Genomic DNA, 288,358 nt, shown 5'->3' with positions numbered 1-288,358 from the left:
CAAATTTGCTGAGGGTGCACTCAATCCCATTATCTTAATGAAGGTGTTAAACAGCATGGGCCCTGGTGTCAACCCCTGGGGTGTGCCACTAGTGACTGACCTCCAGCTGGCCTTTGCGCTGCTGATCACAATCCACTGAGCCTAGCAGTTCAGCCAGTTTTCAGACTATCTCACCATCTGCTTTTCTAGCCTGTACTTCTTCAGTTTGTGTATGAGGATGTGATATGGGGCAGTGTCAAAAGCTTTGCTAAAGTGAAGATAAGCAATGCCCACTTCTTTCCCCTAGTCCACTGAGACAGTCGTTTCATCACAGCAGGCTATCAGGTTGGTCAGGCATGCTTTCCCTTTCATAAATCCATGCTGACTACTCCCATTCACCTTCTAATCCTTCATAGATTTGGAAATGGTTTCCAAGATGATTGGCTCCATTGCCTTTCCAGAGGTCAAGGTGAGCCTCGCCAGCCTGGATCCTCCTTCTTGCCGTTCTTGAAGATAAGAGTGACATTTGCTTCCTTACAGCCCTCAGAAAACTCCCCTGATGGCCATGACCTTTCAGTGACATCAGCCAGGATCCTCAGCATCCGTGGATGCATCCCATCAGGTCCATGGATTTGCATTAGGTCCAGTTCATTTAAGTGCCTCGTAACTTGATCTTCCCTCATTGAGGGTAGGTCTTTATTGCTTCAGACTTTCCGTGTGGTCTTGGGCCTGGGATTCCTGAAGGCAAATCTTACCAGAAAAGACAGAAATGAATAAGCACTGAGTACTTTTGTCTTTTCTGTGTCCTTTGTCACCAGTTCTCCTGCCCCATTCAGCACAGGCCCGCTTTTTTCCTGCTCTTCCTTTGGCTGCTGATGTTCTTGTGGAAGCCCTTCTTGTTGCCCTTCACATTCCTCACCAGAGTCAATTCCCGCTGGGCTTTGGCTTTCCTAACCCCATCCCTGCACACTCAGACAGTGTGTCTATATTTTTCCTAGCTCATCTGTCCCTGCTTCCACCTCCTGTAGGCTCCCTTTTATGTCTGAGTTTTTTCAGAAGCTCCTTGGTTATCCACGCAGGCCTCCTGCCACTCTTGCTTGACTTTCTGCTGATGGGGATGTGGACCACTTTCAAGCTTGGAGGAGGTGACCCTTGAAAATCAACCAGCTCTCCTGGACCTCTCTTCTTCCCAGGACCATCCCCCATGGGATTCTTCCAAGCAGGTCCCTGGGCAGGCCAAAGTCTGCTCTCCTAAAGGTCAGGACTGTGATCCTGCTGTAAGTTACAATACACGAAATGTTATCACAATGTTTATTATTTCTTTACTGAATTCTCTTGAAACAATTTTATGTTCTTAAAAAATGCAGTAGAATTATATGTGAGAAGAACTGGCTGGGAAAACTGCCAACAATATTTTTTCTTTCGTCAGAATTTAACTGTCAAAAGCACCATGTTTTTCAAACTCGGTGGCACTCAGGCAGCATTCCAGTGGAAACCACTGCTTTCACTCTGGGTTAGTAACCTGCATGTATTTTCAGATCCAATTCATACTGCTAAAAACTCTGTTGGATTGTTGTTTGAAAAACATCTGTGGAATGAAATATGTAGGTGATAAATAGTCAGTATAAGCTTCTGTCCAGGGCCTACCTTGTCCCACGATAGTAGGTAGCGTATCCAGTCCTCGCCGATGGTTTCTGAGGAAGAAGATGCAATGGTGAGCAGTCAGAAAGGATATGGAGTACCTCAAGGAAGTTTTTTGTTCACGTTACTAATCGAACCAATAGTGCTACTTCTGTTAAGAAGACAGTTATGTGCTGAGAACTGAACTGATATCATGAGGGTTGACGAGCTTGAGTACCTGCATGGCCAGAGATATCTGTAATGTGCAACAATACTGCGTTGATGAACTAAGTCATCACATACTTGGGGGTTGAAAACCTTTGATTGAGATCCATTACTAATAAATGGTGAATTCGCTTGCCCCTCTCATGGTCATTCAAAATCTTTTAAAATAATCTTGTCTATATATGGACAAAAGTTTGGCTTGCTTTTGGTTCCTGCAGACCTGTTCTTAAAGCATCAAAGAGCAATAGTAACATCTCAATTACAAAAGAAAATGCACTGTGGTGAATGTCACTGACACTCATGGGAAATGTTCTGTACATATTGCTATCTCTTAGGATTATAGAAATAAGAGAAATCTATGTTTTGTCAGTGCTTGGGTTTTTTTAGCCAGTAATGTTTACTCCTAGAAAAAGGAGTGAATGGCTCCTTCAATAGATTCTTTTTTGTGTTTGTCTGCTCTGGGTCACTTAGGCTTGCTAAAAGTGGTGGTCATCAGCACTGATGACAAGTATATGCCAAAATGGACTCATCGTCAGTCTGTCAGAACAAATTCATCGACAGAACAATGATAGTAAGAGCTCTGGAGAGCAGCATGTAGCCAATTAGATTATTGCTGATGGTATTTTAACAGTTAGGAGGAGCAAGAAATGACACTTTTGCAAAGCTATTAAGGCTACCTCTAAGACTGAAGCATCTGTTAGAACTCAGCACTGAAGTGCCCTAATGTTTCCTATATCTAAAAAGCAATTGATCCTGCAATGGCAAGCTGTACATTTCAGATTACTGTAGTAATTTCAGAATTTGCGCATTAATATCAGCAATGCAGATGGTGTATTTTACAAGCCACTGGAATTAGGGGCTTTTTTTTTTTTTCTAGTATACTCTATGGGGTCTTGACAAGAACTCCTTTGTTAGTTTATGTATCTAATTTTGGCATGAATCAGACCACACAGAGCTGGAACCTAACTCCCTGACTGTGTCTGAAAGTGTGTCAGCACTAAAAGAGAAGTGTCAAGATACTATGATTCCTGCCTGACATGCCACATCAGAGAGTGCGGCGCACACTTTCCTCGACTTGACAGAAGAGCTTGAATGATATGACGATAGCCTTGAGTTTGGTCACAGGCTAGACAAAATGGATGGGATGAGAATGGCTTGAAGGTCCTACTGCAGCCATTCACTGAGATCACATTTGGAGAGGACTCAGGGTCTGGACCTGTATCTATTTTCTAATGAAATAAAATTTTGCCTAGGAAGTAATTCTTTCAGTGCTGCTTACAAAACATGTTTAGATATTCTGCTTTTCTTCCTCTTGCAAACTGTTTTTTTTTCCTTTTTTAAAATGTTTTTAAACATTTGTGAGTGTTTGGTATTTTGCTGCCATCTTGTCATCCAGCAAAACTTAATGTGAACCAAATTTTTCTGTTCTTTTTCACACACCTTCAGAAAGTTAAGAGCAGTGGTGGGATGTGGGGAGACACAAGCCAGCTGAACCAATTGCCTTTTCCAAAAGCTCTTTCAGTTCCTGAGAAATTGAACTGCAGCACTTCAGACCAGGATATGTTCACCCTATTTTGGTACAGAAGTGAGTTATTGGGCTGATTTAGAAAGTGGGTTTTTTTGGTTCTTTTTTTTTTTTTTCACCTAGAAAGGATTCATAAATCAGACTGATAAGGCAGTTTGCAGCAGGCCATATTCTATATAAACCATATTTTTTATGATGCCATGTATCTAGTTTTTTAATAACTTAACTGTTAGAGAGGATTTTTTGAAATCTGTATGACTTTCATTCAGCCATATGAGTGAATCATATTTGCCTCTCCATCTGCCCTCACTTCGAGAGTAAGACAGAAGGAATTTCTGATATTATTTCATGGCCCATTCACAGATGAGAAGGCTTTGATGTAGGATTTTTGAGATTTTTCGGCAGGGAGTTTTTTTATTAAAATGTAACTCTGTGGGGAAGAGGAATAGAGTGAAGGATGAATGTCATTTGGATGACATTAGTTGGCAGATTACCACTTCAACAGACATCATTTGAAATGCCTAAACTGGCTCAGAAGCTCTGCAGAAGCTCTGTTGTTGCAGCATGGGAAAGACCAGCTTTTGGAAAAGTGCTGCGACAAAGGTCATCTAGGAGAAAGCAAGAGTGACCAATGCGAAGGTTTAAGATTATTGGACAAAATGGTACTGAAAGCTGAACTGATCTTTTAAGACAGACTTTAGGCCCAAGTCTCTTTTGAGCTCTGTCACTCCTTACAAAGCTTCACCCCTGGCATGGGGAGCGATTACTGATGTTATGAAAGACTGCACGCAGGTTCAGGAAAGGAGGAGACAGAATAATTGACTGGAACAGGTAGGAAACTCCATTTTCCTCCAGAGTGCGGAGAAAAGAGGGGTTTGCAGGTGGTGAGACTCTGCCAGGTTTGGAGGCGGCAGGTTTCCTGTGGCTATTGGGAGAGAAGGAGCAGGAACTAACCACTCAGGTAGGCTTCATTACTGGGACTACAAGCCACAGCTTAAAAGTTTTGAGAAGATGAAAGTAGGATTGACAGTACATATATATATCTGTGGAGTGAGGGAACAAGAATGGTAGCTGCTGACTGCCCACAGCTGGACCATGAGAGGTTGTTAGGGCTGGTAGGCTGGTGGTTTTCCTGAATAGGATAGAGTTAGCAAAAGCCTGTGAAGACATTGGCAAAGGACTGCTGTGCTTCAGCTTGTCTCACTTGCTGCAAGAGCCCAATAGGCAGGTGAACACATGCTGCAGCAGCCCCGTAATTGCTTTAATTTATGCCAAGACTGGTTGGTCACATGAGATTAACTGACGGACAGTTACTGCATATGCTGTTGATATCCCATGGATAGCTGTGGCGGCTAGTGGTTCCCAGACTGGCGAGAAGTGCAGGACATCTCCAGGAAGCACAGGGTGACAGAAATACCTGCTGTGGAGACATTGCAAACCTTTTGCTTTACCTGGAGAAGAAAAGGATTGCTTTGGCATTGCCAAGTGTCACACCAGGAGTGTGGTCTAGTTTCAGGCTTGGCTGTCAGAGGGCACAAGGGAAAAAAAAAGGAGAGTAGAAAAGATGCTGGAGGTGAATTTTGAGAGAAAATTCCCAGTGACTGGGGAAGCATAATGATGGCGTGCCCACAGTGCCTACCTCCATGGCATCTTGGGCCATGCCCAGAGCCCCTACATGTTACAGTTGTATAGACAAGAAAGAGAAGTCAGGGAGAAGTTTACTGCTTACCCTAGGTTATTAACTTGTTTACAGGAAAAGGTAGGGGTGCAAATGGCCCTGAAGCTAGGGAGCTGTTTGAGAAGGTCTAGTACACGTCTGTGGTGCTGGAGCTGAAAGGGCTCAGAGGACCATGCTGGCAGAAGCTGGTGAAAAGCTCCTACAGCCACAGGAGTTGTTCTTGAACAAAAGCCGAAGGAATCAAACGTGACTAGCTTTGTCAACTAGTATATTTTTGATCATAGGAACAATCAGTTCACAGCTCAAAGTTTAATCAAAGCAATGTAATTTGACAGCCTGCTAAACCCAATGAGATCAGGATGCCTTCCATGGAAATAGGATGCCATTAAACATCATCATCACCATCACCACTGTCCCCGTAGAAACCCTCCCAAGTTTCAGCGTTATCACTTTCGATTAACAGTAATGGTTTGCGGAGGGTACCTGTCTGGATGGAGTAACCTTCAACTGCTTAACACATGCTCCATTTTGCATAATACAGTTTCCTTAACTTTTATTAAGAGATTGTAACTCACAGAAAGTTAGGAACCTGGCAGCATGCCAACCAGCTGCCTTTTCTATTCCTTACAACGTATGCTGCTTTTCTGCTTTCAGAGGTCAGCCCAGTGCATCACTGCTCTATTCACCACCTCTCTTTCATCATCAACATACCAAGCCCAGCTCCAGGTACTGCCAAATTCTGTTCTTATATTTTTAAATCAAGCACCTTGTGCAGCTGTTTTGGGGTGGCTTTGGCTTGCCATTGCTGACTAACACAGCCTCATTTTGCTGCCTTCCTCTTTCATTTGAGGCATGGCTAGTTGGTGTCTAGGGCCTGTTCCACTTTTTGGTATGTCTGCACTGTGCACAATGCTGATGCTGAGTCCTGTTGTGGGCTTCTGCACACCGCAGCAACAAAAAAACCCTATATGATTTTGCCTTTTATTTTACTTACAGTTCTCTGTGTAATAAAAATAGATTACACATAAATAATATTATTTTCAAATAAAAATATATACTGATACAGGATCTAATTAGGCCAGTTTTGCAGAGACAATGCTGTATAACATGACAGCCATTAGACCTCTCCCACTTTAACCATGGAAACAGGGGAATGCATATTACAGTAATTTCAATCATTTTGTAGTAACTTCCAATTGCTTTCCATTAGGTATAAATACTTCAGTCACTAGAAATGCTAAATAACAAAATTGACTGAACAGCTACATAGACATTTGCAAAGCAATGCATGGATTCTAGCCATGCAATTCCTATTAAAGTCAATGAGTGCTGCAGCTAAATCCCCTTGCAACTCAAGGTTTAATTGAATGGTTCTGGGTTTAGAAGCTTATAGCTAGAGCATTCAAAGGCTGAATGTGTATGTCCCAGAAAACTGTTCTCTGTGTCTGCTTAACAGAGGCTTACCCCTGCTGCTGCGTAGATCTCCCACTTTAAATGCCCCTCTACCAGGCTCAGAGCACAAGGCAATTAATTTCCTCATATAAAAACTTTTCACACTTTTGTCTTTGATATCTCTTGCATGGAAAAGAGAGAAACAGTGCCAGTAAGAAGTAATTGGTTTTAGTGGACCAGTAAAAAAAAAAAAAATGTTGTCTTGTCAAGGTTGTCTGTAGATAAGGTCACACTGCCTTTGAACGTACTCATTCTGAAGCTGTCAGTTGGAAGTCATCCTCAGAGCAACATTTGTGTTTGCAGCTGTATCCAGTCACGGATTAGGATTTTGTTTTTGTCAGCTTGCAGCGAGCAAAGTCTCTCTCTCCTCATCCATTCATTTAAGCGTTATAAAGCTAAAGCCTATTCCTGCAGGCCGCCTGGTGCTGGCAAGCAGGCAGGGACATCTGATGCATACCTGGACACAGGCAGCAGAGAACCTGCCAGGGACCTGTGGGCGTGAAGCCCACAACCGGGTCCAGATGAAAGGTAATGAAATTGCCGCATGGATCTCTTCCCTGCCCTCCCACGAGTGCTGGACGTCGGCCTTTCTTCAACCTGCGTCAAAGCCTTATCTTCTATAATAACTGCACTAAAGCGGGAATCATGATATGAGTATCCAACCATTTGTGTGTGGTGGGGTATTTTAATCCTGCATTACCGCCGTGTACAGGTCCCGGAGCCCTCGCCTGCAACTCAACAGGATGAAAACGTGAAAAGGGGACACTGCATGAGTTTATCAAAGACTGTGGAACAAAATTACAGTAATTAAGAGGCATTGATGAAGGAACAAAGTGTAAAACTAGTGACAGGCTAATGCAGAAAGGCAGACTGAAAGCATTTCCATAATCTGAGATGAGCTGACAACTGTGACAAAGTGAGAGGGGGAAGGAGAACAGCTCCCTGCTCCGTCAAGAAGCCTATCTTTGTCTCAGCTCCCACGCGTTTTCCAGGCATTGTAAAGGGAAGAAATCATAGGGATAACACAGTGGAGTGTACCATGGCTATGCTGTAGACCCGGGCCACTGTAAGCAACCAGACACTCTTTGATGGGTTTTGCTTATGAAAATTGATGGTCTACTGTACTCGGAATCACTTTGATCGCCAGTTGGTTTTAAGAGAATGGAGGCATAAAATCCCACACCATTTCACCACTGGTGCTCATTGTTTGTTGAGCAATATCTAATTAAAAATGAGGGAGTTTTTTTCTTTGATACTCATGTCCCGTTCTTTGTCAAAAATTCCCCGTTGACTATCTCTTGCAAGAGGGACAAGATATATATGGTCCTGCTAAGAGAGACTCAAACATGGGAAGAGTATGTCTGAAAGTTAAAGATACACTTAGTGTTAAGACCTGAATGTGGTACCTAGCCCACGAGAAGCTGTGCTAATTTCTACTGAAGTGGTGTTTGATATTTATTTTAGGTTTGATTCTGACTTGGCTCACAGCATCTCCCAGGTCTGGGAGGATGCTCAAGCCCTGTCCCAGCTCAGAGCGAGAGCAAGATTTGTCCGTGCCCTTTTTTCCCCATCCGCCTGCACCTCCCAGGGACCAGATTTGCCTGAGTGGGTGGAGAGGAGCTACAGGGCTGTCCAAGAGGGTCAGGGCTGAGGAGGCAGGTGGTGACGTGCGTGATGGAAAGCAGTTGCTAAGTGCAGGGTTGGCCTTTCCACCGGCCACTTGGCTGTTTCTGCGAGCACAGCAGCTACATCTGACAGCAGCCCTGGTTCTCTCTGCTTTGCCCTGCCTGCCTCGATGCTTTATCGACCTTCGTTTCAGCATCCAATTAAAGCAGTAGCAAAGGCTATCCAAAAGTGCCTAGCAAGGAAAACCTGTTAAGCTTTTCTAGTAATATTATTTTTACTTCCCCTCTTAGAGAGTAGAATAACTCAGAGTTTAAATTTAAACCTAGGCAACTTGAAGTCTTGATATCAAGGTGGGAATCTCACTTTATGTTCTTCCAATTGATTTTTAGTTGTTATGTCCCCTGTCCCCAGATAAATCTTTCTTAAAATTAATGTTTAATTCTAGACCATCAAAGAATATTCTCTGCCTGTTAAATGCATCATTGTCATTCCTCTAGCTGTTTCAGTGGATGACATTTTACAAGCTTTTAGTTCTTAACATAGAGAATTGCTGTTTGCTATTTTGAAAACAAAGCATTTTAATAGCTAGTGAGAGAAGCATGAGTGGAAAATAATTACTCGGGCTGCTTTCCACACTGCATTGCTCAACTCTACCTGCAAAATATTTCTGTAGAATATTTTCACTTTACATTTGCGATCTTTCATGGATTTCAGATCTGAATCAGCTTGTGTTCAGGGTTCTTATCTGGATTTAAAGAAATTCTATGAAAAGAATGTAAATATGTTTAAATGTTTTCATTATAAGTAAGATATAGGAAATGTTTTTGGTTTTCTCTTCCTCCAGAGGAAAAGGGAAATGTAAACCAAAGTGTCTAATTTTAACACCAGCATTTTCAGAGTTGCCATAGTAATTAGTGCTAGCATTTTTAGTGTTCATATATTCCCCTTCAATTTGACAGCCTCTGTGTTTAGAAGTGACTCTCGAGAAGTAATGGGGTTACAGCTTCACCGTGTCAGTTGGATGAAAGTGGATTTGCTAGGATTTGGCATAGTTACAGAAGAGGCTCTCAGAGGGGGAATCACCTCAGCCCTGTTTAAAGAGCACTTTTTCTGTGTGACCCCTTTGTAACTAATTCTGAACTTCTTTATGTTTGTGGGTTTGCTAAATGAAAACGCTGGGTCCTGTTTTGCCCACAGAGTGAAAAGGAATGACCATGCTTGTCCAGCCATGGAGTGTTTCCAGTAGGGCGCTTGAGTGGCCTCCTTGAGAGGAGAGCTCAGAGCTCCTTGTGAGAACTAGGGAACCGGTGGCCCGAGGAGAAATAACTCAGAATATCACTGACAAATCCTTACAGTCTGACAAATTCAAAGTTAGCTGTTTCCATTTTAGGAATCAAACTGTATTATATTAGAAGCTTTGAATAGGTGAATTTCCTGCCAGTAAGAACATAAGGAAACTTGTCAAAAGCACGTCATTTGCAAGTTAGGTTGATGTATCCCTGTTCTCTTGCATTTTGACAGGAGTGCTGCGAAGAAGCCTATGCATGCATTTTGCCATGCAACAACATGTCTGGCTTTCAGCAGATGCCAGAGGGTCTGGGGAAAATGCAGGATCTCCAAGTGAAGGACACAAACACCTTGAAATGGGACAAAGGACGGCAGAAGCAAGTACTTCCAAAGTTGCCTTTATTGCTACAGAATCTTCAGTCTCTTTTTGTTTTAAGAACAACAGCTTGAAGACAAATAGCCCTCTGAGTATATACATATATATATATGTATATATGTGTGTGTGTGTGTGTGTGTGTATATATATATATGTATATATATATATATATATATATATAAGGAGGACTTTTGGGCTACCCTATGTGCAGTGCACTGTCTTACTGAGTTGGGTGATGGTCACATTTCCAAATGGCACCAGGTTCATTCTGGGGACTTGAGAAGAACCGAATCCTATGACTCAGTATTTTAACACTCGAAACCTCAGTTTCAGTAATTCTGGAGAAAGCAGTAAATAGATTCAAAAAGGAGATAAATCAGTGTAAGGCAAGCTATATTTATTTGTAATTCCACTGGCCCAAAAAAAAAAAAAAATCCTGAGAGGCACTGACTTGCTTTCAAGTAAGAAGATGCAGGCAAAAAGATATGTGGGTTGCTCAGCACTCTTTTGAGTCTTCAGCAGTCTTTATGTTTTTTTTTTTTTTTTCCTTCCTAGAAGGAATGGCTCTGTGAGAGAGGAAAAGGGAACTAAATCATCCTTCTCTCTGCTCATAAAAAGAGAACCGTGATGCAACTCTTGGAAGAAGTTGTAAGCAAACCAGCAAAAGCCTGCTGCAGAGTGGGCTTAAACTGTGAGTACTAACAGAGACTCCTGACAAATACTATGCAGATGGGGGCCATATACGTTATTTTCACTGTTACCACCTTAGGAAAGTGTCATAAAATGTAATGAATTATGAAACAGTCCAAAATAAATCTCCTATTGTTTAATTATCATAAATAATTGCATGCTGCTCAGTAGATCCTGGGGAGGGAGTAATGTTGCTTTCCTCTTTATATGTTGCCTTTGTAACACTCCATCCTGCCTCCGTATTTCCACCTTCCTTAACTGTGATCTTCAGTGCCATGTCATTCCTCAGAAAACTCCCGTAATTTAGCGAACCCTCATCCTTCCTTGGTAAGTATTTTCAGCTACCAAGATCTTTAAATGGTTCTCCAGCAGAGCAGAATTACATAAAGATTAGTGAAGGGCAGACCTCAAAAGGATTACTAGTTCAGATGAAGTGCCCTGATGTTCAGATTCTTATCAAAGCTCTTTGCTTGGGAAATTGGTCTGGAAATCTCACAGGAACAGATTTGCTCTTGAGAGACTTAAAATTTCTGGGCAAGAAATGTTATGACATCATGCTGCCTTGCTATATTTCAGTATCTTCACTTCTCTGAAATCAGGTATATGAAAATGAACATAATTCACAAAGGCTGAAATAACTATTTAGAAAGTAAAGTTAATTGTTGCAAAACGTGGGTGCAATCAGAACAACCTGCAGCTATATCCCATATCACCAGCTGAACAGATCCTAAACTAATTTCAGTGCAAATGCTCCGAAGTAGACAATGAAGTGATGAACAAAAGGGTACAACTTCAACAGCATATTTGTATTGCTTGAGACTAATTGCATTTCTGTTGTTGACTCACAGTACATTGAGTATGACTGGAGAAACAACAGAGGAACACACATTCCTTTATCCTCAGTGAAGGCAGTTTACTAATGCGGTATGTGCGTTCATGCTCTTGCACTGAGGGGGAAGTGTCTGACCCTTATTCTCGCACATCCCGTCAGGTGCATCAAATGGAAATGATTACAAACCCTAAGGCTCTAAGGAGCCGGTTTGTACTCATGCTATAAAATAACTTCCATATAATATTTCCATCCAATACCAAAACTATTATTTGTCGAAGAGCAGATCCTAATTTCCCTGAAGATGTGCAAGTTAGAAAAGGAGGATTCCTAACTGTAATTGCACTGGGTCAGATAGTTGAAGGTCTGTGCTTGTGATGCTGAAAGTGCCAAGTTAAAGAGTATATTTTTGTCGTAAGTGTGTTACACAAACTCTCGCCTACTAGAGATGAAATGGGGGATATTCCAAACACTCAGGTTTTTTTCTGCAGCACCAGCACTATCTGGGAACCCAAAGGAAAGGTGCCTCGAATATGTCCTTCCCCTCCTTATGAAACTCCAGAAGAGTCTTTTACGAAAATGGGGTTTACTGTTTTTTTGGTTGCACCCTTTTACTCCTTTAAATTGGTTAAGAGCAAATTGCTCCGTACGCAGTAAAGTGTGAAACAGGTTGGAAGCGCGTGACACACGTGCAGCTTTGGCACTGGTGGCGGGTGACGTCATGCTTGCGGCTATGAGCTCTGCTAAGCTCACCGCCAAATCTGACTGCTGCACTTCTATGCATAAGGTCATTTTCATTAGACTCTCCAGGTAGCACATGTCCGAGCCATTTGGCTTATCCTCCCCTGCCTTTCAGCCCCACCGCAGGCTTGTTACATTTGCCCAGAAATGTGTTGCCTTATTACTGAAGTATTCCTCTTGAAGATATGCCACACATTGGTCATCTGGCTGGTTTCTGTGAGCACACATTTTCTTGCATTATAAGAGAAAATTAAAATTAAGAGGAGTGGAAATGGGAACAAAGGAGAGAGTGTTTGCCAGTGAGTGCTCTCATTTTACAGAAGAGCTGGACCTGAAGTGATGCTTGCTGTGCTTTTTCTGTGTAGTCACTGTGTGCTGTTGATCAGCGAGCCACTCTTGTTTTACAGTAGCAGGATGTTCTATGTTATAAACAAGCTATTTCAAAGACACCTTTTTGAAAAATGAATAATTAAATACAGCAAATAAAAGCCCTCGCCAGTAAATGTGCCACTTAAAAATAATATGACAACCTTATGGTGACAATGACTTCAAAACTGTGTGTTCCCATTGCTAGAATTCTTTATACCAATATAAGGCCAGGTGAAAAGCTCCCTCCAGTCAAAATGATGTAAAGGGTGATGCCTCTCAGCTGCTGGTTGTATTTTTATAATTAAGAAACATCATCACAGTTTTAAAGGAAAATATTAGCACAAACCAAATCAGTCTTTACCATTAAATTAGTCATCTGTAGTTAATTTCGATTCTCAAAAATTGCATATCTTCCTTTGATCAAAATGGTGCCTTCCTTTATAAATATCATTTGTAAAATCTACAAAATGGCTTTGAATGCTTTATGGTTGTGAAAGGCCAACCTGAGACTTTAAAATCTCCTATAAAAATTGTTAAAAGCAAAACATTTCTATTTTAACTACACATGACAGTAATAAACATTATGCTGTTGCTAGGCAAATGCTCATCTGCTCCATTCATTTTGGTTCAGAGGAGGGAGATGTCACCTATTCATCCTAACCTTTTGTGCTAAAAGAAAAATCATCTGAATATTTCAACAACAACAAAGACTACTTTTTAGGGGCATTTTGGTGGGGAGGAGTCTGTTAGCATGCTGGCAAGTGCTAGGCTCTTTGAATGCAACCTATCAAAACCTTTCCTTAAAGAAACCATCTCCACATGTGACATTCGAAATAAACACAGCAGGAGAAAAATAATAATAGAGTTTGCTCAGAGACCTCATACTGCATGTCTGAAATAGTTTCTAGAGCTTTGCACAATTACAGCTGCCTGTTCTGCGATATATGAACTGAGTACCCTTTTCCCAAAATATCATATGCCCATTCGCTAGTCCTGCCAATTTGTTAAGAAAAGAAAGTCTGCAACATTCATGTTGTTCTGTTACAATACCCTGCTTATCATCTACAAAGCAGCTACAAATATTACATCTTTTGTGCATCATTTCTGGCTTTTACTATTCTTCCTTTTATTGAAGTGAGCAGATAAAATCAATCATTAAAGAAAACTATTTCATCGGTGTTTTGTCTGTCTCTGCACTGATGATGTCTCTGTCTCAAAAGCATCTCCTCTGCTTTGATCTATTATTATTTCTAATACTACCATATGCAATTAGTGCTCATTGCTGGCTACAAACTGCCAGTCATGGATATTCTCTGAATAGCTACAGGTCAAACCTACCACAGATGCATCTGCAAGCTCTCAATAACAAACGTGAGTTGCATCTATCTGCTCAAACCTCATCTCCAACAACTACGGCCAGAATTCACTTGGTTTTCTTGCCTACTAATACACTGGTCTCTCTTCTGCGACACTGGCTGGCGTAGATGAGGAGCTACCAGCAATGAGCTCCCACCACCACCGCAGTCAGAGGCAAAACTGCTGGATTTCAGCAGAGACATGTTTGATGCGGATGTGGCATCACTTCTGACATGGAGCATGGTGAAATCCGCATCCCTAGGTAAGAAAATATTGTTACTATCAGCGTGACCTGGACTTGAATTTATAAACAAGAGGCAAAAGTTGCTCTCTCCTGTGATGTCCCAAGCCATAGATGATGTTCAGTGGTGCAAAGGGAGGTAGTCTCCAGGTTCTACTTCCGCTAAGCTCTGCATCACAGCCAGCACTCGCTGCCTGAGCAAGTGGACCGGTGAGAATGCAGCATTTGTTAGGAGCTTGGGAGCTCTTGACATGACCTCTGTGAATTTTAGGGCAATAACATCAGATAATCCAGAATTCCAGGAGAATCTTTATATGAAATCATTAGGTTTAAAGGATCAGAAGTAGCTTAGTTCAGATGCTGCATTGCCTTTGGATCCTGCAAAAGATGGTGTGGTTTTGCATGTTTCTTTTTTTTTTATAGACTGCATTTTTTGTGTTTTAAAGCATGTTCCTCTCCCCAGTGTAAAAGATCCAGATAAATGGCAAAGGAATTGAATAATTTATTAGTTTTATGAAGACACTTCATAAAACACATCCAAGTAAAACACACACCCAAGTAAAACAACAAAGTCCTCCACTATCCCTTAGTTTTAAATCTTCAGTATAAGAAAAGTTGTGCCAGAAACATGACGGTTCAAATATCTGCCAGACCTTTGCAAAGTGGTGTTGCGAGGTTCTCTTCAGGTATTCAGGTATTTCTTGAAAGTGTAAGTAGGAGTTCAGCTCCCTGTATTCTCCCCATGTGCTGAAGGGTTGACATTTTTCACGTGGGCTAGTCCCATGAGGAAGAGTAACAAATACTGAATGAGCAGATTTCTGTATTTTTGGATGCAGTGTCTTAGCAGATTCAGTCCGCATAAAAAAAGTTTTTTTCTGGATACAGATCATAGGCTGTTTGTACATATTGCTGATAATATGTTTCTCTCAGCCTTGCCAACTCTGTTAAAATTGCTGCCAGTGAGGTCTGTAAATTTTAAGGCTTTTTGCAGCTGCTCTGGCCAGAGATCCCATACAGGATTTCTAGATAAATCAATTATTTTTACAGTCATGGTTTCATTTAATATGTAATCATAAGGAAGAGAGAGCAGTGAAATTACTGGAAGAGATTCTTATTGAAACAATATTGTTGGCCAGATACCTAGGAAGTATTAATTAATATTTTTTGCTTACATTGTTTACAGCTGTGGGGCTACAGTGAGCTAAAGCAGCCTAATGTTAACGCTGAAACCAACTGAAAGATATGAAGAGCATTCAAAACTTTCCTAAGTGTCATTAGTCCCTCTACTTAGGCAGAGAGACTGACAATTTGGGGTTCACCTGTGAAATGTTGGGCCTATGAAGGGATCTCGAGGAACTATCCTGGGCGTACAAAGCTTTCCTCTCTGTTTTACCTTCACATTCCCCAATCTGAACAGCAGTTGAACTCATAAGCCTTTCCTATCTCATCCAACGGGAATAACTTCCAGGGAAACAGCTTGTGCAGTTTTGAATACTTGACCTAATCACATTGCCATCTCTGGCAGAGAGAGGCAGAGACAAGAACCAGCTTCAAAGCAATTGCGCATTTAAAGAGAAAAAAAGCAACAGACTGCTTAGCATCCCACATCGGTCCTACAACATGTCGCCTTCCTAGCAATGAGCAAATGTCAGTCACACTGTCTGAGGCCCTGGGGGCAGATGTGCCTCCACGGGGAGCAGGCAGCTCTGCCGGTGGCATGCCTAGCTCCGCAAGAGGCAATCACCACCTCCCTGCAAAGAGGGATGCCTGGTACTGCAGGGCCGCATGCTGCAGGGCGAGCCAGGCATTGCCTTTACGTAGTGTTTCGTCTGCGTTCACGCTCTGGGCTAAGGTATCAGTTACACCTTTTCAGAAGCATCAAAACCAAAGTCCACTCCATACAGTGATCAGCAGCCTGTCGAAATCAGACAAATCAGCCCCAGCTATTGGAGGACTCGCACCAGGTCACACCCCAAGTCCAGGACGTTCCCATTCTTGCTGTAGCCTCTCAGTGTCTCCCAGGTTGCAATGGAGCTAAAATCCCATTGAAGTTAAGACCTGAACTGTGGTATTCACAGGTGTGACTATTAAGGCATGGGTCATTCTGAATTCTCCCAGAGGGAAAGGATGACTCAGGGAAGCAGTCTGGAAAAAAGAATGGAATATAAAATCGCTGCATTTATAAAGGCAAACCCACCCTTCAGAAAAGCAGGAGCGAGGCATGATGCTGCATATTCTCATTAAGTGTAGAAGGAAAAGGTGCTAATTACTTGCAGTATTCATTGACCTAATGCTTAAAAGAGCAGTACCAAGTGATGAACAACCTTGAGCAGAAATACAGGAGCTAACTCTCCCACATTTGTCCATCTTTGCATCAAAGCTCCAGGAAACTTTATAAAGTTCTACATGTCAGGAACATATCAGGCTAAAACCCCAGGAATGAGGATAATGTCATGTCATGGACAACTTCCATGTAGCCCTCGCAGAAGCAGCTCTGTTCCTCTATCAAAAGACAACCCAGGGTTACTGCCACAAGGGGACGGGATGTTGACCTCTACTGTTATTACTATAGTCAGCAATACACTAGATTTCATAACCTAAGTATGCTCGAGGCTATGTTTTTATGATTTCAGCTGAGGATCCAGTGGCCAGTGCTGAGCATAATGATACAGAGGCATTTTGTAGGGTATCTGTAACGTCAGTTTGGGACTGGAAGAGCTCTCTCTGGGATGTTGTACACAGAAAGGAAAGCCTGACCTTTAACAAGTTAAATGCGTGGGATGGAATTATTAATGAAAAATTGAACTTGTACCAATATTTTGATAGCACAAGTGTATTAGGTACCTTGCCAGTCAGTCTCTATTTGTTATAACAAATTGCTGTTTAAAGGAAACTGAACTCAGCTGCCAGACATTTTAGTGCAGCTGGATCACTCCCCCGAGCACTCCTTTAAGGAAAGTTATCCTCTTTAAAACATTTCCCTTTGAAAAGAGCCTAAAATGAAAACTTGCAAAGAATAGACGGTATTTGATCAGTTAGATGAATTTCTTCTGTAACAATAATTCCTTTACAAAAAAAATCTATTAAAATGTGATTCTCTCTTTCTCCCCTTTGAACATTTACAGTGAGGTCAGAAGGCAGGAATAATCTGGTTTCTTTTCTCTTTGCAACCCTGGCATTCACACAACCTAATCTGACATGTGCTTGGAGAAGAAGGGACATTGTCAGATGCTCCTGCTACCCAGAGCAATGCCTTTGGACATCACTCACGTTGATCAGGGCCAGTCCCACCTGTTTGTTGTTCTGGCTGTTTTCTTGAAGCAGAATTATTTAAGACTCCACAACCACCCCAGGGAAGGTTCTAATATTAATTCAAGATGTGGAACAGATGGTTAAGAACAAGTTCAGCTAACTGATATAAAGCCTGATCCTGTATTCCTTTCACAACCAAAATTCAATTGCTATAGAAATTTTTCCATGTTGTTTTTCACTGGATTTAATCTACATTCTTCGACAAATCTTCTAGTCTGAAAGGTCGATACTAATCTCTAATGGGAGATCAAAACTCAAAAATTCTGAAGATTCAAACTGATTCAAACTTCTCCAGACCTTTTCAGATGTACTTGTTTTGTTAACACACATATTTTCTAAGTTCTGCTTTTTTCCCAGTCAACTATTTTATTAAATATTTGCTGGTTCCTCATTTCCCACTGCTTTGATTTCCTTTCTTCTTTCCTTCCTCCTTTTGTCTTTTCTCCAGAAAACCATTTGGCCTCCAATCAATGGCCTTCCTCCTTATTGCAAGGGAGATATTAACAGCCTACACAAAACAGCGGCACCTCCCTCCTTCACTCTTCCTTTCTGCTATAAAGTGCACATTACCAGAGCACCTGAACAACTCCCCAGAATTAAATTCACTTTGATTGTCCTGCTTGCTGGAGCATAAAAAGGAAGGACTGGGAATATAGTGAAAGTACTTAGATTCTACTGCAGAGGGGCCTTCTGTTCATGATACAAACTCAAGAAACTGCATATTTCTGCCTTTTTCCCTTTATAGCAGTATTTTTCTCAGACGGTATGCAGTCGGGGGCCATCTTGTGTTAGGTTAAGATGTGACAAGACACGCCAAGAAGTGATGCTGAGCTGCAAATCAGTGTTTCATGAAAAAAATGCTGTGTATCAATTTGTACTACCTAAGGATATGTAATAGATTATTAAATGCACTGCGCACTGGCTGAAAAGAAGAAATTGCACTTGAGCTGCTAGAGAGGTGCAGCTTGTATGGCTGGAGGGGGTGGTTTAAAAGTGACCTGAATATGCAGCTGCTTTGTTATAGTATATTAATGGGATCTGAAACAGAGCCCTAGAACAGTACTAGGATTACCACAGCTATTCATCTAAAGGCCACCCAAGTGCCTCGTCTCTTTATCCTTCCTTCAAAAATGTATTCCTCTTCCTGTTTGGCTGATATAGCTGGCATGCCTTAGTTTCAGTTGTATGCTCATAATCTGTGTAAAACGCTCCTATAACTGTTTGACAGGATTTTGAGATGGGTTTGAAAAAGAGAGACAAAGCAGCTACCGTGATTTTGAGGAAACTAGGACACCCTTTTGCTCGGTGGAGACTGACCAAAAAAAAGCAATACGGAGAACTAATGCCCATGCCATCGCGCTCCGTCTCTGACTAATGACGTGCTCCTTCAGCTAGGTTATTGTCTGCCTGTGACGTGCTGCTGCCTTGTCCGGCTTGGCCTCGCTGGTCGTTATTGGCGTTTGCCTTATGCAGAGGAAGGACAGGGCACGAGGGGGGCTACGGAGCTCCTCTGTCATTACCCAGGTCCCAAGAGGAGGAAGCAGTTGCTAGGGCAGTTAAGCTTGCAAAATCTGGGGAGGCTGCACACACGACATATGTCTAGAAAAATTTCTGGAAATACTTTGGAAGTTCAAATGACTTCTTTGAGTTTCTTTTTCTTCACAAGTTACATAAAGGCTGCGTTTAATGAATAGAAGATGCAGAGGTCAATGAACCGATCAGCTGTACTAATAGGCAGTAAAGGGAGGAGAAATAAAGCAAGATGTAGTGCAGATGCCCGGAGCTCATTTAGTTATTTATTTGTTGGTAGTCTGAAAGCTTTGGTTACCACTCACCGCCCTCTGGATGCGGAGTGCATCAGGACAAAGGCAATTACGGAAATGGAACGGTGAGGTTTTATTCAGGTGAAGAACAGGTGACCTTCTAGGCTGGATAGAAATTTCTGTGGTCTCCACGATTCCTTTATGTGCTGATTTTTTTTTTCTTTTCCTCAGAGCTGCACTGTAAGCTCAAAAATGAAAATCATCCTGCTGTCTCTTTGTTTAGTGAAGGTATAAGTGAAATATGCCATCATGGGAAGTCTTCAGTACCTTTAATCTCATTTCTTTCATAATTTCTTTCCACACTCTCAGCTGGAATTTTTTTTAAGAGGAAAAAAGTGACACCGTTAATTGCTACAATTAGAGCTACTGCTGCTAAAAGCAATTATCCCTATAAATTAAAAAAAATCAAAACAAACCCCAAAAGCCATTAACATTTCAACTTCAGCAAGCCAAGAAATAAAATTCATACAAAGGCTGCAGCTCTAATCTTAAGCGGTGCCTTTGTACATTCCATAAAGATTCTGGGGGTCTGATATTATTCACTGTCACTGCACACATCTTGTCCTTGTCAAAATCAAAAGCCAAACTCATAGTCACCTCATGGGGAAAATGTGTTTTTTGCCTGAATTCCATATATATATTTAATCACAGTTTTTCAGTTTTTTACCATTTACATTAGAATAGCTAAATCTGGACTTGTACCATTAATGATCTGAGTTTTTACTGCGTTTTGTTGATATAAGTGATATTGATAGTTGATGTTGAATGTGGCTGAGTTGATGGATGGAGCTGATGTGAATCATTTAAACTATCCATCCTACAGTTACAGTTTTAGGCTTGGAACTTATGAAAGGCTAGTGGGAGCTCAACAAAAACTGTCCCCATATGAAAAATCAGATTAGTTGAGAAATGTTACAGAGAGATCATGAAACTAAACTGGGCTTGTTTAAAATTGTTCCTTATTATTGCAGTATACAGGCCAGTCCTTCTCTGCACTGAGTGGGGAGGAAAAAAATTACTTTTTATATAGAGATGTGGTGGGTTTTTGAGATTTTAAAAATTAATTTCTGTGACTTTTTCAGTATGATCATTTGGTAACTTTTCCTGAAATAGCTGTGGCAGATTTCTCTCCCTATTCAATGCAAAATCATTCTGTAGGTACATGCTGAAAGTATCTATCAAAAAGTAAGGTGGTCCTTAAAGTCAGAATGGGCAGGATATCCTTGTAAGCTCACAAGGTTGCTTGCTTCTGTTTCCTTCCTTGTCACAGCAGCAATAATGCTCTGAGCATTCCTGACCCCAAAATACCTTTCCTTGCTCCTTCCAGATACCCACTTCCTACTGTCTCTCTGTTAACCCCTTGTTTTCCTCTTTTCCTCCCACCAGATCTACACTTGCTAAAAACTGTCCCAAAGCTTTCAAAGATGTGTTGTCTTCTCTTGCCAGAAACTTTGTTCAGCCTGATTTTGAGGTGTATATGCATGTATTTCCCTGCAATTTTTGGTGACTCTAGAAGGTAAGATGTCTCTGATGAGATTACTGTTCTCATGAAAACTCAAGGCAAGAAGGACACGTGCTGTGGCATGTTCAGAACTTTCACTGAAGCTACCACCCCACTGCACGTGGCATGCAGTGAGCGTTCAGCCTGTGCTCAGTACCTCTGAAATTTTCCCTGAATTATCAGATTCACTGACTGTATAGTGCATAGTATATACAGACTGAAATAAGGTTTTTCTAATAAACCCTTTCCCCATAATATCCCCTTTATCCCCCAAATTCAGTATATTTTTCCCCAAACCTGTGTCCTCCACCATGTGCTCCACCTCTCCCTAACATTCCGGAAATGTTTGAAAGTAAATGTAATAAAGCACCCTGTGCTGAAAAACAGGATAATGGAATCCATACAGACAGGATTTATGGCAGGTTGCCCCAGAATGAGGCAGGCAAAACAGCAGGAAACGGAAAGAAAATTTTCATCAGGATTTTTCCAACCAGCTTTAACAATCTGTTCCAATCCTGGTCAGACCTTGGGAAAACCATGCATGACTAGAATGAAAATAAAGGGTGGAGCCAGAATTAGTACTGTTAAATTCAGGGCACACTTAGCTCCCAGTAAAGCAAATTCCCATTTTATTTCAATTTTGATTCAGTCCTCAGCTTTATAAAGCCGTGAGTGGGGTTGAGGCAAGCAGGAGCTCATAAGAAGAGCACTAATAAGCCATCACTAATGCTGCTAGACAACTCCATAATAAATTCTCCTGATCTTTATTTTCCTCACATTCAGAGTTATAAATTACGGTCATTGTATCGAGGGCATACTTGGGGAATAACACAGCTCAGAAAATGTACAACTCTTCTCACTGAGGTTATATACTCAGATAATTTCATTATTCTGTCATGTCGGCAAGGTCACCCTTTCCTGTCACTCTTCTTGGGTTGCCTTTGCCTTTTGGCTATGCTCAGCTGTCTGTAATGCTGCAGCACAACTGAAAAGCTCCCTCCCAACTCCCCCCACCCCCGTTTCTCCGCTTGAAAAGGCACTCTTAAACGTGGTAACTTGCACAGGTTGTAACATCTGGTTTACAAGAGGCAGGTGTATTCAGCAGCTTTGAATTAGCTTTAATCAGCTAATGGACTAGGACTGTCCCCTTCAGGTCTAGAAATGGCCTCGTCTGGGAAGGGAAGACTGGAGCGCTTTGGCCCAGTTTTGGATCAATGAATGGGTCGGAAACGAATGGGTGCAGCTCCAAACATGAAATCTTCAGCAAATCCTTCTGCCAGAGAGCGAAAGCGGAGGGGAAAGGGCTCTTCCTCCACATCCTGGTTGTGCTCCCCTGAGGAAATGCATTGACTTAGGGAAACTGGCTTAATGGCTTTTTTCTGCTTTCTTTTCTTTCTTTTTTTTTTTTTTTTTTTGAAGCAAATGTACCAACTTACTTGCACTGTAGTAAGCAGACGAATCAAGGCTGGCAGATTCATATGAAAATAAACCAGCTTCTTTCCCCCCCTGGGAACAAGAGAACTATCCTGCCAGTTCAGCTGAACAGCTCTTTAAAAAATGATGGGGCGGGGGGGAGAGAAAGGAAGAGTGAGAGGGAATTCATTGATAATTCAGCGTGTCAGTCTGGCAGCTCAGGAGATCCCCGGTGACCTGCGGTGGAGAAGCGCGGCGGGGCGCAGCTGTGCGGGGCTGCTGCGCTGGCTCCTGGCCGCCGCTGTCTGTCAGGGGATGCCAGGGAAGCCCTGGGCCTCCTGTGCAGCAGGAGCCTCCTGCGCAACGACCCCGCGGGCAGCGCTGGAAACGCAGAAAGGCTGCTAAATCAATCTCTCGGAAATTACAAACTATGACAATTAACATTGCCAATGTAATCGATTCAGCAGCTCTGCGCCTCGCTCTCTGCTGTCTTTCTTACTTGATTACGTGCTCCTTTTTTTCCCACTGGAGCCCTCTCTACACTTCTCCATCACACTTCCTCTCACTTTTCAAAGCTCTCCTCTCACCTTTTCTGCTTGGAAAGAATGAAGGTTGCTTGATAAGAGAATCCCAGGGCGGCAAGAGAAATTCGCTGCTGCAAAAAATGGAAGGAAGCAAACAGAAGTTGTAAATGACTGCAGTCGGCTAGTCCGAGTGAAGCGTTTGCAAAGCTGGAATAAAAGAGTTTGTGAGCTCTTCTGACTCTGGGAGTCTCTTCTGCCCCTGGACGAGATCTGCCCTGAAAAGCAGACTCACTACGTACCTCTAAGGCTACAAATCCAGTAGTTTAGCAGAGAGGCACGCTAAGTCTTAGAAGGCTCACCGATGTGTTGTCGTTATTTTCCCATGGGTAAATCTGTTTCAGGGATGAGATAACCAATATGAGGGTCTCAGCACTGAAACTAGCTGGTTTTGGCACTGAGAACAACATCAGCTGGGTTAAGCAGCCTATGTTAAACCTATGCTGTTGTGGCTAGGTTGCTATCAGAACATGAGCTGTCCGGATTAAAGCTGCCTGCTGGGATATAAGGATAAGAATAACATAGTGAAGCAGTTGGGATGTATAAAATGATATATAAAAATTCCATTTTAATTTCTTTTTGTTTTGGCTTTTCTGGTACAAGGTTCTGTTATGTTCTGCTGCCGGATGTCTTTTACAAAGTTTGAACACGTCTTCTGCAGTTCATTTTGTGCATGAAGCAAAATAAATCATTCTGTTTTCCACAGCTATTATAAAAGAAGACAGTTTTTTAATTACTTTAAATTGCATGTTAAAAAAAAAAAGAGAGAAAGAAAAAGAAAAATACTCTAGAAGTCCTCTAATAGCTAATTGCTTTCCAGAAAGTACTGGAGAAATTAATGTGAATCTGTCAGAAAGACTCTGCTTTTGGTAACATTTGATATTCCATTAAGTTAAAGATAATGAAGATCCATCATGTTTACAAAAGGGGCTTTAAATCTGTTAGATGTGCACTCTTTTACTTTCTGAAATCTGTGTTGATTGATGCACTTTGGTATCAGCTCCATCTATCAATTTTATAAATGGCAAGAGCTTCCTTTCTCGGTGAAGCGCAGTGAGGTTGTGTGGAGTAATTAGCCCAATGTTAACATGATGCAAAGCCTGCTTTTCTCCTTGAAAGGCCAATAAGTTTGCGTCAGCCTCGGAGGACTGGTCCCATGCTGGGCAGCATCTGCATGGAGGAGGAGGGCAGAAACGGTCCCGGGAAAGCTGTTTGCTCCTTAGAGCTGGCCACATAATGAATCTGACTTCCCGGTGGAAACAAAATGAAGGTAAGGCAGTGTAATGTGGAATAAGCAATGTGTTTTAGCATTCCTATTATAAATTAGTAACAGAGGGAAGGCGCTGTGCTGCTTGTTCACAAGCAAAGCTGGCCAAGGATGAGGTTAGAGCACTGCCTTCTCTCACCTTCCACGTGTCAAAAGCTGTATCTCCTGCCTTGGCGAAGATGTTTCACAGTCAAACAGTTAGTCTGGTTGGGAGATCTCAACTGCACATATAAACACTGCAATTTCAAAGACCCTAATGAAGAAAAGTGGCATTTTCTGGGCTCTTGCTACATCAACATTAAGTTCCCTTGTTAAGATTTACCTTGCCACTTAGGAAATAATTGGCCAGTGCAAGGGAGCACTGATCATACCAGTGACAGATGTGTCAGATGTTGAAGTAAATGGAACAGGAGCACTTTTAACTTAGTATTGTAATAATGGCACTGATGACAGATTTTGACAGGTTGTTAAAGAGATGTCTGGGGACTGGAAAGATAGCTTTCATTTGTACATATTTGTTTTCATTACCTACTTCAACCGAGGCAGTAAAAGAGAAGAGATTATTTCCTCAGACCCAAAAAATGGAATACGAGGGCTCAGTTCAGACCATAACAGTCAATCCTGTCTCCTCTGAGACCCCCTTGGAGAGAAGCAAACAAATAACAGAGGGACCGGAAGGCCTCTGAAGAACCATTTTGCATATATGCCTCAGTTTAATGCTAGTTGTAATCTATTTTGTGGTGTTCACTGAGGTCCTTTTTACAGGAAAGTACAAGAAAAAGAATAGGGGAATTCTGCCAAAAGAGATCTTAGGAAATCAGTCCAGAGCATATTCAGATGCACTCAAAAGGAAGAGAGCAATAAATACAGAGACAGAGCCAATTACATGTGCCTTTAATTTACTATGTTTAATTTCATTGAGTGGCCAGCTGCCTTAGTGGTTCAGCTGTAGCCCTGAGAAGTGCCTTGAGGTCTGCACATGAACATATTTGATTTCAGTGCGGCTCTGTTTTGCTTACCACCTTGCAGTATTCTGGTATCTATGTAAGATAAAACACAAATGAGCTTCACTTTTCCAGCCGCCTTTCAACATGCCCGCAGCAAAGCTCAGAAGACATGAAACTGAGCCGCGCCGTAGCAATGGAAACCCATGTTTGATCTGGACAATGCCTTAAAACATTCGTCTTGGTTAACCTTTATTGCAACTTTCCTCTCGTTGTTGTCAGCCTTTATTTCATGCAGCCGTGACAAGGAGTTAAACCAAATGGGTTAAATATATCTGTTGCAGAGGTGAGTTCTCCCTTACATTGGAAATCCACTGCAGCTCCCCTTGCCCTTGTTGCTTGCCCGATTTTGGGGGAATAGCAGTGGTGAGATTTTAATTCACAGGGTGATATAATTATTCCCTTTGAATTGCTCTCAGCCAGCTTTTGCAGCCCTTCATCAGATGAGAGAGGCTGGCTGGCGGACCATTAATGTGAACAGCTAAGGACTATGCAGTCTCCTTTTACTGAAAATCATGACTAAGATGTCAAAAAAATGTTCCATTTCTATTTGCTTACTAATGTAATCTTTTTCAGACATACCACTGAATCATTTAAGACTCAGTGTGATGGGATCATCCAATTTTGGGTTTTGCCTTGTTTTTCTTTTTGAACAATCACTTCCTTCCCTTGATGTCACATTGAGATTTTGCTGTAAACACAGCACATGAGAAAAAAAAAAATCTAACTTTTCACACTGTGTTCCCTAATTCTGCAGGGCAAATAATTAACAGAGGTTTCCCAGCTGAGTGTCAGAAAGTGTATCTCAGCATATCTCATGTAGCTTGGAGGTATGGACTAAGGCTCCTGATAATAAACTGGAAAGCAGGCCAAGCAAGAAAGTGGGAGCATTCATAAATTGCTTTTTGAGATTTCTTCAGAACATCCCTGTACATTCATCGGACGTTTATTATAGGGGAGAATCCCTCCTGATTGGAAAATCTTGGCTAAAGACTTCTAACATAGCAAATGAGGAATAAAAGCCCCCCTTTTCTCTTGCACTTAAAACAATTTCAAACATTTAGGATGAAGCCATCTCAGAGAATGAGTGTCTCCAGAGCTCTCTGCTCTGTGGCTTTTGCGTCTTACTCTGAGGCTGCAATAAGTCATCTGCAGTGATAAACTGCTGGGCTGATTCCTGATTTCCTAAATTCTATAGGAATCTCATTTTTTTTCTTTTTTCTTTTCCCTAGGGTACTACTCAAGTGAAATAACAGATCTGGCTGTAATTAATTTGGTTTTACCTGCATCATCATTATTTGTCCGTAATAAAATTTCCTGAAAACTCTAGTGCACGCCTACTCGGAGTGCTTGACTTTGCTGCAGTATAGCAATATATGAACTCTTCCTAGGCCTTTGCCTCAGATTTTTAAAACTAATAGGAGGAAAAAAAGGAATTTTGTTATGTTTTATTTTGAAATTCAGGAGTTTAAAATCCTTCTGTTTGCTAACGGCTCTTTAATCCCATATATCTCCTGACAGAATTTCTAAAAGCTGGAGACTCCGGGTCATTGGAAGACATAGACCTTTCCACCTCACTATAAAATTATGGTCTTTTAGCTGAATTTTTAGTAGATTCAGTTTGCTCCGTGAAGCTGATAACCTCCTGCTTCTCCAGTCAGTGAGTACCTAGCATGAAAATGCCTTTGAATCATGGAAGAACACTTTTGCTCATGGTGAAGCAGAAAATTTAAACAATTATTATGCTAAATATGTTGCAACCTTGATAATGGTGGTCTCTGCAAAATAAGCTACTTTCCAGTTTGGGAGTTTCTAGTTCCTGAGTTACTGAATTGTCCGAGCATGACGTTTCTGTTTGGAAAACAAGCAGAGAAACTTTTTCATCATCACATAACTGAAACTGAACTGTTGTTCACAGTATAGAAAAACATTCATGTTTTAAACAGTGACCAAGGATAGGAGATGGCAGCCCCGAAGATATATATTAGGGAAAATTAGAAACAACTGAAAATGGACATACTGCTGTGATCTACTTAAGAGCACTATAATGACAGGCACAAAAGAACAATAAATAGATATTTTTCATTTACTCATAGAACTACTCTCCATCAGGCTATTGTATTTCATGTCAATGCATTTCACTGTATAACAGACAACAATAATTATTACTGTCACAGAATCATAGATTTACAGGAGATGAACAAGAGCTGTGTGATTATAGTATTAATCGCTCTGTGAATATGGGGTTTTCTCCTGCAGTGTATAGAAATGGGAACAACACCATCCTCCTGGATCTGAGGACATGCTTAACTTAAAATGAGGAAAACTTCATGTGATGAGCTATTTCTTTTCTTTTTAGATTATGTTTAATATTGCAGAAAGTCTTGTTCTGTGTTTCAGAGTGTGTTATAAGACTGTAATGCATTTTGACAGGTGTACTTTCTTCTGTCAAAGTGCTGCTGTGTGCATTGTCTTTGTATTTGTTGAGGAATTGTAACAGATTCCATTCTTGATGCTCTTCTTATCCAAAATACTAAAATGAGGTAGAAATGATAATTTAAAAGTGTATGTTCTGCTTGAAAACAGCAGTCACACAATCACAGAGTCACTGAGGTGGGAAGGAGCATCTGGAGATCATCTGGTCTAACTCCCCTGCTCAAGCAGGGTCAGCGAGAGCAGGTTACCCACGACTGTGTCCAGGTGGGTTTTGAATAGCTCCAAGGACGGAGACTCCACAGCCTCTCTGGGAAACCTGTTCCAGTCTTTGACCACCCTTATGATAAAAAATTTTTTCTTAAGTTCAGATGGAATTTCCTGTGTTTCAATTTGTGCCCATTGTCTCTTGTCCTGTTCCTGGGCACCCCTGAGCAGTCTGGCTCCATATTCTTTTCACTTTCCCATCAGGTATGTATACACATTGAGAAGATTCCCCCAGAGCCTTTCCTTCTTGAGGCTGAAAAGTCCTCATCCTCTCCGCGTATGTCAGATACTCCAGTCCTTTAGTCATCTCCGTGGCCCTTTGCTGGACTCTCGGCAGTTCAGCCAGTTTTCAGTTCACCTCGCCAGCCCCTCTTATAGTAGGTATTTCATCAGTTTGTCTGTGAGGATGTGATGAGAGACAGTGTCAAAAGCCTTCCTAAATTCAAGATAAACAATGACCACTGTTCTCCCCTCATCTAAGGAGCTAGTCATTTTGTCATAGCAGGCTATCAGGTTGGTCAGGCATGCTTTCCCCTGCATAAATCCATGCTGACTACTCGCAATCACCTTCTTCTCCTTCATATGTTTGGAAATGGTCTCCAGGAGGATTAGTTCCATCACCTGCCCAGGGATCGAGGTGAGCCTGTCTGGCCTGCAGTTCCCTGGGTCCTCCTTCCTGCTCTTCTTGAAGGTAAGAGTGACATTTGCATCCTTCCAGCCCTCAAAAAAAACTCCCTCAATCAGCACGACCTTTCAAAGATGATCAAGGGTGACCTTGCAACCCATTGGCCTGTGTCTTCAGCACCCATTGATGAATCCACCGGGTCCCATGGGACTGTCCAGTTTGGTTAAGGGTCCTATAACTAGATGCTCCTCCAACAAGGGTAAGTCTTTTTTTGCACCAAACTTCCCCTGTGGTTTTGGGTCAGAGAATCCTGAAGGCACATCTTACCAGTAAAGGCAGTTACGGACCTCTAATGCCTCCTGTGTTTGTTCCCCACTCTGTGTGCATTAATGTACAGGCACTTCAGAGAGGCAGCCAATTGTGTTGATTTTCCAGGAAAAGTGTGAGAACCTCTGCCATACTGCTCCATAACTACCGTGAAAAAATGTGAAACAAATGAAAAACGGATCTTTTTGTTTATTATAGAGAGTCATGCTTGTAGATTTTGCTTTTGCATTTATTTTCCAAATGGTGCTTTGAAAGTCATGCAAGTTATTTCATGGCAATTAATTAAGCTTTCTCTTTGTCTAGGTAGAAGACATTCAATAATTCATAAGAGAAGTAACTGTGCATGCTCAACAGTGGAACAGATTTTGATAATTATATATTTTTTATATATATTTATATCCATAACCATGCACACGTATACACACACACATATATATGTCCCCACATGCATGTATGTATTTATCATTTTGATTTGGCTTCTAACGCAGCTATCTACATGGTTACTGCATTTAAATTGGAGAAATGAGGGATCAGAAATAAAAGAACTGGAGCAGATTATGACTAAAACTCCTATTTTACAGAAAACCTATGAGTAACGTTAGAGTAAAAATTCATTAGAGCAGAGATACAAATAGATGTAGCAGCTTGGTATAAAGTGATATACACAAAACATCACCCAGGCTCTTGCTGGATTTAAATTTTGTCTCCAATTTGTCCTGAGTAATGTCCTTTCTCACTGCAGAAATGGAAAGTATCATGACTCCCTGAGGAATAAAAAAGGACAATAAAGAGCATAGACAATGAATAAAAGAGACAAAGAATGATTTTCTAGTGACTTCATTAGAAGTTCCCTCAGACTCATTAAAATCCTTCATCTGCTGGGCTCCGAGATCTTTATGGGGATGATCCTGGGGCTATAGGAAATGTTAGACACATACAAAATACAGCTTTGGTAGCAAGTAGTTACAAAAGCTATTTATCTGGAGTGAATAGAAACATGGGGAAAACTTTCATCTCAAACTTAAGTAAGGCTTAAATAAGGCTTAAAATTAAATGAGGCTTTGAAGAAAAAGAAAAAAAAAATAAGAGGATAGATGGGATGGTACAAAACACAAGACGTATCTTCATAATACCATGTGAAACTCGGACTTCTGTGCCCACAGAAGTCAGAGACAAAATCACCAGCATTTCATAGCAATTAGGAACAGTGTGCACCTAGATTTACAAAGTGCTCAGAGCTGTCTTCTTCAGGGCTCGCACTCGCTTCTAACATAAGCAGCTTTCTCAGTCAAATTTGGAGTCTGCCAGCGTCTAGGTTAGTGCTTGGTGAAAGAAACCTGAGAAACTGAGCAAGCCGTATCCCTGCTGATGATAAGACAAGGAACAAAGGCTGCAAGGAAATAATCCCATTTCCCAGTGGGGAGAGGCCACGAGATTTCTGAAGTGCTGGCTGATGTCTTCATAACTGATCTGAAAAAGGAATGGCGAGTAAAGTGACCAAATTTGCAGGTGAAACTCAATTACCCAGAATAGTTATATTGAAAGTGAAATGCTGCAGAAAGATCTTTTAATGCTGCATGACTGCAAATGAGATGGCAAATGGCATTCAATAGCCATAAGTACAAAGTAACACAGGAATAACTCACCCCATCTTCACTTCATCAGGTGCTCTCCAACTTGTTACCCTTCAGAAAGAAACCATGGGTTCATTACAAACAGTTCTCTAAGGATCAGCTCAGGGGTGGTGGAAAGGGCAAAGAGGACATAGAGGGCTTTCTTAGGAAAGCAAAAGAGAAGAGGAAAGTGAAGACCACCATGACCCTGTATACATCTATGGATCCTCTGATCCTAGGACAAAATCTTCAACCAGTAGGTTGTGGAGGGCAAGAGTCTTGGCAAAGTGCTTAGTCAAAGCAATGGGAGACAGCTCTATTTAGTATTATTAACCCAGTGTAGATATGCCTTCACTCAGCTCGGGACATCTGTAATTTCCTGATTGTTTGAGATTGTTAAGATGAATTTAATGCGAGTGAAAAGGTCAGGAAGTATGTCTGTGAATAAGTCATCTTGTCTGCAGGGGAGGAAGAAGGGGAAAATGTTTAGAGAACAAAGCAAAACATAAAACAATACATCAACAGTATATAACTGATGTGCAGATGAAGAAAATGTCTATTATCACTTCTGTAGGTGCATGTGAGGACAGAAAGACAAGATTTCAAGCACTTTCTATACGGGAAGGCCATTTCCTCTCATGGAGTTCAGGTTGTCAGTTTATAAATTCCTTCTCTAAAATGTCACAATTGTTTCTGAAAAGGCTTTGATGTGGAATATTGGCTGGGTTTTTTTCGTGTATTATGGAAGAATATTCCATTTAAGGTAATTACATCTTTTGATGTACCCTGATTTTGCATAATGTTATTAGCCACGGTGAAAACCATGGAATTAAAAAAAAAGAGAGAGCCTTTGTGCATACATCTGACTACTATGCTATGCATGGAAGTTATTGGTATCTTGCATATAATACCGTGCCTGCAACTTTCTGCAATACAGATATGGGACCGTGTGGATTGAATATCATACAGCAAACCAGGATTTGATCCACTTTAATGCAGATTTTAAAATGACAATTAAAGCAATCATTTCTCTGGCCTGTTCATCTGGAACAAAAAAAAAAAAAAAAAAAAAAAAAAAAAAAAAAAACCACACTGTGTGTAGGCAATAGGGTACTTACTACAACACCATACCTAAGCGATAGTTTCGCACAGGGGCTGAGAAAACAGCTCTTCAAATGCAGTAGACCTTGCAGAGAGAATGATTTTTCAGTTCTTTAAAGTATAGCTCTGGGTGAATATTAACTGAAAGGATTAGTGGCTGCTTAATAAGTTAGAGCATGAATGTAGTGAAAATAAGTAAAGCAATTGGAGTTCTCTAAGTCTTTGGTGTGCTCACTGGCATTTTAATATTTCATTCCTACTTTGTGCGAAACAGTCCTAAGAAATGAAAAACAAGTTCTAGAGTACAGAGCCTCTGTAATACATAAGGGATAACTAAATCCCCAAACGCTGCTATTCAAAACCTTAACATTCTGAAATCCCGTTAAAATGTATTTTCCTGGCAAGATGCTCAGTTTGTGTTTCACTGTTGTTCTTTTCACCAGTCTGGAGCGAGCAGCCGTGACCTCCCTGGGCTTTGCAGCAGGCGGATGGACTCTGCCCTCCCTTTCCAGCATGGCAGCACCTAGAGTAAGCGGCATGGCTTCACCCCACGAGAAAAAAAGGTTGCTTTCTACATGGGAAATCGGGTCATTTCGTCTAGCTGCCGTTACACCTGGCTCTGTTGGAAGCAGTGGCTTGCTACCAGAGATACCGAAATATATCCTGCTGAAAATAAAGCAATACTCCCTGAAGCCGAGTGGTTAGCGTTACGAATGAATACATAAAGTTTAGCAGGGAAAAAAAACGGTTGAACGATGCCATCTATCCTGCTGAAAAAGTCTTTGGCCTAAGAAAAAGGAGAAACAATACAGGATGCAGTTTTAGTATTGATTCAGAAGACAAAAGTATACAGATTAGCTATTTGCAGTTTTACAAATACTTAAGTATTCAACTGTAGTAACAGTTCCTGTTTACAATTCTGCCAAATAAGTTCATAGAAGAGATATACAAATGTAGTGTGCAGCCCTTGGCTGGCTTCCTGGTAAAAATCTTGTACCTTTCAAGTATTACAAATGCTTACACCTGGGGAAAGCAGTTACTGTTTTGAGACCCTTACGTATTGCCAATTTTGGCCAATTTATTATGAGTTTCTCATCATTTCATTATGAGTTTCACAGCCTTTGATGGGTTTTCTTCTTTTAGCTGCCATTCACGGATTCATGAATATGAGAGGCCTGACATTTAATTATTAAGAAATTAGGTTTGCAGGCAATAAAAGGAACCACAAGTGTACATTAAAAGCTGTTTGACAATTTTGCCTCCTAATGCTGGATCAGATCTTTTGTTATTTTGAGCCTCTGTTCAGCTCTCAGTGAAATCTTTATGAATCTATTCCAACTCCCACTGAAACCAGAAGAGAGAAGGGATGTGAAAAGTTGGTTTTCTTTGTTCATCTTGATTCATGCAATATCTTGTGCCACACTTTTCCTTCTTCTTGGTCCTACATTGCATGTTCAGTGACTCATAAGAAACAGCTTCTACTGTAATATGCAGCTCGTGTTTGGTTAGGGGAGAGTTTACACAGTTGCCTGTTAATGAGAAATAATAAAGTTAATAATCACCATACATGTCATTGCTGTTCCATGGCGAAACAGCTACTCCGGGTTTTCGCTGAAAACAAAGCAGAGATTGGAGCATGAAGCTGTTACTGGCTTAGAGCAAGTGTATGAAAGGCCTGAAGCTTGTACTCTGCTCATGCACTCTTTCTTATCTAAATTTTCCCCTTTCTTTCTTGTTCTCACTTTTGCCTCATAAAGATTTGGGAATTGTAGCTTCAAGACCATAATATAAGACAGCCCATTCTTTCCTGGCTCAGTGGAGCTGCTCAAAAGCCTAAGACCAAGTAAGTATTTTACGCCATTTAAGGAAGGAACTTTGTCACAGTTTGTTTCTAGATGAAGGAAAAGAATAGCTGCTGTGTATTACAGTACTGATGTCTTCACCAGCGAAGTGTCTAATCTAAAGTAATACAATATTGATTTTCTTCTTACTACTACACTGAATTTCTCCTTATCTGTATACGCAGATAGTAAATCAGAGTCAGACAGGTAATTGCTAGAGACCTTTAGCATCCCATTCATACACCTCGAAGCAGCTAGGGTAAATTGCTATGTATGTGTTGAGGATGATTCATACTGTTTGAAAGCCTGTTACAAATAATTTCCAAATAATTTCCCTGAGCTCCATCTAGTATCCAAATAGCAAAGTGTCCAGGCTTGTTCTTGTTAACACATTATAGCTTGCCGACTTCAGGAGCTGCTGTGAGACAGCCCTGTGTTGTCAGAATCCAGGTCAGAATGGTTTTATAATCTCCAAAGGAATAGCACGTTGACCTAAATCTAACAGCTTAATAGCAACATAATATCCTGAATGTTTAAGACACCTTGGATTTCAGGGAGAATTAGGGTCTTTCTACCAATCCTGTGTATTTTCCAATTTCAACTGGCACAGCAAACAGTTCATTTTCCTATAGAAGAGTAAGACTGCATGCAGTAACTAGTGACGCTGGCCAAAAAACACCTTTTTTCTTAAGCATTTCATCAGTCCCAGAGAGGGAAATGAGCTAATCTCTTTTAATAAAATCAGAGTGCTACATTTATAGTGAAGAAATTATCAGATGGAAAAACCAGTGATAGCACCTCATGTACCCTTGTTTGTGCACCTGCATATTTATTACTGTTTGGAAGAGGAAGCGTTAGGTCTGAGAATGATGCTGGATCTTCATGTGGATGGCTTGGGAAAGCTATGAGACTTGATTTAGGGAAAGACAACACTATAATATACGAGTGATACACAGGATTTCTTTCTTGCACAGTTTGGGCAAGACCCAATGATTGTATTGCAGAGATTCTCGAGTCTCCCCAAGGGAGAGCAGAGAACAACTTTCTTTTTCAGTATGCAAGACGCCAAAAACCAAAGCAGGGTTTGCGCTTATTTTGCACTCGTGGCAGGGTGCAGGAAGCCAGGTGAGATATTCTGTACCATCAAGGATCTGTGCCAGCAGCCTCCCTTCGGACCCCTGCTCCTCCTTCCCCAGGCGCAGTGAGTGACCAAGAGAAAGGGGAGCAGCAGTGGGGCCAACTCGTCCACGAGCTGGGCTTCACCGTACTCTGGCTTCGTCAGCATGGCCCTCTGCCCTCCCGATTTTATTCGGTATGATAGCTTTATATGTTGCTGCGATATATGGCTAAGAATTCAGGCAGCAACAACAGACATAATAAGAGCATGAAAAAGAACCTATTCAGAGCTGAAACATCATAATTTATATTTGAAAGACTGTATAAGAATTCGAAATGCTTTGGATGTTAGCAAGGATTTCATTTTTGCATCCCTTGTAATTAAATGTTGTATGGGGGGGAAGCTATTTACTTGTTATCTCTGATAAAGCTAGAGCTCGCTGAAAGCAGCCGCTTAGGATTCAACTCCAAACATTTTAATTTAAAGTTGAAGCAAATACTTAAGCAGCTATTTGATGACGAATCTTGCTTCAGTGCTCGCCTGTGAGTGCGCAATGCAATAAGCTATGTTTCTGAGAGCTACTTCCCACTTACGTATGCTGAAGGGGACACTTTCGAGGAGAGCTCATTATTTCACATAAGACACATTCAGGCAAGCAATGCAGATATCCAAATTACAGAAAAAGCAAGCTGTTTCTATGTTACAGTCTATAGGAAGCGAAATAGATAACTGGCACACAGGGTTTCTGCCTTTCTTCCGCATTTTGGCCTTGGTTGTTTCCGTAGCTCCCAAGTAGCAAATAAAGCTCTCGCACAATAACAGAGCCTTCAATATGAATAAGAGTGGCACAATCTGCCCTCTACAGAGTTAAAGCATTTAGTAATCAGTGTTTTTATATATTGCTACAAACCTGTTTGGCTAATTATGCACCAAGCAGGGAACATACCCCTCAGGTTAAGACTGAAATAGAATTATGATGGTGCCTTGATAAATATGGAAAAATAAATCTACTGATGAGACTGTATCTTTAGGCTGTAGTTCTCAGGACAGAAGAATCCCCCAGTGATGATATTTTTTAGACAATCTTCACTCCAACCTTTCCTCTCTCTTTCATATAGACAATCTTCACTCCAACCTTTCCTCTCTCTTTCATATAACAGAACTCATCTCAGACAAAATCCCAGTTTGTGTATCATATAACAATAGGCTTGCAGCAACCTCTGAAGTTTAACCCAAACTCCACCCAAAATTTCCAAAGCAACCCAGCGTATTTACACAGCAGACTGGGAAAATGGTTTGACAAAAGAAGTACTTCACACCTCGTGAAAGTGCAAGTGGCAGCCTTCTCCAAAAGTCATAGAAGAAAAGAAATTCATCCAGACATTTTAAGTGAAAACAAGAGAAGAGAGATTAAGTATATGTCAGATGTAAAGATCAGCTTGGTGACTGTATGGAGATTACAGTTCTCAGATATTTTCAGTAAGGAAGCCAAATTCAGGATCAAAGACCTTGTATTTACATAGAGAAGGTTGCTCTACATCACTGCATAGGGAGTTGAATGGGACACGTTGATAGTAAAGCAAACTAACACCACACGATGCTGTTTAATTGGCAGAGATGATTGATATCCTTTTCATGAATTTTAATTTGGTGTCTGTTGTTTGGGTTTTGTCTTTTTGTTCATTTCCCTTCTGAAACCTGTGCTAGCTTTTCAAGAATAATCATATTTAAACCAAGAAGGATGTGGAGATTAAGAGATCTCTATTGTTCTACCAGATGGTACTAATGTGTATAAAAGCTATTAAATCCCAGCACCAGGTTTTGAAAACGCACACGTGTGCACACGCAGAGAAAGCAGTTGGTTTTAGCTCATTTACCACTCTAGATCAACTGAACAAAAATTTGATTTATCTCTTTGTATTTGTTAGACATGCAAAAGAAGAGTACAGATAATTTACTGGCTACAACCATAGACATGGAAAGCATTGTAATGGTGTCCCTGAACTATTACAGAGTACGAGGCATTTAGACTAAGGCTTGGTTTTCATTTCAAGATGATTAATTGCATGCAAAACATTAAGTTTTTACCATTTAATCCATTTTATGCAGGGTCCCTGGGTAACATTTAAAATTATCCTTTGGCCATTTACACAGAAAATGAATACAAGTTGAAGGAAAGTAAATTTCAGAGAGAAAAAGAATTCAGATTTAGGCCAACTGTCCCAAGTATTGTGAAAGTAAGATGTATGGATTTTGCATTTCCTTAGGAAAGTAGAAAGAAAAGAGGTGTTTTCTTTAGCACGACGTAAAACACTATCCATGATAGGTCAGAAGCCTCATCCATCTACTACCATTGACATCAAAATTTCTATCAGCTTTTCAGAAGCATAGGATAGAATAAGGGATTTGTCCCCTTCCTCTTCACTTTATTATGCCCATGTTTCTCAGCTCAACGTGTAACCAGCCACTGGAACACCAGTAATGTGCTGAAACTCTTCTGGGAACAAGTGCTTGATATCGAGCATCAGCTTTCTTCTGTAACACCAGGTAACCATGCAAAATTTGGTCAAAGTTTTGCGTTGACTGATTTTTTGTTGTTTGTGTAGTAACACCCATGAGAAATCTAGTCATAGGATGATTGGGCATGAATGAATCTGAAGAACCAGGAACCCATGTTTTTTGCCTCTGCTGTTTATTACAGATGCTCATAATTACAATGTTGAAATACAATGTATGCTATTGGAAAGGCCACAAATTATATTTTATCCATCTTTGAGGATTACAATTTTAAATAACAGATTAGCATAATAGCAAATCAGCATTAACTCACAGCTCTACCCCTTTATCTGCAACACCATAATTCAAGCCCAGCACATCTGCAGGAGTTTCCAGCTAACTGTTCAATGCTCTGCCAACTACTGAAGCAAGTATGTCCCAAACGCCATTTGGCACTTTCAAGGGCTGGACCCTAATTTTCTAATCTGGTCCAGACTTTGAAGTGAAAATAAGTGCCTTATTTCTGTTAACTGCAAGGGGAATTAGATGCCATTCTTCCTATAAGAAGCTGGCTCGTGTATATGTGTATTTATCCGTCAGTGTGCATATGTGAAAAATGTGCGAGGAAAATTGCTGAGTCTCTTCACATACTTTTCTTGGCACAATTTATAGTAAAAATATGTGTTAAAGGTTCCTGATTGTTTAATCTATGTTTCTGATTTTAAACAGTTTTTGGATTTTAGAAGCATTTTCCATCATTATTTTTAACTATATTCTTCAGTCATATTCTTCAGTTTTTTAAATATTAGGTATGCTGGTCAACCACACTGCATATATAAGGCCTGATCTGTATGTGGCAGCCGGAGACAAATGTTCTTAATCTCTACAATCTCATTTTATGTGCTACATCATAAAGTGCATTTTGCTTAATTCCTATTATTTTTAAATGCGTTATTACTCGGTTGTGTAACAGCAGTGCTACAGAAATTAGGATCTAACTGAGTCTTGGGGGCTCTGGCAAGGAAACTTCTCCAGCGCTGGTTTGCCTCCATTCCTATGCAGGAAAGAACATGAGGAGCTGGTTAACTTAAAACCCAGCAAACTGATCCAGCTGAAAAGCCTTTTTCTTTTTTTTTTTCTTTTTTTTTTTTTTTTTAATTTTAATAGTCTGTGAATTAATCTGGTTGACTGCAGGTTTTGCAAGAACTCCTGGCAGCCCACCAGAGGAATGGCCAAAGTGACCTGGGGCAGAAAGCAGTGGAGAGGACCCTACTCAGGGATCTCCACGGGCACAAGGCCAACACAAGCTTGCATTTTTGGTTAACTGGAGTTGATGGCAATGCTTGCATGAGCGGGACCCTGCCTTGGAGGGTGCTTACTACGGATGGGGGCGATTGGGGAGGTGGTGTTTGTGGAGGTGACCACTGTGTGTGCCAAGGCAGTGCACGCAAAGCCTGGGAGATGGAAACCAGAGGTTTCCAGAGTTTCTAGAAATCAGTGCGAGAGCAAGCCAAGCCTGCAGCAAAAGCCTAAAATTGGCCATGTGCACCTCCAGCCACAGGCTGAAGACATAACAGAGGAAAGCACAGATAGAAGCAAAGCATAACTTCCTAATCTGTCTTTCTCTGGTTTGAGGAGAGTGTTTTCCTTCTCCCTCTTTTTCACCTCTGGTCACAGGACCGCGCCGTGGGCAGGCGCTCGAGGACAAGCAGTGGCACACAGAGCGGTTCAGTGGCTGAACTGAAGCCGCTTGCTGAGCTGCTGATTTCTTTTTTCTGTGTGAGCAGAGAATGAGATTATAAATTCAGCGTTGTTTTCAGTAAGGGCTGGGGAGAGAAGGTTTTTCTTCTTTTTTCTCCTCTTTTCTTTTCTTTTCTTTTCTTTTCTTTTCTTTTCTTTTCTTTTCTTTTCTTTTCTTTTCTTTTCTTTTCTTTTCTTTTCTTTTCTTTTCTTTTGCCAAAGGATGATCTTAATAAAATGCCAGTGGGAATGCTATATCTCATTAAAGGAGTAGTTAAATCTTCTTGTAGTCACAAACTTCAAAAGAAAAACTGGTTTAATTGTCTCACTGCAAGCAGGTGTACTGTGCTAAGAGCGTGGCACACATTTAGAGGAGTGTATGGGTGAGAAAGGAGCCGGGCTGTTCCCATAGCAAAATCTAAACAGAAGATTAGCATTTCCTAAGATGGGGAATAGTAATACAGTAACATTATTAACAACATTATAATTTCTGCTGGTGTTGAATTGTTTAAGAAGGATTTTAAAACTGGTAATAGTTTTAACATGTAACCAGTTAATAAAAGCAACATTTATAAATATATATATATATATATATATATATTTAATTTTCAATCAATGGGCTTCATATATTGTGGCTCCTAAGTCAGACAAAGAATAACACCTGCTCTGAAAAGCATTATTCATCTAATTTTTCTGATGGTTGAGAGGCAAGCAAAAGAAAGATTTGTAATGATAGTAACATCACAAATTTGTAACACTTGAATAAGGCAAACCCTGACCTTTCCCTAAGGGGAAAAAGAGTGATCGGTGAAAATAATATGCTGAAACTTTATGTTAAGGAGACCTGACTGTTCTTTTCTTTTACAGTATGGCTGTGAACTGAGTTTCCCATATTTCTTCCTGCATGTCGTATCTCTTATCAGTTTTCCTAGGCTTGATATTCGCAGAACATCACCTACCGACATCAGGGGCTGAATGTATTAACCGTATTTACAGCAGGAAGTTCAATCACTATCAAAGGCTGTGGAGGAGTTAAGGAACATCCTTGTTTTGTCCCCCAATGATATACTGAACATTTACAAACCTGAAAGCACGGTTAGACAAGCCTCAGAAATACATCACAGGAAATATGTTGTGGGACATGACACATCCCACACATCCTGCTTGCTTAGGATACGCATTTCTTAGACAGCCCAAGAACTCCTTTTGTAAAAATATTGCCGAATATAAAATATTAAAATACTATTAAATCAACAGCTGGAATATATTCTTCTGTACCATTAGCAGTGTTTATAGGTGGCAGGGCTATGCATTTTATATAGATAGATGCAGATATATGGATACATAAAAAGAGTATCAAAATGAGTATTGACAGGATCAGACCTACAATTTGGAATATAACAATGAATGGGTTTAGACCTTTCCTTTAGGCAGTTTTAGCTCCTAACTTCACAAAAATGACAACTCCTGAATTAGCAGGATCACAAATTTGGGCCCAGATCTGGAATTTTTCCATGTAAAATATGAGTTTGAGTCAGTGCTCTTGTGTGTGGATGAATGGGCAAACTGGATCTTGAGTTCTTACTAATAATTCTTTCTCATTTGCATGGAAGTAGTAGATAAATATACTCTTCTGCAGGTTCATTTACGTTAATAGCATTGGAGTTTTTGGATTAAATGAATATGAATAGATGTAATGCATTAGCAATATTGTGACTTGAACTGAGGTTCTATTATTTCAAATTTCTTTAAATTATAAAAGTGATCTCACAATTTAACATGCCAAATCTGATATGTCTTTGGAAAAAATGGAAATACATTTTAGGTAGTAAGGGGGTTATGTTTCATGTCAGACAAATTATCATACGTCTTTGCATGCATGCATAGTTCCTGTTGTATATGGCTTTGCTTTTTGTTGTTTAGTGATCCTTTAGAGCAAATACAGCGTAGTTCTGAAGGCAAAACTTTCTATTTCAGGTAGAAGTCACACTCACAAGAAATTGTTACGGTGGCAGCATCTTTTGTATGGATGCATCTTACATTGGGAAATTAGTATGTTCAGGTGATGTCTGTGGCAGTGGTGTAGGATGTTTTTCTGTGACTGTACGCTGCGGCTCTGCTCAGGTAGGGGGGTTTCAGGCTAAGCTTGTGCACACGATGCATCATGAAGTGCAGTTGCTCTGCCTCGCTTGGCTGCAAGCTGGCTGCTAGGCAGCACCGAGAACTGGAGTTACGGCCTTCTGCTGGCTAAACGGCCAACACCTTCGACTAGGAAGTCTAGATATTTTGAAGAGTTTCGACTTGCGATAAGAGGCACCTGAGGGATGGAAAACTGAGGGGGCACAGATTATTTTTAGGATCTTTATGAAAGACAAGGAAGCTTGGCTATCTGTAGCCTTACCTTCACTCTCCATTTTACACCCTGTTGGAACTGCTAGGGAGCCCACAAATCGGGAAAGGTCAAAAACTACTGATGGGGGCTTAAAGCTCATGTGACAGCTGTGGTCCAATATAGCTTTATTTTCTTCTTTAAGATGAACATCCACTATTCCAGCTCTCTTTTAAAGAGGCTTACAAATTACCTAGGCACTGGCACTCTGGTATCTACACAAAATCATGTGCAACCCTGCCCGGGGACAGGAAGGTGTAGGTCTCGCTGGAAATGCTGGTTCACCTAGTAGTAGTCTTGATCTCGTCTCTACTAATTTACTTTTGTCTTCTGTTCTGTATTTGCCTTTATACTGTTTTTGGCCCTAGCCAGTTGAGCCCTAAAGGACATGGATGTACTTTTTTAGTTCTCTCTTTTTCTAGATACACATCTGAAGAATATAATATTCTGCCTTGTTAGTGTGCATTTGTCAATATTTCATGGGTTTTTTTTGAAAGCCTTTTTGCCCTTCCTTAAGGAGCTGTAGTTTTAGAAATCAACACACCAGAAGATTTGCTTTTCTGTCTCAATGATAAGCTTCTACTTTTCAAAGTTTTTCAGTTGAAATTTGGTAGGAGTCAGTACATGACTAACAATTCAGGATACTCGTTTGCTAAGTACATCTAGATTCAGAAACTTCGCTGTTACATCCATTACAGACTGCATTTCCACTAGTCCCTAATTTGATCTGCATTAGCGGAAAACAAATTTGAACTTCCAGATGCTCCAAACTTGCTTTTGCACGTAGACATCCAAAGGGATTATCTGCAGCACCGCAAACAATCCCAGCAAAATCCACTTACCGTATTTGGCCGCATTCACATTAAGCTCATTTTTTATTAAAAAATTTGCTGTGTGTCTAGACTAGCAGAAGAGAGGATCAAATTCTTGATTACCAAGTTGGAAACTGCTTCATATAGAACAGTAATGACGGGACAGTTTTTCACAGTGAGATTCCTTCTTTGCTGAAGTAGGGCACAGGGGGGCTGGCAGAAGGGGAGGGCAGAAGGGGCGATGAGGAACCACCTTTTTTCCCCCAGTTCCTTTCCCTTCCCATCACCAGGGTGGAAACTCCAATACGAAGGCAGCGGGAGGACAGAGGCAGCTTTGTGCCTGCTCCAAAACTTCACCTTCTTCCTCTTCTAAGCATCACTCAGCAGAGTCCTTCTAGCATCAAGAGCCTTTCTGCTGTTAACAGCATTTTCAAGACTGTTGCAACACTTTATAAATCATATATCATGAAAGAGTTTCACCATATTTGCATTTTATTAAATTCACAACCTCTAGCTTGCCATTTGTTCGTCATGCAGCTCATACGTGACATAGCGATCATAAAAATGCCATATCTGTCATTTGTATTAGTTTTCCTAAGATCTCTACTCCTCCATTCCTGTCTGTCCTTGTCAGGAAGTCCTGACATTATATTTTATAATCTTGGCCTTACATTACTAATTGGAATTAATGTGAACCATTAGCACACTTTAAAACAGAAATTTTGCTCTAAGAAGGAAAAGAAAAATATATAACATGCAGTGCCTCTATCCAAAAATGTCTTCCACAAAGATGTTTCAGGACCTTCCGCTGCCCATTTCCAGCTTTCTTGCATGAAGTGAAGTAAATTTAGCATATCACTCTCTTCAACATTTTTTTTTCACTGGATTGGTACTTGGATAATTTAACTTCACTGCATGTCCAACATTTCTGAAGTATAAATGTATCTAACAGCTAACCTCCACTTAAAAGCTAAACGGAGTGTGTGATTGTATGTTTCCTTATTTTTTAGCAGAAAGATGCTCTCCAATATGCCACTGGGTCACTTGCCACCTGTGATGTTTATTTGTCAGCTATAATAAGCATTGGCACTCTGCTTTGGTTTTTGTGTGTTTCATGCAAGTTTAATGTAAGCTCAGTGCATGAAAAAGTTCCTGTATTTTGAAGCCCCCCAAAAGTATTTGGAACAATTAAACTGCAGATCCTAGAAGGCTGACTGGATAAGAAATCTCAAAATAACTCTTCATTTTTAAATAGCGGCTAGGATATTTTTGTTCCTTTAACTAGTTTATTTTAAATCCTTGCTCTCAGGCATGACTGTCAGAGCTGATAAAGCATTCTGCTTATTGGTGCTACCAAAACCAGTGCAAGCATTGACAAGGTGAGGCCTTTAATCACAACAACACCAGGGACAATTAAATTTCAATGACAGTCATCCTTATCACTGAAGGGTTCATTTTTCAGCTGTTTTAAGCTCACCGCTGGAAGGTCAGCATGACTGAATTAAAAGTGGTTGTAATCTTGCAATGATGCAAGTAGGCTCTCTTGATCTGGTTGTACTATACTTGCTGGAGACTGAGATGCTTCAAGGATATGAGCAGATTAGCATTTAAAATTGATGTATCATACAGCAAATCTGCAATTACCACTACACTTGAATACATTTAGGGAAAGAAAGTTGCAGGTAGAGTGATCATTCTTTTAGTTTAAAGCCATCAAATTACTAGAAATCTTTTCTTTTTGTATAACTGTGGGTTAGAAAGGCACAGTCTATAAGAAAAGGCTCCTTAATTTATGAACTATTAGCAATAGTTAATGCTCTGGGATTTCTTGGCCTTTGTCCTGTGGGGACATTGGGACTCAGCTCTCACACCAGGACTGTTTTGCGTTTTCTTCTTGCAGAAAGTGATCAGCTCCATGGTGCAGCTCCACCTTATAAAAGATCGTTGCCTGGTGTATCAAAATAGGCAAAAGTGTTCACAGACAGCTTTCTAACAGCTCAATTCTCCAGGCAAATGAGATGCCAAATTTATCAGTGTGTTTCTGTGAGTCTCAAGCTGCAGCATGCTAGGAATAGCAATTCTGCCTGCTGTGGGGGTTGTAGGGTGGCATAGCGCTGCCCAGCAGTCATCAGTGTGTGATCCTAGTAGTGCATGCGTGTGATCAAAATTAGGGATAGGCTAATGCACTTTTCAGGGCACTTGGCTTTTCCAAACATCTCTAGTGGTGGCGTTTGCTCTCCTGGAGCCATCCTCTTCGAGCACCTCTGGCATTGCAGATAATTGCTCCCTCTGCCCTGGCAAATCCTTTCAGTGTGATTTTACCATGGAGCCTGTTCTAAATATTGAGGGAGGTGAGGGATAAGACAGACCCCAGTAGGATCATGGGCTGCTATGTGAGGCACGGCCACGCAGTTTCCAAGGGCGACCATCCTACAAAAAGCCTGTGCCTTGGTCCCCCAAAGGGACCAGAGAGAAGCTTTCTTCTGCAGTGCCTGTAGGAACAGGAGATCATGTAAAGGAGACAGTGATATAGGTGGGAAAAGACCTTCACTTGCCTGCTCCTCGAGACGTATTTTTGTTTGACACATGCACTGAATGAATTATTCAAGAATAATTAATCTTTTAGAAACATTACCCATGCAATGCCACTGTTGGTGCTGTATTTACTTCAACCCCATCATCCTGAATGCAGGATGACAGTCAAAAAGATCTTGGTGTGAGCAAAATTCACCGTCTGTATTTGGAGTTTGCATAACAGCAATAAAATCCCTTCAGTGATTTCAGAGAAATTATGCCAAGTAAGTACAATATTTTGGATCTGAAGCTCAAATCATTCTATAAAATTGTACTAATACAAATTAATTAACCCCCATTGGTTCTTTTCCTTAAGGATGTCCACAGTAGACACAAAGTGCATGTACTGTCAGTCAATGGCACTTTTTGTTTTCAGAGTATGCCTTGAAATAGTATTGCTGAGAATAAAATTAGAGTGTATACTGAGCCAAACCACCATGGATTTCATGGATAAGGGATGTTGAATGCTTTTCTTTTCTCCTTCTAGTCCCACATAAAAATTGGCTTGTATTAGCTCAAATGTGCTTTTGCCAAGATAGCTGTGAGTTATTCTGCACATCCCAGGTAGTGAACAATCAGTAGTGCTTCTGAATGAATTGCTCACTTTACAATATAGCCTCAGGGGATATAAGCACCAGCCTTTATTTTTGTGGGAACTGTGTGAGGAAAATAGTTAGTCTGCAGCACTGCCTATTTACAGAGTTTAAAACAAAATCTATTTTTGGGGAGGGGAAGGGGGTGAGGTGGGGTGACCTGAGGAAACCATAGTGAGAATGGGTCTGAGAAAATGAACTGCATGGTACGTGCGCTCTTCAACTTGTCGGGACAAACTGACACAAAGCAGAAAACACAGCTAAAATATGTATCTGAACAAATTTAATGACTTAAAAACTGAGACATGGCACACTCCATGCTTCCCACGGCAAGTGGAAGCAAAGTGCTTGCTTAATCTCAAATGGTCCATAGCACTCGAGTTCAGTGGGCTGCTCTGTATTGTCTACCACGTTGTCCCTCCTGCGGAGAGTCCAAGCGCAGGGATGTGTTGTGCCCATTTCAGAGGAAAGGTATCTAAGCTCACAGCGCGCAGGCACGCCCTAGCCTCTGCAACCTGCACCAGCCGCTGGCTAAGCTGTTACTGAACACAGGCTAATAATCCCGTTCAAACATAAGCCAAAGACATAAAGCAACTTTACTGGCTTTACAGACATCAGATTCTTTAACATGTGCCATGCAGTGTATCTAGCTGACCGTTCAAATAAACTTAGCAAAAAGAAGTTGTTTTGTTTGGACTCATAGTTAAAAGGAAATTACTCCCCACATGTTTCTGGGACAAACTCTGTTTTCGGTTACTCGGGTATAAACTGTGAAAAAAGAGGCAATTGTCAGTGTTAAAGACTTACAGGAAACCAACAGACAACTACAATGGCAATATTTTACAGGTAAGTCTTGTCAAGTCAGGCTATTTTAGTACAATCTGTTTGATTTAGTATCACTTGCCATTTCTGCTTCATCAAACTAACAGCAAGTAAGATTTGCCTGTTCTTGTTCTGGTATATTCTGTTAATCTCCTTTAGCGCCACTATCACTGTTGGAGTTAAAAGAACAGGTAAGGCTGATTGAAACTTGTGGTTAACATTTTTAATGATTTTTGAGTTTTGAATAATACCCTCTTGCCAGCTGAGTGGAGGTGAACCTGGTTATTTCCATTGCGTAATCTGAGTTAATATGAATATTTCATTATTAGTCTAGGTCTTGGTCCAAAAATCAGCTTAGAGTAAAGCAAAAAGTATCTCTTATTTCTGCCTTTTGTCATATTTTCATCTTAGGTGTTGTTAATTTGAAAAAGGAAGGAGAAAAAGCTTATTTTTAGCATGTCATCAGGTTTGTTGTTTTATGCAGTCATACGTCATGACCAAGAGATACCAGGGTTCTCTTCCTTGCTATACCTTTCAAAATGTAAACTGCCAAGGAGATTTCCTCTTGACAAAAGCCACAAAAATCCCTTTGCTGTCAACACAGGTTACTCTTTTGCCATTTTAGCTTTTAAAATTGTGAAGTGCACATGGGAGGATGAGCTATCTGCTTGTTGATGAATTGTACAGCTCTGCAGTTTTGTACTACGAAACAAACCAAACTCCAGCGTATCCTGAATTCAGTAGGCTCATGTGGGAGATGCGCTAAAACTGTTCCAAAGGTTGTTGGTTCAAATCATAACTTCCTCAGGGTTTCGATAGTTTGTTTCTAATGATGCGGATGACAAGCCAGCCCACACTGACATCCACTTGTGACAACTAAACGCTTAGACCTTTTGCAGATTGCTTTTGCAACCATCAGGGCTGTGGATTAGCTGACTGTGTCAGCCGCATGGCAAACATTAAAAACGGCAGCACAATGGAGCCCACCCCCTGCAAGATAGCTTGTCCTAGAAAGACGTGCCTGAGAAGTGCATCGCAAAGGAGAGCGTGCGCATGGAGGGATAAAGACTTTAAACTGGAAGTGACAGGAGGAAGAAAGGGCAGAATATAAAAATCCGAAGCCCATCTCGAAGGTGCGGTGGAGAAATTTGCTGCGAAGAACCTTTGAGGTGGTGTTTCAAATAATTTATTTACTGGTAGACTAAGCATCCTCCAACTGGATTTGTGGCAGAGGGATGAAGGTCATAAATCATATTAAGTGGGGTTTAAAAGAAAAATCATTAGACAAAACAGTACAAAATCAATATAAGCAATTCAGTCTGGAAACAAACAGCACAGCGGCATGTGAAGGAAAGCGCACCGCAGAAAGACTGCTGCCTGTTAAATCAAACCGTGCACGTAATGGAGTTTCAGATGGAAGACCAGCCTTGCTCGGCCTCTTTGTGAGAAATGTTGAATGGGTTCAAATCATGTCCTTTCCAGCCAGCTATTGTAGCGTAAAGGTGCTAGGCTTTTTATAAGGTGGTTGTAACACTGACAGGAATTGGGCTCTGCTGAGAGAAGATATACTTCTTCTAAATTTTAGATATAGACAGCTAAGAAACACTGCTAGAAAAGCCGTTCCATCATGGCTGTAATACAGCACCACTATAGGCATAATAAAGCCTCTGAGTACCAACTGTTTTCTATCTAGCTCAGCACACTACGATTTCATTTCAAAGAGGGATTGCAGAATCAGGTCATTGCAGCTCCCCTGAATTTTTCACTACGGAGAGGAAATGCTGCTGGCGTTTTGGCAGCCACCGGCTTCTTGAGAGGCTCCCGGGCTGCTTGGGGGGCTGTTGACTCAATGTCAGGCACAAAGCTGTCAGGGTCACACCGCGACATGGGGATATATTAGCTCAGGGAGGATGGCAAGAATCAAACCGGAGGTCAAGTAGGACTGTGACGATCTCCAGAGCTGGAGAGTGGGTGGGCAGCACTTTAAAATGATTAAGACTCTCAAACATTTACCTTACCTCAGAATGTCTTGCATGTTTTAATCCTCTGGAGCTTGGGACTTTTTTTCTTTTTCAATGTTTCTATGACTAAGATGTAATTGCTTAAGCAATTGCAATATCATAATGTTACAGAAACTCTCTCTTGCTGAATAAAATGAATTTTTTCATGTACATTTTCATCCAATAGCACCAGTTAAAAATGAAATGGAAACTAGAATTATACGGCGTGTGAACTATAAGGGGAGGGGAGACATGGAAAACCAGAGCGATTGCAGGAAAGATATTGTCTTCTTAAAAGCAACAGGAAGCTGATTATTATGGAATAGATGGAGATGTCATCTTGATAGCATTCAGTTCATTCACTGTTAGACAATTCTGCACATACCCTGCTAGTAATTGCTGTGGTGACCAAAGGAGTTTAGCTCCATATGGAAATCCGAAAGGTGCTTGCTGTAAATAGCCCCCCGAACCAGCAAATCCTAGGGAAACAGGGATCTCTCACCTCCTTAAATTGTTTTGAAAATTCCAATAATCAAATCTGTTTCTTGCACAGACACTAGGCTTTTTTAAAATGTGGTGAGATGTTACAGTAGCCCATTAGGACCTACCTATGGATCCAGGGTCTTGTCTCCGCGCGTCATGACAACTTCAGTGTAGTAAACCCAATATATCAGCTTGAAGTTCAACAGCTAGTTTTCATTTTGTAAGTAAGAACGTGGTCTTGAAAGAAGTAGTTTGAGCTTTGTGGGAGTAAAGGAAGTTCATCACTTGTTGGATAACCCTTAGTTTTGCAGAGTTTTCTAGAGAAGAAAATTACTGAAAAACAGAACAGGTAATAAATGTAAAAGCTGATGTATTTAGAATGGAAACCGATTAGAGTAGATTTAAAATCTCATAGAACAACTTGGGAAGGGAGTGGCTTTCCAGTGCTAAATAAGAAGCCAGGCCTAAACGTTTTTAAGTGTTACTGAGGAGTAAATATTCGGTTCAGTTGGAAGTAATCTAAAACCTCGTGTCTTCAACCAGCAGAACTGATAGTTACTCTTCATTTTATTAATTATAAAAAATATTAAACAAAAAATAAATAAACTCCATCTGATGGAGTATGCCAAAATGACTTCTTCAGGTTGGCCTTTCCTGAGCAGTGAGAGTAACTGAGACAGCTGAATGCACACGAGAGGCAACTGGGTCATTACTTGCAGCAGAAAGCTGAAAGCATCTTTCTGCATGAAAGCTTTTTATGAAAGCGCATTTGAACTTGAAGTCGGACACTGGCTCCAAAGTTTACTATCAATCAGCATAACGATTTAGGAAGAGAACACACATGAAAAAGGTTGTATACTGTTTTTGTAGGTGAAATTCCTCTTTCTTGCCTTGATGGACTGCCTGTTTCACATTCTCCTAACCTAGCTCCAAGCCTCTGTTTGTGTAATTTCAGAGATATCACAATTAAGGACCATCACAATAATCCAACTAAAAAAAAGTGGTGAAGTTAGTAAAGGTCTTGGGGGCTAATGGTTCTTTCTCTGATTAGGTATTTTTGCTGATTAGGTCTTTAATAAGGCACTGTATTTGAAAAGTGACAGGACTTGACTATAGCAGGCAAAAAGATTCTTTGCTGGGGTTTCTGGACATAATCTAGAGCCTGTGACTCCTTCTGACCTGTAGTTTCTTAGATTAATGCTTGGTCAACTCAATGACAAAGACTGTCCCTAAGTCCATAAGCAAACACGAAGCAGGTTGCTGACTCTGCTTCCACGTTTGTAGTATTACCTGCTTTTCAGAAATCATCAGCAGAGAGCAGAAAGTAGCTAGACACAGTCATGTTACAAAAATGAAGATACCTGAAAGTGTGGTTTATTGTAATTAAAAAATCCCTTAAGAGTTGACCTCCAAGGATAATCTAAATAAAATATAACTTCCTGTGAAAAGGACTAAGTCAGGTGCAATAGAGTGTTGTTATGCTTTAGTTCAATATGTTCAGGGCTTACACTGTAGAGCTGCAGAATTTCATGTACATTCGGCAAAAAACACAGTATAAATAATCAAAGCAATCAGTTTTCCTGGGGGAAAAAAAGGAAAAAAAAAAAAAAGAAACTTGGGGTATTCTTAGAAAAAAAAATCTCTTAAATTCGAATGTATCCAAGACCGAATTCCTGTCTTCGGAAATAAAATTACCTTAACTGCATGAAGATCTAATTTTAGAAACTATGTATACATATTCTTTGCAGACAAAACTGGATATGCATGTAAAAGTGAGTATAGCAGGGTACTCTATGCCTCTTGGGAGCTATAGCTGTATGTTCCCTACCTCCACAAACCAAGGGAACACAAATCTTCCTAGGTTTCAGCACGAGTCTCAGGGAGGAACGAAGGCTTTGTTCCCCATAGAAAATGTTTAGGATGGTCAGAACTGGCATCCAGGCTGTTCCTGTTCTGGTGAGAGAAAGCAGGCACCAATGCTTTGGTATTAGCTAGCAATTTTTTTCCCCCAAGGCAAAATGTCCAATATGGGATCTTCATCACTATAGTGCCTCTCCAGCAAACCTCACCCTAAGTGTCTCTTAGCACTGTCCATCCTAGGGAAAACTTCAGAGAAAAGTCTTCAGTGGCACAAATTACTTGAGAAGGCACTGCAGTTAGAAATCATTTAGGTGAGGGAAAGGCAAAGCTCCAAGTTAATTATTTCTTGTCCTTAGTGAGTTTGTCCCTTCTGCAGGACACTTGCCAAGGTGAACTCAGTCCTCGCAGCATACTGAGCAAATGCTGAGAAAATAAAAAGGTACGCCTCCTTTCATCAACAGCTTCCCTCCTTGGGATCTGGCAATCACCTCTGCAACAGGAGCACTCAGAGCAGAGCCCTATCATCTCTGTAAGTATTTTGATGAAGTTTCCAGGGAGCTTGGTTTGATTTGATGAAGCACAATTCTGTAACCCCGAAATTTAACTTACTTTTAAATATACAATTAGTTTGCCTTACTTTCTTTTCTCCCCCCTCTGCCCCGCAATACCCAGTGTAATTTTTACCACAACATTATATAAAACTGCTAGCAGGGAAATGTACTAGATAGTGGAAGAGCTGCTGATTTCAACAGCGCTGTCATCATCAAGATGAGTATTTCTCCTTTGAGATTAAATAATGACATTAGAGTTTTAAAAAATATAAATGAAGGTGGGGGTCTGCTTTTATTTTAGCAGGAAAGGCACTTTATTCTGAAGTCTTCTGACAGCCATGTTTCGTGCAACCTTCCAATGTGATAAACAGTTCAATTAACTGCTGTCCTGAAAGTCATCCAACACAAGAACAGAGCACTCGTCTCTATCCCATCTCATTTCCATAATCCTTTTTAACACCTAATGCATAATAGAAAAAAATAAATATTTCAAACAATTTATCTAGTCACATAGCATTCACCCCCTCCTCTCTCCTTCTGCTCTCATCTTGCCATTTTGCAGGAATGATTTATCCTCTAGATGAATGCCTTACTCTTTAATTACTTTAGGGGCAGCTTAACAGAGATATGAATAATCCAATAAAAAGATAATTCCATTCCTATAGCTACTTCTTCTCTTGTCAGCATCCTGTTTTCCTAACACTTGCCAGACGTTTGCTGATGAATATGTGAATAACTTGTTCATACTGGTGGCAGAAGAAATTTAAGGAAACGATAATCCCAAGGTAAAACATCTACCTCTATAAACACTTATTTACAACAGCTTTTAAAATGAAAACTTATCTGCTTCCTTATTAAATACATTACATAATACCAAAAAAGATATCTTATAGTTACTTTCATATGAAAAACTGCCAGGAAACAAGGCCGGTGGAATTCTGGACAAGTCTATCCTCTAGGATAAAGCTTCTCTTTGAACATCATGTTATTTTAATTGTACACATCTTAATTTTTTGTTTTCTAAAGCTGTTAAACATAAGTCCGCAAAATGTATAAAGTGTGCATTCAAGGGAGATATGTCTGTTGTATTTAATAAAATTAAAAGTTCACAGAGGGAGACAGAGACAGAGAAAGTGTTATAAAAGTATGTTTACCTTGTAAAACTTGATTACAGATACTCGAAATTTATGATAACAATCAGGAAGTTTCGAGACCAAACTCTGTATGCTAGAAGAGTCAATGCTTTTACAGCCTGAGCTTTCTGTTTGGTTTGGGTTAGGCTGCGCTCTTTTTTCCTGTCCTTTGGGATGAATGAAATGCAAAACCTTCTCTAGCAACTATCCTTTTGCCCTTCCTCTGACTTCAAACAACTCTGTGAAATACCTGAAATATGTTACTACATACAAAAGAGTATCCTGAATGAAGTCTGTGTAAGTAATGAAATATATATGTTTATAAATACGTATAAATAAAATATTGATCTATTTCCTTTTTGTGTTAGGTTGAGTTTTTTTACTTTTAAATTTGCTCACACCAAGATAATGCTGTATGATATATATTGGCAAGCACTTTGCTATGGAAAGATTTACTTTTTAAAGTATATTTTAAAAAATAGTACCAATGGCTCATTTCTGGAAATAGTGAGACATTTGTGAGTGGCTGTTTTAATTCATACCCGCTGATCTCCGAGTCAAAAAGGCTGACAAGCTGGAGGGAGTTCTCACTCATTCTATTTGTGTTACGTTCCATTCCCATTTAAGCTAATGTGTAAGATAATGGGTATTTACAAGCATTTTAAAATGCTAGCCAATGTTATTTTCCTGTATTGCTCAACTTCTTTGGTTTTTCTTATTGTCTGTGTTCTGTTCTCACTGCTAACAAAATTGACAACATAACTCACCACCAGGGCTTTTGAGTCATTTGTCAGCATTACTAAATTTTGTTCACATCTCTATATTCTGTATTAATTTAACAACAGATCTGCTCATCTGCTGAATCTTAGCATGTATCACAGCTTACACTGGTGGACTGAAGCTTCTGGATAAAAACAATCTGAATTCTATCTCTTATGCACTAGTTTTAAACAGATAATTAAACATTTCAACAAATTTTAAATCTTTAACTGGAAGTTGCTTTTATCATTTCTCTGTTATTGACTAATGCAACTGTTTATATATTTAAAAAAGAGCCAGACTTTTGGCATCACCCCCACATTAAGAAATAGAAAAATGCTGTAGCATGTGCTTAGGTAAAGGAAGTGGCAGTTTTATGTTGCAACAACTATCAAAGAGGTTGGTTATTCCAATAGAAAAGTTCCAATAGGGCAAACACTTCTTCCCATTTTCAGCTTATGTTTCCCAAGTTTTAACTTTCTTACTCACATTTGCAACTTTGGAAAGTCAGTACTCTCTAAATTACAGTGTCTCCAATATCTCTCTTGAATATTGAACCAGTTGTACAAGCTCATCCAGGCAAATTGGCACTCTTGATCTTCCCTCTTACTGCCGCCTTTTGCCATTTCACTGAAAATACCACCACTTTGTATCACCACTATATCCTGAATATCGTATTTGCTTACATCTATTTCTTCATCTTCTCACATGGGTGATATTTAAATCTTGTACTTTCTTCAAAACATTTTAAAGCATGACTTTTTGCTATCCATTGTACAACTAACACTTGAGACTTCTTGTCTCACATCTTTGTGCTTGCAGTGTCTTTTTCTCTGGCCGTAATAGAAGTAGTAACACTAGTTTTATGAAACCAGCACTGTGTAAACTTAATGTAACTTATCTATTTAATTTCTCAGTTCACCTTTAATTGTTTCTACAATTCAGCAAATAATTCAGAAAACTGTTGGGGGGGGGGGGCTTTTTTTTCCCTGTCCAATTAGAACTTAATCTTTTCTGCCCTGTGCTGGCATATGCAGATGTTTTTTCTCTTTATGTCTTCTCACCAAAACATCAGAACAGATTTCTTGGCTGTAGAGCATTCAGCATGAAATGCCTACAAAATGCACAGGCACAGATGGACACGAGTGCATAGCTGAGTGTACATGAGTAACATTCCTCAAGCTGAGCACTTAGGGTATCTGTTTCCACAGAGGCGGACATTCAGTCATTTGCTTGTCTGCTACAGGCATTTTAATTTGGAACAGTAAAAATGATGAAAGCTGGTGCAATTTACAGCTGTACTTTCTTTTCCACTTTGAGAATCATTATGGCATATAAATAATCGACAATAACCCATATGCTACAAGCAAACACAGGATGCCATAAACAGCTGAATAGTGTTTTGGCTAGGCTTGGTCCACACATCACTTCAGTGGGCTCTTGCCCTCTTGCCTTAATTAGACTCTAGTTTATGTCCTAAGAAAATACCTATCCCATAAGCAAAAGTTGCCTGGAGAGTACAAGTGCTTGTTGAGCTATATTTTTTCTGATTTTTTCTGATTGCTGAGTTCAGCACAACTCTTTAAGCCTTTTCTTTCATGCCCATTAGTTCTGCACATTCTTTCCCCTTCAGAAAACTGCTGAAAAACCTGAAGGCACTCCAAGGGATCCAACTTGCTGAACACAGATTTAATGTCATTTAGATTGAAGATTCATGTTCCGTTACTGTTCTGTTTGACTTACAAATCTTGGACTTATTATCTGGGGTACTTTTCCCAGAAGAGTCTAGTGTGTTACTTGCTATGTACTTCAAAATGTGCTTTGTTGCAGTGGCACAGTCTTCTCCTGTGCTCTGATGGCTCTACCAGCTTTTCCATTCAAATATTTAAATTCAGTGATTATATGCTGAACTATAAACTATAATTTGAGGACATAGCCTCTCAGCTTATTTATCGAATTATCTTTTATAAGTGTATATGTGGAAAAGGCATTTAGATTTTTTTATTATTATTTTAAAAAAGCATAGTCCAGGGATTAATTTTAAGCAACTTTTAGTTTCTTTAAGATAACTTTTGGATGAAGGTAGCAGTTATTCTTGTCTTACATCATTACTTGAAAGATGATACAAAACAGTGAAGAAGCTGGCTGTTGAATATTTTATAGATACCGATGGCTTTGGGATTATTAGTCAGTCCCAACATTAAAACAAGACAAAAAATCTTACTCCATTCTCTTATGGGATAAATTGATGCTATGATGGAATTGCTAATGCATGTATAATGATGGAATTATTATTCTGTAATAATTTATGAATAGTGCGTGTTGACATGGTTGTTAATTGTATTAGTATGTGTATTTTTCTTAATGGGAGCATTATCAGCAGGAAAACAAAAAGCAAGACGGAAAGCAATGGCTCAGAACAACTCTGAATCAATAGTCAATTGTTAAGAAAAACAATACTTAACTCCTGACCATCAAGGATTTTTGAGCCAGTGGTAGGTGAATATTCATGTTCGGTGCAGTTCCGAAGCAGCTAAACCCATCCAACAGCTCATTGCTTCCAAAATGGGAAACCCTGTACCTCACACAAAGCTTTATGGTCTTGTCCTCTTCCTTGTCCTGGCTCTTGTGTTCAACTGCAGTCAATGGGTTTTGGGTTTCTGTCACTTGGTGCATATACACAGCAGCCAGGTAGGACCCTGCTGTCTGCTGTCCTGGACCCCTCTGAGTTTCTCTGTCCCGCAGATCCCCTCAGCAGGCCCTGCCATGGAGGAGCAAGGCTCTCCTCTCCTTCAAATGCTGAGCTGGGATATCCAGCTTAGTACTTCAGTGAGGCATCACTCTCCAAATATGAGGTCAGAGAAACATCCTAGTTTCCCCTGCAAATACCGTAATGTCAACAATTAATATTACAGGAATATCTATATATAAATGGCTGCATAGGAAAATGCTCTTAGGTTCTCCTGAACCAAACAGGCTGGTCTTACACACTTTCTTCCACTTCACTCTTCACAGTTATCGTGCCCCTATTAGGGCAGGAAGATTTTGCCCTTTGTTTGTATAATCATGGTCTGTAGTTAAGAAGGTATAACCTATACTCCATGAAACAGCTGAAACACAGATGGCTAAGGAGGCAATTTGTCCCTTAATCAGGCTAGATATATATTTTACTGAGGTTCAGTAAGTCCCAAATGGTCCATCTGCTACCCTATCTGCAGGGAGGTACCTGATGGGTTTTTTTTCTACGCACATCTGAACTTAGAGGTGTTTTGCACCATTACACTGTTTGCTGAGCAGACTTGCTGTTAGCAAGTATCCATAATATGCTATGTATCAGTAGCACAACCTTATAAGAGAGTCAGATCTTTGATTAATTAACATTTATACAGCAATCAGGGATCCATTATTATCACTCATACTGCATAAGAAGACCCTTATTATTATTGCAAATAGTCAGGCAAACATATGTTTCAAGCTAGGAGGCATCACAATTTTGTATATGTGGTAGCAATTTGCATGAGAACCTCCTCTTGCTCATTAAATTACCAGAAGAGGTCATTGCTGTGGTCATTTTTGCAGTGAAAGTACTTAGGAAAAACAGACAGTACAAATTATATTAATCATAAAAACATCCAACCTCCAAATGATTGCAATTCACTTCGAGATAATGATAACAGCCATGGTTGGTTAGCTTTTGATTTATGTTATGTTTGTCTGACCATTTTATAAGTAGTAATTAAATTTTGTGTTTCTCTATTTACATATTGGATTTATCCCTAAAATAGATGGGCACCAAACACTGTATGAGCTTGCTTAACTATCAGATTTATATTTCAATATGAGTCTAATAATCTACCTATCTATCCGAATCCTGTTTTAAAAATTTAAAACAACTGCAACGTATATGATGAAGAATTGAATGACAGTGAGCCAGTGAGTAGGTCAGGAATTACTGTAATTGCTTAATCATTAATGTGTATATAAAATAAATGTTTACTTTGTGCTTGTCAACAGGTTAGACCTCTGTGGGATCAGAATAAAGATTTCTCCTGTATTTGGTTATGTAATTCATATATTAAAAATCTTTCTAGATATGCCTTTTTAAAACTGAGAATAATGCATCCAAAAGAATGCTTTCATCTCCCATGCACATCGATGAAATATTCTTTCTTATCTTGCATTTAAAACTTACAATAAGCAGCTGCTCAAACAGTATGCAGATTAATGTAAGCAAACTGTCAATAAATAAATAAATACCAACCCCAAAGAAATTAATTAGCATAAAACCCAGGTTGCACAGATTGCCATCATTTCTTCTCCTTGAACATGCATATACTATGGCAAACTAAGTGCTGGACAAAAAAAAAAAAAAAAAAAAAAAAAAAAAAAAAGGAGGGTTGTTCTGAATTGGGGCAGACTGTCCTTTCTCAGAATATACATATTTTAATGTGCTAAAGCAAAATATAGAGATTTACACAGAAATTTCTAGGGTGTCAAGGATAAAAGTGGATTTGCTCTAGATTGCAAAGAAAAAAATCTTAAAACTTTCCTTTTTTGGGTGGAATTCAAGTAATTGGAGAGAAAGACAGAGCAGGGGTGTGGGAGGGTTAAAGGAATGCACCTTTGTCGAGTTCCTTGTAGTAACCAAAGCCCATAGGAAGTGACAGCACTATATATTGCCTTGATTGCTCTGCCAAGGTCTGCAAATAGCACTTTCCACCAAACCCAGAAATTTAATTGTTCAAATTACTCTCCATTTCAAATAAGCATGCAGATCACTCATGACAGTTGTGTCTGTAGATCTGGGAAAACATTTAACTTTTATTTTGAAATGTCTTTAGCTGGTCCAAAAATCAGAAACCACAATAACCTCTGAAAGTGTTCTATTTGCTACACTTAAATTGTCATCTTGGACATTAACTTGTTATTGTTATTGCCTTGTCAAGGAAAGAAAAAATACCTGCTTTCTAGATCTTTGAATTCTTGTCTGGTCACATATGAGGAAAAATGAAACATATGACACTAATGGACTTTCTATTTTCATTTTACCTTACCATCAAGGTATCCACTTGAACAGCTATTACCCATTCTTAGCCTCAAACAAAATATTCCTAAGCAGATGCCAAAGTGGCAGTAGGCTCAGAAAAGTTGCCCAAATCACATTCTTTATATCTTCGCATCTATAAAGCACAAACCCAGTGTGACCCTGAAGCACTTCAAGGCAATTCAACTACATCCATTAGATCTTTTTTCACATGTTCAATTAAAGCAAACAAGAAAAAAAGAATTTCTGCCCTAACACTTTCTGTGTGAGCCACAGGCCACAGCAGATTTCTTCAAGATGATCAGCAGATGTTTAGCAAACTTAAAATCTTAGATCTTTTTGCTTAATAATGTACCTTGAATGTGAATGACTGACTTCCTGCTGCTCATTATCATGACCTACGTGCTCACCTACCAAAATGTCTAATTAATGAAAGATTTGAGAACGAAGTTTCTCAGTCAAAATCCATAATGAATCTGACATTAGTAGGTTGCTAAAAGTTTCACCTCAGCCTTTAGGTGGGATAACTGAAAGATGGTTTCACTACAGTTAGAAGTGCCATGAAAGTACTATAAGTATCTTTAAGACAAGGCTACTAGCTTATGTCAGCATCAGCATTTTTCTTTCCGTTCTTCCATATATCTAAGTTGAAACCTACTTGCTAAGCAAGGAAAAATATACTGTAAAACTTGAGGACATGTCACAATTATGACAAATTTTCTTGTCATGTGAGTTTCCTTTTCACATCCTCTGAAGGTTTAAAAATATGGAATGCTATGTTGGATGCTAAGCCATATTTAGAACATCAGGATATTTTCAGCAGCTAAAGATCAGTTTGTGCAAGCACTTATGGTGCACTGCCTCTGCCCTAGGCAAGGAAGAGCAGGAGAGCTGAAACATAAGCGTTTCATCTATCAAAAGTCAGTACCAATGGAGTCTATGCATTTCTCTGCTGGGCTTTGCCCAGAAAGTCACATCTTACTTTCCAGGATGACACTGTTAAAACATTTATCCCAAATGATAAGATCTAAATTGTCACAGGTTTTCAAAAATAGCATGAAATCCCAAATTATAAATGCCTGGGAGACTAAAAAGAATTCAGGCAGGGAATATGCATTCAATGCTACTCACTCAGAGCACAGAAATTAATTAGCCATGCCACCAAATTATGCATAATATTAGCACCTTTGGGGTGAGTGGCAAGTTGTGCATGTTCTTTCTTGGAAAGGACTTTGTTATAGCGAGGAATAAACCACTTTCTGCTGAGACTACTGTAGGCAGGCTAGCCAATCTCTCCTTTTTAGAAGGAAAGAAATAATACTAAAAAGGAACATCTAGGGGTGTTTCCTGTTTTTTGCTTCATTAGATGTTTGTTAAAACCATTTGCACAGCTATTCCAGGAAAACTGTAGCATATTCAAACATGAGTTACTGCTCTGCAGGCTAGAAACATTCACCAAGCCATCCCTTAAGCTCTTGAAAGGATTCAGGTGAGTTTCAGAGTGGGAAAGGGATGTTTAGTTTATCATCTACTTTCTGCTTATCACAGTTTGAGGTGTACAGGTGGAACAAAAGACTGAGAGTTGTGACCAAGAGATATATTTGGAGGGAATGAAGCAAGGCTGGAATATATGGGTGTCCTGAAACAGAGATCAATGAGATTTTCTTGGCCAAGGATATCTGGAAATAGTATCATTGAAGAATTCAAGGAGTTATTCACATGCACTTAAAAGTATCATCCAAACAAAAGCCTTAAGCCATCTGTAAGGCTTTCTTCTTTTCTTCTCCTGATAAACAGCAATTTTTATTAAAAAGGTGCCTGTGGATAATCGTTCCACTGTACCAGTGACACTATGACTCTTCTCTTTCATGTGAATTACAATAAGGATTTTTTTCATTAGCCCTATGTCAGTAAATGCTCAGAGCCATGCAAAAGTCAAGGTCTCTGGAAATGATACCTCTTCCTCTTTGACACAAGGAGGGGGATCAATATAGCTATTTAAAACTCTACTGCAAAACTCACCTTTGATATCTAACTAATTATAATCTATTTTTAATGTGCAAAGGTTCATGGGTGGCAAGTGGCTGCCAAGCACAATCTTCAAAAATCCTTGAAGCCCAAAGCTGTAATGAAATGGGACAATTTTCAAAAGAAATCAACCTCTTATTGACAGCTCCCAAATGCAGCACAATAATAATCACTATGTTGTTAAAGCATTCAATCATTTGCTTCTCTAACTTTTGAATTACATTTTTATGCCATATTTTTAACTTCAATTAAAAAAAAGAGAAATGACTCTGGAATGTGTGATTTACAGATCCAGTTCCTAGTTGCTATTAAAGCAGTTCAGAGCTTCGATTCTAAAAAAATACTGTTAAATAGTACTTTGTCATGTGGGGCACAGCCAGCATCCTGAAATAACTCTCTCTTTGGTGGAAAGTTCAATCATGAGTGCTCCTCGAAGATGAAGACTGTTGTGTGGCAAGAGAGGCAGAGAAATGCGTGTGTGGATTAGGAGGTTTATCTATTAGTGTAACTGCCTTTCCTTGCAATTTGAGTTTGTTCATATTCCACTGGTCGTGCTGATGCAGTGATACTATTTCTGAGCTCAAACAAGAGAATAGTGAATGGAAAGGAACTGAAAGAGACAAAAAGCTCCACAGTGACTGGATATTAGTGATGATCACAATAAATACTGTTGTTGCTCTGCTCTGAGCTTTTTCTAAGTGGTCCTTTTGCTAGCAAGACTAGTGTTTTATAGGGCCCCAAAGAGTACTAGGAGCTTCACAGATGATACTTAAGAGATCTTAGAGCTAGGGACTGTGGATTTCTATTTGATTTCAAGTAATAGTGCAAAAAACAAGCAATTCCCATGGACAAGATGAATTTGGGGAAACTCAAGAAGGATGGGCAGAGTGGAGGCAAGGGACCCTTAGTGAACCAGAGTCGAGAGAGTTTTCCGTAGGTAAGACAGGACAGACAGAACTACCTTATAGTTTATTTTCTTTTTTTCATTTTTTGGTGAATTTTTACTTGTTTTTCTTATTTGTTTCTTCTATCCAGTATCATTAAATTTTATTGTCATTTCCAAGGACACCTATTGTTTTCATAACAATAATTTCCCTAAAACTGTGCTTCTCCTTCTGATTTTCAAAAGATATCAGAATAAGAGAAAGCTCAAAAGTTCTTGCATCTTGCTCATTACTTAGCCTACCTGCCCTTATGGATGATGGATAGACATAATTTAAATAATGTCAGTTTGTTACCTGATCTTTCTGTGAGTCAGAGAGCTCAAATAGCTATAATTATCTAACTACTTTACAACCCCTTATTAATTTCCAGTATGAAGTCAGTTTGTTAATAAGAAGTTCAGACTCTCAGAGGGTTGAAGCAATGAGCGCAGAAACACTCTCTCTACCAATCTCATCTGACAGGTCATTTGTCATCGAAGAACTCTTCTACGTAGGGAAACAAAGCTCAGAAGAGACTTCATGTTTTCTTCTGTGTGGTACTGAGTCTGCACTCGGAGACAGCTATGATAAGAGGGGAAAGGTCTTCTATAAAAGAATCAAATTTTACGTGCTGGTTTTTACAAGTATGTGAAATAAAATCCATCAGTCTCCCGGTTAAATGGTTTTGTAGGCTAGCTCACCAGCCTAATACAATACGTTCTCAAATGAGTTAAGAACCTACAGCCATTTCTAGGGCTGCAATTTGCAACTCCTTTTTTGTAACTTTTCCCTGATTTTATATTTGAATGCTCTGTTTTTAAGTCTCTTTTCTTCCCCTCAGAAAATACCTGTCATCTTATAACTCTCTATCAAGACTTGTACTGTCATAGGTGACTTCAGGAAAACCAGTCTTCTGCCTCCTGTGCCTTGCTGGAACGCCTTCCCTTATGGACGCTGTGAGCAGCACTCGAGGGCCTGGTTGGGGCCTGTAACCAGTTTTGACTAGTTCTCAAGAAATCTGTTCCTTACGACACAAATTGAACTTTTAATTTCTGGACTTTTAGACAACATCCATAAACTGACAGTATTGCACCTCTAAGTTTTTTGGTAAATTGTTAATCAGGGATATAATTGGGTGTTTCTCTCTTTGGGACTTAGGAGTATTTCTGTGTTCAGCCCTTGTCTGTGCCATTGGCTCCCGAGTGGTCAAAGCCAACTCATTTCATTTCTTTTAGCTTGGTTTCACTATGCAAAAAATTGAAATAACACCATTTAGAACATTTGTTAAATGTTTTAGGAACTACTGACAAAAACTGCTATCGAACAGAAGATGATCCCTTATTTTTATTATAAATACAGCACATTAGCAGTCTGCGATTTGTCCCCTGTTATTCAGCATTAATTTCTTTAATGCCAGTGAGGAATGCTGAATTCACATTGCTCTTCAAATACAGCCATATTAGCTCGATCTTCCCTTCTCTGCTTCTTGCTGCTGCTTGGCCCAGCTTTTTCTCATTGCTTTCAATATAGGCATTCAAACCAAGTACGCCCAGTGCTTTAAATTTTGGTATTGTGCAAGCACAGGGTAATTAACCTTCTCAAAATACTTGAAAATTGTAAAATACTATCTGTAATTTATGAAGATTTCAACCACCCAAAACCTCACAGAATTTGAGCAGCAGAGGCATTAAAATGGCGTGCAGCATCACCTTCACCCTGTGTGAAATGGCGGGCCCTGAGGGTGCTCAGCAGCCATAACGGCCCTGAGCAGCCCCACCTGGGCCCCCCTCCCCCACCCTGGTCTGGGGCCCATTTCAGCCGGGACCAGGTCCCCTGGGCCTTCCTTGTGAGGCCTGGATCCATGTTGCTGCCTCCAGTCCTCCCCCTGGCCCTGTGCAGGCGCTGGCCCCAGCCCCTCCTGGTGCTCAGTGGCCGTTAAGCGCCCACTGTTGAAAAACAGTGGAATGGTATTTTTCTGTGTCAGTTGTGGGTGAGCTCTGTATTTCAGCCAGAGTAGAGGTAGGTCCCTTAAATTATCCGTCCCTCTTTCAGCAGTAGCTGCGGGATGTGTTGTGACAATTACGCGTGCGCCACCTTCCTCTCTCCCCTCCGTGCCTGCCCCCAGGAGCGTTTGTGCTGTTTCATTTAAAGCTTCCTGTCAGTGCCTTTTTTCTGATTGAAGGCATGAGTTTAACGAAAAACTTGATGACTTTTTTTTTCCCCAGAAAACATCAATATAAATAGAAAGACTGAAGTGCAGCGAAGAAAAACCCAACAACTTCAATGGCCAAAGTGCACTAATAAAGTGCACCCGTGGGAGTGCCTGGGCCTGGCATCCCTTGTTCGCGCTGGCCACGGAGGGAAAGCCATGGAGGGGGAAAAAGGCAACACGGTATTTCTGGAGCAAAACCCTAGTCTCCAGCAATCTGCTCAGATGCTCCCTGAGCTGGAAGTTGAATTGACATTCAGTGCGTTTAATCTGTTTTTCTACCATTCACTCAGCTAACTGATGTTAAGCGCACTCTGGCATCCTAAGCGTCTTGCAGTAATGAGTTTCTCAGTGTAATTACATATTTTCAAAAAAGGTACTTTAATCATTCTCTTTCTTCTCCCCTTCAGGAATTTATGGACTTCTGTCATAAGCCTCCCCAGCTGCTTCTTCTTCAGGCTGAGAAGTCTTTGTCTCTTTAATTTCACTTTATATGGAAATTGATCCACAGCTCTAATAATTCTTGTTGCCTTCCTTTGTACCTTTTTAGTTCTATTATATCCTTTTGATATGAAATAATCAGATTCACATGCAGAATTTAAGATGTAGAGGCAACTGGGATGTATTTGGTGGTGTAATTGTTTTGTTCTAGTGTCTTTTCCTCTTTATTCCTACCATTGTGTTTTCCTTTGATTACTACCAAGCAATAAGTAGATATTTTCAGAGAAATCTAGATCCAGATCTCTTTTTAGAGTGATAATAGTCAACTTCGAAGCCATTGAAACTTTTTTATATAGTTGGAATTTCTTTTTCTTAGAAAGGAAGCCAATCAAAATGATGATGAATGCACTTACAAATCACATGAGATCTTAAGAAAAATATCTTTTGATACTTTCATCGTATTTTCCGGTACATTCTATTCCACGTGCATAACTACTATGCATAACTAGTAATTGCATCACTAACTGCCTGAAAAACATAATTGTGCACTACTTAGTAACTTTTTTAGTAAGTATGGACTCACATGAATAGTTGCCTGATATTGCAACCCATATGGTACAAAATACAGTAGCTGAACAACAAAGATGACGTAAGTGTATGTGTTGGTTGCCTGTCAGATAAAATACATGAGTGGATTTCTCAAATATTCTGAAAATAAGTTCAGATATCCAAATCTTTTTTTTTTTTTTTTTTTTTTTTAAGAATGTCTAAAATTAAAAGATCTCCTTGTGTTAAAGAATCAAAAGGTCAGGTTCTCTTTTAAAGAGTGTAAAGAGTATAATGCCAAAGATTTCATGCAGCACAAAGTAGATTTCAAAAGGTTTATGCAATACCTTTTTGAAGTGCTGCTTTTCCTCTCAGTGGGCAGTTTTTGTAGTGTGCCATAATGCAGCTGAGTGGAAAAGACAGACATCCACATACGGATCTGTGTATATGTACACCCATATATATGTATGTAGTTCTCACTGTCACTCTAGTTCTCTTTCAAATGAGCTGTTTTTTGTTTTCAAGGTTAGGTCAATAGGTGTTGCTAAATCCATCTTACTGGCATTTTGGAGCTGTAAACTTCCACCTTCCACTTAGTGCTTTGTTTTCACAGACCTTGTAGCAACCTTCTCAGTTTACAGGACTGGGAAAAAACTCGGCTTTGGGAGATCAAATGGTGCTGCCGTGGAGAGAGAATATTGATTCAGTAAGGCTTGCAACTGCCTGGGAATGTCTCCCCCCCCCCCCCCCCCATTTCAGTGTTGATAATCTTGCTTTAACTTTGTTATAGTCAAATTTAAAGACTAGAAAGAAATGGGAAAATGAGAGTAAAAACTTCTTTAGTACATGCCTATGATGGCTCAGCAAAGCAGACAGCACTAAGAGGAAGGTAAGCACGATGAAAATTAAACAACACTATTGAATAAACTCTGGTGCCAACTCAGAATCAGCACTTGGATCAGTAGTCATTAATTAACTGTTTCCTTGAATAATGAATAATGTTTTAGAACATCTGAGTACATCTTCAAACTAACTTGCTACTTCTCATATGTGAGATTCTTCAGAAACATCTCAATAAAACAGGGTTTCAGTGAAAATCCTAAGCATTGCTACCTGTTTATATTATCAAATGAAACAATGTAGGCAACTTTTAAAATGAGTATTGGTTTACAAGGCAAGCTCATTTAGGAATCAAGGATGTATATTCTATATGCCTAAAGGTATGCTTTAGAGATATGTTGAACTAAAGATACCCTTACAGCTCAGGAGAAAGACTGGATTCTTGACTTGTGTAAGTTCTCTGCTCTTCTGTAAAGTTAATGATTGAAACTATGACAATTTATGTCATATGATAATTCAATCCCATTAAGATAAATGTATTTTTCATACTTCTCTGAAATCAGCAAAGTTTCTGGCAACTACTTTTTTTCAGGAGTGAGGGGCTTAAAAAGTAATTTTTAAGGGTCAAATACCAAGATTACAATGAACATTTATCTTCAGTGTAGCTATCTGCCTATGTGTATGTACTTATTATCTGCCTACATCTTGCAGCACACAAGAGCCTCACTACTAACTTCACTAGTTAGTGCTAATCTACATTCTCTACTATGTGTATGAATTATGAGACCACATCTCGCAAGAAATTCTGGCAGCAGAGTGTTTAATTAAACTGGTAAATGCTAACTCTTAACTAGTGCATGCAATAGAACATTTCTGGATTATATAAATTAATATTAAATATCTAACCTAAAAAGCAGAATGTGGCTCTTGTTTTAAAGCCGATGAAATGTTAAATCATCATACTGCAGGACTGCTTTGTTAGTGGCATTCATACATCAATCTTAGATTAAGAATAACCAAAACAATCCTTCTGTTGTATTTCCTTTCTAATATAGTGACTTGTACTAACTAATAAATAATTCTGGTGTGATGAGCCCTCACAAAGGACCACTTCTCAAAAGGAACAGATCTCTTTGCCGTTTTACTTCTCTTAGTCTTTCCTACACTTGAAGAGAGAATTCAGTAAAAATAAAAGCTGAACTTCTGATGACCTGTGAAAGAAAGGTAATATTTGGGCTCTCAAAACTCATTTTCTCTATCAAGACAGGTGTGATAAATTACAGAATTCTGATTCAGGGAAGATACTGAAATTAGCTTTTACATCTGCCTAGGTAATGGTTATGAATTGTATTATATAAGACACATGATATATACATATGATAATGTAATACATCCTTTTAGAAACTAGAATTATATATAGTAAGTACAGCTAGAGTTGAAAGAATTAATAACACCAATTTAGTTGTTGGCTGTAGAAAACAAGTAGTGTATGGAATGTTATTACTGATTGCTCTGCACTCAACAGCTTAATCAGCCCAAATTAGTGAACACTGCAAGCTAATCAAATGATTTTTTTTCTGTATAGTAACAAGATAATTCATCATTTAAGGGTTGTTGACACAGCAGATAATTCTGCATAATTTTACCATACAAAGTTATATATTCCATGTCTTGTGTGTGCTGTTCTTCTCTTCTGTGTGCTATATATTTCACCTGTCACCACCTCCCTCAATTTTGCAATTGTTAGAAGATATGCTTCCTATTTTTTCCAGTTCTTAAATTTTGCAGCTGATGACATAGCAATGGCTGAGAGAATGTACACAATAAGCAAAGAAAGCAAAGCAGCGCCTATTCATATGATTTCAGTATTCTTGGGTGGCAACTATGCGCAGCTCCAAAATTTAAAAAAGCACAACCTCAGGCTCCTCTCGACAGAGGAATGAGTTGTTATTCAGTCTTGCAACACTGTATTTCATGTAGTGTGGCGATCAAGAAGTCTGTGTCAGCATCAATAGCTGATATGAGCCCTTAAAACATCAGAAAAAACTAAGAAAACTGTACAGAAAAGATTTTTGTGGGAGTCAGGGGAAGTTGTGCAGCCCACAGACTGTTAAACTCACTAACTGAAAGTGGTTAAACTAAAATGTCTCTCCTTCTTGTGTGTCATTTATTTTATTCTCACTATTCTCAAATTGTCTGAAAAGATTGCAGGATTTGATTCAAGCAAGTTGTATTTGAACTACCTAAATATTGAAGGGCTTGCTACAAGAGCAAGAAGCCTCTTTCAAATAACTTTACATTTGAAATAGTTTTACATTAGTTTAGTGTCTCTAGGTGCTTCAGATGACAAACGAGTGTGGGAGTTTCTTTGAGAGAGTAACAATATGAGAGACCATATCTGAATTTTCCCTTGCCCTTCCATTTCCTTTCCCACAACTGGCTTTAGAGTGCATAGATAAGTTTTATCTATATTTGAAGCATTGCTCCTTTCTTAGGCTACCTGAAGTTATCATGGAAGTTGCAGCCTTATTAGTGCTCCTTGTGATACAAACATCTTCCCAAGAAAAAAAAAATTTTTCTCTAGCCTACTTTTATATGGAACAGATAGTGTAAAAAATTTTGCAGGTTCTTGATATATTTGAGCCCCTACCTTAGAAAAGGAAAAGCATCTTTTGTTTTATAAAGAGACTGCATTCAGCCCTTGCACTGGGACTATTTCTGGATGCTATGAATAAGCACAGAGTAGCTAAATAGAGAGGTCTACAGAATGGAGATAAGATGCTGCTTTTTCAGTCACACTTATTTAGAGTTTTGCCCACCATTAGACTTTCTCCTTTGTGAGCAGGAAACATTTGAATTATGTCTGGTCCATGGGTAAGAGGATGTAGAGTAAGACAAATTTTTCTTGCAGTTGCCAGTAATACCAAGCAACAATGACTGGTATGCTTTTTTTTTCTGGGTCTGGGTTTGCTCTGCTGCTTGGGAATGAACAAATGACTCATTCAGGGTCCAGGTCTCTCTTCTGCAGCTCCCATGTAATGCTCACTATCAGACTTTGCATTGGTGACTCACATGTTCTTGGTTTCTCACAAATACTTGCACTAAGAATGAACATTTGAAATATGCTCTGGTTTAGTCCAGTGTGCTTTCTTTTCCACTTGCTAAAAATTCTGATAAACATGCCAAATGTTTTTTAGCAAAGTATTAGCACAGATAGTCTTCGCAGTCCTCAAGTTTTTGCAGCTCTGATCATACCTTCCTATCAAATCATGTGCGGAGCTTTAGTACCCATAGGTGAGGAGAGAAAGTAAAGATGTATTATTATACAGTACTTTCTCCCTCATGGCCTAGATTTAAATTTTGGCCTCTCTGAAGTCAATGGAAATCTTACTTCACTGGGGCCAAATTTTTTTCCTCAAACGCAGGAAATCAAATTTTGCCATTATGCCTATACACAGCTTAAGCAAGGGGTTCTGTGGATGCTAAGACAAAAAAGAGGTTGGAACATACTTAATTATGCCAAAATTACATGCTGAATTTATGAACAGCTATGTGAAGCAAAGGCTCTTTCCTGTTTACCTTGAAATAAGGTATTATATCCCCTCAATTTCTAATTACATGAGGAACAAGCTGGGGTGCCACAAGGGCCAACCATTCCATGCAGGAGGGGAGCCCCGGGGTGATGCCATGCTGGCGGTCTCCATCCCACTGCCAAAGCTGGAGTGGGACAGCCTACGATGGGGGATGAGATGGATGGTGTGCCTGCAGGTCAGGGCCATGGCCCAGGCCCGCAGGCAGGACTGCAATGCCTGGGGGAAGCCTGTGCTGACAGCAGCCAGGAGGAGGGGAGCCTGGCGGACACCGCCTTTGGCGTCTTCCAGCTCCCTCTTCCCAACAGCTCTGCGGCCCTGGCAGCCGCCTGCTAAGCTTCTGGGAGGGGGCAGCATGCCGCAGGCCCTGGCACCTACTGCAGTCTTGTTGCCATGGGTAACATGTGCCCATAGATCTTCATGTATGTGTGTGTGTGTGTACATATATATATATATATATATGTAAAATTTTTCTCTTTCTAACTAGCACTTCGATGTGTTGCAGGTTTCTGAAGCAGTTGTGTGCCTGTGTAGTAGCAGCCCTCAATGGGGGGTTTGCTGACTATCCCAAAGCTCAGAGGCGGACATGTGGCAATATTGTCTGGTCACAAAAGGGATGTGGAGAAGGTTTCAATGTTCTTTATAAGGTAACAGAAATTTTTTGTTTTGCTACATATGACAACTAAATATTCACCTCTTGTTAGTATCATCTTGAAAAGGAATAGCTTTCTGTGCCTGTTCTGTGAAATATTGCTCTCTTAATCGTTGTACATCTACATGTACACACAGATGCAAGTCTACTACAAATTTTTGGCTGAGATCCCTGGCAACCAACAAAGATTAGAGCTGCCCCCCACACGCGAAGGTGTGTGTCGGCTTCCTCGTGTGAGGGTTTGCAGTGTTGGTGTGCAGCTGAATCTCCAGTTACGACAGTGATGGCCACTTTGTGCCTCAAGTTCTGGTCAAGTTGGAATTGTTATTAGGCTTCCTGCTGTTCAGAATATGAATACAGACATGCTTTATTGATAACAAATTATTGTACTGTCAACTCTAAGGAAGTGATTCAGTGGTTAATCAATCAAATTGTGATAACTCGCTTCCATGCATAATGATTGTATGTGATATACTCTCCAAGGCTATTGCTGCTCATAACTTTTTGCTCTCTTATTGCTGTAGAATTAGACAGCTTCCTTACTGCCTCCTTGTAAATGTGTCAGGATCTGGAAAATAGGAATGAGAGGAATTACTTTTTTTTTAAATGAGCTGTATCTTGGAGATCATAAATACTACCTTCTTTCAGCTATAGCCAAATGAGTTATTCCCCAGAGCTACTACAAAACAGAACTAAGGGCTTTTTTGGCTACCTTCACTATAAGTTTGTTACCCAATATTCAAATCCCTTTTGAGCATTACTGAGCCTATGGTTATTAGTTTAGGAATAATAATAATACCTATAATATTTTCCTTCATACTTTATCAATGCAGAAACCCACTTTTAATGCCATTATAAACCTTCTTGTTTTCTGACAAGGTATTTAACCATTATTGGGCACATCTAGTATCTCACTTCAAATAGACCTTAATTTTCAAAGATGACTAATTTTAAAGCCTCTATATCTTATATCTTAATTGTGATTGACATCCACATTTAAAGCGTTACGATCCCAAAATTTGAGGCACCCTGGCACACTACTCGCTTCTGAAAATTGGTTTGGACAGTCCAAATTTAAGATGTTTATTAGTGTTTCTTCTGTGGTTAGTACTTCTTTATTTACTTAATCATTTATGTGCATCTCATGAAGACACTAATTTTGATTACTCCCTTAAAGGACTGCATAAAATTTGTGCAGTTACTGACAACAGCTGAAAGTCCTTTATTACCCTGTCATGATCTTATCATAGAATATTAAAGTGATTGTCTAGTATTCTTTCTGCTGTGGTTCTTGTTGTTGTCAATGCACAGAAAGGTAAGAATTAGCTCATGACCTTCTTTCGACAAGTGCTCCTTTTTGAGGTTAATAGAATCCATTCTGAGTCACCTCTGAAAGCACTGCATATGCTTTGGCTTCTCATACACATTTTGTACTCTTTTGTTTTCCACTCCATGGCCAGGCATTGCACTCAGAAGGAATGACTGCTTCCTTTCCTTTTGCAATAAATAAATGTTAAGAAAACATAAACAGGAGGCACTAGAGAAGACAATCATCAGCAAATGGGAGCTATAAATCACCAAATAAATGAATGGGAATGAATGAAATGATAAATCAGATTGAAGCAGTTACAGCCAATGCTTTATAGGAATATGGAACTCACTCATTTCTGGCCAATTTCTACCTCTCTGTTGGTGAGTTGCAATGTTTTGCACCATTCAAGAGAAAAATATTAAGCAGCATAGTTTGGTCTTTGAACTTTATCTGTTAAATGATGCTACTAAATGTTGCTAGTCCAGCATTCTTTAAAAACTGGTAACTGGCTCAAACCCTTTCTCCGTTACAAGCAGAGGAAATGGAAATGTTAAATATCTCTGCACACCAGTCCTAGGACCAACCATTCTAAAGTCCATACAGCGCAGACCATCTCCAAACAGAAATGAACTGTGTAGGACCTCAATACTGTATGGAGTTTCTAGGTTTTAATCTAATGTAACTCTTAAATACTAGTAAAAATGCTAACATAATAGCAAGTGTAAAGATTTTCTGATTCAGAGTTACAAGAAGATGTGCACACATTGAGTTTCTGGTGTATTTCATGTTGACTGGTAATGAATTTTCAAAGTTTGAAATTAAATTCCTTGTACTTCAGAGTCCTCTTTCCTTTGCCAACTCTTTGCTCATGTTCTTTCAACAGGGAGGAAAGGTCATTCTAGGACATGATTCAGCATTTGCTATGGGTAAGTGGTACCTCTGTAGGAGGAAAGAGACTAAGTACTGTGACTCTTCTAGCACATCTCTTTTCATGCTCTTCGTTACTTTTATTACTTCTATTTGTTTCTTTCAATATCCTGATTTTAATCCTCCCTTTCATATCTTCTCACTGTTTCTCTCCTTATTTCTGAAGCTGCATAATTTTCTGTCCCATGTCCATATCAATATTTCCATCCCTTTTCCAAGCTCCTTTTCTCTGTCATTGTTTTGCCATCTTCCCAGTTGTTTTTCTACTTCTCATTCTTAGTAATCCTGTACTCTTTTCATAGCACTGAAGGCTTTATTCTGATTTTTCAGGCAGAGTATAGAGTCATGGACAGAGAGGAATCTGTGTTTGAAGAATCTGTGCTTGCTTGCTTAGGAGTAAGCAATAAATTATAACCTCAATTTCTTCATTATCTAGCTAATTTGTACCTCCTGTCCATGACATTATCAATGTTATGGCAAAATCCAGCAACTGTTTTTGTCCTTAGGTTCAGCTGAATCCCTTGCAGTTTTTGAGTCTGATAGAGGAAAAACAAATTTCAAGTCAAATACCATTGCTATTGCAATGCCCTTCAAAAAAGGAGGTCACATTGAAATTCATGAATTTCAAAATGTCAGTAAGGGGTAAAATAAAACCACATAATTATAAACTGGAAATTTTGGTTTTGCATACATAAATATTCCTCTTGATTCCCAGGTTACATTTGTTCACCTTGCCCATTCATTCATGTCACTTGACAATCGCCAGGTCAACTTTGTTTATTAAAAGTAGACTGTCACATCTCTGGGATCTTTATACCAGTTGCAGCTGAAAATTATAAAACAGATTTAGATAATGAAGTGACTTTTGCTTTTTTGATGGAATCATTATTAGCAGAATAACAAATACACCCACTGCTAGAGTTTGGAAGGAATTTGCAGAATTTAGTACAGAAACAAAGCAAGACATATCTGTAGTGGAAAACTAAGTAAATGAGATATAAAGTTAATACTGGAATTCTGGATTTCTTTTTAAAATTTCTTTTCAGAAATGAATTGCTCTAGATACCGTACAAATGTCCCAAACATTTATTAAATTTGTTCAATACGTTTGAATAATAAAAAGTAGTCTGCAGGAGAAGAGACAATCACTTTACTCCTGTATATAGTACTAAGCGCTATAAATGATTCTAATTTGAAACATCTGAAGTCTGGTATACTACCCCTTCTGATCTTGAGAAAATGTCTTTTTTTTTTAATTAAAGGCATATAGGTTTTATTGAGATAATTGCACACAGTGTAATGTGAGTAACAAAGGACTCAGTTTCATTTTCAGTGCCCTGCTTTCTCATAGAGCCAGAAACTATTCAGATGTTGCTGTATTTTACTGTTACATAGGACTGTTCGTTCTCATTTGGTTTCGTTGAAACTGGCATTCTAACTACTGCAAAAACTGAATCATGACAACTCAGCTTTATTTTAAAATATAACCGAAAGGAGGAAAGCAAACTCTGACTGGCAGGGAAGTGAAGGTTTAAAAAAATTGCCATAATAAAGAAATCTATGTAGTTATTGTCCTATCAGAGTGACAAATTGCATATGTCAGATAAACAAGAAATGAGTCTCCTCATGCCTGTTTAGTACAAGTGCTGGGATGTTAGGATGACTGGTACTGTGGGAGCTGGAGCAAGAGCACTGTTCTAGCCATCTCCCGGTTATGTTGTCCCACTCGTATTCTTCTCAAACTAGGGCAGTGTGTCACCCTGGCTCTTACTGTGTGCTGAAAAGTTTGTGCTGGAATTTGATGGGACAGAGAGTAACAACACCTGGTCCTAACAAGAATGCTTCTTAAAAAGAATATTCCAGCCTCAAGCTGGATAGTGCCACAGTATGCAGAGTTGGCTGTAAGAAAGCTCCCTTCCCATAGGGAAGCTTTGATGTCTGAAGAATTTCTGCTTTTTTGTGATAGAGTAATACAACGCTATCAATGATTTAGACCAGTGCTCTGTCATTGCCCTGCCTTGACTACATTCAGGATTTTTTGCAGGAGAGGAGGGCATACAGGCATAGGAACTACAAATTCATAACTGGTTTGGGCTAGAAATAGAGAACAGTGGTATGTGGTAAATATAAATAAAAACCCTTCACCTTTTTGGTGTGTATGTGTGAACATGAACTGGATGAATGCTGCGTTGAGACCTTAGAAGTAGATTTTCTCTTTAGCTGTGTCTATCCGAACCGTAACATAGGAGGAAGTGGTCTGACTATAAGGAAAAGAGCTATTTGCTTTTTTCATGGTCCCTCTCCTTTAGGAGCTGCATTTCTACTGGCAGGCCTGTGGCAACCGCTGAGCTGGCAACCACTAGCCCCAGCACATTGTATGTGTGTGAGGAGGGTATGTGAGCTCTGGGTCTCCAGCTTGTGCTCCCTTCCACATCTAGGTGGATAGCTTTTGATCTTTGCTCCCTGAGATGCCCTAAGAGAAGCATCTGTCCTGGGTGTTGTGCTAACTGTATCTTGAGGTCTAGAAAGGATTTTTTTTCCTTTCATATATGGCCACACTGTGCAGAGTTTTCCTCTGCTGGCAGGTGGCGGGCATGAGGTTGGTAAATAACATTCTGGTTGTGATATTGTCACACACAACGAAGATCCAGTCTCATGAGAAAACTAGACAGATTCAGGAGGAAGCATCTCCCAAGGTAAAGGTGAGCTAGGGCTTCTCATGGTTGATATTGCAAGGAAGTGATCCTGTGCATTGGGCCTTGTCTGTGCAAAGAGGGTGAGAGGATCCCAAGATTGAGCTCAGAGCCAGCTTTGAAAAATCTTTCTCATAAAAATCATTAAAGAATAATCATGGCCACATTGACTAAGATGCAGTCAGTAATTCCTGAACAAGTCAGATTAATAAACTTCTAGCCTAATTGATGCATAGTCCTTATCTTCTTTCACATGTCTGCAACAATAGTATTTTCTTGCTGATGACCTGAGAAGCTTTACTGCAACAACATTTAAGAAAAAGCCAGATAACAAAATTTGACAAGTCATTGCTCTAAATAAACACCCTTTCTTGCATTGGTTTTATATGAAAAAGGGAGAAACAGCATGACAGACAGGGTGAGTGCTGTGGCATTAACAAATGGACAACTGCAATTACTCACATGTTCATGCAAGTGACAGATAATAAAAGAGCCTAAGCAGTGCTGAATTTAGCACTTCATAATATCTACAATTTATAGCAGTTTAACATTTCAATCATTTCTGCATATTAAGCTTTATTTTTCAAACTGGCAGGACTCATTACACCTCTGACTTTTTGTGAGTAATAAACAACAACAAAGTTTCTGCTTCAGACCAGGACTCAAAAATCAAAGTCTTTGCACCTGATCCATTTAACGTAAATGGCAAGTTTTTTTCTCAGTTACACCAACATAAGTGGAAAATAATTCCATTGGCATAAAGATTTTGTCCTAATTGGCTCTGATAAAGCCTTTTATCATAGTCCTCCTTGTGCTGGTTACACCCGAGAGAAATCTGACTCAAAGCATCGAGCTTGTCCCTCTACATTTGAATTAAATTTTGCTACAGTTTTGTCCAAAAAATCTGTGCATATTAACATGTAATTTGTATTTAACATGACATGAAAGATAAGGCAAAAATGGTGCAGAAAACCTACAATGATAAATAAGGGAAAGTGATGGGACTGATTCAGCCAGGGCTTTGAGAGAGCATCTCAGTGAACAGCCTGCACCTTTTCATTAGCATCAGCACACCAGAACAGCTAAAGAGATCTCTATAGATTAGGTGTACTAGGAACCAAAACTACATCAACAAATTGTTGCAAGGGAGGAACTCTCCTTAGAAGGTTAAGACCGGGATTTGGAAACAATTCGCACTGTCTAGCATATATGGGTCCCAGGCCAAGTCCCAAGCTCTACAGTGCCCCGTGAAAAAAATCTATGTTAACTCATTACCTCTGCTTTCTACTCTTCTCGACAAACTGTCTAGTTATTGTCTCTCTCATTTGCTGCCTGTTTCACCCAGTCCAAAAGCTTTCTTTAGCTGAGCTTACCCAGGCTGCCCCCCTTTCCCAGCTGAGCCAGTACCAGGAACCAGGATAAGGCAATTGTCTTATTTGCTCTTTAACCAAACAGCACATACATTAGCTCTGCACAGGCAAACAGGACAGGACCATCCATCACAGCTCCTGTTAGTGTGCTCTCCACTCCGTTGTAACCCATATGAGAAAGTTAGCATTGAAATAAGACACTGTTACTGGGATACCAGTGTTTGCGTTAAGAGCTTACACAGTGCAGTGTGTTGAGGTGCACTGCCTTGCTTCTCTGAAGAATATGGAAATCTGCTGTACTTCATTTTGGAATTTAGTGGTGAACACAAACTAAAAAATGGCTTTTGTCTCTGTGGCAAGCCTGTTAAAGTCACAGTAAAGTGCCTGTGCAGTGCAGAGGTTAACTGTCTAACACACAATTTTTAAACATTGATTTTGTAACAGGAAAGGAGAAAAAAAACAAATTTGCATATTAGCTGTGAAAGAGGAGAACTGTAACAGAATACAGCTATTGTTTTTTGACCCAGTTTCAGCCCAATTAAAAGTTTCTGTGTAGTCATAATCTAACTGCTGTTCTCTGATAACTCAGAGAAACATTGCAGGCAGCCAGGAAGGAAAAGCTGTGCTTGACTTCCCCATCAGAGGATGAAAAAAAGGAGAAAGGGTTGTCTCCTGTGGGAAAAGAATAGTCCTTTGCCTAAAGAAGTAAGAGTTCCTTACTTTCATTTTAGTACCCGTTGGACAGATCTACATCTTGCATGGGAATTGGGGGCCCGTAAAGAACTTTATGCTGTCTTTCTATACATATACTCTCAGGGATGAATCTGAGGTAGAGGTTGCCAGAGAACACAAACTGCTGCCGTATGCCTTTCCTTGAATTCACATGTGTTTTTTCCTGAAGTAGGTCAAAGATTTAGATAGTAGTAAGACTTGGCCTCATGAGGCTCTCTTCATTGAGGTATGGCTCATTAAATGCTCAGTGTTTTCTTTATAAAACGTTCATGATTGACAAATCCCCTAGAAGAACCAGGTCCTTAGCAAAATATTCCTACAAAGTTAAAGACTCCTTAAAAGTACCTGTGATAGAAGCATTTCTTTTTTTTTTTTCTCACGGTTAGCTCTCAGCATTTCTCTTTGATATGATGTGTGCTGTAGGACTGTGGATATATAAATGGACCTTAATTTTTTTGGGATTGCTTAGCTGCATACCTCTTCCCCCCACTTCCTTCAGAAAATTCCATCAGTTTATGCTATTAGAATAGTGATACAGATCAGAAGTATGAATAACATGATATTAAAAAGGGAGAAAAATTAGCATAAGTAATCTTGTTTTCAAAATGTGCGTAGTTTAATTATTAAAGCCTCAAGCTGCTTGCAGAAAAATGGACATTCTGACAGATTATGTTGAACCTGCAGGAAAAATCACTGATTGATGATACTTTGTATGTGTTCCCATCTTTCTAGGCCTCACATTTAAGAGCTCAGCTTGTTTCACAAACATACCATTTCAGACTGATTGGATGCCCAAAGACAGCTACATGTCATTGTGCTTTCAGGACTGAGACTGATTGAAGTCAGGAAGAAACCATCAGGCACAGCAGGTACCACCAAAGTACCCACGGCTGCCAGGAATCAAACTGCTGAGAAATCAGATGATTTCAGAGTGTTTGGGGGGTGTTTGTGGGGAGGGGGAAATTACATGGCAGAGATCTTCTAGCTGTGCTTTCTTAGCGCAGAGATCCTGGTATGCTGCCTTTTGTCTTGATACAAGAAATAATGTGCTCTTTGTTCACACAGTAGCAACTCAGAAGGAAACATTCAACAAAAGGCTATAGTGTAGTAATATATGAAAGCTAATACAAATAAATTATCTTGTCATAGCTCAGGCGTGCCCATATTGCCACAGGTGAAAAAAATATTAGCTACAGGGTTCCCAGTTGTGCTCCAAAAACCTTACACAGTTGTCTTTTTTATGTCTCGGAAAAAAAGTCTACGCAGTTTTGCTGTTGAATTGTTTTATTTGTAATCACTCAAAACGTACTATTTTGTAATGTGAGGCTTTGAAAGCACTCAACATGCACAAAAGAAAATTTTCTCTTTTCTTGTATCTACTACTGAAATATGAAAGATTCCTTGGGGCACAGTATGGTGCATCCCTGCTTTGTGTATTCAGGTGATGTGGAAAAAACAGTCAGATATTTGGATATGGAGAAAGGACCACTACATTCTGAGACACAGTTTCTTAACACTGTTTAGAACCATTACTGTAGCATGAAGAAGATTATTTCTTGTTAACTTCTGCACCCCATTGCATGAGGAAATACCAACTAATACAGTGAGAAATAGAAGAAAAGATGACTGCCATCAGGATGTCAGAACATCCTAGTGTTCTCTGGCTGCATCTCAGTGAAGTAGAGCTATACCATTGTGTTTGCCAGGGGCTGGCCAGACATTTGAGCAGACTCACTGGATAACCAGTGTCTGGAATAAGTAGGTCAGAAGAGTTGCCTAGGTGTAACTTGTATAGATTTTTTCCAGTGCACACATGCAGATTTGAACAAGAACTGTTGTAAGGAATAACTGCTGCCAGTATGTCATGAGCCAAAGGAGTCTCCCTGTGGCTATGCCAGCAATAACACTTCTGCAACTGCTATTCTCTAGTGATATGAAGAACACTTCTAAACAGGTTGCAATACCTAGATCTGTTGAGGTGGTGCTGTCTTGTTTTCCCCTTCCACAGTGCCTCAGATATTCAGTACATGTAATAAACCCATTTTGTTGCTCAAGTACCTCTTACGAGTGTGGTATTGTGAGGACATTGTTTCTGTTATCCCTGCTCAGCATCTAAGTATTTTATTGTAGACTCTTAGAGGTCATATCAGCTGTAACTGCTTTAGTCTATCATTATACAGGGCACAATTACTCCTTAAGCTCTCAGTGAATTAAAAAAGAATAACCTCTTATACAGCCTGAAAGTGAAACAGTGCAACATCTAACAGGATCATAATCTGAATCCCTGTGTACAGCAGGTAGGCTTGCTGTCCTATACACAGAAAGGATTTGGGTCCTCAGAACCAAGGCTTGCACCCCAAGGACAGAGCCACACAGAGGTAAACAGAGGGAGCTGTACATGAAGCTCCTTTAGTCAGCTTTCTCAATTTGCCCTAAAAACATGCAGCTAACTGCCTTCCTGCTCCTTTCTTCCAGGTGCTGTACTCACTCACCTAATTAAATCCAGCTAGGACATAGCTTTATTCTTTATTTGTTTTAAGAACAGAGCCAGGCATCCTGGAGTTATTTTCTAGCATTTCTAACAAGAGGAATTAATTTCTAGCATTTTCTTTAAAGCTCCCTTTTATTCCTTATTGCTCACTGCAAACGAGTTGCATAGTCAACAAGCTGTATCTCAGCTCATCTATATCAGCATGGCTCCACTGATACCAAATTTAGAAAAGGAGGCACAGGTGTAGATGATTTGTCTGCATTCCAGTAAAGAGTCGGTGAGACACATTAAGCCTGGCTCTAAGTAAAGCTACTAGGGTTGTTTTACAGATGGTGCTAGCAACGCTGTCCTCTTGTTTATGGCTTTAGTTGGTATAGATCCCTAACCTAATGCTAGGGTGATGGGTTAGGTTTAGGATCTCCTGGCAGTTACTGGGTACCTGCATTCAGAAGAGGCTGCTGGTTTAAGACTAGTACCTACATAGGCCTTGTGGCTGTATTTAAGCCATCTGTTTGCAATGAGTGATAAACTTTAGGATGCATATAGGGTTCAGACCAGCAGAGGCTGTTGGTTTCAAATCAAATGGGGTGTGCAAGGTTCTCTGGACTAAGGATGGAGGTCATGATTGAAGGGTCATGTGGTGGGAGAGCAAGACAACAAAGGCAAGTATGCAAAGCAGTGGTTTGGAAAGGAGAGCAAAGTTAAGTCTGCAATGTGCCAGTGTTGCCATATCTAAGTGTGACTCTAACACAGCAAGGGCTGCTGGTTTGGTATGTGTTCTGATTGGTACAGGCAAATAAGCTAGAGTTCAAAATGGGCTTTGCTACTGCCAAGCTAAATTCTAGGATAATGCTGGCTACTTAGTTACAGCTGAAGCTAGGTTGGCAGACAGTGCTCATTTTGAACAGAATTAGGCTGCTAATCAGCTACAGTGCAGGCTGGTCCTCTAGAAGCATTATAAGGCAGTCTATATTGCTTATTTCTGAAAGGCTCATGGGCTCAGCCTAATGCTCTGGGAGAACTGGAAGCCTACAACTAGCTCTTTAGCAAGTCAGTCTAAGGAGGTTCCTCATTTATACTTGGGGATTTCACCTTGCATCTGGAAAACCAAAAGTGTCTTAACTGAACTTTCACCTCAGAGTTTTGTGTTCCTAATGTATTTCTCTGCAAGGTAGCAGAGTTGTCCTTCCAGTAAGTTTTATCAAATGTACCCAAGGATTTGGGTCACCCTCTGTTAAAGAAAGTTCCTTCCCCTCAACCCTAGCATGTGACCAGCACAACCCTAAACTTCAAATCTTCACTGCAAACCAAAGAGCAAGTAAAACAAAGGCACAGCTGTGCCTTGCTCTTTTTTCAAAGCTACAGAACCTGTGTGGAGGCACCAGCTTTGTTTTTTCCCTTTCCAAGATTAAAAAAGAAAAAGCAAACAGGAAAAAATAAGGATTGGTTTGAGCTCCTGTTTTACTCATGTATCTAGTTATTTGGGCCTGCCAATCTGCTGTTTCTATATAGTGCCTTGCATTGAGGTGAAAAGTGAATTAGGCAATAAAATTCCCCCCCCCCGTGGAATCTTTATGCCTCCTCTAAATAACACGGCAATGTGTTTTCTAAATTACCTTGAGGCACTTGGAATCAAAATAGTGGTATCTCTTTCTTTGCTTTCCTGAGTACGTAAATTTTCATCTTACAGTGCTGTCCTTTATAGTGCTCTCTGAAATAGCTAAACAAGTGAAAATTGTTTTTAATTCATCAATTCTGCTAGTTTGGTAGCTTAGTAAAATAAATTTAGATTCTTAAGTCAATTGGAACATCATGCCAGTTACAGAAATATAAACTGCTCAGCACACAGATAAGCATACCATAAATTGAGTCAGAGCCCCATAGGGTCTCATGTCAATGCAGGGGATTTTGTACTTCTCTTTCCTAGCTAGCTATGTGATTTCTACAGGTTGATGGCATGAACTCCCTGGGTGTGCACATGAGGAGGCTCAGGTGTGCTGTCTGTTCCAGCAAATATACAGGCAAACAAACCTAATGGTCTGTGTGTAAGAGAGTGACCACCTGTGTTTCTTGCTGGCAACTGGTAAAAACAAGAGTTTTCAGTCCCTAGTTTCTTTGAGGGAAAGGAGCATTAAAAATCTGTTGTTCTCTTGTTCACCACAAAATAAGAGTCTGGTTGACTTTCTCCTTTTCTTAACCATTAGAACAGGGGAAGAAGATGCCTAAATCCCTTGACTGCTGAGAGGAGACAGTTCTTGTACAGCAGTAGTGAGGTAAGCTACTTAATACTTTTTGCTAGATGATGATTCAGGGACCAAAACATCCCTTTATGTTAAGCAAGCAAGCTGGTCTTTCAGTTTTTAGTGTTCTCTTTTTCATTTAACTGCATTGCTAACAGGGAGCAGAACCACTAGCTTATGCAATGTAATAGTGAATTCTAAAGGGAGATGCTAAAAACCTAGTTAGGTTAGGTATTCCCTCAGGCTCCTTTCAGGATAAAAGGAGTGCTTAAACAGGAAGCAAAGCTGAGGAGACCTGACTCTGGCCTTTTTTTAAGCTGTGAAATGCTCAGTTACTGTTAAGAGTAGAATGGACTATCCCAGCCTCCTCCTTCTGTAGCTAGAAGAAACTTTCCATCAATTGAGGAGGCAGACTTTTTAATTCTATGTTAGTGGCTCACATAACATAAATAAGAAGAGCTATATACGGCTACCAAGAATTCAGAAGTAGCTTAGGATGAGACTCTTGAAATGGTGATGATCTTTACCGAGCTTTAGGTTTCCAAAGTAAACATTGGTTAGTCTATGCACCTATATAAGTGTATGTGCTGTTTTAATGATAATGTAATAACTAGTGCCTTTTTATCTTGGTTTTCTCTTTTTTAACTTAATTATATGGTTCAGATGGCTGAAAAAATAATGGCTTTTGGATTTACCACAATCATGGTAATAAAAAGCCCCTTTCTATCTTGCTGTCTTTTCATGTGGCTTGTTGCATGGTGTAGGTGAATTGGAAGATCCAGAAAGAAAGCAATTTTCCCAGTATATGAATCTGTATGCTACCTGCTAATATCTAACTGTAAAATGGAGGCTTGTGAATTGAAATCTGTTAGAGAGAACTCCATGGTCTATTTAAGAAACTGTGACTTTTCTCCTGGAACCAGAGAGAGAGAAGCAAGACAGAGATTACAATGTTACCGTCTTAAAAATTTCGATGAAATTTGAGTTTTTCATGTGGAAACTTGTGCCTCTTCGGGGCTCTTTTCTTTTTCCAAAGAGAGAGCATGTTCATTTGTCAGAGAATAAGAAGTTTAAATACAGAGTGATGACGGCTTCTAAAATTCTAAGGGACTGAAAGCTCTTTTAGCGCTTTAGAATCCAAGCATTGCCTTTTCTGTTCCTCAGAATGGCTGTCAAATTTCCTCTAGCTGTACTTTCTGGTAAGTCTGTGTTTGATGAATAAAAAGTGGAAGTTTTACTATATTTTGTATTGTAGCATTTTGCCACTTCAGTGTTTCTAAAATAGCTCACATCAGTTATTTTACCGTTGTGTTAACACTGACTGGGAATATAAAGCAATAACACTGTGGCTTGCTACCAGACAAAGAAGATATTAGGAAAAGCAAATGTGGAAATGTAGTAAATGTAAAAGGGTTGCTGTAATAAATTCAACTAATACATATTGTAGGCAACAAATGTTTGGAGTGCTTTTTTTTTTTAATGACTGTTGAGTCTCTGCAGTATTTATAAGATCTGAGCAACTTCTAGTTCACTGTTGAAAGTGGCAGCAGCTGAATATCAGGATAATACAGGCTACTCAGTAAGTTTGGCATCATTCAGCTATAGGATTTAAAGCACCTCAGACAGATCTATGAATGGGTTTGTCTCTCGAGAGTAAAATAGGTTGTCAAGGTCAGAAATCCACTTAAAGTAACAAAATTGTCTAAAATTTGGCATGGCTGCTTTCCCTGTGTTTCAGTTGGTTTAAAGTGTTCTTACCTCGATAATAAAGTAACCCTTATATAGTAAAAAGATTTAAAAGAATTTTTAACATGTATGTTTAATCTCTATTTTGTAGCAGTGACCACTTTATTTATATAAATTTAAATTGGATTTTACTGTATCTAATAAACTATAAGATTGATAGACTCTCCAGGTTAGCTAAGGTAGAGTGGGTCTATAAATTGTCAGATTAAATAATATTCCCCAAAATACATAAGGGTCTTGGTGTGAATGCTGGAAGTTAATGTCTTTGACTACAATAAAAGTGTAATAGGACTATTATCAAAAAGATGTGAGCAGATACAGATCTCTGATCAGTCACAAGACTATAGTTGAAGTGAAAGCAGGATGCCATGTCATCCTACCAGGTCTCTGAATGCATTGTATAGACTTTTAAAAGGGAGCTGTTCTTGCAAAGCTTTCATGTTGTGAATAACATACAATTTAAAAAACAAAACAAAAAACCTGTTGAGTTCAGACCATATTAAACTCAGGGAGTGTTCTGAATGTGATTTGACTTTTCCTGCTTCTTGAAATGTCATTCTGCTCAGAAGAACAACGAGCAATATAGTTGGGTTTTTCTGTAGCCTCTTGCCTGGAAGTTCTTGGTTAAAAATCAGGCCCTGACAGTTTAATCTTATTGACTGAAGTTTTGGGGCCTAAATTTATGGCTAACTTCAATCAAAATAGATCATTAGGTTCAATGGACTACACTGTTTCTGAATTTTTGGGGGACTAATTCTTATTAGGAAAGCACTAATTCCTTAGTAGTAGATGCTCCAATGTTATCCATTAATGAGACTTTTTTTTTTTTTTTGGTTAGTTCAAATGATTAATAATCTTGAAAGTAGTCTCTGAAAGTTTTTTATTCACCTTTTTCTAGTTCTTAAAAGCAAAAGATTTTTTTTTTTTTTAATTCCAGGAACAAAGTACAAGTGAGACTTTAATCAGACCCTGCAACTGTGGGAACTGAAAACATTCTTTTCGTAAATTCATATTTTACAATTTTATTAGATTTAAAAAGAATGAAGTTGCAGGTCTTCATGAACTACTTTGGTTAGGTTTTTTGTCTAGTTCTCAGATTGCTCTATTTTTGTCACAAGTTTTAATTTCCCTCACAAAAATGTTTGTGAGGAAATAACATTGTCAGCATAATACTTCGAAAAGTAAGTTGATCTTCTATTTAAGGTTATCCATATAAATTCTAGGGAATGTGAAGGGGAAAATCTTGTCTGTTAAAGTAGGATTGATCTGAGATGAGGTGAGGCATCATCAATTTTCTTTGCTGTTTTGCTATATTGGTTTTCTGTTGCTGACATGCCAATTCTGAAGTTGGTCATATGGGTAGCATCATTAAATTAAATGATCCTAACATTTCTAAACTTAAGTCACTGTCTTAATATTTATGAACATTTGCAAGAGCAGAGCTTAAGTAACAACAATTAATACATATTGATTTTGAGGTACTAGATCAGATCTGAGTATTTTTCTTATAAACTGGTCCAAATATTTGTTCCGACCGAAGGGTGCTTGGGCATGGAAAAGACAGGTGATAGCCTTTTCTGTCTTCTTTCATAAGAACATTCAAAAAGCTGGAAGTTAGTCAAATTCAGCAGGGAAGTTAGATGACCTTAATTAGAAAAAGAGATATTTGAACTGACCTTGCAATTCCTTGGAGTCATTCAGTTTATCTTTCTGAAAGAGTTTACTCTATCTTCCCAGAGAAACTGTGGTGGAGTTGCCTTATCACTGTGATCTCTGGTGGCCGTCTTGGTGGTGAATCTGCATCCGTTCCAGACCACTCCTCTCTGAAGCCCTGCACGGGCCTGCTGTATAGCTGTAAGCCTCTAAATATAAAAATATAACAGTAATCTTGCTTCAGAGCTGCAGAACCTGTGTGGATTTTCTTTTTCTTTTTTTTTTAATGCTCAGATACGTTCTGTGGGGCACTTTTTCAAACAGCAAATATCTGACATATCCACTACAGAACTTGAAGCGGGGCGAGGGACTGGAGAGGCTGGTGACAGTGCAGACACTTTACTTTCTTAACTGCCTGGCTGGCATGTCTTGTTCAGGTAAAGCTGACGGATGCATTTAAGTTCAGGAAAGACTTTCTGCCTCTGTAGATTGATAGGGATCGTGAGGATGTTAATTCCCTTTGCAACCTTGAGTGAAGATCAGCTCCTGGAGCTGTGTGGGTAGATGTTGCCAGCTGATTTCCTGCCAGTTGTGTGTTAGTGGTGCTTTGGAGACTTAAAAATATGAGCTGAAGGGAAATATCAAGAGATACAAAGTACTGCAATGCTTATGCAAAGCACTGCATAACTAAAGAACCCTATCTCGGTAAACTTACTGGCCTGACGTATGCCGAGGCCCAAGCCTGATGACCTTAGTAGGCTTTTTGGCTGTATACTCTATGACTCTAGCAATAGTATTCACTTTTCATATGCTAACTGTAAGAGGAGGAGGAGTTTCTTAGCTTTTATACATTCCCAGTGTTCAAATTTGACAACGTTACACATTTATTTTCATAACAAGAGAAATGGGAACAGAAGCAAGCTTTCAAGAAAGACGTACATAATGACCTTGTCCAAGACTTTTTTGAATACCAAGCTTGTTAGCATGTGCAAGGTCAATGTGCAGATTATAGTTAAAAAGCTTAAATGGCTGGACATTGTTATACAGCCATCTAACAGAAGATTGTATTCTCTAGCCACAAAAAGGATTATAAAGAGGATGGTATTATCAGTCAGCTTGCTATGTATATAACTTCGGTGCATTATGAGCCATGTATTAAGCATCCTAGTGATTTGATTTAATATTTATTCCTTGTCATGTGGGATTACCTGCTTGTTCATGTGTCAATGTCTCTAAGACTGTAATATAGTACAGTTCAGCTGTAATGCAACTCATGATATTTATGCTCAATATATATTTAAGTCAATTCTAGTTATGTGTCACTGCAATTCACAGTTTTAATTTGCATCTGTACTCTAATTGATGTACTCTTTGGCAACTCCAATATTACTAGACTATCGTCATTTTCTTTAAAATTTGTTAATAACTAGACCTTATAGTACAGCTAGAAAAAGTCTTAAAGAGAAATAAAGTGGTCCATTTACTATGCTGTTAATACTGTTAAATTAGAGGATTTTTTTAGACAAACTCAATCCAATGCATAAAATTTGGAAAAATAACAAATGTAAATGCTTTGAAATTCACATTAAACTGATGGGTTTGGCAGAGGAGAGCTGGACAGCAGTTAATCTATATGTACTATATGACTTATAAGAAGCAATGGAATTATTGAAAGGGGATGGAAAATTATTACTACAGTATATTGTAACTTTGCTCAGAGAAGTTTTCCTGCTGAATTTGTGTATGTGGGAAGAAATGTATCCATAGCAACCAAAAACCATTATGTGGTCAGTTTGTATATCTGATTTTGCAGGGCTACAGGTATTGCTGGCTGCCTATGGAACATGTGCAGATTTTGCCTGCACCTTGCCACCTCTGTTTGGCATCGTGTAGAGCTGAGTTGCTGAGCAGTAACAGGTTGGTTTGCCTCTTCTGCACTTTCTTTTATCATAGTGCTTACAGCATCCCAAGAGAGAGAGCGCAGAGGGAGAAGTATATGGAGAGCCACAAATGGAATGTGGAAAATATTCTGATTTATAAGGTAGCATTAAGGAGAAGGATCCAAGAGATCCTTTCAGATTGAAAAGGAACAAAAAGAATTAAAGAACTGAAGAAAAGAGAGAGAAGGAGGAGGAAAGAGCTAGACAGAGGAAGACAGGAAAAATAAGCCAGTTGTCAGCCCAGGGCTTGGAGTCCTTTTGGACTGAATTGAATTTCTTCTCTGTACAGTTCAAGCAGATACAATTTTTCCTTCTGGTATTTTTTTTTCATTTTTGTGCTTATAACTGTTGCTTTGTTGCAATTCCTTACTAGTATGACTGTGTGGGCATTCAGCTGCATTTATCTGTAGCTGATGGGTCATCCTGGGTCCCATGCAATGGATTTTCACATGCAAGTCTAGTGCAGTCACCTTCTCAAGGTCACTGGTAGAGCAGAGTATTGAACTCTGACAGCACACTTCTAAACGGTGGCTTTCTAGAGAGGTTGGGTTGTCTCAGGGTTTGTTCAGTGGGTTTTTGAAGTTTCTGCACTTCAGGGAGGTTGTGACTGGCTCAGATTTGTAGAGCTGCACTTGGTGTGATGGCAACCTGTTTCACAGCGAACTAACAGAGGCACAGATGGACTGAGCAAGCTCAGACAGAGCTGGTGGCAAAGGGATTGGACAGGGTAGCTGTATACAAGGACACAACATTGTGGGACCGAGCTGCCAGGGAGCAGGCATGCTGGAGTCAGACAGCCAGCGATGCTTTTCGGCAAGGTGAGGCTTTATATTGCAGCAAGGAGTGTGGCCCGCTGGTACTCGGGCAGATTTCTTATTTGGAAGTGCAGTGGAAGCAATGTTTAGTACTACCTGTCCAAAACTCTAGTTGCTTACTGAGTTTTCTTATTATGCTCTGTCAAAAAATGTAACACTTTCAGAGCTTTTTGGAACACTGGTTAAGATCTGTGAAATCTTGAAAGAGACAGTCAGAGAACTCTTGCTGTGGGAAGTGGTTCAAAAATGATTTTTTTAGTAACTGTGAACCAGTTTTATTCTTGTGGGTTTTCTTTTTGTGTGTGTGTGAGATAAAGCTAAACTTTGAAGGCACCACCAATTTGGAAGGGAAAATAAGGGATATATTGGAAGTTTTCAATAGCTATTGTGAAACTGATTAAAAAGCTTTTGTTTAAAAAGCAAATGGAGAAGGCTCATAATGAATCATTTTGAAGGTATTTAACACTTGCAATGGTTAGGGAATTAGGGATTGTGTTACAGTTCATTAGAAACACTTCCATGTGAGTGTAGTCTAATAGGTTATGATTGAGATATAACAAGCCACACTTTTGATATTTGATCTACACTTTTAATCTTATAGCCAGTAGATCTCACAGGAGGGAAACTGTGTATAATGGTTATTTTGTATCCTTATTAAATCACTACACCAACAAATGGCTATAGTTAGTTACAAAATCAGATTTACCAGAACCAGCTCTGCACATATTTTTCAACCACTTGAGAGTTTGGCTTTTAATAACCTGAAAAAAAAAGTGTGGTTTTTATATTGATGTTTCACAGAAATGTAAAAGGCAGAGTAATTCCTTGTCTGTTGTTCTGCACTGATAACATACAAATATTCTTATTCTTGCAAAACTTCTACTGTTCTTGTATCTCGTGATTTTTAACTAGTCATACCATGAGGGTGGCTCTTCCTGCTTCTCAGATGCTCACTTCTAAGGGGCAGACCTTACAAAAACTCATTGCATATGAGTACTCTAGTAGGTACTACACTTACTTCCAGGAATGGTTCAATTAAGTCAAAGTGCATATTGGATCAGTTCCAAGACCCATTAAATCAATTGAATTGCTTCCCTTGACTTCAATGGAAGCTGGATCCAAGCCATTATCTCTGTAGCTCTCCAAAAGTACCATCACTTACATCAGATACACCTACTTAAATTCAATTAAAAATAGAATAAAATCTCCCAATATTTTACAAGAAATTTTAATGTCTCTTCATACAGAGTAAGAAAGAAAATGTGAGGAGATTCTGTATCTTAAAAAATATTTGGATTCTCTGCTATGAGATCTAATACAAAAAACATAGTACAGCAAATGTGATGGAAGAGGGAGATAGATCAAAAGCTGATTGAAATTTGTCAGAATGGATTTCACTCAGGTCTTACTTATTTGCAGTGTTTGTTCATAAGACTTTCATTTACATATTGACTCTAATGTAGATTCATTATCTTAAAAGTTTCGAAGGGAATTCAAATGAATTGATCATAAAAACAGCTAATTGCATTTGCAGTTCTGAATTCAATATAATAGGTATTGCCTGAGTAGAAGTATTCCTAAATTCCAGCTGTCCATGCCTAGGAAATAGCTTCATTTTTATCTTTTTTAAGGATATTCCTCATGCTGAGCTATTGCACATGAATAGAAAATAGTGTGGATACAGTAGCTGTTATATGTAGGTACACAGTTCTTCAGTGCTTTCACGGTAAATTCAGTAAGAAGATACTTTTAAGGTTGGTTCTTAGTAATCCATGATCTACTAAATGAAATCTCTGCATATTATTGAAAAGTTGCATTCAAAAATGTTAATTGGTTGTTGTAGAGTGCTAGACCAGCTACTGAATATTCTGTCAGGTCTTGCTAAAATAGAAAGCTTTGTCATTCCTTTATAATAATTGCTCTGAAAAACCAAGCAATGTTACTTAAATTCTTTAGCAATAGCAGAGAATCAAGGTTACATCCTACACTGTGTGACTGCTTTTCTCCTACTACAGCCAGAAAAGACAACAACTTGAACTGTTTTTCTGTATCTAATTAATTCTGGAAATTAACTTTTGGTGAAGATTTAGTCAATTATCAGTGACAAGTGATATCTGAAAGAACCACCTCCATGAGATAAAATGCATAATGAGCGGCAATAAAATTAATGGGCGTTTTGAAGCAACTTTTTCAGTCTTTTTGCTAGAACAACTCAGGAATGTCAGGACAGCTGAATAACTTTTCTGACACGCACTTGGGTTTAACAACTTCATTTCATCTACGTATTATAGAGATGAGTGGGATCACTTTGACAAAGTGCAGGTACGGTGCTGTCAGCAGTGTTGCAAAGTCATCCTAATTATAAGGACCCACACTGTACGCTCCACAAATGGTTCAGCAAAACATTTACCAGTGAAGTGCTGTAGTTCAAAAGGAATGAGAGAAAAGAGATTTTGCCAGCTCTTTTGAACCAGCAGTTCTCAGCTGATAGTACCGAACACTTGCCTCCAAATGCAGTATTGGCTGAGAGCTGGTAATCAGGTGGTTAGTTTTCATACTAGTCCTATAGCTGCATTGCGCTTACTGAGTCGCAAGTATTTCCAGTGAGTAATTTACTCTACAAAGTTCAGCCTGTCATTCTGTTTGCAAAGTATTCAGGTGTGCTTATAATGCTGTTGACTCTGTTACTTAGAACTGTTTACTGAATAACATCTGCAGGTGGATCTTGATCTGCAAATTGCTCATTGCAAGTTTCTTTTAGGTATTTGTCATCCTATATTATTTTGCAGGAGGATCCAGATCCCTTGCATAATCTGGACTCACTTGAACAATGTCCTGTAGCGTAACTGAAGCTGTACGTCTGGAAACCGTAAATTGAAGTCAGATTTCCAGTTATTTTCAAAAAGAGATTTCAATTAAGAGCTTGCCATGTGACCTCATTTCAAAAGTTGTAGTGAAGTAGCTTAAAAGGAAATGTGACGGCTGTACATATAAATAGGAGAATAATAAATGTCAGCATGACAGTGTCATGAGCTTACTACAATGCATTAGTGAGGTCCATTCCTGGAACTGTGTCCAGTTCTGATGCCCTGACTTCGACTAAAAATGTACAGTAATCATTGGAAGTCTGGAAAACCTGCTTTGTAGTAGAGTAAGAAACTAAGGAAGGTACTTTTCTTTAGCTTATCCAAAGGGATGATGGACAACTTTAAGTCCTCTTCATGTTATTTCCATTTCATGATTTATAGGTGATCTGGTAGAAAACAATTTACCAAAAGAGCCAGTGACTAAGAGAGAAACTATGCACAGAAGGCAAATGGTGGTAGTGATCTGTTGCAGCAATTTACATAGGGATTCCTGAAGGACTGTGTGCAAGGAGTAAGGCTGATAAATTCCACTACTCAACTCCTTTTACTGCAGGAGTCGCAATTACAATTTTTTTCTCCAGTTGCTTAAATGAGTCAACTGCTGTACACACATACAAGCAGTTTACCGCATTTTATACATCAGCGTATTCTATATCATGTGTTACCATCCTGCCACCAGGATAATCTAGTGCTAGAAAAAAGGTTAGTCTATGCATAAAGAAAAGTTGGCTGATACTGAATACAAAACCCAGTCATTGTTCATGTTCTTCTTGCAATAATCACGGCAAGTTTCCTAGTGGCAAGAGATTTACTTGTTGCCCCACCCTGTTAATTCCTTGTGAACCAGTATAACAAAAGAAGCAGAATCCTATGGAAAAAATGTGTATAAATTCCTGATGCTCATATTCTTGCAACTTAGGAATTCTAAAATGTGAATTTGACATGGAAAAAAATCTATTTTGTGAAGTGTGGGCAACTTTTTGTTTTGTTTTGTCTTTTTTCCTTTGCTGGTAGAACCATTCTGGATCCTAACTTAGGAGGCCTAGCTGACAGCTGATTTCTCTGTCTCAGAATTCCTAGAGAACTGGGTGCAGGTGGTGCTCGGTAACTTACCTGCACATCAGGTGCATGTAAGATGCATTTTACTAGTGGGCATCACAAGGATCTGCAGACAGCAGAGGAGATTGCTTTCACAATTTGAGATCTAAATCCTAGAACCACAAATCTAACGTTAACAGTGGTTTCATACTGTTCTAGTCCCGTTGCCCACAAAGCCTGGGTCTTCTCTATAACTTGATATTAAAATTTTATGAAGGTTTTTTCTTTTTTTTTTTTTTTTTCTTTTTGGAACCAAGTTTCTAATTTAGTTATAGTTGGGCAATATCCAGTGGACTATCAAAATGCACACCATCAAAATGAGGAAAACTTTCTAGTACTTCTCTGCTCTCTAAGTTCTCGAGAAAAATTCTTGTGACTACAGCAAATGTGGATTTCCTCTTTATATAGTTAAATAATAAAATAACACACAGAAGATTAGCCTGATGGAAAACATCAGCTAGAACGCTTATGGTTTCAGCTGTTCATAGGCTGCCATACAGCCTTCAGCTACAGCTTGTTCAGCCATCTGTAATATGTGCTTATTCCTATTTGACGTAATAAAGGGGAAGTATGATGAGAGGAAGTTCAAAATAGTTTCCAATAGGAGTATCCACATCCTGAAGTATCCTTACAGAAACCCCAAGCTACAAGCCATAAATATTTTTATTTAGCTTTTTTTATTCAAGTGCCTTGGGTGTTCATTACTAGAGATGACCATGTACTTCTGCAGATGGGGAAGAGGGTGATGGTGTTGGGAAGACAAGCTCAGATTCTGAACTGTGGAAATGGTAGGAATACATGCATATCAAGAAATTTCAGGGCTTTAAAATAATTCCTAGATGGGAATGAAAGCCAACTTATTTGACACCAAATATTCCTTCATGACTAGCAAATGAAAAAAACTGATATGACGGGTCAAATTCAACAAGTCCAAACAAAACTGGATATTCAAATTCTGGGTCAAAATTTCAGCTTCTGTCAATTTTTCTGTACAAACTCCACAATGGGCTTGTTCTAAATACTGGCTTTGAATTTAAGTTTTGAGGAACTTTGAATCTCTGAAGTTTAAAAATTTGTTCCTAGGATTTTGATTTTTTTCTCCTTAACCCTGTTCTAAACAGGGGCCAATTTAAACTTTCTCTGTTGCAAACCGAGCAGTAGAATAGCAAAACACTTCCTACTCTAGCCAAAAGGACCTGCTCCAGCTCTGTGGGTCTCTTTTTATACTTTCTCTATACCTGCTCAGCTGGAGGTGCAAACATAGCATTAGCTCTTTTAGGTATTCCTATCCTTTTTTGTACAGGTTCAGAACTGAGAGTCCTCAAAAGCAGTGCATGCGACTTCTAAGAGAGGACCCCATTCCTATCTTTCACATGCTTATCTGAGAAGAGAGTAGGGGGTGTGGAAATCTTCCCTTCAAAAATTCTGTCCTTTAAAAGCAACACGAAGCCTTTATTTAATGAATGGGAGAGGGACAACCTCATGGGTGTTTGCATTCATGCATTTACATATCCTTGTCACTTCATATTAATGCACAGGCAAGGAGCAGAAGTGACAAAAAAAACACACACACATGACAATATTATGTATACACCTGAAAATTGCATTTATCAGAGGAGGGGCCTGGAACACTAAGCACTGTCCTTTTCCTGACAGATGCAATTATTTTCTTGATACCAGGTACTTTCTGCGTGCTGTTAGCGAATTTTTCTTCATTACGAAAAGTGCATCAATTCTACTTGCAATACCAAGTACATCAGTACTGACATGCCTGATTTTAATCTCTCATTTCAAGGACAAGAACAGTCATTTGGGCTGTACATTTCTTAAATAATACCCTGAATTAATTCTCCTTATAGTAAATTTAGATTTTTTTTTTTCCAAACCAGATATCCCCAAATTAAAGCAATATCATCAAAAACAGGATGAGGGCAAAGATGAAAGAGTTCAGGCTGTTGTCCTATTGCTGTACTTTGGTCAGTCATAAGCCAATTTTGTGAAACAGTGTAGCACTGATTGCTGTAGCATTTTTGCCCATGTTAAAATTTTGAAAACTACACTGCAATTTGAGAAAGCTAAACCAATCTGCACAACTAAATGTCATTATCACTTGAGGTCAAACTTTCCCATTTTTCCCCCACCTCCTCTAGGTGAATGTTCTGGTGCTGTATGTCAGTTTGATGGTACAAAAAGATGAGATCTCGTATTTGGTCAGAGCGCACATATGGACAGTGGCAGAGCTGGCTTCCACATCCTGTGTCAGACCCTTGGAGAAAACTAGGAAACATGAAGCACAGCTTGTGGGGTTTGTTTATGCAAATGGTATTGTAAGCAAAGCTGAAATGGTTGAAAGCAGAGCTCAGGAGTCTGAATTAGTGTAGCTACCAGCCTTTATGAGAACTCGGCGTTCTTCCTGCAATAGCACTTACAATATTTGTAAGAAGTGAGGTCATGTAATAGAATCTATTTTGGCTTAATGCTGGGGGGGGGGGGGGGAGGGATATTTTCTTTTCTCCTCCTTTTTTTCTGCCAGAGTGGCTTTGTTTCCAGGTTTAGGTAAACTAATTCTGGAGTCACCACTTTTCAGCAGCATGGCAAAAAGTAGTTGCAAGTCACCCCAAAACTGCCCTGATGTCTGCGTCATGATCAGTACTGTTTCTCACAGGTATGGTTAATTACCTGCATCAGCTAAGAGAGTCTAATAAAGCTTGTGTTGTTCTGTTTATAAATAGGTATGGTGACAAAGGCAGAAAAGACTTGTCTTAGCATTTACTCTGTTCAGCTGCCAGCCTTCAGTTGATACATTTCAGGTTTTCTTTCCAGTAACTTGAATCTTTAAAAGCTTTTGTTTTACCTTTTGTTTTGCTTGCATACCTTTTTGCTTCATATGTCTACGGGGACAAAAATTCTGAGAGATGATAAAACCCTCTCCAAAACCTTATCTTCTAGTAACAACGTGGTCATTTTCACACATGACTTATTTTGGAAGTCTTTATAGAAGATTTTTGGCATATTATTACAAACAAGAGTCTTCTAACCTAAAAGTGCATTCTAAGATATCATAAAAGTTTACCAGACCAGATATCATGAAGTTTAGTAGACCTTACTCTGGAGGAAGTATAATAGGTTCTGTCTATTAATCTTTTCTAGTGCGCTGATGAGATTAAGTGCAATGACTTTTGCTTTTAGAGATCCTTGCATTCAGAGATTGACAGCAGTTTCGATCAAAAATTACCTACCAAGAGCCATATAATCTCAGTGGTAATGTTTGTCCCTTGATTGTGATAGAGTAGTCGTTCATCTGAGTTGGAGTGAAAAATAACTTCTGTTGTAAAGAAGGCAAAATGTTACATTTTCTAGTGACACATGGCTGCAGGTCTAGAATACTGTAGCTTCTGAATTTGTCAATCATTCAACTTCTGATTGACTCTACTTTGGAATTAAATTGCCTAAAGGGACTTGCTCTATCCTTGTATATTAGGAATTTTGCTTCTGGGGTCATGTCTCATTTGTCAGAATCAATGTTGTATGGTTCATTACTCACTGTGATAATCAGTCTGATTTGAAGTATGAACAATATGTAGACAAATTCATTCTTATCTTTGTATTGCTGTAGTCCCAATCTTTGGAGTTATTTCACAAGGCAGAAAGTTTTCTGACCACGCATTTTGTGGATTCTGAAAAGCTGTGCAGGCGATGTAGGAGTCACTTACAGAAGATAACTTTCACATCACTTCAGTGTATTACCTAGATGTGCCTCACTTGATAATTTATCATTCCTTTTCTGAACTGATCCCAAATTTGAACTAAAGTTTATGTAAGTAGTTCAATAAGATTGTTTTAAGTACTGTGTTGGCAAGGCTCCAGGGTTGTTTAAAATTTCAGAAGCTGTAATTCTTTCTCATGTTCCAGATTTCTGGCGCTGCTTTGTGTCTTTACTTTTAGGTACCTGGAATTACAACCACTTGGATGTTTAAATGATGATCTGCTGGTTGTTGTGGGTACAGACCTGACTTCTCTCTAGTCCCCCTGTTGTCCCTTCAGTGGCAAGCAACGCTTAGGGCTTTAACTTCTTTCTAGGTTGAATTTCTTGAGTTTTCCCACTCTGAGTGGTCCTTTATCCACCCTATGAAAGAACTCCTATTCAAGCAGGCGGACTCGTATATCTTCCTGGAACTGCAATCATCCTTCTCAAACAAAATATTAAAACTCAATAATAAAAACAGTGTAAAAGGCTTTTGAAAAGTTCACAGGAAAAGTTCTGTATACCCATTTGAGGCATTTTTGGTTTTCTTAATCCTGTGGATGTATCTTAGACCAATTCAGTAAGATCTGAGACTGGAAGCAACAGCATCTACGTAGGTTTTTCTTTCCATGCACTTTTTCAGGGAATTTTCTTTTCAGGCTAACAGAAGGTCTTTATTACTCCTCTGCCGTTGTTAAGCTGGTTCCAGTGGCTCCACAGGATGCTGGAGGAGTTAGGAAGCACTTGCTTCTGCTCTTCATCTTATTTGAAGTATTTGTTCTGAGATCTGGAAATGACTAGCAAAACACTCTCTTCTTCTGGGCATTTCTCCTTAACTCAGCGCAGGTGTGTTTCAGTCATGTCCTTAGGGAGTGGGCCTAGGCAGATTATTATTATGATGATTATTTTTTATGCCAAATCCATGCAGAGAAGTATTTTAGGAGATGGAAGTGTTAAGCAGAAGGTATTGAGCAAGTGCATGCATGGACCCGCTGTGCTTTTGGGCTTTTCAGGCAAAGAAATTTGGCTGTATTCCTATCTTTACAGCTTCCTACTTGGTGACATATTGGGAACAGCTAGTAATAAGTACTGGGAAAAAGAATCTACACAATATTGAGAAAAAAAAAATACAAGAGTCTTGGTTTTGGCCTAAGATCTATGGTGCTAGGTAATGCACAAAATGGTAAATAAAAAGACAGCATCCCAAAGAGCTTAAGATCTAAACGTAACTTAAGGAACAAAAAACAACTGTTCTCTCCTTGCTCTTTCTTGTCTGGTCAAGTAAAGTCTCATATGCTGGCTCATCATCATTCATGTTGGAGCAACTGAGGTCTTTAGTTGCATTTACAGTTAGTATTTGTATGAACAAAACTGGTGTTCAACGGGACAAAAGAATAGCTCCTTTACTGAATACGGTAGTCTTTTAAAAACACTGATAGTTCATGACAATGTCTTTATGAAATTGCATGGAACCTAAACTTGTCTGTAGCTAGAGACTTATGCTATGGTGAATATTTCCTTGTTAGTGACTTAATATTAAAGGAGCTAGCTGGCAGTGCATATGTGAGCTCTGCTTCACAATACATAAATATAACTTAGCCAAACTCTCAGATACACTATGGAAGCCAAAAGACTGGTCAGCTTGTACAGAGGAATTATTCAATGTTTAGCCTGGTACAATCTGGAGTGAAATTTAGCCCCACAAGTCTGCTGTGAAGTAAGGGTTGTGGCCTACATGTAATGATTTACAGAGAAATATTAAGAGCTTTTCTCTTTTATATAAAAGGATGCTTTGAGCCAATTGTTCTTGCCTAATCTAATATGTAATACAGTTATTGATATGTGGAATTAGCATTGCAAATATCTCCACCTGACACTTTTCCAGTAGCCAGGTGACCTTGGCTGCAGAACGTTAGAGTAGCCGTGGAATGCCCATTTTATTAGTTATGAGACATTAATCATGGAAATGTGCCGGCAGCAGCAGTTGACTCCCACTCCATACCGTTGCATTTAGTGAAGCACAGTGCTTAAACATCAAGAATAATTTCAAAGTGATCCTTGAAGTTATTGGTTTTTAAAAACTACTGCTGTATTTTTTTTCCTTGTGAAGATAAACCCCTAAATTTCAAAGCGATGTTTGACCATTATCTGTATTTTCTCACTCCAGAAGGAATGACTGACAGTGTGGAGTGTGAAATGAGTGGTTCTATCATGGTAGGTGTCAGTCAGAACGTATGGAATAGGCAAAGATGATACGTGAACTACCTGCCTTCAGTTCACATTCTTCTCTGCAAAATCAGAAAGTATAGAAGACTTGGAAAGAAAGCAGAACTCTCTTCTACATCTGCAATGACTTTAAGGCAGGAAAGCTGCCTCAGAAATGTGAAGTGGCATAAGTGGAAGAAGACTCCAACCAAAACATGTCCTTGCTTGCAGTAGAGAGTACTGGAAGCACTGTATTTCTAGATCATGTTTGTTCCACTTCGGTCTTCTGAGGTAGCATGATGAACAGGGAGTATTTACAAGAACCCTAGTGAAGGTTGTTGCTTTTCCTCTCTCTGAAGAATCTATTAAACTCTGAAATACTAAATACTGGTCAATCATCAGTATTTCTGTCCCTTAAGATGTGCAAATTCCACACCAAACTTCTCTAAAAGGCTATAACTTTCGATGGAGAAAATGGTGCATGAGAAATTCTATCTGAAGGCATATTCACTTCCTAATTAGGGTTTTCCAAGAAATAGCTTGGGTAGGAAATTGTTAATCTCCTACCTTTTAAGATGGAGCACAATAGTCTTTGACTATGGCTGGCTGTTCTGGAATTCTAGCCCTAGCTGCACTGAGTTCCATTTTCTTCTGTGGTCCCATGATGCTAGGATTTGCCAGTCAGTATCCCTGTGGACAGAAAAATATAAAGTTCTTGATTGAAGGAACTGCTCATATGGCATTGCTCTGTGTGCTATGTCGAAGGAACTGCTCATATGGCATTGCTCTATGTGCTATGTACCGAAAACTTGGGGCTTGAAGTTTCAAGATCAAACTGTATATTTGGTTCGCCAGCATCCCCCCCCCCCCCCCAACACCCTCAGGAAAGACTGCTTTAAAATAGCAACTTCTTGAAGTTTTCTTAAGGACCACAAACTAAGTGATGTGGCTGTGGAAGTAAGGACATGTGAATTCTGCTCCTGGCTCTCCACTGCATGTGTTCCTATATGTTGGAACAAACTTCTCTGGCCAAGTCCTTAAGATGATTTAAAGACCTAAAAAGTTTTATATATATCCATCACTTACAGAAATTATTTCACAAGAATGGTGAGGTGCCTGCCTTAGTTGTTCTACAAATAAAATTATTCGTACAAGAAGTCCCATTCTGTAGTCACTGATGAATATCATAATCTTGCGTGTTTATCTTGATTGGCATTATTTAGCTCAAGCTTGGCACACTGACACAGGCAAAAGTTGGATTGGCATACTAAATGGAGATACAGAAATTGGTTTACTGGGGAGCGGACAGTATTTAATTGTGGACAGAAAATATAAAAAAAACAGACTTGAAATGCAATGGTGTTAATAGATGTTGATGAGACCTTCAGAATTTCTTCTAGGATCAAAGTGTCCGAACCTGCGTGAAATTTGTCAGGACGTTAGGTGTCAAGCTCTTTCTGACTCCTTAAGAACTTGGAATTAAATATGGCTAATAAAAGTCTGTATTTGGGAGCCTGATTGGAAAGTAAGCGCAAAATACATGTGAAGATGGATTTTTTTTTTTTTTTTTTTTTTTTTGACATAGTTGCATCTTATAGTATCCAGAGACTGTGTGCCTTTCATTGCTTAAGATGGCAGGTATGTGCAGCTTGCACAATGGAAACAAATCACGGACTTCTACGGAAAGAAGAATGGGTGGGTTGTTTCTTAATGAACAGGTTAACATTTTATAAGCTTATGGCAATTGCGGAACATTCTTACAGTGCACACTGAGCACTATAATTTCACACATGGTGCCTCAATGAGTCTTTCAGCAGGTGCAGGTAGGAAGAGCAGACCAAAGCCAGACTATTACTGTTTACCTTAGCTTGCTGAATGTTTGGTCTGGATTGCAGCCACCAAACCGTACGTCATCATCTTCTCCATCTTACTGACCTCATTGTAAGAATCGGTCCTTTTAGCTGCTGGATCTAAACTCACTATTACATAATTTTAGCCAAGACTTATAAAAGGACTTTATGAAAGTGGTGTTTGCTAGGCTAGAATAAGGTTTCCAAAACTAGATGAATTCATCCAGAAAGATTGTTGAATAAGCACTCTATTCATGGGGGAAAAAAATAACAGTTGTCCTGGTTGGCTCAGATGAATTGTGCAATCTGTGTGTGTAGCAGGTAAGAGGGATTTGGCAGTATATGCTGTTTACAAAAGGCTCTGTGTGCTGTCGGTGCGTGGAGGCACTCGGAAGAATTGCTCTGCCACTGGTTTCGGTCTCCATGCTGGTTCTGGTTCCTCCTACTCTTGACTCTCCATCTTCAGGATTTCACCTGTGCAGAGACAGTGAAAAGCCTAAGCTTGGTGATTTTTCCACGTACTATGACAGCTTCTTCTCTCTTCTATGTTCCAGTCCGCACTAAGCAATTCAAAACTTCGCATTCAATATGTATGGCACGTACGTGCGGTCAGAAACATTTGGTGAGAAAATCCAGAGTGACCTCATATTCTTTTGGGAAATTTTAAGCTGTTATTACTGGACTGATTGTGTTTCAGCCCTTAATAAATTATAGTATTTGCGAATAAAATGTATAACAATGTTGGATTTCTCAAAGGAAGGTAAACAGACACAACGGATGAATGTTCATATGTGGTGCAAAGATAAGCAGCAGGCATGATGGATGCAGGCAGCAAATCTACTGAAAATGTTAATGTCAGTCTGAAAATGGGACAGATTATATGAAAACAAAGGAAAAGCTGATTTAGACTGAGCAAAAATGCAGCAAGGATTTAAGATTAGACTCATTCATAAAAAATATTTGACTGTTATATTACATATATTCCATACATATTGATATATATGTAGTCTAACATATATGTTATATATCAATATAGTGAAATTTTTGAGGAGTCCATTGTGTCTAAGTTGTGTGGTGTAAGAAATCAGCTTTCAGAATGGCTGTCTGCTTTTTATGCCCCTGTATTTATACCTTCCTCACAACAAGAACAAAAAGGAACATATTGGAATTTGCCATGGTGAGTTTATATTAAGATTCTGGATTCCAATGCAGTGTGAATATATGGATTGAAACCTAAATGTAAATAAATGTTGGTTTCTGTCTTTCTAGTGACATCTCCTACATTTAAGCACAGAATAACTAGTGATTAAACAAAAAGTTCAACCATGTTTATTTGGTCTTCTGGTTTCTGTGCCTTTAGGAGGCTCTTCATTCATGTTTTCATGGTTTTTTGTTTTTTTTTTTTTTTTATTTACAGCTGGCAGGCTAAAACACAATCTTTGCAAATGTTAGAAGTTTCTAAATCTTGAAACTATGATTGCTTCTAAAAGGTTTCAGTTACTCTTTTGTGTCTCCTTTCCATATGTAAATATCCACACATCCATATGTAAAACAGATTTTTTTTTTTTTTTTTGATATGGCAAACTCTGACAGTTCTGAGAATCTTAAAAGGGTTATAATAAGCTGTGGATTTGGGTGTATAGAGATAAGGTGAATGGGAAGGAGAAGAGTATGTGATACATGGTTTTGAGGTGCCTTAATGAAAAAATTGGTCTGAATCTCATATTTATTATAGTCAGGTCTAATTTTGATAATGTGGTAGGCAGAATGGACCAACACATTGTTTGCCTCAAGGACTGTAAAATGCAGATGTTGGAGAGGTATCTTTCAAGATGGATCAGGCAGCAGTTTCCCTTCTGGTCTGGTTGTCACATCCCTAATGAAGTTTCTTGCACACTTTTCTGAAGTGTACACGAGTGCTAGATTTTGAAAGAGAGAAAGAGAGACGGAGCACTCTTCCAGCTGGCACATCAGTCTAACCTGCTATAACAAGTGGTATTTTCTTGTACTAGCTTTTAAGAATGGGTGAATATAAATAAGTAAAGTTCAATGGAAATTGCACAAACAACCTCAAAGATCACTGCAGTGCTTCTGGGCTCATCAGGAGCTTTTACCACTAGGTAAATGTTCTCCCTCAGGCCATTGCATCAAAACATAATGTCCTTAGAAGTACAGTCGATCCTATCCCAGGGGAAGGATGCTGCTGTCTGGCTGCTAGTGACAGCACTTACATTACGCAGATTAAGACAACGCTGTGGTTGCTGGAGGTACTTGGCTTTTCCTCTGTTGGCAGAATGTCTGTGAGCAAACAAAAATTTTTTCAGCTTGACCTATTACTCACAGTTACTCCCCAAACCCTATTGTAGCATTTTCCCATGTACGTTACAGATAGATTGTGTGGATTTCAATGTGAATTTAAGAATTAAGGGTAGCTTTTGCTGCATGAGTTATGTGTTTTTACTCCTGGCCTCTAATTAGGTGAGCTGAGCTCCTATAATTGGAATAAGCATCTGCAGAAGCCACTAAAACCTGGAAAGTTTCAGGGAGTGGAAGTGTTTTTAGAAAATTAGAGAGTTTTGGACACTGGCCTAGCATTCACTAGGGAAAAGACTGATACCTTATGAAAGATAAGTAGGCTACTACTAGCTCAGTGTAGAGCTGAAACTTTAACTTTTATATGCATGCTCTCCCCACCAACACACACATACTCACTCTGTTACTTTATATAAGCATGTGCTTATATATATGTGTGCCTTCCGCATTGTCACATGCAGTTGGTTCTCTGGTTCTTTACTGGCATGGATAAACGTATCATACTTCAAATTCAGTCCACCATCTGGCCTCTCTGCTTTCTGTCGGCTTCACAATTAGTACTGTGAAGGAACTGAATGATCTTAGTCCTCCCGATACTTTAACTAGTCTTCTGATACGCCCTGGTAAAATTTTGTCAAAACAAAATTTCAGTTTGGTGAATTCCCTTGGAAAGTAATAGTCTTTGCTTCAATTGCCGTCATTTTGAAGAAGCTTTTAAAGTCTCTCTTGTTCTAGTGCTCATGCAAAGTGGCTTTTCAGTTCAGATTGCAGGCAACGCAGTGGCACCTCTTATAAATGCACCTTTTTCTTGCATTTGCTTAGTGTGTCCTAGTTTAGCCCATTACTCCAAAGGCTTTGGGAACAGGAGGGTCACCACCTCTTTTTTTTTTTTCCCCCCCCCTTTCCTTCAGCTGTCAGCTAGGTTTGTGTGAGCTCGTGGTGAGATAGGGCTTTCTTCATCTCTCGGACTATCAAGCTTATAACAATAACAACTGTATATAAAACTTTCCCTATGGAATGTGAAAACCACAAATCTAAAATTTATTTTCCTTCATAACCAAAGGTAATATTTCTTTTCCATATTCAAAATCTGTTTCTTTGGCCACTTCTTAGCTAGTATAATACACTGATTTGAAAGAAGAACTGTAAGACTTTACAGTTCTGGAAGTGCTAATTTTCTTGTTAAACTGCTTAATTGAAAAAAAAAAATTGCCAAGTGGAAGGTGTTTAGCAAAAGAGAATTTCCCTAAAAACTTAATTTAGAAACACAGGGGAAATAAAAAGGGAAAACTTCTACTGGTTTTAGATTGAGTATTTCACAAGAACACGTTAGAGGACAGGTTTTTTTTGTGTTTGTGTAAAAACAAACTTTTGCTTTGCCACTTTTAACAGTGCTAAGAGTACATACAACTCACGGAACAATATGATTCTTTGGAAAAGCGTGGATGTATATATAGAGTGAGTAAATAGCTACCACACCATCATCTAATTAAATTAAAACTGCAGCCTGCAGGAAAAAGTATTAATTATGACTATGTCTGCATGAAGATTGCATGGGTGTATGTCTGCCAAAGATTAAATATGATGGCAATATCTGAAACACTTTGGTTTTGAGGCTGTCCTTTCCAAAAGCAGTTTCATGGCTTTAGATTTTGCGTTCTAGTATTCTAAAAATGATTATGTTGCTACTCCTAAAATAAAGGTGGTGAGCAGGGTGTGGGGTGTAAAAAAGGAATGTTGTTTTTTCTTGAAGATATGTGGAATACTGCTACAGTTGCAGCATACTAGCCAGTGAAGTGAAATGTGTTCTCCATCTTTCCTCCCATTCACTCTTCTTCCCTCTCATGAAGAGGCTGGAAAAAAAAATTTTGTAAAAGTTCACATTTGTTGAAATACATTATGCTGAGGAGATGCGCGGATTTGTCATACAAAATGTCATTCAACAAGCTCACAAGAAGCTTGAGATAATTGCTATGAGCAAATTGGTCAGGAGAAGGTGTTACATATTTATGGTTTAAAAAGCTGTATATACATAAACAATTATTTTTACAGAGTTTTAAAGGAAAGAGAACCTGGGCATTTGCCTTCAAGTAACTTACTAAAACCGTTAAGTGTAATATGTATGCTTACTTAGTATAAGCAAAGGAAAAAAATATGTAGTTGCTTTTTGCAAAGTTGACTTCAAATAAATGAAAATAACCCATTTAGATCTAATTAATTTGCTTTAGTTTTAAAATACTTTCTTCTGTCTTCAAAAACTCCACATTCACCAACAAATTGGGTTTCTGTGATAAAGATCTACAAATTTTCTTTACTGTTATTAATTTTTTCACCTCTAAACTTTAAGAACATTTTTAAGGTAATAAAAAATAGTTAAATCTGCAAGTCTTAAAAAAAAAAAAAAAAAAGAAAAAAGAAAAAAAAGAAAAGAAAACTTCCAAGCATTTTTACACATTGGGCATTTCCAGCAGTATTTGCTGTCAGCATAGTCATAACTCATGTAAGTGTAGGCAATATGCAGCTTTACTTTTGTTGCTTTTTAAGAAAAGACAGCACTGGTCATCTTAAAAATTGGAGTCTGGGGTTTTTCCATCACTGAAATGGAAAAGCCAATGTTTTCAGCAAGTTATTCCATCAGGGGAGTTAGACTGAGGACTGGACTCACACTGCTTAACTTGAGGTTAGACTATGTACTAATTTCCGGTTGGATAGTTATTTAATTTTCTCCTTCAGTCAGTGTAGAGGACAGGTCATTCTATTCTAAGACGAGTGTTTTAGATTCTATGAACTTTTCATTCAGCTTTAGCGATTACCTTAGTTTTGGTGCAAATCTGTAAATTCCCATTAAGGACCTAGTAGCTTCTTAAGGCAATTTGAGTGCACAAACTTTGATTGAATGTTCCTCTTAATACATTCTTTGGCGGTTGTTAACAAGAAGGACACCAACTTAAACTTAACTAAGTGCTTTTAATAGCGACTAAGTTAGCTAATAGCTATTTACCATTATAACTATTTATTTGCCAGCTAACAAGGACTAGATAACAGCATTTCATGAGAGGGATGTCGCATTTGCGTGCTTCAGTGCATGAGGCAACTGGGGACCAGAAGATCCAGGGGCCAGCTACTGCGAAGACTGGGATCATGGAGCTGTGCAGCTTCACATCTGTTGAGCTACTAGATTCAGCAACCTGGACACCCTCCACCTCCAATCAATTGGCAGTGCACAGATACTTCTATGCCTAGTATGCTAGCATACCCCCCAATAAATTTATATGGGTCGAGTCAGCCTACAGGTCCAACTTTAGATGTCAACAATCGGTTGAAATACCTATGATCAGGCTCCTTTGTTTATACAGACAGGAAATTTTTTTTTTCCCATTCACTCTTATTCCCCCCCCCCCCCCCCCCCCCGTCCCCCAACACCACCACTTTACTAACTCTGCAGTTTTATTCCATTAACAGAGAAGTGCAAATATAACAACTGATAATGAAAATAATTACCTTCGTTCTTGATGCATATACTTGAATAAGAAGAAATTCACCAGATAGAGCTACAGAATTCATCCCAGAAAGTCTTAAGAAAAACTCTCCTTCTCCTGGGAGTCACTTTGTTCCAGACGTTAGGGCTGTAAGCAGCTTTGGCTCCTCAAGGAGGGCCTCCTCTCCTTATCCTGCAGCTATCTCTTTCTCTCTGTCCAAATCCTGTCCTTTATACCTTTCAGCATATACTGGGTCTGTCTGCAGAAGAGCAAATGAAGGGAGGCAGTTTACTTAGTTTTAAAAACAAATCCTACAGTGTCACTCTTTTTAGGCAATATGGATGCAAGGATATAATAATAAACACTTATTCTGTACCCATTTGGAAAATTGCTGGGTATTGATGCATTTACATCAGGGCCATTCATTTGAGCAATGAACTTAATCATAAAACTGAAACATAGCCATGGAAATAGAAAGCTGTAGCCTTCTACTTAGAAGAAAGATTGACTAGGATTTGCATAGTTCATAACTAAATAAGATACTGCCTAAAGAATCTTTCTGTCTTCCTAGAAAGCAGAGGTGGATGTGCATTTTAAAGTCAAATGAGAATGTTTTATTAAAAAGATATGATTTGCATGTTTTAATATTGATGAAACTATTTTTGGTTCTGTTATGTAAAATCATTATGTGTCAGAATATGCGGTCTGAAAACATGCTAAATTGTGAGGAAAACCAGCTATGTTCGTACCTGTATCGTAGATATGTAAACCATCTTTAGTAAGTCAACATCTAAACAGATGTTCTCTTCCACATAAAGATATGTGAAAAAAAATACTTGTATATCATGTAAAATAAGTATAACCATATGAAGCAGGCATAAGGATAAACTGGCTGCAAATACCTAGCAGAAAATTTTCCTGACATCAGGGAACTCCTGCTGGTGATAAGATACTGGTTCTGGGCCTGAACTGCCATGCATCCATATATCAAAATTGGAAAGGGAATAAAAGCCTAGCCTTTACTATTCTAACAGATAGGCAGCTTCTGCTTTTCCTTTCCCTAGCCCATATTGAACAGAGCTCTTGAGCAAAATACTGTGGTCTTCACTATCCCCATGGTAATCCTCTTCTAGGAGGCTTTCGAAGTCCAGGGCGATTTCTTGGTCATGGCCCTTTTCAGTTCTGTTCTGTATTCTGTATATTTTTAAGATGAATTAGTTTGTGAAGGAAGTAAAGTAAAATGAATTAGGGTGCCTTCCTGGTGCACTTCTGTGTACTGACACTGTGAATGCAATCTCCCTATCTCCAAGGATAGTCCCATGGTTATAAGTAGCTATTGCATCCTTTAAGCCTCTCATTTTGCAATTTAGATCATGAATGTGCCATGAGTAGCTCACCTGAAGGGAAAATATGGTTGGGAATATGTGTTCTGCACAGGCTTTCTTTGCCTATCACAGGTCTTTTTTTTTTTATATATATATACTTCCAGAGAACATAACTGAGTGCTTATATGAGAAAGGTCTTAATGTAAAATGACTTTCTTGTACATCACTGGGAATCTTAGACTGGACTGAAATGAAAAGTCAAATAAGCTTTTGATCATGAAGTTGTTTGGTGTAAATACTTTTTTCTTGTGTTTAACTATTTCCTGATCTTAACTCATTATCCTGAATGCAGGGTTGGAATACCACACAGTTTTCTATATAAATTTATTGATCCACTTGTTGTTCGGTACTTGGGCTCCTGCCAGCGAAGCTTCAACATGGTCATCGAGCATAGCCGTATGCTTAACATCTGTGGCATTATGCATCTGTAGGCAGGAAATAACCATTTGTTACTGCCAATAACATCATTTTTTTTCTAACTGCATTGCCTATGTACATTGGTCACTGGATGTATTTGTATCTTATGTTGAACAACAAAATGCTAAAGGTTTTCCTCTCAAGCTTTGCAAGAACTGAGCAAAATTGTTGAAGGGAGCCCTTAATGTCTATTGAGATACAAAGAAATACTTTAGGATTAAGAAATTCTTATTTAATAAATTTATTTGGGGAAATATTAAATGGGGATAAAGATCACTTTGTAATCGACTAGGAAAAAAATTCTGAACCGGGAGCTATTGTACTCTTAGGGAAGAATCACCTCCAGGGACTTAAGTTATCATTTATTAAAATGCAAGTTAATCAATGCCCTTGGGCACATGGTCATATTAAATTGCTGGCAATGACTACAAATCCAAAATGTTTCTATGACTATATGTCATTACTTACCATCAGAATTGACACTCCCTGGTATTATTGCCAGCAATCCTCGCACAAAAAATAGGTGTCAGGGAGCATCGCAAGGGGCTGAGCCAGGGGCTGGGGCCACCCCATGCAGGCCAGCTCCGCTGTGTGTGTGGGGGCCCAACCTGAGCTGAAACGGCCCCGGGGCCAGTGTGGGAGTCCCATGGGAGGCTCCTCAGGGCCATTAAGGCCGATTAGTGCCATGAGGACCCTGACAATGGGTATGGAACAAAAAATGGCTTTTTAACTGCTAGAAGGGTCCCTGCAAGAGAGGATTTTGACATCGGTTGACAACATTTACAGCTGCATACCTGCTGTCCCTATTCCACAAATGAATATCTAGATGGCCTTACTACTTTGGGGCTTTTCCTGTTAGTGTGCTTTTAAACAATTTGGATCTGATTGACCACAAGATTTCCTATGAGAGATACAGAAAGCAGCTGAACTTGGTTCTGTAGAAAACTATGCAATTACAAATGTAGGACAGTGTGCTAAGGAGGCTCTAAGTGAATTAAAGGCATTACAGTGCAGATGAGCCTAAGGAAGGAAAAATCCAGAGAAAGGAGCTTACCATGTTTTGTGCTGTCATACTTCTGCTCGTGTTTTCCTTTCCCTTCAGAAAAGATGTGATCCTTACGCCAGCCCTCACAGTCCATTATATAGTCCCAAATGGAGCATGTTCTGAAGCAAAAAAGAAACTTAACCACTACATGCAGCTAAAATATATTCTCTATCACTCAAGAATGTGCATGTAAGGGGTGTTGGTTTCCTTCTGTTTCCCCAAAACTGGGTGTCTGAGTTAGTGACCCTAAGAGCAATGCCAGAGAACAATAGCCAATTCAATGCTCGAAGGTCCAGAAGAGAGAATCTATGCTGCTGGGATGTTTTTTGCAATATGCCAATCGATATTGTGCTTCTATATTAGATTTTTCCCTCTTCGCCACATCTTGCAAATAGTTTACAATTCTAAATCTGAAGTGCGTGATCCTGTAATTGATTACTCTGTGTGAATGGTCTGAAAGGGAATTTGTCTAGCGGAAAAGGGCAGCAGTAGATCTTACTAAATTAATGTGATTTTGTGTTCTGAATGGTCAATAGCTTACCAACGTGGAAATAGGCATATATTTACAGCAACATCTTCTTCCTAATAATCAATTTGAGATAATGTTTCTGAATATGACAGTGAATCAGAATACTATGTAGAAGAGAGCAGTATAAAAGCAGTAAGCATGTTTTATGACTGGTTTCCTGAGAGTCCTTCAGATGATATATGGAGGTAATCTGCTAATATTGAATGTAGATACACAGCATATGCTGGTGGGTGAAATACTACTGAAGAGAGAGGGAGAGCTCACAGGTCAGGATATTTTTCTTTCTTTTATAGCAACAGGAAACGTGTAAATGATAAAGTTCACCTGCAGAAAAGCCCAGATCCTGTAGTATCCTGCCCTTGTTCTTTTGTCCATGGTAGCACTTGTGAAGCACAGTGCAAATGGCCTTGGTAGAGAACTGTTATCACCATAAAGCTTGACTTTGGTTGTCTCCATTTCCTCAGGTGCAGACAAGTTTCTGTCAGGGTGATGAAGAGCTCTGACACGTGAACACAGGAAGGCAGGGAATAATCTTTCTTTAGGAATGCTAACATGGAGCAGTGTTAGGAGAACAGCGGGTCAGATACTTCACCAGTACAGGCAAGTCTCAGGTCACCATGTTAACGCAAGGCCAGGAAACCCACCGCTGTGCTATGCAGTAAATCATGTCTGTCCTCAGAGTGCTCTTGCTGGTGTTAGGAGTCAGAACTTAAATAGTACATTCATTGTGTGAAACCTTTTTTTGTTGTTGTTTTTTCTTGGCAGAGTGTGTCCTGGCTGTACCCAGGGGATGCTGTGTGTGTGCTCAGTGTGTGCATTTTGCGGGTGGGGAACGGCGCTGCAATTGTGCTGAAGACAGAGATGAGCCTTCTATCACTCCCTTCTCCTCTCCTTCCCCCACCCCTTCAGCGTTTTTTAAATTTTGAAAGTAGGGGAAGTTGAGGGGGAGAGGAGACCTGCTGATTTCCCTGTAATGGTGCTGGTGCTTTCCTGGGCACTTTTCTGGAGGGGAAAAGAAACAAAGTTTTGAAATGTAGTGTCTTTGCAATGTAGAGGTTGTCTCAGCCTGAGAAGCCTCTCTGAAACAAGGACTCTAAAATGCACTTGGTTCATTAACTGTCTTGCTGATCAGCATTTTTTGTTGTTTGTCATGAACAATCAAGCTGGGCTCAGACTATGTACTCCTTAAAAATTACAGTTTTTCATCTCTTCTCCTGCCAGCCAAACATAACAGCAGCTAATAATCATCAGCATTAATATAATGAATTTCAAACTTAGAGCCAGCTAGCAAGGTTGAAGTGCTATTTATGAAGTGCTCTGTAGATCTTAGCACATTGTCTGGCTCTAATCCATTACTTTTAGCTGTGCCATGTCCTGAGGCTTAGCCGCTACGGCCTGATGTAATCATTGCCTCGCTGGGAACTTCTTGAATAAACAGCCATCTCAGTAGCTTTATTTCTCTTCCTGACGGGATCTGTAGATGTCACTTAGCAGTTAGAGGTGTCCACCTGTGGTTGGCTAACGCTGTGGGGCTGCCACTTATCTCTGCTGTTTGTGGCTACTATTTCCCATCAGAGGTGGACACAGCACTGCTTTCGCAAAATGCTGGTAATTCCTGGAAACTCAGATTTGAAGTATATTGTTTTGCCTTTGCTGTTGTACCCCAACAAGTCCCTAGCTACTCTGACATTAATTTCTAATGCCAGCTTCATTATTCTTTCAAAGAAAAAAAATGTCAGTAGCGATCAGCTATATTTCATTGCTGTTCTGTTATTTAGCATAGCTAAATATGGATCAGAGCCTGACTATATCATCTTTTTAGTAGATATCTTATTATCTTCCCCACTGCTTTTCACTAAACCATTTTGCATGGGAATAATGGAAAATAGTATATTACCTGTATTTTGTTGAAATGTGAATGTCTCTGACAGGTACATAATCTAAAAATAAAACAGTTGATATGCATAATCTCCTATTTATTTGTAATGTATTTTATTAAGGCTATCTCAGGAAAGTGAGAATAACAGGTAGTTAATCTTTTCTGCCAACAAGAACCTCTGCCTCTTCTAAGGAGCTATTTTTTCCAGCGTCGGCAATGTCAGCTGTTGTGCTTGCCTTGGCTTATTTTTGGCATGTATTACAAGCCATATATGTTTCTCAGTGTCTCTATTCATTTGAAGCCAGTACAAAATATTTTCTAGCTCTTTGATTTTTTTTCAGATCCTAGATGACTTTCGTGTGCACTAAAAGAGAAATCTATTTCACGTAAAGCTGAGGAATTGCCATTCTAATGCCCATAAACAAAATCTCATCTTGACTGAGCTGTCCCTCCCTTAACTAATAGTAGAGGCTAGGCATGTTCCCCTCGTACTGTGTTAGAAGTCCCAGTTGCTTTTGGAAAGGCTCATTGTAGCAGTGTATCTGATATCCCTTGGCACTGCACAGGCTTTTTGCTTGTCTGTTTTGTAGGATAATTCTGGACCTTCCTCTGCTTGTCTTACACATTTGTCAAATGCAATACAAATTTGTCTGAATTCAACTTTTAATTCATCTTGTATATCTGATGTTTGTAATCTCCTTATTCTTGGATAAGCCCAAGGTGTGAGAATGTTGTTCTGGTCTTACTTAGTGATGACGATAAATAGTAATTTTAGCTAATCTTGGCTTCCTGTTTAAAAAAGAAAGCAAGCATGCCTCCTACGCCCATTCCTGTGGTTAAAGGCCAACCCCCTCCATTTTCCTCTATTCAGGGGTACTGATGCTAGGCTTTTGCTAGTACTGTCATGTACAAGAAGAGTACAATTTTAACCATGTTCTTATAACTATGGTAACATCTTTCTTGCACGCGTTCAGGGATGGTATGTCATATCATACTCTCATGTCTTAACACCTTGGGGCCTTTTTAGTGAAATCTTCAAGTTCTTTTAACATTTTATTTAGAATTAAATCTTGTGTCCGTTGGATATCTCTTCTCAATGTTTCTCATGTTGCTGTTTTAGGGAATAAGACTAGCAGCATGTTTTTTGCCTAGTTTGCCACTCTGTTTGCAACTCTTTCTGTGCCTTGCTTGTTGGGACAGGGATATGGCAACGTGCTTTGAGCTTGGAGATGCCATGATGTATTTTACTGTCTGTTTCTGCTTTGTAGCTCCTAGTATAGTGCTTAGTAGCTATGGCTCTTCTAGTGTTCTTATGAAACACAGTAGCTGAGAAATTCAACCTACATAGCAAATTGGCACCTAACAGTGCTTTTTGTTGACTGCATAACCTGCTTTATGAATAGCACCTACTATAAATTAGCTGAACATCAAGGAAGGTTTCACTCATCCTTCCCAGAATCCCTCTCTGGAAGCTAGTACAAAATACATCCTCCTTTTTTATATACCTATTTATTATGGGACTTCATATTTAAGTAACAACTTTGTCTTTTTGAAAAATGGCTATTAGCTTTCAGACTAATTTGCGTTCAGCCAAAGTATTCTGTACCACAATATTTCTCAAGAAATACATAGCACTTGCAAGAATTATTTTGGAAAAGGTATAGAGAGACAGTGATACTAAGAAAATGTTTTACTCTTGTGCAAGTGGAACTAGATTTTTTTTTAATAATCTTGGTAGCAGTTCATTAGTAGAATATGTAAATCATCAAGGTTTACATGGGATGTATAGCTCGTTGAACAGGAAATGTAAGGTCTGTCCACTTTGTTAAGTAAAGAAAATAGTCAGAAATTTATTCGCTTCCAATGAGAAATTTATTTGCTTCCTGCCTCACTCTTTAACAATATTTGGCCAGCAGAAGTGTGGGGTCATCTTAAGACAGAAAGTTGCAGTTTGGCCTGCAATTAACTTCAATCCCAGAGATGTGAGTGCAGGCATAAAAACAGGATCAGGGCACTTCCTGTGTTCACCTAGATTTTTGATTAGGACCTGTATTTGGTAGCAGATTTTACATACATCATTAGCAGCTTATATAGAGTGCCTGTGTAAGGTAGGTGTTTCCTCACAACGTAAGATTTATAAAAAGATGGGAAGATAACATGCCATAGAAACATCACTGATTTCTGTCCTCCTCAAATCAACCTAGAGAAAGAAACTGCTTTCCTACTACCACAGATTTTTGAACAACGAGTGACCATGTACGATACTTCACTTAGCCACGCTAAAGGCCCGAGCTGCCCTTGAGGATTATTTTAGAAAGGAAACAATTCACAGAAAAGCCTTTGAATTGGAAGCTTGCAACACATAAAAATTTAAGCTGAAGAGAAAAGAGAATGGCTGAGTGCATTTAAATATAGAGGAATTCAAATAAGTATCTGTGATTTCAAAGAAAGCAGAACAACAAAACTTGTCAAAAGATAGGCTAATCTGAAGCAAAATCATTTAAAAGTACTATCTTAAGCACTGGCATATACACAAAATTAATATGCAGTACTAAAGAAAATAAACAGTTTTCTATTTAAAGAATATCTTCAGATCAAAGTTAACAGCTAAAATAAAGTTAGTAATTTTTATCTTGCAGAGAAAACCACTCTTCCATTCTTAGGTGATTTTAGTGGAGCTTTGTAAGTTTGATTGTGAAGCTACTGACAAGTCAGCCTCAGCTGCTCACCTGCTCTCCCCTTCTCATGCATTTTCATGACAAAAATGACATTTCATTTATCTGAAAATTTACAAATACATCTTTAGGCTGGGGTTCCCGTGTAGATTACACAGGAACCACTTAGGATTTCAGCTTCTAGTGATTGTGCTAATCTATCAGTCTGAAATTACATTTAAAGATTTATGGAAGAATGTTAGAACAATTAAAACTGTTCGGACTGGGATTTCATAAGCACTCTCTGTTGAACTGATTGAAATTAGGTGAGTCCAATGCCACAGCTATGCTGTTTTGAGAATCCCATGGTAAAAAAAAAAAGAAGCTAGTTGAATTTTATCTGATGATGCAAAGCAGGATTGAAATTATTGTATAGGCAATAAATGAAAGAAAGGTAAGGACGTGACTAACTAGCATTTGTGGAAAGGGGCAAGGGAATTAAATCCTGACCATACCTTTCTACATGTCTTACATTAAAATAGTGGTCTCTATAACTAAAATCTAATAAAATATGTCACACTGCAATCTTAATCAAAATTCCAAACAATGGTACAATGCTACAATGTATCCTTGCACTGATCATCTGATCACTGGGTACCTTATTTCAGTATAATTTCTTTTTGAATGTACATTTATCAGGCCAACAACTGATTTGGTTATGTTATACTGAAATAATTAAACAATTTCATGAAATCCTGATTCTCCACTAGGCCCAAAAAAACTAAAAAAAGGGAAAATTCTTATCAAATTTAGTAGTAAGGTCACAGTAAAAAACTGAGGAAATTGACCTCTAATAGTTATAGTTTTCATCATAAATATTAGTCAATGTGGAAAAGTAGTACTTACAACAGTATTGATAAGACAAAAGAGGGTGGGATTAACTTCAGTAACTGAGGTTTTAAAACAAATTAATGAGTGTTTGAGCAATTGTTGCAAAGTTCTATATTTTAGAGCTCTTTTTAGGTATATATTTATTTATACACGTATTTTAATGACTTCAAAAGAATTTCTTCATCTTACTTTGATGATAGAGGACACACTATCCATGACAGAAATCTTTCAGAAGGCTGTCAAAGAAAGATGCAGGTGAAGATGAATCCACATTTATATGCATCCTTGGAGAACTGGCTCTCTTTATGCATAACAGCAATAGCAAAGGACTATGATCTGTAGCACTGACAGCAGAGTGGTGCTTCAGTGCTTTCTACATGCAGTGCTGAAGGAGTGACATCATTCATTTTAAATTCTTGAAATTCATTTTACCATGGTTCTACTTACTTGGCCTGTGCTCAGGAGAAATGACAGGGGAAAGGGGATGACAAGCAATGGCAAACAAATGTATATCTGGGGAATAATAAAATGGTTTTAACCTTGTGTTCTTTTATAGGAAGAAAGAAACACCGTAGAAATTCTATAAATCAGTTGTTAGACTTTCAGTTTAACAAACAAATGAGCAATGCTTTTCTAACCACCACTTCACTTTTAAGTCACATTCATAATGATCTATTGTTCCTGCCTACAGAGTATGAGGACCAACAATAAATGGATCATTTCCATACCTGTTGGTCTGGACAATGAGTAATAACCATATTTTGGGGGCTGTTTGTACTTGTCTATTTAGAAAGCACTTGATGTAGTGCCGTATCCTATATGCAGCACATTAAAAGGTGTACGTTTTACTTTTACTCAGGTGCTGGAGTATCTTAAAATTGCTTTTAGGTGAGCAAGCTCATGCAATGGAATAGTGAGTATATGTTTCCCTTGGCAGTCCCGCTGGAAAAGGGAATTACAACTCTGAGAATCACTGGAGTTCTGCAGTGAGAAGCATGGGCTGATAAATGTAGTTAAAACTATCATTTCAGAGAGGGTCTCACTTTTAACTGCAACACCCATTTCAAGCAGGGAGAATGCCTCTGAAACTGGAAATCATCAGCAAAGAGTTTTCTAGCTGCAGAGGGTAAAGAGAGTAAAGAGACGGACGTGTGAATTTGATTGGAGAGACTGATTTGATGCTCAGCTCAAGTTGAGAGAAGGTTATAGGATCAAGCCCATGCTGTGCATCAGCCAAGGACATTTTGTGGCAAGATGTAATGGTTCAGTGTGTGCGCAGAGGCATGCGTGCAATGCCATGCATGGTCCTCACACTCCAAAATCCATGACTTGAAAGTCCTGTAACTGTAATTCCAGTTTTACAGTTGAGGAAACTGAGGCTTAGAAAATCTAAGGGCCCTGTGGTTCAGTGAGTTCTTAATTTATCCTGGGAGCAGATGGAAGAGAGAAAATGGCTCACAATTAACTACCCACAGTAGTAGTAAGAGATTTGCACTAGAGCGGAGAACAAAATTCTTCTCTAGCTATTTGCTCTAACTATTAAATCACCCTTAAAACACCTTTTGTTATTCTATATGATTTGAAAGGTGATTATATTCCACCACTTTAAAAGTTTTGAGGTAGAAGTACATTTTTATAATTTAACTCCAGCGTGTACTGGGTGTCTTCCCCCTTCCCTCCATTAAAAACAAAATCAGAAAGTGCTCTGATCTGTCAGTATAGTCTGCTACTAAGACTTGAAAATTAAAGCTTGTATAATCAAAGCCTTGGCAGCACCCATGATTTTGCCTTTTAACCACGTTCTTCTTTTCATGCATTGACACAGACATGCCTTTCACCTGCTCTTCAGCTGCAGCTGTGTGCACTTGTATTGATATACTTACCAAACAAAGTCAAGCAAAATTGACTATCAAAGGGAAAGAGATAAGTAAAAAGACATTTTCCTATGGAAAGTAAAAAATGAAAGAAAAAGAATGGGAAATCAAATGTTTTTAAGACTGGGCCAAACCAATGCAAATATTTTCTCAAGCAGACAATGGCGCTTGGTAGGGAATGCAGTCATGATTAATAGCTTTCATCTGTCAGACACTTAAAAAGCACGCAGGGTATGTGGGAACGGAATATGTTTGAACATGCTTTTATTATTATATAATACTTTGCAATCTATGCAAGACTGGTTGTTTCGCAGAGTACCTGTATTCTGTCATTCTGCAAATGGGCCATCCCAAATGCCTGCCAGAGTGTTCTCAGACTGATCATCCGCCACACACTGGTTGTGTTTGTTTTCTTGCTGTGCGTCGTTGCCTGTCTTGCCTTACACCGCCTCTCTGTTGTTTGCACCTGTGGGGGAATGCTGCAATACAGCACACCTCGCTCCAAGAACTGTCCCTGGGAGTATGTTTGACCTCCTTAAAATGAGAATCCCCTTTTTTTTGCTGCATACCTGACACTGTTTATATGCTGCAGACATTTCCTGCCATATGGTCAGGGCACTAGAGGAAAAAAACAGTTGCAAAACACTGAGCAGCCCTCTGCGGAGATACCGTAGGTAGGGTAAAGACAAGTGCTGGTTCAATACTTTGTCCAAGCCTTGTGCCTGGAGAATGTTACAAGAGGTAATGGAGGTTAGCACCTTAATTCCTCTAAGTGTGACAGTCATCAAAAGAGATGGACCTAGAGAATGCTTGGATGGCTCTCAGTGAACCTCTTCAGCTTGTTTGGATGCTGAGCTATGGCTGGAAGAAGGAGATGTTACACAGCATATTAAAATAGGACTCTCCCATGATGACTTCTGAGCAGCAAACTAGCTGCCAGGCAGTATAAGGCGAAAGTGCTGAAGACAAAAAGCTAATCTGCTTTTGTCCCAGCAGCTGTGTAAAGAGTATGTATAAAGAGGTAAAAGAAAATGCACCTTGTTGGATATTTTTTAAATAGCATCTGTTTGCAGCTGCTGATAAAAATAGGTCACAGGATGGATTAGGAGGCAAGGTATAGCTGAAGTCGTCAAAGGTGCATGATAAAGATGTTACAGAGCTGCAGGTTTTTCAGCGAATTTAACAGCTTTGTATGTGGTAAAGCTTAGACCCTAGCAATTTTCTGACACTGCAGTATTAGACCAGGTGACTGCGATGACATTGTGTTGAGCTGGTCCACTTACTAGTTGCTGCAAGTTATTTACATCAAGCCAAGTCCCTTGACCTGGCCTTGTTAGGGCAGCTTGAGGTAGTTAATCCTTGGCAGCAGGCAGTTCTGCCACTGTTTATTCAAATGAGCTGGCAAAAGAGCCTGTGGTGCAGTGTCTGCTGGGGGAAAAAAACAACTGGGGGAAAAGGAGGAAATCAAGCTGTCACTGCTGCACAGCATTGATCTGAAAGATGCACTTTGAGGCATCGCTGTCAGCTAACCAGTTTGATGGTGGTAGATCACGGATCGGGGCTGTTGCCAGGAAGGCTGGTGATGTTATTCAGAGGCTGCTGATGTCCAGAGTCAAAAGGACGGCAGTGAGGGTGAGTTATGGGTGTCTTTGCACAGATGTGGATCTCAGATTATATTAATGAGACACAGTTGGCCTAAGCTAGACATAGTCACTATTTGCTAGGGTGAAAGGGATGGAGGTACAGCACTGAACAACTTCTCCCTCCCCATGTGATCTGTATGCAGTGTCAGACAGTGGTCATGAAAGAGGCCCTAGTTCCCTTAGGGAGTTGATAAATTTGCCTTGTCTTCTCCATTCTTCATCTCCTAGACCAGGGGAAGGACATTCTTTTGAGCTGGAGGAGGTATTTCACCATCATGCTGTGGTGTTTTGCTGCCAGACTTCCCTGTATTAACAACTGTGGTGGTCTAGAAACATCTGGGATTCCCAAGTTTCTAAAGATGCCTGTCTCCCCTGGGTGTTAGGAATAGGATGGCTGTTCCTCAGGCCTCAGGGAGCTCTTTAGCAAAATACAGTTTTTAGTATTATTCTGGAGCAACTTATTTTAGTGAATGCTTGGACAAGGAAAAAGGAGAAGTTTATGTGGAGGAGTTACAGTGGAGTGTGCTTTGGGAATGAGAAGATGAATGGGGATTGTCTCATGAAAAGATTGGACGTTTTTCTCATCATTCGTCTTCTAGTAGAAAATTAGGAGACTCATAGGAGTGAGTGTTCACTGTCCTTGCTGAACTTAGGTGATTAAAACAATCAAACCCATGGTAACAGTTTTCCTATACTTTGTGGGCCTGTGGAAGGTTAGAAAGAAATGCTTGGTTTAAAATAATAATTAAAAAGCACCTTCGTAGCTGACTGCCTCTGAAATGTCCATACTCTATCCCTTCTAGATGCTATGTCCTCCATCTTATTTTTCTAGAGCATTTTCAAGAAGCTATCCTGTTACATGCCTATCTTAACGGAGTTCTGATGGGATTAATTCAGTGTTTCAGAAAAGACCTGTTCTAGCTGTGGCTGCTGCTTTTAGTTTTCTTTTCTTTTTTAGTGCTTACCATGACTGTAGGCATCTGTTACTTAAAAAAAAAAGAAAAAAGAAAAATGTGATTAAGGTACCCCCTATACATTTGTAGTCCAGAATAGAAAAGGCCTTCCAACCTCATGACAATTTTTAATGTCCTCTTTTGTCTATATTGTGTAATATTCATATTCTGCAGGATCATCCCCTGTTCATAGCTGCTCTAGTAAATGTTGTTCAGATTGATCCATGGGCAATTAAAAGCCGTTTGGTGGTTGTTTCCTCACCTCACCCTCCTCTCCCAGTGCTGACCGTGACGTGTTGCCACGTCGTGCTTAGGTTGGGCTGTGGAATCACTTCTGAAAACAGTGCTCTGATTCCTCTGGCTGTGGGCAGGAACTGAAGTTATTAGCCCTGTCTCGGCCCTTCTTAGATAACTCTAACAAAGAGCTTCTTTTCAAATACTGGTTTTGTAGATGTTTTATTCCAGCCAGATATATCATGGGACCAAACATACAGTAAATCCCTAAAAAGGAGAAGAGACCCATGTGCTGGAAGGGGTCTACGTGGAAGCATGGCTGCTCCACTAGATAGGTAGCAGTAAGCTTGCATCTTCTCAAAAGGGAAACTTCTTGCTGTAGAACGCACCAATAAGTCTGGTTTAAAAAAATGGTTTTATGCTCACCCTGAAGTGCCAGGAGTTCACATACTAGAGCTGCTTTGTAACATCCTGCAGCCTTCTAGTCAGTTGCTCCAATTTGTCTCCTGCCCAGCAGGGTCATATGAGGAAGGGAAAAGCAGATGAAAAAATACAAGTGTCTTTATCGGTCAGCCAAGAGGCTGGAGAATTGCCTACTGAAATTCTCTAATAACGAGAAAAAAGTTAACAATATACCAGCTTCCTCCACTGCCCTTAGTTATCATGACCCTGCAGTACCATTAACAAAGGTCAGCGGAAAGTCAGCTTCCACTACGGACAGAAAGCAGAGGAAAATAATCTAACACCAAAAACAGACCCTTGAAAAAAAGATTTTAGAAGCACCGACAAAGATCTTTAAAAAAATAAAAGTAGAAATAATGAAAAGTATGTGCTTGAGTAAAGGACCAAAATTTCCTGTAATATTAAGGATGTTACATTGTCCCTACGTGTGTTTCTTGGCAATGACGCAGGATGTTCAGGTACAATTTCTGGAGAAGAAAATTGCTAAAACTTAATTCTGTTACTAAAACTTTGCGGTAGAGCTCTTATTAATACCCATATTACTACAGACTTCTGAGACTTGCTCATCAGTCTTTCTTGCTTATCTTATACCATCGTGCTTATCAAATACAAGTATTGCATGTGAAATGCTTTAGAACACTGAATTCAATATTAAAGGCAGAATGCTGGGGTCAGGAAGTTAGAGATAAGCTTCCAAATGAGGTTATGTGTACTTTTTTTTTTTTTTGCTAGGGAGTCCAACTTTTTCATGTATAAGCTGTTCAGTCAGGTAACCAATACCCTGGTGTGAGCACTAGAGCTTTTGGGAGACGTGTGGCTTCCAGGATCCCATTCCGTTCCCATCCTGACATGCTCTGCAAACTCCCTCTAGCCACTTCATTCTACATGTGTTGCGCCACGGCAGACTTGTGTCTGCAACCCCGGCAGCCTTGGTACATTAGGCATTTTTTCTTTGAGTGCCCACTTGCCCTGACCTTGGCAAGGACAGCTACTTCTGACAATTTTTTGGTCACATATGCAAAACTAAAATGTTTGGACACCTGAGGCCAGGCTCTTAGTTGCTTTTGGCTATTTTGCAGCACTCAGTTGGCAGCAAGAAATAAGAGAGTATCTGGATTTGGTTGTCCATCACCTAAGGGTGCTCTTGGTGAATGTAGAGTTGGCATAGATCATCCGAGGCCATGGTTTATATTCATGGGGATGGAGGTGAGGAACAGATGGACTATGCATCATAGCTCTTCTCCGGCTGTGACAGCAACCCCAAATCCCCTCTGATCTATTCTGGTGATCAGGAAAGAATAGCTATACCCTGAAAATAATGAGTTTTAATGTGCTTTTCTATTATGCCCCTTCTCTGCTACATTAAACTGCATCTCAACACAGCAGAGCATCTGATCTACAGTCAGTGAGTGCCAAATGTTCCCGTTTTCCCCTCTATGCTATTTTTCAAATACCACTGACATCCTTAAAACCCTCGCCAAGGTGCTGCTAAACTGCTAAATCCTATTTTGTGCCAGCAGGCCCCAGCCTAAGCACTAATGCCTTCCCACAGCTAATGAGCTGCTAAGAGCTGTATCTGATGTTTGAAGCCCCAGTGATGCTGGGTCCTGGAGTTTGGAGCCTGAGCTGGAAGCAGTCTGGGCAAAAAGAGATATCGCTCCAAAAGGATAGCAAGTGCCTTATTTCCCAAGGTGTTCACTTCATCAAAATCCTAGTTCTTCAAGTATATTCAAAGATTTGTATATATTATGGACCTAGTACACATTCAAAAGAGCCTCAGAATTGCAGCCATGAGGTTTATGTTATAATTATTTCAAAGTTATGTGTTGGTATGGTTAGGGAGATGTCTGGCTTGTCGAATATACTCTCTGCTTGTGTATTCTTACCAGTTAGATTATTTTCCAAAACCCTGTGTTACAAAGACAGAACAAGGCTTTCCTGCTCTTTACGTAACAGATATAATTGAACAAGGAAGGAAGAGCTGTGATCTGGCATATACTTAGTTAAAGCACTTACAGATTCTGCTGGTGTCTTGTACTTACCTGTGACATATCTTTCTATAATGTACATCACTAAAGTCAAGAAAAATCGGGGATCATGTGTAATGATACATTAATTAATACTGAGTTTAAAATTAATTCTAATGATATTTAGTGAGAACACCAAAGGAATTTGTTTTAAGCTTTGTTTTTACAAAGAATAAGATAAATTAATGATGAGACAGATTGAAGATGGTTAATAGTACTATGTTACCATACTTCTAAAAAATATTGCAGTAGGATAAAAATCACTACAGGCAAAAAAAAAAAAAAAAAAAAAAAAAAAAAAAAAAAAAAAAACCCTGTAATTGATTTTCTCTGAGAAGACCAAAGTAGTACATTTAAAGTCTACTGACACTTTTAAATTCTCCTCTCTTATCCCCCATAAAGTGCTTTTTTTGTGTGTGTGTTTGTTCTTATTTTGACGGATATTTTAGTTCTTTTGCTCAGGCTAAAGGGAAAATTTAACAAATATTAAAGGAATATTATCCCCCCTCTCGCCACCCCCCTCCCCAAAGAAACTGCATTTCTCTGAGATATAGATGTTGTGAAATAGTCCAACAGAGAAGATACCCGTTTCCAGGAGGAAAGGATCATGTGGAAGCCATAAAATATGTGATATAGTTGGCGGAAGTGACTGCGATTGGAGGGTGGTCGTAGGCTGCCCAGTAAACAGAGATCTCGGAAATGCTGCTTGCCAATCTGGTTATTTCAAAACCAGTTAGGAGTGCCTGCCCAAGGCTGTCGCTGTTCAGCGCTGAGACCTGCCATGAGTTTGGCACCTCAGCACCGGGTATGACACAGCTGCCCAAGGTGGATCCCACGCAGCGTGCAGCTGTCACAGGAAGGAAGTTGTCGCTGTTAGGAAGTGCTGAGGATGTAAGGATAGCTCAAATCCCACTCCTCTAAAATCTGAACATCTTTCATCGCCATATGCCTCTTTCTACCGGGGCTCTGCAGCCCAGAATGTTTCTTTAGGACAGATGCATGGAGTGTCTAAGTCACTGTAATGCCTTTATGTTGTCTAGGTTGAAAAAAATATATCAAACCACCTTCTGTGCAAGACGGCCTGATCTTGCAAGCATTTTAAAGTAAAATTGTACCCCCATTTTGGACAAAAAGTTTCTGGGGCGGTTCAGCACACAGTTGGTGTTGAAAGTTTCACTGTGAGCTGGGATACGCCTGAGATCTCTGTTTCTGTGATGGGCAGCCTGAGGTCCATCTCGGTCCCTGGTCTTTCAGGTAGCACAAGTCTTGCCTATCACATTTGAGTTGCGCTCAAAGCTGAGCCATTGCTTCTGTATCCCCCTCTGCCTTTTTTTTATATCACAGGTATGCCAGTGTGATTTGCTGCTGTATTTTTCACCCTCATCCTCATACTGTTCCTTAGACATCTCCTTTAAGCCACTCCTGAGGACCAAATACAGGCGAGGTGGACTATAATTGCCCCAGGCAAGCCATCTTGTGTTCTCATAGTAGCCTGCTCAAGGAGTGGGAAAGGCCGTAGGGTCCCTCCTCAGCCTGAGAGTACTTGAACAGACAGCTCATATTTCCTAGGAATATGTCTTAATCCTCCTGGGCCATTGTGAATACAAGAAGAAAGCCTAATTGGAGTCGAGGAGACAGTGAGCAAGAGAGAATTTGGCTGTGCTCTCGGTGCTGAGAAGTCTTCTTGGGGAAGAGGGGTTGGTTGGGGTGTCCTGAATTCTCATTCTTGCTTCAGAAACTGCTTATGCATTTTGCATTAGAGTTGTTAGATGAAACAAGAGCTTCGTTAGGAGCAGAGACCAGAATCCAGGGCTCTGCATTCACTGACAGTGGCTAGGACCCTCATGCCCATTCTTTTTTGGCAGAATGTGAATTTTGCATTTCTTTTGCCTTCCTTTTGCACAGTGGTTCAAGCTAACAACAGGATGAAGAATAGTTCCAGCCATGCCCAATGATTAAAGCATGCACTGTGAATTTAGAGGGCTGAGTTCAAGCTATAGTCTGAAGTCCCTAGATTGTTTGTGTCCCATGCCCTGTGAAAGTATTATAACTATTGTACCTTGTGCAGATGGTGGCAGTTGCTGCTTCCTTTCTGTGTCTATTAAACGTAGGTTTTGGGGTTTTTTTTTGTTTTGGGTTTTTTTTTTGTGCAGGATCAGAGCTCAGTACAGCCTTCTCTTCATAATGTTTATAAGTCCCCATTACTCTTCTTCAAAATCAAAATTAAAGTCATTAGTCAGTTAATAGAATTTCTAATGTCTTTTTTTTCTCCCTGGGTAGCTGAATTAATATCCCACGTCCTCAATACCTCCATTGCATAATGATGCTTCACATGCACAAAGCCAAAACTATTCAGCATACACACATCCTGATGATGAGCTGTAACGTGGTTTGTTATACAGATACAAGAGCAGATTTGCTTCTTTGTTTACCTTTTTTGGTAGGACAGCTTTTTAGGAAGATAGGAAAACTGATTTAATGACCCTGTCTCCCTCCCTCTCTCCCAGAATTTTCCCATCACACTTGAGCCTCCTGTATTTCCTGGCTACCATGTATGAAAAGAAATCTGTATTATTTCTGATTTGCTTCCCATATTTCGTAGGCTCCACAGGATCCTTTCCTCCTGAAAATAGGAATCTTTTTGGTTGGACAATTTTGCAACATGTTCCTTTTTCAATGTGCTTGTCTTTTAGGAAGTGAAAAGTTCCCCCAAAGGCTGTGAAAGTCAGCCGAAACCAAGGGAGCCACCAGGTATTGCAGGACTAGCCCCTTTATTTAGCAAGAATATTCATGTCTATATATGCCAAACAAACAGCCTGGTTAAAAGCAGTGGAACCATTTCAAAAGGGAAGTTATTGTTTATAGCGAATCTGCAATTTGATCAGCCATTAGTCTTTCCTACCCAAAAGGACTTTCCCCTTGTTTCTTGGAAATGTGCAACAGAACAAATTTAAAATGCATCGTGTGACTAAATTTCTCAGTAACTAAGGTCTACGTGTGGAACTCCTCAGAAAATCTTTCTGCGGGTAGCTATGGTGTGCTTTTGGCTTTTTTCCCCCATAACAGAAATCTGTAATCGTTTCTTAAGAGTGATTTACAGACATCATGTCAACCATCCAAATCCTTACAAACAAAACTTCATCGATTTTTTTCTAGCATTAACTTCACTTAATTTTCATTTTGTGAGCAATGCACACACATGTTTATATGATCTTGCCTATATAAATACAAAACCTAACTGGCATTCTGGGTATAAAGGATATTTAGAGGAACGTGGAGATTGCAGTTCACACTAAATTCAGAATTAGTTCTGTGTCCCTGAAGTTACAGTATGCTAAATCCATCTATAATGTGCAGAGAAAATAAAACAGCATCCTTTTGTAAGTAATCTGAATTGGAGGTGTGGTTTCTTCAGTTTTGCAAGCATTACAAGTGTCTTTTTAGGACATGCATTTTAAAAATTTTATCCTATCTTGTAAACATAGCATCACTGGTCTCACTCTACACTTTCAGACAATATTCCTATAAAGCAGAGTAAGGTAATTCTATAAGTTACTGGAAAGCATTTTTTCCTGTGGAGTAAATCAACAAAGATTGCTCAGCAGTTTAAAAAAGAAAAAAAAAAAGTACTTTGATCTACCATATGTCTGGGGAAAACCTAAACCAATTCAGTACAGTTATTACTCTTGTTAAGTGAGTGCTGATGTTGTGCTTTACACTATTGAAAAAGTGGAATACATGGACATTAGCTCAAAAACCTTGTAGTTTTGTGCGTCACAGCAGAATTAGTCTTCCAAATGGCAGAGCTTTGTAAAGAGGAATAGGAATTTTGAGATTCTGCGTAGGGACTTTCCTGTGAAGGGCCAAGGGATGGACTTTGCCCCTCACAGAAGAGAGGGAGACATTGCCATGGCTCCACTGAGTTCATACATACCCAAATGACCACTTATTTCTGGATTTCCTTGAGTTAGGAGTAAGGAAACTTTTTTTCTTGGTCTCCTCACTGCTGCCTGCATCCTTCTCTGGGAGGGAGCTTCACCTTATGGGAGGCCGTATGCTGCAGTGCAAGTGATGAGGTGGGATCACCTGTGACTTTCTGCATGACGTGTGTAGGTTCTCAAGATCAGAATATAAATATTGGCTATAGGAGTTAGAAGTGTAATCTATTCATTATTTCACTCATTTCTGCTGATTGTTAGTGAAACTAAAATACACATTTAGCATTTTTGCTTCAATGTGCTTCTTAAATTAGCCATTTTACAGAGATTCTTGGAATAGCGTTTTACAGCCTAACGTAAATCACAGAAAATATTATCTGATATTGTGCCAATGCATTTTCTTCCTGAAAGTTTTATTCTTATTCCTGGTAATGGCAGGAATAGGAAGCACAAATTATAGTAATCTGAAAGTTTACTACTTTAAAAATTTAGGACTGGAATGGTCATTTGTGCCTACAAAGACTTTACAATTAAGTGCTCTTCAGAGTCATAGATTTTTTTCAAGCCAGAAGTGACCGTTAGACCCTCCAGTGTGATTTCCTGTTAAATCTTATTACTGAGCTTTGTAGCATGTTTCCCTAAAGCCTGTCTCCAGAAAAAGCCTCCAGTCTGGAGCTGAGGCCACCACAATAGGAACCCATTGCTCCTCTTGGCAGGAAAGAGTGACTGGACTTTTGTTTCCCTGATGGAGTTTGAGAGGCCAATGACTTCAGAAATACATACAAAAGGTGGGTAGGGAGGACTGTAAATAGCTCGCATTTGCTTTGTAACTTACTGCGATAAAGTGAAAGTTATTGATATACCATTTTGCAATTGAAATCCTTCTTTTATATAAGGTGCTTGGGGAAGCAAGGGAAAAAAGGATTAGAGAGTGGGCCTTCTCTAGTTCTCGGACATTAAATAATAGATTAATGAGGGTTGGATTACAGCACATCAGGCAGCCACAAAACCAAGGCTGTCTTCTGGAAAGCACCAATACGCATCAGAAATACAGGTGGGCTGGTTATAAGCACAGGACACTGGCTCCCTGGTTGAGGTGCTGTGCAGTATCGCCTCATCGCCTCAGCGTTTGGGGATGGTTATTTGGATAACAGGGGAATTATTCCCAGCACGCTCAAAGACTGTGTAGAAACCCGGCTCTGCTGCTTGCATGGGTAAAAGGAGAGTGGCAATTTCTTAAACCCTTCTCATCCCTCCCCAGCGTATTTGTGCAGTAGGAAGCCTGTGCTAGTCTTGCAAGGGAACTGCATGTTTCTATGTTTTCCACATTAGTCTCCAAATAATCCAAGGGAATAGTGAGTGCTAGCTGCCTTAATACCCCTCTCAAACCTTCATAAAAGCAGTGAAGGTGTCTCTCTGTATGAGAAATACAAGCCAAATTCATACCTGTTCCTACAGGAAGTTATAAATGGGAAGAGACCTGGTATTCTGTGAAGCATCAGTTCATATTATCTCATCTGTTCCAGAACAAAAGTTGCTAAATTCAGTCAAAATTAAACTCTAAACTGAATACGTGCTTAGTTAACTTTATTTTTAACAAATGCATTCAGACTTTCTAAATAATTCCATAGCATTAGCTAGGAAGATATTTAGCACTTATTAAAATAAAAATCGTTGCAATGTTAAAATAGCTCTTCAGGTTTGAATCAGTCCATGTCATTTAGAGTGCTTACTGCTTCTGGGTTTGAAACTATTACAGATGGTCAATAAACTCCAACAAATGTTCATCAGAACTGTGGGCTGACGATTCAGTATAGTCTGGAAGCCATATAAATACTAATGCAGACAGCTGGTGAAATTGCTTTTCTGCAAAATGAAGTGATTGTCAAAAATATCTCCTAGGTTGACCAAGAAATGTGTGATACATTTTCTTTCTTCTTTCATTACTAAATAATGGCAATTCTAACAGATTTCTATTTGCAAGTAATTTTCTTAATGGCTCTGATGCTTTACAGTTCTTAAGAAGATTATATTTCATAAATGTATCAATAGTTGCAACTCTACTAATTAGCAAAACAAATAAATTTAAAAAAAGCTCTATTTAGAGCTGTACTGTCTTTTGCTATGCTGTCAGATGACTTAGTGACACCTGCCAAAGGTCATCCAGAAAAGCATATATCACGAGGCAAGTGGATGTCTCTTTACATCACTTTAAATAGAGACTGTTACTGTTTGAGCTGAGCTACAAATTCAATTCCCTGCAGTAATTTAGGATAAATGTCTTTAGGGATCCTCATATATCCTGCTAGGTCAATTTGTCTTTTAGCACCAATTGAAGAGAAACAGTTTGTGGAGACTAATGCCTGGGTGTATTTGAGGAGGCAATGCATTCACTTACCTCTCCAGAGGTTATGTAAAAATCAGTATTTTAGGATCAGTAGAAGGAAATGGAAAAAAAAAAAGGAAAATATTCTGCCACGTGTGGAAAGCCACAATCTACTTCCTGATCACTGACAGTCACAAGTCCAGTGGTGCCCTGTACTGTAATGAATTGGCCCTTGACCACCGAGGTGATGGGAATCCTAACTTGCAAATCTCATAGCGCGGGCATGAGAGCTGCTGGGCTGCCCCGGGACCTGCAAGCGGGACGTAGCTCCAAGCGATGCTGGGCTGCTGGGAACGCTGCCAGCCGCGGCCCTGGGGGAAAGCACCACCCCGGGGAAGGGGTTTAAAACCTAGCTGTGCTGTGTCTGGCAAATTGACTGTCCCTTTTGGTCCTGAACTTGTTTCCCCTAAAGGTTGCTAGCCAGCAGCTTGCTTTTCCTTTCCCTCTGGATACGGCCTCCTTCACCTCCCTGCAATATTTAAGCAAGTCAGATTTTCCTTCAGTGCTTGGGGCACTGTCACTTGGGGCACCGGCAGGGCTCGTCGGTGAGCAGCCGGCTTTCAGCAAGCAGCGAGGCAAGCAAAAGGCAGCCACCTTTTGCGCAGGCCTTGCGTCAGTCTAGCGCAAGGTGCCGGCCGTCAGGAGACAGGTCTGTTCTTGCGCTGAGTTTTAGTGGTCCTTCTCCCTCTCCATCTTCTCTCTCTTTGCTGTTACCGACTTAAATAGTTTCAGGGCTTGCTCTCAGGCTTTCAGAGATGGGTTAAATAATATTGGCAATGGGGGAATCAGAAAAAGCTTCCTAACGGTGGATATTGTTGTTGTTTTCATATTAAGAATTTGCGCTGAAGATCCCCTAGGGATCTAATATGTGAAGGCGTCTTTCTTTTGTGTCTCCTGCCCAAAAGCTATACAAAAAAACACTGATAAAAGTTTTTGAAGGCATCTTTGGTGTCTATCAGAGGTCCCATGGGCTTGTTGAGTTGCTTTGGTCAAATCGTTTGCTTTGTCTGTGTCTCAGTTCTTTGATTAATAAATTGGAAAAAATTGCACTCATTTTTTTTTAAGCACTGTTTTAGTGAACCTATCTTAGTGCCAAGTATTACTTTATTTCTGTTAATGGCACTACGTAGTACTACTAGTACTTTCTCGCAAAACAAACCACTTGAAGAGGCTCCATTTCCTTTCCTCTCTCCTTCCTCGCTGTTCTAGCACGAGAGTCCTGGCCGTTACTGCAGCCACACACTGTGCTAACTCTCTGCAAATTCATTCAAATAGCTTGGGTGAAACTTATATGATCCATTACACTAGTGCTAGTATTAAATGCCATCAGTGTCAGTCCAAAAATCTGCAGTTGCTGCAGGCATGATGCCATGTATAAGACCTGTTTCATCAGTGTCTTATCCTAACCGTACTATACTTATGTTTCTGCAGTCTTTTTAATCTCCTTGAGATCAAACCTTCATTGCTTTCCACAAAAAAAAGAATAGAAGCATTTGCTTATTATGCAGCTTATTGATTTGCTGAAATATAACATCAATAACGATGATGAAGCCATGACAAAAAATTGCTCATGAAAATAACAGTTGGGAGAGAAAAGAGGTTGAAACTGTAGTAGAAACCTAGAGCAAGCCGTCATTATTTCTTTCCTGCAACAGGGTGCTCAGCAACGTTCCCTCTATAAAGAATTTAGAAAAAGCTGCTCGGCTTCAACTATGCCCTTGTGCATAATAGGAAAAGCTGTCACTGCTCAGCTTTTGCTTTTTAAATGCCATCCATCGTAGAGAAATATGTTAGATACTTTCTGTAACAAAGGAATGTCTGGAAGACAAAAATTCCACCACAGCAACCAACTATCTAATAAAAGATAAGCAAAGCACATCAATTAAGTTAAGCCCATGAGATAAAAATAGGGCAGGAATTAAGTCCCTCAAACTGACACTTCCATTTAGCATGTTCCTGCACAGTCTATGACCTAGCCTGGCTTTATGTGGAGCTAGTAAAAACCCCATGTAGCATGACATAAATTGGGTTTCTTTTAACTTTCTTCTCTCTCTGAAAAAAAATGTTAACCTTTCCAGGATGCTGTAAATAGTACTTCCTTTGAGTTTTAGTAAGACAGATTTTTCAGTAGGAGGTGGAGCTTTAGTCTTTTGTTGTTTAAAAACCTAGTATTTTTACTGTACATTTTTTTACCACATGTCAGAAATTATTCTCACTGCAGACTATCTTGCCTAGCAATGATTTGAAAATAATAATGTGAATAAGATTTTTTTCTTTTTGGCTGTCTTTTTTTGGGGGGGGAGTCTGAGAGTTGGTTTATTGAGTAGCAAAGGGGTTACAGTGAGGAGGTTAAATAATGGGAAGGAGGTAGAAATCAGCAGAGAGAGCCTCTTCCTTTGCTATGTGCAAATCAAGAAAAATGAAGACGCAGATTTCATCATATGAATCTGGTTTGCCCTTGTGAATGTACGTGTGTGCATGGAGGGAGGCTAGGGGGTTCCTCTGAGATCTGGAAACTGATTTTACCCACCCTGGACATTTGCTAACTCTGAGCAGTATGTGTATGTGTGTATATATATATATATATATATATATATATATATATATATATTTAATCTCAGAATGGTAGCAATGAAACTGCTTTTGGTTTTTTTTTTTGTTTGTTTTGTAATTTTTCTAAAGTGGCTGATATCAAGTCAGCATGTAAACATATAATTCAGCATTTTAATAGCTCCGCACATGTGCCATTGATCCAACTAGCCATCATGCATTTTACAGGTGCTCATCACCTGAAAAATTACATCCCTTATTTGGAGTCTAAATACTGAGTGTAGCCAAATAACCCTGTGCTGAGGTTTGAAAACATTGTCCTTCCGATTGTTGCAAGGCACAGGAGAACTTCAGGTATCCTGGGACAGAGTGTCAGCTGGTGAAAGCAGCTGTAACAGTTTGCACTAGCTGAGGATTTGGTTGTTTCCTTCCTGTTATTCATGCACAGTTGGAATTGTGTTGTATTTGAACCGTATTGTTTAGGAGCCTCTGAGCATAAGTATGTGATGGCTGGGGTGTGTGTGGGGGGGGTCATAGTGCATAGGAAAAGTCAGCTGAAAAACCTGACCACTGATTAGAGCTGGAATTGTTTTCCAAAACATAGAGTTTATATTGCAAAGCTCTCATTGGAAAAATGCACATAGTGCTTACAGTAAACGAGGAGATGTGCAGGAAGATCATTTTGTAGCGGGGTTAGTCAATTAGTATGGCAAACTTGTGCTACAGGAGGCAGGGTGCAGAAGCTGACGTATGCGCATTTTTGGTCTGTCTTTTTTTTTTTTTTTTTTCAGTGTGACCTTCAGTGTGAAGAAGAAAAAAATTATCTGTTTTAGGCCTGCTCTAATAGCACTGAAAAGATCCCTTTGCTAGTCAGAGGACTATACAGTAGACTGCTTCTGTGGTCTTAGGTGAATTTGTGTTGATCAATAGATATTGGTTTGATCCAATCTACAAATTATAAGGCAGTAGATACAAAGAGACAAATTCTGTTGGCATGCAATTAGTTTGTTATCAAATGCATGTGCATTTTTAAAAGCCAATTTGCCTGGAAAATCTGTTAGAGCTGACAACATATTTATCTTTTGCTAATGACTAAATGGGAATTTCTACCTTTAGGAGAGGATTAAATGATACAGCTGCTTTTCTCTGACCTAAAGTTTGTATTGCAGTTCAATCAGTGTGTCTATTCTCTTGGTTTTAACCTGCTTGAAATTCTGGAAGTACAGTTTTGTTGTGGTGGTGGTGTTTTGTTTTTTTTTTTTTTTTTTTTTTTTTTCCCAGTTTCGTTCCTTTGGCCTCAGTTTGATTTATATGGGATTTTTGGTTCAGGCGTTCAAACCCAAGGAGAAGAAAACATACAAAGCAGCAGACTTTTACTATATCAGAAAGCATACTTGAAGTTGTTTCCAGAGTAGAAAATTTGTTCAAAGAGCCTAATGACCCTACAAACAGGAAAAAAAAATATGGAAGCCAAAGGAGGGGGGGACGTGAGGTGAGTCTCAATGTTTAATAAAGCACTCAACTTCATGATAAAGTCTCCCCATAACCCATAGATTTATCTTCCTTTTTCACTATCCTTCAGAAACCCTATTTTGGCTGTGTTGTAGCTTAAACAGAAAGTGTCTCAATTCTTTTAATGCATGCCTCTCCTCAGCAGACTCAGTTTAGAAGGGTTTTTGTGCCTCTGCTAGTCCATGGCTCCGGCGGGAAGGCGAGAAACACGCTGCCTGGCCTTCGTGTGTTTGGGAGCAGTGTCTCAGCTAGCTCTGAGGGGAGTTAGCGCTGATTTTTTGCTCACTGAGGAACTGTGCAGGGCCTATTAGACCACTTAGAAAAAGCAGATGCAGTGCTTTTATTTCTAGGTCTGTGACTGAGTTGAACAGGCATGGTGACATCTCAGAGAAATAAGGCCTCCATTGTGTTAAAGTTGCGTTTGGTTGTTTTTTTCACTGCAGGGAACAGAAAAGGGAATGGCTGCTGAAGGACTGCATGGCCTACATGAGGAGGAATGGAGAAGCATACCTGTAAGTTTGAGACCACTTATTCAAAATGTAATTGCGTTAGTCAGATACAAAGAAAAATACACAAAAAGAAAAAGGAAATTAGAAAGTACAGCTTGACTGCAAGTGAAAGGAGTCTCCATTAGGCTCCCACTTCATGTGAAGAGTGCGCCACAAGGCAAGTCCCAGTAGCAAAGCAGCACAGGGTAGCCTGAAAAAGGGAGAGGTTCAGGTAATATATTGTATTAAAGCTAACCCTCTGACAATTCACACACCATTTACAGTCACATTCATCCATCTAAAAATCTCCCTTTTTGGTCACCTTTGTGGAGGTAACAAAGTTCTGGTTTATTCAGACAACCATGCATTAATGTCTCAAGAGAAGACGCAGTAGTAGGGTCTTATTGACCTTTTTTGGACCATTCTGACTCTCTTCAGTGTGTCAGCTGCAATGAAACACCTCACGCTGAGCATCAGCTGTAGCATCTAGATTGTATTGATAAACTCCCCATGTAGCTGATTATTTGGCACACAAGTTAGTGCTCATATGTTTGTGGAAATAGCTTTATTTACAGGCTTCTGTATCAGATCGATAGTCACGTGCAATATTTAGCTGAGAACACTGTTTTCAGCCTTTTTTTTTTCTGGCAGAATAGAAATCCCATATGCTGATGGAGTATTTTGATTTGATCCAGAAGAAAGTTTCTGCTAAAATCAAAAAATAAAATGTTTACTAACTTTTCAAACTGTTAAAAACACAGATTAGGGCTTTTGGTCAAGTAGTCTTCAATTTATTTAAAATCATTAGCTTAATCACAGTGTAACAGAGCCACAGAAAACCAGAAAGCAAATATACAGTTTTATATTATTGATTAAGGCTTCAAAATAGTGAAAGGCACAACGGAAAATGAATAACTGGCCATGGTCTCCTGAGACAGAGCCCTTTCAGCTTTTTCATCACAAAGCTGCAGGGGATTGTAAACTGGCTATACACAGATTTTCTTCAAATAATCTATCAAAGAGACCATCTGACTCCATCAGAAAAAGATCATGAAGAATTACGTATGTTACCCCCTTGGAAGTAGAATGAGTGTCTTCTAGGAAGCTGCCTTTCTAAAAAGAATAAATAAATAACAAAATATTTCATCACTTCCATATAATGCTTTTCTGGAGGAAGATGACAGCTGCTGGTGCCTTTATACTAAATTCTGTAGCAGAGAGCTTCAGAGGTCAAGGGAAGAAGCATGTGGACCTCCCCCCTCCTCTCCTATTCCCCAGAAAGGCCAATGAACTTGAGAGAAAAGAGTCAGTGAAACAATCACTCAAAAATGCAAGAGAACTAGAACTAAAGAAAACCATCTCATTTAAACAAGAAAAAAAAAAGATGGTTTATTATGTGACTTTAACATAACACTTAAGTGTGAAAAACCGAAAAAAAGACACAAGTCAGGTAGCGTAAGGATTTGAAATTTGTCCACAAGCAGTGTTCTTCAGCGATGAAGCTCATGAAGTCTATAGAAGGAAAAAGAGAGCAACTGTACTAAAATGGGTATTGATTTCTTTTTTTTTGATGTTCAGACAACGTAAGCTTTCGAGACAAATACATTCTTTCACAAGTGAAATAGAATGCTTTCAGGGAGGTGAATGCATTTGCCACTACCTTTGATAGCATACCAAACATCATGGATAAAATCTTAAATACTAGCTGGTTCGTTAAGTGTAAAACCGCACTTAAATCAGGCGCTACCTGGTAAACTTTCACCTAGCAATTACACTTTCTGTCATGTTCTGGATAGTGTCAGTTTCCCACAGAAAAAAGTAGTGTTCGCATTACTCCTTTGAGGCATATTGCATTTGACTTATAACCTAATGAGGTATGATAGTATTAAAAATGCTGAGAAACACCCAGGCTTTTTGTAATTTTTATTTCTGTGCTATCAGGCAAAGAAAACTAAGCCTCATTTGAAAGTTTGTTTAATATATTCCAGTCAATAGGAGCTTTTGGAAGTAATGGCTCTGGTCATAGAAAAGTGCTTGTGGCATGCCAGTATTTAGGAGGTTACAAGATGGGATGATCTGGCACAAACATTTGCAGTTGTCTAAGAATGTTTCTTCTGACAGGAGAAGGCAGGGCACTGTGATTCGTTTAGTAAGCCAGACTAATTCAAACAAAAAGTGTTTTATTATGAATAAATGTAAAGCCCCATGTAAAATAAAAAGAAATTCAGAGTGGCTGGGGGAAGTCCCCGCAACATAAACGATTCCTTTGCAATGTTATAGCTCAAAAAAAAAAAAAAAAAAAAAAAAAAAAAAAAAAGCCAGTGCAGTCTTTTGCTGTATTAATAGGTAGAGGAAATGGAAGGAAGAGAATGATTTTTTACCTCTGTGTATGATATTAAGATGTCAAGATGTTAGGAATTTTTTTTGATGCCCACATTTTTAGAAAAGATATACTGAAAAAACAGAAATAATGCATAGAGTCATAAAAAAATGAATCAAAGGATGAAGAAAAAGCCTTATATCTATTTAAAGAGCTTGAACTGTTCAGCATTTCAAAAAAATTGACAGACAAGTTGGTTACAGGGTAAAAGGACTTTCACACAAACAATTGCACTCTCCAGATAGGCTATTTAGCTAAAATAATTATAATTGATACCTGCAGCAAGTGTGTCTAAACCCTGTGGAAGGGCAATTCTGGGGGCACTGGTGAAGCCGGGCTCCTGGCTGCGCAGCCCCTTTCTGCCGCTGGAAGGCCTCTTTCCTTGGGGAGGAAAGCTTTCGCTGACGTGCCGTATCCCTATAGCTGCCTGAATTTGAATCAAAAAAGTCTAGTTACCCACACGTTACAGCTACTCTGATGGTCTCTTTTGGAGTTAAAACACTATAAATTTATGCACAGGTGTTGCTGATGGTATAATTCAGAAGCAATTGAATTGCGAAGTAATAGGTGGGAAATTAATCCAAACAACAGACCCTGGTACAAGCAAGATAAAACAGGAAAAAAACAGCAGCTCTGACTCAGAATTAAGGCTAATTTTATCAGGCTAAAAATTAGTGAAAAATGTGTGTGTGAGCAGGGGACCCTCATAAAAAGAGCACAGTTTTTATATACATATATATGCAAAGTGAAGAACATTTTTAAATCTTCATAGCCAAAGGTGTGACAAGTTTAATTGTTTAAGGCATACTAGCAATACACTTTAGCATCGGCAGTTGCCGGCTGCATCAAGATTATGTATTGTGTTCAAGGGTTGTTTTTTTTTTTTTTTTGGTAACCTAGCAAGCACCTCGCTCAGATAATTTCTAATGAACATAGTTTCAGATATGCTTCAATGCTTCATACACTTTCATGTCTAACACCTTGACTGAAATGTGAATTTTTTTTTAGGTTAGATCTAGACAAAGTGGTATGTTTTATCTCTAAGCCCAGGTACCCTAAACTGACAGCATAGTGGACCAGGACTGTGTCAAAATAGTCCTTCAAGCACAAGTTATTCCTCATGTGATGCAAGCTAAGAAGAAGACTGCTATACATAACCTTGGCTCCCCATACATTATGACCCTGGATGGGCAGTGACAGAACAACCTAACATCTGACAATATAAGATGTATAGCTTAAGAGCTTGTAGAAATATACAGTATTGCAAGGAGCACATATATTTTAACAGATCAGCACAGAAGAGAATAAGGCATCGGAACGAGGGAGAGGGCTATTATATGTCCTTTGGTATGATCTGGTGTTTCTCTCTTTCATAGTAAGCTGTAGAGGTTGCTATAGATAAAAACATACTTTTCTGTGTTGCTTTAATTTATACTTTAAGACAGTGTTTTAACTCTAAGACACTGTAGAACCTATACATGGCTTTATATCCTCAGAAGTAGAGTCATTCTGACATGAAGTGAAAAAATTTTATTTCTATTGAGTATGCTGAGAAGCAAAAAGGTATATTCTTGCAACTGCGCTCTGAGTCTGATTTAAAGTCTTGTGACTAGCCTGTTTAAAAAGCCAGCCAAACATAAAAAGAGCCTTCTTGTAGCACCAATGATATGCCAAGAAACTGCTAGAGAACAGCCTGTTACATTATTATAATACGTTTTATATATATATATATATATATATATATATATATAAGCACTTTCTTTTTAAGCTTAGAATAGCACACAGCAAATGAGCTTTATAGTTCCTATGCACATATTCTTTTTTCTTAAATTATTTCAAATTCAAATTTCCACTTTTCCCCCTCTCTAGTTGTGTGAAGAATTACCATGGTGCCACAGATTCAGAAGGCTCAGTATAGCTCAGGTTTTGATGCATGTCGTCTCCTGCTGCACTACTATTTATTGAGGCACTTACCAGCAAGTATCTCACACACAGTGAAAGAAAACAGCCCATCCTGAAAGATTTGTAGCCTAAACACGCAGGTTCAGAAAAGATCTGCTCATTGTCATACCTTTAGGCACATATCTGGACTGACACAAACTGCTGAACTCGTAAAGTTTTGCCATCATTGGCTTGTAGTTTGTCTCAGGTTCGTTTGTGGGCTGAGTCCCAAGTCACCCTGGTTATATACACATAATGCACACTCGTTCATTTTTGCTTTTTAAACAGTCAGCAGGGCAGAGATTTTTTTCTGTCTCTCTGATGCACAAATATATGACCAGAGGCATGTTCTCCCAATCAGAGAACTGCAAAATATATTACTACCTTGCTCTTTCTTTCTTTCTTCCCAGCAGACATCATTTCTCTATATTTAGAAGCCATTTGAAAGAAAATAGAAAGGTGTACAAAGGAGCAAGTGTCACACCAGCAGCCCTAGCACTGTGGGCCGGGAACGGGAGCACCCAGAGCACCGCGGTGGAAGTCTCCACATGAGACACCGCGACCGTGTCTCGGGACTGAACCAGCAGTTGTTTATTCAGAAACAGTTGTCAACTTACACTACAGCTGCTATAGGGCACCAGCATTTAACCTTTCTTGCCTCCTGCCAAGTCTCAGAGCTCTGTATTTTATTCTATTTCCTGTCATCTTTGACCTATAAATTGGTTTTGTCACAGCTTCATATAGAGCACAAAATGCAGCAGTTTCTGGAAGAAGCGGTCTAGGGCTATGATTGTGAAAGGCACGTCTTTGCTCTGAGGAGACTAAGGTAAAGAAATGCAGTATTGTATAAATGCACAAGGAAAGGGCTCTTTCTTTACAGAAAAATTACAGAGGCAGCAAAATTAGGCAAAGCATTGCTAAGTCCCCTCTAAAACAGACATCCCTGTGCATCCCTGCCAACTACACAGAAAGAAGAGGAGAGCGGCCCTATTAAGCTTACGCTAGCTGCAGAGGTGGCTGGAGGCTTGCAAAACAGCTCGTGCGCCTGCTGTGGTTGTTAGGCACCTCTCCAAATTCCTGCAGGCTTGAAATGCCAAATGGTCCGTAGAGGAGCTACCTCCGCTACAAACAACACCCGAAAGGTCAACCATGCCATGTTACGAGACAAAAATTAATGGGCCGGGCGGAAGTCTGCCTCTCCAAAGGGTTTCTCAGTAGCTGGGTCAAGTCACACGCCGCCGCGGGGGGAAAACAACACAGCCCCTTCGCAAGAAAAAGAAGTCAATGGCTACCACTGATGGTGTAGTGTGTTCATAGCACTCTCCTCAGCGAGGCCGTTCTCGGGTCTCAAACAACTTAGGCCAGCAGTAGTGAATCAGCCTGATACTGCACTAGAGGAGGGGTTTTCATTTTTTTTGGAAGAAAACTTAACTCTATCAAACAAAGGGGAAGAATCTAGTGAAATTTGAGGGAGTATAGTTTCTGAATTATTTGAATTTATCTCCCTTTCACTGCTTTCATGGCATTGCCACAGCGTGCTTTCTTCTCTCCCCTCTTTTTACTGTCTCACCACGAAGTGCCAAGGAGAGTTCAGCATGAGAGTCCTGCTCCAGAAAGTTGTTCTTCTGGGGAGAAGAAATTGTCCTGAAATAGGAAATTCACAAGGAGAGAAATCAAAACAAGCTCCACAGGAACGAAAAATAACACTGCCAAAATACATGAAGTGGATGACAGCTGTGCAAGCTGCTAGAGAATCAGTTAAGTGAAGAAAAAAAAAATCAAAGAAATGAGCAAGGTAGGTTATTTGACTCTGCTATATTTAGGATGCACCAGAACAGGAATCCTGTCTTAATATTAAATAGTTTTCCTGTGAATACTTTACAGTGAAAACAACCAACACCAGCAGAGGCTTCAAGCAGAGAAATGACAGTAGAAAGTGAGCACAGTGGAATCATTTGGGCGAGAATTATGGTGTGGTATTTTTCTTTCATTTCTGCCATTAATGCTTTAAACATAAGATTTTCACCTCAAAAATGGACAATAGAACAGGCTAAAAAGACTTCCGTAATTGTCCGTGGCCTCCCTTTTCTACTGTCAGAATTGGGATACGATAAATGCCTGCTATCATTATATCTGAATTTCCCCAATGTGATTAAAACCAATTTTAAACAAATTTACAGACACAGAATTTTTATCTGTGGCTGACAGAAGACATCTGTCTCCCCTCAGAACTCAATACTGTATAAATTCTCTTACAAAAGCAATACATTTATATATGGTCACAATATCTCTGAATTGTATTTGAAAGATGATTGAAGATCCCAATAACTTGATCTAGTTTGGAATTTCCTGTAAACAGGCAACATATCATAAACATCTTCTGAGAACTGGATTCAATAATTATATCATATTTTGCTTATGAAAGAATCACATTAAGTAGCTGTGATCTGTGAATAATAATAAACATACTGCTGTACTACCTATTACTGCCTAGTAGATCTGGAAAAATAGATGCGGGATTCTTTACTTAAATCAAATACAGGTCTTTTTTTTGCATTTTAAGTATTCCAGCCATGATGGAAATGTTTATTTTTCCATGTACAACCTGCAAAAGAAATGCCTTATTCAAAAGTTTGTCAAGGACCACTGAAAATATTTGTCTGTTATATGCCTTCCTTTGATCAATTCCTCTGATAACTGAAGCTGATAAAGAATATCAGATACCCAGTTCTGTCCAGTGTCTCTTTACCTCCATTTTCTGTGTGTAACTGTTAAATTCATTGCTTCTGTTCAGATCAGATCACCATTATCATCACATGAAAACTAAGAACATACTGGAGGATTGTTTGGCAGGCATGCGATGTTCCCTGCAACTGTTCTGGCCAAAGTTATCTTTCAGTAAAATTCTTGTTAGCAATAAGTCTATGTAGCTGAGAAACCACAAGCATAATGACAGATAAACATGCTAGAGGCATAGGTCACTAAGATTTCATTCCCACCCAGGCATAGAAGAAGGTACCATCACTTATTTGCTTCAGCTCTTACCTTATTTTTCAGACAGAAATGCATTATTTTTGGTATTTATTTAAACAGCTGTCTCCTATTTTTTTACCTGAGTGGAAGTATCACACAATATTTTTTTTCCTCAGAGTCATTATATCTTTGGTTATGCCATTTGCCTTTCCCCTAGCAGAGTTTCAAACTCATTGAACTTTCAACTACTTGGAACAAAGAGAAAATAATTAAACAACAACATTGCAAAGTCCAAATTTTGTGGTCTCTGCCTAAACACTGTTGTTCTGAAGTCCTGGCAGCCTTTTTTTTTTTCTTCCATGCAAATAAGGTTTGATCAGGAGGTTAGATATGACATGGAGCAACAAGCAATCAAAGTCAACCTGTCAGACCAATATTTGTCTCAAGTGACCAACCCCGCAGGAATAAAATGCTCCTGTCAGTTTCAAGATAGAAATTAGATTTATTTCTTTTCTTACATGGAGATTTTCTCAAACTAGGAAGAATTTGTTTGACAACCTTACGTTTCAAGGCATATCACAATAGCATTAGTGTTACATTGCATGTTTTTGCAATGCATTTAACACAATACAAAAAAAAACTTATGATCTGGCAAAAATTAATAAAATATTCGTATTTATTTTGATCCAAATCTGGTGTTTCTTTACCAGATTTGGATCAAGTCTTTCACCTGGATTTAGAATCAAGTGCTTGCAGTCCTTAGTCGTTGTTTTTCACCCATGACTAACTCTTAATATTAACTGCATTTCATGATTTTAAACAGCTGGGTATCAAACAGCTTTCAGAACTAGACTTGCAAAGTAGATTATTGAGGCCTGCGAGGTCTGCAGCCTCATTCATTTAGAATGGGAAGGCGAACACTAGCTTTTATTAAAACAACACCAAGAGCATTTCTTGGTTCTTTTCCATGTGAGGATTAGCATTGAAGAGCAGCTGTGGTATGTAGATTGCACTGGTTCAATATCTGTTACTCATTGCTCAAAAGGCAAAACAAAAATCTATAGATAAGGTAGCATTTGAGACTGATGAAAGATAAGAAAGCCTGTGAAAGATAGCAGACTAATCTGTCAGTACCTCTGTCTTCTATGAGACCAGTTAACAAGCAGCAGAGGTAGAAAATTCTATTAGACTATCATCAAACTTTGTCTTACCTATATCTTTAAACTATCACGGCTACAACAACATAATATATTACTCCTAAAAAAAAAAAGATTATTCTGTGCTGTTGAGTAAGCCATCTTGATTTTTGTGGAGAACTCACCAGTTTGCAGTCACAGAGGTTAAGGACAAGGGAAGGATAAATTTGTTCAGAAAGTCCTGAAGGACCATGTTAAGGATAATAGCAATGAGGGCTGTAAATCACCTAAACTTACAGTAAAAACCCATGAGCTCCTGCACCAACACTGACTGACATCACAAAAACATCCCAGTGTAGTTTGTCTTCACAGAACTATACATAGTTTATTTCCAGAATTTACCTACCTTGGCTATTGATCTCGGTAGCTGACAACATCAGGAAGACTACATACCAAGCACATCTGGAACCTAAAGTGCAGCAAAGAAAAAGCAAACAGTGGGAAAAGATTTATTCCAGGTTGTGAACCTTCGTATTGCATGAGGAGTACTTCAGGAGAGGAGGAGAATTTCTCTCTCTTTGGATGCTTCCTATCCCTTTCCACTTTCATTCCATCTACAAAATTACATTGATTATCTCAAGTATGGATTCTTGGTTTCAAACAAAGAACTCCAGTTCACGAGGAGCCAAAAAGTTCTCAGAAGGGCTCCTACCGCTGAAAAATAGCTAGGCATTAGAGAGGGACTTTTCTGTCTGAGATGGCGAATGGGGATTGTGTTGGTATGCGGCTTATACCCTTTTCTCCTTCCCTGGGTCCCATAGAGTTTATGATACTCATTTTGTAAGCATTTTTTTTCTGTCTATAAGGATAGAATTAATCTTAATTTAATGGCAAATCACAGAGACACAGAGCAATAATTGAATGATTATTTGGTTCTCATTACAGAAAAAATAAATTTTGGAGGAAGAATACCTGAGAAAGAGGCAGGAGTCCGATATAAGCAGCTTGAATTGCAGGTAAAATGGTTAAGATCTACAATACTATCTGGACACCAGTATTAACTGATTCCAGAAAACACTATAACCACCCTATACCTACTGAGAACAGTCTACCATATTCATACTAATATTCTGCCACTGTAGACAAAGGAAAAAAATACACTTCTTATTTTTAAAACAGACTTTTGCTTAATTTTTTCAGTCAACTAGGCACACTTTTTTTTTTTTTTTTTTGAGTTCATTAGATATTTAAGCCACTTTACAAACACAAGACTTAGACTTGGTTCTATAATTCCTTTCTACTGTCATGTATAAGCTTGCCAGGCACTATTGGATCTACTTTGTCATTCACACCAGTTACAAAGTAGAGTTTCATAGCTGTAGCTGCACTAAATAGTATTATGCTGATACAACCAGAAAACTATTTCAAATAATCTTCCAGATCATGCATGAACAAGAATATAACCCATAAACCAAATCAACAATAACTATAGGTTAATAAAACTCACCTAGTTTTATCCAGCTGAGAGTTAGGTGCCTAGTCTAAACTGATCAACTAGATTGCCTCTTTCATTAATAGAGAAAGACAGGTAATTTCAGCAGGTGAGTTACCCGTCTTAAAACAGGATGTCTAAAGTAAATGGGATAAACTGCCATCTCATGTTTGATGAAGATTTTTTTTTTTTGTCTGATATTTCAAAGCAATTAAAACTGAGAAGATGAAATTTCTGGAAAAAAGAAATGTATGTATCACACATCACAGTTATCCCAAATGTACCAGTATGAAATACTATATTATGTTCCAAAATTTCATAAAGTGCCAATGCTTCACTTGAGGAAACTCTTTAATAGACCTGGGATTCTTGAATGGAATAAAACAAAACATAGCTGAGCTGAGCTAACCATAGCAAGTCAAGGGAACAATGAGCTCGCTTTTGCTCTGTAAAATTCACTTACTCAAAAAGAAATCTAATTGTTATGCCTAAGGCGATGCTAAAAGTAAAAGTGAATTGTAGCTATAATGCAAGACAAACATACTGCAGATGAAAGCGGTACTAATGAACTTCAAAGAGGCTCAAGAAACTTATTTAGAATTTGCTATAGGTTCATTTTATAAAAGGACTAATAGACCCACAAGTAAAGTAGCATTGAAAATTCTCACAAACCTTTGTGGCAGAATTAATTTCACCTAAAGTAGCCGCTTCAATCTAAACTTAAGACATCTAGAGTAGTTGCCAAACTCCCACTGTAGTCAAAGGAAAAGAAACATTTAGTGAATTTCCAGAACAAAATTCATCACAATCAACTCCAACACTCTGGAGCTGGCTTTTTATCAGCAAAACATCACGTCTGTCTTTGTTTCTTTGTTTCCTTTTTTCATCCATTATATAGGGTTTTGATGCAAACCTGCAGTTATTCCTTTCTCAATCCTTGACCTCAGTAAAGTCATTTCAGCTTTTCCAAGCCTAATTTCTGCCTTTGGTGAAGTTAGGCTGCATAGCCATACTGATGGAGCACTTTATATTTCAGAGAGGAAAACACACCATGTAATTGTCATATCAATTTGCTACTTTCTGTATGGATTATTTCTCCTTTATTTCTCTTTTTATATTTCATTTGCACTTCTCTGTGTCACTGCATTTCTCTTATGATATTTTTTGCCACATGCCTTCCCTTTCCCTACCTCTCTCAAGCTTTTTCGCCCTCTCTGCTGACTTCTTATTCCTTTGCTGCCAGCTTAGCTCTCATTCAAAATATGTTGGGAGCATTTTATTGAGACCATGGTATTAAATATAAGTGCTTACACAAAAGGCAGATTCCTCATAACACCGAACCAAAGCAGAGACCACAGAGACTCATATTCTAATCAGAACTGTTCACGCTGCTTTCTTGACCTTTGTTTCAACTAAGCGTAGAGATAACATTTAACCATGCAAAGTTTTATAAAGAAAAGAAGAGATAATGCCAGCACAGTAAGCAAAGCTTCACTGTATTAGCACACTGCAGAATTGTGCTTGATTTCCATTCCTATCGTAGAACATTTTTAGCCCCAGAAAAGAAACAATAAGCATAAGAAAAGACTAGAATGTAATACATTCATTTATGAGATTCTATTAACTCCCTGGTGCTCTCTTTCAAAATCCAAACAATAATGATGGGTTACAGAAAAGTAACCCCTAGTGTTAAAGGCACCGAATTTATTAAAGGAGAAAAAGCTAGTTTTGAAACAAACCCCTAGTTGTGCCATCTGCTAAGCTTCTGTAGATCTACTGCTCTGTGGTCTGGCTGAGATTGTCTCAGAGGAATTGCTGAAGTAAAATGGTAATCCACCTCGTCATAATCTGGATTGGTTTTAAATTTTTCTGACATAAGCAACCCTCTAAGGAACTTCTCAGTTAAATAAAGTTGTCTGGAGAGCTCTGTGCTCCAGCTCTTTCCATTCTGTCCTCATCTCAAAGCATCCCTTTCAACTGCTGAGGGGCACCCAGGGCAGAGTTATCACAGCTGTATTCTTATACAACCCCACAGCTTGCATTCAAGGCCGAAGAAAAAGAGCCGCTGCAACTGCTTGAAAATACCTACATACTCGCTACGCGTGTTTACCGGCTTGCCTGCTGGCATTTCATCAGTGTTGGGAGGGTAGCGCTCATGCATATGTGCGCTAAATTTTTCACGTGTCAAAAGACAGCCAGAATAGGCTAGCCTGAAGGACTATCTATCTGTATCGCTGTACTGAAAGGCAACCATTATGAGAATGGACCAATCCACAAATGTGGACTTTCCTAATGAGTCAATAAATATGGCATGAACTCTGCAGTATTCTTAGAAATTCTTGCCCTCAACTTTTGGAAGATGAGATTGGTTTGACATCCCTGTGCAGCCAAGTCAAGAATAGCCAATCTCCAGCATAGTATCTACACCAACGAGTCACGCAGCCTGTAGCTTATTCATTGGTCCTTCTCTTCCCAGAGGACTTTTTGCACATATTTTGTGTGTAGCCAGATGAGATGAAGGTTTACATTACATTCTTGACCATATGACTTGGGATGGACTTGCAGAACCATATCAAGTGACAAAGGCACTGATCTAGGTAAGACAGTTATGTATGCACATTGGTCAAGTAAGAGTCATGACAAAAAATAAATAAATAAATAAAATAAAATAAAAAAGGACTTTTAAGTAATATGTACTGGATCCATACTATCAGGAAAGCCAAGCTCCACAGGACCACTTGATTAATCTGTATTGCAGTAAGGTGTTGTCTAATAGTTCCCTTTAGCTATATGTCATCGTGATAAATGCTCTTTAAAAGAAAGGTAAGAGTAACGTATCTAAATGCACCTAGGTGGTCTGAGGAAAGAGAAAAGAACAAGTGTATGAGTTCTTACGGAGGGGTGGGAGGGGCAGTGAATCGATTCTTAGATCCCAAGGAAAGAAATATCGACACCGATTCAAAATGATGAATAACATGTAAAATACTGAAATAAAACTTGTTGGATTTATAGCTCCTGTCAGTGCACGGCATCAAAGCAAAACTGAAATGAGACAAAAATATCCCACATATTGACTGGCTTTTGATTCGGGGGAGAATGGAGGAGAGAAAAAAAAATCATCAGAGATGTGGAATGAACCTTTTGTTACTGCAATCAGCCAAACTATGCTCTTTTTCTTCGCTCTTCTAGCAGCATGGAGTCATATTACTAAAAAGCCATTTCAGCACTTTTAGCTTCATCCAGATCTAAAAACACAAGAAATAAAGGGACTGATTCTGGTGCAAATGAAACTAGTGGTGACATTTCACTAAAGGAGATAGGAGAAAAAAGGAGAGAAAGAGGCAGAGGGCAGGAGAGAGAAAGAGAGAGAGAGGGAGAGAGACTGGGAGAGGAGAAATTTCGCTTTGAGCACCAAAAGGAACTTCCTTATCACTACAAAGACAAATTACTTTGTATGTAATGAAGTGAATGTACAGCTAGGTCCATGCAGCTAGGTCCTGTGTTGAACCTACTGCCTATACATTCAGCCCCATATACCTGTCCTGTAGCCAACGATCCTTTCAGGTCAATGAAAATTTGGATTGGCCCTGTGATATTTAATAGCAGACGATTTTGGTCCGACTCTCTTCACTGCACTTCCTTTGTGCAGAGCAGGACCACCCGCGTCCGCAGAAGCACTCATCTGTGCACGTGGGCAGGGCTGAAGCCAAAGTCACCTTTTGCAGGACAACCTTTCCACGTCAGTTTACAAAGCAAGACAACAGAGTTTGGTGAACAAATTCCACTCTTGGGAAAGCCTCAAATGGCACAAAGGACAGCATAAAAGGACTCACTATACCTCAGAGGCAAGGATTTTCTTTTTCTTTCCTGTGCTTTGCGTTCATCAGAAGGAAGGAAAAAAAGACTAAGAAGTCGCGCAGTCTTTACAGAGCCATAGCCTGAAGCGACCAGTACGTTATGAGACGGTGGCACAGATTAATGTCCTGGCCCTTTTTTCCTGACAACCAGGAACCCGTGTGGTTTCTGTGATGCTTTAATGTCAACTGACTGGGAAGTTCTTCAGCCAGTGCTGTTAGTCAAGGCCAGGCGACTTTCCCAGACACACGTCCTCCCAGTGACCTCATGGGCGCAGTTTGAGTCTTGTTCAATAATGTCATTTGTCACATTTGTCTTAGTAACTGTGGTGCCGACTGCATGTCTGCTGTCAGCAAAGCATTTTATCAACACGGTATGGCAGCGCTTTTTTTCCTGGCTGGTGCAAATTGCGACGAAGAATAACCTGGCTAACGATAAAACCGCTTTAGCACCAGCAATGGGGAATTTCAAATACCGTCAACAGCGCTCTGCCAATGTTTGAGAACCTCTTGTGAGCACGCTGAACGGCTGCTTGCGGCTTCATTAGAAATACAGCTTTGAAAGGTTTGATCCAAAGTAACTGACAACTTAATTCCAGCAGCAGTTACTTATCTATTTTGACACACAGATAATACAGATTAGAGTAGGGAAAATTAAAGGAGCAAAAAGGCCTCTCAATTAGTAATGCCTTGTACTCATAGCTCTGCAAATCTTATTTAAGTGTGTTGTTACACGTTTTGAATGCAACTTCCTACAGAAAATATGTGCATCTATTTTTGCATAGTATTGGTGATGGCTTATTTAGCCTGAGAATCAGCCTTCCTGTGTTACAGCTGAAGTTATTAACCATAAAGGCTGTCCAATGGCTGCTTGAATCAGTTATTCTCAGTTTAGTAGACAGATGATGCTCATTTCCATTTCAAAAATTAACCACTATTGTCATTCTCAGTAGAGATGCACAAGATGAAATGATAGGGTCAATGTGTGTTTAAACTCCCTTGTAACCTGAGAAGTGCTTAACTCAAGATAGGGAAAAATATAGGATAGAAACACAGTAAAACAAAAAAAGAAGAGACACCTCCTAGCTTGGAAAAAAGACAGCACATCAATGTATTTCCATCTTGATAGAAGCTAGTTTTATGAAGGGGGGGAATGAAGGGTAATAATGATGGGGAAATAAATAAAATCTTTTTCCATTCATGTGTTTAAATCCTCACTTTTCATTTCTCTCTCCAGCCCATAGAATTGAGTGGTGGAAGAGTGGGAGCAGAGAACTACAGACTGTCTTGTCAGTGGCATTAACCAGAGCAAGCATATCACACTACTCATGGGTAAAACAAACAAGTTACAAATTTTAGAAACCTCAGCAGTTTATATTTTGCTAGGTGCTTTTCTTAAAGCTAAATAATAACAGGGCAAAGTCACTACAGGACATAATTTACATAGCAGAAGCGCTAGCAGGCTCACTGTTGGAGTCTGAAGTCCATTTTCTTCCTAAGAGACTAAGTTTAAAGGAGCAAGAACAGGAGGACCACAGCTTGAGGAGAATCAGCTGCTTGTGGTGGGAGAGGGAGTCCAAGGCTGGAAAACGTGGCAAAAATGGTAACAACCTGACCTAGCTCTCCTTCGCTACAAGCTTTTATCCATCTAAAGCAATCACTGTAAAACTTTCTCTTTAAAATCATCTTCCTAACAAAGCCAGAAGCACAGCACAGGCTATATTTCCAAAACCATGTTACAAAAAAAAAAAAAAAAAAAAAAAAAAAAAAAAAAAAGAGAGAGAGAGAAATCTTTCATAAACTAATTTGTCAAGGTACAAAACCTACCAAGATAGCCCACTAAACAAGCCAAAAGACAAACATGCTTTCAAGAGCTGTTTGTTTCTCAAAAAGGAGAAGACCTTAGGCTAAGCTATAATAACAAACAACGTGACCCAACAGGGATGGATTATAGAGGAAAAGGGCTGAGAACCACAGTTCAGAGAACAGCTGTGTGTTATGGAGAGATCGGAGAGGTATTTTCTGTCAAGTTACTCCACCCGGATCCCATGGACTATAGATCTAACTGCCACGGACCTGTGAGATCCGGTACCTATAGACCGACTAGCTTTGTGGTTGCTTTTTTACCTGCTATTTTTCTGTGCAGGTAGACTCTGGGAACGGAGAGAAGGCTCCTGCAGAGCCATCACCACCCCCTCTCAGGCACATCAGGCATGTTCCACCAGATTTATTAAATCCAGGAAAGAGAAGGGGACATTTTGTACAGTCTGATTTCCTCAGCATGCTTGTGTTTCTTTTTAATGGATTAAGTGGTAAAATTAGTAAACTCATTCATTTTTGAATAATCATGTAGACATACCCAAGGAAGAAACACAAATGCAGAAGAGAGGTTTGGGCCTGAATCATAGCTAGGTTTTGGCTGTTGGCTCTTTTGGACAATGCCCTGCTATTAAATAATGTAGTGGAATTAACTGTTATCACTTGACACAGCTGTAGATTGGGGACCTATTCCTATCTCCAGCTCATCTAGCTTTCACAAACGGCATTGCATCTTTTAGACTGCCAAAAATAGGTCTGATTAGGAGAATGAAATCACAAGTTTAGCAAGATATTTAAAAAGCATATATCTGACTCTATTTTAAAACCAGCTCTTTTCCTTATTCTCTACCAATGTCTCATAATCGTGAAAGCAAAGAAGGGTGGTAGAAAGAATAGGAAGAATTCTAATTTTCTGGTGTTCAACCTTCTTTTAATGCTACTGTCATGAGTCCTTTCCCTAGGGATTTCCACACCACTTGACATGCTTACATAATTCCACTAGGTCAAATTCGGGTTTCATTTAGCTGCAGTAGGTAGATAGAGTGAATCCTTGGCCCATTAAAAATCACTTGCAAAATTTTAATTGACTCTGGTGGGTTCAAGACTTCACCTCAAGTGCCTTTACTCACTTTTGTTGGAGTTGCTTTGAATTTATATTGAGGTAATTGAAATCAGTATAGTAGTCACAGGTACGAACAGAGAAGTACCTATAGTCATATGCACATGTAATTATTCATTCTGTAATAGCAATTTACAGCTTTTTGAATCTAGTTAAATGTTATCAATGTACAAAGCACCTGCAAAAACATAGAAAAGTGTTTTGTTTAATTCTAAGGGAGAAGTGTCATTTACAGAATTAAAAAATACTGCCTAATCTGCGCATAGTTCTCATTTTCACTACCAAAAAAAAAAAAAAAAAAAAATCAAATTAGCTCTCTTGAAAGATGCTAGCACCCCCACTCAAGTATAGTAATAATTTTTCCTACTAATTGCCCTTAAGTACATAAAATATATTTTAGGTCTTTTAACCACTGTCTTTGTTCAAAATAGGTCAAATTCTCCAAGTAGAGACTGAAATTATAGCATACCATCTATTGATTTTAATATTTGTACTAAGTGGAATCTAGATTAAACTACCAAATTGTTTATAAAATTAACTATAAATTAGGACCTTCACATTCCCTTTCAAATACCCCTGCAACTTCCATAACATATTTTTAAGCTCATAAACAAATTCATGTTACCTTTCATACACACACAAAACAGCACCAACCAGAAACTACAAGTTATATTGTGTTCTTGCTGGAACACTCAACATTATTAGTAAAAGTCAAAACATGCCTTCTATTACTTGGTTATTTATGCAATAGAGGTGGTAATTTCAGGTTGGTTCTAGGGATTCTGATGACATTTAATGAAAGTAGACTATAGCTTTATCTCTCATAGCTGCTGTGGTTCTGCAGAACAAATAGGGCTAAAATATAATAAGACTTTTCATTAATAGATTGTTGATACCCTGGTCCTCATTAAAATGTAAATAACTGCAGTACTCCCTGGTACTTTAATATTCACTGTAGCCAGAAAATCGGAGGAGTGTGAAATGCTTCTGTGTGATACCAGTTGCAAAGTAGTTAATATTAGTATTGGTGATCATACAACAGAAACAAGCCACAGATTGCCAAGTCTCATCATTTTTAACTCCATATAACCCCCCATATGTAACACACATCTTACACACTCCCATCCTAACCCAAGGAGCTTATGAGATCAAACTGCTTCAGCTCAGCAGCAAGAAAGTTTCTGAGAAAAACCACAAACAGCTGAAAAGCAGCATTACATTTGGCCTCCACTCAAGGTGAAGATCAACTTGTTGCATGTTTTGTGAAACTTGATTAAAATCAGTACAGGTTTCATATAAGTAAAACCACACAGAACAGCATGTGTGTGCAATGAAATGCCATTGCAAGAAGAGGAAAACATGGTGTATTCTGAAGGAGAAATTCAAGAACTGATCCAAGCTCTAGTAAGAATAAAGATACCATTTTTAAAGTCTCATTAATTTTGACACCAAATCTGACCGATGTACAAATGAGAGAAGTTACTTCTATAGACACTATTAAATCTACCTCCTGTATTATTTTTCCTTAAAAATAGTGTTCCTAATATAAAGTGCTTTGTTTTCTGTTCTTGTTTTAGTCTTTTAGCCTTTTCTCCTAGGCAGGAGATAAAATGTGTTTCAGTTGTGAAGGATGATGGGGTGCATTTTTTTTCTAGTTATCAAATATTGATAAACTCTTCTGAAAAAACTTAGGTATTTTTTAAAGTCATATTTCTCCCCTTCCCTATTGCTCATTTTGCTACAGCATGGTTCAAGCTGATATATCCCTCCCTGATACAAACACATCTGTTAATTCTTAAAGTACCCAAGCTCATAAAAGATTTGCAATGGCTCACAATATACCAGAAAGGATAGCATGAATTTTTCCCAGATATCCATCTCCAAGAGGCCTCTCAACTGTGTCCAGAGCTTGGACTGTTGTGTACTTCATACCCAACATCAGGCTCTTTCCAAAAAGGATCAGAAGCAAGAACCTGTCAAGGTCACACCCGTAGGAGTGTATCAACGCGAGTAAGAGATGTCAGTGATAATCATGTTCAGGAAGAACAAGGTGGGAGAAACTATAGGGCAATATTCTTATACTTTTCTCAAAATCAGCTCACTCAAATCCAACCTCTTTGGTCCCAGGGGAGAAAAGCACTTCAGTGCCTGTGAGAGATCTGCTCCTGTAGGCTAGCCATTAAAAGTGAGGATGCAGAAAAGAACTGGCAGCAGAGGGCAATAAAAAGAAGTTCAAGAGTCTCCTTCAAATATGAGGTAAAATTAGATGCTTAGTGGAAAGGCACACATATCCAAAGGAAAAGATGCATGCAATAAATAACTACCTCTCTGACATTTATGAAGAATGCCTTCCAAAATTAGCTACTACTTGTGAAATTCAACTACTATCAAATGCTGAACACCAAAATCCATAAACCCACAAAGCTCCTATCATGCCTGTATTAAAGACACCCTTGGAAAAAATACTGTTTAAACAACAGAAAAACAAAAGCCACATCTTATCTACCAGGTCAGAATCTGTTACTACAACCTACATATGTACTAGTCACAAACCCTTCTTTACTTAATCTTGATTAAGAACTAGTAGGGACTCCTTGGCAAAATAGCAGTATTATATGTACATAATATGTGCATTTATGAACACCACCTTAAACGGGAGGGGAAAAAAAAGATCAGTGGCCTTCAGCATTCGGGAGAATAAAGGAAACTTTGCTGTGCCCAGTTTTCCTATCAGTTGCTATAGTAATGCCCAGCAAAAATACAGCATCAGAAATCTCCTCCGGACTTTGGGAGACAGTCTCTCCTCTTAGTGTTAATTGCTCCTTCGGTGATGCTCCTCACATCGCGCTTTGGCTCAGTGTCAAAGGCAACCAGAACACGCGAGTGCAATTACAAGCCGCGGAATAACCCTGCATAGCAATTCAGGGCATCCAGCCTGTATAAGGTGGGAGACAGAGTCTGGTATTTCAGGGTATGGTTTCTTCATCAGCTTCCACTGAAGAATATGTTTATTTTTACCTTGCCCATTGCCGCAGCCTGCACATTCCTGTCCCCTCTCTCACTCTAACCTTGGGTTCATGAGTTGGATCCTATAGGAAGGACTAAAGTGGAAACAGAGGAGGAAACCTTTTGCTGGCAGCAGACACTTGCATCTTCTTAAAGTCACATAACTATTATCTGTAGACACTGCTCTGGATGCCAGACTCATGAGCTCTGCTTAGAGCTTTATTCCTCATATACACCATGTCCTGTAGCAACAACTGAGGCTCCTATATGCTATGTATGATAGGAGCAGGTCTTAATAATTCTGCATTCACACATATATCCTGAAAGATTAGTGTCTTAGGGATCTGAAAAGCCTGTAAGTTGAAACTATAAATAGAATTACAGCACAGTCATTGCCAGCCTACTCTAAGCATTAACCATGGGACTGGGACTGAGGGAAGGAGGAGTTCATGGGTATAAGGTTAGAACTGCTCAGAAACATTAACAGCTGTTCTCTACATTCTTGCATTACTTAGTATTAACTATACTACCTGGGATTTCTGCTGTCTCCACTGCAGGTACTTGCATGTGATAGGAACTGTGCCCAGATGAGAACAGAGCAAGTCAGTTCTGACATTTTCTGTATCAAGAAGAGTTGGCTTAGAAAAGAGTTTTCTATTTTAACATAGAACTTGGAGGTGTGGTTCAAGCTTCAAAAAATTTATATAAAACTGAAGAGAAAAAAGTTTAATGACACAGAAGGTTTAAACACGCTGATGTATAAACCAACTCAAAGTCCTTACATATTGCGTGTGAGAACTAGCACAGCATCCTAAAAATGGCATTACATAAACTGAAAATAGTCTTGCAATCTTTGGTCCTCTGCATACAAACAGAAAAATACCCGGCAAACCCACTGTGGATGTTTGTAAAGGTACTTGCTGGCACCCAACGCGTGCGGCTGGAGGGCGGCTGTGCTGGCTGCACGCAGACTGCTGGTGGAATTTGAAGGTTAACAGCTCTGCAGCCAGCTGTGCAGGAGGGGAGCCCAGCAGCCACTCAGCTCCATCAAAGCTACAAAAAGAGGATGGAAGGGGAAAAAAAGAGGGGGTTGTGCTACATTACGCCACATTTTTTTAATTACTTCTTTCAATGTTTTATTTACTGGGGTCTGCCTACCTCTAGCAGTAGAGAGCAAATTCTCACCTTTTGCAAAACTCTGGGTATACTAATATTCAGCAACCTGCCAACAGTTTGCAAGTGAAAAATTCTGCTAACACTTGCAGAGTTTTGACTGCTTGAGTAGTTATCTGACAACTTGAGAAGTGGGAGCTGAGTACTGGTACAGCTGAGAAATCCTGTTGTCCAAGGTGAAATGTGGGTGGCAGCAACAGGCTCGGGAAAGCTGCAGAAAGATGACTGTGATAACCCAAGAATGAAGTGCTTTAAATAGACTGGTCTGAGTTGGAGCCATTCGAGTAAATTTACATCACATTTGCATGCAAGATAAGATTAGAGAGATGTGCCTGGAGAAGGGCAGAAGGTGCCAAGGTCATATTTAAGTCTGTTGCAATTTAAACAGGAGATAGGTTGGGATGCAAGCAGAGCAGTCTGACTTAAGTTTACCATGCCATGTGAGTAAGTCCTCAGTATGCCAATTCTTCCTTTGAATAAAGTCAGGAAAACTTCTAGTTATTTATTTATACACAAAAGCAAAAGGAACTAAAAGAAAGCAAAAAAACCCAAATGACAACAGCAGCAAAAAACATCTGAAGAATGTAATCTCTTTAAATGAAATCCAGTATTTAAAGTTATAACACAAAAAAGTTTCTGTGCAGTGCCAAACATCAGGAAAAAATGCTAATGTCTGTTCATGAGTCAAACTGCATAGACACCTTTGTTTGAGAGAGACTCTGAGGCAAGAACTTCCCCCAGAGCTCCTTTGCAAATAAACACAAACGCAAATTTGTCTATCATTTCTGCTACGCCATCATCTTTGATTGTTTTCCTGAACCTTTTACATCTCCTGATTCTTCACTTTGTTTCATTCCTGTGTTCACCTCATCTATTCCAAAAGTCTTTCTGTCTCCTGACAAGCTTGTAAGCTGCAGTCAGAGAAATGTTCTGGAAAGTTTGAGACCAAAATTATAGTTAAGGAGCATCTAAAAATGCACTTACTTGAAAATAAGGGTTTTTGTCTCTTATTCCACTCAGGCAATACAAAAATAGATTTTAATTAAAAACCCCTAAAGAATCCTTCATTGTAAAAGTGTCTTTTTATTTCCTCCCTTGGAGTATGCTCATGCACTTGTTTTCACTTTCACAAATATTATGATTAGATGATAAATACTTTCAGAAAATTAATATCTAAGTCAATAGTATTTGCGCTGAAAACCTCATCCAAAGAGCTATTGTCCTCCACAAACAACAGCATGGACATCCAAGTATTTTCTGAAATTAATATATGAATTTTTTTAATAACTAATACAACTGAAAAAGTCTTTTCTTCTGCATTTACTTTGCAAAGGAGGGGTAACATTTTTCAACTAAATTATTATTGAGATGGTTTTTGTTTTGTATTCGCAGTTCTTTGCAACTGTGCAAGGTATACCAGTGGAGCATAGTATTTACCTCTGCTCTCTGAGTAAAACAGTGGGAAATTAATTTTCTGAACACCTCATATACTTCACAGAGCTTGTGAGGAACTCCCTGCCATCACGACTTTTTCAGAGAGAAATTGCCTTATTGACCAACTTTTATTTTTATTCACATCCATCTCAACCACCTGCCTTTCACTGGCAAGTTAAAACCATCCTGTACAGTTTCTTACAGGGAAAAACAGTGTTATGAAAGTTCTTACTATATTTAGCACCTTCAAATCAGCTGGAAATGCAGAGAAGCAATAAATAGCATTACTTCACTGGCCAATTTTTCATAAACCTTCAGCAGGCACTCAGGACCGCAGGTAGTTCAGAGGCTGAAAGCCTCCTCCCATCATCATTTACTACATTTCTGCCCCTCAGTTGGGATCAGGATCTCTGACATGGACAGGACACATTTCACCACAGACTATATTCGAGGTCCTGGACGCTGCTTCTTTAATAGCCTAAGTTCTGCATCCAGCATCTCTCTCCTTCTCAAACCCAACTGCCTTTGTGACTATCCTTTAAACCTCGTGAAATCAGCCCACTTTGCTGGATGGGTGAATCGCCAGACAACCTCCACCAGCATTACAAGCACGTGCCTGAGAAACGGGTTACCCACCACTTTCGGTGCCTACCAGCTGCAGTCATCACGTTTGGAGAGTGCATTTCTGGCGCAAGAAAACACACAGCCATCACCTTGTGGCAAGGCGATCCCATCCATAGAAACATTTCTCTGTTCAGGAGCTTACCAATTACAGAGAGCCACACTCTTCTAAAATTCATTACAGGCCCCAAAAGTTTCCGGAGCTCTAAGCCATTTACTCATACTAGAAATTATTACATAAATCTGTATTAACAGATGGCAGAAGTATGTGCCCTCTTGAAAACGTAGCTTTACAGCAGCAACAAAAATTATAATTGGTGCAAAGACCGCTTCTAATAATTGCAGTGTGGATGTTTCAATAAAGTAGGTTCTGTCTTGAAGGTGAAAACTTGCAAAGGACACATTTTTTCTCCTGTCATGCTGACCTGACTGATAACAAAGCCCGTTCAAACTGTTCTGACTGCTCCTGAAAGATTCATTTGTCTGAGCCACAAGTTTGTGTCATTTGGACAGACAGAAAATGTTAAATGATGTTTTACATTTAGTTCCTTTATTGGGCTTGTTTCTCAATCTTGAAATTACATATTCAAAGACGTGTATAAAGCTGTACACCTAACTGAAAGGTCTAGGATGCAAATGTAATGCAAGTCGAGTAATAGGGCGTGCAAAAACACCAATTACCAATCTGGCCTGCCGCTTTGCGTGCAGTTGTCTTAGCTTCTCTCGCCATCATTACTCCTCAATTATTTAGGTGCTGTAGGGCTTGCAAGCTTGAGCCAGGATTTGGCTGTGCCAAGCACTGCACGCACATGCACAAATGCACGTGAGCGCATGTGGCTTTCCCTGCTCTGGAAAGCCCACGGACTGGGTAATTGCACACATATTGCTCTAATCGTTCGTTCAGCCAGTTCACTAATCATACCCGAGTTAAAACGCCATACGCAAAATCTTAGGGCTTAATTAGACAAACAGTTAATTCTATGGGGAATCAGCGCAGACCTCACAGGAAGATCCCCTAAACCTTCACTCTTGGAACATGCATCAGTTTATCCATCTAGAAAACAGGGGAGCAGCCTTCTGCCTCCTTCTCTACTTGAACCATCACTGACCATAAATTAAACGTGTTCATTTTCATGGTCACTGAATATCAACACAGCAATGAAATAGTTCACCATATTGCAGAATATGCCGCCTCCAGTCTTTTCTGATAACCTGACTGGATGCCCCTTACAGTAGCTACATCCTCATCTAATCACGCACCAATTGCTGCAGCAGCACAACCAACAATAAGCACTGCTTGCTTTTGCATTTAGAAGTCTGCTAGTTTTGAGGGGAGCGTACCATGGAAAGCAGTGACTTGCTTCTGCTGCCCAGTGAATCAGACTCTGTGATGAGTTTTCCCAGCCTGAAGGAACTCAACCAGCTAATGGCTTCTCCCTCTTCTGACCAAGCTTCCAGGAGGAGCTGGTCCTCCTCCTTAACGCAGATGCCAGGGTCTGGCTTCAGGAGAGTGAAAATAGCAATCACGAGTAAATACCAGTCCTGCGGGACCATCTTTACATCTGACTTGCTCTCCCTGGCCACAGCGGGTTGTCATGGAGATCACAGCCACGTCGTAGGAATTGTCTCATTGCTGAACTACCATTTCCCTCTGCAATTTCCCCATCCCTAGGGAGTACTATTCACTCTCACCTCCACATCCTGGGCATTCAAACTGCAAATATCATGACCTGGGATCTTTTCTACTTTTTATTTGGTTCTTCTGCTATACCAAAGACATCTCTTAAGGAAGAAAGGATAACGTCTCAATCACACACAGAGTAAAAGTCGTGAACACTGGCTGAAGTTTAAGAGTCATAATGCATACTGATAATGAACAATATGTGTATATGTATTATTAGAAGAAAAGCACACTGAATCTCAACAGAGCCTTTGGAAATGACTGAGCTTATTTTTATCCATCTTTTCTCATAAATAGCCTAACAGAATGCATAATAAAGCTAGTAGACAGCTGCACAGAATATTCAAAATAAATTAATTGTACAAATACAACACAGTGTGATTCTTATGCACTGATTCTAACACAGCTGTTAGTGTAAGGTTCCCAACAAACTAATTCATGAACCAATCCATGCATACCATGGACTTCCAAATTTCTGATCCAAGCAACCACAAGCTTGCTAAGTTCAAAACAGTCAGTGAAAAATCTTGTGTGAAAATCAAAGCAAGACTTGCTACTGTTTAAAATTGCTGATGTCCTAGATCAATTTATGCAAATAATTTACAGTCAAATAAATTACAATCCCCTGTCATAGTCAAATATTCTACCCCACAACAATGGTCTCGTGCTGCAGTAGAAGACACATGATGGGTAGCCTCTACTGTAGAGCGTTCTGATTAGCAAGGAGAAAGCGTAGCAAGCTGTGGAGCTTCATGGCATGGATGCGAGATCCATTCAACTGCCATCCACCTCAGTCTTCTCTGCCTCAGCATCCACATCTCAACCATGTGTCATGTAAATACTCATTTGATAGGACGCTGAGAGGCTGACATGAGAGCAGCTAGCTCTGTAACACTGACTTCTTTCTTCTCTCACACAACCTTAACCCAACAGAAATGAGGGCATGCTGAGGCTGAGATCGGGCATGATTTGTATCTCAGCAATGCTCTGATGTGAGGCAGATTCTGTATGGTGGTCTAGCATCAGACCTGCTGGGGAGACTGCTATAATTCATGTTTTGAGCTCAAATATCGATAGTTGCTTATCTTTGGCCGAGGCATATCGACCTCTCAGAGAATCCAGAAATTCTCCCTAAGGTCCTTTATTTTCTCTTTCTTACTTCACCACTCTCTTTAACAGAATTGTACCATTTTCTTTCCATTAAAACTGAAGGTGGCATTTATTAAAATGTTAGTAGCAACTTTCAGATCCCAGGAATTTCCTCTTCCATAGTATTAAGGGGAATAATTTGGATCCTATAGTGCATTGTCTTGTTTCAGACTGTTTAGATTATGCTTAGCCTTCAAATTCAAGCCAGGTCAGCACTGAAATTCAGGTCTGGAGTTAATGATGTTGAAATACAGACGAATATTTTGGTGAACAGTTCTAAAAGGGGATTAAGAACATTTCAAGAGATCAGAAAATATCAAAATACTCCTATCCTAGTAAATGATCTGAGTTTTATGAGACAAGCTGTTCTCAGCAAGTTTTTGCCATTGCAGGAAAATAACAATTCCTGTGCAACTACATCAGAAGAGAGCTGGAGGGAAGTCTTCAACAGCACAAAAAAATTCCTACCTACTTATTCAATGACCCATCAAAATCCAAAGAAGCTTGTAACCAAAGTCATAATTTCCGTTTGTCATTTATTACATATCTCCTTTCCATATCTAGCTGAAATATTTTGATAAAATGCAACACTCTCCTCTAAATTAAATCATTTCATCCAGATTCTTCCAATGGTTAACCTGACTTTAAAAGGTTAGCCATCTCTTTCAAAGCCCACTCAAAGTGCTGACAGCTTAGGCTTGATGTTTCCATTACTTAGTTTAAAAAAAAAAAGAAAAAGAAATCTCAAAAAGACAGTAATAACTGTACCATCTAGAAGAAAGGATTTTCCTCCACTATGGAAAGGTGATAATTATGAAGCTCTTTAAACTTCAAATAAAAAAGCTGAAAAAATTATAGTTAGATCTCCTATGTAAAGAAAAAAAAATCTCAGCAATTATATGCTATCCAGCAAGATTTATCTTTGCCCACATAATTTGGAAAAGGAAGCATTATGAGCTCTCAAGTTCACAGATCACCACACACCATCTGATTTTAAAATGAGGCACCACACTTCCATAAAACTTGTCCATTCCGATTTCTTAGATAACTGACAGTGTCGCTCCACTTTTCACCTATCAACACACTAATGTCACCTTTGACCTGGCCTATGAATTCACCGAAAAAATTTCCAGCAAACAATTTCTGTCTGAGACTCCTTCGCGCTTCTTATTTGACAAGTATTCTCGTTCTCATCATTTGTGTTACTTACTAAATATACCCCGTCAGTCAAATTCTGCGTGTAGTCTCTGGCTCATTTCATGATGATCAGCTTTAAAGTAAAAGCTGTTGAGTGGTTCTTGTGCTGAGGAAGAGAGCTAGCTTTTATACATTGATTAGAAAAAACGGGTAAAATGAATAAACGGAAATGACACATTTTGGACTAGCGCTGCTCAGGAGAACACTAAAAATGAGGCTTAAACAGCTTCCATCATCTATGTGGATCACATGAACCCCGGTGAAAAAGTTGCCAAAGTATCACGATGCTCAAGCCATATGCCCCAAATATTGTTTTTATTCAGTTTATTTTCATGGTCATCTGAAAAATAATTCTTACCTGGAGAAATTAAGTAGGTCAGCATCCCTTTGGCGAGTTTAAAGTAGCTGGGCAATTACAAAGATGGCTCTCGACTAATGGATTCCTGGCTAAGGCTCTGAAGGACAGGGTGGCTTGTGAATCACCATCTGTTTTAAAAGTGCTAACAAGTGACTTATTATATAGCGTGAGCTATTAGCGCTGCATCACTTTAGATGTATGCTGGATGCGCTACTGTGCTTTTCATTTCATTCAGATCGTGGTCTGAAAATAATCTGGCATGTCTTTCCACAACTAAAATTGTTACATTTATCTAATGGAATATTTTATTATTCACTGAAAAGGGTTTCTGGTGGCCAATAATAAACACGGGTATTTGGCCAGACTATTTTTAAATAATGCAAATATCACTGAAGTAAGTATTTAAAACTTACAGGTTAAAATGTAATGCTCATTTCCCATAAAGCATGCATTTAATAAAGATAATGGTTTGAAATATATTTAAGATTCTGTTAGAAAAGCCTTTTATAGAGATTTTCTGAAATAAGGGTTGTTAACAGTTCAGTTTTTAAAAAAAACTTTAGTTGCAAATCCAGCAGATTATGAGAAATCATTAATTCAAAATTAGTCCCCAAAAGAGAAGAAAACAGAAGCAAACCACAGCTAGAGGCAGAGCAACAAAACAAACTTTTCTAAAGATCTTCTGAGTTAAAAATTATGGGTAATTTTGTCTTAATTAACAATGATGCAGCCAGCATCTATATATAACTCAAGATAAACAATGGTATTAATCAGTTTTCCAGATGAGAAACTACTCTGTAACTTGGGAAGCAGTACAGTTTAGAATATGTAACAACACAACTCTGGAGCAGATGCAGCAAAACCCAGAAATGGTTTCCTAGAAAAGGAAGGGAAGGGACTGAGGAGAGAGACCTGGGCAATGTCAAAAAGGAGGACAAAGCAAGGCAAGACTTTGCTGTCAATACTGCTAGTGGAGTTGGCAGGACAACACTCCTGGCAGTAAAAAGCAATGGAAACCCAACCAGAAGACAGAGAAATGGAGAAGGGAGATTCACAAGTAGTCAACAGCAGACAAGAAAGATCTGAGCAGGAAAGTGCAGAGAAGGGGCACCTCGTTCTGGCAAGAAGGATGTCATTAGTGTCCTTAAGGAGAACTGCCTCACTTGATGGAGAAAAGCAAAAATCAGGCTAAAGCAGTTCAGCAGGAAGGTCAGATGGGAGCCACCATGTTTAAAACAACTGATTTATTCAAATGGTTCAGAGGTTAACTACGAAAAGGCACTGAATAGGGACAGCAGGATGCAGATGCACTTGGCAAAACAGCCGAGTTACGGTTTTGCATCCTATCTGTGAAACGCCATTTGCTGTGCCATGGCCCGTGTTAGGGCAATGCTCCTCTTCAGAAGTTAGTCTAAACACAACATACGTTTGAGTCAGGGACTAGCCAGCATTGCTTTAAAATCAGATGGAGCACGACCAAACCATGGCAGAATCACAGGCAAAGTTACAACTTTCTTAAATCAAAAATATTTACATTTTATAGACTTTGCTGAAGTAACATACCAACTCAATGACCACAAAGTATCATTCAGAAACTTCCATCCCTGATGCAGGAACCAGCAGTAATCGTTACTCAGCCATGAACTAAATCAAGTGAACACCAGGACAGGTCATCAAAGTAAGCACGTGCAAATTAGTTTGGTTCCTCCGACCCGACCTGAACACGGTCAGTCTCCAACATACAGAGAATTTATTTATTAAGGTACCTCAGGATACAAACTGAAATTTCCCATATGTTAAACTTGCACATAGCAAAAAGCCATTAACATGAATTGGAGTCGAGTCCAAGATAATCGTAATGCATCAAAAATATGGAAATTGCAATTTTATTTACAGAATCCTAGAAAACAGCAATAGAAAAGAATACTGTTAGACCATTCAGTGCATTTTATTACTAATTTTTCTTTATAGCACAATTTTCAGACACTTGTCTAGGATATCAGTGTAGGAAAAATGCAAAACAGATAATGGAGTTTTCATCATTTCCTTTGAAATAATTTTCCTCAGGTTTTGCCTGAAAGATTAAATTTTTCCTTGGTTACAGTCCTTTTTGTTATACCTTCCTGTTCTTGTTATTCTTGCAAATATTCATAGGCTTACTTTACTGCCACTCTTGTTTCTCAGTTCATTTATAATTAGCACTTATCTTTCATCCAAAATCAGTCTCCTAAGTCCTGTTTCATATTTGCGTTTGGGAGTGGGGATAGACAGATGAGCGTGACCTCACTGTAATTGGTTATTTTTCACATATTACAGGACTTCCCAGAATTAAAGACGCAGTGGTTAGTCTCAAATTTCCGTTTCATTAGCCTTTCAGGTTAAAGACACAGCTATGGCTATGAGGACCACTTTGAATATCGGGATGCTCCCCAGAGTGTTCCCTTAAGTCAAATGGCTCTCAGGCCTCAGAAAGAAAAAAAATACTATTAACTAGGATAGTCCTCTTTACTGAAACTCTGCGATCGGCTGCATTTCCTACTGCTCCTGTTTCTGATTCTAAGGAGAAGACCCGTTTTCCCAGGGCACGTTGCTGCTAGGGTATCACCGGCGAGCATAGCAGGACTGCCCCGATGCGCTACGAACTTTCTCAGTCTTAAACCAAAATGAAGAAATGCAGGAAAGCTTGCTGATATTAAATGGATTTACTGCTCATGTTAACTGCTGCAGGTAATATGAAATTTTTTTCAAGATACTTTGGGCTGGGTTTCGTTCCACGCTACCGAAAATAGGTTGCTGCAGCAGCAGCATGTTTCCATGCCCCTGGTAATATAGCAGTGTACCAAGAAAGGATTAGAAAGAGTTGTTAAATGCCTAGCAATAACAGAAGAGGACAATTTTAAAAGATTTTTTTCTGCTCCATTAAGCTCCCTTTTCTGCACAGATTAATTTCAGTCAAAAGCTTTAATACACTGTCAGGTTGGATGCTACATGAGGCACCAAAGCTCAAATTGGCTTCTTTTCTCTCCTCCGTTGCCCCCAAATCCCTGATTTTGTTGTGAGGCAGAGCCACTTCTTTCACCCGCTCCATTGCACTTTCAAAAACTAGCGAGATGCAACTCTTCAGGTTTTAAACTATGCTAGAGAATGAACTGCTTTAAGGAAAGCTCCAATTTTTTCATCATAGCAAAGGCTCTTTATACAACTAAGGACACATTGAAATATATACACCTGTAATGAAAAATTTAAGAATACATACAATTTCTTTTTTTTTTTAAAAAAAGGTCTTTTACAAACTTAAAATTTTCTTTGGATGTCTTCCCTTATCCTAACACCAGACACATTCAAAGTTAGCAAACCTTTGCCACTCAGTCTCAAACTGGATTGAACCTTATTGCATGAATTTGCAGCACCAAAATTCTGGAATAAGAGATAGAACGCTTCTTTTCTTTGAAGAAAGTATCCCTGCTGTGTACTTCTCCCACCTCTCTTCTCCAGAATCTTTTTGTGCACAAAACCTCCCAGCTCTTTAGGTAAGAAAGCCATGTCTCTGAAAGCTATGTCTCTATCCTGGACAAGTCAACAATAATGCATAAAAACAGTTGCTACAGTTTTCATGTAAGGTCTTGGAATTATTTGATTCTGGTTTCTAGACTCTAAATTTAATAAAGTAGTAGCAAAATAATTACAGATGAAGTTTGTGTTTAGGCAATTTGTATGTCATAGCTGGTGGCATTCTGCTTTAAATATTTTGGACTCAAGTCCAAAACCAAGCAAAAGTTATGAATAAGTGTGAAGTCCACATGGTTCCCTTGCAATTTTACTTGGATCCACAGCTGTTGAAAGTCTGTCCTTAGCTTGATGCTAGCAAGGTTAAGGGAGTTCTTTTCTCTGGTGTATAACATTTTCCTCTGAGTGATGGAAAATCTTTTTTGTGCGGAAGTACAGAAGTGGCAAAAAATACCAAGTGGAAATCTGACCTTTTGGTTACCTTTATTAATAAAGAGCTGAGAGAGAGGCAAACTGCCAGTAAACAAAACCTTTGCATCCCTACTCTAGGGACCCTGTCCCAAGCAAAGACGAAATAAAATCTAACTATAAAATACTGTTTCTTGCAAACACTAGATCAGAACCTTTATTCAAATAGAAGCATTATCTCTAGAACAGTTCTGTCTCTCTCTACTTTATAGTATATTTACTGACTAGGACTTTCTCCCATCTGTCATCTTGCTATGGACTGGCAGAAACGCTACGTATGTTCAGCATTCCTGCTGTATACAACGTGCTGTGACCTGAAGGGAGTTTCATGCTTGAAGGATTTGCAAGATGAGATTCTTTATTTGTATATTAAATCCTTCCAACCGTATCAAATTTAATTTGTTACCCATCTGATTTATACAAACGTAACCTTAAAAGTGTTTGATGCACACAAATCAATTCAGTACAATCAATTAAGCATTCAAGATTTGTTGAGTCAAAGTTCTTATTCAAATGTTCTCTTGTACATTGACTTTCTCTGCCAAACTTTCCTGGCTTCTCTTAATAGTTATCCATCCTGCTGCAGCCTTCTTTTTCCTCCCAAGACAACTGCAGTGTTACTGCATTTGTACATCTTAACACATCAGCTTTTCATGAACGAGGTAACGTATTTCTGGACAAAACCTCTGTAGTTACCTCACAAAACTGTCCAATTAAACATTGTGAAGTATAAATACAAATAAACTATCTAAAACTAAAGCAAATCTCCATTCCTTCACTTTTTGTCAAGACTGGCTTATTTTCCAGCAAATAGCATTTGTTACTGTAATTTCTGTACTGAAACACAAAAATAAATAAGGTTTTCTTTTTCAGTTCCTCCTTTCCTTCCACTATAGACTTGAGCTGTGATTCTCTGCTGTGTATACTGGCCAGAAAAGCAAGCTATCAGAATATTATTTATGACCATGTCCGCTGCTGGAGCCTTTTTCCTAGGCTACCGCTCTATCATACTAAGCACTATAGAAATATAAAAACTCACAGAATGAAAGCTAACTTGCTTCTCATAATTTATCCCCATGAAAGTTAAGTAAATGACGGGATTTGTCAACTGCAGCCACATGAGCCAGTGCAGCCACACCAGAAATGAAGGCTGCCATTGCCTGCAAACTGGTTTTGCTCCATAAACCTCCCCACATCTCGACAGTTGTTTTGTCTCAGTCGTCTCGGACCCAGTAGGGGTGCAGATTATTTTGTGTTTTCCCAGAAGGGATCCCTCTGGCCTGTCACCTTGTTCCACTTCCTCTGGACATACCCTCGTGTGCTCTGCAGGCCAAGGATGAAACTAAGGGGCCTCTCTGCAGATCTTCATCTTGCAAGTAAGTGCCAAATAAAAGTAGTAGCTCTATTTGTCAACTGAACAGTTAGCAAGGAACTATGACTTTATCTTTAATGCATTGAACGGTGTACTTCTAAAGACAGCTGGGAGATGGGCTGCCCACAGTGTTGGTCACACACCATTAGGGGTAGTCCAGTATCACTGGAGTGGCTTGACGATTGGGTCTGTTTTAGCTAAAACATCCTGCACTGAGAGGAATGCTATTCTGATTTATTTCCATCGTAAGTACCTTTCACAGACCAAAAGCAAATGCAGGCCCTTGCACACACCCCTAAATTACCAAGTTTCATCACTTGAATTACCAGTTGATTTTCTCACAAAACTCTGTTTTGGATTACCCTGGACTGACTCACAAGCTCTGGAGAATTGTTCCCATATACCTTTTTGAATTCATTATCATCTCTAGTAGTCCTCAGTAGGCTTTCCAAGGAGAATCGGGTAATTAGCCTTTGCCCATCAGACTAATTACAAACTCAGCCCACCCGGCTGTTTTCCAAAGAACTAGACAGTATTTGAGCAACAGACAAGTTACAGTCATAGGCAGGTATATATGAAAAAGGAAAACAGATGATAGGGCAGGACAACCTTCCGTGCTCCTTGAATATCACACTGACTCACTCGTACACCCTGTGTTTACTATTCCTTCCACAGACTGCCTCATTAAGACCTGAAAGCTTAACCTTTGCAACTGGAACATTAAATCCCAGTCCTTTTAAAAGGTGTCCATCCCCTCTCTGCTCTGCAGTTTCCAGTTCATATTCATCCAATTAGAGATCAGAGAGATATTTTGCCATTTTTCTCATCAATGAGTTTATATTTTAAATATTGAGTGTAGAACAGTCAACAGCCCACTGTTGACTATCAAATCACAGACAGCAGACACAAAACTCAAACACTTTTGAATGAAGTGTAACACATGAATTCAAGAAATCGCAATCTGCTTCTGGATACTTGCTGAGCTGAAGAAGAAACTAAATTATTTACAGAAATTGTTCAGAAAGAATTATTTATGACATTTACTGGATAAATTGATTTCTGAGCACAAGAATTCTAAGAGTCAGGGCTATGCAAGTAAACATTCTCAGATTATTTACAAGCTTATCCTCCAGTAAAGCTGAATCAGAAGACAAAATCTAAATACACATAACCTATGCAAAAAGCAGAGTATGAGGATAAAAATATATGGGCATTGGGAAGGCACTTCCTAAGCATATTAATAAGAACAAATAATAGAAGGACCAAAGTAATTAGGACTTTTTGTTTTTTAAACTCCATTAAGGTAATCACAGAATCACAGAATACTGTAATTTGGAAGGGACAGCTGGAGATCATCTGGTCCAACCACCCCTCTCAGAGCAAGTCCGGTTAGGTGAGGCTGCTCAGGGCTGGGTCCAGTTAAGTTCTGGATATCTCCAAGGATGGAGACTCTCTGGGGCCCTCTTCCAGTATTAGATGACCCTCAGAGTGAAAACCTTCCTCATGTTTAATCGGAATTTCCCTTGCTGCAGTCTGTGTCTTATCACCGTGCACCTTTAAGAAGAACCTCACTCTGTCTTCTCTATACCCTCCCATTATGCAGTTAAAGACAGCAATAAGTTTTCCTAAAATAAGCTGCTACTTTATGTACCTTTCCATTTTCAAAATAAGGTTTATACAAATGTGCATTGTGAATAATGTCAGTACAAATCATCGCTAAGAACTGCCATCTTTTGTGACATTTTCAGATTGTTAGCTGGTATTTCTGTAAGAAGTTTGTATTTTTTGTTACCTGCTGTTTCGCTGAAAACAATGTTACAGCTATGAAAATTAAATTCAGTACAAGTCATACACACCCCATTACACTGATACTATTAAAGTATAACAGGAATTGTATACTTTTCTATCAGAGGGTATCTGGAATGAAACAGAAACGTTAAATAGGAAAGGATTTCCAGAAATACAAGGACTCCGTTTTTTTTCACACTCAGGTTTTCTTCACTCTTCTCCTTTGTGCTAAGTACAGAATTGGAGTAAAGAAGAAGCTGACTTTGAAGACCATCTTTGTACCTCCTTGATTCTGGCTCTCTCTGACCCACAAGAGCTTTCAAGGCCCTATACTTGCCATGAGGCTGGTGCAACACTACTACGATAAAATGCTTTCGCAAAGCATTAGATAAAGAAAGGGACTGCTGACAAGTAGATTGTTCCAGTAGGTTTAAAAAAAAAAAAATCCTAGCCTGTTCTTGGATTACTGCAAGCTCAGTCCTGGAACACCCGCCCTGAGTGGCCCCCAGCACAGCAGGCCTTTTAGTCCTCCTAAATCAAGGAAAAACATGCTGATGCAGTGACTAATCCTATGAATCCTCACATTGCATCTATATGAGTAGTGTCATGTGCAAAATCGGTTCTTTTTAGGTACAAAACTTCCACTCACCTACATGTAAAACCCTGTGCAGTGCATTAGGACATGCCGGTGGTGCTCAGGAAATGGCTTTTCTTTTTCTAGACCACATAAAACATTTCCATCACTTGTAGAATCATGCAGCACTCTTAATATTTCTTCATTTATTTGAATTTATAGATTTTAGAGAAATGGAAGGCAGCAGTTACATAGATTCATATCTGTATTATTTTAGGAAAATCTTTTTTTCCAGAATTACAGAATTGTAACAAAATCAACAACAAAAAAAGGCATTTGTAATATATGCAATTTAAAAGAAGTTTCTTATTTTTGAATTCTGTGGTCATGTCTCCAAAAAAACTGTGGGGCAGAAGTAGCACACATCAGTGAAGAGCACATCAGTAACTTTCTATACATGGTGCAAGTGAAGCCATAGGTATTGCACAATCAAATCAAATAAAAGAGTACTTAGGGATATTTAACCATCTACAAGTACAGTTAAGTCTCTGTTTTGCTTTTCAGTAGTGTCTGGATGACTAACTTCAGGAATAAATGTGAATTACTTGCCTTAATGCTTTAGAAACTTCTCTAGGCACTGACCTACATGATTGGGCAATGAGGAATTTCTGCAAAAAAAAAAAAAGTTTTTTAATCCATTAGTTAATGCCAGCTAGGATAGCATTCCTGATGACAAGGACACCAAACAGTGATACAGTTCAGCTAGATCAGGTCAATAATATTTCAGTGAACCCACAGCAGCATTTTCAAAAGCCCTACAGTTCTACTTTTGAAGTAATTTGCAGACTTAGAAGTTAAATCCCATTGAAATGTAACAACTAATTCATTTCGGGAGCCTTTGAAAGTTTGCGTATTAAGCTTTCAAAACCCAAATCTTCAGAGATGCAGAAGTGTCTAAGTCTCACAGGTTTCAGTGGGAGCTCACCAGGCACACAAATGCTTTTAAACAGCATGCCACAAATTTCTAAGTCTTCACGGAAACTGGGATCGAGACTGCTTTGAAAATGTACACAAGCCTCAACCAAAAAAGTTCCCCAAAGAAGTATGAAAAAAAACAGTAGGAGAAAGAAGCTAGCCTTCCAAAACAAGTAACTTAGCGCCGCTGCCATGTGAACAAAGATACATGTTGGATGTCTGTGCTGGAATAATGGCTCTTCTGTCCTAGCTGAGCTGTGCCATGATAGGAGCTTCACGGCTCCCCACTGAATATAGTCTCTCTTCTACAAACAATAAGGCAGGGGAAAATGTTTTATATCGCTTGCAATAACAACTGAAATGGCCAAAAAGCCCTTTAGCTGGGGAAAGAAGTCAAATTAAATTTGTTTTTCAATCAGCTTGCATTTTTAGTTTCAAACTTTGAATTTTAAAAGCAGTATTTCAGCATGGCTGCCACAGCTCATGTCACGACATGTCACAGCTTGCACTATAAAACGACATAAGGGAACCAGCTGATGGGCCAAGTCCAGATACCAGTCCATACTTGAAAAAAGGTTGAAGTCAGGGGGAGCTCTCAAATTTCAGTTCCTATCTTTCTTTTTAAAAATGTATCTGCATGGCTCCAGGGAGTGGGGGAGAGACTTTGCCATTACCGAATGACTCAGCTCAGCAGCTGTGGAGCCTGATTCTCTGCTAAAATGACAGGAAAGAAACTAAAGGTGCTAAATAGATGCTGTAGTAAAGTAAAGTGGGGTTTTTTTTGTTTTGTTTTTAAAGGAGATACCCTTTCTTTGTGGCCATACCCAAGTTTTCTCCTAGTATTTAACAACACACAAGGTCCTGTTAAGTTCTTGTTGCTGGAGTTTTGTACAGATGCAAGTGACGTTGTAACAGTCCACAAAGCTGCTAACCAGAATAACAAGATCACATTACTAAAAACAGCATATGAAGTGCCTTAGCATGTGCGCAAAGATGGGATTTGAGCAACTGTAGCAACATCTCTCAAGACACTACTTGCAGAGGCAAACATGGATTTAAAGGGTTTTTTTTTTTTTTTTTGATCTTTTGCTTTTTTTAAAAATCTGTCACTGTACTACAGAATTTTAAGGGCAAAACTCAGAATTTGCCTCTCAGATCTGCACAGTAGGCCTTCGTTCTCCTATTCAACATCCACATCTGTGTACACAGAGAGGTGCGAGGAGCAAAGCACAGGAGTGGAGCTCTGTCTACTGCTGAGATCTGAGAGCGCGCTAGTGCTCCAAAAGCAGGGGATGGGGGGCAAATCAATGCAGCTGCGTACCACTGCATAATGTTGTTGAACTCATCTAGTCGACCCACTAGAGAGCCTGATTTTTTCCAACTATGTAGCTACAGCTTTGAAGTGTTTTTTGATTCATGTATTTTTTTTTTCCTCTTCCAGTTCAAAACCAGGGCTTTTTTACAGTGCTTGTTCCTATTCATGAGTGGAATAGGAAGCATCAAAAGCACTGAAAGAACTTCTTGCAATGATTTGTGTGGCTGGAGGAGAGGGTTTCTCAAATTTATTCCACAGCAGGTACCGCTCACACGAGATTTTCAGCTCTGTTTTAGGGAGACATGCAGCACAGAGAGCAAAGAGCTAGTTGACACATCAGCATCATTGGTGAATTTTTGTTTCAGGATTAGTAAAGTGTTCATTCCTGCAAGCCTCCAGCTTCCTGGAGATAGGTGATTAGACAAAAGTAGATGAGGAAGATGGGCATGATTCATCACCTAAAACTTGAGCAATGGTGTCTCCCTCTGCTCCTCAGTTTGGTGGCTCTTAGGCAGGAGTATGAGTGAAAAATCCAATAAAACCCCATCCATCCAGTCCTCAGGAGGGAGAGCTTTAGTGGATACTTGCTAAGAGTGTGAAAGGAGTCCTAAAGCATTTTCTTCCACCAGACTGAGAGGCTGAACTAATAGCGTAGCCTCAGGAGCTACCTTAATCATTCCTCTATTATATAGCCTCTGCTCAACAAGCCTGTGCCATTTCCATGCCTGAAGCGATTTTCTCTGACAGAGCCACCAAGATTTGCTTTTTCCTTACTAGATCATCATTAAGTAAATATGTGTTAAAAGGTCTGCAAGCCTCCAGCCCACAGCAGCAATACAAAGAAACCACATGACCACTGTTCAAAGCAAATGAGTTCACTACTAACGAACTATACATAGGAATATAAGAGTATTATGTGGTTCCTGCAGAAGGGACCCCCTTGTACAACTACCGCTGAGCTCTACAGTTTTTACATTAGGACATTTTTGCAACCTGAACTGCAAAATTAAGGTGAATTTCTGGTTTTAACTTCAATATTTAAAAAAATGTCCTAGCAATGATTAAATTGTAAAGTGCTCTTAAAAAACAACATTCATGTTGCGTTACCTTTTCCACAGAAATACTGCTACTTATCCTAGTTTACGAGGACAGGGCTGAAGCCCTGACTGTATCCAAATTTTCTCAGATTCGGCAGCCACACCTGAAGGCCACCAGTGTAGCCAAGATACATGCCTACCTACCTTCTAAAAAGTGTGTTATGTATACATATTCAAAGTAAGGATTATCTTCAGGTGGGTCCAGTATGGACACAAGATGAATTCTGAAGGAAAAGGACCTAGCCTGCCTTTTGATCTCCTTTAAAGAGATTTTTTTAGGGGTAGTTTAAAATGTGTAGAGTTAAACGTACCGTTTGACTTGCGGAACTGAGTATATGGTATTGTACTCTGTGTGACTTTATCAAGAAGTCAGATGACTTCAACACTTAACTCACTTAACAATTCCAGTACCTATTTTAAAAAGCTGCTCAGAAAATTAAATAGACTAGGCCTTAAGTTTTAGAAGACATTTGTGGACTTTTTAGCAATCTGGGAATGAGCTTCATTTCATTAAATATTTCATCTGCTTTTGTCAGCTATACTGCACAAAGAAATCTGACACTACTGACCACTATAAAATTGAAAACAGGATTTAATTTCTAATAGAATGAGAAACGTGCACAACTTTAGGAGCAGCCAAACACCATTGACTGATCCTGACATACCCAAATAGCACATGCATTGCATTTAAGGAGATTTACTCAAAAAGAACAGAGGGAAGCGAGCTGAAATACATTTCTGAACCGAAGATTGTTACATAGGTGGCAAAAGTCATGAAAACTGTTGCACTAAAATCTTTTCAGTCTGCTCATCGAGTTTAGAGGGACATTTTCCGCTGCAGACCCTTGTCAATGCCCTGGACTCGAGAGGCCGTGGGAGTCCACAATTTCAGTCTCTCACAACGCAGGATCTCTCCAAGTAGTCCGTAATTACGCCGGGCCACCCCGTGTCCCACGGCCACAGCTACACCCGGCAGCTGAAGCTCGGAGACATCTCTGTGCTCCATCTCCGGCCAAATCAGCCTCCGGCATAAACAAAAACAGCCGACAGGTTGTTTTATGCCATGTCACCTGCAGCAGTGCCCCAGGGCCGGTGGGACTCAGCAGGCGCCTGGGTCCCAAGGGCTGCCGCTGCCGGGGGGTCACCCGCTCAAGGCTGCCCTCTCGTCGCGCAGGGTTGCTAAGGCAGCAGAAACGTGCAGAACTGGAGCAACAAATCTGCAAAATTTCTACCGTTTGGAATCACTAGGATAATTTTCACATCAAAATCACAGAACAGCCCATCTCTTGCATGTTTTTCTCCGTATCTCTCTCTGTCACACATGCACCCCCCCCATTCACTGGCCAAAGGAGGAAACGATAAACTGTCCGCACAAACAGATTTTTCTCATACCTATACAGCAGGTTTCAAACTCACAAGCAGCAAATTAGAACAACCTGCAAAAAATTACTAAGCCCTTGCTTTTTGTCATAACCCCATTTCATATTTCTGTTATCGGTAGCTCTATACATACTGTAGGCAGGTCAACCTGCCCCCTCATCCTCTTGCCCAAGTACTTCGTGGCTCCTCCTCACCCCAAAACCTGTAACTCCTTCTAAAGGAAAGCAGATCTCGCAAGGGTTATAACACCCAGGGTGCTGCTTGACTTGCCCGTGATTCAGGATGAGGCCACGCTGCAAAGCCGGGGGTGAAAATGATGGAATAAATCACAGAGCTCACCTGTCCCGTGGTTAGACAATCAATTAAAACATTTCTACTCTAATACCCTTTTGCACGTTTGCGGTCTTGGACTGTTTTCCAAATATGAACGTACAATCGACACGAGAGCTAGTCACAGAATGGTAATGCTGTTTCAAGATTTGATTTAGTTCCAGACCGAAACAAAATCCAAAAAAGCTTCATTTTCTGCAGCCTCCTTTCCAAGGCAGGTTACCATGGATCCCAGAAACCCTCTGGTTCCTAGTCTCACGCAACTCTGGGAATAAGTTGCTGAGGAGGCAAGCTGGCAAGAAAGATCAAAAATAGGTGGTCTATTTTATCTTGCTTTTACTGGTGTCCGTTAAACTTTCACTGATATCAAATTCCCTCCGCTGAATGCTTCAACTTTCAAATTCACCAGCTTATTCAAAAAAAAGAAAGAAAGAAAGAAAGAAAGAAAGAAACTTTTCAACAAACTCCCTTAAGTGAGGCATGGTACATAGTGAATGACACTATGAACACAGTCCTGTTCCATTCAACCTAGCTGGACTTTTCCCACCAGTTTCACTACAACCATAACAAATAAATGAGCTCTTCAGGAGCAGTGAGACCTTGGACTGGATCAGGAATACCATACCCTTAGCTCCCGGTCCCTTTCCCAACAGCCAAACTTCCCCTTTTCCTGATTGAAAGGTGTACAGTTATCAAAGCAGAAATAATCTCCTCTATTTGGCCATCAACCCAAAGACCATAAAAAAAGGAATTTTAAAAGTTAACCAGTTTTCCAAGACAGTTTGTTCTTTACTGTGCCCACCTTGTTATTTCTGTTAGCTATTTTTTGCCTAATATGAAACAGTAATTTTCCTTATGGTTCTTTCTGCCTTTTAAAAGGACCCACACACAGCAAGCCTGAGAGATATTCCCAGCGGGAACTAAGACAGCTTTTCTATTTTGTTTTTAATCTTAAATAAATGTTTTAAGGTGCTAGCTAAAGCCAAAATATATGAGCACTTCTCACATGAATCTTCTTATTCCAGCATTCATTCATCCCATTGTGTCAATATTTTAGAGTTTATAATTCTAACCACAATATGACCAGCAACACACAGTGGGAAGGAGCAAAAGCAAGGGTTTTAAGCCTTAATTCAAAAGAACCTGAAAGTTATTTTAGCACTGGCAGATGGCGTGTGTCTTTTTTCTAGCTACCAGGTACTATTTTTTAAAGGGGGAGGGGAAGGGAAAGGAGTGGAAGAGAAGGCAGTGAGAGATAATACTTTATCTTATTTAGCTCCCCAGTTCTATATATCATTTTGTGACACGTTTGTTATTGTGCTAAGCTTTGCAGGCTGCATCTCATCGCTGAACATCTGCACATCCAAAAGGTTGAGAGAAGCAGGTAGAAATCTGAAGAAACAAATCAACAGCTTTAAGATTCATTAGGTACCAAATATGAGATAAGAGGCCACATTACACAAATCACTGTAATAAATGTTGTCCTGTACTGAATGTGTCGCAGCTGCTATGATCTAGTGGTTTCTGAGTCATTTGTTCCCATGAACAGTGAGCTTAATAGCACATTTAGTACAATAGCAGGAGAGAGGTATGGTGGGAGAGCTCCAAAACTCCTCTTAGCTGAGCCTGTCCTAAACATGGTTGCAAAACCCCATTTGGCAACAAGCTCCTTAGAAACAAAATGGAATTTTTCTTTTCCAGTTGGTGTAAATGGGCCAAGTCCTCAAGCACTTAGTTTGCACTCAAAAATACTCACTGATATGACACTTGCCTGTGTAAGAGTTCTCTACACCAGCTCGCTGCATGAAATTTCTGTCTTTCCAGCCAGATAAATATTTTCTTCATGTTTTTTCCTAGAGGATATAGCATGTCTTTCTTGTACACATATTTACCTTAGAATAAGGCACGGCATTTGCCTTGCCTCTTTTGGATGGCAGAACTCCTGATCTTATAAAATTGGTGCTGACTAAGGAAAATGGAACAAAATGGTAGGTGAGCCTATTGCAACCTGGTTTCATCTTGCCTGATGTCCCAGTTGGATTCTGAACACATATTTGTACTGTGGGTAATGCCCAGAGAAACCCCTTGTAATATGGGATCCATGGGAAGACTGTGAATTTCATCTTCAACGTAGACAATGCAGCCTGTACAAACAACCAACTTTCCTCCGCTGTGAATTACAGTTACTTCTGCCTGGACTGAGTCCCCAGTACTTAGAACATGCACTGTCTCCTGCAAAAAATAAGCCTTTACATTTTCCTTATTCTTTCCAGCCCATTGGTCAATTTAAATGGGAATTTTCATGGTACTAAGAGACAGAGTCAACTCAGATACGCTACATGCATCTAAGATCAACATTTGGTCTTCAGTGAACATCTATAAAGGTCCCATGCAAGACTGTAGACCTGAAAGAGTCATTTGCTGACTCAGGCCCCTCTGATTTCACAAGACTGAGACAGGCTCTGCATTTCTACAGATACACACTGAAGAGAAAAAGATTTGGGGGGGTGCTGGAAGAAATTCTGTCTTAGGTGGAATTTACCCTGGCTGAGGGTGCACCCTAGCTCAGTTATCATAATCCATTCAGCAGATCCTCTTAGTATCATCTCTGATGCTGGGAATGATGAAGGATAAGTGGGCTTTTCACCTTTCCTACTGCAGATAACGGACACCACACAGTAAATAAGGATCTGCCATTTACATGATTGTGGCTGGCACCAGTACGTGTGTTCATCTCTTCAGCACTTTTGGTTCCTAACAAACAGGAATCTGAATTAGATTTAGGGAATATTTCTGGGAAATGTCCACCAGAGCAAAGATACAGCCCCCCTCTCTCAAGCGTCTTTGCACTCACCCTGGAGTTTCGGCTCACACCAGTCGAGCAGCAGAGCTGCAGCGCTCTACCCAGGGACACCAATTAAGGATCACAACCTGCAGCGTGCAATTTATTACCAGTAGGTCCCACATGAAATGAGCTGATAAAGTCTCAGGTTAACTTCAGATCCAAGACAGCTTTCCCGCAGATGAAAAAAAAAAAGACACTCAGGCTCTTTAAATTCTACTTTCGCAAAATAACACGCTGTGTATAGAAGAAAGTGTTTTGGAAAGAAGATGAAAAAATAAACAGTATACACATATGGATATTCACCTTACCTAATGTGCTGTTAGAAGATTAGCTAGCACCATGATAAATAGCAGATAACAATGTACATACAATAGAGTCAACCCTGGCAAGGCCGTACCAGATCATTCAATAATGCACCATTTAGCCCAGAATGAAGAGCTGGAAAGGAGTTACCACACTCTCAAACTTCTCTCTCTTCATCCTCAAACGTACTGCTTAAAGACGACCTCTATGCTGGGAAAAGACAGCTGGGCTGGCCAGTCTACTGCTGCCTGCACAGCCCATCCCTTCTTCTGCTACAGGGTGCTCCAGTGCGGAGGCAAGGGAAGAGAGAGGTTATACTACTGCGACTCTGTGCAATAACCTGGGGCTATTGAAATAGAGTATAAATTACAAACAGTGCTAGTCTAGCAAGGGTCAAGCTGGCCTGAAATAGACTACATCAGGACTTGCACGGGGATGAATTGTAAATGCTCCTGCCCGCTGTTTCTTCTCTTTAGCTGTTCCTAATTAAACTATATTGCTAAATGGCAAGTTCACGGTTTTCAGTCAAAGACTGGTGGTAGTAGCCATGCAAATACTTCCCTGTAGGCTTCATTTAAAAGAGAAAACATCAATGGAAAAGCAAGTAGTCACAGAATAATTGTTTCCTGCTGGTAGATGAAGGGCAAGGAAAAGATGCAGCACAAATAGAAAATACAAAGTGTCAGCACAGCACTGGCTGGGAGTCTGTCAGGCAAAAGGACTTGCCCAAAACCGTTGATTTACCAAAATCAAGGCTCTCACACAAAAGCATTCGTAGAGTTGGAATAGCACGTCTGGCCAACTCATGAACGGATACCGGTCCGATCTCCCCCACACATCCCTAAACAGCCTCCCAGGTACACCGTTCTCCTGGAGCATGGGAGAGCCTTGTTTGACTCTTCCTGTAAATGATTATTTGAACACAATGAAACATTTCTAATGGGAAACTATTTGTTCACAGAAAAAATACTTCTGTAAACAAGAAAGGCTGCTCTGCTTCAGCATATTAACCTGGTACTCGGTCTCTCCCATCGGGCGGTGTTGGATCATTCGTACAGATCAAAGGTTGGCTGGTTCCTTCAATTTATCTCTGGCCACCCCCTGGCAAACAAGTGCTGCTATGGACCCCTGGCCTCGAAGGCCTAACTTTTCTTTCTACTGCTAAACTAAGACTGTGAAAACCTTTCATGATGGTTCATGGTGGTTGGGGGAGGGGGGGGAAAATGAAACAAAACCCAAACTAACAACAAAACAATACCGAAGAACCAAAACCAAACCAAGCTTGCCAAGAATCATCACCTAAATTTTTTTTTAGCCATCAATTTTGTCCAAATTTGGATTAGAGGAGAAACTCTCAGATCCAACAATTGACTTTCAGATTATTTTTGCCTCTCAAAGTATGTTTAAAACAAAAATCAAACTCTTCTGCTCCTGATTGAGGGAAGTTTCATTTTTCTGAAATCAGTAAATAAATGTCAGACTCAACAGCTATGACTGATTTAGATTTTGTGCAATCTGAAGCTAAAATGCTTCGTATTAATACTTATAAGACCCTTTAATCCTACATATATTCTATTGAGAGAAATATACTTCTAAATTGCAAAATAAGTCAACTCAGAACATGTTAATAATCGTGTGAATTGGAAAGAACAGCAGTTGGACCAACTACCAATATTCGTAATTATGTATTTTGGAAACTTAATATTATTTTCTTTTTATAGTTTATAGGTCATACCAATTAAAATTTAATAAGCAACTGTAGCTGGATATATTTCAAGTCATTAAGGATCTTTACAACAGTACATTTCTATTGGTTCTAAAATCTTCTAAATTGCCGTATTACTTTAAAGTAATCTGCAGTAGAAAGCAATAAATAGGTAGCTAACTTAAACTAAATGATCACCATCTACTACCTGCAAAAATACAGCAATTTATGCATAACATTCAGTGTTTTCTTCCCTCCATCTCCGAGTAGCCTACGTGTTCTTCTCCTGAGATATGTAAATTATTGTTTCCATCTGGTTTATTGCCAAAAGGGACTGCTTGATAATTTAGTTTATTAAAACAGGTGTGAATAAAAATATAGCAGTTCACTGGAAAGGCTCTTTTTTAAAAGTTTGAGTCTGTAACTCACCTGTCGCATGGATGCAATGCGAACACAAGCAAACCAGTATGGGGTTGGGGACACCACTTTAATCTCTGGCTATAGGGATGAAATAGGCTGGAAAGGGTGACCTATCAGCAAATATTATCAGCCTTTCTAGAAATCTGTTTGAAGCACTGAACACAAAGTCCTCCTGATTTCAGGTCATATAACAGAAATATTAACTCAGTGGCTTCTCAGGTGCTGAATTTGCTATTTTAGTTTAGAAAAGCGCTAACACTTTCCACACTGCCTTTGGTTACCAACTGCCTGGGTGTGCCCATGTCCTCAGGTTAATCCAATTTAGTCAAGGACATTTTAAAGAAAAATCATAGAAACTGGGAGGAAGTTGTAGCATCCTGTGGTTCCAACTAGAAACTCCTTGGTGGGACGTTACGCACTTCACTTCCAGCCCCTGCACCCTGTGCCCAGGCTCTCACAGTGCGGCCCAGGCTCCATCCTTCCAAGTGTCCTGATTCTGAATCCGGATTACATTTCTCATCTAATTAGTTAATTTTAAATCCTGTTGGTTAGCTAATATAGATGAAAAGCTAATATATGAAAACAGAATTTGGCAACTAGAAACGCGGGTTTCTCGGATATTTTTATTCAATGTGTTTGGCTTCTTTTTTTCCCGAGTCCATAGGAAACTGGAAGAAAAATGGTTTTGGACATATTTACATTGGGAAGTAGCCTGGACTTTGGTAATATTCACTTTGACTATTATGAAGTATAGAATATTTAAATCTCAAGTGTCCAAATACCAATAGTTAAAAGAAAAAACAAAAAACAACCGATACAGCCTAGCTGGACAATGATAAACACAGACAAATAGCCTAACTTGATTTCCTGTTCCAGCATGAGCAGGGACAAGGACCTTGTAATGACTAAGTTAGCCTTGAAATCAGTGGAGCCCAGCTGAAAACTGGAGCTTTGCTTCCTGTATTAGTCATTTAACCTCGACTGCTGCTGCTAAATGACAGCTCTTCTCTGCTAAGGGAGATCAGGACTGGACTAGTTTTAGCAGACAAATAAATTTGTGCAAATGAAGTCTGGCACATCGGGGTGAGGGGGAAATGCTTATGACCTGGTTGTCTGGACTAGCTCCGAGTTACGCAAAGCTCATCTCTACCATGAAGAACATTTTTTTGCATAATACTGTAGCATCCTGCATTGCCATTCTTTTTCATATACCCTGCACTGCTGCAGATCTTCTATCCTTGCTATGTAAAGGACAGGCAGTGTAAAAATAGCCAGGGAAACAAAGCATCTTCCCAGCTGGGCCCACGCTAAAGGTGCACCAGCTGATGCACCACCATTTGGCAGAGGAGCCAAATATTGTTAGGAAGGCTGAGCAAACATAAATGTAAGCAAGAGTAAGAGGGAGTGTCTTGCTTGTGTGAACAAGAGGACAGAGAAAAGCCAACATACCAAAGCAGATCTATCTGTGCATTCATTCTGACCTCAGACACCTGTTCCGTTCGAAAAGCGCAGACTTCTGCAGCACCTACTTCTGATAATCTCCCTGACAAAGAGCTGTCCCTGTTCACAGAGGTCCCTGGAAGGCACTGGGAAATACAGTCATCCTCCCAAAATGCCCTGCAGCATGAAACCTTTGGGAGAATCAGTCTAATGCAGCCACAAAGTCCTACAGAGCCAACTATCAAAACACAGCTCTGTAAAGTTTCAAATAAAGATTTTCAAAATTTCAATTCATCTTAAATTATTTAAGTACATTCAATATCAAATTTGTTGCAAAGCACCCATCAGCCCTGCAGATATTCTATTAGGCATCTTAGTATATCAGAAAACAGATACTGAACACACAGTAGTGTTGGGGGTTTTGATTTTTTAAAAAAAGACTGAACTACATAATTTGATTTTTTTATGTTTGGTGGCCAGATAGACTAGGAATACACACAACATATTTTTGCAAAATAAGTTATTTTTCAAAAATAATATTCACAGAAATATAATATAGAAGTTTTTTCCCTTTTCTGAATCATCCAGTCCCATGTTAGTGGTTAAGGGCAGAACTCTCTTCTGGAGCAATCTTAAAAATAGATGGGCTCTTTGGCCCAGCTGTTCCTTTCAGAAGGCTTTTCTAGAGCTCCTCTCTTCCAGTGGATGTAAATCTCAGTTCAGCACACAAGAAGGCAAACCCTTTCAAAACGTTTTCACAGGCAATTTGCCGCACTGCAGAATAACCCTTTGCCTGGGAAGTCTCTTGAGACGTGAAGTATTTCTGTTCAAACAGTCGTCTACCCAGTTCGGAGCAGGGATATATACTCCTGCCTCTAGCTCAGTGGTTTCAGGGTGGGAAAGTCAGACAATCTACCTCTGCTCCAATTTCATATAAAATGAGGGAAAGCAAAAACAAACAAACAAGCAAGCAAACAAAAAGCCAAAGGGAAGGGTAGTGATGTGGAATATTCAGGTTCCTGCCTGGAGAGGGATGGAGCAGGAATTCAGCTGGGGTCTACGCTATCCCAGAGATATCGACCCCCCTCAGCCCAGCCATCTGAGGGGCAGAGGTCTGTGAGCCAATTCCACCTCCAGTCGAAGGAAAAAAGACAACACTTGGAAGACTTTGTACTGAAAAATTTTCCTCTAACCACCTTTAAGGAAGACAGGAGATTCCAAAGGCCTTTTATTTCTTCTCTGACTCATTTTTGGCTTTGAATAACATATCTCAACCCTTCTGCCTCTTTTTCTCCAGCTGTAAAATGATGCCTGCAGTGAGAATCAGGTCCACCTGTTTTAGCATATAGAGATACCCAAAATAACCAAGCCAAGCTTCAGGCTTTCATTACACAGCAGCAAGGTTAAGCACAGCCATAGCAGAAGAGGATGAGCTGCACTTATTTTACACGGAGGAAGGTGAGAGGAGAGAGGGAATTAAGAATGCACTTCACGTATCCCACCGAGCCCTGGCTGGAAGAAGCTTCTGCTAGTACACATTAAATGTGGACGATTTTTCCCTGACTAGCACAGCCTGCTAGGAGAACCAATCTGGAAGACCAGCAAGCCTGCCGTTACTGCCAAATGGACTTTTCCACTGAGGCCCTAGGAAATCTAAGAAAATATCTAGGAAATATCTAGGGCCATTTAGCAGAGCTGATTGACTTAACCACATTGACTGCACTGTTATATCTGATTATTCTTTGATGTTTCTCCTTAATGGTAGACTTGAGGTGCCATCCAAAAGGAAAAAAGAAAAAAGGAAAAAAAAAAAACAAAAAACCTTTTGGAATGAAGTACCAGTAATAAATACACCTCCAGAACTTCCCAGAAACCCCGCAGAAGGATCTTTCAGATAATCAGACAACAGTTGACAAGTTCCTAGTGCAAACCATGAGGGCTTTCTTCCTCTCCCTCCCCCACATATATGGTAGATACACTGAGCTTGCTGGAAAGCAGAAATACTTAATATTTCATAGAATATATAACATCTTTTGAAGCAGGCTGTCACCTCAAAGGATAAGGGAATTAACTATGTTCTCGCTTTATACCAGTCTTGTATGGTCTTCCCCACAGCTCTGCTACCAGTACCAATAGTGCTACCAGTTACAGCTTTTCATCATGCCTCCTTACCCCTTTCCTACTGTCTCTTAAGCAATGAATATTTCATTATTTTTTTACCGGGGCAGAGTAGGGTTGATTTCAAAAGGAGAAAGCAAACTAAGACACAAAAAGTTTACGTGAGCAGCTCAGCTTCACATAGGATGTGACTAATGACAGCTGGTTCTTTTTAATTGTTTATGTTTTATCTTTCTCTGCACTTGCTGCACATTGCTTTTTTAATCAGTCACCACCCCCCACGTCCATACATACATACACACACATATACATCCACACACACACGTCCTGCTTTTCAAGGGAGAGACTGTTTTCTCAACTTGGTTGAATCATGTCTAGCATATTTGTGTTTCACCATAGTCTATGGGACAAAAATAGCAGCAGAGAATAGATGCCTTTGGATCTTCAGTAGTACTTTAAACCGCCAGCCACTTTTCTCCTGAAATATAGTAAGATCGTTTATACATCACCATTTCTGATGACAAACATACAGGTTCCGTCCCACAAAACAGTAGGATATTTCTAGCTATTCTTTAGCGGTTTCTTTTGTATTTGGAAAGCAAGAAAACTGTAGACACCTCCTGAAAGTTTTTCACTTTTCAGATTATTGAAGCACAAAACCTAAGCTGATCCCCTGGTTTCAGAAGCCTGAAGGAATCCAAAGGCTCTTGACTTCTGTTTCAGTATCTTCCACAACGGAACCAATAGCTACCTTATATATCATCAGTCACGGCTAGGAGATACCGTTCATGCAAAGTTCCAGCTCCCCCAACTGAATCCACTGTTTTGTGGCCCAAAAAGCAGAGTTTCTACATAAAGCTAGCAAAGCAACAGAGTTTAACAAAAAGTGTTTAGTAAGACAACTTTAGCCTCCTAGTCTAACTAGATGGTGCCACTGGGCATTCACAACCAACTTGCAATTGGCAGCCCAAGTACAGCAATGAACATCCTAACTGTACTGCTGCAGCAAGGACGGTGCGGGGTAACTCCACTGCACTCTAAACCTAAGTCTAAATCCTCAATATTGAGGCAGACGTGCTCTATTACTCTGCACGTCCTGACATCCACGATGGGTGTCAGTTTTGAAGTCTGTAAAGAAGTCTACACTGACAAACAGCATCTGAAGCACTCTACTGATGTTTTCTGAAGGATGCACGACCCATTAGATAGCTTTTTGCTTAGGATCAGCGCATTTTAAAAGGCTGAGAGAGACGGATCTCTGTTGATAGGCACATTGCATGTTATGTCTGTTAGCGTCTCCTTAAACTGTTCAATCTTCCTAGTTAAGTCATCATTTTGATATTTGATGCACTTTTACATAAAAATTCCTATGCCAAGTCACAAGATATTGTAAAGGACCTACAAAATAAAAACTCATGGCTAGCTTAGAAACCATGTAACAGATGTCAACACACATTCCAAAAAACTACAGCTTCCATTAAAGCCAGTTCTCCCCATACTTCCCTAAATAGTCTTTGAGCACTTAGTAAGTACTTGGACATTTGTCTTTTCATGTCCCTGTTAACTAAACGACAGCATAACAGAGTTATCGAGTAAGTTAGACCAAAAAACTAAGGTTATGAAAAGTAATACTCACGGCTTTAAAAATTATTATTTGCACTTTTCATGGCACCTAAGACTCTTAACTACACACCACTGCCAAGCACTGTAGAAATGTAAGAATGAATTACATTCTCATGTGCAAATAAATAGCACTTTTTCTATGCACATACAATGACCTTTAACACTTGCACTCCAGCCAGATGGAGATCAATATTCAACTTCATGTCTTTTTAAAGTTTTTAGAGTCTTTGGGAAGTTCTTTAACCATTTCTCGTATCAGTACACTCAGGTAAAAAAGGAACTGAAATAGCTCTGAGGTGGGCCAGCTTCCACTGGTGTACCCCAACAGCCTTTGGGACCTCAGCCCCAATTTGCAGAAGCGTCCATGCTCATACTGACAGCACAACCACTGCTCCACTGGGACCTGGCTGCTGTCCAGGACACAAATGGCTTTCTTATGAGGAGGATTTGCTAGGTCCTCTGACAGATGTGCAGATTCAGACTTTCCCCAGCTGGACATCCTGAGAGAAAACTAAAGCTCCGTCCTCCACAAGGATCTTTTGTTGTTTATAGTTGAAGCCAACACAATTCCCCAGAATGCACATGTACTGGGTCAATCTACCACCCGTGTTTTTGAGAAGATGCGCCTAAGGAAAGGGGCAAGTTGCAGGGAACAACGCAGCTAGATTAGCCTCTGCTGGACCCAACTCCCTGCAGATCTCTCTGACACATTAAAAATGTTAAAGCTTGAAAGTTTTTAAATTTCACAAACTGTCTCTCAGTCCCTTAATCATCAAAAACTTTAGAAAAACGTTTTACATAAAATATGCTTGCCAGCAGCTGAGAGCCTGAAAGCCTGAAGCCCACTTTCCTCCCCCCAACAGCCTATTGTTGGGTAATTAACTAAAAATCCATTTCAGAGTCCTTCCGCGTAAAAGAACTTGCCTTTTATCAGAGTTTGGAGCTACCTGAGAGCAATGCACTGCAACACCAAGTACTGTCATCCAGTTACCACTTCCTGGAAGCCAAAGTTTCCCGTTCAGTTTATCAGTAGGGAACAGTTCTACAGCTCCCCAGTTTGCACCTAACGATGCCACTTAAGCAGCTTAGCGCTCTTCTGGTGTTCTCCACTACTTTGCTTTTCATGCATCTCTAAAATTCGTGTGCAGAGTATATGTGAACACAATATACAAAACTATGATTCTCATTTCACAGAATTTGATGTGCACATCTGCTGATTGCAGCTCCAAGAGCTGAGCAGTGACCTATCAGCCAAACCTAGAGAAATTCAAATGAATACAGGAGAAAAATTAGAAGTCTCAAATCTCTTTTTTTAACCATCCTTTTTTACAACATGCCATCCTTTTTTTTTTTTTTTTTTTTTTTTTTTTTTTACAACAGTGTTGTTCCAGACATTATGTATACTATTCCTTCAGAAACTTTTCTGTCACTGGAGACTCTTCCAGTGCCCATGGGGTTATAACAGCAGGCAGACACACTCACTGCCTCCACACTTTTTTAAGCAGACTTAGACTGCCCAGAGAAGGTCCCATGGAAGACATGCTAAACCAGAAAGGATTACATCACCTTGCATTTTAGTATCGGGTGCAGTAGAGATAACTCTGAGTTGGGCACTCTTCCCTCTTTTCTGGACTGTTAAAATTTTGAAGAAATCTGAGTTAAAACATTCAGAAATGCTTTTCCTTTTGAAGCAACAAATGTCGTAATTGGGCTGTTAATACTGAGATGCTATATGACAGCAGGGACATTCTGCATGTCCCTGATAACCGTGGATAGCAATCAGGAGAGGTGGTGGAGTCTGCTTCATCTCCTCCATCAGCCTCACTGAGCTCTGGATTTCTGTGACCATTTACTGCAAGTGGAAATATGTTGCACTTGTCCCCAGTGGGCAATATAATGTTCCAAAAGCTTCAGAATTCATTTTTTTTATTGAGACAAATTTCTCTCTTCTAATAAAAGTTACCATCAGATTTGTGAAGCAAATAAAACAGAAAAATAGATGTGTGCTGAAGACAGACATTTCTTTCCCATAGTAACTCCAGCTGAAACATCTAAGGAAGTAGCAATAGCCCTAAAAGAGTTGAAAATGCACTTAAACTGCAAAATAAGCTCATGCTTAAAACAGCTCTTACTAGCAGAGACAAGTAGCAGCATTTATATATGTGCAGAAAAACAGATTTCCTATGCATAGCAGAAGCCCCCATAAGGACTGACCTTATGCCCTTAACCCCCCCCCCATAAGGGGTCTTAAGGCTTTTTGAGTGTGGCTGCTACCTTATCACCCTATTAGGCACCTTATTTAGCATCCGGAGGGTCTGCACATGCCTAGCACCCACTGCTGCCGGTGGTGGTTGTGGATGACTTGATAAGAAAGGATTTAGGGTCTGCAAAAACAGCCAAGGGAGGCACTGCTTTAACTGCGACTGAAACAACTCCATCCCTGCTGGGGGGTTAACTTCAACAAAGCTAATGCCCGATAACAGGAAAAACTCGATGTGTGCCCTGTGAACTCCTGAATGGTGAAACCGGGCAAAGGTTCAGGCGCCTGAACCACAGGTCAACCCTGATCAACAGGGCGAGGTGGAATTGGGAACCCGACCACAAATTCATCGTAGCAATGGTAGTAAGCGAAAAGGAGCATAAATCTTGAGATTTATGCCTGTTTGCGCAAAGAGCTGTATCCATTGCTTAATGTTTTGGGCATACCAGGCTTCAGTTCAGGCTAACCTGGAAGGGGTTATCCAAAAATCTGTCCCCTCAGCCTTCATGTCATGGCTCACTCACTGATTTGCAAAGATCAAAACATCAGCAGTTAGAGGAAGAAACGCGATTGCCTAGTATCCTGCTCCAACTGAAAGCCTTCGGGCAGACTTCTTGTCCTCTTATTTGCGCTGAATCATGCCTTTTCCCAAACAGTATCACTGACTTGACAGGAACTATAAATAGGAAAAATTTTAATAAATTAAATGTAATCTATTATGTATTAAGACAGGTATTTTAATAAAACACATTAAGATGTAGAAAAGATAACTGTTTCTAAATGACAAACACCGAAACTCAGAAATTTGAGCTACTTAGTGAACAAAATTTAGTATTTACACATACAGCGTTGTAGCAGTAGATTCAAATGTTAATTCTGTGATCAGATTGCACCATAAGTTAACTCTGATATGGGCATAAAATAGGCAGCTTATGTGGGTCCGTGCCATGCAAATTCAGCTTCCTCTTTAGCCCTTCAGAAGAGGTTGGTTATTTACACTTATCTAAACCGGTAACCCGTATGTTCATCACTACCTGCACAGCACTGGATCTGGCCAGCAACCAGGAAAAAGGGACAAAGCTCTGCGGGTTTCTCTAGCTTTTTATCCCTGCTTTCTATCTAGTCCCTGCTACTTGCTTCTTCAAAGAGAAAGCAAGCAGGTGAATAAACTAGTCGAACAGCAGGACCCAAAGTACACATAACCGAAGCTGAAGGGTAAAACTGATGGCCTTAAAGCTAAGACCTAAAACTAAGTCTCTAAGTCTTGATGCTTAGTGACAGACACTCTAGAGAACGAGTCTTCACGGAAGCTGGTGTGCTACAACAGCAATATATCCATATCAGATTAGCACAACTTTGCAAAGACATCTTCTTTCCACCCTAGACAAATTGCATGCATTACTGCCAGGGACTCAGGTGTCCTATAAATATAGGCCTTGTTCTGCTAGTAAAATACTAGCACACTGATCACTCGGATAAATATTTGCATGTTCCTACAGAGCATGCCTCTGCCAGTATACTCCTGTGGTTAGATATCCGTACGGATCCTGGGTACGGCACGTGGTTCAGGTATCCAGCTGCATGAACACCACTCAAGCACAGGGACAGAAGCAAAGAGGATCCAAGACAGCACTTCTGCAGGCAGAATAAGTGCTGCAGGGGATCACTTCTGACAACTTATCTTCACTCTTAAATCCTGGCTGTGGTCCTAGTTAAATTTTTTCAGTTAAAGTTTCTTTATACTGAAGAGCCTCCCTCATCCATAAAAGTGTCTACAGGAAGGCTGGGGCATTCATAATGGTTTGCTGCACCCAGCTTCTCCACTGACAGATAGCTTTTGACTTCCAGGTTCAGACAGATACACAGTTTAAGCTCAGAGGGAAGAATGCCTGAAGAGAAAAATGGTCCATGCTAAAATATCCTTGAGGAAAAAGGTAAGCCTGTGAGTATATTCCTATAGGACCTTCCTTTCTTCATAAAAAGTACATTTATTTCTTTTTAGGATAAATTACGAGGCATGCCAAGACTCCTTATAGAATACCACAGTCTAGTGATCTCAGATCTACTCCACAGATCAGATCTGTTAGCCATTTAAAATGATTAAGTGCTAAGAAACCATAAAATTGCTTCAGTGGATAAATAGTTCAAGAACTGTGGTTATTGCTTCATCAACAGCTTTCCAACTGATCTGCTGTTCTTGCGCTCAGGATTGTTCTCATAAGGCCGATAGCTTCTGTTTCAGTTTGGTGAATCTAGAAGCTTTTCTTTTAATGTCAGCTGGGTCCTGCTCCGTCATAACATTTGCCACATTGCTCACGGCAGGGGGTTGGGGGGGGGGAATTTGCATATTTTTCACTTCAATGTTCTGCATGTGCTGTAAGGAAGTTTCCCCTTGACTGCAGCTACATGGCAAGCCATGAATCCGCCTGGCAGGCAACAAATCCACATTTCTAAGGGTGTGCAAAAAAACCCACCCACAAAACACAGACTGACTGCTGAGAATAAAAAAAAAAAAATGGTGGCTGGGAGATTTGTACCATCACTTCCAAAGCTCCCTGCTCTAAAACGAGAAACAGCTGTTTATGTCAACTGTACGAACTCTCGCATCCCGTCTAAACGTAGACACGGAAGTGATCAGCTAAAATATAGAGAAAAGTAAAAATAATTAACTGTCTTATAACATTTATATAAAAGACATTACAAAGCTAAAGAAAGGGGACTATTCACGCAAAAGTGAGTTCTTGCTGGAGAACCGTGCACAAGAATTAGAAGAAAGCATTGTGTCGCTTCAGAAGCTTAAATTGTATAATTCACTTTCCATTTGTAAGAGAAAGGTAGTTTATATTAAGGCCACCAAAGATCTGCTAACAGTAAAACTTGTAAACTGAATTATTAGTGTGGTAATTTCAATAATCCTTCTACATGTAATCTTTGTGACATAAGGGAAAAAATGTTTATTTTTTTAAAGGCCAAGTACATAATCTGAGAGGAATAACTGCTTAAAAAGAAACAGCATCTTTTTGTCAGAATGGCATTTAGCTGAGCAGGAGGTTAGAGAATGGTAATTAATTGCTTAATTGTTTTGAAAGGACATGCACTAGAAAGTATGACCTTTCAGTGACACTTTGCTTCAATGGTACATTAATTATAGCTGAATTTCAATGGGTCTCCTATGGGAACACATGACATTCACACTAATACCAGACAAGTTTACTGTGGTCGTAGTTTTTATAACAAATGCCTAATACTAAACTAAAGCACTGTTTGGCTCTTGGTCCGATATTCCTTTGAAATCTCTATAGTATTTTTCAATGCTAACCAAGCATTTCTTTGCATTTAAAAGCACTATTTCTCGTAGTTTAATAAGCTGACAACATGTAATTAAGTAAACACACTGGAAAAAGACAAACGGAAAAAAGAGAAAGTAGGAAACTTCAGTAGGTTGGAAGAGTCTTTTAGCTGTGGGTTACATTGGTTATTTTTCTTCTGTCATGATAGTAGACATTAGTTTTTGCAAAGTGCAGCGCTTTAGTTCAGCAAAGTCAAGGAACGAGTCATAGAAGAAAAAGAGTCTGATGCAGATCACACTGCACTAATTCAGCTGGAAGGTAATGGCATTGAGGAGTAAAATGCATCAACGCGAGGAACAAAGCAGGGATAAAAAAGGACATGATACAGCACACGTGTCCACCCATCCAGTCAACTTGCCTGTTCTTTCTGCTTTTGTCCTCCAGTCTTTGTCCTACACTTTGATCAGCAGCGTCAGCTCATCAGATCGTCAGAACGAAGAGGTTACTCTATCAAAGAGCAGGGAAAACTGTACACAACCCACACCCCCTTCAGGAAATCTTTTTTTCCAAAGAAGAGCAAAAACACTTGGGAAAATCTTGGTGTGAACATAGAGCTTTTTGTTTATTTGTTTGCCTGTTTTCAAGTTTGTGAGGGGGCCCGAGAATATCATGCAATTATACAGCATTCTGCTCTGCTTATTCCCACCAGTTCTCCACAAACACGAAGTCTGACTTTTTTTCCTAAGATAGCAATGGGGACGATCTCTCACTCCAAAGAAAACCCATCCTGATTAGGGAAGATGAAATTACGGTGTGCATCAACAAGGCACTGAAGACAAAGGCCTCATCTCCCACACGATTTTGTTGTTCTGCCAGCTCAGTCCCGAGGCAGCTCCTTCCTTCCCTGTGCTAAATTGGAGGCTGATGCTTGGTGGTATAACTTTGGAAAAACTGCTCTAGAGAGTTTGCTAAATCCCTTTCCCTCCTCCTCTTAAAAAAGGAAAAGCTGACAGACTTACCTGCGTGTCTCATGAACTCCTTAACCGATTACACACTTTGAGTTTACATTTCATGAATCCTATAAATCTCACAGAACATGTTTTCCATCTGTATCTTTTATCTTGAAAAGCTCTCCAATGCTTTTCCTACAGCACAGCATATTTTTCAGCACAGCTTTTCAGCCACCAGACCTCTGCTGAGAAGTGCCGTTAAAATGCAAGTCTCTGCACAGAGCGAGGCCCTAACCGTGGAAATGCTGGCAGGTATTTTAACACCCATTTTGAAAAGCTTCTTCTGAACTATACACAGTATTCCTGTTTGGTAAATACTTGTTTTTCTTCTCCAAGGCATAAGAACTAATTACTGAAATTTTCTTTTAAGCTTGATTTAGAAGCCAGTATGAGTAGCCCATTTAAAGTCTTAAGGTGTTAATGAATTGCATGTTTTGACACACTAACGAACAACCGTTCAGGCTTAGATTTCCCACCATCATGATCTCCAAGAGGGCACAGGGTAAAGCAATATGTGTTCAAACAGCCAAACCCTTGCTGAGAGTCCCTTGTTCTGCAGCACAGCTGCAGCACAAGAGGAGGTCAGCAGAGACAGCCAGGGACACGCTGGTCCTAGGTGAGCTGCTTTGAGCTCAGCTTCCTACAAAGAGCGCTGCAGTAATGAGCCCGTGCTGCTTCTGGTCCTACAGCAATCGCAAACATCCCCAGATAGCCTATTTCTTCCTCTTTCACAGTTATTCACAAATTCTGTTTTCTTGTAGGCAGAGAACCAATTCTTACCAGACAGTTTTAAGGATCTAACTTACAGAGAAATGAGAAATCCTAATTTCTCCTCCAACTGGGAAATGACGTACAGTTCCCTAAATCAGCTACCTGTATGCAAATGGCCCACGAATCTATGGGTAGAACATCTCTAACTCTTGATAGAATGAAAGAAACAACTCTGATTCATATGTATTCCTCCTCACGTTCTCCCTTTCTTCTACACAAAGTCCTACCAAAGAGTAACAAGGCACATTCATTCGATATGCTCCTTTTATTCCAAGGACCCAGTTTCCCTGTATTTCTAGAGAAGGGAAATTTGGCTCCATAGATTTTGGCGCAAACCCCTTGTGTGACCAAGACCACTAACACTGACGTGCTGATACACCAGAGCTGATGCTATCACTAACAGATCAAACATTTCCTAGGTATAACCAAAATAATGCATGAAGGTTAGAAAACCAGTGTTAAAACTATAATCCACGAGGGTCCAGAAGAGTCTTAATTTAACCAGAAAGTCTGTCACAGAAATACTTTCCCATCACTTCAATTTAGCCTCAAGTAATCCCTAGCTACTTCTACCATCACTTCCCACTCATTCGCATTCCCTTGTTCTTTGTCTGTTAGTTCTTTCTTTTTCCTTACTGTTTTCTTCAAAGTGCCTTCTCCAAACCCAAGTGGAGCTGTCTCTACTGCAGTAAGAATCCCTTCTTATTACTAGTGCAAAATTTCAGGGAACTATGCAAATTTATTATTTCCTTTTCTGTGTTAAGAAGAGCATTAAAATATAGGCGTCCAGCTTCTTTTCAGCTGGTCCTAACATATCCAAGAAATATCAGCCTGCCATTATAAGGCACATATATGTATATAAAGCATTCTTAGCATTATAATATTAAACTGGTGAAATCCCAGCAGAAGAACAGAAAAGGTAAGAGAGCAGAACCTGCCTAATCAGAGTTGTTTTAAATAGGGAGAGCAGGTCTATACCCCAAAGTGATATACGTGCACTAGAGCAACACAGCTGGAAGAGTGGTGGCAGCCGAACTTCTGTCTTCTGAGTTCAGGCAGTGTTTTGGAAATATGAATAATGAGGACTTTGAGCAGCAGTTGTTCCCTGGTGTGTACTATTCTGCCTAGATCCCTGATTTATTAGTGTTACCTACAAGTGACATATGTATATTTTACCAATTTCCTTCTAGGTTTATATGCCATATGTTGCCCAAATAATTGAGTCATTAAAACTGAACTAAGGCATCTATGTAGAACTTGGGAGAAAGACAGACGAGGCTTAGAAGATCTCAGCACTGGCTATAAGGATTATTAGACTATGGAATCTTTCTCTGTGGGAGGATGAATTGAGAGATTTGACCTTTGAGTATGCATTAGGAGATCCATTACTGGAAGTATTGCTGGATTTTGGCTAAAGATTAGGTCAGGTTATAAACAGGATAGAGATCATCCCCTGGGTGTTCAACCAGGACTGCAGCTACTGGTTTATGAACAAGTTTCACTGAGGTGTAATATTCTCCCTTTGCATCATATGGAAGCAGTCATGATTAATGCTCTTATCACACAGAACACCTTGCCTTTGATGCATATGCATATTCACAGGGTTCTCTAATGTTAATACCCCAAATTAACACTTGGGATTTTTTTTTTTTTTTTTTTTTGAGGGGGAAGTGGTGATAAATTCCTAAACACCAAAGATCCTAGAACTTTAATTTTGCCCTCATTTATCACATAGGAAAGCTACACGCCATGACCAGTCTGTTCCTGCCTGGCTGGCAGCATGAAGCAGCAGAGCTCTCATCTCACCACGAAGTCACACACATGTATCTAACATGGAATTGCCATCTACTTATCCCTTACTTGGGCCAAAATAAGCTTCTTAGCATTTCAGTGCATTAATTTACATACCCAGAGCACAGTGCTGAAATGCCATATAGCTGTTTTATCCTAGCAGCATCACTGCATGTACCAGCACAGCATTGCCATTACTGAAATACAGATGCATTATCATTCCCCAAAATCATTTTCTGCCATAGAGACTCAAAATAAAGTTAGGGTTTCATGTTGTTACAGACTGATTGCTTGTTTAATCTTCCAGGTTTCAAATACTTAGATATCTGTGTAAGTGACAACCCTGTGTTCAAATTAATTTCAAGTTGGGGAAAAATATCTATCTTCCAAATGGTATAAAAAAACTATAATATTTTCTGCCTCAGTCACATATGAGCAGAACCAAGTTACACCTTTGAGTAAAACTTGTCAACTGTTATTTAATCTGCCCCTCCCTTCACTGCAGAAGGCAAAGACTGCCAGTTTTGGCAACAGAAATAAAATAGAGAACATCTGGAAACTGTCACCAAGTTCCTGAAAGCAGAGTCAAGTATCTTCCATAACAGACATACAGACAACAGATGAATACCGAGTTGTGCAGGAGGAACGCCAAACGCTAGCTGTCACTGCGATCTACCGGTACTCAAGTTCCTGAAGTTTTTCCAGCCAGGTACAGCCTTTTACTCAATTCACCATGGTGACAATATGCCGTTACTGCTGCTGGAAACACCCCCAATGATACACGAAACACAACACAACTTGCCTTTCACAGCTAGGTTGTGGGGAGGACCCCTCTGAGGTTTGCTTTGTGCTCTCCACATATGCACACACCCATCCCACAGGGTTGGCAACTTCAGCCGACAAGCCCCAGCTTAAAGCAAATATTCTTACTGGGTCATTCATCCAGGAGTGAATTTGTACTGTTGCATTTTATCCTATTTCTAGTACTCTGCCTCTGTTTTTTTTTTTTTTTTCTGTTTGATATTTTGATCTTCCTCTAAATTACCAGCGTCTTCTAATAATTGCTCTTTAACATTTTCTATTTGCTGTATAATGATCATTGGTACTATATATATGTGTGTATGTATGTATATACACACATACACATATATGTGTATACAGACACATTATTAATAAGATAGATTTCAAGATTAAATAATTTTCATCTTTGGCACAAATATAATTAAGATGGGACTTAGCCTGAAGAAAGGCTTCCTCCAGGCCTTTCAGCAACTCCCATTTGCCACCTCACCTTCAAACCACCTCAACTCTTGCATTAGTCCCCTTCTGCTGCTCCACTAATAGCTGCTTCTCCAGACATTATCAGTGCTTTATTGACCTTGCAATAGATTTGATTTTAAGACTGATGCATTTCTATGGCTAATACACATCTAGACAAACTTCAAGCATCTCTGGGCATAATATGACTAGACCGAGCCTTAGTTTCTGCAGTGGCAAACTTTTCTTTCTTGTCATGTCACAAGAAGAATCTTCTTCCTGCTATTCAATTTGATTATTGTCTTCTGATACTTGAATCAATTCATTGTTTATTTTTTATGTATGCAACTGCAGTTTGCTTGTCATGATGTATGGCAGTCAGTGCTACAGAGAATCCCCATCTAAATCACCAGCAAGGTCTAAACTCACTATTAAGGAGATTCAGAGTGAAGTTTTAATCTGTCCTGGTAAGTAGCCAAGTTGTCATCCTGCTAGCTTTAATGTTAGTCAAATTGCCAAGACACAAGGAAAGTATCCTGCTGATTCAGCTTCTGCAAAAGATGCTTCTGAGTCTTTGCTTTCCTCCTCCTTAAGTAAACATAGTAAATCCCCAAATTTAAAAACTGCTGAAACAAGGCAACAAGGAGAAAAATGTCCCAAATGATACCCAATTTATCAAGCCTGAGGTCTGCATCACTTCTGTTGTAGAGCTCTATGCCCTTAAATGGACTAAACAGACCCAACAGCTTGGCTTTTGCCCAGCACTCAGAGAAAGTACAGCCCCGGGCAGTCTTAAGATTTCACTTAATTCTGGCACCAGTGAACCAGGAATCTAAATCTTAAACACATTTGTTACTACCTAGATGTGCAAGGAACAGAGACAGACTCTGCTTTTAAGGCTGACTGCACAACAGCGTTCAATTTATTATCTCAGACAAAAAGACAGCGCAGGACCTCAGACCGCAGCACAGAGCAAACTGGAGCTCAGGTCCAGCCCAAGCCTCAGATGAGCCAGAGGAAAACGGAGAGAAGAAAAAGGAGCCTGGCTCTGCTCCAACACCTTTGCCAACCTGAACAACCCTGAAGTCACAGACTGGGCTCAAGTAATTAATATACCAGTTGTCTGACAGCTGTCTCTGCGGCAAAGGACTCTCCTCAGGAGCTGAGGAGGGAGGAGCCGCGTCCTAGGACAGGAATCATGCAAGGCTGCCAATGAGTCATTGCGTATAGACACGCTTTAGGAGAGACTGACTTAACAGGCTTGTTTGGATGCTCAGTCCTGTCTCAGTACTTACAGATGACCAGCAGGCCTCTTAACAGCACCAATTTTGATGGCTGTTCACCTCTAATAGACCGGCCAAGGCTTAAGATGCTGTCAGATGGCCCAAGCTGACCTGTGAGCAAGTACAGGCCAATTTATGAGCAACCCTGCGAGAGCCGAGGTTTTTGCAATTTCCCCCAAATGTCAGGTAAAAATTCAGTATCTTTCCCTGCACTCGGTTTTAGGTTTCTGACTCAAGCAATAAAAAATGTTGGTTATACAAACCTAATCTCTACAGAAATTTTTTGAAACTCTAATCCATCAAACTCTCCAAAGCTTTTATCTTTCCTCCATGCAAGCCAGCATACAGGAAACAGGATCAAGTCCCATCAAAGCTTTTGGGAAGACTTCATAGCTTGTTTCCATACTCTTTAAAAACAGTAATAGGTCTATAATTTAAACAGTGGAGTCCTAGCATTCAATATTTAAACAACAGCAGCATCCCGTTAAAGGAAGAACTAATAACCCTTCTTATAGTAACAGCTACTGCCTATTATAAACAACTGAAAGTAGCCTTGTAAGGTAGCTAAATCACATCTGCTTGGACTCCAATTTTGCATCTTCTGTGTTTTTCCAGGCTATTTTGACCAAGTAAAGAAATATCGCATTGACCTTTTCCCTAAGAGATTTTGCTCCTACGTATGAGAGAGGTAGCCAGAGGTAGACTCCTGACAAAAAATTACAGCTTTGATATTCCATAGAAAATTCATCCAGACATACACGTCCTTGAAAAAAAATTAATAAGTGTGTGTGCATGTAACACACAATCAGGTGTTACAGATGATTCCTCATGTGCCTTAACAGTGGGACCCTCTGAAGAAAGAAGAACGCTCCAGCCAGGGGGAAAGCAGGATAGTGACAGCAATTACAGCTCCAGGCTGTAGTGGGTTAAACCTTACTGAGGTTTAGATCCAGGCACTAAAACTAGGAGCAAGACAGGTCTCTCTAGAGTAAACTCAGTGAGGAACAGGGAGGGCAGCACTATGTACAATTGGCTCTGGAAGGACAGAAATTTAAGATCTGCCTTCATATTTTCTTTAGACATGAGCTTTTGAAGGGAACAGGTCAGGACACAGAGAGAGTGTCCTGTGAAGGGGCAAAGGGAGAGTGCCCATGTGGAAAAGGGAGGGGTGAGGAGGGAAGGGACACGGAGTCAGGCAAGGAGACCAGAACTGGGAGATAAGCATGGGAGAGGTCTCAGCTCAGGTGAGGATCTGGGTTATGGAGACTGGAATGGACCCAGCAAAAGAGCATGGGACTAGAAAACTTGAGAACAGCAGCATGGGACTAGCTGGTCAGGGTAGGGGGAACGATACTTGTTGCAGGAAGGAGAGCAAAGCTTTACTTTCTTGGAGAAACGGTCAGAAGGATCCTCCAAGAATGGTATCTGACATTCCCACATCCCATCCTTCCGCAGTGCTCAATAAATCTCCAAAGCCCTCTGTGCTAGATAAAGAGCATCAGATTAAGAGGGCTACGCAACAGATCAAGACTCTTAATATGGACGATACATGTTGACAGCCTTCAGTTTGTTTTCTTAAAATCTAAAAAAGTTGCATACAAAAAAACCCCTTTATCAAAATATTATTAACATGGGTGGAGACTAAGAAGCCTGATGTGCAGCAGTGCTGAGATCTCAGCACAGCAATTTAAATCACAGTAGACATGCTTCAAACTTACCAAGCAATGAGCACTGCTAACAACCCAAGCATTTGAGATCAGACATTCAAAACTGGTGAATTCGTTTAAGCTTAATCACTCTAGGTATCAATTATCCATGTAGAAATACAGAAATAATAACACTTCATTGCACAAAAAATGATATGAACATAAGTTTGTATTTATGAAGTATTCAGGGACTAGAATGACGGACCATCACAGAAGAGCTGGTAAGAAGTCATTCTTCCTCAGAAGACAGTTTGAATAGAAAGCAGTAAACCATCACACTGAGCAATTACAGAAAATAAAATACTGAAAAATTGTTCCATCTGTGAAAATATCATTCAGCCTGAACTGACTGAGGTTACTCTTGTGGAAAAAAAAATAGGAAGTGACTGCAAAAATGTAAATTTGCATAAGTGTACATGCACAAGGGCTGAATTACTGTCTAAACACACAATCTGTAATCCAGTAGCTTCTCACTTCAGAACACTTGGTCTTCCGGCCTGTTAAGTTTTTCTCCTGTAGTCTGTGTGCCAAAGCCACACAGGACCAGTTAGTTACAACTGCACCCAAACGCACTGACTGGTCACACAGGGAAGGAAGATATAGAATAAAATATAATTATATTCTATAATATATAGAAGTAAAATTCCTTTAACATATGAAAGCATAGTCACACAAAAGATGCTTTTGGCAGGGCTAATTTAGTTTCTATCAGATAGCAGCATTAGCCATAAAACCCTTGAGAAAGTATATTATTAAAGACAAAAATGCAGTTACATACAGCTGCATTTCAAAAGTCATTAATGGTCCTTACAAGAAGGGAAAATCAGCTTTTTCTCAGTGTGTGTGCATGCACACATGTGTGTGTGCACGCACCAAGCTCTTCTCAAAAAAAAAAAAAAAAAAAAAAGAAAGAAAGAAAAATTAATTGAAAAATGTTGTGCAGGGAGCTTTAAAAATTGAGTTTGCCCGAGTTCATCACCTAACCTGGTAATATCACTAGCTGTAACACCTTGAGATCCAATCTTGCCGAATCCTGTTTAACTTGGGGGCCTGGGACTAATGAATTCTCATTTCCTCTGTGTGAGCATGCCTTGCTAATCATCTTCTCCACAGGCAGAGGAAAGCTATCCTTTCATGGATAAATCCAGCAAATCCCCCGATGGATGCTTTTTACCACTATTTTAACAGAGTCTCTTTAATGTGACAGATGCAACTTGAAGCTGCTTTCATGTTGGCATTTTATTTTCCCCTTCCACCATCTAATAGGGCCTGATGAAATAAGCCAAGAAGCGCAAACTGCATCTTTGAACCTATGGTGATGAACTGTTTCAAAGCTGCCTCAAAGCACACACCTGAGGCAGGAGATTAAGATCTCCTTTTGTAGTTCACTCCCATTTCCACACAGCAATTGCTCCCCATTGCTGCGTGCCCATGCTGGCACTTAACTTGCTGAGACTGCTAAGGTGGAAATCTATATTGCCCAGAGTCTCCTAAAGGCAATGGTGCCATACTGCCCAGAGGAGGGTGTGAATAGTCCATGTAATATGTTGCAGATAGGGTTAGGAATTAAATCAGCAAATGATCGAGTATAAATGCAGAGTGTAGTTTGCTTAATTTATCACAAGGAAAAAAAGAAAATAAAAAAAAAAAAAAGAAAAGCTTTATTCATGTGCACCAACATCTGGAAGATCTCTCAAGCCAAGGCCCTTCATCGACAGGGTACAGACACAGCAGGCTCGCTCCTACATGTACTCAAGCATGAAGAGTCCAACTCTAAAAATAGAGTGTCATCAATCACTCCTGCCACTTGAAAAAATTTATTCCTGTCCTGGAAATAGATGCAAAAGAAGAGTTGAAATGGTTTTCTTTTGGTTAGAAGGAAAGTAGGATCCGTTTTCATTGTCCCCATGCAAAACAAAACTGGGTTCTAAGCACCAGCTTGTATCAAAATAGCTGGCTAGCTTTGCCAGAAAGGATACTACAGTGGGAAATGAGCAGGAAGCTATAGGGACATTTCAGACTGGCATTTTTTACAGCAGGTTGCTGCAGCACAGATTGCAGTTATTCCTGTATGACTAGACAGACTGCTGACCATAGTCTATGAAAACAAAAAGCATTTTCTAAATGCAGTAATGAAGTAAAACATGTTCTTCTGAGTAGGTGAAGAGACAGAAAACTCCAAGATAAGTCCTCCTGGGAAGAAGAATTTTGTGCAGTTTCAAGGAGATATCCATGGCAAATTTCACAACAGGAACACAGTCATGGGAAGCAGGAGATATCACTTGCAAGAGCAAGATGTTGACGGTGACACAGTAGGGCATAAACAAGAACAACCAGTTTCTGCAGGCTTTTTGTTGCAATAGCAGTGTAACCCCAGGCCTCTTGTAGCTACATAGCACAGCAATACAGTATTGCCGTTGCTAGCAACAGGCCAGAAGCGTTACATTTTGCAAGGCCACAGGACTGAGGCTTGTTAGGCTTGCCCTGTCTGGACTTTTCTTCACCTGCCTGCAGGTTTTTGGTTTGTTTGTTTGTTTGCTTTAAACACGGTTTAGCTGCAACAACTATTCTGCTAATGGTGTCCTTGGCTATTTTACTTTTGTTTATCTTTGTATGGTACAACCATAGCTTTACATAGAACAACTGCTCGCAACTCATATCTATGTGAAATGAGATATTTATGACTTTAACATAATGATGTAGGGAAATACAGACCTGGCGCGATAGCGGAGACCTTGAGACGTGCGATAGAGGATGCAGCGCAGAGGAGTACAGGCATGGGATGATAACAGATGAGACACAGGCTGGCACTGGAGACCCCACAGTTACAAACAACTCACCAATGGCAAGCTAAAGAAATACAGACTTGGAGCTGGGCAAAACTGGTTTTCAGGGTAACCAGGAGAACAAAGAAATAGTATCTAATATATGCAAAAGGCACCATATATGATGCATTCAGATGTAGCGTGTAGTTCCAGACCAGTGAAGAAAGAGCAAAGGTGTAAAGGCATGTTAGCAGACAGACAAAAGTGACCCCAAGTGGATCCTGGAGCGAAGAAGAAGAAACCATTGCAACATGAACATCGCGTTCCTCCTGGTTATGGTCTCCAGATGCTGACAACGCACTGTTACACCCACCAGCAGAATAAGAACCACCAACCTCAGGACCCAGAGGAGCCATGGAAGGGTGAAAATAACACCAGGAAAAGGGCTAGAAACTAAGTAGTATGTGTATGACAGTTTTAACTGTGTTACTATTCTTTCTTTTTCTGTAGCAATTAGATCTGGACTAACAAATGATTAGACTCTCAATTACACTAACAATTAATATAATTCTTTTATATATACACACATATATACGTGCATAGAAGGTGTGTTCCCTTCTCTGCCCATGAAAATTTTGAGCATAATACTTCAATTCAAATGTTTTTGCTCTTTCAGGTGTGTCAAAAGCAAAAAATTCAGATAAGCACATACATTAGGAAACTCAGGCAAAGATGATGACTGAGAACTTTTCTGTGGAGAGGTAGGCAGTGCTGAAGTCACACTGGCAGAAGAAAATCTCTGAAGGCCATAATGGCGACGTGCGCTGTAATGAGACGTTGGAAGAAAAAAAAAAAAACAATATAGGAAAAAAAGTCAAAGGAGGCAATTATCGAGGATGGCGGGGGTGGGGGGGAAAACGCATTTGCTTACTTTTGCCTGTGACAGTACCAGCCATCCTGGCTTTTTAGGTACTGTTGCCCCTACTGTCGGGAGGCTATGCTGGACTTGGCAGCAGCTGGGGCCGGTAAGAGGTAAGCTCCACTCAGCAACATGAGTCTTCACTTGTACTTCTCACCTCTCTAACAAAAGCAGGAGCACTAAAAACAGATGGGGAGAAAAGAAGAGTCTCCGAGGCTCTTCCGCCTCCCTCCCTTTTCACTAAGGGCCCTCCCTGCCATCTGCTTCTCCCCATGCCACCGCAGGAACGGGGCACGCTGCCCACATCACCAACAATAGCTTTGGAAGCTTGACATTGTTCTTCATGATACAATACTTTTTTGACCTCTAAAGGAATCTACAGCTATGTTTAGGCAAAATAATTGTATTTATCTGTTGCCCAAATTCCATTTGCTTCTTAATATGGCTCTTAAGTCTGACACATGGAGACTACCTCTGGAAAAAGATATGTTACCATAACAACATTTTTCTAGCCAAATTCGTTTAAGCAAAGGGGAGAACTGGGGAGACCAAAGGACAATCTTCAGATAATTCCTTTAATTCAAAGCCAAAACCACCTATTCCAGGATTATTTTTTCCTACACAGTCCCAAATTTAGTAGTAATTAAATCTCTGCAGTTGATTAGCCTCAGTTTCCATTTCTATCGTTGGTTACATCTTTTTATATGATGTTTGTTTTCTAACTCAAACACAGTACAACAATCTAAATTGGCTTATTCTTCAGACTTTCTGAACTAGATTTTCCTATCCAACATACTCCGTGTGTGCTACTGCATACTATCATTAATTAAAGCCTCTGTGGGAAACAGCTTCTAGCCCACACCCTGTACAAACCATTTCACCTTTATTTGAATTGAACAATGATAACACCTAGAAAGTGGATATGCCCTGCAAATATGCCCTGCTGATAACTTAATGGATTTATCAAGTAATCATTGTGGATTGTGGAGACAGAGTGTACATAATAGATATGGAAATGAGTAGAGGAAAAGAAGCAGAAGCTGTGCATTTTATATCTTTCATTTAAATGATGTTGGAGAGCTGGTATTTAAATAGAAGCAGTTTTATTGTACAAAGTCCTTAGTGGTTTGCTGGGGCTTTGGAAGCCTGGTAGATTTGTTCAAAATGCCCTACTGCAACAAACGATGGCGGGCATGTTCCCGCCCCATCTAGAGCTTGTTAAATTTACACCACCTTCGTTACAGTATGTGTGCAACAAAACACCTCCTTTTTTCTCTTTACTAAGTTAATTGCAGTATATAAGCTGCCTACTCTCTGGAGCACTTACGCCTTCCAGGACACAATTAGGCCAAGAATTTACTTACTTATATCTTCCTCTTGTGGTCTTCCTCCATTTCACAGTCTATTTCTTCTCTTTCCTCTATCTCCTTCTTGGTTTCCCTGAACACAAAATTCCCGAAATGGCAAACAAGAACCAGAAAACAGAGGATCGAGCAAAGAGAAAGGACAAGTCCAAAAGAAATTATGAAACAGAATAATGACTACATTTAAATTGCCATTGCATACAGTGGAGAATGCACCAACAGCAATAACTGAAAGGGACTCTTAAATGGTCTTTCACGCTCTGTAGATCTGTTCACCTTCCCAAAGGCTGAGAACATATCCTAACAGTTTCTTTACTTTCCTAAGATCAAATATAAATTCTAACCCTGAATAAGGTCAAGGAAACAGTTCTCAGAAGCCTGTTGTAATCCATGCTCCACTATTACTTCTTTTTCGTTTGTATACAAAACTAGGAGCTGCTGGAGGCCAACGAATTCCAGCCTTGAAGAAATCTGTCCCATATCTGCACCACCTCGAAGGCTCATTAACCAACTAGATTGCTCTCCTGGCTTTCAGCATTTTTAGTGTCAAGATAACATGCAGCATATTTTTCTTCCTCAGATGGACAATGCCATGCCAGCATGCACTGCAGAGCACTGTATGTTGCTTGCTGCTGTCATTTAAGTACTTTGAGATTGACTTGCCAAAATGTTGAGGTGCTATTAGAATCTGCACAAGGCCCAAAGCAACTGACATGTATATACATACATTTATTTCAGTTTACTAAAGCAGCATACTGAATGTAGCTAATGATAACACATCTGTGTTTGCTGCCATCAATAAATATTTTCAGACTTTACAGCCAAAATTTTTGATCAAAGTTTGACTCATATATTCAGGCTATAGAATGAACCTCATAAACATCTAGTCTTTTATAAAGTTGCCAAACAACACCAAGTCCATCATCCTCTCGGCTAGGCTGTTTAAATGCTTAATTATCCTGCTAGAGATTTGCATCTTAGCTCTATATTGAAATTGCCAAGTTTCAGGTTCTAGCCACTGAATCTCATTATGCCTTCCTCTTCCAAGATCCCTAACATATCTTTTCTGCCTAAATACAAGTCACCCCTCAACTTTCTCTTATAATGTGAATTAAATAAGCTCCTGAACTGCATCACGCTCAGGCAATTTTCAGCTTCATGATCATTTTTTTAGCCTTTCTTCGAACTCTCTCTAGCACTTCTAGCACTACCCATATGTTTCTTGGACTTATGGTAACCATTTTAGCAGGGGTTTTAAAATGCAGCATGGTGATGAGACCATGCCCTTTTCTAGAGGGATTTAATTTTCTTAGACCTATAATAATTCACCGAAATTGATATGATTAACACTGATCTTGTGTTTCTTTTCTTCGGCCATCCTAACCTTCTTTTTGCATCTTGGCTTTCTGGACTCGCTCTTTATTCTTTACTCCAGATGTACCTGAGGGACAGATTTAGGAGGGATGGTGGTGAAGAGGAGCAAGTGTAATTACAGCATCCTGGTGCCCATGCTTCAAATAATGCAAAGCAGGAGCACTGCGTGAAGCAACACTTTCCCCCTGCAACATGCCTCCAACCAACGTGTCCACTGTTTGCATTTGGCAATATCAAATGAACTTGTTTTTGACTTATTGCTTTAATCAAACAATTCAGATAGCTGACAGTAATCTATTCCTCATCGTCTTAACTCCTGCCTTCCATAAAATCTCTACAGTTCAGTTTGCAGAACTGTGCGCTCACAAATAAAGATAGGAATCATCACTGGGCCAAAAACTCATCCATGAGACCCCAGTAGTAACATCCCAGATCACTGGTGTAAAATGAAAAGGACCCATAGGTGAGACCACAAACGACCTTAATTTTGTTTAACTGTACATACAGGCTCTCAAAGTGCCAAATTATTGTAAGCAATAATGCACTTCTGGAAAACATATCACCAGTTTCTCCTCTTAGTTTTCTCTTGTGACTATATAATTTTAGGTGAAATTGTTTGTGTGAATATAATGAGAATCCATAAAGAAAAACACTGCCTGACTTCATATGGCTGTTCTTTATGTTGGAAGAAACAAGCATACTGGCAATGTAAAAAGATGACCTCAGAATAAAAAACAGCAAAGTGTCTTTGAGAAGGAAAAGATGGAGGAGGCAGAAGGAGCAGAACATATGCATCTCCTACACACACCTTTAGTGAACTCCAAAGGGAGAAAAGGGAGCTGTTGAACTGTGTGTATAAAGGGAGCATCTGGAAACTGAAGTGCAGCATAGAGAGCAAAAAGCCATTCCAATTTCATACACCAGATAAGCTCTACGTGTATTTGTATATGTAGATGTTTCATATTCAAAGACAATAAAGGAGGATAACTTCATTAGCAATTGAATTAACATTCATAGCACAGAAGTGAAAGCAAAGTGTAGGTTGGAAGGAATACCTGGAGGGGGTACTGTGAGCACTGAGCTTATCTTTTCAGGCTAAGTGATTATTGATGTAGATCTTAATCTAGGAAAATTTGAAGAGTGTAACTACCAGAGTTGCAGAGAGATTACTTAATGGCCTACATAAGAGAATCAAGAAAACGGGATCGCAGTGAGAAAGAAAACTTACGCAGAAAACACTGCCTGTTTTCTGGCTCAGATTTAACCATGTGATAGCAAGAAGCCATTCAGTGCTGGGTGGCAAGGATCCAGTAGTCTTAGCAGAAATAACTATCCAGCAGCAGTATTTGGAGTGACCAGGAGACGATGGATTAGACCTGTCATAACAAAGGTTTCCACTGAACTAAAACTTGTTGAATGAATATCAAGACAAGTTAGTTCGTCTGAATCTGTTGGCTGTTTCAACAGCCTGGGTAAATCTATGCTCCACTACCAATGATACTGATCTTTTTCGCCTTAAACAAGCAGTACATTTGTATAGATGTACTCCATTATAGCTCTTTTTCCAGACTGGCTTCTGGTAGCTGGAGAGTTCAGTCCATCTGAAAATTAATTAGTCAATTTTAAACACAGTTTATTTCCTCTCAGATTCCCACAGTGTTTCTTACACACTTCCAACTTGCCACAGTCCAAATATAGAACAAGACAGATACAGATACTGATAAGGGATATAACAAACCAAAAGAACTCAACAACAACAAACATACACAGAAGTACAAGATGCTTACAGCACAAGGTATTTCACATACTGAGTATCTCTGAATCTTGATTTAGTCATTCTTCACTCCCAGTGGAAGCAGTTGGGTAAAACCACATGAAAACACATAGTCCAGAGAGCAATGCTAGTATGGAAAGGACAGAGAATGGTTATAGCAGAAGCCCAAAAATGAGATTAGTACTGCTGTAGCTCATCCCACTAAACCAAACAACCCACTGATACCATGATAAAGATAGATTTTTTTTTCCTCCTTTGTTAATCTAGCAATGCTAAAGGCAGCCTCACTTCAGTAAGCATTTTCACTATGTTGACAGCCTTTCACATCAAGCTGTTAGACTGGAAATACCATGGAATAGACACTTATTTGCTTGTTTCCAGATCTATAGACTGTTTTAAGGCATTATTAAATATGCCTAGTGAAAGATATATCTGAGATATTTTAATCACTCTTAAACTGTAGCAAGACAACTTCAGCAAAACAGAGACTTTAAAGCAGCAGTTCGCAGTCGTCCTTGCAACATCAACCCACACACCCCAGACTGCCACCATCTCCTTAGCCATTGCTACCCAAAATCCGGCCCTACCTTGTTCACACTATACCCTGGGCTGTCATTGCAAGCCCTCTCCCCCTGGTGCACAGCAACTGGGGGCTCTGTGCTTTAGCATTGCTCAGCAGTTGGGAAAATGGTGGAGTAGGGGAAGGGGGAAAAAAAAAAGCCACACATGTTTTTGTTCCTGTTACCAGCAGATAAGTTTATGTCTAATTTGCTTCTAGGGTTCCCCCTGCCCCCACCCCCCACAAACAAGCACATCTTTTTCATTAAACTTAAGCTGCATTTTGTGACAGTTTGTAAGAGTTACCCCCAGCATCACTTATTTTTAGGCAAATACAAGACATCTCTTAGAGAAAAATCTAAGGAAAGATCAACCTCTTAATGAACCCCTCAGCTATTCCTTACAGCATATTTGTCAAAGCACCTCTGGAACCACCAGCATTTCTCTACTCTGAGCAAAAGCCCCACCTAGGATAGCTATATCCCCTAGCAGCAGAATATTTTGAGCCTTGGCCATCCTGTAACATTAATTATCTCCTTTAGGGCTTGTTCCTCAGCAGTCATACACATTTCCTCTGTAAAGCTCGCAATGTAAAGTACACTTTGATACATAACCTAATTCTGAACCTAGATGAACTACACTTATTTCAAGTGCGTGCTCACCTACCAAATTTCCCCCAGGTTTCTATTCAACTTTTAAGTTTCCTTTTGCAACTTACTGGGGCTCTGTTTTATACTATTCTATTTATCAGTAAATATAAGCCATTTATGATCAATTTTAATGGAGTGACACAAACTAGTGGCCTCCAATTTTGGCCACGCTGCTGTAAGAAGATGGCAACAATACTTTTTTTTGAGAAATGTATTTAGGCTCAGCCAAGATCAGTGCTTACTGAAGTCCTAAGTCAAACTTACTTGGATAATTAAACTACTGATAAAAAGGAGCAATAAAGCTAAGTAATCAGGAGTACATGAGTGAACATGGCTCACAGTAGACAGATTTCACATTACCATAAGAAAGAGGCTAAGTCAATACATCTCAGGCAGCAAGAATTTAGACAGATCTTTGCCTTCTGTTCATAAACATTTGTGCTCACCGAGTTTCGCTTACAGTGTGGTGAAATGCCACATCAAGCCAGAAAATACTGTTGAGTTGTCCACTTGCTAGCCAAAAACCTCACTTTCTCCAACTAGAGTTTAACATTGATTATGAATTTGGAGCTGATTTGGAGCAACCTCCATATGCTTTAAAAAGACTTCTTAGATTTTATCAGCAGGCAGCATTTTTGGATACTGCTTCAATAAAGATGGTCATCACTGAATGAAGGTGATGCTACATTTTGCATTCATAAGAGACAATAAGAGAGAATTTTGTTTGTGATTTTGCTGTTGCTCTATGCCACATTTTTGAGCTATTGAAGTCAAGATTTCCTCATACAAGCAACAAGAGACATAAAAAGAAGCAGGGAATAATGGTTTGGCACATTCAGAAAGCCAGTTCTCAAAGGCAGGCCCAAAGCAAAACATAAGTACATTCTGTTTTAAGTTTTAAATTTGTCCAAGAAGCAGAGAGCTACTGCTGTTCTTGAAACACAACAGTTCAAAAGTGTAATGAATAACAAAGAGTTGAACAGATATTTCACACACAGGAAGAAGAAAGAAAAACAAAAACAGCACTAATTTCTCAAAAATCCGCATACCAGCTAAATATATTGTACAAAGGGTGAAATCCAAATGGTCTATGAAAGTCAGCCATCTTCAATCAAGCTCACTGACTTTCTTTTCAATTCTTGGTGCTAGTATTTCCACAGGAAGATTTATGTGGCAGGAATCTTAATTTTTGGAGGTCTTCATTATTATTCTTGTGTAAAAAGATGGGAAAGCTTTTAAAAACTGATTTTAAAGCACTCCTGAATGTAGCCTTTCCATTATTCTTGATTACACAATGCAAGTTATGAGACAATCTAGATAAATAGAGTTGGCACAAAAGAGAACTTTGGTTTCATTATAGCACCAGCTCCAGCAGGGAGTCAAACCAGATGGTACAAATATAAATTAAATACTAATCCTGTACCACAGGATTTCTTTTCTTAAATGTTACTCTTTAATGTGCAAAGAAAAGTGAGGAGTCTCGATGGATATCAAGAAGGTAACTTGCTCCACTCTGGCACAACAGTCTACCAGGGCTAGAACTCAAAGGATGCATAAGGGGTGAGTCTCAACAGGACTCGATAAGAGGTCAGACCTCATTAACTGCTTCATTTGCTTGTTTGTTTCCAGAACCTGCTACCAGAGCAGATAACAGTGGCTTTATAGCAAGTATTAGATCACTTACCAGCAACATGCCTTTACCCTCCTTAGTCTAAGTGGATGCAAAACCACATCTCTCCTCCATCAAGACAGCACCCTAAATAATAGGGTAATTGAGGGACAGACCACACTGTCATTTGCCAGGTGCTACTAGTTTAGAAAGGAGCACAAACTTCATGCAAACATTCAACACAACATAAGCTGGCTAGAAAGAGGGTATAGAAGAAACAGGATTACATAGTCCAGTAACTGAGGCGCCTTCTTTAAGGAACCCAGGACATCCATTTCTGCACTGAAGTTTATTTACATAATTTGCAATGAGCAACCAGTGTAAACAAGTGGAGAAAAAGTCCACAGGAGTAGTACTGAGATCAATAACCAGGTCATAGCCCTTTTCAGAGAAGGGCTCTAACCATAAGACCGTGGCCAATTCTATTTCCCCATTCTTTGCTAAAGCAAATTTGAACTACTAGTCTGAGTTGGGTCCAGCTCTCATTTCTTATGCAGTGTCGTAGTCAATACGGTACCAAAACAAATGGGTGACAGCATCACCACCTTTGCCAGAGTTTAAAGAATAGCTTTAAAGAGTAGCTGCTGCTACCACCCGCTCCCACCAAGAGACTGATCCTCACATACTCGAGTTTTGAGCTTCCCAAAGACTCAAGTGGAGTTGCACATAAACTGTATGTGGGCTCAGGACAGATATAACAAACTAGATTTCTCTGTTGTCAGTCAACACAAGTGGCAGGAGAAGTTGCGTGTGTTTACAGCAGTGCAGTTACTAAGACGGTACTTAAAATGTAATTCTGTTTGTAAAGTAGTCGCTTGAATTACTACGCACTTTTGCTCAATTACGCTCCTTTAGTCCAGTCCCAATCTAGATGGGTTATGATTTACACAAGTACATTTTCTCCAATGTAAGCAAGCACCAAGTTTTTATACTGAGATCTCACAGCAAGATCACTGAAACTGCACAGCCACCTTATGGGACAGTGGGGTTCGGCACTGGTGTGGGGGCCCGCTCACGTGGCTCAGCCACCACCACCTCTGCGAAATGTGGCAAACACAGAGGGGAGAGAAATTCGTCACGGGAGATCGCAGTCTGAGTGACCGTTCTGGAACAGACCTGCTGTTTACTTCAGACATATCTTTCCACATTACCTCTCAAGATGTGAATTTTTAAGTCAATAGTCAATATCAAAGAGTTGATTTCCTCTATTGAGTATGACTAAAATATTCAGCTCTGTAACTGCTCTTGGCTAGATAATTCTGAGCTAGCCATTTATTCTGTGCTCAGACAGTGGAGTCACCACATTGGCTCCTTACATCTAGTCAAAAAAAGTTTCTAAAGCATGCCAGTAGCACAGATCCCAGTGAAATCTTGACAACCTCCTCTCAAGATGACAAGTGAGCTTTGGCCTTTTCATCCCAGAGGTGAAAGCAACCTGGGCAAAAAAAATTTACGAAGAGGGAGCGGATTGCAAAGCTGATGGGCCTTTTGCTGAACTATTGCCCAGACTTTCAGGTGGGGGCTGCAACTAAAATATTCTCAAATTCCCACTTGGCGGGCAGAGGGGATAAGTAGGGAGCATACACAGAAGGAAACTCTAGTTGGTTTACTGCCACCGATCACCAGTTTACTGCCAACTAGCAGATAACTCACTTCTCCTCTCACCCCAGGGTCAGGAATGCAGACAAGTATGCAATCAGGTCAGAAGGATGTGGAGGACTGAGGGAAGAGGCTCATGTTCAAGCAGATTTCCTATAAGCAGTCATCTGTTAAACAAAGTTCTGTTTTAAAACGAAGGCAAACCAGTGCAGGATTTCATTGCCTGTTTTATGCAAAGGGATCTTTTCATGCTGTGTTCCAAGGAACAGCAAGTTTTCACTTCCCACCAGACAGCTGGCCAATGCTTTAGACTGATGTGAGGCAAACCAAGTATGACCTTCATCCCTCCAACATCTTCAGCATGCATGAGGAGTACAGCGAAGCGTGGCCCAAAGAAGGTAATCCAACGCTAACGCTTAGTGTTTCTTACCCAGTCTTAGACTTGTTCAGTTCAGCATCTTTATCAGAAAGTTTTTGCATAAATGAATAATGATGGGCTCATCTGCAGACTGATTCCTAGAATACCAGCACAGCATGGGTTGACATTAAATGTACCAAAATAAACAAACATCTGAATCCTCATCCAATTGAATGCTGCAAAGGAAGATTAGAACTCTACTGCTTCCTTTTATCCATTTTTTTCCTGTAGAACTAGTACTAAACCGAGTTTTGCTTTAATACCAGCCATCTGTATCACATATACTGTAACCTAATTAAATGTAATTGTGTCTTGGGTCCCGATTTGATTAATTAACCTCCAGAGTTATGTATGCAACCAAAGTAAATTTCATATTTTATTCCGTTAAAGATGTACAACTACACAAAAGTTTTCATATTTCAGAAATTAATTTCCTTTTGTAAAACAAAATATTCCAGATAGTTTCAAATTCTGAGAATGATTTTATCTGGAGTTCTTTTATTACAAAAAAGTCTTTTACTCATCTTTTCAGGGACAGGCACTTCTGCAAAACATAGCAAAGCTACAAAGACACAGATTTCATCTCTCTGGACTGGTTAGCACAATGAGCAATTCTGGCACCGGAGATAAGTTATCTCACATTTTCTGTAAACATGATTAGTATTTACAGGCTGCAGTGGTACAAGGAACATACTGCAGTGTTTAACATTATATTAGGATTAAATAGGTGCTTCAGTTACCAGACTTTAACGCACCTAACTTTGGCACTTAAACTTATAGGTAATGTACCTACTACAGTACAGAGTTGGGTTGTTTGTGTGGGGGGAATAGTTTAGAAAAGTAGTCCTCTAGCCTGCCTCTCTTTATGGTGTCTCTAATGAAACCAAAAAGCGGGTTTGTGGGAAGAGTATTAGCTATATTGCTATTGCATGTCCCACTTTAATCTATAAGGTGAGCTCTGCCAGTGGACTGAGTTTCAAATTTGTACTGCAACTTCCTCAGTCAAAACAGTTAATTGTGAGTGAATTTTAGATGCTAAAACCAGAGCAGAATGCAACTGCTACCAGATAAGACCTAAGCTAAAGACACTCTACACATGAGTATGTCCCAGATCATTCTGTACAAAACAGAAAACCTGATACCGTAAAACTTCTTGGAGTCACATCTTGATAACTCAGAGGGGTACGTTTGAGCCCTCAGATAACTGGCTTTTAAGTTCAGTTTCACTGTATCTTTTCTTAGTTAGGGCTAGGAGTTTAGGGCCAGACAGCAGAGCATGAGAACAGTTGAAAGCTGCCCCAGAAGTATTTTGGTCCCCTTGTCTAGCACTCCAAGAGCAATTTTCAGGCATCACATGTGGCTAAAAGAGGGCACAGCAGCAAGGGCTGCATTACTGCTCCTGGCTCTTGTTTAGCTTAATTTACAAGGATCCACCTACCCAGATGCCATTTGTCAAGCTGCTCAGCTTCTCCCTCACTTCAATATCAACAGGCAAGTGCCGAGCACTAATTTTTCTGGTTTATGTCTTAGTTATGATACTTAACTCACCAGAGAAGACTTGACAGTAGCTGTCTGCCAGCCATAAACAGCAGCAAATCTGTGCCTGTTACTTTTTCCAAGTGCTGTTTTTTCTCTTGTGTTGCAGCCCTACTGCTTTCAGTACACTGAAGTAAGTGCGAGGAAAACCTGGCCCGCCAATTCTCAGGACCACTATGACAGTCCTTCAGCTCATCTATTTATCTCTGCCCTCCTAGAAGGAACAAGAGCAAAGAGATGACACACCATCATGTTATAATGGTGGTGTGGCACTTAACCACAAGGTCTAATGGGACCCTGGTTTTGAGTCCTATTAGAGAGGCAATGAGAAAAGTTTTGCATCCCTTGTCCCTTTACAGAATCAGAGAAGATGTTTCCACCTTTCTTTTTTGTGCCCAGCTGATTGCACAGCACGTAGATACGAAGTTTGGCTCCTGTTTCCACATCCAATTATCCACCCATATTGCTGTCAATGACATTTCAGTTTATAATAGAGAACTCGGCTCAGCAGAAGCCCTTTAACTCAATGCTTGTCATTAGATTGGGATGACTGAAGAAATACATCACACAACATTAGAGAGCACTATTGCGAGCAAAACATTGATGAGAACCAGAATTAAAGTTTGTTAGTATGATCCAGGATAACAGAATAGTGCTGTTACGCAGCAAGCAAAGGGCAATTTGGCTTTCCTGCAACTTCAATGCAACTTCAAGAATTAGCTAGCAAGCTGCTGTGCCGCATGCTGCGGCAGGAAATGCCGACATTAACGCATATATGGATTGAGGATAACAGACTTCAAGAACTCCTGCCTAAAAGCAAGACCCACACTCTTCCCAGTCTCTCTGGCATGAGGATCCTGATAATGTCTGAATCACTGAAATCCACCTAGGGAGGGACAAGGAGCGCAATCTCTGCTCCTTAGCCAGTGTAGTGCTGAGCTCTATAGGAATACTTTGCCTGCCTCGGGGGACAGGAAGGGTGTGGGATGCAGGAGGCAGGAGACCGGTTGATTCATAATTGCTCCTCTCTTCAAGCAAAACGCATCTCCTGTTTTAGAACAGATAGGCAAGAGATCCGGGATAAGCTTAGGGAATTAAACTATTGCACTTCCACAGGGAAGGTCCCATAAGAAGCTCTTAATAAAGTCCATGTACTTGGCCACTGCTCCAGCCAGCTAAACAACAACAACAAAAAAACCTTCAGGTCGACCTTCTTTTTGACACGCTCAAAGAAGACCGATAGCACAAGCTATTAGCTGAAAACACAATCCAAGAGAAAAGAGCTGCAGAAACGTGACAAATGACTTAAGGATAGGAAAGACGAATGGACTACAAGCTAGCCAAGAGAATGCAGCACGAAAGAAGTTTTTACCCACAAGGCCTGGCTCTATCTTGCAGCTTAATTCCAGCAAAGAACAAAAAACCCAATAACATGGATTTGTATATTTAAGGAAGAGACTTCCAGAAACCCTAAAAAATCCAAGAGTCTTCTGTGTATTCACAGCCTGACTCGCAGCCCAGGCAAGTCCACAGGAGCTTCCTATTTACATCAAAAGGCAGTCAGGGCCCTAAAGGCAAGATGCCCAGTTCCCAGACTTCTTCCATCCGCACTCCCGCAGAGGCCTGGCGCCCAGCTAGGATCAGGGCACACTTTCTCGATCCACAGGCGCAGAGTGGTGCCTCACAGACCAAGAGAAGGGGACAGGGGAAGGGAAGAAGCAGTGGGTGCTACAAGAATGAGCAAGTACAACGAGGCCTCCCCATGAGCCAACACAGCGGAGAGCAGCTTGTCAGCGTTCAGGGTGGGAGCCTGCAGCCCTAGGATTACAGGGCTGGAGCTGTTGCCTTTGCCAGCAGCTCCCCCTCGGATGCAAGTTTACCCCCGGGAGCCCGACTATACTGCACCTTCTGTTGGGTTGCTTGTTATAAATAGAGGGATCATAACAGTGCCCAGCAATGTTCAGACCAAGGTGTCACAGCCATATATCAAAAGTGGACACAAGAGGGGAGGGGGCGGGAGGTGGGGGGGAAAGCGGTGTGTTTTTTCACCCCACCATGTTGTTCCTTTCATGGACTCTCCTGGCTTCACATCTGATGGTTTGCTTTTTCACCATGGACAGAGTCCAGGCCACAGCAGAAATTCCAGCCTGTTCCCAGCGGGGAGGGACAGGGAGAGGCAGCATAGCTTTTTCAGTCCCTTATTCTGATCTAAATATAGGGGCCTATTCACCCCTAGGGAAGAGGAAAGACAAACAAAAACAACAAACAGGCAAAACACAGGAAACAAGAACAAGTCTTTCCCTTGATCTGCCATGCAGCTCATGTTTTCACATGCTCCTACCCATGCATGCTTTGAGAGGCAATTGCTAAGCAGAGAAATGGAAACCCAAGGCAAGGGCTGAACCACACTAGACAACTTAAGCTTTTATACTATAGCAGATGTCTCTATAAAAGGTTTATCATGCTCATCTCCATTATCAAAGAAAGTCTGTCAGAGAAGGATTCACATAGTACTTATAAAGAGGTCTAAACTTTGGCTTTCTGTTTTTTTCTGAACAGTTCTGGCCACCCAAGAGAACAGAAATATTGTGTTCAGGTATTACTAGGGAGCCAAATCCTGAGGTCTTAATTCAGGACCAAATTATCTCATCCTCTGCCTCCAGGTGATCTCTGAATAGGACATGGTATTAGGCAGCACTAATTAGAGGTGTACTGAATGGAAGAATGGCAACACTGAAAGCCTGTTCTGGTCAAGACAGCAGCATTTCACACAGCCTCCAAGTGATGTGTGACAGCAACAGTAGCAATCAGAAAGTAACTGTTGGAAACCAATTGATTTTGAAACACCAGGTTGTTCTCAGTCAGCCCCCAAAGAGGGGGGTCAAGGAGTGCTGCATCCTACAGGAGAAGGGGCGGGGGGGGGGGGGGACTGTAAATTTTCTTCAGCTAGGGAGAACAGAAAGACAGAAAGCAGATACAAGCACAGAAGAGCCTGTGCTGAATGATCCAAGGCTGAAGAGGTAGGTTAGAGTTTCAGGAGCTAATTGGGTCCCTAATGAAAGGCCCAGTTTGGACTAGGAGGAGAAGGGATTGAGAACAACTCAAGGGAGACAGAGGCTTCTGAAAACAAATTAATCTTTGACAAAGTGGCAAGACTTGCTAAACAATAGCAGTTGTCCAGTCCAGACAGAAGACATCATTTCCTGAATTGCTGGATTCAGGAATAAAACTGGCACAAGAAGTTTCCGCTTCCCTTTCTCTCAAGGCTTGGCCATAACTTCATTGAACTGTATCTGAAGTGCTTCCCACCGCAGCCAGTTGGAAGTGGTGGCCGTGGGGCCATGCTGAGCTGAGGAGCAGCCCCCTGCAGCCTAAGCCCAGGCAGAGGATGAAGCAAACTGGTGTCAAAGTCTAGGCTCCAAGCTACCGCTGAACGGGATGTGGTTTCAGGCAAAACAAATTAAAAGCAAGTTGAGGGAAAGAATAGCATGCACTAGGACTGCAACTTTGGAGTGATTCAGGTAAAGAATAACCCTTTTTTCAGCGCATGCAAAGATTCATATCACACAGCTGTAAACTGAATTTACAATTCAGACTGGCATCTCACAAAACTGGGCCCCAAGGCATATGGCAGGAGGACTGATAATGTTCTGATGGGCTAATTTAGGATTTTTAAGTAACATCCGTATAAAGAAAAATTTCAGGCAGAAGAGAATGTGGAGCTCAGTATTAGAGTAACACAGCTGCAATGGCTTACAGCACTTTGTAACAGCGTGCAACACCACCACATGGACAAAGATGATGGCAACAGCACCACGAGGTCAGCGAAATTTTTCTAGCAGCCGGCAAGCAAGTAAAGATTTGTGCCTTTCCCCCTGACTGCAGGTGGATGCCCAGAAGTGGTGCCAGAAACGCTGATGTTAGCACTACAGAGGAGCTACAGGAACAGCAGACAGTCAGGAAATTAAGTGTATGGGTTAAAAGAAAATTATAAACAGACAAAATGCAATCCGCACTACCACCCTCTGGACACACTTTGGTAGCTAGTAGGCTGTTCATACGCATTTCAAGTTGTGCATTATATTACTGTTTATTGCGGTTACTAGTTTGCTGGCAACGGAAAAGGCGGGGAGCTGCACTTTTCGGAAGGTTGCCACAAGAACCAGGTGGCCCTAGACTTTCTGTGGAGCATAAAAGACATTACACAAAGGCTGTCCACAGCTGAAACTCATACCCTGAATGAAAGCTTTTCTGGCTCCAGGTAAACTGCACACTGCTCACCTCAGTCTCAGCACTTACACATATTAAGAATCTTAGAGGGAACACAGCCTAAAAGACTCTTCTCACTCTGAAAAAGGAGGGCAGATTTTCCCAGATATGGAAGAAGACAGGATACCTTCCTAGAGACGGACCTAGACTTCCCAGGAGATTAGGACCAGCTCCACAGAACCCCCATTTCCACAAAAGCATTTACGTTGCAACTCTGGTCTCCCACACGAACACCAGCAAATAGCTTTAGTGCAGTAACCTCCAGGCATAACTTCGATAGGTGCTCAAGACACTCCTTCATTTAGGCATTTGCATTATGGCAAAATAGGATACCATTTACCTGGCAGAGAGGTCCTGCAAACAGGACTGAATTTTACCCTCCCTGATATATGGTATAAAAGAATCATAACATAAAACTGGAGAATCTGATGGACCATCTTGCTCTGAGCATTAATAATTCAAACGGTTTCCAAGTCCACTACTTTTCTAAAAACTTCATTAAAAAAAAAGTCAATGAGGGGAAAAAATACATATCCATTTAGCATGACCCTGCATTCAAACAGGTTCCTCATAATTAGAATGCAATAGCATTTTTTCTTCCCTTAATGAGGTGTTTATTTTCTAGAGGCACTATGTACATTAGTGTCTCATGGTTGTCCCTGGCTTTGTCATCACTGTTGTTGTGGAACAACCACTTTAACTCACAGAGGAATTGTCATTCCCCAAAAATATAACAGCAAGTTTCCAGTTTTCACTTAGACTTTTTTTTTTTTTTTAAGTAGAATCCACAGGAGAAACAACAGCTAAAGCCTTTTAAATTTTAATTTCCAGCTAATACAGCATTCCCCTGAGTAATTCTACTCTGTGGTTTTAAATGCCCTTAGCATAGCAGAGATTAATTACTGGACAGATGACTCACGGGGACACTTGGCTGCAGGGTGTTGAATTTTGTGATGGGAACGGAGATGTAGACACAACCCGAACTGTTTTGCTTTTTGCAGTATACAGTAACCCTCATGTTGCAAAGTTTTATCCATGTGCATTTGTCTTTATATGGCAGAACTATACCTTATGCTGAATGCAGTGATACGCTACTCATATAGTCAAAACTTTGTGGGACTGGAACCTAAAAAAAGAACAATTTGCTTTAAAATAAATTATACAAGAAAGACCAACTTCAGTTTTATAACTGAAGAGCTGATTTCCCCACATGTCTATACATGCACGCATTTATATACACACACAAAGCAGTTAGTCACCTTTGCATACAGAGCACGCCCTGGGAGGTACTTGATTTTCGGGAATGCAAAGGGAGTCCCATACACCTCCTACCATGCAGATGCCCCATGCTTGCTCTCAGCAGTGGCCAATTTTCTATGCTAGTGAGGCAAGGAGTCTCTTCTCATCATTTTAGTTCTCATTGGGATCATTTGTACACGCACAGGCACACAAGGCTGCATTGTACAGTTGTATTTAGCTCTTGTGCTAGGACATGGTTTCAGTCTCCATTTTTGCCTGCATTTCTTATAGGCCTTCAACAGTGCCAAGAGGGTGGAAAACACTACTGTTCACACAGTACTCAATGTCTACCTTGCACTGAGGTAAAAGACTCCCTGGCAGTCTAGTAAAAACACCAAACAACAAGCTCTCTCCCTTCCAGGGTCCCTCTTATTTGCTAAAGGCAAACAAACTCTACTCCTTAGCTGCTACATTTTTAAGGTTCCTATATATAGTAAACTGAAGCTGCACTTGAGAGATTTTCCATTTTCTATTGTATCTGTCTAAAAAATAAAAATAAAAAGCACCACCACAAGAGCAGCATTTTTCAGAAGAAGGAATGAATTGCTCGGATACAGATACACTTGTGCCAATAGAGAATTTCAGAAACCAGAGCAGGTAAGCAGGGCTTGATCTTTAATTCAGCCAGGCAACTTGCATGAAGAAAGATATGCAGGGCCTGTCTCCCACTCCACCTATACCCATTTAATGTGAACATTTGCATATATCTGGATTATTCAGGAATTTCCAAGTTTTATAAATGCCTCCATCAGTCTGAAGGCCAATTTTTCTTTTTGCATATAATATTCACCAGCAAAGCTATTAAGATAAAGATTATGGGTTAAAATCCGTGACCCAAGCAGTAATGCAAATACTTTATAATTCATTTACATGCCAACATTCCCAGCATAGCATTTCCCTGTAGAGGCAAGTATCTGAGCAACACCAGAGCCCTATGCTGCTGTTTGCTTCCTTCCTGTTACAGGGGACACAAGAGAAGCTGAGAAACAAGGAGCTTGTTGATGATTCTCCACTGACACAGGACCCTTTGAGGATTGCTTTTTACTAGCTTTAACTAGCACTGACACTGAGAATTAGGGAGCCAGACTTGTTCTCTGGTACAGCTAGTCAAGAATTTTCCAGTAAAACTGAGATTTTTGGAGGGTTTTCTGAAACCAGAACATTGAACCAGACATTTTTTATTACTTCCTAGCACTTAGCAGAAGAGTTATTTCTAGATACCCAACAACAACTTCAATCCACATGTGCCTGTCCAAATCACTTATTTTTGCAATGATATCTAGCTCCTGCAAAGCTGCCATACACAGAAGTAGAGCGTTACTGCTCCCCATCAGTCCATCCATCCCCTGGCAGACAGTGTGGCAAGTGAGCTCTAGCAGGCAAACCAAGGTGCAGACTCTGTGAACTGGCTCAATTGCTGTACTTTGTATAAAATAAAAACTCAATCCAAAGTGTCCCCTTTCCTTTAACCTCAAGCCAGGATCAGCCCTAAAAGGCCCTGCAGTCCTAGCACAGAGTAGAAAGCTGACTGAAAGCCCTGTCATTGAAAGGGCTTTCCTACCCATGCCAATGATCTTGACTTGGGGCAGACAGTGCTATCGCGGCCCACAGCGGGCAAAGGACTGCTGATAAACTAGAAAGACAACAGAGGTTCCTACCTGAATCATCTCAGGGAAACAGCAGTCTCCAAAGCTTCAGGCATTCCCAAAGTTGCCATGGGATCAGACACCTCAAACGAGCATGTCTCCACAAACACGCACAGCTCAGAAAACAAGCAGAAATCCACTCAGCCCTGGAACACAACAGCAGCATCACCATCTTTCACAGAGGTATAACTTCAGGTGTCTTGTCTTGCCTTGCAGTTGCAGCTGGCCCACTGGATGGCCAGCATCCAAAGAGGCCGTTCCCCTCAACTCCCAGCACCTGGACTAACACTGCTCCTCAGCTCCACCTGGGCAGCAACAGGTATAACTCCCTACTGACTCCCAAAGCCCCTCCAAACCTGTCTGTGTCTGCTAATTTAACAGGCTTACTCCCATAGCAGAGCTTAAGGTCTACCTTGACTAGTTAACTGAACCTTAAAAACATATCTTTAATCAATAGACATAGCCTTAATTAAGATGTATTGTTAGCTAATACAAAATTACAGAGATTCCTCTCTTTTTAGTCTACTATAGCAGAAAAATCTGGCTGGTCAGAATACACCACAGCCCCACGCACCACCTGGGCCCTAGTAGTTTAGAACAATCCCAAGATACCCTTCTTAAGAAGGTGTGTCCAGGGCACGTATGGCTGTGCAGAAGGTACTGGTGCAGTACAGGGCTTGTGTGGAAATAGCTCAAGCCACCTTCACGAGGGCACAGACTCATGTTACAATTTATGATTAGGAAGTTAATCCACACTTTGCATTGGTGTTTATGTATGGCATAATTTATAAGAGATTATGATACGTATGCACACAGAGCTTTCTACTGCCTCAAGACCTGAGTCCAAAATTTCTCAAATTTTCAACTTTTCTGAGTGACCCTTGTTCACTGTTTCTTTATACTTTATTTATAACATCTTCAACTCTAAACACAGAAGAGCTGGATTCCTAAACAAACACTAATACATGCTACAGCATGCTCTGGGATACTGATGTACTCTAACACACATGTCAGCGGTCACCCATTATATCTGAACTTACATAAAGCCTCAGAGCTCAGCAAGTACATTAGACAAGCATTTGGTACTAAATCAGTATGTTATCAACTTCAAATGTTGATAAAGCTTGATGTAATGTTCTTATTTTTACAGCGTCAATGTGGGTGCTACCTTGCGCAATTTTCTTTTAACAGTACAAATGAGATCCAACTCTTTAGTAACTTTATGTTGAAAAATTTTTTGCTGCAGTCCCAGAAAGAGACTTTTTTGCAAAGCAAGTAAAGTAAAACATGAATTATATTATTCTTTTGTGACAAATACAGCAATCTGAGATGACTAGGGTCGAATCTAGGCACAAGCAAAGTAAGCAGTTACCTTTGGGCAGCAAATTACTAAGGAGCACAAAATGGACCCACCACGTAGTTGGCTAATGCCTGAATCCTGGCAATCCAAGCTGGCTGCTGCTTGGGGGAGCTGCCACGGGGTGCAGGATGGAGGCTAGTCATGCGACTGGAAGGATGTCCCTATCTCCTGAGATGAGCAAGCTCAGGGGACCAGAGCTCTTCCTCTGGTTGTCCACACCAGCATCTCCCCACTGAGCAACAGGTTTCCGGTTGGTTTCCCAGCTCGGCTGCACCCTGAGGAGGCTCTAAGCCACCTTGGAGCAGGGTGCTCAGTCCAGCTGCACCATCTGGGACACATCTACTACAGGCAAAGACAAATAAAAAGCACAAAGTTTGCTTCAGAGTAATGATTCTTCAGTGCTAATGAATAACATACCAAAGTGAAAGAGATTGAAAGCTGTTAGACTCCTCATACTGCTGCAGGCAAATCTCTGTCTCTCCTAATACGAATTGCTTGGAGCCCAGGTGTGTTTATTTATTATGGAGTTCTTCATACACAGTGTGCCTGATCCTGTTCTCATGGATTTCAATGGGTATTTAAGTTTAGTGGGAGCAAGAGAGGGTCACTGAAGAGGAAACTGCTTGAGATATGCAACTGCTGGTTTAGCAAAGTAGTAAATAATTCTTGTAGCATTAAGGAGTTACCATTTATTTTAAGTGTATTTGGCTGTTGTTTGGATTCCTGCAGAGGAATATACTTTTTAATGTGCATTTCTTAAATTTTAGAGAATTAACATAAGAAGAAAGTAAATTTCCATAGTCAAATGAGACACTGAAAAAACATCTTCCTTCCAAAACTGACAGTTCTGCAGATATCTAACACTGCTCCTGATTACTCAGGTGGGAAATGACAAACGGCCAGCCATGCCTGTGCTTGATATAGCTTTGCCTCTGACCTTGAGCGCAAGAACTATTTCAGAGATAGCACTGAAGTAGGAATCTCTTGCATTATAACACCAAGCAATATATCGCACAGAGAAGAGGCTGACTTGCCTTCTCAAGCAAAGCACTGCAGCTCTCGTAGGAATGCAATTATGCCTTTGCACCAACATCTGCTAAATATATCTTACCTTTTTAAAATTAGATTCTTCTGAGAAGTGATTGCAAATATTTTCCACCAATCTAACTGCCCCAAAGAATAAAATCTTAGAAGGTCAGCTTTAAGCATAGGCAAAGCTGGCTTGGACAGCCAAACAGTCGCAGCAAAAGGCAACCCAGATTTCACTTCCCGTATTGTCTCTGCTCAGTGTAGCATTTACCTTCTGCCTCCCCAGGGAGAAAAAGAGCAGAAGAAATTCTGCTGCCCGTGTGGCATCTCAATGCTAAAGACAGAAAGTGCATGGGAGAGCAGAGCTGGATTTCCCATCCCGGCAGCAAGGGCTTCGGGGTGGTTTAGGGCTTTTTCATCATCTTTTGGAACTTGCTTTTGGAGGAGCCTGTGGAGACAGACAGTATCAGCAGGTGCAAAATGGATTAGATGTGTTCATGTACAACAGGTCCATAAAGAGATAGTAAAGGAAATAGGGATGTAACCTTTTAACATCCTAATCCAACACCAGTGGATGCTGGGGAATACAAAGGCAATGAACGAAAGAGGTGAGGTTCACATGTTTCCAGGGGTTGCAGACAGTGCCCTGTCTCAGCTTGGGTTAATCCTTCAGAGCCGCCTTGTATGGGAAACACAGCGAAGGGGACAAATCACAGCACTGGTCATATCATACCAAGGGTGGGTCACAGACCTGCTGCTTCTTCCACTAGGGACCTGTGCCCTGCTCTCGTCCCAGAAAAACTGCTCAGTCCCTTTGCTCCCAGCCAGAGCCCTTGCCAGAGGAGTTCACATCGCTATCTGCACAAAGGTGTCTGCCTGAGCACAGAGACGTGGCGGACAAAGATAGAGGTAAGAAGTTCCCCTCACTACAAAGAAGCTTGGACATTGGTCTTCAGTGGTACTCCTTTAGCAAGTCTTTTCAGTGGTGGATGGGGGAGGACATAATGAAGGAGGTTCACTGCCTGCTTTGCACCTCTGTGCTTCCATCACCATTTTATGTGTACAAGGGATACCTTGGAAGAGCATTTGGCTGCTGCAAAACTGAATCTGTTGCACCAGAGGAGATGGCTAGGAACCGAAAGCAAAGTCCATTTTGCCCACTCTACTGACAGGCTTTAAACTGACTCTAGGCATCTGCAGTCATTGTGTCTTGGCAAAAGTATTTGGTGGAGCAGGGGAATCTAATGTACTCTTGCCCCTTACAGTTCCGGGGGATTGTTCAAGAGGCTGTCAGAAAAGTTACACAAACATCTTTGGATTTTTCCTTCCTTTTTACTTTCCTGCAAATCACATCGAGAATACTTGCAGCCCTCACCTTAGGTGTCATAGCTATATTAAAGTGGGTATCTAAACCCCATAAATAATGGCAGTTGGACCAAATTAATGTAGCAAGAGTTCCTCAGTCCCTTCAGAAGGCCAGAACCAGCTTCCTGACGCTCTACAAGCACTGAAACAAACTTCTTGTCAGCGCAGTTGCTGACTAATTAATTAGATTAACTTTCATCCTATATTTTATAGGATGAATACAAATAGCACGAGATTCTATACAAGCTGTTAAGATCTGCCTAAGAGCTCATTTCTCTATTATAAATACTGAAGCACTCGTACACACCACTGGCTATTGAAGCAAGAGTGATTAGACAAAAAGTATTAGAAAAGGTACAAAGATAAGATCTGGATCCATCTGGACTTCAAAGACATCTAAGTTTGATGACATTAGGATCCATAAATTTGATTTGCTGATCTAACGCAATAACAGCCGCATTCTGATCTTCTTGCCTTGTCATACTTTGTAATCAGTCACACTTAGGACATTAATTTGATTGATCCCTTTTAATTCAATTAATTCTGCTGAAAGGTGTGAGAATAAAAAGCTTAGCTCCGTTCCCCTGAGGTCCCTGGGTACATGGTGGGACAGGACAGGGAAGATTATTTCACAAATTAAAATAAAGGAATTCAAATTCTAAAATCATCTCTCCAGTTTCACAGCCAAAACTTTCCTCCATTAAATATGATCATTCACTCCAAGGACAAGCAAGAGAGGTCCCTGACATTTCCATGGAATTGATACATCTTTTATCTGGATCCTACAGAAATCAAACACAAACACAAAGTGTTCATGCAGACAGAACAGAGTCTGATTTCAACACACAGGAAGTTTGGGGGCTTATCCATCTACCCACATCTTAGCTTCCAGGCCTCCACACACAGGCTTGAGGTATGTCCCAGTCACTGATGTCTGCTACACTTATCACTGGCAACTTCCAGCGTAAGGGGTATTTCAGAAGGCAAGAACACGCAGATTTCATTCTGACAAGGTGCCAAGAAGTCCAATTAGAGCTCGTAGGTCTGTGATTGTCTCTTTCATTATTTCTACATTTTCCCCTTTTTAAAACTGATGATTTCATTGCCTTTTATTTCTATTATCTTTCCAAGCCTCCTCCTGCCCCAAGACTACATGTTCGTGCACATGTGCACCTTTAACTACCTGGAGTTTTACCTCAGAAGAGTATTTCTAATTAAACACAGGTCCGCAATGAAATGGAGATGACAGAGACAGCTTCTCTTTGTGCTCTTGGATGAATGGAAAACTAGAAGACTCTATACAGCAAGAAAACTTCCTCTCCAAGAAGTTTCAGTCAGTGGATGGCCTCCCTTAGACAGATACTGCATTATCTTCCCTTCCAGTATCTATAATGATATTTGTACGTCTCAGCAAAAGCTCATGTTGCAATGGTGCTCAGAGGTACTAAACCACGTGCTATGCAAAGACAATGTCTATCCATGAGTGTCTCTGCTGCCTCCTAATATTTCCCTTCTCTCTCTCTAATTACACTATGTATTTCTTTTTTTCCTCCATGCTTCTAGCTCTATTGGCTATTGTCTTCCTCCCTCCAGAAACCTCTGGTCCTGTCTACTGCTCTGGCAATCACCATCCATAATACACCGCAATGATTTCTGAACACCGACCTTTGTCTTCTCTATTTTGAATGTCTCATCAATTCAGTACTACTGCAGTCAGCACTTCACTTCGTATTATCCTTTCCAAGTAAACACCCAACGAGCTTCAGTTTTCATCTAACAATTTCAGTTTGTTTGTGCCATTTCTCCTAAGTTTTTTCCCTACAAATGAATAACAAATAGTTGGAACAGCTGTAAAATACCTTTAAATATATCAGGATTTGTTTGATAGTTATCTAGTAGCCTTTAAATCTGGTTTCAGAAAAAAAAATATAAATATGTTCAATATTTTTATTTCAGTTATGTAAATTGAGCAATTTAGCAATAACAGCTATGGGGATTGGCTAGCCTGTTAAATAACTCTCTTTCTTTCATGATGCTATTAAATTATTACCTCTCTTTTATGCATAAATGAAGTGTGCATGGGTCAACAATTTAAATTAAGATGAACCTTGTTTAAATCCAGAGATGAGATAGGGTTAGCTTTCTTTTTGACAACAGAAGTAATTTATAGAGGACTAGATGAGATCTCAACACAGAACACAGATGAGTTGCTTAAAGTATTTCTGCACAGCACTATGTTCATTTTTCCTTAATTTAAGAAGATTTTTAGTGCCTGAAAAAGTCTGCCAGCCCTGAAGAATGGATTCTCCACATAGCCACATGGCAGCAACAGTCTGTGAAGCAGCAACGTGAGCTTCTCATCTTACCAGTATCCTTCAGCTATCGGCTGCAAGGTCCCTCCAGGACCTAGAAAGGTGAGTCAGATTTTATATTCCAGATTCCTCTGCATAGTCTGCCAAAGATGAGACCAAGTCAAGTCTGGTGATTTTGTGATGGTTTCTGTAATGTAAATTGCTGTCTGCTAGTGAATTGATTGAAACCATCAAAAGATCACATACGGGCCACTGCATGAGTCAGATAGCAATAATTTATGGTTCCTGATGACTCAAAATAGATAGACTACATTATCACTGATTCCTGTGACCATCCAATCCCAAAACAAACATCCAATTAGCACGCAAGAAATTTTCTACCCAAGCATTTTAAAAGGAAGTAGAAGCCAGATCTTCACTAGTTCAATTTCACTCGGTACTCTGCAGAGGATATGGATAATAGGCAAAACTATATGAATGGTCTCAACTACGGCGTATCAGATATCTCACTTTCATAAATTAATTCAAGCACTGCAATTGAATAAAATGTTAAATAATGGTATTAAAATACATATAAAATACATTGAAGTACCTATAAAATATCAAGTCATTATTTCATATCGGTTTTCATGACCGGAATGTCAGAAAAGTCCTCATTAGCACACATTATTTTTCTCATAAAACCTGTCACAAAATAGGCCAGAAGCCTCTGCAGAAAATTTAACATGACAGAAATCTGTCTACAATTCCACAAGTAATTAACAAGAAAATGTAGTATTCTTGCCCTTTACTTCAAGCATTTTCTTTTCATGTAAATAAGATCTAGCCAAAGAGCATGAAAGAAACCTAGTTTTCTTCAGCTATAGGATTACAGTTGGACTGGGCATCAAAAACAAGATATTCATGTGTAATGAAGGGAAAGAAGTGTTGCTATATTTTAAAAAGTGTGTTTCTTTCTATCCTTCCTGGACTGTATAAAACTATATGTATGGAGCAGGTACAAGCTTGCCTCTAAAATGCCCAGTTGAGCTTCCTGTTGGGTCTTTCTACTATTCATCTGGAGGGTCCTTTCATCCTTTCATCCTTAATGAAGCTGTGTGTATTGTTCTGCACTACATAAAGAGAAAATTACTGAGACCAAACAAATTCCCACTAATGAACCATGGAAGACAAATGCAATAGTTTCAGTTATTTCATTAAAAAGAATAACTTCACTTCCTCTTGCTGGCAGGCAGAGAGATGTGAAGTACTAATCCCTGCAGTACATCAAACCTTTATTTCTGACATAAAAAAAATCTTTAATGATTATAAAGTAATGCCAGGAAGTACACAGTATAACAGACAATGGCCAATACATCCAGATCTCAGTATACAGGGGAATCCAACCCTAATATGTCTTTGGCTTCATGACTTTACAGTTCAGAAAACAAAAGGTTGCAATGTTATTTTATTTTTTTGTAGTACTTTTACCTTCTTTACCCATAGACACCTTCCCTGTCCTCTTGCAATTCTCCCTCATCAACCCCAGACATGGAAATAAAAATACAATGAAATTGCAATCACTAGTAAAAGACATATTCCAAAGACCAAAAAATGGGGCCCTAAATGAGGAACATGAGAGCACAGCAGAGGGGTGACAAAGCCTTGACAAAGGGATCAGAAAGTCACAGTTTGGCATCCTGCTCCAGGCATGACACCAGCTTGCTCTGAACATCAGCCATGTTCACCAGACTCAGATGTCTCATAACTGCCTGGCCAAATTTGAATTCTTTGAAGAGCTTTGCTTATGAAGACATGTGGGTACTACAGACTACCCATAGCCCTTGGCATCAGGTTGAAGGCTGTTTTTCAGAGAAGTCAGCTGAAATAAAAGACTTCTCTTACTGGGAGTTTTTTTTCTGGAAGTTATGAAAGAAAAAAATGTATGCTCTCTTTGCAGTTTTACTTCTGTTTCCTCTCTTAGAGCATACTATGAAAAACACCCTATGGCTACAAATTGGTATGGCCCCATGGCTATGCTTATTCACACCAGCTGACATTCTGGCACTGGAAGAAAACTGGAGTTTGGATGAATGGTTCACTCTGGCAGTAGAGGGTATATTGAAAATGAAGGTTAAGAAACAGAAATGGGGTTAACTAGGAATCAAAGGCTATATCCATGAAAGTTATCAAATCATCTCATTTCCCTGTAATGTGTACTGAGTCAAACATAAGCATACACTGCATTAAGTCAGCAAGGGTTTGTTGTGTTAAAGGCCGTGCAAGATTCTACGCTGTCGAAATGAAGATAGGCATTGCTAGTAATGTGAAGGGGTGCAGCATCTGATGGCTGGCACAAGAAAGGTGAACGTGTTCAGAAGAAAGAATCTGTTTCAAGTGACTCATGAAAACGGTGTAACCTCTAGCTGAAAAAAGTCTATCACACCACACCACTGCTTTGTTCATGATATATTAGGAGATACTTACCAAGTAGAGGAGCAATCAACTCAAAATCTAATCCTTGACAGAACAAGGAATCAAATTTGAAGCATTCTTCAAGAACTGATGATCCCTACTGTTCATTGTAAGGCCAGTGCTATTAACCCTGATGAAAATCAGAACATTTCACTATATGAATAGTCTTATATCTAAAATCAATGCTTTAACTTGGCTAAAGTCAATGAAATAAAATCTAAAATGTCAAAAATTCCCTTTTCTAATTATTCAGAACCAGAAATCTAAGTTTTTATTGTTCAAAGTGATTTGAAGTAACATATTCTAAAGCAAATAAAAACCATATGGAGATAGGGAAAAAGTTTTCAATTCATGAAAGCAAAATGCAAAAATGCAATAACCTTCTGATCTTGGTAGCTCAGAAAAGAACTCTCCTGATGAAACAAAAGTTTGTCGTAATCCATGTAGCTTTATACACTGATGGAATTCTGTACATTGAGGAAATATATTAAATGTTTGCAGGTCCTTTAAAAATATTTTTAGTGGTGTTCACATGAGGTCTTGGAAGCAATCTGCCTTGCAGAAGCACAGATTAATTTGCAGTGTTCTATGTTCAGTCTCAAAATGCATGTGGCTCATGCAGCAGTGCATTAATATCAGGTCATTACCATTCCTTTCCTGCAGTTGAATTACTAGGCTGTGGAAAAACAAAACAAAATACTGATCTCTTGTAATATCAAGGATACAAAATAAAGTCACAGTAATTTACTCCAGAGGTGCACAAACATACTGAAAGGAATGGCACAGTGTGGATATAACTTTGGGAATTCTTCATCTTCCTGTATATTTCTACAAGTTACATGAAGTGAATGGATTGCTCAGAATTACTTCAGAAGAAGCCTATTCACATCTATACAAAATATAATGTGGTGCTAGTGTACCTCCAAATAAACAGCCCATCTAGGAATGTTTTCCAACCATGTGAGTTTAGTCTTGACTGTAAAAGGTAGCAAAGATTAAATAAGTTTTTGGATATAGTCAATGCAAGTGATAAAATGCAACAACAGGCAGCATAAAGTTAATAATACTTCTTATCTTTCAACTAGATTCCAGATCACAGAAAGATTCTCCATAACATTATTTAGATAGTGCAGTATTTGCCTGAATCTGAAATAAATGATTATGTAGGTCAGCTTGGAGACAGCAGCAAAATCATTTCAATTTGTATGAATTAAACATATCAAGTGACAGTGAGATGCATTAAAAATGGGGGGGGGATTGAATCCTGGAAGAATGGAACAAAATGCAACAACCAAAAAATGGAGCTATGATTTCAAACAACTGTAGCAACAGCTCATTTTAATTTAACAGTGACAGTCAGATCATAGTCCAAAGGAGAGCCATCTCTGCCTTCTGAACAGCCAAAATTTAAACCATGGCTGTATCTTGATCAGGTTAGATTTTCCAGCCTGGCTAAGAGCAATATTCAAAGTCGGGTTAGATATATATTTGCAACGTGATATGGCAGAATAGGTGCATCTACGGACTGGAGATTAAAAGGCACAGAGTTAACAGACTAAATGCTTCCTTACTTGTCACAGACTAAATGCTTACTGTGCTGCTGTACTGATTGTGGAAATACAGTAAATACTTCTGAATGCCACATTTACATGGAGATAATGAAAACAGAGAGCATTAGTTACTCCAAGAGGGCTATTTTTGAACACTAAGTTTTGATGGTTTTTAAGCCAGGTATGGTATGATTAAGCAATATTTGATGCATACCATCATAGTTCAAGACAAGAAATTATTGCATGAGGTGGAGTGTAGTGAAATTAAGGGAAAACTACTGTTTCCCAGAAGTTTACTGTTTGGGAATGCCAGCTCTCACTGAGCAAAACTTCAGAGAACAAAACAATGCTAGTATTGACTAGATGAATAATTACATGCACCAATAAGCATCTTCCTGCAGTATCATAATTCTGTCACCTATGAATCAAAGGCATTATGGCCTTAACTGAAAACTCACTAAAATCAATATGAAAAAAAGAGACGGGAAAAATTCTTTGTGAATTCCAATCAGCTTCAAATTACTACTTCAATTCACTGTTTTGGTTTTGGTCTGTAAAATCTGGCCACGCATTTTACATGGACAAAGTCAAAGGGAAAACAATGTGAAGGACCTCAAAGCCCGTCCCATGCCTCCGGGGAGCACGCCATGAAGGCAGCTGGCACCAGCCTCCTGGAGTGCTGCAGTGCACAGTCAACACGGGAGCAGGCATGGGCTCCTTAAATTGCTGCATCTTCTTGTTTTTCTCATAAAGTTGAAGTGAAAAGAGATGGTGGAGATGAATAAGAGAAGAACACCTCAGGCTGAAGCAGGGCGAGGAGCAACGAAGGCAGCTATGAACACAGAGCTGACTGTCACTGTACCCTCCAGGGTACACCTCCAGGCTAGTCGCTCTAGCACGCTCACCGTGCTCGTTATGATGTTCTGCCATGGTAATCTTGGATAGAGCAGGTAGAAAGATCAGTCTAGAGCTGTTTTTCCTTTGTATTCTAATGACTGGGAAATCTAACCCCTAAACCATGATGCCCAGTCCATTTTTTCTCCTTTGTCGATCCAACGCAGGTTAGTGTATATATAATTTAGTATATGAATCAGTGGTTTAAGTTAAGGATACACCCACTGAGCAAATGCCTATAAGCAGAAAGATGTGTTTAACTATAAAAAAGACAATAGACATGATAAATTAGACCGAGTGAAATCAGACCAATGCATATGAATTATGGATAAGCTGCAGGGCATTAAAAGGAAATTTACTCCTCCGAGATTTTGGTGATAGCAGAAACCACAGGACTGAAGGTAGACTTAGAAAATGTGTTAATTTCCTGTTTTTATTTCATGTAATCCACCACCACCACCACCCCCAAGAAATCTGGAGATAAAGTTGGCTGAGAAGCACTTACTGGTAATGTACTTATAGTCTTAATGCACTTAAATGCCAAGGAACATGCATTCAATGTGCAGGATCATCTCAGCTGAAATGTGTCTCCTTCCCCGTAAGCTCAGACAGAAACAAAACAGATTTGCCACCTTAACATAAAGTATGTAAATAATTGATTTTTCAGTATTCTGCCAATTAAAAAATTGAGGAAAATATACAAAGTCAAATAAAGCGTTTTATCCAATTTAACATTAAAACAAAATTTTTGTTTCATCTTGCATTTGGTAGGTATTTTTTTTTTTAATACAATCCAGGAAAATGTCTTAGAAAAGGACAGCATTTTGATTTAAAGACTGTATTTTTTAACTTAAAAAAGTTGGCAAAAACAATCCAAGAAAAACAAATGAATTCTTGGAATGTTTTGGTATTGTCATATCTACTTCTTGTCAAAATAGCCTCGTCTGAGACATTTATTTCAGTTACATATGCAATATCACAATGCATGCATTTATATTCTCGCTTTCACCCACACGCGTACCTGCACTGCTGCTGAGGTCCCCCACCAGCAAAAGTATGGCAAAAATACTTTAGTAACAGACAAGCCTCTAAAGAAAAATTGTAATACATTATTACTTCCAAAAATCACCTGAATTTGGAGGTAAGATTGTGATTTTGAGATGTGCGTGTTGTGGTGACCATGTAATTCAATGGGAAAGGAATTATTTGTGACATATTTTAGTACATCCATTTTTTAGGAGGTATGGCTAACAAAGCGCTTGATCAGAAGTGGTTCAGGATTTTGTTGTAAACTCCAATAGAAGAGCAAGAAACTGTGTTTCAGGCAACTTCTTTCTTGGAAGATACCTTACTAATATTTCCCGGGATAATCAAAAAATTGAAGTATTTAATGCACCTTAGCACATTATCAATTCATGTCAGTGGAATCTACTTTAGGATATGAGTACTCAGGTTGGAAGAGGGAAGGGGAATTGGTTTGCTGAGTGTAAGCTCTAACGGCAAAAGTTACTTGTTATACGAGGAATGACCGCCTGCCTGCTAAAGAGAAAACAAGATCACCAAAACATACTGGACAAGCTGAAAATGCTAAGAAGTAGTGGGCAGGGAAAGGTTCTTCAGGAAAGAAAATGGCTTTTATTTTGGAGAAGATGACATGAAGGAGAGGGCTTCTCAGTTTTTCCAGAATTCTCTTCCATAGCTATGCAACATCTTTGGAGTTATGTCTGGTGGTTAGACAGTAGGTCCTCTAGGGATAATATGTAGATTTGTGCATAAACTCAGGAAATAGCTGTTGCTATCTGATTTCTTTTTTCATCATGTTTGTAATCTCCATTTGAAATTTCACTATATTGCATGCAGTTCCGGCAGTATTTCCATACAGCAGTGATGGTCTGAAAATATGAGCAAGATACGGCTCACAGAAAGAACTCTGTCTCTTTGTATAACATAGAATTGCTTTTTTTTTTTTAAGAAGTTGCTTTTTTATTTACTTGGCATCCAAACTTCAAGGAGCACAGCAGAGCATCTGGCAACACAAATTGAATTCAAGAAATAAATACATCAAATTGGCAAATTGTTCTCTATAAGAATATGAAAGCTGTAGAATAAATTAAATTATAACAACACTTGAATGCATATACAATTTGTTGATTAAATTCAAGAGTAGGAATTGACAATTAGAAGATAAAAACCCAAAGTTTAATCTCAAATATAGAGTCACAGCCCACACTATAATCTATGTACCATATATAATATAGCAACAATGATTTTGAACTCTGCAGTCAAATAGCTTCTCTATTATGTAGAAATATGAAAGCACAATGAAGCAGCATGTGACTGTGTAGAGTTCAGGTCTGTAGAGCACTGCCTTACATTGAAGAATTTAAAAAATAACATCAATTTGGAAGCACAAATGTTCAACAGCAACCCCAGCTGTACAGCCCTCCAGACTTTCAGTCTCTATCTGAAATTTCATTCTGTGCAATTTATTTTAAGAGAAATAAAAATAAAATAAAAATAATGCTTTTTAGGCTTTAAATACAGAAGGCTTATGTCAGACAGAATATCTGAAGAAACAGAGTAGTGGGTTGCATCAGCCTTCAAGATCCAAGGTGAGAATGAAAACCATCCATCCTGAGAGCTTGCTATTGACTTTGAGTAAATTGATTTTATACACTTTGACTAGGAAGGAAATGGGTTCACAAACAGATTTACACTGAAGTAGCCATATTTGCCATAATTCACAGTTTTTCTTATTTCAGTCCACTTTTGGTGCTCAGACCATCTTAAGCTTCACACAGTCAATCAAGCTAAAATGAAACCATAAGTGGCTCCCAAAATCAAATGAGAGCATGTCTATACAGACTCGCTCTGTTTTTTCTGCTTTAGTTAAAGATCAGCCTCCTAATGAAATCAGATTAAGAGTGTGCACAGACAAGGCCTACACTTACTTCTCCCTTGCTCTTTTGCTTTGCTTTTAGTGAGGGAGCACACCCGGCTCCTGCTTGGATTGGATATTTGCCTAAACTTATGAAAACTAATTTCCACTGGAAAAAAAGGAATGTGTTTATAGTATTACTTCTGTAATCCCATTGCCCTGAAGATAGGATAATTTTTCCAGCAATTAAACTCGGGGAAGAGAAACCCAGCTTTGCCCACAGTCTGGACTGGGGGTAGACGGCAGGGCTCAGGCACACTAGCAGCACCTTCAGGGGAGCCATTCCAGCTGCTGGGCTTTTTGCTTGACAAAGTAGCTACTGTCCATCCTCTGTTTAAGTCTAACGGACTGACATCATAAATATAAGACACTCAATCATGGTATTTGACGGTGAAAAAGGAAATCAGTAGAGCGCCACAGACTGCTTCCCTTTCCTCCACCGCAATAACTTCAGGCAGCAAAGAAGATACCCTCTCAGCATTTTGGGGGAATCAATGGGGAGCCGACAGAAGGGGCGTCAGGGCTGAGGCCTAATTTGGAAATTTGGAAAAATCTAGGAAACTCCACCATGAGGCTAATACACATGGAGATAGGTCACCCTAATACACTACTGCTGCTCGTGTTCGGTGAATTGAGTGAATATTCCAGCCAAGTGTCTGTCTTGTGGGAAGGATCTCATGGGGATCCTGCGTGCTGCTGATCCCCCCACCCAGGATTGCTCAAAGAAGAGGGAGCAAGAACGGAGCAGCAAGTGGGTTGACCAGCAGAGCATAACAGCAGACACAGCTCATAAGAACAACCATTTAAAAAGAACCCTACTAAATAAAATAGCTATTTTCTTGTGGAATACTTAATTTAAACAAACAGCTCTGGGAGATAATCACAGTGGGGTGGGAGAACTAGGAAAAATCTGCCTAGAGCAAGGGAACTCTGAAGAAACACGCTGGTGCTTGCTACAGGGCCAAATCCAGGGAGGTGCCGTGTGCAATAGCTCCTATTGGCTTCAACATTTCATTCTGGAAAGTAAAGGTTACATTAAGATTTGGATTGGACATAAGAATTTAAACCCTCACTAACGGCTGCTTGCATTTGATAGCTCCTTTCCATCAATATTTGATTTCTGTAGGATTCTTAATAGTAGAGGGGAAAGACTGCCATATATGATAACGAAGAAGTATAGGAAACAAGGGCATGCTAGCTGAACACTGTATGTTTAATGCATTTCTTTTACCAGTACTGTATTTCATTTCAAGCTACACAACAGAAGCCATAGAATAATAAAACAAATTATAATAGACTGTTGGGTAGCACAGGGACCAGAACATAAAATAACTGGAGCGGCAAAGTAGGGTAAGAAATTCCAAAACACATTTACCTTCTCTCTTGAGTAGGTAGCCATAAAATGTACTTGTGATGTTTAACATCTAGTAACTACTAACAAGTAGATGTCACTCCATGCTAGATGTGCAGTAAAGTGAGGAATATGCTATCCTATCTCTCACAATACAGCATTTTAAGGAACTGCTTTGTCAATGTTTTGGAGAAAGATTTTTAAGTCATTCTGTTCAGAAAAAATTCTGCTTACCCATCATATTTTAAGTATCACTGTTCTCTCTCTCTTTCCTGAGACATTTTCATGAAAAGGTTCTGTTTTTTCCACAACTCATCAGCTCCTCCAGGCTATGTCAACAACCTGCTGGAAACAGGAATGGGAAGGAGAAGAGATATGTGAGTCATGAGAAGCCCATTTTTCTAAATCGTTTGTGTTTCTTCACTCCACCCTATTGTATCTTCCCAATTCTGCCTCATGCAGGGCTCCACTTATCTAAGCTTTCTGAACAGTAATTCTTGTGTGTATGATTAATTAATTTCTTGTTTTCTATTTAGTAAAACACTTTTTTAAATTAGGGGATTACATTTGTAATCCCAAGCCCCTGCCTTTCCTCCTTCAAGAAAGTAAGGATGTGAAAGGGAAAGAGAAACATAAACTCCAGGTCAAGAAACTTGTTGGAGGACTACAGTTAAATATGCTGTCTGCACCCTACCTATGTGGCTTCAATGGTAAAAACTTCAAAACCACAGGCTCTGCTCCAGAAGGAAGGGATTGGCATTTACAAAAAGCTAAATATTAACTGTCTTTTTTGTGCTACTTATAGACACACACAGCCTTTTTAAAAACTGGCTTTGCTATCAGGCGCCGTATCATTGAAAAAGTGAGATTTTTCCAAAACACAATGAAAGCTCTGCTGAAAAAGTTGTTGCTTGTACATGGTAGAAGACTGAGGAGACAATATAGTGGGGGGAGAAAATTCTTAAAATATAATAGGACCACCAAGAACTTTGATTTTTCTCATGGTCTAGTTTCCTCCTGTGACATGCTGAGCATTCTCTACTCCTGAAGTACAGCAAACAGTAGGTTTACCAAAAAAAAACTATTCAGGACTACTACAGCAGTCTCTGATTTGGGGTCAAACTTAGCAAAATCTTTCAATGAAGAGAAAAAAGAATCTGGAACACGCCCAATATTTGACTATGGAAAACATTCAGATTTCCGTTTGCAAAAGAACTTTTCATTTAGAAATTAGACTACATTTCCTTATTCTTATAGACTACAAGAAAACTATCCCTGTTTGCTTAAGTTCAAATAATACTTTTCAAGATAAATAAATGAAATTCTCTTTACTTTGATTTCATTTGTTTTTTAAGATAATCATTTTGGGTGTGCTTAAAATGTTTTCCTTTCTCCAGTGCTTGAATGTGGTAGCTGCATCCTCAAGTTTATTGCTGGCATAACCCTACATAACGGCTATTTCAGGAGACTTAAGGAAAATGTCTGATTTTTTTCTCCCTCAGGAAAAAGGAAAAAATGTGATTCATGACAAATAATTAATGCTATTTCACCAAGATGGAGCCAGACATGGCTGCAGTGCACCCTGCACACTATGGTCCACAAGTACCAGCAGCACCACTGGCAGATCCTATGTCAGGAGCTGCTGCTGTTGCCACTGTGGTCCTGCATTTGAAGCTGGTTGGGAGCTGCGCCTGCTGCTATTGCTGTTTTCTAACACAGAGGCACCACGCCGATGGGGTAACACCACGGGTGGTACTCCCGCTTTTTCCTTAAGACACCAGAGCAGGAGCAATGTGACATAGGGACCATGAGGAATATGTCTCAATTTGATGGGACCCCACAGACTAAGGGAAACTGAGGGCTGAGGAAGAAAGACTGGGCAATGGGACCTCTGGAGAGGTTGTGGGGTGGTCACAGAAATGGCATGGGGTCTAAGAAGTTGCAAGCTCTGTGTGAGCCACCCAGAAAGACATGTATTGCTGTTGCTGCCACCATTAGTGGTACTCAAACAAATTAAATTAGTGTAGTTTCTACCACCCTATTATCCATGCAGTAATGGCTGTATTGTGCTGAAATGGCACATTACAGCGCCACTGAAGTGTTGTAATGGTACTTTAGCAGGCCATCAGCCTCGGCTTTACAGGATTTGGTAGCAGGACCGATTTTGTGACTATGTTGATGTTACTCTGGCACACACTGGTACTACAGCTGGGGAACAGTAGGAAACTTTCTCAAATATTTAGAAATATGTTCTGCCTTCTTGAGAACTAGCCCCATGAGAAGCAAGAAGTTGTCTTATGAAGTGCTAAGGAAGAAAGGATGCACAGCAATTTCCTGCTTAATCCTTCCCTTTTTGGTGTGTGGAGGTGGGGGTAAGAGGGTAAGGGGATGGACCGGCAGGTGGAGGGAGGTGATCCTTCCCCTTCACTCAGCGCTGCTGAGATCACATCTGGAGTGTTGTGCCCAGTACTAGGCTCCCCAGTACAAGAGAGACATGGACAAACTGGAGCAAATCCAGTGAAGGGCCATGAAGATGATTATGGCTTGGAGCATCTATCATGCGAGAAGAGGATGAGAGAGCTGGGACTGTTCAGCCTTGAGAAGACTCATGGAGGTCTTATCAATCTGTGTAATACCTGGTGGGAGGGAGTAAAGATAGAGGCAGACTCTCCTCAGGGATATCCAGTAGAAAGACAAGAAGCAATGGGCACAAACTGAAATAAAGCAAATTCCATTTAAACATAAAAAAACTTTTTTACTGTAGAGGTAATTGAACACTGGAACAGAGTGCCCAGAGAGATTGTGGGGTTTACGTCCTCGGACATATTTAAAACCCAACTGGACAATGTCCTGAGCAACCTGCTCCAGTTGACCCTGCTCTGAGCGGAGGCAGGGAGTAGGCAATCCCCAGAGGTCCCTTCCAACCGCTACTATTGCATGATTCTGTGATTCTCAAGTCCTGGGCAGTAAAAACCTTCCTTCCACCAGAAAGTTATACTCATTTATAGTTCAAGTCACGTTCATTCATAACACACCACACTTGTGTTTTTTCTTTCTCGTAGATTTATCAACATCGTTCCAATGTAGTTGGGCTTATCCTGCAACAGGGACAGGTAAAGCTAGAGACAGAGAGTCTCTGATCAAAGGAAGTCAGGACAGAACCAAGACTCGGTAGCAAAGGAACAGGTTGCAGCACAGCTAACAGCTGTTTGCTGACAGCTGGCTAAATAATTGCTGACATTTGAAAGGAAATTCCATAGCCAATTTCCCAAATAAACCTGGGAGTCTCAGGGTTGACCCATTGCCAGAGAGACATGTGAGGGTTTTTAAATGTATACATATCAAAAGATCTTAAGGCAGTTTTTAAGCTTATCATAAAAAACATCTTCTAGCAATCTGTAACGATCTGCTAAATTCTGAAATGCTTCAAAACAGTGATTTCATAGCAGGTGAATATAGCAAAATAAGTAAATAAATAAAGCCGTTACAAATGGTCAAGAAGGCAACTCAAAACATCTAAGATGGGAACCTGGAGAATGCGAAATATTCATCTGAAAGCTGCCACACAATACCGTGTTCTAAGGACTGTCACACAAAAAAGTCTCTGAGCAGATCCCTACCTTGTTCCTCACCTCTTCCCATCGACTTGCTGGGAAGGACTGGGGACAACCAGAATTTTACTTCTTGCCACATCTGTACTTGTTATCTTCCCTCTCTCCCACATTCATCCTCTTTCCTTGTCAAAAGTTTTCCTTCTCTAAGTGTTACCAGAAAAGTATTTCCATTTACTCTCTGGGCCAACATCTTCTAAAGTCTCTTCTCACTATCACTTTTCTCCTTTCTTCTCTTCCCTCTACTCCTATTTACTCACTAGTCTGGGCTCTTCCTTCCTCTCGTTCTCTGTTGTAACCATTGCCAGGTTTTCACAGTATTTCACTCTAAAGATGCACCCAGACTTGCCATACTGGGAACCGACCTGCCAAACACCCCAAGACGCTCTGATCTGTGACTTGTTATCCAGCTCCTTTGTTGTGAGGGAGCACAGCGATTCTGACAAAGCCAAGCGGATGTGCAGCCTTGCAGGGTGGCACCAGGGAGCACTGCGGCATTTGCTTGTTGTGTGACTCTGAAGAGCAGTGCATAGGCATCAGTGAAATGCCTGTGTATACCCATCAGGTAACCCCACACACAACACTCTCATGCATTAAGAACGAACTCGTACAAACAGGTGCTAGTGGGTTTTATGGGAGCCCCAGAGTCAGTGGAGTGCTCTTTAATTCATACAAGCTCTTCGAAAATCCCATGAAACGCCTGTCTCTATTTTTAAATCTGGTCACTGTTGCCCTTTCAAGAGAAGATGCTCAGTCACTAACTTCCTTAAAGACTTTGCCTGCATAAAGTAGCAGGGCTGGTAGCTAATGACCTAAGAAGTGAATGGGACATTGTTCAGAAGCACTTGGAGCAATAGCACCTGCTGGCTAAATACAAGAGCCATAGTAAAATACCTTCACAGAAAGCTTTCCCAGACAGAGATAAATACTGAGATCGAGGCTCCAAGAGGGAAGAATGACAAGTAAGGCAGTGGGAAGGAAAGTAGGGGCAAAAGAAAAGGAGGGGGAAAGAAAAGGAGACAGAAAAAAAGATGTATCCGTGGTCTCCAAAACTTTCTATGGTAAAACTAGAAAGCAAGGTGAATTTGACTCTCATTTAAACTTGATGTAAAGGAGATGTCCCCAGGGTGTTATTTGGGACCAGATACCCTATGGGGGGGGGGGGGGCATCAATTGTTATTTTATCCTGTCAGGCAAGGAAGTTGTCAGCTTCTTAATTAACTCCTGTGGAAAAGTCTGAAGCCAAAAAGCAGAGAAGGTACCCTGCACAGGAGGAATTAGCTGCAGGGAAAAAAATCCAGAGAAACAATATGTGTTTCATGCAAATAATCTCTGAACTCAATAATAAAAAGGAGAAGTGTAGGAAAAACAACACGGCAAAGCCATGGAATTAGTTCCCAACACTGTTTTTTGAGCATTTATTTACATTTTGAAAGATTCTTTAACATACGGATACAGACTAAAGCTAGCGATGCATCACTACAAAGGAAAGGAGTTAATACAGTCTTATGGTTAGAGCAGGTGAGTTGAGTCTCATTTCTCCCTGGCTCTGCCTGTGGCTCCTCATGAGATACTTGGCAGATAAGTCATTTAGCCTCTCAGTGGTTCAGGTTCTTTATCTATGAACGGAGGAGATGTATTTGATAAAGAGCACAGTGTAAGCGCTCAGTATTACCATTATCAACCTTTAGATTTAGCAGCTTTGAAAGCTACAGATGCTGGACAATAAGCTCAAAGCACAACTCTATGACTGTCTGAAAACCTCATTACTCTGTGCAAAAGCCACAGATATTTCTCTGAAGGGCATTAATACCGCGACATTTTTAGAGATGCACAGCACACCGCCTTGGTACAGCCACATGCCCCCTCAGGCATTTGCTGAGTCACAATAGAATTAATTACAATATTTTGAAATCACAAAACAACACGCAATGCTGACTTTACCTTACTCTCTTAAGCCACATTACAAAGGAATGGCACATTTTCTTTCCATTGAGACTTCTGATGTATTAGTCATAGATTAATACTTAAAACTAATTAGTCTCATTTTTGCAACTCATTTAAATCTGAAATATTCTCAAAGCCATAACCAGTGGCTGCAGCAGTACCAATGACAGATATTTATTATTTTTGGAATGAAGCAAATGAGCTGCTAACCATGAAACTAATGACCCTACATTCCTAAATCAGGCAAAATACTCACTGAGACAAGACGAAAAAAGCTTAAGGGCTTTGCTTCCCTGAGAAACAAGGGATCAGGCCCACTGAAAACATACTCAAATGTGAGCTAGCTACAGCTGCAACTGTGTAAAGAACAAAAGGATTACAGTCAATGTCAATTAAATTAAAAGTCAACTGATTTAAGGCTAAGCAATTGATTAGAGAAACAGTGCAGAGGACTTGAAAGGAAAAATTCCCCACTCTGCCAGTGTGATTCGCAGCTCCTGAAATTCCTCACGCGTGCACCTGCTGATTATAATTGGAGCTTTTCGTGTATAGGGATACATGAACATTCGAGCTGGCTTTGCTTTGTGTGGCTCTAAGATTTCTTCACTAAAGTATGCTGAACATTGCTTTTATATGCAGCTTAGAATTAAGCGAAGGTGGAACAAAGAGCTGAAAAGAAAGAGTAAAAATTGAAAGGTCTAGAAGCACCAGAGGCCAGGTCTTGCTCCAAGTGCAGTCATCAAAAAGCTTCTCCTCGTCTCACTAAAACTGGATCAAGGCCAAGGACTGGCTGAGCACAAAGGACTTTCCTACTTGAGGTGTCTTCACAATAGACTGCTTCTGGTTGTCATCTAAACCATTTCTCAGCCATAGCTCGGACCTCAGAATTCCAATGAATCTTAAGGTCTCTATCGCAATGGAGGATGAATCTTTCTATGCTTTCTTCCCGGAGTGGCATGGCATGCAGTCAGCCTGCAGGCGTCCTACAGAAGCAAAGGAAGCACTTGAGCAAGTCAAGTCTGTGGCCAGTCCCAGAGATCACGGTGCCCTCTTATAAGGATGAAACCTACCCTAACAAAACTGGACAGCGCTTGTGGGAATTGGTTTCATCCAAGACACAGTGGATGCTGGAACAGCCACGCTTTTCTGAAACAATAAGCACATTCTGGGTATTGTTTAAAACTACCTTCTTATTCTGGTTTTAAGTATGTGCTTATTAAGTTATTAAGTACATTCTTAAATTTGAAGGGCAGCAGGCCCTGGGCACATGCTTACAACTAAGCGCTTGCTAATGCACTTTGCTCTGAGTCCCCAAATAGCAACTAACAAATCTCAGCCTAAGATGTTCCTGTGCTCATTTTTCCTACGGTTTCTCTGAGCAGACTCTTTCCAGTTTCTAGACCGGAGCCCTGTCACATCCAGGAGGCTGAAACGAAGGGCTAAACCTCCCCGGACAGCATGACAGCACACCACATGCCATCTCAGCCCTTCAACTGAGCAGGAGGGTTTCCAGCAGAAGCTATGACACAGCACGAATATTATGATTACAAGCATGGTAAATAACAGAGTTAGGATTATCTGAGCAAGATGGTATGCAATAGAGAAAATAGAGAACCACCACAATACTCCTGTCATCCTCATTTGCTAATGTAATGCTACTACCTCCTTTCCCTGCATCTTCTTTCTGATGGTGACTTGAGACTTATTTTCGTTATGATTTTTCTCCAGGTAAAGGCAATCCAAAGTATATATATATTGCTTTCTATATAGAAGAGAAACGGCACTATGGCTTTTTCTCTAAAACAATCTGACCAGTATATGAAGCCAACAGTTTGAAAGCCTACACATATTCTCATCTTTCCAGTGAAAAGTCATTATGACATGACTAGTTAAACATAGGGATTTTTAACTTAGCACTGTGGATCTTGAAGCAATGTTTAAAAAATAATTGGTAGAAAACATGTCTTTATACAAAAACAGTTGAACTGGTACTTTATTTCCTGTGTCCCTATTTGAATATTCCTAGTTCTGAATTGTAATCTCCCTAAAATACAGATAATGTCTTATTTGGTATTGTAAAATTCCATCTAATAAGTAATGTTTAACATTTATGTTGCATTTTATGGGCTGAATTCTCATCTGACTTAAAACACTGAACAATAGCACCAGTTTCAAAATCCACTGGACCACAAATCAGTTGTCATTTTACTTTGTTATTTAGTGTATGTTAGGGTTCTATTTTCTATTCCATTAACTACAGTACATTTATATTTTGGTTTATATTTCCTTTACTGTTTACTCTCAGTTGCTACAGTTTATTACTGTATTACTTAAAAAAACACTTTAAAAAGATAGGAGCATCAAATGTTTATTACACCCTATTTTCTAACACTTAGAGGGGGGTGAAAGAAACGCGAAGAAGGCTGAGATGCGAGCTCGGTCTCACAATGGGATGTCCAGCAAAGTGGAAGGCCCCAGTATAAATCAAATATGAGTTTCATAGAACTAAATGTCTGACTTTTCCCAGAAAGAAAAAGAAATGGCCAGGTTACGATGGGGTCTCCATCCTGTATTCTCCCTCTGAAAGAGAAAGAGGCACTGGGTGGCAGAGGTCTTTTCTGAAGGCCAAGCACTTGCCCCGTGCTCATTTATAAAAGGCATTCCTGCTCCCACTCACATAGAAGTGAAGGTCCTCAGCCTTTCTGACCCAGCACTCCTATATACATACCTAAATGCCTGTGTTGGCGAGAGCCTCAAAGGACCTGAACTTTAATGTGTTGGCTCAGACAGCTAGGAACCAGGAGAACCAACCCTGAAGCAATTTTTTCCCCTCCTGAACAATATAAGAAAGAGCTCGCAAACTGAGAAACAGAAAATGTCAGTCAGGAAAGAGTATGAAGGGGAACTTTACATTTCTGCAGATGACATGAAAGGTTAATGGTGGGCAGTGGGAAGCTGTAGCACCATCACACACTACAGAAAAGTGAGGAGATCCAGGAGATCCCATTGTATGTGGCAGATTTATCATGGTGCAATACCACATGGTGATCCCCCGCTTCCTTCGTATCTCTCTGGCCAGTGGATACAATTTTTAAAATAGGTACCGTGACATCTGAGAGGCCTTTCATTTCAGCCTGAAGGTAGATGTAGAAAGCTCACATTTCTAAGGTTATTATCCTAGTTTGGAGGGGCTACGTCTGCCTTAGGAAGGGATGAAATTATGCCACTTCCCACACAGCGGTTTCCTGTATTGAGTCTTCCCTGACTGGTATTTGGCATGAATTCCAGTGGATACTCAGCATCACGTCCTACCCTCCTATTCCTGCTAAGCAAAGTGCTGAATGACAAAAAGATCAGGAACAGCATGGATGGGACATACAGAAATACTAAGAAAAAGAACTATATCGGTAATTCATACCATATAGTTCCTGTATGGCTCCTGCTACTGAAACAAACACTAAGTATGTCAAGAAAGCCTTTCTTTTCAGCTCAGCTTATTTTAATCCTGCTGGAGTTACTGTTTTGGTTCTGCAGTTTACTACATCTATCATTTCAAACTGCTAATGAAAACACCACCACAGAGACTCCTTTATGGATTTTCTGAGCTCAATGAACTGTCCAAAAGAGTGACTCCTACACTCTCTCAGCCACGTCCTGGAGCATATTTTGCTATAATCTTGCTGCAGCCAAGAAATGGGCATGTAAAACTACTGCAACCAAATGGGAGGAAATCTCTCGTGAACAGCATGGTGCTACGAAGTACTTACGTTCCCTCTCTAGATAGCAAAGTGCTTAACGCAGGTGAGCACAGCTTGCCCTGTGAAAGACTAAGACTAAGATTTCCTTTTTTGAAGTGGCTGCCCAAAGTTAGGCACCAAAATATAATTTGAGGATGTCATTTTCAGCCATGCCTGCATAAGAGCAAACATTCTCTTTCTGCCTTATTTAGGGGGGCTTCTTCAAAATGGGACCTCTGTCCCCAACTTTTGGCAGATATTTCTTAGAGTTTTGGACTAAGTGACTTACTCAAGGACATAAGTAAAAGAACACAAAGCATTGCAGGTTTCTTACCTGTTAAGCTACACCTATATTCCTTTGATAGTATTGTCTTAAAAACCAAAAGAGTTCCAGAAAAAAATGTCCAAGGGAAACTGTTTTGTTTAATGTGAAGAATTTGGCATTTTAATATAAAAAAGAAAAGATAGAAAAATAAGTTTAATAAAACTTATTCTCACTTTATTCTTAGATCAACACCACTCTACCAATGAATTCTTATTACATTACTATTCTGCTACATGATAATGATTCTGCTAGTAGCACACCTCATTTGAGGACTGTTGTACCTGTCTTTCAGGTAAGGAGTTTTGTAAGAAGGCCTATCAAGGCTTCTTCTAAGAAGAATTTAAAATCAGTTCCGCTACTGAAATTTCATGCAAATCAGGATCCAAAAACTAAATTTAGTAAACAAATAAATGATTCCCAAAAAGAGGAGAGATTGAAATTACCATGGTTTTTATCTACTGCCCTAGATATGCACAGAAGCCTAGAGGGACCCATTTTGTGAGACACACACTTACTCTCTCTCCATCTCTCATCTCATTTGCTTCTGATGTGAATTTTCCCTCTGCCGGGGGAGTGTTCAGAACTCAGCAAGAGGCTCTGTAGCATCTGCTGAGACGCTTTATAATTACATTTCCTTGTGCTCAAATTTTGAGAGTGATTCTTCAGGGCTGGACCAAAAGCTTGAGGTCAATTGTTGCCATTTTTAATTATTTCCTCTCATGAAGGATAAAGGAGGACACATCCCTCTGATTTTATCATCACTAACAAATTATTCTACAGCCCTTTCTTAGTCTCTGTTATTTTACGCATTCTTAGATGAGCCTGATTCATTTGTGCCAGCAGGCGTGCACACGCATACATGCACATTAATCACAAGACATCTTTTTTTGCATCTTAGTTTCAGATATTTTATGCTATTCTTCTCAGATTCTGCTTTTAATATTTAATTTGCCTGGAAATCATTACTATACTAAAACAAGGGTTTTTTTACTAGTTCATTAAAGTCGTAAGCGTTTTAAATTGCTGCTGTAAAAAGATCTGGACAAAAGTCCTGGATGATAAATCAGACAGAAAAAAAATGTTTCTCTTTTATTTAAAAATGACATTGTACATGTGTCTCTTGCTCTGCCTAGTACCATTTCCTACTTAGCATGAACCTTCTAAAAAATGTACTTATTTAGAATTATTTAGCTATGAATTATATAATACATCGTAAGTCATCAGGAAGTGCTCAGCTGGGAAATACCCTCAAACAGGACATCCATCAGAGGACCTTAACAACCAGCAGTGACTATTGTTCAATGGCTGTGGTAATTCTGCTTGGGGGATGCCCTCAGATGACCCAGCAGTGCTTAAATCACTGCATTTTGTACAATCATAAACTTGCCAGTGAGCTGCTGTGGGTTGGGAGCTTCCAGGAAAGACCTGAGGAGGCCAAAGACAACAGGGGAAGAACAGCTAGGGATGGAAGTGGAAGAGGAACAGAGCAAACACCTTGAATAGGAGGATTTGGCAACACCATAACACATCCAACTGCTAAGAGAAACCTAGAGGTATGGAAACAGCCATACAGAAGCAGGAAAATGCTATATGCAAGCACTTGAATGTACAGGCAAAGAGAAATGGTTGTCTCTGGTTACCTGTCTTCCATGTGATCAAGCAGTAATTAGGGTGAGTTTCTGCTCAGGATTCAAGCCTGGCTATTTTTCATGTATTTGATACATATTTACATGTTCTACAGTTATATATTTAATGTATATGTCCATTTTCAAACACGACCTTGGAGGGCCAGAACAGTGGCTTGTGCATGTCCAGTACTACTGCAAGACCAGAGCTCAAGCAACAGACTCCAGCACTGAACCAGCCACACACCTTCACATACAAGTACAACCCATTTTCAGGTACTGCAGCAAGTTTGGGAACACATCAAGCTGCACAGGCTGCACAACTAGCACCTCAAAAGGACACCAGAAGGGTCAGGTGTGCCCGGTCCTCAGAGATTACTGTCACCAGGACACTTGGGACCCCGAGGGCAGAACAGCAGGCTGCAGAAGGAAGGGGATCCAGTGGACACTGTACACACGCAGCAAATACGCTACGTCAATGTGCTCTTTTCACTCCCCACCAAGTAAAAATCCCCTTGGTGTGTAAATTGCAACGTTCAAAACGGTGGAAAGGCAAAGGACATGACAAAGGGTGTTGCTGGCTGGTTTCAGTTAAAATCACTAGAGGCAAACCGCAAAGCCGTGTAATGTCTGCATAAAATCCCTGAAGCGCTTGTTTGGGGTGACTTCTCCTCTTTTACAGTTGTTGAAATATATTCTAGGGCAAAAGTTTCTGAGCTCGCCAAAAGCTCACCTTTCTGAACCCGATGCGCCCATCAGGGTTTTGTGAGACATTACTGACTGTTCTCCCTAGCGGTGCCACTGACTTGGTTACTGATGCCAAGGGCAGATAACAAAGTGGATGGAATTCGTGGAGATTTTCCTTTTTTGTGACATATCGGAGACAGGAAAAATGACAAGAGCTGATAGCTGAGGCATTCAAACTCACAAGCACAAGACAAAAATGGCACTGGTTCAATGGGAACAGAAAGCAATAGCTATTTTTCAGTGATCCTTCAAAAAACCAGTTGTTTTGACACTAAACCTCCCAGAGAAAAATCTCTCTTTTTTTTTTCTTTTTTGGAACAGAAGCAGGCATTTGACCCCGGTCATTTGATGCCTTACAAAAGTCCATTGCAGACTGACAGCTTCCTCTTTCATTTGTTAAAAGTGTTTTGTACACTTCCCCCTTCAACAGCCAACTTGCCAGGTATAAAGTAGATTAAATAAATTTCATTTTAAATTAACCAAGATTAAAAAAATTTGTATTTCAATGAAGTATAATCAAAGGTAAGGTAGAAACAGTGGTAGATTATCCACAGATTTTATGCAAACATGAAATTAAATTTGTCATGATCTGACAAAAGAACTCCAACCAAGGTTACAGAGAAATAAAAAGCTTAATTTAATTGTCTGTTCTCCTTATTTGAATGATGTGTATTTAATCCAATATAGTGACTATTTATTAGGCTTTCTAAAGAATGGGGCTTTCCTTGGAAATTTTAAATACTGTTTAAATATATTTTTAAATACAGTTTTTCTTTGCAAAAGAAGACAGAAAACAGATGTTTTTCAGTTTGCCTAGTATGATGCAAGCAAAAGTGTTGCAAACTTATTGCAGGGAACTTACTGGCAACTTTTTCTTTGCTTAAGTAGCACCAAAGAGTTTGTCAAGAAAAATCAGGAATAAAATGAGCAGGAAGAATTGCAGCTTAACTAATCATAATAGACTAAGAACTTGACAGGGCTTTTACAGAATCCATACAATAGCTTTGCAACAGCAGAAACTCAGCTTTGGACAGGACTGCATTCCTGATATCTTTTATTTTTAAAACATTTGATTATTCAGGAAGAGTTACCTGAGTAAAAAGTAAATTAAAAATGAGTGAGGACTTCAAAAATTTTGCCTCAAAATTTGGTTAATGATAATAATTCCTTGTATAAAAGATTGTTTTATGAAAATATAAGCATAGTCCACTCCAGAAAAACATAAAGGTAAGCACTGAAGATTCCTTTTTGTTCAATATGATTCACATGAAGCGAAGACATTTCTTATACAAAAGCCACGTGCAAAATAGTTCAAGGCCTCAAAAACCAGCCTTGCATTCAAAACTATATCGACAGTCACCTTGAAGGGTACCAAAGCTCAACAACAATATATCTTGGTTTGCACCTGCTACTGCATTTTATGTTTGCACCATTACTTCTTTTATACCCACAGTGAATATTTCCAATTATTTTAGTATTTAATTCCCCAAATGTGGCCCACTTGTTCACCCCAGACAGCCTATTTTAGCGTTCTCTTTTCCAGCCTCAACTCTTGCAAAGCTTCCTAACCAGCAGCTTTTATCTTCTGATGCTGTGGTGTTTGCCCAGACCCGTGGGACACCCTTGCTTTCTGCTCCACACAAATGGGATGCTGGCTTGTGCACAGGGTAGCAGCTCCTCAAAACTTGGCACTTGGCCACACCAGCCCCTATGCTGTAATCTTCAGATCTTTTGAAGATACTAATATGATCTATAGCCACAATAAATATCAGCCCAAGTACAGAACCATGTGGCATCCTGTTATTAACCTTTTGCAAAGACAAAACCAACCTTTTATTCTCACGGTGTTTGCAAACTCTTAATTAGTTTTGTACCCATTTTAATAACTTCTCATTGCTCTCCTGAAGAGTTCTGGCAAAGGTTTTGAGACTTTGAATAAATTTTTGAAGGACATATGGTCATTGCAGAGGGGTCATAGGCTTTGCAGAGTGATCCCATTTCTACTCATGTGGCAGAATTGTAAAATGAATTTCTTAGAATGCTTTATTTAGGTACTTGGTGATTTAAGGTGATGTCTAATCAAGGGACAAAAAATTGATTAAATGTTTTATAATTACAAAGCCACAAAGTAAACCGTAGTGATTAAATTATAAAGGAAGTTAAACTTTAATTCATTTATTGCTATCTGCAGAGGGGTATCTGAAAGACTCTGTATCATTCTCACGCTGCTACTGGCTGGTGGGTCATCTCCTTTCAAACTTCACATCATTGATCTTCGTCTGCCTGTCCTCCTTGCCTCCTCTCTGCCCCAGAAGATGGTGTCACCAACTCTTGGTCCCTTCCATCCTGTCATCAGGCTCTTTGCAGCGTCATTCTTGACAGAGCTGCCTGGCTGCCCATTATACAAAGCTGAAGAGGCCGCTGAATCAGCACTGACCCAAACTGTCTGAGTTGCACAATAATTAGGAGCTTCAAGGAAGAGCTAATGAAAAGCAATGCAATCAAAAATAGTTCTGATTTTTCATTAACTCGGTTAATTTTAATTTGGATTATCCTTTGCTTTATTTTGGGGTTCAGTAAGATCCAGGCAGCATTTTCTAAAAACAAAAGCATTATAAGTCTTGCCCGTTCCATAAAATGTGGGAATTGCTTGCTGTCATAATTCTGTAGGCTACCAGGACAAATGGCAGCAAGGAGAAATAAGTTGATACAGGCTAATGTGCTACTGCGATTATTGCAGAATGCTATGGCCAAAATACAATCCCTTCAGTTCTGTGCCTACATATTAAGGTATGTGGCATGAACCATAAAATGAAAATATTAGTCTGGATGAGGAAAAAAAAAAGCTTATTAGAAGATATGTGCTGATGTTCAAAAGAATTACATTTTTAAGGTCTTTGCATTGTAATTTCAAGCATGTCTGGGAGCTCCTGATGTGAAGGACTAGTTTTAATAGTGAGGTTGTATTTTAAAGGGAAAAGGCAGGTAAATGCACAACACAGCAATCTGAACAGACATTTGTCTGTGGTTGTGATAGTGCTGAGAAGGGTGTCCAGAAGCACAAACTTGTTATAAGGTCTTTGGTATGTGGTAATATGCCTAGTGGCAATCTCAGACTTTTTCCACTACAGAAGCAGCCTCTGCCACCTGGTTGGGAAAGAATTAGGACAAGGTTTCTGCCTTAGAGACCTGGCAATACAAGGCCCTGAGCCTCTGCTGGGAGCTACAGATAAGGCATCCGAGCTCCCTCCAAGCTTCTGCAGAGTTCCTGCAGGAAGATCCTTTCAGACACTGAGCGCAGCTGAAGTTAACTTTGGTATTTGATGTGCGTTCTGTCTATTCCAGTGTAAAGTCAGGCACAAATTAGATGAATCACGAGTTAAGAAATGGCATTAAATTCTGGAAAATTTGTGAAAAGAGAGGGAAACTTGGTAACAAAATCTGCTCTTGGGAATAATTCAGCTTATTTTCTTTCTCCTTTGCAACTTCACTTTGGGTTTGTCTGCTGCCTTGCTTATACATTCAGAGTAAGTAGGCTTTTAAGGAAGAAAAAAAGTTCTCTTTAAAATAAACTATTTCAGAGTGTTTTCCCTAAGTGTGCTATGTACTACTGTTATCCCATTTTTCATTGCTGTGTGTACAACAGAGTTTCAAAAGATTAAGGTCTATGAAGTTTTGTTTTAAATAACTTTATATTAATGGATACCAAAATAAATAAAATCTTCTGTGGAAACAGCAGGTCCCTGTGAAACAGATCTATTCTACCTGCGTTTCCATTAAAGATTTTAGTAACTAACAGAAAATAACTAAATGTCCAAGGTAGCTCCTTTAATATGCCATGGAAAGTGAGTGAGTATTTACAGTATCAAAACACTGTCAAAACATTTGCTTTATTTATTCCTATTTCCATTAAGAAAGCCTTGTTATGCAAGCTAACAAAAAGACCCACTTTAAGGAAAAATAAATCACTCTAGCTCACCGGAGCCTAGTCATATATCACTAAAGTTTATGATAATCATGCTACTGAAATAATGTGTATTTTAAAAGAGAGCAGGAAAAAGAGAACTCATTCATTTATTATAACTTTAGGGGAATATAGGGTATACATTGGTGCAGGCAAATAAATTGCAAAACAAAGCAAAATAAATCTTGCAACAGAACCAAGGAAAAGCTGGTAAAGTAGGATGAAAAGGAAAACTCACATCCAAACTTCCATACAGATTATTGACTATGTTTTAGATTTATGTCCTTAAAGAAGACATGAATAGCGAGTCTGCTCATTAAGAGGAATCAATACACAAATATCACGTGTGTATCCTCCCTCAGGAATCCTCTCCTTTCCCTCTCCTTTCACTCTCCTTTTTTTCTTCCCTCCATTCTCTTCCCTCTTCCCTTCCCTCTTCTGTCCCCTGTCCTCTCCTCTCTCTCCTCTCCTTCTTCTTTTCTCTCCAGAAAAAATGTTTAAAGCCCAGCCCATGTTGTTTCTACTGAATTCTTGTCTAGTTACAACCTAGACTGTTGTTAGCAAAACTACCACATTTGATCAATTCGATTAGCAGGTGGTATCCTTGATCTAGGCTTGAAAAGGTTTGTATAGCCGACTGTTTAGAAGTCAGTAGAGCTTGTGCTGATGGCACAATATTCAGCCCGTTTTATGATGGTGATACGGAAAGATTTAAGACATGCTTGCTAGGAATAATGGCAGCTAAAGAATCCAGGAAACCAGGTTAGTAAAAGTCTATCCCCCTTCAGCTAAAAGGCAAGAGCCATGCTTTTCAACACATACAGGGTCCTTTGTCATCCAAGGACAAAAAGCAGTGATTTCCTATACAACAACTATTTCCCACTCCATACATTTAAAGGGGGGGGGGGGTTATTTTCTGATAATAAAGAAAGCAGAGGGGTTGAAAGCATCATATAAATTGTATAATTATCTGACATGTTTTACTATGGCTGCCATCCAAACTAAAACATATATATCTAGCTCACTGCAGAATTCAAAGGACATAGAGGACTAGGAAAATCTGAATGCCTCTGCAGAGCAGAGAAAAATCTGTTGACTTTTGAAGTTCTTGAGCTACAAGATATATGTTAAACTAAATTTAACCTTTTTATATCTTACAATTTACCTTCATCCATATGTTTTTCTTCCTGCATAAGATAAGAGCACACTTTAATCATGCACAGATGGGCTATTCATTTAAGTGAAAGAAAAAGGCTTTATTCTATTTTATCCATTTTCTTCTAGAATAGTTTGTTGGTGTGACCCTCATTTTGCTCTTTTCTCTAAACTAGAATGGAATTCATCCACTGCTATTATTGCAAAGGCTATATAATGAATACTTGTTAGAAAATCATATATAGGATATATAAATCTATATATAGGATATATAAATGTATATATATAATATATAAAGTCAGACATCAGGCTTCACTCATCCTAGAAATTTCCCTTTGGAGTCCAGATTCAGAAGTGTCAAGCTACAACAGTGATGCAAAGTACAGGCATTACATCCTGAGGTATCTGAAACTAGGCATGTTTTACCACAATAATGAATGCTCTCATTTGGAACGGAGAAGAAGTTCTAAAAAAATAAAGGAGTGCCATTGCAGCTGCAATAAAGGAAGTAATAATGAATGTTAGTTCTGTGCAGAAGTATTCCTCAAATGGTTAACTGAGTGCAGAAGTATCCCTCCCAGCCCCTAAAAGCAGGATGTACAATTGTGAAGAGAGAGTTAACTTCAGGAAAGTTGTCTAATTGGCATATGCCACTTTCAAAGCCCATACCAATTCACAGCATTGCAGTACTGGTTTCAGACATAAATGCTCCCATATTTATATATAGATTTGCCTGGGGAGAGGGGTTAAGATTTAGACTTATTCAGGGTCTTCTAATGCCGCATCAAAGCTTCATTTTCAATACTCCATCAAAAACAGTCTGAACATTGCCAAGTGCTGACCCTGCAGCAAACTTACCACCTGTGATTGTCCACCAGCTCTTTCCTCCACACCATATACTCATTTCAGCTGGCTTCAAATTTAGTAGTGATTTTCAGACAGTTCTGATACCTAAGGTCAAATATCCAAAGGCTACCTCCACGGCTATTACAATTTCCTCCATTATTTAATATTTGTAGATAGCATTAACAGTATGCCTTGATTCATGGTTTCCTTTCCACCTTGCACAGCACACATGGATAATTTGCTTTTGCTAGAAAACTAGTTATCACTAAGCTTAAGCCTTCAAATATGCCAGCATGTATCCCCTGTCCCTCAGCTCTCTATGCCAAAAGTGTTCTCGGAAGGGAGTTTTACAGTATTGTAAATCCAACTTTCAGGCTGTTGATACAGAACAAAAAATACTGAGTCCTTGTAACACAAAGTATAAATTCACTCTGTTATTTATTCAAGATATTTTTAATCAATGTGCTCTGTGGCAATGGGCATGATATATTTTCTCACAGCCAGCATAAAATCGGCATAAAGGCAGCATAAACACTTACTGTGTCCTCTGGCTAATTTGACAAAAATATAAAGGTATGACACTCATGATTTAAACCAAATTGCTATGGCTTGGTAATACGGTTCTTCCACAAACATTGTTCTTAGCAGGCACTATTTACCCTACAGCATTTTTACATCCAGGCTGCCATCTCCCAGATCAATGTATTCATTGATCGTTTTCATCTGCTGCAATCTATAACCACTTCTCTATTCCCACTTACACCAATTCACCTTTCCTAGGCAATAAAAAACCCTGAAGTTACAAGCAATGTGGTACTTGTCTATATAGCTCCCAGACCAGGAAGAACAGATATATATGGAGTCTCTGGAGTTACTACTCAAACACGAACATAAAGGTAATAATAATCACCCACATTCTCCTTTACTTTAAAATTGGGCTTCCGAGGTGCTTTAATTCAGTAGAAGCGATTTAAATAGAGAATAAAAACTCTTCTCAGTTTTAAACTCTGTAATAGCTATTGCCTGCCTATGGACAACCAGAGAGATCACACAGCCTAGACTCTAAAGCAGGGAGCAGACCAGCCTTTGCAGAGTTCTGTATTTCAACAATAAGTTATTAATATCAAACCATTTCCTACACTCTGACAGCTCTTCTCATCAGTGAGCTGCCAGCCCACTTGAAATCCTGATGTTGTCTACTTCACCCTTTCCCTACCGGCTGCTCTGTAAGGTTTTTCCCATGGTGGGTTCTTCACACCTTCCAAGCACAGATCCATCCTTCATAACAATTCAGTTCCCGTGGGCTGGGAACTGCGTTAAAGAAGCATATTTTAACATTACTCAGCCAGTCCACATGGAAAACCTCAATAGTTTTTTATAGTGCTTTAACATGAGCTAAGCCTTTTTAACAGGCTCTGCATTCAGCCACATCTTTATATGATCACATCGTTCTTTCAGTCCCTGAGAGGAGCTAGGACCACATTAGGGCCAATCAGGTTCTTGATCAACCATAATCTCATCTGCAAAAACTATTTATCATTTGTTTGTTCTGATCTTTCCAAGATAAAACTTATCTCAAACATTTTTTCTCTTAAATTTTACTCATTTTCAAGCACAGCTTTAAAATTCTAATAAGCCTCTACCTGCTAGTCCAGAATCTAACATTAAGTTTTCTTAAGATAAGACTTGGAAGACTTTTCAGTTCCTGTATACATTATAATTAGTGGCGGAGACCACAGCTAGTAACAGAGAAAAGATGAGTTATATTCTGAGTTATAGTGACAGCAGCTCCAGCTTATTTGAACAAATGAGATGTTTGTTCATCTTATAATAGTGTCAGGTCAGTTGTTATTCCAAAAGCATCAAAAGGTCTTTCTGGGATTTCTTCGTGGCAGTAAGGAGACATGATATCTAATATATCAAATTGAAAACTGAACAGAAGCAAAGGTTTTCCACAGGCAAGCAAAGTTTCTCTACTGCCAAACTTAGCAGTGGTATCTGGAAATTTCAGAAGTTCAACCCTCCACTAATTCTGTTGCAAAGTTCTAAATAGTCACCTTCAGAATGTAAAGACTTTTTTTTGCCTCTTAAAAGGGTGCCAAAACTGTGAAGATCGGAAAAGGTCAACATATTTTACTCTGATATTTTCCTTCTTTCCCCAAATAAGTAGCAATGTTAGAAGATTCACACTTCTGATCCCAGGGAGCAGGGAAGCGTGTGAAGAAAGAAGCATTCATATGTCAACACTTTTAAGTTCATTATAGGTGATGGAAGGATGCTCAAGCAAGTAACAGCAATACAGCTATAAGCGTGTGCATAGGTGAGTTGCAGAAAAGAAGAATTCTGAGTTTATTAATTGCCAAGAAAAAAAGAAGCTGCTTTGAAGTGTGTGTTTTTCTTTCTTTTTCATTTTTTAAAATGAAGAATATATATTTTATCCCACAGACACTAAAGAAAGGGAAAAAAAAACCCAACCATTATTGTCTCTCTGGCTAATATGTGAGTCCTATTTGCCATAGCCACTAGAGCTATTTTACAGAGTTATATTTAACTCATTCCTCGGGCTTTGCTGCCTGGAGCTTACCTTCTGCTTGCTGAGCTGCTTTCTGTGCTGTGCGGTGTCCTGTCAGCAAGACGAATGAGCGCAGGCCTACTGCGTTTGGCAATCAGCTAATGTTGCAGAATGTGCTTTCAACCTGGTGGAACAGCTTTCTCAACAGCTGGTCAGAAGACTGACCACCGGGCAGGTCTTCCTGTGCTCAGGCTGGAGCCGCTTCTCAAATATCAAACATCAAATCTGCCAGTACGCACCCAGGGCCTTGTTTCTCATCCCACCTGTACGATAAGCAGTTGCTTGCTGCAATGCCCCCTCTTACGGGACTGACCACTATTTCCATGGAAAGGCCTGCAGGTTTCTAGGAAGGTTTCTAGGCCTCTAATCAAGTAAGGAGAACCAAGTAAGCGGGAACACTGCAAGATCCCCCTGCCCCTGTGGCACCATGGATAGGGCTGTCAATCCAAGGGAGGATCTCTTACTGCTTACTGCTAATTACAGGGAATAGGATGAGCAGGGCTCCAACAGCCTCTGTCACCTGCACAGGTGACATGGAAGGAGGGCTGCTGAAAGAGGGACAGCATTTTCCGAGGGCAATCAGAGAGGAGTTCCATGTAAGACCAGGTATTACCTGTAAAAACTGCAATCTGGCGCTGAACTGTTACTGTACCTTCAATATTCAGGATTAGAGGGTCCCAGAAAACCAACAAAACTTTTGTAATTAAAATGTAAGTAATATTTAAAATGCCTTAAAATCATTCAAAAGTAAATGTATTTTCTCAAAAAATGTCATCTTTCACATTTTACCAGATCAAATATTCACTGCAAGAAGCAACTTATTACATATCCTTTACTGCAACCATTTTTTATGGAATCAATCCTGAGCCATTTCAGACAGTAGTCAGCAGGGAAGTATCTGACTATCTGAGCATTTATAGTGCTGGTGCCCACCTGAGGTCCCCAGAGGCAAAAACCATTATTCAAGTACAAACAAGAGAGATCTATGGGTTTCTTCGGAGGGGGGCTGTATCTGGAAACCAATTATACAGAAGTTCTATAAATAACCTGTAACTTACTATGTAGCATGTTTTTAAAGTATTATCTTCATTTATATAAAAGATGAGAAGACTATAAACCACAGAAATAGCAAGTGAGAACATTTCCATTTCTTATATGTTTTTCAGCAGTGAATATTGAAGATAGGGATAGCAGAGGAATACTGAGATACCCGGGACAGCATTAAAATCCTATGACCTCAAATCCTGCAACCCTATTGATGTCTGCACAGCCACACAGGCATAATTTTGCCCATTGTGTTTTCCAATACTATAGAAAGTGATTCAAAAAACTGAATCCTATAGTTTCAGAAAAGTGATTTTTTTCATTAAATATCAAATCTGTATTTTCATCGGAACACCAAAATCCAGCACAGGATTGATGGGTAAATGAGAAAAGGGAGGAACTTGTCCCTAGAATAACTGGTGAAGCTTCTTGCACGTGGTACAGAGTGGAAATCTGGATGAGTGATTTGTCAGCAGAGCTTCCAAGCCCACCTCCTCTCCTCGCCATCTCTTCCCACTCTCACTAGCTTTGTACAGAGGAACAACTTGACTGTATCAGTCACTGCAGGAGCTATCTAAAGCACACTTTGTGTTGATGATGGGTGGCTCAATTATTAAGGTGATATATGTTTTGTGCATTAGAGAATTCACTCAGAACTCAGTTGCAGACAAGGCAGACAGAATGAGAATCATTGCCTATATAAAAAAAAAGTGTATTTTCTTTTCAGGAGGTACCTTGCAGAGGAGATGTGTATTGGTTAAACACTGTGTTACCAAGAGGCCAACAGCTCTACCAAATAAGAGCTGTAAAAGTTAAGAAGTGACAAACTCCTTTGTTGTTAGAAACTGCAAGATATCTCCTGTATATTTTCCAGTTTGAAGAACATCAGCTTTTCCAATGTATTTGTCATACTGTACTTGTTTTTATTTCTCCAGACTGTAAAGCTATCACCATAAATGTGATGTGTTTCCATCAAAAAAAAAAAAAAAAAAAAAAAAAAAAAGGCCAGCCTAAATTTTACCACTTTTACCGCAGAAATTCATGATCCTGCAAGGGGAAGAGTGTGGGTGCTTGACAGGTCTTCTATTAGATTCAGGCTCTGAACACTGCACACAAGTCAAGTTACCATTGTGCCTGGTGCGTAAGGGATGCCAAACATCGCTGGGTGCAGCAGGACACTGAGCTGCAAGTGTGGCAGTCCAACATCATCTGTACACCACGACTTTGGGATGGCTTCTTGCTCTCCTCCCTTAGCAGCACAGCTCTCCTGCGGTCCTGCAGCTGAGCGACCTGCCACGCTGGCCGTGTTGCAACCCGACATGCAGTATCCTGCTTGCAAGCTGCCCAGGGGTGTTTATAGCAAAAGCAGCAAACCCTCTGGAGCGTTCCCCTGCTGCCTGCCGGCTCCCCCACGTACGCTGTTGTGGGGCCACGCTGTTTCTGTGATTTCACCTGTGGGACGGCTCAGAGACCTTGCAGCCCCTTGCTGTCCCTCTCCTAGCCCTCCTGGGCACAGGGCATCTGTGGGAGGACAAGGAGGGAGGGCACACTCTCGATTTCTCTCTAAATTAAGCGATTTGTCCCCAAGCATTTGCAGTACTTGATTTGGTGTCTTCAGGCTGGTCGGAAAAATAAAATAAGATGACGCAGCAGCCAAACAAAATCCCCAGTCTCTTCACGGAGAGTTATTGTGAAAGCACATTAAATGTACTTGATCTTAATTTTTCCTTTTTGGAAAAGAAGCAGCTGAAAATAGACCCTCTGATTACAATGGGAAACCTATAAAAGGAGTGCTTAATAGTCTGTATAGCCCTGTCAGCCTGGAGATGAAGTGAGTCATAAAAGTATCAGATTGTGGCACCTACTGCTTCCACTTTATTGACAGGAGGGGGAAGATCATCGTCATCCGCCCGGTGCTCTAAGGGGAGGGCTCCTAGCAGCATCCGAGGCCGTCAATACCGAAAGGTCACTGGCCTTTGGCCAAGCATTTTGCTCGCAGCCTTCAAAGACAACTGAAATAGAGCGCCTGAGAGCCCCTCTTATTATTTTGGGTAGACAAACGGTAAGTAATCTTCTTAATTAAGCACAGGCAGGAAGCTAGGACCTCGATGCTGATCCCTGAAATAAGTGTTTCATCAGTTATTACAGCAATGCCAGGACTCTTAAATGGAAGGGGGAGCTGATGTGCCAGGTGACTGAGGATTATGGCTGTGAAATGTGTTTCATCAGCCCATACAGAAGAACGTCTGGCAGAGAAATTGTACATTGCTAGACTCCGCTTTAGCTTGCATTCTTTATTTATCAAAACCACGATAAAATAAAAAAAAATCTCCACAAGGAAGCATGGCATTTCTATTCCTCCCACAGGAAATAAACTTTATAAGACAAACAGCAGCGGTTTTTAGAAGAACAAGTACAGTCATAAGCCTTATATACCGCAGCATGAAGTCACGTATTCAGAAGACCAGAGCTGCCAACATAGGAGACTGCTCTCCAAAACTTGGATAAGAACGGAGCTGTTGGAATAAAGCTCTGGAACGAGGAAGTTTTGCTTACAGAACATAAATGTGGGATTTCTGAATATGCTGCCACATATAAGAAAAGCTGCCTGTGGGAAACAGGTGCAGCCGGGGACTAGGAAAACCTGTCACCTTCCAGGGAAGGGTACAAACTTGGGGAGGTGCCACCACTATTTCTAGTGAAACTCCACATAGGAGGCCTGAGACTGCACCTCCCCTTTTTGAATAATAGCTGTTTTCCGCAGACAGTGTGAGCCAGTGGCGAAAAATTGAGATCTGGGCTCTATGCACATCTCTGCCATTGACCTGTTCTTTATCCTTAGGCAAGTCATTTTCTATCAACATGCTGTTTAGTCTGTAAATCCATTGGCAATGAAGCTGTGACAATGTATTTTGATTTTGTCCTGCCCAGACAGGCTGTGATCTCAGCTGAGAACTTCCCGACACTACTGTATAATAAATGACTCAATAATTCAGAACAGAAAAATAAATCAACCTCTCCCTTTCTCTTCCCCCAGAAAATCAAATAAAGCATGGCTTATCTCACCCCAAGTCTCCAGCATAATGTAAAAAAACCACCCAGTCATCTGGACAATTTCCCAGCTTCAGCCATTCTGAGAGATTACCAAACAGCAAGGCCTTTCTCCAACCAATAATTAAAGAAAAGAACACCGAGTTTTAGTCCTCTAGGCTATTCCTGCCTTTGTATTGCTGCAAGTCCTTAGGAACAGACCTGTCCTTCCCTCTCCTGCCTTCTGCCACCTAAACACACCTAGGATAAAGCCAACTACACTCTACTTTATCTAATGACTATACTTAAAATATGCTAGAAAACAATATTAGGCATTAGCATTCAGGAAGTATAGGTTGAGAAACATTAAAGGAATCGGGATCATGACTAAATTTCATTTCAATGTATTTCTGTGAATGAGCACAAGCTCCAGGCAGGATGCAAAGGGGGACTTGGGCAAGTCGCAAGATATAGGTTGCATCATATAGTCCTAGTTGAGATGATGAAATAACAAATATAGCAGACAGTTGAACTAGCTGTACTGTTCTGAAATGATGCAAAACCCAGGACAGGTAAAATATTAATGCAAAATATTAATGCAATAAACAGATAAAGGGATGAATGATATGACTAGCAAGTAAGAAAACAAATTCCATTCTGACAAAATGGAAAAATGGAAACATTCCTGGAAAAATAAACTAATAGGAGAATCTAGACAGTCTATCTGGGAGTGAGTCCAGGAGACCTATGATCTCAAAGCAAAAAGCTGTGCTAAATGCATCATTCGGGGTAGTAAATATATAAACATCATATAGCAGAGAGGTGAAAGAAGAAAGAGATGGCGATTGTCCATATTTCTAGCACTACATAAAATTCAGTGTGAAGAAAATCAGAGCAAAGCAGAATTAAGATGAGCAATGAAAAGGACAGTGAAACCGGAGGAACTGAGCTATTATGAGGTACTGCTTTATGAACTAACATGTGTAAGGGACAAGGGGGGGCCACTGACTAGGTCATACCCGACTCTACACTTGTTTTAAAAGAAAGCTACCAGGTAGCCAAGCCAAAGGCAGAGCAACAAAAGGGAAGAACCTGTGAAGGCTCAAATTTACACATCCTTACCTCTGGTCAGAAGTTCCTTACAAACAGTCTTGCTAAATTCAAACTTATATGAGCATGAGAAAATTATTCTAACTGTGTATGTTCAAAGAAATCATATAAGCAGCAATCTAAAAAAATGTAAAAAAATGAACATGCTCTATTCTTCTCTAGGTCATCATTAAGCCTAACTCCACCTTCTCCCAGCAGGCATGGTACACCGCTCTTTCAGTGTTAAACACAAGAGTTTTAGTAATACCCAGTGAGTTTCCAGCTCTGCAACATGGCTGTCAACCAATTTCTAAAGTCCCTGCCAAGCAAGCTCCAGAAATATCTCAAGGGAGAGTGTATGGCAGGGCTTTGGGATCCTTTTGGCCACAGAGAAGAAGGCATTAAGTGACTTGTGGAGAAGGGGCATGGGTAGAAGCAAAAGATGAACAAGCAAGGATAAATCTCAGGAAATCAGAAAGTCCAGACCCTAAATACTACTTTCAGGTAACCTACTCTTTTAGATTCTATAGACATAACACAAACCAAAGCTCCTTTTCTAGTTGAAAACTTCCAGTACATGGTTTCTGCAAAATTATGGCAAATCTGTGTTTGCATCTCACCTTGAGATATAAATTACCTTTATGTATCAAAAAACACTCCCAACCCTGCTGTCTAACTAGATGCCATTCTTTTGTCAGTGTGTTGGTGGCACCGTATTTTACAGCTAAATGGGTTAAAAGGCATAGGAGATGAACAACACTGCATTATCAAGGGAACAAGATTGTCTGTACCACCTTTTCCTTCTTCAAACATCCATGATGCTTGATATATTTTCAAATGTTTCAACAAAAACCCCTGCTTGTTCAATAGCTAAATTTGCAGGCATAATGTGACGTACAAAGAAGTACATCTTCAATATATGTTCTTTTCAGTAGAAAGGTAATATAGAGACAGCTCCTGGAGATAATATCCTGCTAAACATAAAATGCAGCTACAAGTGAAATGTGCTCAGAAGGAAATCTTCAAACATTTAACACATAATAGAAAAATAGTTTTTTGAAAAACAATGCTGTGAAGATTAGGAAGGCACTAGTCAGGCATATTATAATTACAGAAATTGAAAACCAGCTATCATACTGATCATGCACAAATCGATGAATAAAGGATATTTTTATTTTAAAAGGCTGCTGTTAGGAAAAAAATGGAGACAGCGGGAAGCAGGTAATAACAACAAGACACTAAAAAAAGAAACAGTCTAATGTCAAAGTCGTATGCACAGCTGTATTTTAAAAGGTGTCTTCATATAGTGTAAGGATGCTGAGAAAAAGCATGAGGAAAGAAAATTACATGAGCTTAATGTACTAAAATTAAGGAGAGGCAATAATTTAGAGAGGAAAGCAGTGAGCCAGAAATCACTTCTTATCAACTCTCTATGTTTAAGCAAACACAGATACAATCATGTACAAATGTGGATTGTGTCAGGGAGGACAGTAATATGAAATTTTTGCTGAGGTGATTTTGGGATCAGTGGCTTTGGAGAAGGTCTCAGGACGGTTTCTCAGGAGCTAAATATAACGTTGTGGATTTCTTCTGCCAACTCTTTTATAGTTGCACTGTTTCCAATGAATATGTAAATGTATCCAACAAAACGTGAAGACCAGGTGAGAATAAAGCACATATCCTAACAGCAAAAGGTAAGAATAATCGCCCTGTGCAGCAGCCGAGCTCCGTCACAGAGGGCAGACATGGCCTCTGGGCTGAAAACTTTGGATCAGAGTGGGTCAAGGGAGCAGCCTTTTCTTCACAGGCAGGCTGAAAGCAGCCTGTATTTATTAGACTCCTTTTTCTATTTGATTTCAATCGACTATGTTTGTTGAGCTCGTTCCTTCAGGTCACAGAGCAATTTTATGCAAGTCTTCTAAAAGCTGCTGCAGGGAGTTCAAGGTAAAATAATCATAATTAAGTCAGAGCGAGGAAAGCAGTTGTGTATGCTTCTGGCTTGCTATTTTTTTTAAAAAAAATGAATCCTCAGATCTATCAGTCTGCAAGATATGCATCCAATAAAATCTTCACAGCCCCCACCTATCCCACTCCACCATCCTTACTTGCAATGCCCTGGTTTTAGATCGTTAAGGAGATGCAGGCATGCTGTGAGACATACAGATCTATGAAAAGCAAGTTGCAGCTGAGACGAGCTTAGCAAAAGCAAAGGCAGCTCCCACTGGCTCCAGGGGGATAACTAAGAGCTACCGACAACACAGTTCTTGCCTGGCATTTCATCTGTGATAACACACAAAGCTCTCATAGCAAATTTAATCGTAGCCTAGAATTGCTCAAGACGCTTTAAGGTACATAACTGAGAACCTAAAAAGTGCAGGGCTTAGAACAGTGTTCCCGTGCTAGGCTCTGAATATAGGTGCACCCATCTTCAGGGGATATTCTCATCACGCGCTGTACTGCAGGGAAGTGTTCTGGCTGTTACATAATTCCCCTTCCATTGCTGAAATCCACCTAAGCTATGCCACTGATTTATATTTTAGCCTTGCTAGAGCAAAAATCCAGGGCAAGGGGAGGGAAAGTATGAATACTTTGTGCAAAAACTCCTGAGTTATCTACTAGTCATTTTCAAGTGCATGAAAAATATCCAAAACCACTGGAGGGGAGGCTCAGAGCCTCTTATGCTGCTGTGGGAGAGTCTCTAGAGTGCATGTCAGGTGGGACTCTGAGGGGCAGAGGTTCAAGTTTATAAACCGTCTGATGAGCTCCCAAAGAATCTGCCCTTTTTCACTGAAATTGAATGCAAGTACTTTTGGGCAAAGATAAGAATTCATGACTGGGAAAACTCAGCAAAGAAAAGAGGACTGAAAAGATGTTTTTGACCCTCATGGGAAGCGGAGAAGGTGGTGCTGCAGTGCAGACAGCAGCTGTTATTTCAGGAACTCGGGAAGCTCCATGCTGGAAAACCAAGGTTGGGAAGCTAACAGCTCTCCTGTGAACATATGGTAAGCTCTCTCTTGCATAGCTGGTCTGGCCAGAAGCTCCCGGGAAAGACGAGCTCACCAAGAACTTGAGCAAGTAGAGCAGGGCAAACGCATGGGGTTGTTGTACTCACAAATTCAGCAACCCAGCAGAGGTTGTTGCTGTGGCTAATGGTGGGAGAAGCAAACCTCACATGTGAGCAATGCCAACCAGTCTTTCCCTATGACAGAAATCCAGAGCAGCTTTTGGATTAGAGCAGTATAAGGCATTGGGGCATTTGAACTTGAAACTGGTATCTCACTGACTAAGATGAGAACTGTTTGTGAACCTTCGTGTTTGTACAGATGAGGTCATTCGAACCAGTCCTGAGTGGGTTCCAGCATTCACAGGCTCTCATTTACTCAGTGTGTTGCTCAATTAAAAGAAAAAAAAATCTGGACTTGTCTAAATTATATTAATTTATTTTTAGTGTTATTTCTACAACTTCTGTTTTCCAAAGAAATTAAAAAATATATTTCTGTCCCAGTCTACCTGCCACTTCAAGGCTGTGTTGGAGGCCTGAAAACCACTGCTGTCCAGGGGGAAGCCTACCTGGTAAGAGGAGAAGAGCTACTCAAAACCCCTGACCCATCTTCACTTTGGTGTATCAGCCACTTGTGAGGAAGACTTTGAGGAGCCTTGTGGGCGCACCTGGGATCCTGTTTCAAAACCCAGAGCGACGGAAACGCAGCTCCTAGGGTGAATCCCTGTGGCTGTGTGAGAGTACAGAGTAGCAGAAACAACTGCGTAAACCAGAAATGTCCATACTTTTTCCATCAACAGACCCATAAGCCCTTGATGAACAAAATTCAGTGCAGCACAGTGAAGGTGGAAGCAAAGCTTGCTGTGGGGGCTGTCAGGTAGGGAGGAGGCACAGAGGGGAAGGCACTGCGGCCCGAACCCCTCTGAACACACGTGGCTGCGGTGCTTCGGTGCTTTGTGACCAGAATCGCAGGCATCTCTATAGCCCACGTCTCTACAGCCCACGTGGGGCTCAGCCCCATAAAGCCCGCTCAAAAGGTCAATACTCCGAGGAGGTGTCACACTTCCTGAGCGCATGCCACGTGGCTGACATTCATCCAGGCAGGAAATCTCTGCAGTACTTTGGCATGGAGAGATTTACGGTGTCTATGGCCTGAGGGCTTTCTGCATTTAGCCACCAGAAATGCATGGGATTTCTTGATGCACAGTAGTCCCTTCAGGGCTACACTGCAGTGGCTGGTAACTTCGGCCTCATGAAGAAAGTTGTCAGTATCTGCTCACAAAATGTTTCTGGACAAAAGTGGGGACATATCTGGATGTCAGCAGCCTGGCCCACTATAAAGTATTAGCTCTGTTTTCACACAAAACCACAGGCTCAGCCTCCGGGAGGGAGCTGGGAAAGCTTTTGCTCATATTGCCTAGGACACCAGTACTAACATCTCCAGTCTGCCAAAGCAGGATTTTTGGTGAGTCATAGTGATTAGAGCTGTAGCTAAAAAAGCAATCTGAAAGACATTGCCACTAATAACGAAGAACAAAGGCTATCAAATGAAACTTTCCATAGCTGCTAGTGTAGTCACAGCACATTGATGGTACCTGTAATATTGGCATTTTAAGTTAAAATACAACTGAACAATAGTATAAGCTTCCATATGGTAGTCAACCACCAAGTCAGCAGCAGAAATAGAAGTGCAGCCACAAGCACACAGAGGGCTCTGCCCAGTTCATCAGTAACACAGAACTGCTTCGTAAAATCAGAAACCTCCTTTCTTCAGGAGCCTGAGTATCTTTCATCCCAGTACCACTTCTGACAAAACCACAGGCAAGAAGGCAAAAGCAAGTGAGAATACAAAAGTGAAACATTATTTACAGAATGCTGTAACATTGCTTTTCTAAAATATGGTGAATCAAAAAAGTTGCTACCACAACCATTCTATGCATGAGTATTAACCAGTGTCAGCTCAGTAGCATTACCTCCCAGAACATGTAATTACTGCTCATTACTTTGGTGCTCTTATATGCAAAACCTCTTGGTTTGGCAGACTGTGTTTTGGGGTCCATTTTCTACTCTTGTTCTTAACCCTATAGCTTTCATTTTTCTTCTAGTTTGCAAACTTCATTATGGACCCTTTTCAGTCTTTTGTACTGTAGATTTGCTTACTGTTGATTTCCTGACTGTTGATTTGTGCTCTGGAGAGAACAGATGAAATCAGACCTATAGCTGAACATAACAAATATTAATGTTGATCTTTTCTAGTCCTTTTCTTCCAGTTTGTCTTTCATACTTCTAATGCTTACACTTGTTATTTGAATTCCTGTCTTTGCATCTGGTATTTGGATTGTGGCTAATCTTTCTTCTTACACATTTTTTTGGCATTTTCTACCAATAAATCTGCATAAAGAATAATCGTTCCATTTTATAAGACAGTAGTCCAAAATAAAAGTCCTAAATAACTTAGAATGGTATCAGCCCTGCCCTTGTGATTTGCTTACAAGGTGCTTAGCGCTTTATATTCTGCATTTAATATTCACTCTGTAATGCCTAATCTATGCTGTATTGTGCACACACAGTGTTCTGGAATTAGCAGCCAGCACAACAGCATTATAATTGTGTGTAATCAAACCGCCAAGGCAAATTGCAGAGCAATTGCAAGTATGGCACTGTAAGTCCCAACCTATCATCACTGCAGTTCTTGTCTGTGTTTTCCTTTTCCCCTTCATTTGTAAGCCTGTTGGTATTGCAATTTGAGATCTGCATGGCTCTCCAGGCCCTTCCATCCATACCCCTTACCCTCAAGGACTCTAACAAAATGAACTAATGTGGGAACAAAAATAGAGTCATAATCAAACCACAAGAAGCTAAAACATCTGAAGCTAAAAAATCTGATCCTGAGTCTACCTTTGACTTTCTCTGGACCTTGCATTAAGCCCTCACATTTGTTTCTGTTCCTTAATTCATAAAGCATTAGAGAGGGGATAGAAGTCCTACTGGAGTTGAGTGAATTAACATCTTTAAATGAATTTCGCACTTTATTTCTTTTCACAAATTGTTTGCAAACAGAGCATAAATTTATTCATTATTCAGAATGATTCACAGATTCCTTTGGTGATTAATTCTTAACCAAGCAACAAATCTCAAATACTGAAATGAGAATATTGGAACTGAATATGCAATCTGAAACTTTTGCCAGGTTGGTTAACTCCATGAGGCAATCAAATAGAAACCCCAAGAGAATCTTATGAATTATAGAATTTGTCAGTGCAGAGCAAGTTCAGAACAACGCATTTTTGGTGACGGTACTAAGCAATTAGTACAGTACCCCAACTCACTGCAGGCACGGCCCTAGTATACCAGCCAGCCAATTAGCTTCTACCTTAGCCCATATAACAGTAAGGTTTAACCTTTATTTTGTGAAACTTCCATTTGGCTGAGTAACTTCATTTCACAAAAGGAGCCGAGAAATCAAAGACAGATAATGTTGACAAGAAATAGCCAACAGTGCAAAGGAAACAGATTCCAGGAAGCACATTTAATAAAAAACATCATTCTCAATAACTAAAAAAGAGATTTATTCAGCATAGTGTCGGAAAATTCTTCCCCTAGCTATTAATGAAGTATCAGAGTCTGGATGCAGTCTTAACTCTTGCTCCAGACCAAGCAGCCACTACTCCACCGTACATTAGCAGCCTGATGAGTCTTAGAAAGCATGCTTACTACATTTCCAGATGACGCTAAGCTGGGACAGCTACAAGTTTGATGAAGGACAAAATTAGAATTCACAATGACCTTGATGGATTTAAAACATGGTCTAGGAAAAAAAAATAGGATGCAATTCAGTAGGACAGGTGTGTGGTTCCATACTTGGATGGGAATAACCAGTTGCGCAAGCAGGAAATAGCAGATGACAAAGATCTGACACGGCAATAGTTCTTCAGCAAAGATTCTGGGGACTACTGCAGACTGCAAATTGCACTTGAATGAGCAGCGGCACGCTAGTACAAAAAAGGCAAATGCTAGCCTGGAACATACACATGGCAATAGCATTATCGGACACACATAAGAATGTTTCCACTTTGCTCATCACTAATCAGACTTGAGTTGAAGTACTTGAAGTATAGTGCCCAGTTTTAGGCACCAGACTTAAAAAAAGATGTGAATCAAACTGTAAACAATCCAGAGTAGAGAAATAAGAATGATGAGAGGTCCACAAAACATGAGCTACAAGGAAGGACTGAGATAACTGCATTTGTTTAGTCTAAAGATGAAAGTGGCCCGTGGGTGGAGGGGGCTGGAGAGGGAGAAGGCTTCAGGGAAAATGATAACAGTCTTGCAATATGTAAAAGGCTGCTCCAAATGGGAAAGAAAGAAATAACCTACTCTCTTGTCTATGGTTGCTACAACAAAAAATGGGCTTGTGGTGTAATAAGGTAGGCTGAACTTAGACTTCAGGAAAAAGCTTTCAGGTGTTAAAGATACTGAAGTACTGAAATAGATACAAAAAGGACATAGAATTTCTAACTTTGAAGGGTTTTTTTTAGGAACAAATTAGAAACCTGCCTGGAATACTCAAGGCAAAATGATGGACTAGATGGCTGCTTGTGGTCTTTTGTAGACTTCTTTTCTGTGACTGTGATCTTACACGCTGCACAGCCTTAATCTCCTGCGGCCCCACAAATTGCCTTGACTACATTTCCGTGCCTATATTTGATTTCATTTATTTGCAAGCATTTAGTTACTTATTAAGCCCTTAGGTCAATTACATTAAGAAATGTAATAGGTATTTCTGAAGAAAACAGGAATGTGGGTTAATTAATTAAACATCTAAGAGATCTACTTTTATTCCTCTTGCCCAGATAAAGGATATTTAAAAACTGCATGCTGTATGTTATCAGTTCTATAATGAGATTTACAATCATTTATATTTGTCAGGGTTGTTTGATATGTGAACATATGAAGCATATTCTCTTAGAGATGCTCGCCTCCTCAAAAGTTCATACTGCAAGAAGTCTTCCATCACAACTTATTTCCCAATCCGGGATTCCCAAAAAAGAAATCTTCGTAAGGCAAAACCAATTTTTTGACATCTTCTAGTGCAGAACTCCTGCCTGAGGCAGGTTATTATTTATTCCTCTATCAAGAAAATTCACAGCAGTGTCCTTCACACCCACTGTCATTTCATGCCAAAGTTCAAGCAATAGAGAAGGCATTACTGTCTTGCAGAATTGTCATAGCAGTGAAGCACCAAGCACAAAATCTTTTAGCTCTTCTTCAACAGGGACATGTTGGACAGACAACAATGACAAAAAATCTCAGTCATCTGATAAATCAATTACAGCATATTAACTTAGTCACCTTGACAGGAATTAAGGAGATAGAGCTCTGTTCTTGATTCTGCCAACAACCAGACCATCCTGGTCAGTACACCTCATCTTTCTGTTTCTCTTCTTATACCTCAATTATTCAGATTATACAAACCCTTCAGAAATATTTTTCTACATGCATGTATAATCACAGTTCAGTAGAGCTTTGATTTCACTTGGGACCTACAGGCACTCATGAAATGCCAATAAATAATTAATTAATAAGATAGATGTAGACTCCCATGAAACAGTGTAGGCAGTGACCTCCAGTGGAGGCCAAAAAGCAAAAGCTCTGACTCTCTACTAAATCAAAAAGCCCAGGAAACTGTCAGTCTTGATGATATGCATAACATGCAGAAACTTCATTGAAATATAAAGAGATACTGATTACTGTTAGCAAAATCCTATATGGCTGTATCTTCTGGATTAAATATTGATAACTCTGTATAGGCAAACATAATTATTACTGTTTTTCAGCAGATGGTCATGGATCAATACTTATTTTGCACATATTTGTTGTGATAATCCATGTTTATTGTCAGAGTCATTGAGGAGCAGGCATAGATCAGCTGTAACTGAATGCACTTTCTAATAATTCAGTATATCTGATACCTAATGTATTTTATTTATAATGTTCTACTTTGGGGAAGTCTGAAAAAAAAAGAAGAAAGCCTAACTGACAGCAACTTTTGGTTATGATTCATCCCTAGTTAGGGAGGAACAATGCAAGTAGTCATTGGGAAAGACAGAGCAGCTGTTTATGGTTCTGATAGACTCTGACTAAACCTCCCACTGAAAGTGGGAGTTTGTACAAACTCTTATAAGACAAGAAATACTCTGTTAAAACTTAAACCCTGGTGCCAGTAGCAATCACAGGGAGCTCTCTGAACAAAATGCAGCCTATAACGCAGAACAACATGTAATTGTTGTTGACAGCCCTATTTTTGTTTGGAGACTCTTGTATTTTCTTAATTCCAGTGGATCACAATCCAGTCATTCCGTAGTTTCTGTGGCAAAGCAACTGAACAGATCAGAGTACCCATTGCATAATTTCCCTTTGGGGATTCCCACTTGAATTTGGCCTGTTGACTTTAAGGCATAAAGAACCATGTTTGCTGTTCTTTCAAAAATGATTTTGACTGTCATAAGGAGAGTCATTAGAAATTAGATCATCATTCTCCAGCTGCAGCTTTAGGGCAGATATTACATTTTGGCCACCCTGAGCTCTCTCATCCCCAAGCAGACAAATAAGGTCAAAACTGATAAAATAAGGAGCACCGGCTAGCATCCTGCTATAGAAGCTGGCTAGGGAAGACTGTATCAATGCAAAGGTTTGCAAGGAGGCATGGAAAATATTACTTTTAGAGGTGAATATGGAGAAGAGAAATTATATTAAAAAGAGAAAGGAGGTCACAAAAAAAAGTGCTTGGTAGTTTGAAAAATTAGTTTCTTTTTTTTTCTTTTTCTTTTTTTTTTTTTGCAAAGATACTTATTTTCAGTGCTCACTTTTACTATCTTTACATCCAAGCTAAGAAAGAATGGTTAGTGGAACTGCAAGGCTAGAGGGACTAAGGGTTCTTCTTCAGTTCGCTTTTTTTTTTTTTCTAATTAGTGTAAGACCAAGTGGACCACAGGTGCTTTGTGCATAATTCCTAATCCCTCTTTTTGTGGATTCCTTTATGTGCCTATTTTCCACTTCTGCAGCTAAATTATGGCTTCCATGGATACACACTAGTAAGGACAGGAGCTAGCCTCACCCACACTAGGCAGATTTGATTTTTCAGAGTTATTATTAATATACCTAACATGATCATATGTCATTTGTTAAGATGTCAAAAGCCATCCACTTCAATATATGCTCCTTATAATTATTAGATCCTAAACACATCAGTCTCTTCTGCATTCTTATTATGTGTTTTGATGACATCATAACTCTTTTGACCATGTAGAAGTTACATGGTTTTTGTTGCATCTGCAAGACATGGAAAAATGACTGGTAGTTTCTGTCTGGTTAACAATGTTAACAGTTGTGTTTATTATAGCTAACAGAGGAATGATTGTTATTCCATTTATTGCCATTAGTATTGCTTCTAATAGCAACATTATTTAGCTATAATTGTTAGATAAATTCCCCAAAAAGGGCACATGAAGAAAGGAAAACAGAAACAGAATTTTACTCTGGAATATATAGAATTTGGATTCAGACCTTTGAAAAAGCTTTTGTTTAAATATTTGTACAATTTAATGTCTTCATAGAATTACTCGGCAGGCAAGTCCGAACCAGGACATTCCACCTTAGTTTTCATAAATCATGCTTCACGTTATGTGTTAGTCACTCTGACAATGCCAAAGAGGGAAAGAGGTTTCCTTGCTCATCTGAATAGTTGAGGAAAATGCTCAAAAATCCCTGAGGAGAAAAATAAGCGACCTTTCTGCTTGGAAGTTTGTTGCCGTGCTGTGTACCTAGAACTCTGAAAGCACAACGAGAAGAAAAGTGATAAAGGAAGAGAGGAAAGTGAGCAAGGAAAAAGCAAGAGCTAGTCGGAGATAATTGAGAACCTCTTACAGGGTGAAGCAAACATCCACGCTCTGAAATATTCCAGCTTTCAGTACACACTGCACAGTAGAAAACTGTGCAGTAAGCCTGCACAAAGAAATGTTATGTTTGCATAACTGCAAAAAATTGCAATTATTACATATGCATAATTGCATAGAGCAGGATTCTTCAGATTTCCTCTAGATCCTATTGCATAATTGCTGGTATTTTGAGGTCTGTAATGTGAGTGTATACTGAGTCTCAACATGGACAGCACGCTTTGCAAATAGAGGGTTTTAATTTGGGATACCAATATTTTCACGATTAATTGTCTATTTCCACTACCTTTGTGTATGTTTAAGTTCTGTCTAATGATGGTTCAGGCCCCCCTTAAAATGAAATTAATATTTTTTTTAATTTTTTTTTCTCAGGAAAAGGATGCTGAGTATCTGTATAGCATGTACAGAAGGTGAATTTAAAATACATATAAATGTAAGGAAATATATCTTGTTGCTCAGTAGAAGTTTTATCAAAGATGCACTTACCCCTGCCTTAGGAATGAACACCAAAAGGCACTTTGCAGAATTGACTGTATCATGAAGACATCTTTGAATTTAAACTGTGTGTCAATGACCGACACTCTGTGAGTGTCATTAACTTCTTCCTTTAGAATATATTGTACTCTTTCAAGAAATTATAACCCACTAATGAATCATGCTTCAGTTTCAGCTTTTGTCAACAGCTTCACCCCCAACCTCACCACGGTACCTGGCTGCATATTCCTCTGGACAACTTCCTACAAATTTGATCTAACAACCTAGCTGTCCTCAGCTCCTTTTCAAATTGCTCATGGAGCCTTCTCTGCATTTCTGTCTTCAGCCTCTCTTTATGACAACAGTATGAAATCTGAATATCCAGTTCTAATGGCAGAAAATTTAATTCTTCTCTTGTAAGAGGCAGGCTAATATCTGATCGATATTTCTGCATTATAACCAGCAGCATGCATAATGGATTAAAGACCAGATAGGAAGACACAATACCTGAAAATCTCAAGACTCTACAAAGTTGTTTCTTCATTAGCCTCACGAGACAATTTGAGACCCCTCAGAGGTATTTTAAGGGTTATAAAGAGAGGAAGCAGGGCTCAGATATCCAGTTGGATGATACTTTGGCTGGTATACAGACCTTGGTTTAAGGCTTAATCAACTTCAGGATTTGGGTTTGGATTCAACAGAATCAAAATCTTACAATGCTATTTTGAAGTCTCGTGACAGTGGGAGAAAAGTTTTTGCAGTTTAACTTTTGAACCAGCGCTGCAAAAATCTGAGCTCTGTTCTGCCCAACTGTCCAATTCCTGTGTGCCGTCGGGCAAGTCTCTGAGATACCTTCCACTTTGGCACGCTGCCCCAATTTTAGTCACCTTCTACCATTTTTGTTCAGACTGTAAATTCCTTAAATCAAGGATTCTCATTACGTGTTTTCTATCACAATGGGACACTGATGCTGGCTGGAGCCTCATAAATCCAATACCTAGAAAACACCCTCTTGAGTAGTGAAAACCTTACAAACCTGCTGTCCTTGTAAGATATTAGCTTAGTGTCATAACTGGAAAAACAGGGGCCTTTGGGCTTAGAGTCCAAGGTAGAAGCAGAGATAGTGTACAAGTGACTACACAACCAGAGATTTTATCCTCTTTATTCACCTAAAATTATGAAGAGGACTTAAATTTGAAGGTCCCAATTCAGAATACTCCTAATTTAAAATTAAGTATTTCATCACTGTTGTTAGCTAAGCCAAGGAACAGCATTTCTGTCTTACAAATATCACTTAAACTGTATTTATTTGAAAAGAAACAGCAAAAGTGAAAAAAAAGAATAACTTAAGGGTTATCAATTTGTTAAGCGTAAGCCTTGGGAAAGGAAAGGCTATATCTTAATTGATTAGGTTTTAAAAACTTGGCCATTTTTAAGTCATTATAAAGACTCATCAGACCATGTTCCCTTTAAAAATCCTTATCTACTGAAAGTCTGTGTCAGAAATGTTATTAATGTTAGAAGAGCAATTATTTCCTCTACAGCTGATCAAGCCACATTAGCTCGCCACAAAGGGTGAAAATATTCATTTAAGGAGTCAGTAACTCCAAATTCTTCAGATTGGTACTAACCAAAATTATAAAATAAGAGGAGGAAGTTGGCAGGAAAAGCAATACCTTGCAGCTAGCAAGAAGATAGACTTGTCACTTCACCAAGTAGATCAATAAAACCTATCTGATACATCCAAAAGATAAAATACTCTTTGAAAGGTGGCAGAGGAGCAAAGAGAAAAATTATTAAACAGCAGAAAAGAAATCCTCTACTTTTGCATCCAAAAGATAACAACTGCATTTTTTCAATATTTTTCATCTGTAAATGATGAATCTTCTTTACAAGACAGAATTACACCTATCTCCACTCTACAACTGAAGGAACAGTCTACAAAAGGTTAATCAACTCACACAAGTTTGAGCGGAGGAATAGACTTTGCGTCATCTGATTCTGTATCAGCTCACCTATACTCTTGATCCTATACAATTTTAGCTGTATAACGGCCTGAGACCATTGACCTTAAGAACACAATGAAATTCTTAAGGAATATGTTTCAGAACAGGTTTCACCCTGCTCTTAAATATCTTGAGAATCCCATGACCAGAGCCCCTAACACTATAACTTGGTCCCAAGAAGGAGTTAGACCTGAGATAGTAAGGACAAAAATTAGATGTTCAGTCTAGAGCTTCGCTCAAAAAATTAGCTCAAGTACTCTGTTATTATATTTTCTGATTTGTTTTGCCCAGCTGTACTTTCACGGCCATTCCTTCTTTAATCCTCACCTAGCTAGCCTGGAGACACACAGGATGCAATTCCCATGGAGAACGACTACATCTATATTGTGCATTTATGGGAGTGTTACTGGAGTATCACTGCTAAAAATTTGAATGAAGTACCTTACAGGAAAGAAAAAAAAGAAAGGATTTCAACACTGTACAAAAGCACTCAGTGCTGTATCAGCCAATTTTAAGGAATCAAACCCAGCATATCTGGCATCCTGAATACCAGCTCATTGCAACAGAAACTCTCTTATCATTGAGCATCCTGCACAGATGGCCTCAATGCTGACTAAAACCTCTGGACAGTACTAGAACATAAGTGAAAAGGGGCAGTTTGTCAGGGAGGGGATATGAATTACCAGGGAAAAGTTGAGCTGTTCGAAAAGTCTAACAGGAGCTGGGATTAGCTGAAGTCTGCGGCAATACTGCAAGACCCCGATCTTTTGGAGCAAGAGGGAATCAACAGGGAGCCAGTAAGAGGACTGTTCCTGAGATCAGGGACTCGAGTGTTGATGACTGGAAAAATGAAGATTGGGGCAGGCTAGCTGTAAACATCAGCCCTATTGCTACAATAATCCCAAGGGGAGATGTTGCCGAAGAGGCCCTTAGGCTGAGATTCGACTGACTTTTTTCTTCATTGCCCAAAGGACCAGACAAACTCTCAATACACATAAGCAAAGCCAGTAAAGCTATGAAATATTCCACAAAGCTTCTGTGGACTAGTGACCATAAGTGCTATCCCACAATCACACAGTGATGATTGATCGCTAGATCACTGTAGTTACTGGTTATCTAGCTTAGTACCTAATTTACAGCCACATTTTAGATGCTTAGAAAGGCAGTTTGCCATTCTGCATATGGCCAAAGGGGGAAGCTGTGTTTCTGAGAGCGTGCAGAAATTAAAGCCTGCATTAACTTAGGCAGAACTGATCTTCTAAAAGTCCAACCAACCACATATAAAACACAAAGAGTTAATTTAAGAGGACCTAAAACACCCTAAATATACAGGAAATCTGGGTGTCAAGATGAGGTAAACTAGATTCCACAAGAGGCATTCTCATCTTTGGGGTTTCCAGTGTTTCCTGTCCTCTCTGTCTTAAATGGCTACATTTAAATATTTCATCCAACCAATTTCAGTGGGAAATTACAAGTCTCTTCCATTCAACAACATATGCAGCATGATTTCCTTTGGCATAGACTAAGGACTACATTCAAGCCTTCTGTAATCTTTAGAAACACTTCAACAGATTTGAACTGACTTCAGTATGCTCCTACATTAGGCTCTGTATCAATATAATATATGAAATTTCTGTTTCCTTAATACATTTAATGCTATTTCTTAAGTTAATGATATTCTTTGTTCCCATGTTTAACAACCACTCAGATTTACCCCAGAGAGTTATTTGCTATGAAAAAAGCCTTTACTCTAAACCTTCCAAACTTGATGGGCTTAGATCTCAACCTAAGAAATTAGTACATAGCATTGTATAACTAATAAACGCCTAGATATTAATATGCTTCTGTAGGCAGAAAAAGACAAGTCGATACAACGAAGATGAGTAGAAATAAAATTTTATGACTGCACGTTAAAACACCTTCCATACGAACAATGCCAAAGAGGGAAGCTAACTTGGGGCACTTGCTACAGTGCAGCTGGCCCTGAAATTAAATTAGAGTTAGTTTGTACTTAAGCAATACTTTTTCTTTTAAGCTGATCAGTCTTATCCAAGAGTATTAAGAATGGCATTTCCAATAGCCAAACAAAACTAGAGTAGGATTTCAAGTAAGAAAACATCAACATGCAATGGAAAGTCAATGACTTACCTAATAAACTCACACAAACCCTTCTCTACCTCCCCTACATACACTGATTGGTTTTGCAGTTTCTTTTTTCTCTCCTGTGCACAGAGACTGCACTAAGATATAATTCAGTCTCCTCCATTCCAAACTTTTTGGAGAAGCCAAATGGTGAGAGAAAAAAGAAAAGTTTGAGACTTTATTGAGAACACATTAAGACTCTTTCTGAAATGCATTTTTTTCAGTTATTGAGAATGGTATATGTAAAAAAAACCTTAGAAAGCTATCCCCAGGTCAATTTGCTGATCTGTGACATTCCTAATCCCTGGTTCTCCTTATCTCATTTAGTCATGGAAATGAATACCAATTATTTGTCCCACAAGTTTAGGTCACTTTCTTGCCACTAAGTCAAGAAATCCCCCTTTATTGAAATAAAACATTTTCAGCACTCTTTTATTATAAAAGAGTAAAGAAAAGATCAGTGACAGCAATCAAGGAATGCCAAATCTATGCACTGGAACGCAGGAGCTGCTTGACCCTGACTATGTACTCTGTTCTGGGCAGCACTAATGGGATTACTTAGTCCTCTGGTTCCCTGGATAACCTGCACATGGTAAGCCTATTTCATATCCTGCATACACGTTTTAAAACTCTGATTGACAATTCTGGGACTTGAAGGGAAAAGTGTGTATGGGGTGGGGGTTAGAGAAATGTGATTTCTCTACTTTAGACTAAAAATATTTCCAATATTTTACAGTCTCCCCAAGGAAGCCAGAATTGACTGACTGATATTGAATCATAGGACATCACGTTATATCTACTCTACTTGTGCTGAGTTGTGCTGTTTTGTATGCAAATAGCGAAGCTCTGGGATGCACTTGCAAGAAGGACCCCAGAACTCAAAAGCGCGTGCTCGGACCTCCTGGGTTTCTCCCAGAGATGGGAACCCAGAACTTTTGTGAGGACTTTGGCAGCTCGCTGGGAGCACTTGTAAATGGACGATCCTTGCCAAACCACATTTGCTTTCTCAGAAACATTCAACAGTCTCAGTTTCAGCGATCCGAGAAACAGCTCATCCACCTCGCAAGAGCACACAGAAATGTTAGCTACACAAGCAGCTCCCTCGATTCTTGTGTGACTGAGGATGGAGTGAAGGACAGAAAGAGAATAATTTAATTGCTTCTGCCTTAATAAGAAAGTAATGACTACAAGGAGAAGAACAGGCTGGGTGGTGATAGCTTCAGGTATTCAAGAGAGGAACAAAAGCAGAACAAGCTGTCTGGCCTCTGAGCCTCTGCTTGCTTCATAGGGTACAGAGATTTGAAGGAACAGAGCAAAGGCACAATGAAGGGCCCACATGATGGAGAACAAGTAGGAAGGAAAAAGGCATTTACCTTGTCCACGGTCCTGCAAGACAAGCATTTTGTCTAAGATCAAATCCTTTTGAAATGTGAAAGAAGAAATCAGGAATAACAAAACATTTAAATTAAATTAAAATTGCCAAAACAGCAGGAGATCCATAACAAAACTGCATGGTTTGAAAACTGCTGCAGCAACAGTCTGAACTGTTGCGATGAAAGGAAACTGCACTCTTTCCTGATCCCTAGTACATGAGATATCACAGTGCTGTCTGTTGTATGACAAAGTCAAGATTCTCTGTCTTCAGTGGCTAATTTTCTATTATTTCTACCACTCTTTGCTTCTAACAGAAGTTATTTTAATTGGTATGGTATTTACCCAGGCCCAAATGATAACCACAGAAACATTTTAATCTTGGTAGGCTCATCCATGTGACACAGGAACTTGATGTGCTGGAAGTAAAGCTGTGTATAAAAGCTAATATTTAATAAAATTCTATGAGCTACAAATAGGATATTAATACTTTATGCACCTCTAAGAAAATGCAAACAAGAAATTAAAAACTGGTTTATATTCAAGAAGGAATAAAAAGCTGGTAGTGCTGGCAGAGAATAAGCTGCCATAAGATTTAACAAAAATCTATTCCAAGCCTAAGTGTTCCAACTGATTGCCATAGTCTTGCATCAAAAAGCTTTATGTGGCAATAAAGCGCTAAAGCAGACAGGTTATTATTATTATTATAAATATCCAAATCAGCTGCTAGACAGCAATAGAGAGCTCAGAGAACTGAAATAACAATGGCATTTAAAACTTATGAAAGGGTTTACTTTCCAGAGAATCCCAAAACACTTTATCAACTTAGGGATAATTTTATTCATTACAGGAATGAAAGCACCTCTAAGAGAACTAAAAATACCCTTCAAAATTAGTAACGAAGAACACTGAATCATAAGCAATTTCTCTCTATGTTCTATTGCTATAAATATCAGCATGGTTAGTTCTGAATAGTTTGACTTACACTGTTGTAAATATCGTAAACTCCACTTAATCATGAAATACATAATGAGGAAAAACACTTAATTAGTATATCTCCCTCAGAAATTATTTATCTAATGAGAGGCAATAGCAACGAATGCTGCTTAATGGGAACAAAATTAGCATATATTCCATGTAATGGGACATACTCAGTCATTACTAAGGATTTCTGTGGTGGTTAACCAGGTGTTCAATAGCCAGAAAATTTTAAGTTTCAGTCTATTGATACAGAAGTTGCCGAAAGAGACAGAGATTAAGTGAAGAGAATGTCATTTCTGTTCTTGCATTTCAACTCAAGTATAGTATTTAATGTCAGCTGTCTCCCTAATTCTAAATTCAGGGACATGAGAACTGAATGTTAGGAAGTATTTGTAATTTCTTCCATTTGGGCAAACATTTACTGAATTCCTACAGGCAATTATAGCACTTACTTGTACAACCATAGAAACTGCACATGTAAATGGAACATGGGTCCCAAGTCTTTACAGATGATTATTCTCAAAATCTCTTCTAAATGTAAAAGCCACTTCATCAGGACTCCAGGATGTCTAATTAGATTTCCCAATTACCAAGATACGAATGTACCCCAAACCAGCTGTAACTTAAAAAAAAAAAAAAAATGCAAGCATGTTGTCTTACTCTCTTTCTTTCTCTGTCTGCAGCTGTCCTGTGAACAGCTCACAGCTGAGTGGTACAATCGTTCATTTACAGGACTGTGACATGAAACAACGTGATGGGGTCACTGGTTCATCAGGCGAGGGAATAGAGACAAACAAGGCAATCACACTTCTAAAACAACAGGATACTGGAGTCCTAACTGCCAGCTGGAGGTGAGACATGGTCTGGTGAACTAGTATTATTTTAGGATATGAAGAGAGTCTATACCCAAAATGCATTTTTAAAATTCACTTCTGCAGAATCTTACCCCATTTTCTGTTTGTGTTACGTTTTCTCAGCAAGAGAAAGATCTAAGAAAATCGCATTGGAAGAACAGCCAAGATGAACCCAAACGTATCTGCTCCTACTTCTACCCCTCACAGGGAGCTCAGGATGGTTTTCTAAAGGCTAGATGGAGTCACCAATGTTCAAAGTATCCTTATGCTGCACTGTCGTCTGTATGGCTGCATCTGCACTGCACAGCAACTGCAGTCTCAGCAGCCATTTGGTCCTCTCGAGGCCAAATCCTCATTCACATTGTCATGGCACTGGAGCACACCAGGCATGCTGGGGAAATGGTGACCCAGTTGGACTGCCAGGGGAAATATGAAGGTCCATATAGACCTCAGGCACTCTGGACAGTCTGATACCCAGGAAAGTCCTTGCCAGAAGCAATCCAAGTTCACCAAGCCACACCCAATGACAGAGCTGGCTCGTGGCCCCACAGATCCCACACAACTTGGGCAGCCATTCATCTGTGAGCCCACAGAAACACATTTCAGAGCCATTTAGGCTGTCCTAGTGTAATACAATAGCAAGAATAATAGGCCCATGGGACATTATGGTCCTACTTCCTTTGCCCCCCAGCCCACCTATCCACTTAATGGCCCATAGCAACATGTTCACATCTACAACGGACTACCCTCTCAGTCAGATCTGCTGTCTGCCAATCTCAGTCACCCAAAGTCCACTTCCCAGTAAGAACTGGGCAGCGAGGCTGACACTCTTGTGTGAGATGGCTTTTCAGGGCCAGAGGGTTGGCCTGCATGGTATCTGCTGGATGAAGGCAGGCAGAGAGGGAGGAAGGGAGGGGGCAGGCTTGGCACTGGCCTCATACTGAGAATCTCTCTCTATCCGTTTCACAACCATCACTGTATGCCAGGAACTGGGCCAGTTGAATCCTTGCCTAATACAATTTGCTACTAAAGCAGGACACTCACCCATCCTTGTCCAGGGACATCTCCAAAGCATTCACATAGCAGTCAAGATAGAGAGAAAGAAAGAGAGGGAGAGAGAATCCTGAGCATCTCTCCCTGCATTTTTCCAACAAATATCTCTGCATGAAGGAGCTACAGGTTCCCTTTATCCTGAAAATAATTTGAATAATGTTCCCTCTTGAATCAGGATGGGTTCAGAGTGCATATGGCAATGGCTCACTGCCAGGTGTATGTCTGTGGAAAGTCCACACCAAACCTGCATCGAAGGATTCCAAAAGCCAGATCCCACATAACTTCAGTTCTGCAAAAATGAAGGATGGGGACAAACTTCAGGAGAGGTTAAGAGCACTTGTGGGGCTGCTGTGTGTCACCTAGGAAAGGCAGCTGCTTGGACACACAACCCTCATATTATCAATTTAGACGCCAAATTAGGTTATATAGTAAGACAGGAAACAGTCTCCTCTGTCTCTTGTGACTTCTAAATGATGGCAGGATGTTGAGGCATCCTGTTCTTTGCTCAGAACCCCTGAAAATGGGAAAAGAAATTTTACTTTTGTCCTGCACAGTAATAATACACTTTTTCCTGATATAGAACAAGCGTGTATCCCTTTTACAGGTGTTTTGTCTCCTGACAAGGTGCTCTGGAGAACAATCTAAGTTGCCAGACTGTTGATCCCTGAAACACTTTACTATCACACTTGCAGCGCAGTGGCTTAGGCCATCTTTCTGGGGCCTGCTGAGTGCAGCCGACTCCCAAGCAAGCATGTCTTCCATGGGAGAGGGCATCTGGCTAATAGGGAGAGGCAGGGAAGGGTCCGAGTCCATGGTCCCACATCTCCTTCCTCTTTTGCCACAAGGTGCTGGTGGACTTGTGGCACAAGTCAGTCAGTATTCTACACAGAGGAGCCAAAAGCAGAAGAGTTGGGGCAGACAAGTTGGGGAAGAAACACACATTAGATAGACTTAGCCAAGGCCCTGTGGGAGAGACATTTTCTAAGAGTACCCTGCAGTGTGCCATAAAGTCTGCATGGATTAGCCTTGAGGGTATGGATGTAAACAAGGTGGTTTTCCACTGAGCTGGTCCTATGGGAGCAGCACATACGTAGATGTTATTGCTGCAAACGCCAAAACTTACTACATCCCTTTGGCACTGGAGTCCATTAACAACTCCCCTACCAACAGACCTTATACTTCCTTTCTTTACTTGTAGTTTAAGTGTGTAGCTGACAAAATTAAATAGAGCAGGAGCAGTACCCCAAACCTTATCCAAGGACAGATGTAGAAGACAGTGGATAGAAAAGACGAATGCACAATGGAATAAACAAGTAAATGAACTAGAAGAACGATTTGCATTGTTCTTTCTCTCTAGTACAATTTATATTACCTGGAGTAGTCACACAGAATACAAATAGCCTTTTTTATACTCCGGCCTTCACATCTCCAGGGATCTTCTGCCTGCCCCGCCCTGCCTTCTCCAGCTACGTTGTCCACAAAAATTGCTTTGGGAATCCTTTCTAATTCAACTACTCCATGAAAAGGGTATCAGAAATCAAAGGCTGAGAATTTCAGAAGAGTTTATATTTCTGGATGGGCACTTTTCCAAGAATGCCTCAGAGCAAATTTGCTGGAGGAGGAGAAAAGAATAAGAAAAGTGAGGAGAAAAAAACAAGTGTATTATACAGCATTCATGCTGTCATCCTACAATGCTGCTTGCAGTACATCTGCTGGCTTATCAGCAGCAAGTTTGCAAAGCAAGGAAAGTGCACATTAAGGAAATCTTGCCAAAATAGCAATTTGGATCTGATTTCAAGTACTAACTCTTACAGGCAAGGAAACTGCCAGATTCTGATATTACAAGGTAAAAGGCATACACAATCATTTGCAATCCACAGGATTGCAATAGGATAGACAAAATTCTTAAAAGATAAAAATGTATCTGTTTAATTACAAATCTCCTAATATTATTGGTTCTAATTAGACCTTAGCTGTATAGCTGTAGTAATATCTTTTCTACTGATAATTATCCTGAAGAGAAAGCAACATAATTCTTATGAGGAAGGCAGAAAGAATGGAAGGTATTTCTGTAAGGTGCAAGAGTGGGTGTATTCCTGGCTCCACAAGCGTAAGTACAATCCTGAGCACAACACTGAGCCCCTTTGGCCCCAGTTCCTTCATTGTTAATGTTATCTATCTTTACGGCATTGCTGTAGGCTTCTTAACATTTGAAATACAGCATGAAATCTCAGGATGGGAGGCAAGGTACTAGTACCAAGATATTAGAAATGCTTATTCATTTTCCTATCATAAAACATTGATGCTACACATTGTAATAGTCTAGCATCCCATGTAAAACTGACCTACCATGAACCCAGGAAGATTCTGTACTTTTCTGGGTTAGTTCACAAAGTTTCATCCTTCAAAGCTATATTTTGGATTTTGGCTTCTAATAAACTTGAAAACATACAGAGTTTTGCCTCATTTGAGCCTAAGACCTCACCTGGGAAATCCAATGTGAATGTGACATGCACTGGAGTACTTCCATATTTAAGGCACAGCAAAAGACAGAGTGAAAGAAGACTGAAACATATTATGATCTTACTGCAATAGCACGAGAGAAAGGCAGAAAGGAAAAACAAGATTTCTACACTTTTAAAGATTTAATATTGCTGATTTCTCCTCAATAAGCAGAAGAACAGTTCTAGCTAGAAGCTTCCAGAAAGAAGAGAATCACGTAAGTCATGTCTGCATCCCACAGCGGAGCAAAGCATAAGTGACAGAGTGAGTGAAAGCCACGCTGGCTTCAGAAGTCAACGCAGGATAGCTGCTGTAGCATAGTTTTTTCCTCAAGCTGCAAGACCCCTTAGCTTGGGCACAGTGCCATGCTAACACAGCTGAATAGGAACAAGGTATTACATCCAAGACATTACATGCTTTCAGGAACAAGGTATTATATCCAAAGAGCGCTGCGCTGCACTTTGTGATCTTTATGCGCACTTGAGATCTTTATAGCCAACAAAGGGGTTTGTAGCAGTGAGAAGAAAGGAAGCTTCACACAGTGCATTGAATGTTTTTATTATGAAATGCTGTTGCACTGGAAAGGATGGAGCAGAGCCTCACAAAAGTGGAAACGTACAGTACCCAGAGGAAAAGATGCCTTCCTTTTCCTGATTCATCTAAGCTTTTCTTCTCTTGTGGATTCAATAAAGAGACTCTGTTGAAAAGCAAAGACAAAGAAATCATTGTGGGAGATAAGATACTTTAAAAATCTCAAGTGAGCAGGAGGGGCAGCCTGCTACCTGCTGAGCCACAGTAGGGAAGCCTTCATCCTAGATCAAAGCCAGCTCTCAGACAGGCTTTTTTTTTTCTTTTTTTTTCCTCCCAGGCAGCAGTGTGAGCCACTGAGCACGCTTATTCTAAATGAACGGTAGCAACAAGGAATCCAAGTCCCATCCAGACAGAAGTGGAAGCAGTATTAAGCAGAGACAGCTTTAATAAAAGTTCATGAATTCTGAAGATTCATTTAGAGATGACTTAGCAAACGGATACTTTCTCAGGAGATGCAGGAAGGGAGACTCTCTTGTGCCTTGTGTAGCGCACCAGTGCTGAACAGGGCATTGATGTAAGCAGGACTTGTCCTCTACAACTCTAGAGCTTGCTTTCTTTAAAGTCTCTGGTGCAGTTTAGCCGAAGAATAATAAACAACACTGTAGCATATATATGTATACTATATTAACTATTTAATATACAAATGCAGTCCTAGACACAGGAAATTTAATTGTCCTGCAGGCATGGGGGTTGTAATTATTAGTGTTATTCAGTTGGTGGGATTTTATAAAGTTTCAAGTCTGTGAATCTGTATATAAAAAAGAATACACAACTTTTAAAAGTGTGTATTGTTAATTTTTATGTATCTATATTTCAGTATCCTGTTTTTTCCTTGTTATAAATGTGATTTAGAGGCAAAATCCTTGTGTAGACAGCAGAAAATTTTTTATACGTGTGACTCTTCACACGTTTTAGTTCCAGCTTTTTCAAAGCTCTGAGAAGCTTATGACAGCTGTCACTTTTTTAATATCAAGTACTAAGGAAATATTTCCCCCTTCTTGTTTAGAAGTTCTTCTTACAAAATTTAAAAAACCCTGTTTGTTTAGCGGTGCCAAGAAGCAGCATTATTCAGTCCTGATGCAGAAGCAGACATTCAATATGCAAAAATGTTGATTTCTGTTCCAGCATGGCTCTGCAAGGCTACAAATTTTGAAAAGATGATTCCATTCTCCTAGAACTCAGAAATGCAATACAGAACAACTTGCAGGGAGTTTTTTAGAAGATTTCTAGACATTCTGAGCCATTTTCTTCACAGTAACGGTATAGGAGATAAACTATCTGCTTGTGGAGTCACAGAAATAGAAAATGCCTCTCCTATTATTTTACATTTGTGTATAGCTCCCCAAAGAGATCTGTCACCTACTTCTTCTGTATGATTTGCAATATCTGTAGGCTACAGGATAGCATGAGGTAGTCTATAGATTCCAGTGGTGGACCAGAAAGCCATGATACCAGTTATCTGCACACTCATTCATATGACACACTCCAGATAGGAAAGACAGAAATTAGAACCAGATTTGATTTGGAATCTAACCTTACGCAGTTTTCAGGGTCATCTCTGACCAGAACAGGTAGCAGATGTTTTCAGAACATCCGTAGGCGTTTTGATTGCTGCACTGGTAGAACTTCAGCTCACCGGCAAAAGGCCCCCAGCCTGAGGTGGGAGACGGGGGATTTCACGCACAAAGAACCTTGACAGTTCGGTACCTTAGCACATCAATGTGGCTGCTACGCATGCTTATAAACCTCACAGATTAAGAATCCACAGGACATATTTATGTGAGTTATTTTTTCCCCATGCACCCATAGAGCAGCCAGGAACCTAAATGAAATAGTGTATTATTTGTGTTTTGTTAGAACAAAACAGCAAAAGTAATTAATGATATGAAAAGTTTCAATGAAGGAAAAAAACACAGCTAAGTTTAGGTGTTTTTAATACCTTTCAGAGGTATTTTTAATTAAAAACATAAAAGCCTTTGTTTTTTAAGCCGACGGTCAAAAAACATCAAATGGTACAAAACTGAACTGTAGCTCAAAATTTGTATCTACATGTGAACATGGCAGCTTGGGCACTTCTAAATATAGATTGACTTTTTTGGCCAGTGTGATGAAAGAAACACCAGAGTTTTGTACATCAAAACTCTTAGAAGCAAACTAACTGCTGAAAACCTACCTTTGTGCAGCAAATAACTCTTACATTATATTCAGAAATGCCCCTCCTTGTGTCCTTGCAGACAGCTAGACATTTAACCACGGTGTGTATTCAGGCATATACAGAGCCATGCAAAATGCAGGCATGCAATAATGAATACTTATCTTTACATAGGCTTAACTTGGAGAGGAAGCTTGGCTTAGTGACAGAAGTCCTCAAGACAGCATCAAATTTTGAGTCAGTACTAATTTTTGCAATAGTCTATGTAGACATTTGTGGTGCCTATGAACCTGACCATCATCTGCATGTACGGGGCACAGCAATACTATTTTTTTCTGCCTGTTAGCTGCATCAAGTGGCATCGCAGAACCTGGCAGAAATGGAGTGGATCTGACAGGCTGACTATTTTTATAAAATCTGTATCCCTGACATCAGCCTAAACAACCAGCTAGGGTTTGCGTTATTTTTGCAGTTGTTTTTTTTTTTTCCTCCACATGGTAGACATAGGTTGCTTTCCTGATCGTGTCTGGGTCTCATCAGCAGGGAGCAACCCTTATCACCATCTGCAGAGTTCTTGGATGTCTTCCTGCAAAGTCAACACCACTCCAATCAGGAACAGCGATTGCCAGAACGATCACAATCCCTAGACTACCATGGAACCACAGAAAAGAAATCTGGGGGAAAGAAATATTCAAAGATATCAACAAGCATATGGTATAAATACCACAAAACTCCTACAGAAACGCTTAATTTCACTTTGCCAAAGCCGCCTACAAAACAACCACATAGTCCATCCTACCTCTCTGACTCGTATCTTAGATCTGCTTAGGCAAAGAAAGAGTAGGACTTCTGAAGCAGAGTAGTTTCCCTGAAGAACACTGCCACATTATTATATAAATACCAACAGACTCATTAGTCACAAAATAAAAGAGTTTGAGCCCAATGAAGAGTCAGCAAGGAATCAGTGGTCCTCATGTGGACTGGCTCTGTTTCCTAGTGAGAAAAAAATCTTCCACTCATGCCGCACTGAGAAAGTGGACAAAGCAGTACATTGACTAGAAGTAGTCTATAATTACTATAAAATTTTACCAGAAATGGTACTGCAGATTGGTAAGAAGAGCATACAATGACTTTCAGGTTCTATTCCTCATGTCATCTAAGAGAAAATATATATCCAATACATGGCAGACAGCTGGGTAGGAAAGATTGCTTCCCCCGCACTGTCTATCATTCTGTATGTTCCATATTATTCTCCTGAGCTGTATTCACAGATCTCTGAATAAGCTAATTCTGCAAAAATATTCACAATAGATAAGGTCCTGTGTAGCCTTCTGACTTGCCAATTGCACTTAGAACCCTATATAGAAAAAGATTTCTGAAAAAAGAAATATTCAGAATCTGTATGTCTTTCTTTGACATTGCTATATGCTACTGCACACTAGTTCACTAAACAGGGTGATAGCTATGGAAATGCCTTCAAGACAAACAGTTTAAAGTAATGGAATTAATAATAAGCTCATCACACGCGGAAGTCAGAAGATCCAAGAATCTGTATTTGCATGTGGTAATACATACATGGATGATCTGTGTTCAACAGTCTCAAGACAATCTAAGTACCTACTGGACTACAAGAGAGAGAAATTTAACAAAAAATATAGGAATATTGAGGAAAAGTGGAATATTTTATTTCCTTTCCAATAGTTTCAATATTTTTGAATATCTTTCCTGGCTATATGTATGTACTGTACCTCCTCGTGCAGAGAAAAACGAAAAAAAAAAAAATCAACAAAATCAACCATCATCCTTTTGAAAGCAGGATCTGTCCCTTAGGATGAGAACACAGACCGCTTTGGACAATAGAGACATAATTCAACTGGAGTCTTTGAACATTTTCTGTAATTCAAATAAAACAAATAAAAATAGGATCCTTAAAGGCCAAACTCCATCTCCGGGTAAATAAGTCTGAATATCTCCAAAACAGCATTTTGTTGAAATACTAAGAGATACCTAAATTACAGCAGCACTCGTAAGAATCTGCCCCCCCCCCAAAAAAAAAATCAAGAAACTGTGAAGATAAAGTATGAGAAAGAATAAAATGAGAATATGGAAATTATACTCAAGTGATTTAAAAAATTAGAAAAGAGATTTATAAAGTAATAACCTTCCACTGTTAATGTACAGTAAGAGTGACCCAAATTCTGTTTCATTATCTAATGCCTAATTTTATGCCTGAAAGGAGGCTGACACTGGAAAGAAAATTAGACTCTGCAAACCAAATACTTTAACTACTTTTACTGCATTCTTTATTCATATTTAGTTAGGTAGAGGCAGGACTGCAGCCCATAATCTTAATTTGCATCAGTTGCCAGAAATTCATTCTGCCTGCTCTTTGTGGTCTCTTTCACACAATGCATTGCATCTGTTCAATATTAATAATCAAATTAACAGCCTTTCACCCATGTAAACAAAAATTTTTATTCTTCCGTCCAGGTCAGGGCTGGAGCCAAGACAGTTCACTTGCTGACTCAGGGGATACCTAGGGATATACCTAACCCTTGGCATAAGCCATATTGCTCAGAAATAAAGCTCTGTATATTCTTTACCTATACTGCATAAGTTTTCAGGGGCACTGAACTCCTCATCTTGAGTTATAGGGAAGAGGAAACCCAACAAAACCACAAACATTCGTGTGCATGACAGTGAGTCTTACATTGCACAGACAAATGTGACCATATTTGGTAGCAAAACAGAAATGAAATGCAGAGTCTGAGAGCTCTGGGAGCACATTCCCACGGAGTCTAGATATCCTACTGCCATTGGCAGTGTCACAGGCTAGCGATACGGTACTTATTTGTTGAGCACTGGAAGTGACCGGCACTGAAAGTGCATTTCAAATACAACACTTTACATACACGTTGGACTATTTAAAAAGTAGTTTTAAATCGTCAGCACAGCTGTAGGTTCATTCCGTGTTCTGTGCTGACTACAAGCACCACACTTCCTGGAGGAAAAAGGCATCGTAAGGGCAGCCATGGTGCCCCAAGACAACACCGCTGCAGAACATCCATAGGAAAAAAATTCATAGAAAAAACAAACTTAAGAACATTATTATGTAGACAAGTCACTGATGGAGGGAAGGATAAACTGAACCTTCCTAAATCTGTGAAAATGAATTCACTTCGTCTTTGCATTGTATCTCTCGGCGTGGGGTATGGACCAGTCATGATCACAACTACAAAAACACCACACACCTTCCACATAAACATTCTAGGGAAAGTCAGCATCACTTGGGCATAGGGATTCCCGTAATTAGCAGGATGCCAAAACAGGAAAGAGTTGTCTATAGTAACCTCTATAGTATATGCCAGGTTGAAACTTTTGTTGAAAACAAGTTCTATGAACAAGGCATCTTTTGGTTAAAAAGTTTCAAATCTGAATAGTCCATCACCTTTAGCAGCAGGGATACAGTAAAACTTCTTCACAGGTTTTCTATGTATAAAGAGGCATTTGCAGAGAGGAGGGGAAGAACTCTGCTGTTCAGTAGCCCCATGTTTCTGAGAGTAAATTAAATGGAAAAATTAACTGCAGAAGCTTAAGATACATAACATTGCTAATGCTTAACAGCTACAATGAGCTACAAATTTTCACGGTGTTCATCCACAGTGGGTCTGGCTTATCATTTCAAAGTCTTTTATTATCCCCTACACACAGGGGATCCCACCAACTTCCCTGGAATGAGAATCCTCATCACACTAACTCCAAATATATAATTTCCCTGACACCAGCTGGCTCCTCGCTTATGTGAAAACCTCTAAAATACAGATTTTACAGGGATGGAACAGAACAGCACACTGAATTCTTGAATGAATTGAGTGTGTTGAGCTCTAAAACAGCAAACTGCAATTTAGGTAGGAAGCAGTCACTTTCGTTCTGTGTTTATGCTACCGTAACAGCAGACTCCACTTTGCAGAATATGCTACCAAAAAAACAAACAGCAGCAGAAACAAAAATGACCATTCTACAAAGAACCACTTGTTTTGTTAACTTTTCACAGTGCCTGTAAAAGTATATGAACTGACAGCTCTCTAGTGTACAACCTTTTTGTGCTGTCCTGGCATCCGTTTTATATATTCCTAGGTCTACAGTATTAAAATGTGACGTGTTCAAACTTCAGTCACATAGCTGTGCAATGTATTTTTACCAGATTTCCTGTATGAACTATGAGCCCTACCACTTCATCCTGAACAATTCAAGACCTCAGCATGTACTTCTGAGTGTGTGCCCATAAATTTACTTACCTCTGATTTGAATGTAGTGGAAAATCAGTATTTGGGTGGTCCCTTCTCATTGGGCCTTGTGGTCTCTGGGTGGTCAACTCTGGGCCAGATTTCTCACCTACGATGAAAACTCTGATCTGATCCAAAAAAAACAGAGAAGACAGAAGTCATATGAAGGGGATGCTGATGTGTACAATTTGCTCAAAATTTATGTCTTGTAAAAATATTCTTTCCTAATACTTAAAACTACTAAACATACTTCTAATATTTTTCCACTGTTCATATAAGTACCTTTTGTTCACTTACAAACAGTGACACAAAAATGAATTTTATGTAGCAAAGACAAACCCAGTACCGTTGCATTTCACTCATACTGGAGAATTTCAAAAACAAACAAAAAAACCCCCACTCTATTACAGGAAACAATGTATTGGCCAGGCTGCTCATATTCTCTAAATGAAGAGGTGACATCTTTTTGGCCAGTGCAGACCACGTTACCCTTTATGATGGCAGGAAGGATAGACACATTCCCTAACATCTCCACCAAATCGCATGACCAGTGATGTAACCAAAATACTAGCATTTCTGATTATGTGATGGGTGCAAGACTACGCACACAACTGTGACAACCACACTGTCATTATCTATGGTGAAGCAATAGACATCATCTCAGCAGTGCACAGTGACAGCACAAGAGGCAATCGACAAAAACTGAAATACGGAAAATTCAATTTCAATATAAGAAAATACTTCTTCACTGTGAGGGTGGTTGAACACTGGAACAAGTTGCCCAGAGGGTTTGTGGAGTCTCCATCCTTGGAGATATTCAAAACCTGACTGGACACAGTCCTGGGCAACCTGCTCTAGTTGACCTGCTTTGTGCAGGGAGGTTGGGCTGGACAATCTCTGAAGGCCCTTTCCAACCTCTCAGACTCTGTCATTCTATTCTATGCTTCTTATTCTTAACCTTAAATCTCAGGATAGGCCTTACAACACTAACAACACATGTAACAAAAAAGGGGGTTGGGAGCTCACCAGAAAGAAAGTGGCAGGAAACATATTGCTTTACGAGACTGAAAATCCCCCCCACAAAAAAAATGTCAGGGTGGAGGCCAAGGACCAGTGAACGTTCTGGTAGGCCAGAACTTTTCCACCTTCCTCTGAGCCCAAGTGAAAAGTAATGTAGTAAACAAAGATGAAAATACA

At 39.8% G+C, this 288,358-nt stretch overlaps 3 long non-coding RNA genes across 5 annotated transcripts; 2 read left to right on the top strand and 1 right to left on the bottom strand.

The window, feature by feature from the left end:
* Positions 1 to 65,523: 65,523 nt before the first annotated feature.
* LOC135325071 (uncharacterized) lies at positions 65,524 to 80,496 on the top strand. 2 transcript variants are annotated; one of them, XR_010386296.1, is made up of 5 exons: positions 65,524 to 65,686; positions 68,558 to 68,699; positions 70,900 to 70,942; positions 76,471 to 76,607; positions 80,434 to 80,496. It is a non-coding gene; the product is annotated as an uncharacterized LOC135325071 (long non-coding RNA). The 2 variants fall into 2 exon arrangements; XR_010386297.1 differs by lacking the exons at positions 65,524 to 65,686; positions 68,558 to 68,699 and adding an exon at positions 70,184 to 70,396.
* Positions 80,497 to 116,294: 35,798 nt separating this feature from the next.
* Positions 116,295 to 137,073, top strand: LOC135324781 (uncharacterized). Its single transcript, XR_010386034.1, has 3 exons — positions 116,295 to 116,486; positions 131,003 to 131,071; positions 136,946 to 137,073. It is a non-coding gene; the product is annotated as an uncharacterized LOC135324781 (long non-coding RNA).
* Positions 131,602 to 287,288, bottom strand: LOC135324780 (uncharacterized). Of its 2 annotated transcripts, XR_010386033.1 has the most exons (4): positions 287,174 to 287,288; positions 139,884 to 139,946; positions 133,704 to 137,012; positions 131,602 to 131,755 (listed from the first exon to the last, which is right to left on the bottom strand). It is a non-coding gene; the product is annotated as an uncharacterized LOC135324780 (long non-coding RNA). The 2 variants fall into 2 exon arrangements; XR_010386032.1 differs by lacking the exon at positions 131,602 to 131,755 and having other exon boundaries at positions 131,822 to 137,012.
* Positions 287,289 to 288,358: the final 1,070 nt, after the last annotated feature.

This window comes from Dromaius novaehollandiae, chromosome Z (genome assembly GCF_036370855.1).
Source record: "Dromaius novaehollandiae isolate bDroNov1 chromosome Z, bDroNov1.hap1, whole genome shotgun sequence".
NCBI classification, from domain to species: Eukaryota; Metazoa; Chordata; class Aves; order Casuariiformes; family Dromaiidae; genus Dromaius; species Dromaius novaehollandiae.
Note: the sequence above shows the minus strand (reverse complement) of the source record. Positions and strands in the feature narration are given on the sequence as shown.